Source organism: Abramis brama (genome assembly GCF_963993115.1).
Source record: "Abramis brama genome assembly, chromosome: 17".
NCBI classification, from domain to species: Eukaryota; Metazoa; Chordata; class Actinopteri; order Cypriniformes; family Leuciscidae; genus Abramis; species Abramis brama.
This window is the reverse complement of record NC_139979.1, coordinates 4,643,658-4,932,015: the sequence shown is the minus strand read 5'-3', so window position 1 is coordinate 4,932,015 and position 288,358 is coordinate 4,643,658. Positions and strand designations below refer to the sequence as shown.

Sequence of the window (288,358 nt, the reverse complement as noted above, 5' to 3'; positions counted from 1 at the left end):
AAACATTTATGATTATTATCAATGTTGAAAACAGTTTTTTACATTTTTATTTCATGATGCTATGATGAATAGAAAGTTCGTGTATGGTGTGCTCCAAGAGTTGGTGAATAAATCCCAGGTGGTGTGACATCATCAGGTCACATGACCAGGAAGTTATATAGATTTGCATATTTCAAAAATTCATTAAAAATACACTAAATGACATTTTCCGAATCCAAGTCGTGTATGGTGTGCTCCAAGGGTTGGTGAATACATTTCATGTGGTGTGACATCATCAGGTCACATGACCAGGAAGTTATATAGATTTGCATATTTCAAAAATTCATTAAAAATACACTAAATGACATTTTCCAAATCCAAGTCATGTATGGTGTGCTCCAAGGGTTGGTGAATAAATCCCAGGTGGTGTGACATCATCAGGTCACATGACCAGGAAGTTATATAGATTTGCGTATTTCAAAAATTCATTAAAAATATATGATTTGTGTATTTCAAAACTTCATTAAAAATATACAAAATTACATTTTCCAAATCCAAGTCGTGTATGGTGTGCTCCAAGGGTTGGTGAATACATTTCATGTGGTGTGACATCATCAGGTCACATGACCAGGAAGTTATATAGATTTGCATATTTCAAAAATTCATTAAAAATACACTAAATGACATTTTCCAAATCCAAGTCGTGTATGGTGTGCTCCAAGGGTTGGTGAATAAATCCCAGGTGGTGTGACATCATCAGGTCACATGACCAGGGAGTTATATAGATTTGCGTATTTCAAAAATTCATTAAAAATAGACGAAATTATATTTTCCAAATCCAAGTCGTGTACGGTGTGCTCCAAGGGTTGGTGAATACATTTCATGTGGTGTGACATCATCAGGTCACATGACCAGGAAGTTATATAGATTTGCGCATTTCAAAAATTCATTAAAAATAGACGAAATGACATTTTCCAAATCCAAGTCGTGTATGGTGTGCTCCAAGGGTTGGTGAATACATTTCATGTGGTGTGACATCATCAGGTCACATGACCAGGAAGTTATAAAGATTTGCATATTTCAAAAAATCATTAAAAATACACTAAATGACATTTTCCGAATCCAAGTCATGTATGGTGTGCTCCAAGGGTTGGTGAATACATTTCATGTGGTTTGACATCATCAGGTCACATGACCAGGAAGTTATATAGATTTACGTATTTCAAAAATTCATTAAAAATACACTAAATGACATTTTCCAAATCCAAGTCATGTATGGTGTGCTCCAAGGGTTGGTGAATACATTTCATGTGGTGTGACATCATCAGGTCACATGACCAGGAAGTTATATAGATTTGCATATTTCAAAAATTCATTAAAAATACACTAAATGACATTTTCCAAATCCAAGTCGTGTATGGAGTGCTCCAAGGGTTGGTGAATAAATCCCATATGGTGTGACATCATCAGGTCACATGACCAGGAAGTTATATAGACTTTTTTTTTTTTATTCATAAGAAATGTAACAAAAACATTTTTTCACCAATCTAAGTTGTGTATTATATGCTGCATGTGTGTATAAATACATTGTTGGTCATTTGAGGTATTTACATAAAACAACCACAAAGTTAAATAGCCTAGATGTATTTAATTTAAAACATTCAGTTTAATTACATATGTATAACAGATATATAAATCATATACAAGTTAAAAATTGGCTTAATCTATTTTTAATCCATTTACTAACATCAACTACATACGTAAAAGGATCACGTTTTTAGTGTTTTTGTGGAATAATGCACATACTTTACCAACTTTGTTGCCGATTTGGCACTTTTGAGACACTCCCTAACTTGAAGTGCCCAAGTGGGGATAGTTGTGAGGACTTTTTCACTTCCAATTCTTAAAACAATTACATCATCGAATAATATTAAAATTCACTTTTGACCTTATGCTTTACAATGTGACCTAGACGAGATACAGCATCATCCATGACTATTAAGCCATTACATATCAATTAATGCTGCAGAAAAGATCGAATGTCTAACGAATGTCCAACATAAAACCTACTTTACCGCACCCAGTGAGAGCCCATAACATTATACAGCTGAGCTGTGTTGTCTTGATTTAACTGTTAGCCCAATCATTACATGACTTGTTTATCTACATTCGGTTACAGTCTTCGATTAGATCATATTTGCTTCGATTAGATCATATTTCCCCACAGCCACCCCAAACAACATTGAGCTAGAGTACTGTACAGTAGCCTATCTGTAGTGTATCAGTCAATGACTGATGCCAAAGGACCATATAGTGCTGTCTGCCTGATTCAACTTTGGCAATGTAAAGCCTTTTTTTACCATGCCAATAAAGCTATTTAAACCTGAATTTCTCAATTGCTGATTAATTTGCGATGCAAAGTTTTTGAAAGAGGAGAGACACGACTTGACCACAGACCACGTCTCTGTTCGTAATATGTAAACACAATTATTTTGAAGTATCGCCCTGGTTGCCATATTTATTCTGATTACTTTTGTGTGATAAAGATGACTGATAAAGCTATTATATGTATCTAGTATGAGTAACAAATTGCTTTTTCTGTGTCCATATTTGACTAATAATAATGAAAAAAGTGCCTTTCAAATGAACATTTCTGAGACAAATGTTAAATCTCTAATAGTCTTTAATAATAAATATATGTCCAAATTAAAAACTTAATACATGCAAGTAATTAAGACTGAAAACATCCAGCAACTAGGGAATACACATCCATATGTTTATATATAGGGCAATACAGCCATCTACTGGTTACACAACAGTATTACAGATGATAAATGCGTCTTGACTCCGAGGTAAATATTTAGTACTGTAAAATCCCTTAAATATAAATATAATAAATATTTTAAGTCTGCAACTTGTTACTGTATGGGGAGTTCAAAGCAGTTTGTATTGTTAGATTATAATACATTTCCTCTCTCATTTTCCAGGGAGTGGAGCAACTTTGCTGAATGAGCCTGATGCTGACACAGAGGATGGAGTGATAGTACCAGAGATCCACTGTCCCTATCAGACAATAATCTTACTTTGTTCAGACACATCACCTTTGAATGACTGGGATCTTGATCTTCAGACACCTGATTTATTTTAATATAAACTATTTAGCAAATATTTCAATTTCCTCTAGATTAAAACAAACATAGTTCACAAGTACACAAGAGGTTTCACTTTATTCTTATTAAACTATGCTGATCTTGGATTAGCATACCAATAGCATATGAATGTTGAGGGGATAGTTCACCCAAAAATACAATTCTCTCTTATTTTACTCACCCTCATGCTGTCCCAGATGCATTTTACTTTCTTTCTACAGATAAACACGAATTAAGATTGTAAGGAAAGTAAATCCTAAAGACACTTTAAAAACCACACACAGTGAGCGTGACAGTAATCCATGCGACCTCAGTGGATGAATCAATGCCTTCTGAAGTCAAACAATATATACTAATAATGTGACTGTTTTAACTATTAAAAATCACTTCCGACCAACTGTCTTGCGTACATGGGTTACAATCCACTTGTATTATGGACTCACAGAGATGGATTATTTCCTTAAATATCTTTGTCTATGTTTATGTCAAGAAGAAATTCATATATATCTGGGTTGGCATGAAGGAGAGTAAATGATGAGAGAATGCTTATGTTTTGGGTGGACTATCCTTGCACTGCTTGTGTCCAGTCACTGCTTTATTACTTGTACTGCAACAGGAACTGCTCAAAGAATCATTGCAACATTTAAAATGTATATGAATTTTTAAAATGTATTCTGTATTAGTAATTGTGCATTTTGTATAGTAATGTATATCATGAGAATACTGTGCATTACATGTATATTATGCAGTTAATGTTTTGTGGATTCGGGTCTTTCCTGTCACAACACAATTGCATCCAAGACCTTCACTTGTGTTACTTGTGTATATGCTTTAGTGACAATAAAGAATGTACATTTATTTGAATTCATATTTTCAATTACATTTATTTAACTGGTTGTATAAGTCACGATTGAAACGGTTGATGATTGTTAAAATCTATTTACAATTTTAAATGTTAGAAGATAGTGTTAATTAAATGAAATAACTAAATACAATTATCAATTTTAAAAAAAATGGCAACAAGAACACTCTTTGTGTGACATATGTAATGAAATGCCCTTTGAGGTCTGTATCTGACAGCAGGCCACGACTGTAATTTTCATATTGTTTAAATTCCTCTTATTTAAGTGATCATTAATTTTGATGGTGTAAACGTATATCATGCTAACAATGAGTAGTGTGACTGTGATGGAGTAGCCATGGTTGCCAACCTTGATTACCTGGTTGAAGTTTGACTTTCTTGACGGCTGAATATCACACACGTTTGCTAGTAGTATTCTCTTTAAATTGTAACAGCTGAACCTAATCACAGCCTAACATGCAAAATAATCATCAGGAATAAACAAATATTCTCCGAAAACATTGGACACTACAATATTTTAAGTATTATATACAGACAGTACTTTAATGTGCAATTACACCTGAATAGACTGAATAGATCTCTTGTGCTCCTAAAAAGCTTCTGCCAACTAAGTAGTAGCAGCAGGTAAATACAGAGAAAATAAAAAAACAAACATAACTTAATATCACTAAAATGAAATAGAAAGCTGCGATTACAGACGCTCACATCCACACATAAACACCACTGACGTCTTCACTTCCAGGTCACGAAGCCATCAATCAAAAGCTCAGTAACCAATGAGAACACACTGCTACTAGCCCCGCCCCCACGAGAGAAATGTGTCAGAACGGCGAACGAAAACTCAGGGAGCATAAACGAAAACTCAGGGAGCGTAAATGAAAACTCTGGAAGCACATTTGTAAGTTCAGATCAGCGATTGAAATATGAGAAATAGTTAGCAAAACATGCAGTGTATTAAAAACGAAGTCAAAAAATTTGCCTGCGATTTATTCTTTTTTAGTTTTAGAGATAATTTTTTTAGTTTCAATTTATATTTTCATTAGTTTCTTGAAAAGCTACGTTCATTTTTATTGGCACAAGAATAGCTCCATAACACACAGAGAACAACAAATACACGAGACGAAGAAAACAGTGAATTCATGAACCGTGACAGAGTCAGATCTCAGGAGGTTCCTGCATGTTTTCCAGATTTCACGGAGGCGTCGTTTTTGTGAATTGTTTTTTGGGGAAATTGATAATGTTCTCCAAACAATCTCTCAGCATTCATCTCCAAAACAGATCTAAACAGCAGGTTCCTGTTTAACACCACATTAAATAACAAAAATATAATACAGTAATTTTTTTTATACCATAATACAACATATATGCTATAAATATATTTAATAAAATTTAAATAACAATAAAAAATAAAATAAAAATATTAGATGGTTACACGTATTAGATGTAGGTCCTGTCCTTTCGAGAGAGTGCGTGTATGTGCGTGCGTGCGCGCGCGCGTGCGTGCGTGTGTGTGTGTATTCAGTCATGCATCAGATTGTTGGGTCTGTGATGTTGGGCTGATGTTCAGTGCAGAACTGAAGAGACTCAGTCAGAACAGAAAGTTCTCCACAGAGAAGACATGAGCATGTGGATATTCCCTATATTTGCATAACAGGCAAGGTAAGTGCTTTATCCTTTTCCATATTATTGTTCTAATATATGTTCCTGCTTAAAACAACATTTTAACATTAAATAATCACACAACTAAACATAGAATTGATCATTAATGTTAAAAGTACACATTAAACATTGTTGCATGATGTATTTGTGGATTTAAATTGGTCTTTGTTTAAAATGCACAAGTTCTGATTCATTACACTTGATTTATTAGACATTATTATGTTTGTTTAGAAATATCTGAGGACCATGTTCTGCTGTGTTTGAACATCTGAAAAGTGTGTATTCAAACAACAAGAAAGGGACGCTACCTCTTTTTTTAGCCACTTGTGTTGGACTTTTTATAATGCATGCTATAATATGCACCATAAACAGATTTTTAAGATGCACAGAAGGTCTGAAAGATATTTTTATTCGACTGTCTTAGGTTAGGCATGAATGAAAGCATGGCCAAAGTGTTTTTTCTGAGCTTGTTGCTTTGGCTGCTTGTACCTGCGGCCAGATGCCAGAACAGAAGACAGTCTGGAGAAACACTGAACAACCTCACCACAAAACAGGACAATGGTAAATGCATTAGCGTTTTCTTCAGTGCCAGTGCATCATTTATTGTGTTGACTAAGTCTTTGCATGTACAAAAGTGAAAGTTAGATATCTTTACTATCTCAATTGTCGGCATGAACTACATTTTAATAATCTTAAGAGCCTTTTGTGTTATGGAAAGGTTATAGATGTTAAAGGATCTTCAAGGAACCATGCCAATAAGAACCTTTATTTTTGTATGTGTGCTTAAAGAGTTTATGCCTATAGTTTCCTCTCTCGTTTCAGAGCTAGTATGTCCACTCGAGATCGCATTCATCCTGGACAGCTCAGAGAGTGCGCAGAGCTTTCTGTTCGAACAAGAGAAAGCGTTCGTGCACTCCTTCAGCCGGCGTGTGGCTCAGATGCAGGTTTCTGACTGGCATCTGAAGACTCGTTTGGCGCTCCTCTACTACAGCAGTTCAGTGCATATCGACCAGCGCTTCACAGACTGGCAGGACTTTGACGTCTTCCTGAGTAGACTGGCAGACGCCATCTACATCGGTCAGGGAACGTATTCGACATATGCCATATCCAACGCCACCCAGCTCTTCACCAGCGAGACCAAGGAGCAGAGTGTTCGGGTGGCCCTGCTCATGACCGACGGCAGCGACCATCCGAGGAATCCCGACATCATGACGGCGGTCGCTGAGGCCAAGGGCCACAACATTAAGATCTTCACCATAGGCTTATCAAACCTGGCGAAGGACAACGTGAACAGTGCCAAGCTGCGGGTGGTAGCGAGCAGTCCAGCCCAGCAATACTCCTACAGCCTCACTGACCCCAAGCTGGAAGAACGGCTCCTGCAGCAGCTCGTGAGATGTTCAGTTCATCTGTCAGCCTCTTTAGCTTTAGCAAGATCAGACATCGTCATAATCAAATAAAGCAAATAAAGGATTAATTAAAACAAATGGGAGAGAAAGATGCATACAAATAGCACAATTAGATTATACAATAAACAAAAACGATCAATAGTGAATTGAGAAACTGCAGGTATCAGCTATTCTAATTGAATTCTTTTCAATACATTTTTCCAGAACTTTTCAAATATTTTAGTTTCTATTGAGATACATCACTTCTTAGCATTTTGAATCAAATTAAATCATGATTCCATGGGCTTCAGTGAAAAAACACAAAAATTACATTGTGCAACTGAATGAAGTGTGAAAATATGATTATAATGTATTATTATTTAAGATTTTTTAAATATTAATATATATATATAATTATTAAAACTTAATGTATTTCATTGAAAATTATATATAATCATGCAACGCCCTTTAACTGTTCTAAATTCACTGTAAACCACAGCTTCATGGGGCTTGTTGCTTTTATAAAACGGTTAGTCCATACAAATATTTATTTTAATGAGGTCACAGGTGTATGTTTGTAGAGTAATGGCACAACCAATCAGAATGAAGGACCGGAACTATCGTAACTACCATATATTTCTAACTATTTGTAATATATATATTTTTATTTCATTTTTACTTTGATCAATTTTTAAGACTTAGACCTATGGAGAGCAAATTTGATTTGTTAAAAACAGAAAAGAAAAAGAAAAAAGTTTGAAAAAAAATGTATGACCTGCCCATACTCTGTAGTTAGAAGATTTGCATTCTTGAACACTTTTAATAAAGTAAATAATAGGCTAACTCATTAAAAAAATAAAAATGCATTTGGGAGCGTTTTTTGCAATGTTGCTGAGACAGTGAAAATTATTTTGCAATCAATTTGCTAACTTTTTTTCTAATCGATTTTGCTAACTAGCTGACTACCAGCTAATGCTAACTAGCTAAGTAGTATGTGATCTGCAAGCTGCCATCTTTGCTCATGGTCACTCAGTCACACCAGTTCTGGGTTCAATGCACTGCAAGTCATTAAAACCATGCATGTAAATTAAAAACCATATTAAACAGAACAGTTTCGTATAATTCTAACTCTAAATTATGAATAGCCATGTTTGAAGATTATGTAAAATGCTGATAAACACACACCTGGGACTTGGGTCAATAAGAAATCACATAGCACATTGCAGATTAGCAACTAATTATTCTAATGCATATGTGTGGTTGAACATGTTAATAATCGCTCAAAAGATCTTGGCATACACATTGAAACATGCACACTCACACTTCTCTGTTTCTGCACAACATTTTTTTTACAGCCTAGAGGAAATGTTGCCGTTATTTTGGGTCAGAAAATGGATGCTCTAAAAGTTTCTATTCGTGAGGGTTTGAGATACAGTAACTAGTGTTTGGTCTTCTGTCCTGAAGCATTGTTCACACATCAGTGGGTGAATCAAATCTGTGTGTGAGGGATTTTCCCAATAAACACACAAGGAAGGGTCTGCCTGTGAAATGTCAAGCGCTGTCTGTGATCACACAATACGGGTCTCTTAGAAATGCCTAATTATGCTTCCCACGTCATGCACGGAATTTGGCGATAAATTGGACTTGTTTTGGTACTGAAATAGATTTGTGTTCTAATTCTTATTTCTCTTTTCATTTTTTTTTTCAGGAAATAATTGCAAAGAATGAAGTAAGTACTGAACTATCAAGAAGAGTAGCCCTCAAATTATTCAGACACTTGGCAACCAAGTGGCATTAAGCTACAAAACCACACAGGTTTCATAATTCCCAGTATCCCCTTCATAATGAATTAATAACTCAAATGTATTAAATTAATAACTAATAATGAAATATACAACTACTATGTCCAACTTTACCCAGATACACTTGAGAAAATCAATATATAGCAAATCTCAGCTGTGTGATTGTTTATACTGACGCAAAAATGTAAACTGTATAATCATACAGCTCTATATATAAAGATGGCTATATATAATATATCCATTTTTATCGGCATACATGCAGTAAACTCACAGCACTCAATCAAAGCGAAAATATAGCAAATCTCAACTGCCTGATTTTATTTTGTCTCAAAATGTCAATTTTTTATTGCTCAGCTCTTTATATAAAGTTGGATATACAGAGGTTGGACAATGCAACTGAAACACCTGGTTTTAGATCACAATAGTTTATTAGTATGGTGAGGGCCTCCTATTACAGCCAATACAGCATCAGTTCATCTTGGGAATGACAGATGCAAGTCCTTCACAGCGACCAGAGGGATTTTAAGCCATTTCTCTTCCAGAACAGTGTCCAGGTCACTATATGATGCTGGTGGAGAAAAAAAAACGTTTTCTGACTCGCTCCTCCAAAACACCTCAATAATCTTCAGATCTGGTGACTGTGCAGACCATGGGAGATGTTCAGCTTCACTTTCATCTTCATCAAACCCTTCTGTCTCCAGTCTTGCTGTGTGTATTATCATGCTGATGCACGGTTTGAACATCCGGTGTTCATGATCCTCCAGAATGGTTCGCTAGTCCTCGGCAGTGACGTGTCCATCAAACACAGTCAGGATTGTCATGATATTGCAGCTCAAACCATCACTGATCCACCCGTGCTTCACTCAGGTCAGCAACAGTCCGGGTGTTCAGACGCTTTAGGGTTTCTCCACACCGTAACTCACACGGATGTGGGAAAAATACTGAAGGTGGACTCATCAGAGAACGGTATGTGTTTCACATTGTCCACAGCACAATATTTGCATTGTTGGCACCACTGAAACCGACATTTGGCATTGACACGAGTGACCAAAGGTTTGGCTATAAGCCCGAGTATGAATATAGACTCTGTGGAGCTCCTGAAGAACAGTTTTGGTGGAAACTTTCAAGGTGCGCATTTAATTCTGCAGTGAGTTGGGCAGCTGTGGTATGCTTGTATGTTTTTTGGATATAATCCGGGTTAGTACCTGGACATCTCTGTCAGAAGCTTCCTCTTGCGTCGACAGTTACTCCTGTTGGATTTTGTTCGTCCTCTGTGGTTTAATGCCGACATTACCCTGGATATTATACCTCTCGATACACAAAGACTTGCTGTCCTGATCACAGATGAACCAGAGACACACATACCAATAATTTGTCCTCTTTTGAACTCTGATATGTCTGTCAACCCACGCGTAGCGGCACAATCAGCTTTCTTCAGTCTACCCTGAAGAAGGCTGATTGTGCCGCTACGCGTGGGTTGTTTTTTCCCCATGTCTTTTAAATTTTCTATCATGAAATAGCCAGTCCAATAAAGGCTTTTTATAATTTTCTAAAGAAGAGTGCCTTGGATTTCCTTCTACTACATTTTACTGAATTCCCGACCCCAAAGAGCACCTTCAAAAACTTTTTTTTTTTTTTTTGAACTCCTTGAGCACCCTGGACATTTTTTCTCTTTCCAATTATGCTGTGTGGATTGCAATATTTTATGGCCAGCTGTGCTAATTCAACCTTCACACTCGGCTCTTACTGATGAATGTAAAATCAGTGGAGATTGGCCACCAGGCGTATATATAGGCATGAGATCTCCAACACTATATTGGTCAGTGTTTCAGTTTCATTGTTCAACCCCTGTATTAGTGTGTCCAACTTTATTCACATACAGTACATGCCCATTTACAAGCAATCAAGCTGAAAATCTCAACTGCTTGATTGCTTGTCGTCGCAAAATGTGAACTATATTATTGTCCAGCTCTAATCTGCTTAGTCTGAAAATATGTCTTGAAAATATTAAAGTATTATAAACATTAACATCATGATTTGCAACAATGTGAAATGTGAAAAGTGCTATACAAATACATTTGACCTGACATGATTAAAGGGATAAAAAAACTTTTGTCATCACTTACCCTCAAGTTGTTCCAAATCTGTATAAGAGAAGAAAAATGCTATGGAAGTCAATGGCTACCATCAACTGTCTGGTTACCAACATTCTTTAAAATATCATCTTTTGTGTTCAGCAGAAGAAAGAAACTCATACAGGTTTGGAACAACTTGAGGGTGAGTAAGTGATGATTTTCATTTTTGGGTGTACTATCCCTTTAAGCAAAGCATATCACACCAAAAACAGCTCGACTTGAACAATGCTGATTGCAAACTACCTGTTGGTTGTATTTCTCTTGCCAGTGCCTACGAGCACCTGTGTGTGTGTGTGAGAAAGGTGAACGAGGTCTTCCAGGAGCTTCTGTGAGTATTGCTGAGATGGATACAAGGCCATTTTCCTTCACTTGTGGCATTCATGAAGAAAACTCTATTTTGTTTAGGGTAAAAAAGGAGACCAAGGTTTTGAAGGACCACCTGGTACAAAAGGCTCAAGGGTGAGAGTGAAAATAATGACCATATGTGTTTAAAGGAATTACAATGATCTGTAGTTTATTGGTGTTGACGCACTGGTCTGACTGATTTTCCAGGGGGAAACCGGAGCACCTGGTCTTCCAGGAATCAATGGTCCAGAGGTACATCACATCTTCATATGGTCAGTTTATACATTTTGCCTCACTACTGACTCTCTGACCAAACACGGTTCTTGTTTCTGGTTTCTCATCCACAGGGAAGACCTGGGTTCAAAGGTGATAAGGTAAAATATCGAATTTTTTTCTTTTGCATATGCATTTGGGTTGTTGCAATTAATTTGTTAACATTTCCATGCATTGTCCAAACCAGCCACAAGACTATCTACTAAGACTGCAAAATAATTAGCATGCAAATTAGAAAGCACTCTTAAAAATAAAGGTTCTTTAATGGCTTTGATGGTTCCATCCATGAAGAACATTTAACATCCAAGGAACCCTTTTCATTGCACAAAAGGTTCTTTATAGTGGAAACAAATTTATTTAGATTATTAAGATGTTCCTTCCACTGAGACAAAGGTGTTTCTTTTAAGAACTGTTCATTGAAAGGTTATTTGGGGAACCAAAAACTGTTCCTCTATGGCATCGCTGTGAAAACTTATGTTGTAGTTTTCAACGAGTGTACTTGTGGCTTGACTGGACTGAGAAACCCCTCAGCTTCATTAATACTACTTTCACTGTTCTCACACATTCTGTTCCACAATACAATAACTGAAGTCTTGAGTCATGTTTTAGGGGGATCAAGGTAACTGTGGACCACCAGGGCAAAAGGGACATAAGGTAAGTCTTCTCTATTGTTCTACGAATTACTATTGCTCTGAAATATGCCACATATGATTGATCAAAGTTGTATGTGTCGTTTCACAGGGCACTGAAGGGCCTCCAGGACCGAGGGGCCCCAGAGGAGAGCAGGCACAGTACAAACATCTCTTTACATATGACATATTATATGCCATATTTCAGGTTTCAGCTGAATTAATGATACATAACATGAACTGTGTTTGTATTTTTATCATTTGATAATGATAATTATTTAATAACTGATTATTTAATTTAATTCTGTGAGACCCTTAAGTAAAGATTCCTTTATGACATGCGTAATATTTAACAGTAGAACACACTTTAAGCTCCAATTTAGGTTTGGAAAAAAATAATTCTTAAAATAAACACATTTTTAATAGTCGGGCACTCTTATTCATCTTAGCCTGTATTATTCTGAACACATTAACATAATTGTGCATCTCATCCATACATACAATCATATTACTATAAACACAAATAAATAAACAACATTTGTATAGCAGTAGTATAATGCTATTTTTGATGCCAACATTATCTGTGAACAAAAGCATTTTTAAAAATTTTAAAATAAAATACTACTTGTCAAAGATGCAGAAAAAAAATGTAAAAGATGAGTGTTTAATAGCACAATTTAAGGAGTGAATTGTGTAAGGGTGATTTCAGATAAAAATAATTTTGTGAGAAGATCAAATGTCATGTGACTAAAGAAAACCGGTAGTATGCTCTTTTTAAAAGGCTGATCTTTTCATTCGGACACTGTGATTTGCTGTAGTTGTTCTAAAAGTGAGAAATTAGAGAATATAGATAGACAGACAAATAGATATAAAACTAAATGCATTAGTCTTATCACATGTTGTCTCATCACATAAACGCAGTGATCATGGCAGGCCGTGGCTGTTTCCCCGCTCTGCACTTATGGAATGTGATCGGCAGATCGCTCGTAATCCTATGCTAATATACACATGTAAAGGAGTGAATTCAGGCTTGCAGGTTATTATTCTTTCTCCGAGGATGACTTTGTACTGTGGGATTAGTGAAGAGACTGAATAGCTCTGGGTCAGGTCCTTCAGAACCAACATTTGCACAGTTTAACAGGCTTCAACAGATGCCTAAAAGTGCCATATCAACCTATGGTTTATTATAGGCATGTGGCTGATTGTTACAAAAATGAAATGATTAAAAAATTAATGCATGAGAGTGCAAGACCAATTTTAACATTTTTCTTCATTATTTTACCAGGGTCTGAAAGGGCCTCCAGGGGACCAGGGGCAAGAGGGTCAAGCAGGACCCAAAGTATGATCATATCTTCCGTTTCTTTGCCAGACAAACTGATATTTGTGTCTTGAATAGAGACAGACATCTGTGTGATAAAGAATTCACATTTTACTGATCTTTCCATGTTCAAATGCAGATTTTATCTATCACGTTTGGTCTGGAAGTTTTAACAAAGAGTGCTTTGAAAATCGGACACATATATAATTGCACATTCAAATGTAAGAACTCTTAAATTGTCAGACACAAGGAGTGCCTTTATGCTCTGTAAATGTCATTTGGAACGATACATCACGCTAATAGTAGGATGTTTTGAATATTAAGCCAAAGGTTGCAATGAGGTTTATGGCATTTTGCAGCAAATATACAGTATCAGCTTTAAATTTATGTGAACTTTTACATTTATAAGGAGATGACATCCAAATAAATGGCTGACCTTCAGGTTGTTCCTAGGGGGACCGAGGGCCGGTTGGTGTGTCTGGCCCGCCGGGAGAAATTGGAATTGGATTCCCTGGACCAAAGGTAAACTTTTCAGCTGGTTGTTCACAACAGGACTTCTCTCAGTTCATATTAGACAAAAAAAAATGTTTAAAGCAGTGGAAACATATACTACCATTCAAAATTTTAGGGTCAGTAAGATTTTTTTCAAGTTTTTTTCTTTTTTATTCAGCGAGGATGCATTAAATTGATCAAAAGGAAAAGTAAAGACATTTATAATGTTACAAATGATTTCTATTTCACGTAAATGCTGTTCTTTTGAACATTCTATTCTTTAAAGAATCCTGAAAATAAATGCATCACAGTTTCCACAAAAATATGAAGCAGCACAACTGTTTTCAACATTGATAATAATCAGAAATGTTTCTTGAGCATCAAATCATCAAATCATTAGAATGATTTCTGAAGGATCATGTGACACTGAAGACTGGAGTAATACTGCTAAAATTCAGCATTGCATTGAATAAATTACATCTTAAAATATATTCAAATTGAAAACAGTTATTTTAAATTGTAATAATATTTCACAATATTACTGTTTTCACTGTATCCACAATGATGTACTTTCTTGTCCCAGAGGTTTTAGTATGTTCTTGTCCATTACAATATAAGTGCCTACATGCAGTGTATTTTATTTGAGGTGTGATTGTTTTAGGGCGACAAAGGAAACCCAGGAAGACCAGGTCCTCTAGGTCAGACTGGCATTGGTCCGCCAGGTCTATCTGTAAGTATAAACAGCCTCTCGTATGACTTTAAAACATGCATCTATCAATTATAATGAGATAATGATACATGCATCAATGAAGGGTCCTCCAGGTTTACCAGGATCGCAGGGGAACCCAGGAGCTCCAGGCGAGGGACTCCCTGGCCCAAAGGTGAGCAGAGACAGTTGCTGTTCCTGCTTCTTTTTTAGGTCATTCCCTTTTCGATATAGGCTCTAAGACCTTTTCTGAAAGGGGGCCCTGGATTTCTGGGGGGGGTTGTAGTTCACATGATGCCATAGAAGAATCATTTTGGGTTCCTCATAGAACAATTCAGTAAACAAATTTCTTGAAGAACATTTTAAAGTGTGAAGAACATTTTAAAGAACCTTTTTTCACTATAAAGAACTTTTGGATAAAAGGAAATATTCCATGGATGTTAAAGGTTCTTCATGGAACCTTAGACTCCAATAAAGAACCTTTATTTTAAAGAGTGCACATTGAAAATCATCTAAACTGCATGCATACCTCTATGTTATTCTTTCCCTTTAATGTTTATGTGAATAAAGATATTGAAATATCACTTTTTTAATCTGCTTTGTGTTTGTGTCCTAGGGTGACCGTGGCTTTGTCGGCCCTACTGGTGGACGTGGACCCCCCGGTTATGGAGTCAGAGGTGAAAAGGTACGTTACAGTTGTGTGAGATTTTCATTGGCCATATAAATAGCCATTTTGTTTAAAATTTAGCCCTTACATCCATCCTCTTAGGGCAACGCGGGACCTCCTGGAACACCTGGACCATTAGGAATGCCTGGCAGGGGAATTCAAGGAGAGAAAGTATTTTGTTATGTTATTTTTCTGGTTTAGCTTTTTTATTTATACCAATATTTCCTTACTAGTGGTGCTATAGGCAAGCTTCATGTTCTCAATACATGCTTATAGTGTTAGTGATTTAAACAAATCCCTGACCCTAAGTAATAAACACTGTTTGTTCTATATTTATATGCAATATGATTCCTCAAATAATGCATGTTGAGAAGTGTGCTATTACTTTTCGAAACAATTGGAAACATTCAACTGTCGCCTCCATCTTAATATCGAAAGGGGAAACAGGGACCAGCTGGTCCTCCTGGTCAAAGAGGGAACCCTGGGATAGGACTCGTGGGTACAAAGGTAAGACTGCACTTCTATTAGATTTTTTTTTTTTTTTTGAAAGAAAGAAAGAAAGAAAGAAATTTATGATTTTTTTCAGCAAAGATACATTAAAATGATAAAAAGTGAGATTTATATTGTTACAAAAAAATCTATTTAAAATAAATGCTGTTCTTTTATTTCTTCAAAGAATCCTGAAAAATAAATAAATCATGATTTCTACAAAAATATTCAAAATAGTTTTCAAAATTGATTAAATAATAGAAATGTTTCTTGAGCATCAAATCAGCATATTAGAATTATTTCTGAAGGATCATGTGACACTGAAGACTGGAGTAATGATGCTGAAAATTCAGCTTTGATCACAGGAATGAATTATATTTTAAAATATATTCAAATAGAAAACAGCCATTTGAAAATGTAATAATATTTCACAATATTACTGTTTTTACTGTATTTAAAATAAATTCAACCTTGGTGAACAAGAGGCTTCTTTCAAAAAAAAAAAAAAGTAATTATTCCAAACTTTTGAAGGACATATAATTTTGTTTTGTTTGCTCTCAGGGAGAACAGGGATTCCCTGGAGATCCTGGAGCCACTGGAGAAAGAGGAATCGGAGAACCAGGACCCAAAGTAGGTTGTCGTTTCAACTAAACTGTTATGACATGACCTAAAAGAACAGAATAAAGTATCAAATAATGAAATCAGAGTTGTGTTTGGGTTGATGCTGTAGGGTGAATCGGGATCCCAAGGTTTACCAGGTGAACCAGGTGTACCAGGAGAAGATGGAAACATGGGACCAAAGGTGCCCTTAATAGCATGTTAGTGGTGGATAACTTTACATCCAAAACATTCAGTGGGCATATCTTGTAATATACTATATGATATCTTGTTGATTTCAGGGTGACTTAGGCCTACCAGGGCCCAAAGGACAAGACGGACCTCCTGGAAGAGGCCAACCAGGAGAGAAGGTGTCATGCCTACTAAAATTATTATATTAAAAAAATATATAATTTTATGTATTAAATAGGTTGTATCTTCCTTCAACAGGGGGATCGGGGGGAGAGGGGCTCCAGAGGCCAACCAGGGCCAATGGGACCAGTTGGGCCAATAGGGGGAAAGGTGAAAACAACTCATTTGACATCTTCATCTTAACAAACACAAAATACTATGTCAAGAAAAGCCCTGTGTCACTGCCGCTGTTCTCTGAATGTTCTTTGAGCTACATTGTCGTTCAATTAAAATAGGGAAAACCAGGGAATGTTGGACTTCCAGGTGCTCCTGGGCCTTCAGGTAGAGGCATACCCGGAGCTAAGGTACGTTAAAGAAATCAAGCTTTATCAGTAAAATAAAATAAAATAAAAAGCAAAAATCATGGTCACAGTATAAGACACAATGGACGGTGAATGTGAGAACATCCTGGAACAACATTCCAATCAACCAATGAGATTTGACTGATAGGTTTACAGTTAATGTCAAGTTTAGACTTACGAAAAGGCTTAGGGGCTTCTACACCATTCTTATTCACCTCTGATTTTAAGGACATGTTATGGGTAGGGATAGGGTTAGGAGTCGGACTATGTTTTTGGACCGGAATGTTGATCCAGGAACATGCCTTACTTGGCAAAATTACAGTGACTTACAAGGGACGGACACATGGTCAGGCATTAAACATTGAAACATCTTGAAAATGGTTCCAATCCAGAAAGATTGACTTAATAATAAACAATTGCAATTAATGAATAATTCATGAAAATTAACAAAAAACGTTAGTTTCACATTTCTGCATTTAAACACACTGGGACAAAGGTTAATTTTCTTCCATTCTAAGTTAATATGAAGATAAAAAAAAAAAAAAAAAATCACTGATACATTTTTATTGTGGCTTACATTTTTTGGGAGCTACTGTATGTGTATGTGTATCCACATCAGGAGATCTCATACCATGTTCATCTTCCTGTAGGGAGATCCAGGGCCGGTTGGTCCACCAGGATTTGCTGGAGAAACAGGGATAGGCATTGCAGGGCCAAAGGTAGGAGTGACTTCCCAGCTGAAATCTGCACTGTTCTTTTGTGATTCAGATCATCAATTTTGTCTGTCTTTAGGGTGAAATAGGGTTACAGGGACCCATTGGACTACCAGGGCTGAAGGGAGAAGGCTATCCCGGCCCACCTGTAAATAAAAAAACATTATTCATGCAACTCATAATTACAGTAAAGTTTGTATTTAATCTGACATACCAAATTGAATTATAACACACTATATATGTGTTGCTCATGTGATCTATAGGGGCCACCAGGTCTTCCAGGTCTTACAGGAGAGCCTGGTCCAGAGGGTACAGGTTTACCTGGACCTAAGGTAAGGTGATTGATTGCATCGCTCCCATTTTCTTCAGGAAATGTAAACATTTGAATCATTAAAAAATAGATTATTCTATTAGAGCATTTGATTTAATTGATATTTTCGGTCACAGGGGGATCGAGGCCCTCCAGGTCGCCCAGGGCCTGATGGAGCACCAGGTCTTGGTCAGGTGGGCCCAAAGGTGGGAAATATATTTTAAACTACATATATTGTATGTAGAATACATATTAGTCTTGCATAGCCAGACCTTCAGACTGACGGCAGAAGGTCTGGACTCCATAGCAGTCCCAAGAGGATTTCTGACCGAAATGTAAAGCAACCAATCACACTTCGCTTTGTTCAGCATCAAGTTTAGGTGCATGAAAATGGAAAGTTATATAGACCAGCATGCAATTCGTTCAATAATGTCGTGCAAGTTTGCTGGAGCAACAATGGTGCTTTGAACTTCACATACTTTTGAAAATGCAGCATTTAGCTGATCCTGATAGGCGCTCATTGTCACAGTTGTAAACGACAGCATTCTTCTTCCATAAGGCGGTTTGGCATTACGACGGCTTTGCTTCCAGGTGGGCCGTTAAAAAAAACGCGACATACACGTTTCCTGGAAATACTGGAGAGTTCAACCAATCAGATGATGACTTCGAAACTCCCAAAGTGTTTCCCATTTTGTGTTCCATATGCACCAGACATTCAGCCAATGATCCATGGGTGTGACGTCTGAGGCTGAGATACATACATATACACATAATCAACACTCAGGGATGTCACAATACACTGTTGGACGAGTCTGTTGTGTTTGTAGATATGTTCAGATGAAAATAGTCCTAAAAATAAGGCTTTTTTTTTTTGAAGCAGAATGTGATTCTTTTCAGGTTTGCTCAGAAGTGTTTTTGTGGTCTGCAGGGCTCCATTGGTCAGACTGGTCCAGCTGGTCCTCCAGGTTTACCAGGAGAGGGCATACAAGGACCAAAGGTAACAGGAATCTGAGGCATATCAGCAGGATACAGTATTCCTGAACACATTACAGTGTGCTGTACAGTTGTGAAACACTGAAACTGTTGGATTAGCATGCACTTCGTTCTGTTTTGTATAGGGTGAGCCTGGATATCAGGGTATACAGGGGCCAAAAGGGTCCCCTGGAGAGGGTCTGCCGGGACAGAAGGTGAGGATAGTCTTATAGCCACAGTCATGCATTCATATTTCATACAGTTAGCATGAAAGGAATCCTTCACCCCAAAATAAAAATGTCATAATTTACTCACCCTCAGGTTGTTCCAAACCAATATGACTTTTCTTCTGTCAAACACAAAATGCTCTTTTCCACAAACTCCAAAAATGATGCTTATACTGTATGCAATTACAAAAATGCTGCATTACATCATGTTTTTATAATGTAACTCTTCTGTTTGTAGGGGGATCGTGGGTTACCTGGAGCACAAGGACGCAAAGGGGACAGAGGAAACCCGGGAGAATCAGGATTTACAGGACCTCCGGTGAGAAGAACTGAAGAAATCTTGATTAGTTGAAAAACTCTTCATGCTAGACTTGCTTTTTAATCGTTGAGCATTATGACAACACTATAATCAACATAAACATCTACTAAACATCTTCTCACAATCACAGGGTAATTCAGGAACAAAAGGAGAACCTGGTCTCACGGTATGTGCACAGATGACAGAATTAATTTTCTACCTTGCCATTAAAGATCCACTTTTTTTTTTTTACATAAATTATATATATATATACTGTAAAATGGTTTTGCACCTGAAGAAATTACAGTTCTAAACTGTAATATGTTATGCTGTTGTTGCATAATCTCACCATACTTGAAAACTATAGGCCCATTTCAAATGTACCTTTCATTTAGAAAGTTCTTGAAAAAGTTGTTTTTTGTCAACTTCTTTCCTATCTTCATCTAAATTCTATCTATGAGAGGTTTCAGTCTGGCTTCAGAGCACTCCACACTACAGTCTGCTTTACTGAAGGTTCTCAATTACATTTATTTGAAAACTGTGACTATGTTACTGTATATTAGTGCTCCAAGACCTCAGCTCTGCATTCGACATGGACCATGATATCCTTATTTCTTGAATTGAACATGATGTGGGGTTGAAAAGAACTGTATTAAACTGTTTCAGATCCCTTTTGAAAGATCATAAATTCTCTCAGTTTTGGCTCATCTGAGTCCTCAGCTGCAAACCTCTGTTGGAGAGTGCCTCAGGGCTTCATCCTGGACCCTACTCTTTTTTCCCTTAGGGATCCATAGGGAACATGATGCATCATTCCATTGTTACGCAGGAGACACAAAATTTATGTCCCCTTCAAACAATCTGGAAAAAGTTCACTTGAGCCTTTGCTGGATTGCTTAAACAATATTAAAAAGTTTTGACTTTGACTATTTTCTTGTAAAACATACTATAATAATACTTTATTTAAAACTTTTTTTTTTTACAGTGTGTATTTATAAAGCTGAAATGATCATTTACGTTCATATTCTCAGTAAAAAGATTTATATTTTGCAGAGAGAAGAAATAATCTCTCTAATCAGATCTATTTGTGGTAAGTAATCAAATGGCAGATCTTTTTCCAAATTTGAATGCTTTGTGATGAATTACACAATAACTATATTGGATGATTTTTTCTGTATTCTCAGGTTGTGGCCGGATATGCAGAGTAAAACCTCTTGAGCTGGTGTTTGTGATTGACAGCTCTGAGAGTGTCGGCCCGGATAACTTTGAAGTCATTAAAGACTTTGTGAATACCTTGATCGACCGCGTGTCAGTCAGTCCGGAGGTGACGCGCATAGGGATCGTTCTCTACAGCCACATTAACTGGGTGGTCACAAGCATTCAAGACAGTTTAACTCGTGATGAAGTGAAAGCAGCTGTGCGCAGTATGTCCTATATTGGAGAGGGCACTTACACAGGTAGTGGCATCAGAAAGGCCAATGAGATCTTCCGCTCTGCTCGCCCTGGTGTGAAGAAAGTGGCGGTGGTTATTACCGATGGCCAGACGGACCACCGTGACAGGGTGAAGCTGGAGGATGCGGTCAAAGAGGCTCATTCAGCCAATATCACCGTGTTAGCTATAGGAGTGGTTAATCAAAGTGACCCGATTTATGATGACTTTAAGGAGGAGCTGAAGTCAATAGCATCTCCGCCCACTGAGGAGCATGTGTTTTCCATTGAAGACTTCAGAACGCTTCCTGGTATGTCGCAATGCGTTCATTTCACACAATTAAAAATGGATAGTTCACCCAAAATGATGTGTCTCTGTTGGCAAAGGCTATTTACACTAACTCCGCACACCAATGTCTGGTTCGGTCAGAAAAAAAAAGCGGTAACTTCTAAATTCTTACAAAAGAAAGGCGGTAACTTCTGACACGATCGACCCGAGTTCGAATCCTCCACTTTTCGAACTCATTCTTCTCCCTTTTCCCATCACATCAGCTCAGAGTAGCCTTTATTTTTAAATAAAAAAGAAGAAAATACTAGAAAAGTGGAAATAAAGGGTATTTAGTAGGAAAAAAGTGTTTATTGTGAATGGTTAGGGGTAACGTTGTATATGGGGTGAATGTGATTTCACCAAGTAGCCTACAACATGTTTCTGGGTCAACATTCCAATCAACCAATCAGATTTGACGGACAAGGTTACAGTTTATGTCAAGTTTAGGCTTATAACCACAGTTAGGTGCTTCTACATCAGTGTTATAGGGTTGGGACTACATTTTTGGACAGGAATGTTGTTCCAAGATCAACAAAATATGTTGATTCTTGTCTTACTTGGCAAAATTAGTAACCATATATTTGTGTGGAAGAGTAAATGCTGACAGAATTTTTATTTTGAACAATCCCATTGAAGGGCTTTATATTTGGACATTGAACTGAGACAGAAGAAAGTATTTTAGCATTAACAAAAATAATACACTTTACCTTTAAAAACCCTCAAACATATATAAATATAAACTGAATGCCTTAAATTCATGTTTTCTGTCTCTGTGGTCTAGATGTGGAAAGTAAATTGCTCCATAAGGTCTGTGAGAACGTTGATGGATCAATATTCAGCACTACCTCCAGCTTTAAGGTAAAGTGACACACAATTCAGTCAACAAGACCATTAATGACGCATCTAAAGCCGCCATATTTGTTTTAAGAGCTGTTTTCATTGCTGAACTGCAGAATTTCTGAATAAAACTAAAAATATATTTTTTTAAAAGTACATAAAATTCCAGCAGTGTGACATTCATTATAAATGTATTTTTTATTATAATTTTGTGTTATAATTTTTTTTCTAATTATTATTACACAATCAATTTTCACTTCATATAAACTGAGAGACTGACACATGCTTCAGTTAACAAAACCATATTTAAAAATGTCATCCAACTAAAGGCGGCATATTTGGTCTGAAAGTTACACTATGTTTGATGAGAAATTAAATATTAACAAAAATGTTACACTGCAGGACATTTATTATTTTATTTCAACTGCTCTGCTCTTGAAATTACATAATAACTGTCTTGCAGTTTGACTTCCTTATTGCATTTCTTATGTATTTTTATTATAATGTTTTATAGAATTTTTAATGAAACAAAAAAAAATACATAACCAAATTCTAGAAAAAAAAAATGCAATCAGTGTAACATTTCTTGATTATAAATGTATTTATTTTTATTATGAAATTTTTCAAATTATTATTATGCAAGCAATTTTTATGACTATATCATAATTTGTTATTATTGTTAAACTGAAAATAAAATAATTTGTTAAACGGCAGGACTGTATTAGACGACAAAAAATGAGACAAGATTGTTTTAAAGATCTTAAGGCTATAATAATGGCTTTATATTTGACGCTTACTGTTATTATGCAAGTACTGTATGTACTCTAGTTATCAAGAGATATTAATATTACACTGTATCAATCAGCCAGGTGCACCTGGAGAGTTTGGCGTGTTCCCCTATGATCCTAAATCAGACGGCACGGACATTATCGGGACCATATCGCCATATGTGGAAAGGAATGACCTGAACCGCCTCCCAGATTTCTCTATCACATCTTTGGACCGGCCAAATCAGGGCACATACTGGACTGACCCGTCACGCAGACCAACTGACCCGCCGCTGCTCGTACAGAACGATTTTACTGCAGGTAAATGCCCATACAGCTGTAAACTCAATTCTGTAAACAAAAGAACTAGGTTAATCCTTCAAATTTCTCTCTCTCTCGCAGAAGAGGGGTGCCTGGAGCCTCTGGATCCCGGTCCGTGTCGAGAGTATGTTGTTAAATGGTATTTTGATCCTAAGGCCAATTCATGTGCTCAGTTCTGGTTTGGAGGTTGCAATGGCAACAAAAACCGATTTGATAGTCAACAGATCTGCAGAAAATCCTGTGTGAAAATGTAAGTCTTATCATTAGAGCACTGAAACTGATTCAATAGGTAAAAAAATAGAAAAGAAAAAATAAATAAAGCTATGGGCCATTTATTATTTAAAATATTTTAGCTTTTAATATTTAACTGTGAACATCATAAATAACTAAACTGCTCAAAATAACTTGAACAATTAAATAAATGCATGCATTTGCCACAAAAATACACCGCTCTACAGTAATTTGAAAGTGATTGCAGTACCAGTTTTGGCCACAATCTTACATACGGCTCCTTTAAAATGTCAGAATGTGACTGCATTATATAGCAAAATATCAAAAGCTATATTAGACATGAAAAATTAAAGACTAAAGTAAAAGTAATTTGATATGTTGTAGTCTAATGCAGTGACGATTAGACATTATTTTGAGCAAACCAACAAAAAACTATTTCTTTATGGGCAATGAACAAATATTCATACAGTAAAATAATCTGTTAACTTTTTTTAACAATCTTTTTCCATCAAACGTTCTCATTTTTTGGTCACATTAAACATCTTTGTGGGTTTTTTTTTTTCGTCTATTGTATTTGTGTTGTGGTATGAGCTGACTGGTGCTGTTTTGTTTCAGGATTAGTGTTAAATCTGTACTTGTATCCAAATGGTCGCAGGTGATGTGCAAAATACTCCAGCGTGTACATGTCTGCAGGTTTCACACAATGAAACGATATCGCAAAATCCGCACAGCAGCCAGGGCCCTGGAAAAAGAGAAAAATTATTCATTTTTGACTAATCATGGACAATGCAATAGGATCATTATGCAAAAGTTATATTTCAATGTACACAAGTCCTATAGAAATCTTTGTTTTAAAACACATTTTAACTATAGTGGGAATCTTATTAATATTTACAATCACTTTAATTTGAACATTTTCTTAGAGCATGAAATATTGCTCTATTATGATGTTGAGAAAAGAGATTTTTACAGTTTAAAACCAGTAAAAATAGAGAAAGAACATTTGTTGTACAGTAACTGCAAAATGTAGTTGTGACAAACATAAAATAAAATATGAAAAAAAAATATATTTACATAAAATAATTTTAATGTCAGTAAATGTTTATGCTTTATCAATTTTTATTTTAAATCTGATGTATATCTGAGTTAAAAGGATATATTTAACAAGAAAAAAGGGTGTGATTTTTTTTTTTTTTCTTCCAAAGCATGTTTTCTACTGCAAATCTGTCTCTGATTTGGTTTAAGCTGAATTTTACATTAAATATTAAAAAATATGGTAAAGGATTCTGATTCACAGTCTCTGCAGTTTTTATTCACGTTCCTGAGTAATTACATTTTTTTAATGATGAATGGCTAATATAAGATTTGCTTTGTCACACTTACCTGTAAAATGTCTGAATATGACAGCACATTATCTGCTAATTTGACTGAAAACGATCCTGTTCACGTACATCTCTAGTTCATTCCTACTGAATGTCTTACACCGGACACAAACATTGTCGCGCAATGGGTTGTATAGAGAGCAACAGTCGGGTCCCAGAAGTAAAAATTCATTTTCTCCATAAGGAAATTGATTTTTAACGATAACTTTTAAACCTTTAAAGACAGATCTACTGTGAGCTGCAAGGTTGTTCATTTATAGTATTTTCTTCTGTTAAAGCCGCCAGATCGCAACTTAGTTTCAAAATAATCATGTTTAACACCGGAATTCTTGGAGAAAAACTACATTACCCATGATGCTGTACAGAAACTACACCAATCAGAGTCGAAACAAGCAAAACACCCAAAAGATCTCTTTAGCCCCACCCACTCCCATAACACACTGCGAATGATGTAATCAAGTCAATCTCTCTACGCTCTCAAAATAATTTCAACATATATACATATTTTTTATATATATATATATATATATATATATATATATATATATATATATAAAAATCAACATTTTTTATATTTCTCCACCGTTTTAAATTTGATTATGCTGTAGTTTTTTCCCTCACTAAAACCGTTAAGTACTCAGTCTTTGTACCTTTGTATTTTTGTCTGATTTTAAAAGTTGTTTTGCTTTGAATCAAAGTTTGTAGTGTTATTATCATTCACCTCAAAGCTGATTGGCTTGGTCCATGGCTCCTAACGCTGTAACAAAGACTTTTCTGAAATCCCTATGGGCGAAATGCATGGAAAAAATACTTCCAACCAATGGAAAAAGTGGGCGGGCTTTTGCACTCTATTGTCTTTTGTTTCATCAAGCCCGGTGTAATGCGGCGTTAGCAACAGTAACCAAGGAGGGCGGAGCTTAGGTTTAACTGTAGAATGACTCACAAATATTTTTAATGAAAACCTGCCAGCTGCACTCACCCGTTTTGTTTTGTAGTAACTGTAGCTCCTGGCCTGTTTTCCACTCTTTGGGGAAATGAGAAGGGTTTCCGGCGTAAAAGGATTAAATGTTTCTCGTTTGTTTGGATCTCTTGAATCCCCGGGCTTCACTCCCATGGTCTCCATGCACCTTCCCAAGGCCATGTCCTCCACGGAGCTGAAATTCTTGCAGCGTCCCGTGCTGAAACCTTGCACAAATCTCCTGAGAGCCTCTCGGCTCAGAACGTATCCGGCTCCTCCGCTCATGTAACCCTGACTAACAAGCGGCCGGAACCTGTGCCCGAAATAAACAGGCTCCTCAGTGTCATGCTGGGAAAGTAGGTACCTCAGGTTTTCAACCACCACAAATGTGTCGTCGTCCGCTTTGAGGAACCAGTCGGCGTCCTGGAGGTGGTGGGCATGGAGGTACTGAAAGGCACGGATGGTCTTCCAGTACAGCTGAGATCGGCCCTCGCTGACGTTGAGTCCCACGGTGGGGAAGTCGGAGCTCTGCGAGCTCATGTACAGCACCAGGTTACAGTGTTCAGCCCAGGTGGCACGAACATGCTGGAGCTTCTTCAGCAGATTCTCAGGCCTCGTCATGATCCAACACAACACACGCACACGGGGATACAGGGACTTTGACACCTCATCTGGGAATTCAAGCAAAGATTCGGGTTTTCACTGATTCAGCAAGGATTAATTAATTTTGTAACAAATGTAACAAATATAAATTGTGCATAAAAATACATTTCTTTATAAAACAAAAGTTTCAACTATTTTTGTTGTCTTAAAGTTGCAGAATATAAGAAAAAAAAATTGAGACTGTGTCCAAACTTTTGACTGGTGCTGTAAATACAATGCCATAATGACTCAAAATATGAGCAAGTTATAATGAACAGACCATTCTTTTTCCATGCATGAGTTGCATTAGACAAATGTAACAAATATAAATTGTGCATACAAATTAATTTCTTTATAAAACAAAAGTTTGGGTAACACTTTATTTTGATGGTCCCTTTTTAACATGCTGTTGACTACAAGTAACTTTGCAACTATATGTCAACTAACTTTCATTGGAGTACAAGTAAACTGTCTGCTTAATATCTGCAAACACTTTATTGTGATGCTCCTCCAACAGACAGTCTAGTAATTTTGCAACTACATGTCAACTTAATCTAACCCTAACCCTACCAGTCTATTAATACTTAACTAACACTCTAATGAGAGTTAGTAGACATGTAGGTGCAACGCTACTTATAGTCAACAGAATGTGTTAAAGGGACCATAAAAAAAAAAGTGAAACCAAAGTTTGAACTATTTTTGTCGTCTTAAAGTTGCAGAATATAAGAAAAAAATTTGAGACTGTGTCCAAACTTTTGACTGGTGCTGTAAATACAATGCCATAATGACTCAAAATATGAGTAAGTTATTATAATGAACATACCATTCTTTTTCCATGCATGACTTTTGGCTTGAGAGGAAAGAGTGTGTGGAGTCACACGTGCTCTGGCTAGAAGGTCAAATCTAACACTTATGAGTTGCTGAACAAAGAGAAAACCAATGAATATCCCACAAAATATAAATATGTGCTGAGACATCTGGGGGAAAAAAAGAGACAAATATTTGAAAAAAAGCAATATAACCATTATATATAAATATATATGTTCTGCCACAGAAAAATATAACTTACCATATCGGTGCAGTTCACAGGTCACAGTTTGATTGTTTTCTGCATATTTAAAATGACTTCTTAAATCAAGGACGATGACTGTTCTCTGCTGAGGTTCACTAGTTATCTGTCACACCTTTTTTATTGCAACTTGACACATAAAACTTTTATTAGTGGTTATTTACGTCACAGATCTCTTATCCTGAATTATAATGGTTGTACCTTGAGTTATTAAAAATGTAATTTAAAAAGCTCATATGTACCACAAAACAATAATATAATCATTCCCAATCTTTTTTCTCTCAAATATTACATATGGCTTTTAGAAATCTGGCTACTGTACAGCACACTATATTCAGGTTAAGTACAGAATATTAATATGTCCATGACATAAAAAAGTGCATTTTCTGTTCTGTTCTAATTTATGTGCAACCAGCATTAGAAGTACAACATTTCAAATATAGAACACACACAAGAAGTGTGGAAACTAGTTGAGCTAGTTGAATGGGTCAGTCCTCAAGAGTAATACTTAAAAGCTCCTTGAAAGTCTAAAGCAATTTTCTCAAGATTGAAGATCAAGATTTCCTGGTCTTCCTCCCACATTAAGTTAAGAAGCTACTGGAGACTCGCATAATTGCATATAATTGTCAAACAGAAAAAAACATTTCATGAAGAATCTCAGTATACCTTCTACAGACTGACTCATTACAAATCACACTGTACGACATGGATCTAATAAACTTGGGCACGACATGCATGTAGACTGTCTGATGAAGACACCTATTGAATCTTTAGTTAGAAGAAGCATAAAACGTCATCAGTATGCGCTAGTGGTAAACAAACTGAGCAAGATGAATAGTGTTTTTTATGTGCCACTATTCCTTTTAGCTAGTTTTAGCGTCATGTCGCCTTGATCAATACGTAATTTCATGTTGCATTATCACTGGCTATAGATGGGTCGTAGCAGCAAACACACTGTGAGATGGTCATCCTAAATTTTTGACACATTTTCACAGGCTATCTTTGTCGTCGTACAGTAGGAGCACCGTTTATGAGCCACGACCAAAGAAATCGCCACGATTGTTTCAAGTTGATCATCTTTCATCTGAAACAGCCCCAAATCATACAATGTATACCATGCATTACATACAGAGATTACCAAGACTTTAGAAGAATGACAGGACAAATACAGTTCTTTTATTAAACATTATGTGAAACACTGTTCCAAAACCTAGTAAGTTGTCCTGATGTCTGCAACTGCAACTAACTGAAATGGAACATCATACGTTTGGAACACTTTAGATAGGAGGCAACTCGCTTGAAAAGCTTGATACTTTTAGATTTAATTTTAAAATTAAGGATACTTCTCAGTATTTGTCACTGAGCTCTTTGGAATGCATTATGGGATTTTTTCCTCACAAAGGAGGGCCAAAAGAAGGTTCAGTATTTTAGAGAACAGCATAATCATGCTTCCTGGAACAACTTTTGCATTGCACTGTAAAAATTAATTAAAATTAAAAATTACATCCCCAAGTCAAAATTTTCTAGTGACTGGTTACATCTAAATTTTTCAATTAGTCTGACGTATTATTTCTCATTGAGCCAATGTTAACAGACTATTGCAACAAGAATTGCACTTGGAGAGGCTAGACATTTTTTACAGTGTGGGAGTGCCTATGATGCCTTAAAATGCTGCCTACATAGACAACTCACTAGGTTTTGCACAAGCCAGGATAGAAATACAAATAAATTGCCTCAGTGAGACTGATGTGTCTCTCAAGACAAACAATTTATTCGAAAAATATCAGTAACACTTCACAATCAGGTCTCATTTGTTAACATGAACGAACAATTGGGACAGTAAATATTTGTTAATATTAGTTAATAAAAATCCGGCTGTTCATTGTTCATGTTAGTTAACTAATGTTAACAAACTTGGATTTTAAAAATGTATTAGTAAATGTTGAATTTTAATAAATGCTGTAGAGGTAGTTAACAAATGAAACCTTATTGTAAAGTGTTACCAAAATATCTCTTAATTTATGTGTTTTTTTAAATCCCATTCAGTGTGTCTAATCTCAGTAGTCAACTGTAGTACAAGTTTGATTTTTTAATAATGTCAGATTGCACATACAGTATAACCAAAAATAACTTTTTGGTTAAAAAAAAAAGAGCAACATGAGGAAATACTAAAATTAACACGAATCATCAAAACAAAAATGATACTGAATGAAGGAAAATGAATGCTGTCAAAAATGTTAAAGATTCAAGTGAGAAAAAAAATATATTTGCAGATCTGTAAAATCATTTATAAAATACTAGATAGGAGTACATAATAATGTACCCCGGGTCAGTCTTTGGATTTGGGTTACGTCCCTCGTAGAGTCCAAAGTAAAGGACAGAATTGGTTCCACTCATGTCCAGCTGTGAGAGGAACAAAATGCTTTTAAATCAATAACACATCATGCATCACATAAATCATTAGAACAGCCTAACCTATTTTATAGTTTATATTTTAACTGACTATGTTTACATGCACCCTAATAGTGTGACTACATTGATATTTAGGCAATATAATTTACCTAATGTAAACACAATACTTTGATAAAATTGATGTGATTAAGCTCATATCCGCAACCATAATAGTAGTAAAACCTGGTATATGCTGATTTTAATCACAATAAACAGGCATGTAAACACTTTAATTATAACTATTCCACTCTGACCAAAGCGTGCATGTGCTTGTGACATACATGGATGACGTTGTCATGTGCTTATAAACATGGCGGTAAAGAAGGCATCACATTTTTGGGGTGCTGAAGAAACTGAGATTATGTAGACAATGCTGTGCAACATTAATATGATGTAGTATATTGATGGAGGAAAACATTAAAATGGAGACACATCACTGAAAAAAATTCAATAGTCTATATGTTTTGCACTTGATGCAGGTATATTAAAAAAGTGGCCAGTAACACTTGTATGAACTTGTATGATACTTCACTATCTGTGCTGTGCATTGGGGAATGTGAATAATAGAGGTAAAAATAACCACAATTCTTTGTTTTCTCATGTCATGTAAAATCTTACTGTGACTAAAAGATTAGTTGCTGATAATTTACTCACCCCGATGTCATCCAAGATGTCCATGTCTTTCTTTCTTCAGTCGAAAAGAAATTAAGGTTTTTCAGGAAAACATTCCAGGATTTTTCTACACAGAATGGACTTCAATGGCAACCAACTATCCCAATGTTCAAAGAAGGTTCAAATGTCCGTCTCAATGCAGCTTCAAAGTCTCGACACGATCCCAGTTGAGAAATAAGGGTCTTATCTAGTGAAATGATCGGTCATTTTCTAAAAAAAAAATATATATATATACTTTTTAACCACAAATGCCCGTCTTGTACCATCTCGGAGATGCGCCACGCATTACATCATCATGTTGGAAAGGTCACGAAAAAAAATAAAAAAAATAATAATAATAAATTAAAACAAAGATGTCGGACGATTTTGAAGTTGGAGGAGAAAATGAGATTAAATTTTTCGCCCTTCCCTACCTTTTTGAACCGGATACACAGACAAATAACTTAGATAGATGACGTGACGCGTGACCTTTCCAACGTGATGACGCAATGCGTGGCGCATCTCCGAGCTGGTACAAGACGGGCATTTGTGGTTAAAAAGTATATATATTTTTTTTTTTAGAAAATGACCGATCGTTTCACTAGATAAGACCCTTATTTCTCGACTGGGATCGTGTCGAGACTTTGAAGCTGCATTGAGATGGACATTTGAACCTTCTTTGAACATTGGTATAGTTGGTTGCCACTGAAGTCCATTCTGTGTAGAAAAATCCTGGAATGTTTTCCTGAAAAACCTTAATTTCTTTTCGACTGAAGAAAGAAAGACATGGATATCTTGGATGACATCGGGGTGAGTAAATTATCAGCAGAAATTGTTTTGAAAGTGAACTAATCCTTTAAGTCCTTACTCTGATTAAATCAATAAAATAATCACATTATTGGTGCACATGTAAACATAGTCATTGTTGTTTCAAGACCTTATCATATTTCATGTTTCTGCATTCTGTTCTGCTCCAATTTATTGTACCTGGGAAGTGATGTCGGTCCTCCACGGATCCACCTGGAGCCCGTCGCACCAGCCTCCGCGGCCGTACAACCAGGTACCATGTTCATTGGGCACTCCCCCTTCAGGTACCCGCATGGCACAGCCCAGGGGTGATCCTACCCAGAAATGCACATCTGTTTACTCACTGGCACAGTGTGAGCACATCACTTCAATTCATGTGATAAAATGTTATCAAGTGTCACACTCCAACCATCCTGTCACTAAGGTCCTACTAACCAGCTGACTCAAATATGAGTGTGTTATTGATGGCTCTGTTGATCAGGAAGTGGTGTGATGTCACACAAAATTCCCCGCAGAAGTTCTCGTCAGATCCGTGAGCCGTGATAACGGCGTATAACTCCACCTGCCATTCCAGCACACACACAAAAATACACATTCAATTCATGGAAACGTTTCAATTTTACATTTCAATTTGCCATCTAACATTTTCTTCTAGAATGATCATTTTTATAAAGCTTGTATATTTAAGTTAAGTAATTTCACTTAAAAATTTGAATTGCCATTTAAGTGAAATTATTGAACTTAAATATACAAGCTTGATAAAAATGATCATTCTAGAAGAAAATTTCAGATGGCACTTAGAGGCTTTTGCATCTGAACTCTTCATATATATATATATATATATATATATATATATATATATATATTATAATATTATATATTATTATAAAAAAAATAGTTTTTGTTGGTATTATTATTATTATTATAAATAATAATAATAATAATAATTGATCACCTTCTTTGTTGAAGCTGGAAGACTGAACTTGATCTCTTGGTATCTGCTGTTATAGTCTTTGTCAAACGTCCCACCAGAGAAGAGCGACGTTACCTTGAAAGGGTACAATCTCTCTGAGTAATTACCTGTGAAGACAAGCGCAGATAGTCTCAATATTCATAACAGATGTCCTCATCCTTCTGCAAACTACTTAACTAGGTTTATATATGTATTTTGGGAAACAGCCAAGCCCCTAAATCCAGCTTCCAAGAATAGTGTATTTATGATTTCCTGCAAATGCACTAAAAATAGAGCAACGATAATGACCTTTAAATACATTTAAATACTTAAGCTTATTTAAGATGACTGTATAAACTACAAGTATGCAGGAAGCTGGAGTAACACACTGTGCTGAAGTTCTCTGTAAGATACATGGTTCCTTTGAGGAAGACTTGATAGAACATGTGTGGGTGAGCAACAGCTGCATACAGCTACATACAATAAAGTAGTATTCGAGATGTTCTTTCCAGGGAAATATTGGGTCAGGGTGGTGTGAATGCAAATATTTCATCTTATGTCCTGGAGAAGATTTCCACTTCAAAGACGGTAGAGCCACACCCACCTACTACATCATCGCCAGGGACCAATTGTAGCTCAATGGTAATAACCAGCCAGAGCGCTAATTTTTTTTTTTACGGAAAGTTCACTTTGGTTAACTGTTTCAAACTCCCGAAATGAACTTCGTTTTGGCCTGATTTTGTTCGAAATGATATCACATCACTTCGTTCTTCGATTTTTCTTGAAGCATATTGGGCCTAAAAACAGTAATATTTTGAAAAATTTGTTCTCTGTTGGAATTTTACAATGTCATTTATTCCTGTGTTTCAGAGCTGAATTTTCAGCATCATTACTCCAGTCTTCAGTGTCACATGATCCTTCATAAATCACTCATACTAATATGCTGATTTGCTGCTCAAGAAACATTTCTTATTATTATCAATGTTAAAAACAGTTGTGCTGCTTCATATTTTTGAGGAAACCATGATATATTTTTGTCAGGATTCTTTGATGAATAGAAAGTTCAAAAGAATAGCATTTATTTGAAATAGAAATCCTCTGTAACATTATAAATGTCTTTACTGTCAATTTGATTTAATGAGCTCATGCTGAATAAAATATTCATTTCCTTTTAAAAAAAAAACTTTGAACCTTTGAAAACTTTGAACAATAGCGTATACTGTTCACAATGAGAACTGAAAGAATATTGCATCACTTTGTGTTTGTGAAGCGTTAGTGGAACATGTTTATAGTTAATGTGATTAACTTAAAGACCTTGCACTAAGTTGCCACACTGAATGTTTTTATGACCTGTAGGATAATGTTCTGACCTGTCTGGTTGCTGTGACTAAAGCGTAGATTGAGAGACGTCATCCATGGCATCGCCCATGGCGCAGTCTTCATGCTGAAGGAGCACTTATTGTTATTTAGCAGGGGAATCAAAGGGGACACATCCGTCAGCCAATGACCTGTGCCTCTGTAAAGATAGTCACAAACATTTTCAAATAGTAGCAGAAATTCAAAAATGGTCCAAAATGACGGTGTTGAAAGAATAGCAACGATTCAGTTCAAGTACCTGCGGAAGGCCGTTATCCAGCGCCCGAGCTCCAGGTTGCAGTAGGGGCTGGTGTGATTGCAGCATATGTACAGCTGTACAGTGTGATCCCAGTGAGCACATGTCTCGTCCCTGCGGCCGGGACAGGACAGGGAGGCGTCCAGCTCCAGAACATCATAATTTGAAATCTCTATAAAGAAAAACAGGAAAAAATTCTGATGTCGAGTTTTGAATGACAGGCCTGCATTGGTAGATACTACTAATGTGAAGCTCAAACCTTTAGGAAGATCCACCACTGCCTGAGCGCCCGTCTCTCCCTGCATCAGATGACGCTCAAACACAGGTACTATAAAGGCAGGCCGACTTAGCTGCTCCTGCAAAGCCTCTTTGAATGTGAACCTACAGGATCACATAAATGTGAGCTGGATTTTAAGACAGGCCAATACTTAAGGGATACTTCACCGATTAGCATTAAGCTTTGTATCAGTAGAAACCTGGTAGTATTTTCGAATGACCGTGCTTCCCTCCCTCATGTCCCCCTGAGACGAGAGATTTCTGTATTGTGTGTCTGGAAAAAAACCTCGAATGACGCAAAAATCATCATTTAGCGTCATCTGAGGCTTTTTTGTCCAGAGGTGAGAGACTACAGCCAGTAGGAGGAGCTCGTTCCGCATGTCTTCAACCCGCCCATAGGGGGATCTCACGATAAAACGCCGTCTTTTCAGTTTTGAGTCGACTAGTAGCCTAGTTGTGTCATTTCTTCCGATACTGCCCTCTGTAACCGGTAGGCGTGGCTTGGGAGTGGCCTCGTAGGGCAGCGAAGCAAGTGCATTCTGGGAGTTGTTGTCTTTCATCCACATGAGCCAAAAATACATTTTCTGGCTTTTCTCAGTCTAGAAGGCACCAACTTCTAAAATAATTTCACATTTCTACTACATAAATGACCCAATTTAAATACACATTCATCTTTCCAGCGGTGAAATATCCCTTTAGCAAAGTTAAGATTATCAGCATTGCCCAATAACTCATGGATATAAATATTTCGCCCAACAGATCTTACCACTGAGCCTGCCAGGCCATGAATCTAAAGGTTGGGTAGAGAAACCAGCCCATCTCAGACAGCGCCCCCTTCTGGTCGATCCCAAAGAAGAAGTTTGGTGAAGGTGTGATCTGGAACGTTACATTCACAGGACGCCCCTTTCTATTGCAAACAATCCACATCAGTTAAAAAAAAAACACTGATTAGACTTTAAATGACACAATTAAGGCATAGTAGAGGCTGCAAATTCACACAGATATTTTCAAATGTATAAGACTTTTCAACTATTTTTAACCTGAGGTTAACCTGGGTTAAAGGCACAGAAACTTTAACACACTGTTTGGTTGCAGTATCTAAAAAAAATACTTTAACATGATGGCACATTAATTAATTGCAGTGAAGAATAAACAATGTTATTTATTGTTGAAGTACATTACAGCATTTCCAATATGCAAATAAGAACCAGTGCTATTTAATTTTATTTCAGCTTAATTTAAAATGAACAAAAAAAATGTTTTTACAACACTGAGATTAACCCTGAGATTACAAATGTACAGAGTGAAATATCAAAATCTGAGTACCAGGAGTTAATTATAAACCCAGAAAAAAGTGATTAAAAAAATATGGAATTTAAAAATTCATGATTATGTTAACCCAGTGGTAAAAGAAGAACAAACAATCCATCTCTCTCACTATGTGCCCAGTCATGGCCTATAAACTATTTGCTCACCGTAGGGCTTGCATGACAGAGGGTTCAATATGAACCATAGAGGCAGGTATGTTGAGCGAGGTGGAACATTCGTCTCCTGAGCAGTTCATGTCCTGTATGGGATTCCCGGGCAAGGCATACACCAGCACTCCAGTAGCATTGGATTCGGCCATGTTTTTTATCTTCGACATTCAAAAACATTGTTAATCGGGCCGTATATTGTGTCTTGAACAAATGTTGCATGTTGCCTTGCTCATGTAGCTCACCTTTATGAAAAAAGAGCAGCCACCCTCAGACACCCATGCAACAGCACCTTTGACAGACGTCACAGGTTCACAACCATCCCCTGCATCCAGCAATCTGTATGGATCTGCACCCCAGCGACCATTCAGCCAGTCATATCGGGCATTTAGACGCTTGGCGATCAGCGGTATGCTCCAGTCTGCAATTCCAGAATGTATCAGTAATCTAATGAATATTTAAGAAATGACGCCCCCAGTGTGACAACATAGTACAACCTAGGGATGGGACGGTATGAAAATTTAATATCACGATTATAGTGACCAAAATTATGGCGATTATCAATATTATCACGGTTTTGTTAAAACGAGATGAAAGTTTTTCAAAAAGAGTTGATGCTCACACTGAAGACATTTCAAGTTTTATTTTTGAAAATCAACAAACAACAAATAAAACAAGCAGCTCTATGCACTTTTTAAAGCAAGATTCTATTATGTGGTATTTCCTTCCTTATAATGACGGTCGTCAATAGCAACGCTTTATAACACCGCGCACATCCATTGTAACGGCCTCCTAGTGTTAAGTAGTGTTCATGACATGAATGTTGATGTGTTATGTGTGATAACTTCTTCTATGGCGTACGTTATTGTATGCATGCTGTTTTTATGTGACCGCGCACGCACAGTGAGAGTGAGATTGCTCGCGCAAAGAGGAAGATGACTCTACTGCTGACTGTTGTTTTATTATAATGTGTTTACTTCCACTTTGATTTGTAGCGTGTTTTAGAGTGTTTTATTTTCCCTTTTAACATTCGCTCTTCGACATGTATGTGAAGAGTGTGCTTAACTGAGAGAAAACATCTATAAAAGTCTCGTGGAACTACCAGTTCATTTGCACTGTCTTGTACGTTATCTGGGCAGTATTCAAACTCTCTGACAGAGACGTTACACCATGTAGGCTATCACAATCATAGACTGTATCACAATGGACGCGCTCTCTCGTTTCATTCAAATACAACTTGCCGTCTTGCGTCTCCGTTTTTAATTGTATTGAAAATTAAATCAGAGTTGATTTATTGTTTACAGAGTTTGATAATATTGTTGTGATCATCTTTTCTGAACGATTGTTTTGTACGCTGTACATAATGGATTTATAACAGTTCGATCAATTCAATGTCCCCGTAATTATGTGGTAAAAAAAATCGGTGTAATAAGTGTATAATGAAAATAAATTATTATCCCTTAAATGTCACATAGTCTTGTTTGAACTTGTTCGTTCGTCTTTGGCTCAAAGCCACTTGCTGCGAACAATTCTTTGCGGAAGCTTCACTCTTTATTTCAAGTGATTGATATAAAATAGTTCAACTTAAATCAACATTTTTTGCCCAATTATTTCCCTGGTATTGAGGTCAAAGTTAACTTGCCTTGCGTTCGCTATACAACAGTGGGTAATGGTCACACAAGACGACTCGGCTACTTTTTCTTGTGCTTGTTAGAGCTGACAGGGTGACCATCCTCGATTAAGTTTCCCTCAGGACTTTTGTTAAAGCCAAAATATGACCACACACCTCAGAACTGGTTCTCTTAAAACAAGGCTGAAAAATCTCCCGAGCACGGTCACTGCCTTCCGCAATTCCTTCTTGAATAAAAAACAACAACATTGCGCGTTGCGCCTGCGTCAGACTGTTGCTGGCTGAACAGGATCTAAAATCGCGATCATCAAACACGGTTTTAATGATAATTACATTTTAAACGATATTACTAACCGTCAGTACATTTTATCGTGGTTTATAGTGAAACCAGTAATCGTCCCATCCCTAGTACAACCAAGCCATGTGATCCCATCAAGACATCCACACTCACCTGGAGAGGAGAAAAGCACCTGAGCGAGGCCGCAGTTGTGACCACCGCACCCCCATGAGTACAGAACTCTGGGTATCCAGTTTCCCAGTGCGAACACAGGCGTAGGAGAGAAATGCAGTCTGGACAAGATCTCTTTTCCTCTAACAAGAAAAAATGGTGTCTTGTGTTACTTTATTAATACCTTAAATGACAATTTTTGCTTACTGTAGTGGTACAGTGTTACAGTCATGGTGTCAGATGGTAATACCGTGGTACTTTGATATGCCCTGGATATATCCGGTGTTTGGTGTTTTATGCCCCCAACGGCGCCTTCCAGGCAGCGAGGGGATAGGTAGGTTTAAGGTTGAGGGTAGGGTTAGCTGCCTCTGAGCCATTGGGGGCTTAAAACACCATCGAGCGATATATCCTTTTCCAAACTAATAACCAATACCACAGTATTACCATGATGTCCTAAAATCATAATAAAACCTAGTACTTTTTGGAAGGAAGGAAAGAAATTTGGAAGGAAGGATGAAAGGATTGAAAGAAAAATGGAAGGATGGATGGAAATTTGAATGGAAGGAAGGAAGGATGGATGGATGGATGGAAGGAATTAAGAAAGGAAGGATGGATGGATTAATAAATGATTAAATAAATGTAGGAATTAAAAAAAGCTTGGTCTGTCTGTCTGTAGAAATCTATCTATTGAATGTTTACATATTCGCATACTATAATATTTAAATGGTTCTCCAAAGTAATGTAAAGAATGCTACACTATTGCCTTAATACTGCACATGTACAGTGATAGTATCAGATGGTATTAACGGTCCTCTGATACTGAACAATAGCCCGGTCTGTGTGTGTGCGTGTCAGTACCTGTGTGCAGTGGCTATGTACACCTGTTCCCTCATCCACAGCGAGTCCTGCACTGCAGTGTCATCCAGGGACAGGAGCAGGACCTCGGTGTTGGACGGCAGATACTCCAGCAGGTCCGACAGAGACTCGCTCCACGTCCACAGACACTCCAAAAACGCGGATTTATTAGTGAACGCGTGCACGATGAGCGCGCGCCTCGACTCATTCTGGGGATTGTAAATAAACACTCCATCCAGAGTTTGAACCTGGAAGGCAGGAGCAGGATCACCAGGTTCAAACCCCCCGAGACCTTCACTGGACCTTCCCTTGGATCTAGTGTTACCCGTATTCTGCTCTACATAGTCTATGTGCTCCAGATTATCAAACGATTTCGCATTTCTCGGAGTAGTCTTTGCATTTACGCGAAACGCAACGCATAAATATAACAGATAAAAATAAATCAGCAATAATCGACAATAATACATGATTCTCAATTCTAAACGGGCATTTCTTTGTTCATAAACACGTACGTGAACTATTAAGCTGTTCGTTAAAGTGCCCGGTCCTGAAACTGTTTATCTCTAACGTTACATTGTTTCACTTTTATTCAAGTTCTTCCTCATATGGATGAACGCGGGGGCGTGACCTACGGAGGCCTGTCAGGTTTGAGTGACACCTTCAAATGGCCAATAAGAGACGAGACGTAGCAGATTACTATGCAAAATAATAATCATACATTCAAATACTGTAGTAAAAAGAACAGCAACGACCATTTCATTTTATTTAATCGGACATCCATTTCAGAGACTTTTATGTTATTTCCTTGGGGGCATCTTTAATACTTTTTTATTATTATTAATTACGTTATCTTACTATTATTTAGGCCTATATAATATTATAGTATTTATTACAATTTTGAATTAGATTTTAAGTTTTCAATTTAATTTGAGTTTAAGTTTAAGTAATTTTGTGATTTTTATTCGTTTTTTATTTATTTTAGCATTAATTTATTTATTATTTAAGTTGTAGTTTTAATAATTTTAGTACTTAAACTTAAACTTATTTAAATTAGTTCCAGAGGCATCATTTTTAAATGTAAGTTTTTCATCTAATATTTCTATTTATAATTGTAGTTAACAACAATAATCGCTTTTACATTTCATCACACAGATTGTTTTCCCATCATATCACATATGGTTATTTTTTAAATCATACTTTTCCTTTTTCTTGCTTATTGTGCAGCATGCACATTCAAATGTAATTATTAATGTAATTAATTAATAAATAAGCACATTACATTAATAAATGTATCACAAGATATATAAATACATATAAAATATTTGTATAGAATAGAATAGAATAGAATAGAATAGAATAGAATAGAATAGAATAGAATAGAATGCTCTATTATATATTTGACAATGTGCATGCAGTTCATGTCAGTTCAGACACTGACACATGCAGACAAGCACCATGAGGACAAGATAGATTTACAGAAATCAATCACAGCCACATCAGAATGAGTGAGTGAACAAAACCATGAAGTGTCATGAAGTAAAGCTACTGTCTAATTCTGAGACTCCTTCAAATTAATCAAGCATCTCAAAGGATCTGAACCAGGAGTCGATCAGAGGTCAAATGCAGAATCATTAGAATAATAGCTGAAAACGATGGTGGATGAATCTCACAGGGATAATCCAGTGAAGCAGCAATTTTCTTTTAATAATTTATAATTGCCACCTGATTCATCATGTGCCCATTTCACCAGCCCTATTTAAACAGAGCTCCTGACCACATCTGAGTGAAGGGATCATCACAGGCAATGCTCAGGTTATTCAGTTCCAGTCTGAATTTATTGGGTTTCTGTGGTCAGCCTAAGAGTTTGGCATCAGACGAGTGATTGTTGTCTGGTCACTGGTAATCCGTCAACTGAACTGAACTGCACCAACATCAGTGCATCATGAAGATCCTGCTGCTGATTCTTCTGCTGTTGTCTGCTTTGACAGATATTTTGTGCCAGAACTTCAATCCTGATGAGGATAACTGGATGAATGACAGGTATCAGGACGAGGTTAGTGATTTCACTCTTGCATTGTTGTTATTTATGGAATATAGAAGTGATATCATTTGCACAGAAATGTTGGTTGCATTATTTAAGTAATTGTATCATCTGAAGGTAAATTTGCTGGAGTCGGAGATACAGACACTGTTGGAAAAGGTTAGCCGAACTCCTGTACTACAACAGGTTTACGGTCTAATGGGGAAAAGATCATCTGGTAAATATATGTATGTTTATGTGTGTGTGTGTCTATCTATATATTAAATCAATATTAAATAATTATGGTGACATCAGGTTTGCTTTCTCTTCACAGCAAAATCACAGATAACACGGAGACGTAAGTAGGCTGGATTTTGGCGAGTTTTCCTAATCAGATTCCTCAGAACTGCTTAGTTTGATTTTTTGCACTTATGAGCATGTTCTATAATCTGTGCATTTAAGTGAATGTGACTATAAGTGTTTTTTTATTATTATTTTTTAAAGAAAAAGTGACTGCTCGTGCTGAATCGTGTATGAATAAAATCTGATCATGTGTTTTCTGATCATCACACAAATGACTTCCAGGGCAGAAATTCCAGACTTTTGTGGGTCTGATGGGGAAGCGGAATGTGGTTGAACCAGGTGAGTCTGTTTTTTTGTTTGTTTTTTTATTTTATTTTGCATAACCTTTCAATATAAATTCTGACATCTATTTTCTTCTAGGATCCTTCTAGGAAAAAAGCCAAGCACTGTGACTTTGAAGCTTTAAACATGCAACTTCTTTTGGCCCAAATCATCAGGCTGAAACATCTTCTGAAATAAAAATAAAATAAATAATAAATAAAAACAAGGTAATTAGTTGAGACATTGCGTTTGTTTTATGATATACTGTATACAGTACTTAAGCCATACTGTACCTAAAAATGTCTGTGTATGATGATATATGAGTAATATATTAGTAAACATTTCCAATCAATAAATGTAGTTTTTTAACCAAAAAGAATGAGGATGAATTTGTTAATGAGTCGACATCACCACCTAGTGATTTCTGAAGGATCATGTGACGCTGAAGACTGGAGTAATGCTGAAAATTCAGCTGACATTACAGGAATAAATTACATTTTAAAAAATGACTGTTTTTACTGTATTTTTCATCAAATAAAAACAGCCTTGGTGAGCAGAAGAGACTTCAAAAACATATTCCAAACCTTTGACTGGTACTGTAATAAAAATAATGAGAAATAAAAGAAATATATTTTGCTGATAAACCAGGTCACCTTATTGTAGTATAAAAGGGCATAACGTAATAAAAGCTGGATTGTAGATGATTATTATCAGACAACTTCAAGCCTAAAATCACATTTCCAAGGGCCCCATCTTGTGGTATTCCTCTGAAACTGCCTTCTGCATAAGTTTTTAAAGGACCTCGATGTTAAAGAATTTGCTCCATATAGCCTAGTTAATCTCTCTTTCTTGACTAATCCAACTTTCAGAGGTCAGAATTCCAGAAATACTGAACTAACCTATTTACTCATATTTAATCTCAAAAGAATAAAAAAACGCTCTGACACCCCGACTCATGCAGGATTTACTGTTTGTTGGTATGACCACAGCCTGCGTATGCTTGCAAAACCGCGTAAGTTATTATTGGTGTATATTTTGCACACTGGAGCGTTCACTTATCTCATCAAACATGCTGGCAGAGGATGCACAAGTTAAAAGGACCGGAAATATTCTGCACGCTCTGAATTAATTGCATGTTGAACCTGTCAACACAATTAAAGACAAGTTCATTGTTGATCGCCTAATAAGGCCCCCTAGTGTGTTTAAAGTTCAAATGGCTTAAATCATTCTGCTGAGACAGTAAATCAGTTCCACATCAAAGTTTACTTGCATTTTGAAATCAAACTTTTAGTCCTAGCTGTGACGTCATCTATACGATACATTAGTTTACTAGTTTGAAACTAATAGCAGCAGATGTCAGACCATGAATACAATGGCTGCATCCGATAGCCTATTACAGTATAGGCGAAAAACAGTATGTGTCAAAAAGGTATGTCCTAATTCACAGTCCTCAAAGAACTTAAGTGTGCATACGATGGACACTTTACTATCCCATGAGGCCAAGAGGAGAGGATTTATGAATTGCAGTGAAGCGACACAACTGACGCTGGTATATCACATGATAACAATATGGCAGATGTAGTATGCTATGTCCAGATTACATACACACATTCATATTATCTAGAACATACTTTTTAGTGGCTGTGAAGTAATTAGCCTACTTATTAAAAATAAGTACCTCAAGAAAGTGTACCTCAAGTACCTCAATTTTGGACACAGCCAATCACTATGTCACATAATTGCATATTACTTTTGACCAGTAGATGGCGCCGACACCAAATTGATCTGGTGTGGTCAGTGTTTGTGACAATTACACACATCAAGTTTGGTGTCAATATGTCAAATCTTTCCAGAGATACCAACCCAATCTCACGGAAATTTGTAGGCTACGTATTGTACGAGGTGGCTAATTCGTACGAATTCATAAAATTGTTCAAAAAACGTCATCAGGAAGGACCATCCCTAGCCCCGCCCCCAAACCTACCCATCACTGGGGTCTAGACAAATCTACGAAAACGTACGAGTGAGGTCGAACGAATAAGCCCGCTCATAAAATACGTACGAATTTGCTGTGAGATTGCTTTGGAGATACAGTCTCAGATGCAGTTTGTCATTATGCCATCAAATTTGTTGATGGGGTATACGAAAATTGTTTTGTCTATCAACATAAAATCCACAACTTTTTGTTGGCATGGTCTGATGGTGATCTGTCTCAAATTTGGTGAAAATCAGACAAACGGCCTAGAAGCGTGAAAAACTAGTTTTGTGTAAGAAAATCAAAATGGCGGACAGGATTGGTGTCTGTTCTCGGCATGACCCATCTATTAAAACCAGATTTCTATGGTCAACATGCTCATTATGTTAGCTTGACAAAGGTTTTCTATGACTTACTTGACTAATTAGGCTTAAGGTTTTTCCAGCATTATCAAGAAAATCTGTTTTTCTGTCAATCTGTCTCAACTCTAGAAATCACTCGGAATGCCTTAGCAACTTTTCAGCAACCACATAAAAAAAATGCATTGGCAATTTTTACAAAAGAACATTAAGAAAACATTCCATTTTAACACTTTGCAAACATTATTGGAATGTTACTTTTGAATTACATTCTGAAACAAGTATAGTAGACGGATGTTCAACTAAAACGTTTCAGGAAAAGATGTGCCATGAACGACGTATGAATACTGTTCTTGTGCTACCGTTTTGAGAACTTTTTTAAAGACCAGATCACTTTATTAACATTACTAGAAGAACGTTTGTTCATAACTTTGAGAGAACCTTGCCCAGAACGTTCTGAGAATCTCATTTTAAACACAAGGCTTCCATTGCATAAGCTTCGAACCTCATCGTTGAAATTACTCAAGGCCTAACTTCAACTAATCTTCCAATTTAATTCAACTTTGTAAATCCAGCATACAAAGAGATGTCAGGTTATCTAGTGAAGTATTGATGTTTGTCCTTTCAACAGAGTCACTATAAGTGTTTGAGCTTTGGAATGTAGTTGATCTGCTTCCATACTGAACTCAGCGTGAGGGGTTTACTCAGCCTTGCTCTAGGGATTGTGTTTGCCAGCAAGAAAATTCATTTTGGCAGCTATAAGCTGTTTTTTTCCATGCAAAGGAGACTTCAGTGACCTTATCTCGACGGGAGGTTCCCTGTGATGAAAACTATTTAACACCGCCTCATCTGGAGAGAGCACTGGACTGCGCTGAGCTCTTTGGACCTCCTTGTAAGCAAATCGTCTTGAGATGGTAGGTCAATTCATTTCTCTTAAAAACATTTTAGTTCTTATTCTGAGATTAAGAATATTCTGCCAGTGTGTCAGTCTTCCGCTGATGACTCTGTTTGCTCTCCACAGATGAACAGCATTAGTTTAGTTTGTTTTCTTCTGTGGACAGGAGCGTCTTCCTTCAAATTTGAGGAGTTGACGCAATATGTCAACACCCATGAAGAGGAATTTATCGAGGTATTTCTTGGTTAGGATGTTATAGTTGTTCATTTATTTAAAGATTGCATATGATAACTGGTGATCTTGTGTCCAAACTGTGAGCTAAGAAAGCTCAGAAAGACAGCATCCATCTGTAGATGCTCGAATGGCATCTATGTGTCTCTATTGATGCATCTTATCTCTGCAGGAATGCAACACAGTCTGTTGCAGATTGTAGCAGATGAAGTTGTTTATTTAAACTCCACATAAGAAGACACAGAATTGCCAAGACTCTTTTCTTTGAAGATTTAATGTGGTCAGCAAAGGATGTTGATGAAGGAAATAGATTTTTGCTGAGATTCGTTTTTAAAATTCAGTTCCTAAATTTGATATATATATATACCGTATATATATATATATATATATATATATATATATATATATATATATATATATATTCAATCAAGTTTAAAAATGAATAATATAATTAATGTTAGTAGGCTAATTAACCGTTGTACACACAACATATGGAGTATTTTCAGAAACATTGCATAGCCTATTTATAATCCATGTATGAAATCCCACCTTTAAAAAACCATTTTGTCTGTTTTAGACACTGAGAAAGTGGGTCGCTGTGGAGAGCGACTCTAGTGATGTTACAAAGCGACCCGACTTGCACAGAATGATGGACATGACTGCAGAAAAACTCCGGCTCATTGGAGGAACCGTGCAAATGATCGACGTCGGAACACAGGCGGTGAGATCATGCATCCACACACTCATGCTCAATGAACTTTAGTGTCTTCATTTAGGACAGCTCTACTATTCATTACTTAAAACGAGAGTTATGCAACTACGGTTCTATAAGTTCTGGATGAATGAAATAGAACCATCAAAGTTAAACCTTCAGTTCATCTCTTTTGCAGTCTCCCAATGGAAGCACAATTGCCCTGCCAAAAGTGGTCACAGCTCAGTTTGGTAGTGATCCCAGTAAACGCACTGTTTGCGTATACGGTCACGTGGACGTCCAGCCAGCCAAGAAAGAAGACGGATGGGCAACAGAACCTTATGAGCTGACTGATATCGATGGTAACCCTGTCACCTGTTACTTAAATTGAATGTTTTTAGCTTCAATGTTTAAATGTCTTGCTTTCTCAAAACTCAAATAATCACTTTATCACTATATGCTTCGTAGCTGTGATTCATTTTGCCAAACATTTGCCAGTAGGCTAATTGTAGATATTGAATGAAACCTTTACATTTAAAGTCGTCATGAAATGGAAGCTGCAATAATCTTTTCTTCCCTATTGTGACGTATATCCGAGTGAAACAGCTTATGGAACAAGAACAAATGTAGGGTGAGACTTGATTTTGTCCATTGGGAATTGATTGGATGGTTGTGGTTTGCTATTGGTGGATCTCATGTGAGTGACAGTTTGCCCCGCCCTCGCGCCAGTAAACACATCATTGTAGAAGAGATGTCGTTGCAAGAGGGAGGAGTTACTTTGATTAAAGATTACAAAGCATATTAATAATAATGAAGTCCATGGATACATTATGTATAGTAAATACTGCAATATTTCTTTTTAAAAAATTGTTTAATTTTTATTTCATGGTGATTTCAAAGGTTTTTGACCTGCAAGAAAATCAGATAATATGTATGGTTTACTCATAGGAAATCTATATGGAAGAGGAGCATCTGATAACAAAGCACCAGTGTTGGCCTGGATCCACACTGTGGAGGTCTACAAGGCCCTTAACATTGTAAGACAGGTTGAAATTAAATGAAATGTTATAATTCTTCAAATGCAACATGTTGCTATATCGACTTTTTGTCCAGAGTTTGAAGTTCAAACTGTGTCCTACAGGAGCTGCCTGTCAATGTTAAATTCATCATTGAGGGAATGGAAGAGACTGGCTCTAATGGCCTAGATGAAATGATTGAGGACCAGAAAGACATATTCTTCTCAGATGTAGATTATATCATCATCTCTGACTGTGTTTGGCTCAGCAAACGACCCGCGCTGACTTACGGAACCAGAGGCAACTGCTACTTCTTTGCTCAGGTACCGTGATTAAACCATTCAGATGCTCTTCATGTGCCATAGCCAGATATTTTTAGTTTTTACATTTACATTTATTCATTTAGCAGACGCTTTTATCCAAAGCGACTTACAAATGAGAACAATAGAAGCAGTTAAACTATATAGTATATATATATTTTTAAAATATCATATCATATTTTATACATGTATATGTGGCTTAAGCCTTGTATAATGTAAAAAATCTGGGTACGATCGTTATGGTGCGGATCAAATTTAACCTAATTGGATTCAAAACAGTTTGCCAAAAATCGCACTATGAAAAAAAAAAACAGGTAAAAATGTTTAACATTAATAGTTCTCAAACATTACAAAAAACAAACAAACATGAGAGCATAAAAACTGGATTTAACAACTATGAAAAATTTGGGTCGAATTGACCCACAAATATAAATTTTATACGCACATTCCACAACACAGAGTGTCGAAACTTTGCATGAGAAAAAGTCACAAAATATCAAGAAAACAAATCCATAAGTTAACCAGTATTGACATGCAACCAGTGTTGGGTGTAACTCATTACTAAGTAATTTAATTATTTTTAAGGGATAACTCTGATTTTTTTTGTAATTTAATTACAGTTACTTCTGATGTAATTGCATTAATTATTGTATAGACTATAGAATAATTCTATATAAAAACAATAGTGGTTTAACATCAAAATTTAATGACATGTTTTTAATGTAATCTTCTCTCTTATACTTTAGTCAGTTCAAGAATAATTAATGCAATTGACTTTTATATTATTTATTTGAATTAATTAATTAGTGCAAAACTTTTTAGAGAGAGTAATTAGTACAGTAATCTAATTACACTGGTGAAGATGTAATAACTACCTAGTAATTAATTACTTTTTTAGAGTAACTTACCCAACACTGCTTGCAACATAATATATTAAGTTTGTCTGCATCCTGTTAGTTGCTTTGTTTCATTTATGATCTGAAGTATTTTTGATGAATTGTTCATTAATAGCAAAGTTCCTTACACCTGTTTGTTTTTTAATGGTGGTAATAGGTGGAGGGACCGAAGAAGGATTTGCACTCTGGAGTTTATGGAGGAACAGTAATAGAACCAATGACAGACCTGATCGGCATCTTAGGTGCTTATTAACACATTCGGCTCTTTAGTATTTCACCAGCTCATTATCAATCATCAGTTATCGAGGATCATAATCAGTTTTTTTTTACACAGACAAACTCATCAGCCCTAGCGGGGAGATCCTCATTCCTGGCATTAGGGATGCAGTCGCACATCTTTCCGATGAGGAATGGAAGATGTATCAAGACATTGAGTTTGACATGGAGAGTTACAAGAAAGAAATCGGCATGGACAAGCTGATGTATTCTAACAAGGCAAGGAAAAAGATGGCAGTTTTTAAAGGGATACTCCACTTTTTTTGGAAATAGGCTCATTTTACAACTCCCCCAGAGTTTAACAGTTGAGTTTTACCATTTTCAAATCCATTCAGCCGAACTCCGGGTCTGGCGGTACCACTTTTAGCATAGCTTAGCATAGATCATTGAATCGGACAAGACCATTAGCATCTCTCTCAAAAAAATGACATTTTCATTTCACTTTTCATTTTCCGTCGGTCTTAGTACACGATGTAACTACAGAAGAGTCAAGTTTTAAATAGGAAAAATATCGAAACTCTTTGGTCATTTTTTTGAGAGAGATGCTAATGGTCCTGTCCTGTCCTTTAAAGACGGCATGAAATGGAAGTTGCGATAGACTTTTCTTCCTTTTTGTCATGTAAATCTGACTGAAACGGCTTCTCAAATGAGAACAAATGTAGGGCGAGGCTTGATTTTGTCCATTGGAAATTGATTGGATGGTTGTGGTTTGCTATTGGTGGATCTCATGTGAGTGACAGGTCGCCCCGCCCTCATGCCAGTAAACACATCATCAGAGAAAAGATGAGCTGCAAAGGGGAGGGGATGTTATTTTGATTAAAGATTATGAGGCGCATGAATAAAAAAATAAATAATGATGTGCACTGACAAATCATTTATAATAACCACTGCAATATTCCATAAAAAATAAGAATTGTCAATTTTGATTTCATGGTGACTTTAAGGCATAGTTCACCCGAAAATAATAAATATGTCATAATTTACTCTATAATTCCAAGTTTTCTTGAGTCATATGACAGCTTTGTGATAGATTAGTGTTTTAATTTAGAAATTCATGCTACTGTTCTTTAATCCCATCAGGTTGACTTACTCGCTCATCGATGGCGTCACCCAACCGTGTCTATCCACGGCATAGAGGGTGCTTTCTCTTCAACTGGCACCAAGACTGTCATACCGGCCAAGGTCATAGCTAAGTTCTCCATTCGCCAGGTACCTAAAATGGATCCAACCACAGTTGAAAAACAGGTGAAAGCAGATAAATCTCATTTTAAGATGTAAATCCAACTCTTCACACTCTCTTTAAGAGCTAAATATGATCTTTTCAACCCTAGGTGACTGAATATTTACGATCAGTGTTTGCTAAACGCAAGAGTCCCAATAAACTCAACGTCACCATGGTTATTGGAGCCAAACCTTGGCTGGCTGATCCCACCCATCCGTTATTTGAAGCCGGAAAAGCAGCGGTCAAGAGAGGTCCTGTGCTGTACAATCCCTAATTTGCACTTCTATTCTGATGGGAATGAGAGGATATTCTAGGTGTAAAAACATATTTTTCTCCACAAAGAAATTGTAAAGCAGTGACATCTGCTCTCAAAAAGCACGGCAAATGATGTTATTAATTACAGAGTCTTTAAAGGGATACTCCACTTTTTTTGGAAATAGGCTCATTTTACAACTCCCCCAGAGTTAAACAGTTGAGTTTTACCGTTTTCGAATCCATTCAGCCGAACTCCGGGTCTGGCGGTACCACTTTTAGCATAGCTTAGCATAGATCATTGAATCGGACAGGACCATTAGCATCTCTCTCAAAAAAATGACCAAAGAGTTTCGATATTTTTGCTATTTAAAACTTGACTCTTCTGTAGTTACATCGTGTACTAAGACCGACGTAATAATCAAGAAACTTTGCTGCCGTACCATGAGTCCAGCAGGCGTAATGATATGACGCAGCGCCTGAAAATAGTCCCCAGCTCGGTAACTTCCAACGTGACCGGGACTAAGTTTGTCTAACCTATTAGACCTATTTTCAGGCTCTGCGTCATATCATTATGCCTGCTGGACCCATGGTACGGCAGCAAAGTTTCTTGATTATTACGCAGGAATAAGAGTATAGTTCCTAGCCATATCAGCCTAGAAAATAGCAACTTTTCATTTTCCGTCGGTCTTAGTACATGATGTAACTACAGAAGAGTCAAGTTTTAAATAGGAAAAATATCGAAACTCTTTGGTCATTTTTTTGAGAGAGATGCTAATGGTCTTGTCCGATTCAATGATCTATGCTAAGCTATGCTAAAAGTGGTACCGCCAGACCCGGAGATCGGCTGAATGGATTCGAAACCGGTAAGACTCAACTGTTTAACTCTGGGGGAGTTGTAAAATGAGCCTATTTCCAAAAAAAGTGGAGTATCCCTTTAACTTTTGTCTTTTGTTTGGATTTTTAAAATACTGTTGCAGTTATAAGCAACTGAGAACTTGTTGAATTTTTTTAAGGAGAAAGTGCAAAGGGAAAAAATACTTCTAGAATCAAGATTCACAATGTAAACAGTTGTGCATTTAATAATATAAAATGATCAAGGGAGTAATGACGTCACAACGTACTTCTCTCCTGTAGTTTTTGGCACAGAGCCTGACTTGATCCGTGAGGGAGGCACGATTCCCATTGCCAGAACATTTCAGGATGTAACAGGCAAGAGCATCATTATGCTTCCCATCGGAGGCTTTGACGACGGCCTTCATTCACAGAACGAGAAGATAAGCAGGTAACTAGATCTTATTTAATCTGCTGGAGTGCTTTTCTTTATGCAGATACATATGTTGTTTTATTTTTATTTTTCAGATACAACTACATCGAGGGAACCAAGCTGTTTATTGCCTACCTGAATGAAGTGTCCCAGATCAAGAAGTACTGACCAGATTATGTAAAGCTCTTTCTGGGAAGAGTGCTTGATACCACTGTGCTTCATCTACTGCTGTTCTCTGGAACATACAAATATTACCATTACATGTTGGTCGCCTACTAACAAATATATTTCTTTTAATTGATACATATTTTGCCTGTTGACAAAGATTTATGTTGCTGGTAAATTAAACAAATTATGTTATGCAATGTATGTGTGCAGTGATTTTATTTGCATATGGTATCTAAAATTAACTCATGAGGCATATATGCTACTTCTTATTACATTTTATGATGGCAGATTGAATACCATTCGGCTCATTACCACCGTCAACAGGACTTTTAAATCTACTTATGATGGTGAAAAAACAAAACTCAAATTCTTAAATTCCAGAACATATTTTAATGTTTCAGATATTTTCTCCAAGAAGAGTGGAAGAGTGAGTGGCTGTGGAAAAGGTGGTTACACCAATTTTCTCACATTTTCCATTTAATTCCTTCTTTTCATTAACATATGGCACACATTCAAATAATACATGAACTACAGATATTCTACATACTTCACATAATCCATCCAGATGTTTTCCTATTATATGAAGATATGCATTCAACCCACAATGGCCAAGTCTGATGTATGTCTAGTGACTTGTATTCTGTAATTTAATGTTCTGATAAAACAGGAAATGCTTTGAGAACATTTTAGAGTTGCCAGATATGTATTAGTTTATTATGCCTTTGTCAATAAACGTCCCAACCACATTTGAGCATTATTTTCATTAAAAACATAAACTTTAATTCAATCGCTGTGAATTAAATGCATGTAATCGTTTGACACATTTTGAAAGTTTTCAGAATAATGTATTTGAACATTTTTTGAAACAATCCAGGTGAATATAACACAAGTACAATTACATAAATATGAATTAAATAATAATAATAAAAAGTAAAAAGTAAAAGCAAAGTATAATAACAAAATCGAATGTAGCCTATCATTATGTCGTTTCTCTAAATAAAACAAGCGATTTGCTGCATTTCAGTGGATCTGGCAACCCGGGCTGTCAGCGCTCAGTCAAGGAACTCGTTAGTAATGTGGCTTCAAAATCTCACCGATGCTTGACCACAACTAGTCATTTATTAGGTGACGGTGTTATTCAGCGGCTAATTAAAGTATTGAAATTAATTACTGCAAGCACTGTTCCGGTTTAAGCGTAAATATCGCTTTATCGAGCTGCGCAGAATAAGGCCAGACATACTCTCAGGTAAGACGATATTGCACATGTGGGGCTTAAATGCTCTTTTTATATTTTTAAATGCATTTTATTGTAAACAGACTGTGATTGAATAACCACTAACATATTTTCACTGCTGCCAGAAGTGTTTGTATTTATTTTAATATTTAGTTTAAATGTGTCGCTAGTCGGCTAATGCTACTGACTGTTGTTTATGTTTTGGTGAAAGCGTCATATCAGCTGACAGTCAAATTATTTCAGGTTAATACATTTATTTGCTATAAAATAACTTATTATGGCTGGGGTTATTGGTATAAGGCCTGCTTGATAAACTACACAGTTAAGTAGCATAAGTTAGCACGCATGTCACTATAAACATATGATGTGGAATGCTTTAATATTAATGCTGCCAGATTTGGATTGCACTATTTAATAAGTGACTTTTAAATGCAGATCTGACACAGAAACGTACTGTGAATTGTTCAAATAATAAAGGCAAGGCAGTATTCAGATCTCATACATACATACAGTATTGGTCAAGCGTTTTGAATTATTAAGTTTTATTACATTGTGAAATATGATGACAGTTTGAAAGTATTGTCTATTTAATATATGTTAAAATGTAATATATTCCTGTGAAACCAAGCTGAATTTTCAGCATCATTACTCCAGTCTTCAGTGTCACATGATCCTTCAAAAAGCATTTTAATATGCTGATTTTCTGCTATTATTTCCTATTATTATCATTAATGTTGAAAACAGTTATACTGCTTCATATTTTTGTGGAAACTGTAAAACACTAACACTCAGAAGTTTTGGCTAAGATATATATACTAACTGATCAAAAGTGACAGTAAAGGCATTACAATGAAGAACAAGTATTAATAACTAAGAGCTGATAATAATTGAGTGGTAAATCAGCATATTAGAAGAATTTCTGAAGGATCATGTGACACTGACGACTGGAGTAATGATGCTGAAAATTCAGCTTTGCATTACAGGAATAAATTACATTTTATAAATATATTCAAATACTAAACAGCCAGTTTAAATTGTATTAAAATTTCACAATATTATCATATTTTTTTTTAAATGAATGCAGCCTTGGTGAGCATTTAAGAGACTTCTTTCAAAACCATTAAAAAAAAATCGCAATTATTCCAAACTTTTGACCGGTGTATGTATTGAAAATAAATGAGATGCGACAGAATGACAGTTTAAATGATCGCGCTCTAACTAACTTGAGTAGGCAGGTCCAAGTCTCCATAAAGTGAGAAATGACATGACCAGCTGCCGTTCTGGTCTTGTTTACCGTTCTAGAAGCTCTGCCTCTCCGAGAGGCTTGAGTTGCACAGATGATCAGAGATCTTTGGCACCTGGATGCAACACTCTGAGTCGACGCTCCATGACGTGCTGTGAGACCATGTCGCTGCGGAACGTCACCAGTGATCTCCTGCACAGGCAGATCAGGGTGAGGAGACGTCTTTACCTTTTAATAGTAGAAGAGTTTAGTAAAATTATAAACATTTAAAGCAATACTTCATCCAAAAAGAAAAATCCCCTCATTATTTACTCACCCCCATGTTATTCCATGTTGTTGTTTTGTTAATGTGGAGCACCAAAGGAGGCAGTTTGAAACCGGTTTTATAAAGAAATGCAGTACAAATGTCTGAGAGCGCTTGTAATGTATGTCGATCCGTGTGTGCAGGAGAAGAGAGCGCTGGACTTCCAGAGGCACTATCATGTGACCGACCCGTTTATAAAGCGTCTGGGGCTGGAGGCCGAACTACAGGTGATTTATGAATGATTGTGTGTTAATTCATATTTTTTTACGTGACGTCATACACAGCGCCCATCTGAAGGGCAAAACAAGGGCAAGGCTTTTAAAAATTTTATCTTTTTTGACTCATTCTTTTTATAAAAAATAATTTTAAGTCTGAAATATGTGAGGTTTATCTTTTTATAAAAACCTTTTTTGTCAAAACTTTATTTGAACTTGTACATGTAGTATATAACATGTTGCAAGACACTTAAAATCTGGCTATCTAATACTAATAATGGTATTATTTTAATGTTTATGTAAACAAAAAGTGCATATTGATGCTAATTTTATTTGTTATTTGCTGGTTTTCGACATAAAACTTGGTGGATTGATTTCATTGTGTAGTATTAGTACTTTTTGAACAGGATTCTATGATAACCGTGATAATACTTGTCACTATAATCATGAAATGAAATGTTCATGCCATTTCATCTCTAGTTATGATCAACTAAAATCAACTAATTATGTGTTTTTTACAGTATAATATGCAAAGTACAATTTTCTATAAAATAAATTATATCTGATTCTGTTCTTTTCTCTGACACACGTTGTTGGGTGTGGAAGGTTACTAATGTGATTGCTTTATCTGTAAATTAAATTAATGCTTTTTCAATGTGAATATTTTTTTGGCAGTGCAGTGTAGGTCTTAAATTTCAATCTTTATGGTCTTAAAATGTCTTAAAAAGGTCTTACTGAAACCTGCAAAAACCCTGAAAGAACTTTTAAAAATGCAAGGCCAGTTATTTTTTTACCAGGCTTGTACTAAGTACTAATCTACTGAGACTTAAAAGACCAAACTCAGCATACATCTGAATAATAATGCACACTATATGCAGGCAAGCATATACACCCAGAGTATGAATGCAGCTTAACTAAATTTAATGTTTCCCCTAGAAAGACATTATAAAGAAAATGCTTAAAGGGACAGATCATCCTAAAATGAAAATTAAGTCATAATTTGCTCTTCTTTCTTTTAAGAACCACAAAAGGAGAAAAAAAAACAAAAAAAAACAATCAGTTCGTGCTCGTCGATATAATGGCAGTGAATAGCAACCAGCATCAAGCTTTTTAAAAAAGACTTATATTCATGTGTTCTGGAATACGATAGGGTTTGGTGAAACACAAACCCAAATTTAATATATTTAATAAAATTCGTGTGACTTTGTTAGCGTCGCAGTTCACTCGTTCTCTCCCAGAAAAAGCACACAAGTTGTGGGAAATCAGGATTAACAAACACGTGACATGAAATAGGACCTGTGTACCTTCTTCTCTGAGGTGAATATATACATTGTGTTCATCGCAACAAGAAGTTACTGGTTCACATCTGTCAGCTGTCATTCTGACTGTCATCAGACAAACGGAGATCCGGTTAACTCTGTAAAGAAAATACACTGATTCTTTTTTGAGATTTCTAGGCGTGTGTATGTATTGCCGGTTGCAATTCACTGCCATTGTGTGGACAAGCACGAGCTGAACATGTAAAAAAAAAATCTCCTTTTGTGGTCCATAAAAGAAAGAAGGGCATTAGAACAACACCAGGGTGAGTAAATGATGACTTACTTTTCATTTTATTGTGAACTATATCTGAGTGAAACAGCTTCTGGATCAAGAATTTAGGGCGGGACTCTTGTTATGGTTTGCTATTGGTTGATCTCATGTGAGTGACAGGTTGTCCCGCCCTCGTGTCAGTAAACACGTCATCAGAAAAGAGATGTTGCTGCAAGAATGAGTTATTTGTGCATGGATAAATCATTTTTAATAAATACTGCAATAGTCTTTTTTTTTAATTTTTTTTTAAGAATTGTCGATTTTGATGCAGTTTGATTTATAGTGACTTGAACATAGTACTAAAAATACAAAAACATTTATTTTAATGCTAATTCTTGAATATATACACCCAGTTACAACTCAACAGTCTGTTTTTGCTGCTGCATCTTTAAGATTCACTGTATAAACACCTCTTCATGTGTGAAATGACTGAGTAATGCTGCGCTCACACATGAGCCATTTTGTATATATTAGGATTGCTAATATATTTTAGCGCTGAGCTATTGTCTCTGTTTTCAGGGTCACTCTGGCTGTGTCAACTGTCTGGAGTGGAATGAGAAAGGAGAGTAAGTTCTGTTGTAAAACCCAGTTTGCTGCATTTCACAGTGTCTCTTCATAAACTCATTCGGCTTGTTCCTTTCTAGTCTCCTGGCCTCAGGTTCAGATGATCAGCATGCCATCATCTGGGATCCCTTCCGGCACAGGAAGCTCATCACTATGCACACAGGTCATGCAGCTAACATCTTCTCAGTCAAGGTGAGGCCCACGTCAAGTTTCTGCTTTTTCAGTCAGTGTCTTGTAAATAGGCCAAAATGTGTATTCTTAATGAACGTGTGTGTTTGCAGTTCCTCCCTCACTCCGACGACCGAATCTTGATCACAGGAGCCGCCGATACCAAGGTGCACGTGCACGACTTGACGGCGAAGGAGACCATTCACATGTTCTCAGACCACACTAATCGTGTCAAACGGATCGCAACGGCTCCCATGTGGCCCAACACCTTCTGGAGCGCAGCTGAGGACGGCATCATTAGGTAGGGCGAGTTGAAGTCTGCCTCAGACGTGCTTGAGTTCGTAAAATAATTGCATTAAATAAAAAATGAAAATAAATGGGGCTGCATGATAATAAGGATATAGCTCAGTGCAATTATCAAATCAGAAGGCTGCAATGTGATTAAATAACTGTATAGGCTGATGCGCTACATGTTTCAGAGTGAAGCACGCAAAGCATTTCAGTATTATGATTATCAATATTTATTTTACAGAACAATTGTAATGTATAACAGTATTAAAATCATATTTTTATAGAGTTAAACCATACTACAGGGTGGGCCATTTATATGGATACACCGTAATAACATGGGAATGGTTGGTGATATTAAAGTCCTGTTTGTGGCACATTAGTATATGTGAGGGGGCAAACTCCTCAAGATGGGTGGTGTGTACTAATATATACTAATGTGCCACAAACAGGACTTTAATATCACCAACCATTCCCATGTTATTACGGTGTATCCATATAAATGGCCCACCCTGTACTATTACTACTACTCATATTTTATTATTATTATAATATATTATAATTATTATCGGCAACATCAGAGAAACGTGAACATGCGAATGTGTCATGAAATTATTGTGAATCTTTGGGGTAAATGTCTAAGGGAATCTAAGGGGTTCGGATGACAAAAAGTTTGTGAATCTCAGGTCTAATGCATACCAGTGTTCATTTAGTATCATTAATATACTATTATTGTTTTTATTAATATTTTTAATTCGTTTTTATTTTTATATTCATTTTAGTTAAAATATTGTAATTTTGTTGTGTTTTGTCTTTTTTTGTTTGTGTTTTTAAATATGTTTATACATAAGTATTATTCTTTTAATTTTAGTAAATTTAGTTATTTTTGTCTTTGCAACTAACTGAAATAAAAAGTTTTTTGTTTTTATTTTATATGTCAACGTTTATTTTATTTCAAGTAACGGAAATGTTTTTCAATAGTTTTAGTTTCAGTTAACGATGATAACCCTGATGCTGCACACAAAAGTGGAAAGTTTTTTTTGCAAGTTGCATTAAAAAAAATCTGCTGTTGTGGTTTTTTGGGCTTATTTGAAAAAAATATGGTTGCTTGTTAGGAAAATCTGACGCGCAGGCATGTGGCGTTGTAATCCGAGCAATGATAGTTAGTAGACGTAAATAGACCATTTACCATTCACAAATAATGCCACCAACAGAGATGTTCATGATGGAGAGGAAACATTGGACGGTGCAGGGGAGGAGAGGGACTTAATTTAATTTAAAACATTTTTTAGAATGTTAATCACTACAGACTTTAATTAAAAAAACAAGTAATAATGCTAACAGTAGATACATATGGTTTTACATGCATGTTTTGTTTTTATTATAAATATGTGGCTATATTACAACCCCCCCTTGCTGCGCTTGTCTTTTCTCCTTTTCCATATCTGCACATATTCTGCTCACAGGTCACTGATCAGAGGATACTGCGTGTCCTCCCACTTTGTTGCAATTTGATGGTTTTTGTAAAATAACTTGAGTGGTTTCAGTTTAATATGCTGCAGGCTCATAATAATATAATGATATTGGGCTTGTTTTTGAAGCTGCGGTTACTTATTTGTCTTGCGAGAGTGGGCAACACTGGTGCTGACGTGCTGTTAGCCGTGTTGAATCTCGAGGGGATGGACACAAGCCTCCAGCTGAAGTTTAATCATATATGTTCTCCTTGAAGTTAAATAGGCTCATGGGAACCAGCTTATGCCCTTGAAAACTGCATCTCCAGATGTTGTGTTGGCTGCAGGGTAGCATCGCCCATCGGGGAGCATGCAAATGCCCTGGCACTGAATGATGTTTGGATATGAAAGAACACAGCAGGTCTCTGGCTAATGCCAAAGCTGGCTGCCTCGCTGTCTTTAATGCTCTGCATGTAGAGGACACATGAACAGTAGGAAAATATGAGCTTTATACAGGTGTCTGAAAGTGTGGTCACAATACTGTCATTTCACGGTCAAAAAAAGGTCAATTGTGAATAGTGTTGGGCAGGACATTTCTCATGGATAAGATTTACTCAGTTTGTAGTAATTATTTAATTCTTCCACATCAGCAAACGATCAAACACGTTCGTCTAGCGTGTGTTTATATAGAAAAACAATGGAAAAGTAGCGCAGTGGAATGCAAAAACACATTCTGTATGGATGGACCCGTACACTTCTTGTAAACAATTGTTATAAAAGGGAAAAAAATAATAATCTGACACTAAAATGTAATAATTTTCTTTCCTTTTCCAATCTGCCATATATAGACCATCAATACTCGCTTTACATTTTCAAGTCTGTTAACCATTTTATTTCCCTTCTACCCAGGCAGTATGATCTGAGAGAGAGCAGTAAACGCTCGGAGGTGTTAATAGATCTGACGGAGTATTGCGGGCAGCTTGTGGAAGCCAAATGTCTGGCGATCAACCCTCGTGACAACAACTACATGGCCGTGGGAGCGAACGGGCCTTTTGTCCGGCTCTATGACATCAGAATGATCCACAATCACAGGTGATTTTATTTGTATTATTAAAAGAATAATTAGAAAACAAACTGAGATGTGAGGCAGAATGTCCATACAAAAATAATACTGTTTAGCTCCAAAAATCATCAAAGGGACAGACAGACATTATTTGTTAACAATCTTCCCCTCTCAAATCTCATTCACCTCTGCTGTTATCAGTCAAGCGGTTAGTTTAGACTTATTGCAGCAGGTTTGATGTTATTAGAATTGAACATTTGAAAAGTGCGGCAACAAATGAGATTTGAGACGTGGCAGATTATCATTCCTTTTCACAAAAACAACATGACGGTGAGTAAACAATGACAAAATTAAACATATTGGGTGGAATATCTTGAAATACTATTTCAAATTACTCTATTTTCCAGAACATAAGTTGCATTAAAATTGCAAACCACACACACATTATTGGTTTATAAGTCAGTTTATAATTACAATCACAAATAATGTTAGATAACGGTAAGTAAAATGAAATGTATACAAACATTAAACACTTTAAAAGTGTTTTAGTTCCCTTCCCAAAATATACTTAAAAAATAGCGGTATTCTGACCTGATCTAGAATGAAAAATATAGGTATAAAACTATATATATTAGCTATATATAAACTATACTAATATAGGTATAATTATATTGGCATTCATTATAAACAACATTTATAACAAACACCAAGCCGAGACTAATTTAATTAAGTGAAATTTAAAAAAATGTTCTTGATGTTAATTGCATTATATAAGTCAATAATGCAAAGCACGTTTAATTTCATAAAAACAACTTATATTCCAGAAAACACAGTAAATAGAATTCTTGGTTAAAGATCCACGTTCCTTTTATGATCATATTTCAGGGATGTTTTCTTTAGGGTGTAATTTTACATTCTTGTCTGCCTTCTAGGAAGTCAATGAGTCAAAGTACCTCAGCTGGTGTTCATACATTTTGCGACAAACGGAAATCGATACCGGATGGTGCTGGACAGTACTATGTCGCAGGTTTGTAGTCCGTATCATTGCGTTTCTCCCGGATGGAACTGTAAAAAACTTGGAAAAACCTGCTTTTACAGATATTTATCTCTGTTTGCAGGTCACTTACCTGTGAAGCTTCCTGACTATAATAACAGATTACGAGTTCTGGTGGCAACCTATGTTACATTCAGTCCCGACGGTACTGAACTGCTGGTAAACATGGGTGGAGAACAGGTAATTAACTAGAGAGGTTTGCTGCTGATAGTTATTGAGTCTCCGTTGCCAGTGTGCAGCACTAGTTGTTTTATGCATAGTTACGCATTACTGCTTCCTGTTTGCAGGTATATTTATTTGATCTGACGTTCAAACAGAGACCGTACACTTTTCTGCTGCCCAAAAAGTGCCACCCACCATCAGGTAAGTTGCGAATGCTGTCTTGGAATCAACTATAGTAGTCAACATTTAAAGTAGAGCAAAAAAGTTCATCAAAGTTGTCCTAAGACAAGAACGGGTATTGTTCAAAATTCATGTATAACTTTGATGAAAGGTTTTGATCCACTTCAAATGTTATTTATTTAATAATTATAAATATATCAGTCAGTCTTACTGCATTTAGGATCATAATTAATCATTACTAGAGTTGCGCAACTTTGAACTAAATTGAGCTGAATAATGACTCTTGTCTTTTTAAAGCTTATTTACAGCTGAAATTAATTTCGTAATTAAGAACTTTGCAACATTAATACTGTTATTTTCTGTTTATTAATGTGAAGTTGCTTTGATACCATTTGTATTGTAAAAAGTACAGAAATATGGCTTGACTTGATAATATAGCAAAACAAATATGGACATATTAAAAAATGTCAAAAAATGACAAGAATATAAAATCTTTATATTTCTGCATTTGCTTCTTTCAGTCAAAGGAACTGGGAAAAGATGTTCCAAGTATACAAGTAGATTTATATTTAATGCAGAAAACATTTTGCAGTGATAAATCAAATGAATTGATTCAGTGAAATTATTTCACAGAAATTTATCAAACTTACAGGCTCTAAAACATTTTACTACTGAAGTTTAAATGAAAAAAGCTATTAAAACATTGAATCTCGAGGAAGAACTAGTCTCACAACACAGTCTCAAAACCAATTGTTAGGATCGATAACCATTCTTGATTAATTGTTGTTCATGATGGGCATCTTCTGGCAGAGGTACAAAATGGAAAAACCACCAACGGTGTGTCCAATGGGATTCATCTTCCTGCAAGCCGCCTTAAACTGGCTAAATTGACCAGGTAACATTGATTCATGTGTGTTTTGCCGACTGCATCTTTAATTATGTTTCCAACCAAAGTTGCGAATTCAACTTCTGACTGTCTCACTTACCTCAAACAGGAGACTAGATTGTTCCTGGGAAATTGGCGCAAAATACGTGTAATAATAATGGAAGTTGCTGCAATCGGAGATGCCACGGTGGCTCTTTTTACTAACATCATAAATTACTTGCGCTTCAATAAATACTGTCATGTTATCTTGCATTCGGATGTCTGGTGTTTGGGAAAGTTCTGGGAGGAAATTAAACCAAATCATTTTGATGACAGACTTTTGCTCAGGCATTTCAGAATGACCAAACCGACATTTGAGATGATTTGCAAAGCGATTAGTCCACTGGTTAGTCCAGTTATCCAACCACTTTAACATCACGTGAGTTTTTGTTGTGCATTGAGGAATTTATTTGGTAAATATGTTTCCATCGTAGTTTATGCACGTCTTATCGGCCTCAATTGAGTGCATACATTTTTGGATTTTATGCACATTTTGGTGTTTCCATTTAGTGTTTTTATTTTTATTTTAATGCAATATCCTAAAATTCACATAAAAATAGGTGGTTGGAAACATGGCTATTGATTCTGTCGCTGTCCTGTTTATATGATGTTATTTCCCATTCATTTGTCACAGACTAGTTTGAGTTGCAGTAATTGTTGCTGTCTGTATTCGTGTCTCTGCATCAGTGGCTCCAGTGATCTTCCTCCTTATCTGGAGAGGATCAAGCAACAGGCCAATGAAGCGTTCGCGCAGCAGCAGTGGACTCAAGCCATTCAGCTCTACAGTCTAGGCCTCCATGAAGCCAGTCAAAATGCTATGCTGTACGGAAACCGCGCTGCTGCATATATGAAACGAAAATGGTATGATAAATGCTTTTGATGCAAGAAGTGCTGCATGATTTGGTTAAAAAAAGCATCACATTGTGATTATTTTGACTTTGGAAACAGCACATCTCAGGTTGAAGATGCATACAGCGCATGCCAAGTTTATATTTGTTTAATTACATCCACAGTATTTGTGCTTTAAGGCAAGACACCACAGGTGAATAAGGTCAGATTTTAACTAATCAATATTACCACTCTTTCCCCAGTTGATTCATTAAAGTACATTATGACAGCTGTTTAGTATTACAAGTTTTCAGAAATTTTATGTTCAAATATATCAATTATCTAATTAAATATGCACCTTTCCAGAACAGAAATCCAGGTTTTTGTTGACATAATTAACAGGTACAGAGGGGGTCTCTTTTTAACACTCCAGAAATCTGAAAATACTATCAATAAAACTAGGAATAAAACTGTAAAGTTTGGTGTATGTAAAGCTGCTGAAGTGGAGATTTCTGACTCTGAAATCTACAGATGCAAATAAACAGTCCAATAAAATAAACACTTAAAAGTTTATTTTGGTCGATTTCTTTCCACTAGTCTGACGTGTTATGGAATTAAAATAGGCCAAAGTCTCAATGGTTTTCAATGGTTTTGCCTTGTAGTGTCTTGCTTTAATAATCAGTGTTTTAATGTGAAGAGCATCATGTGGCTTTGCTCTCGTCTCTGACAGGGACGGTGATCACTATGACGCGCTGCGAGACTGTCTTAAGGCCTTGTCCCTGAACCCAGGCCACCTGAAGGCGCACTTCCGTTTAGCACGCTGCCTCTTTGAGCTCAAGTACATCGCCGAGGCCCTGGAGTGTCTAGATGACTTCAAGGGCAAGTTTCCAGACCAGGCGCACAGCAGCGCTTGTGACGCACTCGACAAAGACATCAAGGCTGCCCTCTTCTCAAAAACAGACTCCTGTAGGTTCTTGTCTTGTCTGTCTTGGATATTGTATTTTGTTCGTGGATGCATTTTAATAATAAGGATTCTGGATATTTTTCATGCATCTGATCTAGCTGACGACAAAAAGGGGAACAGCTCCATACGCTTTCACAATTTCAGCCGGAAAGAGTCCATCCCGGAGGATGAGATCGTTCTCAGAGAGCGAAGCTTCGACTACAAGCATCGCTATTGTGGCCACTGCAACACGACCACTGACATTAAGGAAGCAAACTTCTTTGGAAGGTCAGTTTACTGACGCATTATTCCCCTCTAATGAATTAGGGCTGGGTGATATATTTAATACATATTAATAATAATTTTGTGATGATTTTAATGCATTTTTATTTCAGTTTCCTTAAGAATGTTTCAATACACTAGTTTCATGATTTAAAGATATTTTAATGGCATCTCTCGTTTAAACTTCAGTAGCACACCTTGATTATTTGAACTAGATTTTTACTGTAATTTTTCTTTTTGCGTTACACATTTTGAATCTACTTGTCAAAAATGGTACCTGTAGCTCAAACAGTAAAGCACAGCACTTGGAACACCAGGGTTGATTCTCAGGCAATACATGCAATGTTGAATGCATTGTAAGTCACTTGGATAAAAGCATCTGCCAAATGCATTAAAATGGCAAGTTTGCTGATTTCTAACCAGGTTTATATTGTTACAGTGTAGGTAGTATATTAAAACAATGTATTCTATTTCTCCGTGTTACCTGCACCCAGATATCCCAGTTTAATTGTCAGCAAAAGTCTGCAAAGTGCTGTCAGTTTTTGTTATTTTGTTAATTCCCCCTTTAATGTAAATCTCGTCTATGCCTATGATGCATGTCATATCTGTTGCTAAACGAGGATCTGAATATAAGACAACAGCACATGACTTGTTTGGTTGTCGCTCTACAGTAAAGGCCAGTACATTGTGAGCGGTTCAGATGATGGGTCATTTTTCATCTGGAACAAAGAGACAACGAACCTGGTGCGGGTCTTACAGGGGGACGAGTCTATAGTGAACTGCCTACAGCCACACCCCAGCTACTGCTTCCTGGCCACCAGCGGCATCGACCCCGTAGTGCGGCTGTGGAACCCAAGACCGGAGGTATGAACCGACTCACATCAGTGGCGTGTGTCATTATTACTGATGAATAAATTAATGCTAACAGTGACTGCATTTACATGCACCCTCATAATGCGATTATAATATTTTATAATGATTGTAAAATATTGCACTGTCAGTTTTTTCCAACATCTAATGCAGGGATGGGCAACTTCGGTCCTGGAGGGCCACTGTCCTACAGAGTTTAGCTCCAACCCTGAAAAAATCACCTGCCTGTAATTTTCTAGTAATCCTGAGGACCTTGATTAGCTTGTTCAGGTGTGTTTGATTAGGGTTGAAGCTAAACTCTGTAGGACAGTGGCCCTCCAGGACCGAAGTTGCCCATCCCTGATCTAATGCATCTTGAGGTGAGACAAAGAATGATAAACCAAAAGTGACTTCCAAACTTCTTTTCTCTTCCGTCTCTCCCGCACGGCCGACCGTCAGTCGGAGAATGAGAACTGTCGGGTGGTGGAGGACATGGAGAGTGCGGCCCAAGCCAACCAACGGCGCATGAATGCGGATCCGCTGGAGGTGATGCTGTTGAACATGGGCTACCGCATCACAGGCCTGAGCAGCAGAGGAGCCGAGGGCTCGGATGAGGACGACAGCTCAGAGGGCCAGGTTCAGTGCCGCTCTAGCTAGAACGCACCCGTCCCACATTTGAGAAGGCGGCAAAGCACCTTAGAAATTTACTTTGCAATTTCAGTTCTTCAACATGATGCTGAGTGAATGAATGTTTGCCGCTCCGCACTATGCAGAAGTTTGGAGAAGTGGGAAACACAATCGCACAATCCAAGTGAAGTCAAAAGCACTTACAGATTAATGTCTGCAAAATCATTTTAAAAAGCGCGCGCTAAAAGAGTGTTGGCACACCGTCAGATTAAAGCTTGTTTCCAAAGTCTCAAAGCGCTTGGGTCTTTCATATGTGGGGCTTGCTATTGGACACTGTTGACCATGAAATTCTCATTTTGTTTCTTTTCCCAATGAACTTAATCATCTTTATGAGCGCCTGAGGACAGTAAAATGAGTGTTATTATGTTTATAGGTCTGCAGCACTTTCTTTTGGAATATATTCTGGAAAAATAAATGTTTATGTTCGACCCAGACTTGCATTGTGAATGTTCATCAAGTCGTGGTTTGCTGGGACTGAAAATGTTTGTTGTTGATGATGATGCTTATTGTCAGATATTTTGGAAGGATTTGTAATTATTATTATTTTTTTTTACCTTTTTCTTCATCGGCACAAGCAGGACGTCTGACTGTTGCCCTTTCGTCTTCATTGATGAACCCCAAAAAGAGATGATACAACAAGAATAAGAGACTTATCACAAAGATTATAACTTGCTATGAGAAGAAGAGATTTATCTGCAGTTAAAAGAAACAGAATTGGGTCTATTTTGGGATATGTGTTTTTGTTTCACTGTGTTCATTTTCTTTTGGGATTTTAGTACAGTTTAGTGCAACATGTAAAAAAATAAATAACATTTCTGTTGTTACTGTCATGTTCCTTGGTGGAGTTTTTCCAAAAAGGAAAACATATTATTTGACTTAAACGTACTTTTGTTATCATCAGCGGTACGGCTTTTTAAAACACGGTAATAATGCGACGGAGACAAACTAGTTCGCTCTCATTAAGGTGATGATGCACAGGGCAACTTTTTTAGCAATGTTGCTGGGCAATGTTGCCGTCAACGGGCAACCAGGTGAGACACAGGGCCCACGACCGATCTAAATTATCCAGATAGAAATGTATTAGCCACTTTTTAATGGGAAAGTGCCCAAGCAACAATCGCTCTGCAATATTGCCCAACAACATTGCTCAAAAAGTTGCCCTGTGTATCACCTCCTTTAGAGTCAGTGGAGCCGTCGACACTAGAAGCGCCAGACAAACACACTGCACAGCTACTCCAGTCATGTCTCAAATAAAATTAATTTATTTACAGATATTATGTGTGATTTTTATTACTTTACTTATTTACTGATTGTTACATTAAAGCCAGCTCATGATGTCTCTGGCCTACTTTTGTGTTAATCATATATTTAGGCCTACACATAAAATAACCCATGGATTTCGGTTGGAAATAACAGGAACGTTTTCATTTCACTAAGGATAAAGTATAGTTTCAAGCTCACGCTGATTGTTTATGATCACATGCAGCTTCCAGTGTAGACGTGCTTCTCGTCTCGCAACTGATTGGATGCTCTGAATTGACGCAAATACACTCGCAGCCAAATCCCTGTGCGCTACTTTGATGAAGTTGTTACATTCACTTTCCCTTCTCACAATTAGTCAAAGTCTGTTCTTTTGCTGAATAGTTTGTTTTTTTCCTAAAGTATAATTCATTTCCTGTCATGTTGTGCCACAGATAGTGGAGAAAACACGTGTCCTCCAAAGGCCACCTGACCTACATACATTAATGAGGAAGGTGTAACGTGCATCTAGGCCAGATGGGTTGCAAGGCCATAGTTGTGTTCAGAATAGCATACTGCTATAGTTGCCTATATATATATATATTGAGTACTATGTAAACATTTGCAACCTTCCATTGCTATTTTGGCATTTCTATTTTGATTCACATACAAAAGTTAAAATTCCATTAGTTTTCTACATTATAAAAAATAATAATTCTAAAGCATTTATTAATCTTAGTTAATGTTAATTTCAACGTTTACTTATCAATTATTAACCCTTGTGTTATGTTGGAATTCTGTGCACTCCCCTTATGGTTCGGGTCAAATTGACCCTAATTGGATTCAATACAATTCCTCAAAAATCACACTATGAAAAACAACAAAGATTCAGGTACAAACTGTAAACTTTTAATATCAACATTTGTCAAATATTCCAAAAAATATATATCTGAAGATATGATTTAATGAAAATGTTTTTTAACCATTTTTTAAAAACTGTTTTGTTTTGACAAAATTTGAATATACATTATATTTATATATATTTGCATATACATTTTTTTTTTTTTTTTTTTTTTTTTTTTTTTTTTTTTTTGCTTAGAACATCATAATTATTATTTCAGGTAGCTTGAAAAAATAAATGATAGGTAATTTTTACCATCTGTGGCTGACAAAATATTTTTCTGTATTGAAATAAGTGTGGAAAACCTAATTTTTTAGCTTCATAAGGTAGTAAAAAAAAAATATATATATATAACCAAGAAATGTTATTATTTTGGGTCCGTACAGTTGCCTTAGAGCGTTAAAATATCACGAAAGTACCAGTAATTTTGTTTGTATATGTCAAAAAACACCAGCATGTTGAAACTTTGCATGCATGTTCATGATGATAAATGAGAAAAAGTCACAAAATATCAAGAAAAAAAACATAGGTTAACCAGTATTTCCAACAACTAGAAAATCTAAACGGGTCAAATTGACCCGCAACATAACACAAGGGTTAAGGTCAAATGTTGTATCTGTAAATGTTATTTAATGGACGTGAGCTGACGGGATAAACAAAGATTAATAAAAAATTTAGCAAATGTATTGCTCATTGTTAGTTAATGTTAATTAATGCATGTTAATGTGGTGTAACCATTAAAACATTTTTTTTTACCCAAAATGATATGTATGTAGTAAGTTGTAGTAGTATGTAACACAATCCACATTGCTGTAGTGTAAGAAATGTGTCTTGCTTTACTGGAATAATCTAAAACACATCCCAACCCCAAATCCCCTCATATATTGGTCAGAAAAATGCACTTGTGCTCCACTTTTTACAATGTGAGAATAGTACAGTTAACCGTGCCATTAATCGTATGGCAACCCAGACGTCACACTACAATATGGATGAATGCAATGATTGGAGAGGATGTTTCTCCTTAATACAAGCCACACCTGCTCTTATACTGCTGTGATTTAATCTGGATTTAATGCATGAAGCCCTGGGTTTGTCTTTACACAGATTTGTACATGGGAAGAAATTATAAGACCTATTTTTAAGACAATATTTTTTTGCACCGTGACAGTTAAGTGCATACAACCTAAATTCTCATTACCGTAATACTTTTTATTCCCAAGTTGTTGTATTTTATTACATTTTCTGCAGACATATAAAAGGTACTCCAACATTTACAAAATGAGACAAGGTGTCTGAAACCATAATACTTTTTATCGTATTCTTACGATATTTAATCATGGTAGTATTTGTTGTACTGCGTTTTCTTCATTTTTTCTAACAAAAAGAAAAACCAGTAACACTTAAGCCTTTATGTATAATGCGTTATGAAGTTATTCATAATGTATGTTATAATGCATGACATCTTTTTCATAAATAATTGTAACCAAAGTTGACATGCATATTATTATACAATATTTGCAGTGGCATCTGAGACTGTATGTTTGTCATGTGTTTTAAAGCATTATACTCTCTAAAGGCGTAACATAAGTATTATAATGTATTATAATTGTGGTTACAATTATTCATGAGATCATACAATGCATTATAAGGTGCATTTACAAGGCATAATTAATGTATTAAAATATTAAGTGAATACTGTAAAGTGTTACTGAAAAAAAACTATTATATTATATTATATTATGCTATTTTATATTATATTATAGTATGTATAATGTGATACATATTATTTATATATGATAATAATATTATAACCTAATGAGAACCACTACGGCGCCGACGTCACGATGACGTCACCGCGCAGACTGTGATGGCGGATGTTCCCGAGATCGACACGATGAAACACTTCCACGGAGGTTTCGAGAAAATCGACAAAGAAATGAGCCGTTATCCGCACTGCATTGTCTGGACACCGATTCCGGTTCTGACGTGAGTATCGACCGGAGATGTTCTGACGGATCACGTGCGGAACACCAACACATTCTGACAGTAAACGCGCCTGAGTCTGTCAATATTTCTGTCAGCGCTTTCTGTCATATCGTCTCGCCTGAGCTCCTATAATCCTCACACACACATCTATGGAACCCCATTTCCAACACAAACGAGACAAAATCATGCTTTTGTAAAAGTCAGTCACATTCATGCTTCATTTAATAAGTCGAAATTAGGATGACATATACTAAATCAAAAGTATGACTTAAAAAGTCATAATTATGACATTAAAAAGTGAAAATTATGTCATGGAAGTCGAAATTCTGAAGTAAAAAGCCGTAATTATGGCATAAAACAGTCAAAAATATGACCTACAATGTTATAGAAAGCACAATTTTGACTTTTTACTTCAGAATTTCTACACATAAAAAGCTGTAATTATGACATAAAACAGTCAAAAATATTACCTAAAATGTTATAGAAAGCACAATTTCGACTTTTTAAACTCAAGTATGACTCGGTGTGTCATAATCTGGACTTTTATTATCTCATCATGATTTAGTCTGTCATAATTATGACATTAAAAAGTGAAAATGATGTCATGGAAGTCGAAATTCTGAAGTAAAAAGCCGTAATTATGACATAAAACAGACCTAAAATGTTATAGAAAGCACAATTTCGACTTTTTAAACTCAATTATGACTCGGTATGTCATAATCTGGACTTTTATTATCTCATCATGATTTAGTCTGTCATAATTATGACATTAAAAAGTGAAAATGATGTCATGGAAGTCGAAATTCTGGAGTAAAAAGCCGTAATTATGACATAAAACAGACCTAAAATGTTATAGAAAGCACAATTTCGACTTTTTAAACTCAATTATGACTCGGTATGTCATAATCTGGACTTTTATTATCTCATCATGATTTAGTCTGTCATAATTATGACATTAAAAAGTGAAAATGATGTCATGGAAGTCGAAATTCTGAAGTAAAAAGCCGTAATTATGACATAAAACAGACCTAAAATGTTATAGAAAGCACAATTTTGACTTTTTACTTCAGAATTTCTACACATAAAAAGCTGTAATTATGACATAAAACAGTCAAAAATATGACCTAAAATGCTATAGAAAGCACAATTTCGACTTTTTAAACTCAAGTATGACTCGGTATGTCATAATCTGGACTTTTATTATCTCATCATGATATATTAGTCTGTCATAATTATGGCATTAAAAAGTCAAAATTATTAGTATGTCATAATAGAATCATAATTATGACATTTTATGCTAATTATGATTTACCATAGCATGATTTTCTTATGTCGCGGAAATGGGCTTCCATACTGTATTTTATTAGAGAAACATACTAAAAAGCTGCAAATATGCACACGTCTGAGGAGGATTTCTGTGTTGATGTGTTTTTTTTGTTTTATCTCTGCAGCTGGTTTCTGCCATTCATTGGGCACATGGGCATCTGCACATCCACCGGCGTGATCAGGGATTTTGCTGGTCCTTACTTCGTATCAGTGAGTTTATTTCTGATGATTGCGCTGACTTTAGCATGACTGCACTGATGCACTAACTACTTTCATTTATATTTTTATACAGGAGGACAACATGGCGTTTGGAAAACCAACAAAGTGAGTTTAAAACCCTAGTGAATGTGATAGAGAAGAATATCATCAGAATTATCGTCTGCACATATGAGACTTAAACATTGGAAAGATTTGGTCCTTACATCAAAAATATTTTCTCACTAAGCATAATCGTTCAAACTAATAATACATTTTACCCTGTCAAACTATAAACAGGGCTTGACATTAACACCAGCCGACCCGCCAAATGCGGGTGTATTTCAGCGGTAGCGTGTAACGCTGTCACTCCTACTAGCCACTCTGGCAGGTTACATTTTATACATAATACAGTTTTCAATAGTGGTCTATTAAAAAGGTATCTGAAATAATAAACTAAAATGCAATGTAGTGTCGTCAAAAATAAAAAAAATTTGTTTTTACATTTTTTAAGTGAACAGTTGGGAAAGAAAAGTGTGCACAGCTCGGACTACTGTCATTGTCATTGCGACTCCCCACCCTGCCTCCACGTTACCCCCTAACTGTCCTATGAATACTTCGACCTTGTCTAACATACCCGTCTCCACCACAATACTGTCGCCGCGATTGCGGAGAGGCACACGGTCAGAAGACAAAGCTGGCTAGCGCGGTACAAATCGTTAAAAATCTCCCGCCTCGTTCCCCACAACACTAACACGCCTGCTAACTTCGCGATGAACACTCCGAATCGGGAAACATTGTTCCCACCACTGACATTGGGCAAAGGTTTCACCGTTTGTGCTTGGTGTAGGGCTACTTTCACTTTCAGAATCACCGTCATCATCAGAGTGCGCGAATAGAAGACCCAACACTTCATTGCGGGAAAGCTTTATTGATGCCATTAGATAATAATAATAATCTAATGCAAATACTCACTGACGTTGACAATATTGCTCTGATAAAATGGCTCACTCGCACACTAGCTCTGCTTTTGTTCGCACTGATTCAATGCGCTCTAGCTCAAAGATTTTGTATAGAAGCATGACTTTTTTTTGAGTCTGGGATGAAGTATGACATGTCTGCAATCTAGTGGAGGGGAGGTTGAACGAAATTTGACACCCTATTTGACAAAATCAGCCGTTTTATTCAGTGCCGCATCTTGTCGAGTAAACTCGACCGTGGCGCCTAGAGGGTTAAAGGTCCCGTATTATGCCCCTTTTCACAAGATGTAAAATAAGTCTCTGATGTCCCCAGAGTGTGTATGTGAAGTTTCAGCTCAAAATACCCAACAGATAATTTTTTACAGCATGTTTAAATTGTAATTTTTTGGGGCTCAGAAAAACGCGCTGTTTTAGTGTGTGCCCTTTAAATGCAAATGAGCTGCTGCTGGACGACCCAGGGGGCGGAGCTTAATGAGCTCGCGCTCAGTCTCTCAGGACAAATTCATCTCACGGAATGATGATAATATCAGAAACTCTCAGTAACGGTGTTCATTTCGAGTCGGACAATAATGCCTACAGAGTCAGAGTGCTGTATAGAGATGGAACAGGTATAGTTTAGTAGTTTAATTACGGTTATTATAACGTATTTGTCATCTACTTGTATGTATCCATTATTTATTAATAGCCTACAAGTCTGCTGTTTCAGACCAGGTCCGAATGATGATCAAACATATACTGATGAGTTAATAAAGTTTATTGTACATCACACAAAAGATGAAGCGTCAGTTTTACTTCAGAAAATCACCGTAAGAGCTGAGTAAACACAGTAAGTTATAAGAAGTGCGCAAGTACATAAACGAATTTCGGTAGAGTTGAGGGAGCATTCCTGTGGGCGGAGGTTAGTCAAAAAACTGTTCTAGTGACGTCATTAAAGAAGGAAGTAGAGGGATGTAGTCCAAACGGCCCGTTCGCTGTAGGCGACTTCTGTTAAATAAAATATCTCGCTTGGCATTGAACTTTGAGCTTTATAATTTTACAGATATTATTTATACTCTAACAACAACATTACACACTAACTAAAGTTTGAAACATGGGATCACGAAGAACGGGACCTTTAAAGTGACAGCAGCCTAATATTCCTGCTGCCAAATGAGATAATATTAAAAATATCTATATGGTAGTTTTTCCCCATGGTTTCAATCGTGGCCAGTGAAAATACTGAGTGGCTAGTAAAACCACTAGCCACAGTGGCTGGTGAGCAAAAAAGTTAATGTTAAGCCCTGACTATAAACTATAATTGATACAAGATATTCATTTGGATACATTTAAATCTAAAATTTGGATTTAATGCTTGTTGTTTCAGGTACTGGAAGCTGGATAAGAATAAAGTGTACGGCGGTGGAGCAAACGCCTGGGATATGGCCGTGCACGAGGCGTCTGAGGAATACAAAACTAGAATGGTCAGATCTCTACTGTAATATATTCTTGTTTTGTTGTGAATGACGTTATTTGACATCTGATTTTATGGTGAAATGTGAACTGGAGTTATTTTCATGAGAGTCACCTTTTTACACAATGCATATATTGTGAAATTTATATGCATTCAACAATTTACCATATATTTTATTCTAATTTTAATATATTTATTAATAAGGCTTAAATATGACTTTTGTCTATTTTTATAATTTTTACAAAGAAAATATAATAAAAATAATAATTATTATTATAAAATTGTATTTGTCTAATAAATCTTTATTTATTTGTATGTTCTATTTTGACAGTCTTAACAAAACTTTAATTTTGCAACCCAATTTTAAAACACAAACATAGCGACTTCCTAATATCTCTGTTTATAACTGACATTCTTTTCTGTTTTGCTTGTTTGTGACGTCCTCACCGCATTGCAGCACAATCTGTGTTGTGATAACTGCCACTCTCACGTGGCCATGGCTCTGAACCTCATGCGCTACGACAACTGCTCCTCGTGGAACATGGTCAAACTCTGCTTACTGTCCTTCATCCACAGCAAACATGTCAGGTGAGATGATCTAAAGAGAGATCTAAATGCATGTTATTGATCTTATTGTGGACGATTCATCCGTTTGTTTGAGGGTTTTTTGACCCTGGAAATGTTTAATCAGAATATCATAACTAGATCTTCCAGTGAAAGGACAGACTTCTCTCTGTTGGCGTATGCTGGTCTTCTCCAATCATTTAGTCCGCTTAAACTTCGCCCCTTTTTTACAATCCACTGCAAGCTCGCATTCAGATCTGCCTGCACTTTTGAGTGCCACGCCCACATTTCAACATCCAATCAATGACCAATGCCTACATCTAGTGGTCGACCGATATATCGCCAAGGCCGATATATCGGCCGATATTTGGCATTTTTGAAATATCGGCATCGGCCGATAAGTTTTTCGCCAGAAGAGAACGGCAACGGCAGCTCCTCAGATCAAACAGCGCTCACTCACATTCTCCGTCTTCATTAATTTACGATCTCTGTCAGTCAGATCTAATACTTTGTTAGACAGACCTGGTAAACAAAGAAAGTAAATGGTATGCGAAGTAAGTAAAGCGTTTGCTTTTATATTATTTGTAACAGAAAAGGCAAACAATCAGGCTAAAATACTTTCTCATTTGCCGTCAACATTCAGCAAATGCGCATCTACGTCATTTAAACAAATCTCTGAATATCTAATAAACATTTAATTTCACAAACCTTGCAGATTTAATGGAATCCAGCTGTGATATCTTGTGAAGTGTGCATTACTGTCTGCAAGTGACGGTCGGTCCGTGCGAAGTGAGTGAATGCGAACAAAAGATCAGCTTCACAGGAGACGCGATCGAAAAACTTTAAATCCTTCATTTTAAAGGTCCCGTTCTTCGTGATCCAATGTTTCAAACTTTAGTTAGTGTGTAATGTTGTTGTTAGAGTATAAATAATATCTGTAAAATTATAAAGCTCAAAGTTCAATGCCAAGCGAGATATTTTATTTAACAGAAGTCGCCTACATCGAACGGCCCGTTTGGACTACATCCCTCTACTTCCTTCTTTAATGACGTCAGTAAAACAGTTTTTTGACTAACTCCGCCCACAGGAATGCTCCCTCAACTCTACCGAAATTCGTTTATGTACTTGCGCACTTCTTATAACTTACTGCGTTTACTCAGCTCTTACGGTGATTTTCTGAAGTAAAACTGACGCTTCATCTTTTGTGTGATGTACAATAAACTTTATTAAACTCATCAGTATATGTTTGATCATCATTCGGACCTGGTCTGAAACAGCAGACTTGTAGGCTATTAATAAATAATGGATACATACAAGTAGATGACAAATACGTTATAATAACCGTAATTAAACTACTAAACTATACCTGTTCCATCTCTATACAGCACTCTGACTCTGTAGGCATTATTGTCCGACTCGAAATGAACACCGTTACTGAGAGTTTCTGATATTATCATCATTCCGTGAGATGAATTTGTCCTGAGAGACTGAGCGTGAGCTCATGAAGCTCCGCCCCCTGGGTCGTCCAGCAGCAGCTTATTTGCATTTAAAGGGCACACACTAAAACAGCGCGTTTTTCTGAGCCCCAAAAAATGACAATTTAAACATGCTGTAAAAAATGATCTGTTGGGTATTTTGAGCTGAAACTTCACATACACACTCTGGGGACATCAGAGACTTATTTTACATCTTGTGAAAAGGGGCATAATACGGGACCTTTAAAATATGCTGATATATAACCAGTTGCCAACTGTGTCATATTCATATCGTTTTCACTGTGCTGTATGTAAAATTAGCGTTACCTTGTCTTTATTTGAAAAAATACGATTACCAGCACAAAATTACCAGATTACTGAGTGCCCTGTTACAGTGTTTACCTTCTTTTTATTCACATATTCATATATTTCTAAACAATTACTTTGTGAAAAATACTGTAATAGGATTGCAGATTCAAGAAGTTGCCATCTAAAGTATAAAAGCATGTTTATTTTAAAGATTTGTTTTCTAATTTATTTATAATTTATTAAATATTGATTAAAATAAATATATATAAAAATATTGGCTTTATATCGGCCATTGGCCACCCTGCTCTCTAAGATATCGGCATCGGCCATCAAAAAACCAATATCGGTCGACCACTACCTACATCACAATACAGAAGAAAAGATCTGTAGCTACACCCAGTTTATCACAACTTTTATTTATATAATGGTAAAAAATATACATTGTCTAATTATTATTTCTTCCTGACAAAAGTGAGTGACTAACGCTTCTGAAAAGATTAGCTGTGCTATTTAAAACAGTGTTGTACTGATGAAGAGATGCTGGTGAGATTACAATGGCTGTTCTAAACGCTTAGTCGCTGTTTATATCCTTCTGCGGGACTAAACTGTTTATTCTGTTTTTGCCATTCCTGTTAATGGCTGGTGACTTAAGAAATTCAATAATCAATGTTATTGAATTATTATAATTCAATTTAAAAAAAAATTACCAGCATTGAAACATGCATTAATCCGTATTAAAGTTACACAAGTTATTCAGTCTAGAGCAGTGAGTGATTTTTCTTTGTCTTTTGTTGTTTGATTAACATTATAAATCACAGACTGCAGCAGGAGTATTAGGCTGCTGTCGCTTTAAGAGCGCATGCACGGATTCAATATACTGAAACACATTCATTTTCTTGCTCAACTGTTTATGTTCACTTAGGACATAACTGACTATGTAGCTATATGAGGATGCTTGCCAAGAAGACAGGCATTTTGACATAATTTAGTTTGAACAGATCTGTTCAAGCGCAAGACGTGAACGAGAGCTCAATTCAGAACCGCACGCTATCTGAGGCACAGCTTTCTGAGCGCACACTACGGATGTTTAAACTTTCCACACAGCACACGAGTAACGAATTGAGTTGCTTTTAGCGTCTTCTTGCGCTTGAATATTTAAATTAGCTGCAGGCAAGGTTTAAATATTGTGGCGATGCAGCACTGGCCAATCAACTGTCCCGAGTATCATTTCACTTTCTTGTTCTCACAATATTGCATTGTTAGAATTCATTAAAATGTTACCGGCCAACTGGCAATTGACACTATCTACTAATATAATATACTCTATACTAATACTCTATACTAATATACTCACTAACGTCAGTTTTTACTTGCATTTGGCACTTGGTGAGTGTTAATTTTAGGCCATGGTGCGATACATAAGAAGTAAATTGCACTTCTAAAACAAAACTGCATGGGACACACAATTGATTGTGATAGTTTGATGTTAGCATGCTTTTAAGTTAAATATAGTCAAACATATTACTCATGTAAATGCAATGAATTCCCACATTGCATCTGCAATGTTGGGTTTGATTGTTTCAATAAATTCTGATTGCCTTCTCTGTGAAGGATCCATGCAATACAGCCTTAGAATTTAGAAGTCAGTGTGTCCTTACCTTTGACTGAATGATTTATCGCGGTCGGCCACCGTGTTTCCCCTTATATGTCACCAGTCTTCCAACTGGGACTCTCAGTGTTGTGATGTAGAGGACACCAGGACACACAAAATAAGGGTTTCTGGGGGAGAAGAGAGGTGGATCGTAAGCTTCTGCGTGAGACTATTCTCAAAAATGAAAATTCTGCCATTGTTTTCTCACCCTCGTGTCACGCTTTGACATTCTGCCTTATAGATATGGATTTGGAATGACATGAGGGAGAGTAAATGATGACATAATTTACATTTTTGGTTAAACTAAACCCTCTAATGCTGTGTTTCTCTAAAAGGGTGATGTTTTTATCTACATGAGTCAAGTCACCTTTATATAGCGCTGTGTACAATACAGATTTTTAAGCAGCTTCACAGGAAAATAACCTTCAATGATGCAAAATTCTAATTCATATTCTGCTGTAAAGCAGCTCTACTGAAGTAGTGATATTTTTCAGCTTAATTCAGTTCAATGTCAATTCAATTCAGTTCAATAACTTGATGTTTAAAGGCTCGTCATTTATAAAAGACAATTCAGCTACTGTATAAAGCAGCTCAACAGAACACAATAGTGTCATTATTCAGATGAATTCAGTTCAAATTCTCCTCTCATCTGATAGTGTCAATGCAGTCAAATTGACAATATTGCTGAATATTAAGTGCATTTTAATATTAAGTGTCTTTAAAATCAAGCTAAGGGTGACATGATGCTAAAATGGCTCGTTTGAAGGTCTCTGTTATTGTTGTCCTGTAGCTTTGTGGGGTTCCTGAAGACCTGGCTGCCTTTCCTGATGATTTGTGGGGTCATAGTCACCATCGCCCTTGCTGTCAACCTGCGATGACGGAGGTTGGATGACAGGAACATCAAACACGGAGAGAGATGTTGAACGGTCGCACAGGGCACCTCAGGATCATTATGAAGCAAATCTGAACTTTAATCATGCGTCTATACAACATTACATTGCTTCTGTTCGGAGATTCAGTCTGGCTGGTTGGGAATACAGAGACCTCTTTGCATCTAGTGACACGCAGACTATTAGTGACATTGTAAATAAGTGAATTGCAGGGACCTTTTCCATTACTGCTTACATAAGCTTTTGCATTTGATATATTTGTAAGATAATCACATACATGGATGGGTCTAAATGAAACAAGACGACAATTTCCCGTCAAGACTGTTGTGAAAAGAGACTCCACAACCTATAATGAAGAAGGTTATTAGAATTAAGATCTAAGCATATGACTTCTCGTAATTTTATTTTGCCTCATTCTTAGAACTATTTGAATTTTGTGGTGCATCAAAAATATGCACATTTTCATCAGTTATTTTAAGTGATCCAGGATGTTTACATTATTTTATTCTAATGGGAGTTTGTATATTTGGTCCATTCCCTATGCTTTTTTATGTTTTCATTTATATTATATGACCAAATACAAATGTAAATCCATAATGTTTGTCCTCGTTTTTATACAATGACCTCAAAAGGTATTTTGAAACTTAAAATACACGTATCAAAATATAAAGGCAAGGGTCACTTGTTGTAAAGAAAGAGAGCAAGTACATGTTTGCTAAAAATGTCCAAACAATACATCTAGTGCTGGATATTTTCTCTTCAATATTTCTCTTCATTTTTCTTCATGATGTTTAAAGTGTTTTTACTGAATGTATGAAGTCATTTCTTCTCAAATAGGGGAATCACAGGTGTAGAGAATCACATGAACTATTAACATGATCCTCTAACCACAAACAAACACTGACTGTCTTCATCTTCAGCACTATCTATTATTTTAGCATTTCAAAGTCAACAAACTTTTTCTTTCAAATGCTTTGGGTGTGCATCTGCTATTTATTTTGGGAATTTAATGTATGACAAAGGACAGAAAATAATCGGTGCAATTTACATAATCAGAAAGAAAGCACTGCTCTACAAATGTTCTTTATGGTCACAGTACATATACCTCAGTACTCTGAATGGATGGATGTGTAGAGTATATGCAGCTCCACCCACCCGCTTATATAGCCGCGATCAGGAGGTGTTTCTGGGTAAAGTAATGAGTTAGTAATGATCTCCTAGAGTGAGGGAGACAGTCAGTGCTGTGTGTGTGTTGTTGTACTACAGCATGTGCACTTACACTGAAGAGCGCAGCCCGTGCAGTCGGTGATCAGATGCTCCGGTCTGCGAGTGTGAGAGTTTGGATGATGCTGACGCTTGTCTGCGCGATGCTGTGCGTCTCCTCATCCGTCGCGTTGTGTCCGTCGCGCTGCGAGTGTTCTGATGTTGAACATACGGTGCGCTGCGCGTCTGCCGCGCTGTTCCGAGTCCCCGCGGCGATCCCGAGCGACACGATCAGCCTGATCATCACTGGAAACACGATTCACAGACTCGAGCACAGCGCGTTCAACGGACTGCAGAACGTCACACACCTGAACCTGAGGAATAATGGGTAAGAAAAGATATGGTCAGTAAATATCTATCTATCTATCTATCTATCTATCTATCTATCTATCTATCTATCTATCTATCTGTCTGTCTGTCTGTCTGTCTGTCTGTCTGTCTGTCTGTCTGTCTATCTATCTATGATCTGTCTGTCTGTCTATCTGTCTGTCTATCTGTCTGTCTGTCTATCTGTCTGTCTATCTATCTATGATCTGTCTGTCTGTCTGTCTATATATCTATCTATCTATCTATGATCTGTCTGTCTGTCTATCTGTCTGTCTGTCTGTCTATCTATCTATCTATCATCTGTCTGTGTCTGTCTATCTGTCTGTCTGTCTATTTGTCTGTCTATCATCTGTCTGTCTGTCTATCTATCTGTCATCTGTCTGTGTCTGTCTATCTATCTGTCTATCTGTCTGTCTATCTATCTGTCTGTCTATCTATCTATCTATCTATCTATCTATCTATCTGTCTGTCTATCTATCATCTGTCTGTCTATCTATCTATCTATCATCTGTCTGTCTGTGTCTATCTATGTATCATCTGTCTGTCTGTCTATCTATCTATCTGTCTGTCTATCTATCTATCTATCATCTGTCTGTCTGTCTGTGTCCATCTATCTATCATCTGTCTGTCTGTGTCCATCTATCTATCATCTGTCTGTCTATCTATCTATTTCTATCGTTCTATTGTTCTATCTATCTATCATCTGTCTATCTATCTAGCTACATATCTATCTGTCTGTCTATCTATCTATCATCTATCTGTCGATTGATCTGTCTGTGTATCTATCATCTATCTATCTATCTATCTATCTATCTATCTATCTATCTATCTATCTATCTATCTATCTATCTATCTATCTATCTATTTAGTCGTGCTCTTTCATTTTTGTATTCCACCATTTAGAATCCTCTAAAAATAATTTTAAAAATGTAAAATCCATAAAAAAACTTTTTCCATTCTTTGCCAGCATTATGGAGGTTGGATCGCATGCGTTCTCCTCGCTGCACATGCTGCGTTCTCTAATCCTGAACAACAACCCGCTGGTGCTCATCCACCCAGAGGCGTTCTCCGTGCCTGGAAGCCCCCTGCAGGAGCTCAGCCTTCGCTCGTCCCTCTACAACTACACATCTCTGACTGACCTCATCACTGCCCTGCGCTGGGGCGAGCTCACAAATCTGCTGCGCCTTGACCTGTCGGACAACCGCCTCGTCTTCTTACCCCCGGGGATGTTCTCTCCTCTGCCAAACCTGCAGCATCTCCATCTGAACAACAACTCTCTGGTGGCCGTCTACAACAGCACTTTCTCTGGTATTGAACAACTTTTGGAGCTGGACTTGAGCAGAAATGCATTCAGAACTATCAGCGACGAGGGTCTTCACGAGTTGGAGCGACTCGGTCGGGTCCGTCTGATGTTGGGTCAGAATCCTTACGTGTGCACGTGTGAAGCACAAGAGTTTGCGAACTGGCTAAACAGTTCAAAGGTCAGGGTGGGCGATGCAGACAGGCTGTATTGCGAATACCCCGCGGCGTTGCGTGAAGTGTCTTTGCGGGTTCTCACTGCACAGGCGTTGGGGTGTTACGGTAAACCGCACGGAGAGATTACAGACTTGTCCCTACATACTTCCTACGTGTTCCTAGGATTAGTGCTGGGATTTGTTGGCATGGTCTTTCTATTCGTCGTCTACCTCAACAGAAATGGCATCAAGAAATGGATCACAGACATACATGAAGCATGCCAGAATGTGCTGGAGGGGTATCATTATCGTTACGAAATTGACTCTGACCCACGACTGGGGCAAGTTCCAAACATTCGGCAGGGTCAGCCTCGAATGGACCCACATTTGGGGCACATCCCTTCTGACTCCCGTATCACACAGATTCCATCGGATGTGACACTATAACTGGACTGCAAACTGCACAATTAACCCATTTTTAATAGAAATATATTTCAGTCTGTAGCAAAGTGGACTTTTTTTCTAAATAGACCAAATCAAGGAAAATCATGTCATTGAGACTAGTGGTCAGCAGATACCATTAACTAGAGAGATGGCTGGCTGATGGCTTATGTAATTCCAATATATGCATGAAGTAGGCTAATACAATATACATTAGATTGGACAACATCCACCAGTGCAATATGAGTCAACGCAATTTTTGGTCTGTTTTCCACAAGGAGAAATTGTAAAAGCATATACTTTATCTACTGTGTCAATGTGTAGGATTAACCATCATGGACTTAAAGCCACAAAACCCTACATGTACATCTGGTCACCGTGATTTTGCCAAGTAATGTTCCTGGATCAAAATACTTTGTTAATCCTGGAACAACATCCCTGTCTGAAAATATAGTCCTAACTCTATATCTACCTCTGAACTAAACCCTACCCATAACTTATCCGTAAAAAAATCAGAGGGAAATGATAGGTGAATAACACTGATGTAGAAGCACCTACATAAACTTGACATAAACTGTAAACTTGTCCTTAAAATCTGATTGGTTGATTGTAATGTTGTTCCAGGATCAACAAAGATGTCGATCCAGAAACATGTTGTACTTGGTGAAATCACGTTCATCATGTACATGCTGGAATTATACTATTTTTTTATATTTACTAAGATATCTGAAAAAAATGAATTGATGAGCTCAAAACATCATCTGAATTATCAGTCTGTTGTTGTCTTGCCAAACTTTCTGGGGTTTATAAAAGGAGATCTGAAGACGCACTGAATGACTTCTCATGTGCATCTAACCCTATCTGACTGAATTATACTCTCCATTATATTTCATAACCTATTCAGCAGATTGAAACGCTGCTCTCCATCACATTAGTTGGTGCGGCCCACAGCATTCGCTGCTACAGATTGTGTCCTCAATATTTCGCTACGGTTGAGGAAAGGAGGGAAATGAAGGGGTGTATTGGGGGAAATGGGGCACAATGAAGGATTTGGAGTCTAATGTTTCCTGCGAGCACATAGTGAATCTCTCCGTGTGCATGTGTGCTTGCTCGAGCCTGGAACTAATGACTGCAATTGATCAAGACCAGACAGCCCATATTAATCTGTGTCTACACTTTTGGCAAAGCAGTATTTTACAGCATGTTTGGGGGGGGGGAAACACCTCTGGTGTGTGTGCATACACAGTTATGTAGCATAACATTAAAACGTTGTCCACTCAAAGGAAACTAAAATGTTTATGTTGCTATGTGAAGCAGTGTCAATGAATCTGTAGTGTAGGAATGTCTGCATTTATATCATTTTTTTTAGAGTATTTATTTATATGCACCATTCCACAGAGAATATTTATACTTATAAATGTACATTCTATTTGGAGTTCCCTCTGCTTTTGACCTGTGAATTTCCATGACATTTTCAGTTATTCATGAGTATTTTATAATGATTGTTTAAAAATCATCTTCTCAAGAGGAAATACTTCACACTGAGCATAACCAGAAACTCAAACTTTCTATTACTTTTTAAGATTTCTATTTGTTTCAAGACTTTTTTTTAGTTTTGGGAATTTCAGTATTTCAGAATTTCAATGACTGTGGGAATTATTTCATTCAGGACCTGTTTCAACCCTCAGGAACACATTTTCTATTTCTTTTCTAATATTGTTGAAATTGCATTTTTTTTTTTTTTTTTTTTTTAATAGACTGTTACTCATATTTAACATCTAGATAAGCACTGCATGTCCCTTATGCAAATGCAAATAATGGATATTAGATCAAGAGAACTTAGAAATTGACCTGTTACAAATGTATTTTTGAGTTTGGTGCAAGGCCTACCTCAGATTTTTTTTTATTTGGAGCTATAGTCAAGAATGAATGACACTTGTAATATCATGAAGTGAATGTTTGAATTAATTTTCTCTTATAAGAACATACACAAATTAACCAAGAACATAGCCTACTTTTTCCACACTGTACTGTATAAACGCTGACAATATTATAGTCGGGTTTTTACTTGATTAAAAGGAAAGCAAAAGTCAAGGAACAAAAGATATTTAGGAAGTTTAAGCAACATCCGTTTAAAGGCCTGACGTCACTGCTTACCTGTAAGTGGGCGTTGGATTTACCTGTAGCCGCAGGTAAAATACGGCACGGCGGGGCGAAGGAACGAATCTTACCGATCAAAGCTTTAGTATGACCAGAATCTGAAAGCGCGTGTTGCGCGACGAAATCGAAACGTTTGACCCATTTTCAGTCAATGAATCAAAACAAAGCTCGCTGAAGTGGAAGTTTTAAGGAGTCAAAGGGAACATATTTCACACTCGGCTACTTCCGCGATCTTGAACGACTAGAAGTTGCGTTCAAAACAATTGAGGATTTCATCCGAGCCTATGCGGTAAGTGTCTGACACTTTGACAAACCATCTGCTCTGCGAACGACGCGAAGCGACTCACTAGAACGCTCGCAATCAATGGAACCTGGTGGACGCGTTCTAGTTTGCCGCTTGCAGTGATGTAAAGGATATATCAAATGATGATAGCCATACATATTTCTGTGAAGTTGATAAATATTGTTCTTTTACTGCCATGGCATACGAGAACAGTTAGTTACACTGAAGACTAAACAATGAAGCATTTAATATTGTACTTGACAGACAATCTGTATTTTGCCAATAAAGGCAGTACATATTCCATCTGTTAAAATACTCCAAATAAAGTGTTTGTGACTGGCCAGAGCATACTTACAGGCCTGCTTCACATCCGACTTAACTCTATGTTCACTGATAATGGCCAGAAGCGAATAAGCAGAAATTTCTATACATTCCATTCCCATCCACTTGATAGATCATCTGTCAAAGGTTAATGGCAAATGACAATACTTATCATCTATATCTGGAATTTTTTTTAACTGGCAACAATTGCTTTCTGAGAATCAGTGACCATATTCCTAAAAAAAACCCCACATCACTCTTGACAAAGAACGCAAACCTCAAGGCAAACACTGACTATGAAAGGTGAAGTCACAAGGGAGTGTATTTTAAAACACATGTTAAAATGAATAACTTGATTATCGAGTAATTCCTGCCCACCAAAGAAAACCCTCTTTTCTAAATGTAAACATGCTAAGCAAGAGCTACATAAGATGTAGCTCAAGATTAGCTTTTTTTCATGTGTAACCTTAATATCTTGATATGGTTGTGCTGATATAACAGCTCTGAACCATGTTCACATTTTCCAGGCTTGTATTAATAAACAACCATTCTATGGTATCTAGATACAGATCAGTTTGCTGTTCACATGTTTTGAATGCCTTTTAACTCTTAGTTGTAGACACAGACACATAGGCTACGCATAGACACAGTATGAACATGTCCACTGCGTGGTAGTTTGACGCATATGGCCAATTGTATATTTTTCAATATAATTTAGAGAGTATTTTCTTTCATTATTTGATTTCACCATTGCACTGTTGTTGAATTTCTGTTATATCTCCAGGGTTGAGGAAGTAAAATTGTGCAATGAACATAGAATGAAGAGTTCAAGGCCTGTTTAACACTTTTATGTTTATGTATATTCACTTAATAACATTCGTCATATTCCTTTGAAGTCATTGTTTACCGTGATTTTTGTTGTTGTCATTTCTGCTTTGAACATATCTTTTAAATACTGTATAACAAGGCCTGTTTCACATATCTTTCATCTAAAGAGAGTAACTGCAACAGCACACACAATTATTAATTTGTTCAGCCATAAATGACAAAAAAATGGTTAGGCTATTAAAAACCTGATTGAGAACTACAAACTTAATGGTCATGAAATGTACTTCAAGTGAGGAGAAAGACCACATTAATATAGAAGTCATAATTAAATGAGCAAATCTGAAAATGTCGTAAATCTGAAGTGATGTCGTAAACTACTTAAATTGCCTGGATTCAATTTGATTTTCTGATTAATAAGTGCTTTTTGCTGTTTTTATTTAAATCGCAAAAGATGTTGATAATGCTGCATTTTAATCATGCATGCAATGTTCAGCAAAAATGGGCTCAGCTCATCTTTACATGCATGAGTACGATTGAGCTGCGCTTGTTTATGTGTGCAGTGTGAATTCTGCAACCTGATAATATTGGCTCTTTTTAAGTGAGATGTTTGAAACATGCCTAAGAATCAATGTTTTGTGAACTCTCCCAGCTCTGATAAATCTTGATGCATTAATGTCCACATTCCTGCAGGTCTTGAATGTGGTGAGTTATGCCTGGCCACAGCACAGGAACACATCACAAGACGCGTCCTCATAGCTCAAGCCGTTCTAGGGCTGATGGCTACAGGCAAAACCGCACATACTCCAGGGACAGCAGCACGAGTCAAGAGACCTGCAAGGAGAACTACAGCGAGCAACCTCGTAGCATAGACTCGCAGTTCACCCGTAAAACCCATCCACACTACGCCAATGGACGAGGCTCGGAAACCCTGGGCTTTATACCAGGATCTGCAGACTCTCCTCAGGGTACTCAAGCCTGTGGCTCGTGTGCCTCCCTCGGCTGGAGTGGTTGCAAAGCTCTGCTGTGCTGCATTCTCACCTGTGGGCTTTATGGGTCACGCAAACCTTGCTTGCCACCCAATGAGAGCTCCACTGACAAACCTTTAAAACCTGAGCCAGAACCCAGGAAGCCCAATGGATTGGCACTGACCAACCCCACGTGTGGTGTAACCTTTGAACCCAGCAAGCCAAAGCCAATACCAAGCTCTGGTAGCTTCAGGTATGGCGACGTCTATCTTGCTGGCAAGAAGGTGGAGTACCCTGCCAACTCAGAGGCACATCCACGACGGACCAGGACGGCTGGGAAGGGTGACAACCAGCGGCCTATCAGTAATACCAGTATCTACTCTCGAGAGGATTTGGATCTAGATGACCTGGATGATGGCGGCACTGATATCGACTCGCTAATCACTAAAAAGCTTCTAGAACTATATAAAATGCACCAGATTGAGCAGCTGGCAAAATGCACGTCTGATGTGTCCTTCTCTCGTAAAACCAATGAGATCAGCGATCTGATCAACAGCATTGCTCAGGACTACAACTTGGAGGAGCAGGAAGCGGAGTGTCGGCTTGTGCACGGTGTCATACGCATCAGCACCCGCAACAAGTCCTCAAAAGGTTACAAAAGCAAAGACTATAAATCGCATGATGCAATGCAGCATACTAACGGGAGGAGGGATGGAACGCTGCCCGACAGTGGGAATGAGACCATGACCTTTACATTTAGTGATGGTGAGAGATGGTAGTTCTGTTTGTAAGAGTGTCAGTAGGGAACGATGATGTTTGAATGTCTTTTGATGATATTTATCTTTCCCTGCAGGGGATCCCGAGGTGCTAGTGTCAGAGTTGACACCGTCGGATGAGCTTGCCCGAAATATGAGAGGCCCCAGCGGGAAAAGTAAGTGTCAACATTCTTCGTTCTCCTTATAATTTCTGTTCTAGTACATTTTGGGCCAATTTCTGTACATTTCATTCTGTACATACTAGTACATTTCTGTTCTAGTCCATGTTGAGGCCAATTCACATTGCACAGATACCGACCGAAGGCAACTGACACAGCTTGTTTTGTCAGATCAATGTGTAACCCATGTTGGTGTCTGTTTCCAGTTGTGGGTGCTTTTTTTTTGTTGCCAATTGAACATGTTGAATCAGTGTTTTTTGGGTTTTGGAATGTCTGAAAAGTGACACTGTAATCTGGTGACTGTCGCCGTTGGTAGGCGACGTTGAATTAGCCTTTAGATGGCTTGATGTGAAAAGATAATTTACTCCCAGCCCATGGTGCCATGTCAATCCTGCGTTGGGATATAAACATGGTGGAGTTGCACCCTGAGGATGGGGTATTCTTTTCTCAATGCCCTATTGTAATGGTTACATTTCTAAATGTCTCTCATTCTCTACTTTCAAATGGGCATTCCTGCCTTTGATCTTCACCCCTCCCCCCCAAGAATAATGTCCTCACCCACCCATCCATTCTCCATAAACTGTAGTTGCTGAGCCTAAAGCTTTTGACAGTGAACACTGAAGCTTCTCACCTCATTTTACAAAAGTTCTTGAGGGGTCTTAGCTCGCCTCCAAGCAGTTTATCCAGTATTCCTCCATATCGAATCACATCTACCATTCCACACAATAATGGTGGTGCCCTCATTCTGTAACATGTCTAGGGGTCTCACTTTTCTGCGGAATTGCTGTGCTATGGAATCTTTCTATGCAAAAGATGTGTAAAAAAAAAAGTGCGGTGTCTCTTTACAAACTATACAAAACTATGTATTGAAAAATGTTTTTCCTTAAAATTGTAATTCAGTTCTATTGATTATTGAGAAAAGTGTCAGTTGAGATTAAGGTGCCGTCACATTTAATGTTGCTCTGCAAAATTTTGTAGGCGAAAGAAAGCGGGACCAGATGTGACAAAATACCATGAAGTAGCCTAATAATGATGACGAAGTAAACATCCAAAGCAAATGAATAAACAAAATGGAATCATTGTATAATATTGATGTGTAGTTTTATACAAAACTAATGTACTGGAGCTTTATATAAAACTAGAGTAAATAACTGCCAGAATGAGCGCCCGTCCATTGTGGATGTTTCATTTTGCTTTGTTGCGAAGTTACGAAACTCCCCCCACATAGAGGTCACTGCCAAATCAAGAGGCTTGCTATCGATCGACTCTGAATTCACGTATCAAAATGCACTAAATTCGACCCGATTAAATTTTGCCACAGGAAGACCATCATTGTGCCGAGTCCCATTGAATCTACTGGATTTTGCATACTAAATTTCACCTAGCAACACTACATGTGACTGTACCTTAATTCAAAATATTTGTTGCATGCAGAATTGCACTTAGCATGTTATACGCCAACTTCAAACCGCTTGTAAATATCAACATGTTCTTTTCCTTCACAGATTACTACTCGAGCTCGGCCACAGATTCATCAGGGGCTCCGCTATTGCGCTAACGCCAGCTGTTCGCTCTCAATTACTACTGCCTTACTAGTGTTCTTCTACTGTCCTTGTGCTCCTCTTATATTTCAGTGAAAGCAGTTATTATGCTAAGGACAGTTTGTGTTTGTCTGAATGCCCCAAGACTGCTGTTGTCCATTTAGGCACAGTTTCTGTCATCTTCCTACAGAGTGTAATGTTCAACAAAGGAGCCTATTGCAAAATAAATGTTGCACTTGATGGTTCCCATCTACCCTCGCCAGAAGCCATGCAGATAAATAGTTACATAATGGACAAGTTTCTCACCAAAACATTGGCATCAAAGGGTATTTAAGTATTGGATCTAATTATACTTTCGGAGACAAGTCTGCTGTCGTCCTAAGTGGTGATGTATCTATTAATATGCCTGTATTGAGCACTGATTAATAGCAACAAAAAGACTTCAATCAGTTGCTGTTCATCGGACTTCAATGTCGCCTTAGATGAACAATTGTTCTTTGTTTAAACGATTTAATGCAATTTAATGTTGTTTTGAGACTGTTCACGGTCAGAGGATACACCCACATCTGTATGGTGGAATTTTAAAATACCTTGTATAGATGTAGTTTTTTGGTAACTTTTTTTATATTGAAATAAAAAGGGAATTTCCCCTCATTTTTTTGTATTTACTCATTGTTGTATTAATTTAAACAATATGCTCCGTTTTGTCTATTAAAGTGAGCGGTGTTGTTTTAGAAAACAAATCTAGTACTGTATCATGGATAACATATTTACACTCATACGTGTTAACCACAGAACATTTCTCTGTACAGCGTAGCATTTTTCTCGGAAGATTGCATTGGTGTACGCCTCCTCCCTCTGTTTCCCTCAGGTCACTGTGCTATGAACTTGTTTGGCTGGTTTGACAATAGAAAGGAAATAAAATCCTAGTGTTTGTTGGAGTTGTACTTTGCGGAGGAGGGGCAAACTCCAGAGAAAATTCCCCTTTCAACTGTCCTCTTTTTGACACTATGCCGCCTACTGTAAAAGAGATACTCTAGTCAAGCTACCTTTGTGATTTATGAAATACAGTTTTAAGGGTTAATGGGAAGAATTTACTAATTTTCTTTTTTTAACATGGAAGCTAAATGTGTGTGCTAGCATTTTGTTGTATTGCTTTTGGGTTGTAAAACATTTCAGACCCCATTAATGGCATGACAAGAACACAGTGGAAACAATGTGTGATACACAATGACACAGCATGAACATCTTTCTTAGCTAATTGTTTGGTCAAAATGGCAAAAGTTCAGATGTTTATGAAAGATGAGACTTCAAATCCAAAAAAAACAATTTTATTTCCGAGATAAATGGATGTCATAGTGAAAGACATGTGATTGCAATGTAATGGACTTCTATTTTAAATGGTTCTATTTCTATAATGCATTGTTGCATGTACTATATTTAAAAAAAAAAAAAAGTGGCCATAGGTAGTATTCCACATTGTATGTGTAGAAATTTATGTGAAACAGCTTTTTTGTTTGTGTGGGCCTTAATCGTCAAAAGAGGGCAGCATTGTACACATTACCATGACAGCGGAACCTGAACCTAGAGCCGCTAGGCACTGGGTGATTAGTGTGTGTGTGTTGTCATAGGTTTTGTTTGGGAAATCTGTACATTGACTACTATTGTGTAGTTTTTGTACAGAAAATATACATAAGTCCAAAGTTGTACATTTAGACTACGTCCAATATAGTATACTAGTACTAATTCTGCAATATACACTGCCTGGCCAAACATTTAAAAAAAGAGTCAATGGCTGGATCATTATTGTAGAGATTATGTTTCTATCATGTGATATGTTTGGTAACAGTTCTTTCCAACCATTCTTTCACAATTTGAGCCTGATGAATTATGACATTGTCATCCTGGAATATGGCCATGATTTGTCTTCCAACATGGTTGTTTAAGAAATGAAAAGCTACACACTCCGTCAATTAGGGTTAGAAGAACTGTTGCCAAACATATAACACGATAGCAACATAACCACTGCAATAATGATCCAGTCATAGACTCTTAAGCATTTGCCTATTTTAATCCAAACAGCAACTTTTTTTTTGGCCAGGCATATATTGTATATTGCGTATTGTGTGCATACTCTAAATGCATAAAATGTGCATAACTTTTGTCCATGCATGCTAAGGTCACACTATCCTACAATTCAATGTGAACTCAAATTCTAACACAAATTTAATTAAAATAATGCAAATTAACCATTTCAAATTTACAAACATGCAATGTTTGAAACATTTTAGAATTGCAAACAATTGTACATGGTTTTAAAAAACAAAAAACTTGAAATATACAGTGTGTGCTTTGCAGTATAGTTAGTGGTGAATGGTACTCTTGGTTTGGGCGTGGTTTTTTTTATATATATATTGCAGCTCAATTTATATCCTGACATCACTAAAGCGACTGAATGGAATTTCTTGTAAGTCACTTGAGCAATCATCTGCTATAAAAACAAATGTGCATGTACGTGCTGTGCAAACGCTGCATCTACCCTTGTGCCACTGACCCTGTAGTGTCACCATGAGACTTCCTCTGGTTACACGTAGCAGCAGACACAACTATTTTTCCCTTACATTAAATTGGCTATTGGCAACTATAATCCCCTTACATTAAATTGGCTCTATCACTCTCTCTCCTCTCTCCACCTATATCCGGTGTGTGGTGAGCGCACTGGCGCCGTTGTACTGTGGCTGCCGTCGCATCATCCAAGTGGATGCTGCACACTGGTGGTGGTTGAGGAGAGATCCCCTGACATGATTGTAAAGCGCTTTGGGTGTACAGTAGTACATATGAAAGCGCTATATAAATGCCCCATTCATTCATTCATTTTTATTACAATTGCGCAATTTGACCATTTTCATAAACGAAGCTGTATAACACTAACAAAGAATGAGGCTGCAGAAACTATTGTTTGCAATTGCTTTGACAGCTTGAAATTGGAATTAAATACTAGATTACTAATCACTAAATAGGATGCAAAACTAAAAATATTCCACATTGTTACATTGCACAACACTGCATGTTTAAGAGAGTGGTGTTCAGTCTTCATTCATCTCACTGGAAATGGAATGTCAAGTCAAGTTGCGTTTACGTTGTAGGATAAAGTATTGTGCGCATTGTGCTTTGTTGTTGAGTCATGTGGGTGTTATACTGTGCACAGTGTACATACTGCTTAAGTATTATGAGAGTTCAGGTGTAGTTTATCACAATAACTATGAACATGTTCCACTAACACTGGACAAACACACATTTTCAACATTAGATCTTATGTTTTGGCAGTTCAAACCGAACAATCTTCTTTTTTGTCAAGTGTTTTTGTACATCTTTACTTGGAGCAAATGCTTTAGTATTTGCTTTGATAATGACGTTTTCAATTTCACCAATTTTAAATATAATTGTATGGGGCTGATGTGCAGTGATTAAATTGTTTTAGGGTTTCTCTTATGAATGAAAATGTCATTTGTGATAATTGTTCCAATTTGTACAAAAAAGCATTTATAAAAGTGATTTAGAAGTATAAGGCAAACACGACTGAGTGATAATGCAAAATGTGTAAAAATAGATTTAATTGCAGTATAATTATGAACATACAAATGTTTTCCTCAGATTCAATCTAGCTTTCTCACAGAGACAATACATGAACCCCCTTAGGCACAGAGATGCTTTCTACAGTTTTATCAAGGAATACTTTGTATCCATCCCATACAAAAAGCTGCAACGATGCTTCTATCAAAAGACAAAAAAACGACAACAACAATCAATATTAAGACATAAATCACATACTTGTGACCTAAATACCATTACAAAGGTGCAGTAATTTCATTAAACTGTGTAAACAATAAAGATTTGCTAAAGTCTGTAACTTTTTTCAGACGTAACGAAGTATGATTTTCATCCAATGCTTGGACCTCAGTTTTCCCACCAGCACTGGAGAAAATAATGTTCTTTTGAAAGTCCGTGAGTCTTTGGTTCACTACCTTGTGAACAGCATGTCAATCAGCAAGTCCAGAAGATCTGTCTGACCAATGACCGGCCGAAAGAAGAGCTCTGTGATGAGGCTCGGAGTGATGGTCTTTAAAGTGGATGCGGCGAGGAGGATACGAGCAAATCGCCCTTTATCCTCTGGATGAAGAGGCACCAGGACCTCCTTCAGGGCATGCTGAGCTTCATATTGCAAACCCTCAATGAACAGAGATGCCTTCAGGCCTGGAACATCTGCAGATGAAAAATATTGGGTGAGCATATTATAAAATCTGTGGCTAAAAGCAATACTTTTGGGTAAAAAAATAAATATATATATCTATATATATAAATAAATAACTACATATATTTTGTTTTAATAACTAAATATATGTATTAATGGCTAAAATTGGCTAAAATAATCAATTTCATGGAGATGGTGTATTTCATAAAAAGATGCCATTAAACAAATATTTAAAATTTTTAAATAGTTTGTGCAACACAGTTTTGATTTTGGAAAACATACCTGGATTGAATATTACGGTGCCTTTCAGATAAGCGTACTCCTTTGGGCTTAAATCCAGACTCCAGAACTTCATGAGGCACGCTTTGAGGGTTTGCACGCCGGCCATCGTGGGCTGCTCTTGATTGTTGAGGTTGTTGAGAAGAATTCTTTCCAGCATGCTGGGTGCCGGTATGTCATCAACCTCGAAACGAACTCTGTCCTGGGCCAGACCCAGAATGAAAAGTGGCGCCCAGCCGTTCTGCAACAGAGATAGCTGGTCTTTGGGTGGTAGTTGTTGGAACGCCGGCAAACTCTTCATGAAGTGCATCGTCTTGACCAGCACATCTGATGCAACCTGACACGTCTCGTTGGGTGTTTTCAGACATACGTTCCTGCGTTTCTCGCAGTGGCATGACTGAGGAACCCGTTTGTAGTTCATCCCGTTCTGAGTCGACTCGCCTCGGCTGAGGATGTTAAAGAGGATGGCGTTCGCCTGTCCGTTACTGTTGTCTGAACAATCACATTCGCAATCCATGTTGTCACTGATCAGATGGCGCAGATGCGTGGTATCTTCTAGAACTCAGTGTCTAACACTCGAACCGCATGTAGACTGAAGCTGTGAGAGACTCACATCTGTCACTGACACGGCTTCTATTTATAACAAGCATTCATGTGGTTTAACTCCTGAACCTTGACCTGTCAATCTACATTTTCTGTGAACAAAACAACTGCCCTGTGCTGTTTAGCAATTGGGTAAATGATGATAAGGCCTCTTAAATACAAAACCACTGTAGGCTGGGATATACTCTAGGTGAGGCAATATTATCTCTGCTGAAGTCATTACACCAGGCTGTACCAAGCGACCAAGGACTCCTCAAGTTATATGGTCCCTATCATTACAGACGTACCGCCTATAAACCTACAAACAGTCGAATCTAGAACAGAGAGATGTAAAAGGTTATTGACCCTTGAGAACGGGAAGGATGACTGTTACTTCATTAGCTATTGAAGATTAGAAGCTCACACAAACATTAAAGAGACAGTTCACCAATTCTGTCATCGGTTTCTTTCTTCTGTGGGACACACAAAAAAAGACCTTTTGAAAAATGTCTCTGTTTTTTGTCCCCCAACATTGGTTCCCAAAGTTCTTCAAAATATATTGAGTTGTGTTCCACAGAAGAAAGAAAGGTTTGGAATTGGAGAGTGAGTTAATGATCATTTGAATTATTATTTTTTGGTGTGAACTATGTCGTGAAGATTCAATTTACTGGAGAAAATCCAATGCCCGAAGGTCTTTAACAGAATTGTGTTTATATAATAAAGATTTTCAAGCTGTGTGGGATTTTCTCTTCCATTATATTGACCTTGTACTACCAAGGTCTCAAGGTTGGCTAGCTGGTTAGCACCCACCCGTAGATAATGTGTCACCATTATGAGGCAAAATGCATTTTTTTTCTATTGTGTTCTGATGAAATTTTAAGCACATTATAAATCCCATATATATATTTAAAAAAAAAATATATATATATATATATTTTTTTTTTTTTTTTTACCAGTCACAGTGACTATGATCGTGTGGGTGATTATTTGTTTGCAAAAGTACAATTTAATAAACACAGTTTTGAATCTAAATTGTGCTTGAATGTCACATCCAAAGTCATTGTAAAACCATATTGCAATTTGCTTTATTAAGAATTATTTTTTACAACAATGATCGGTTTATTGAACGTTGGTGTCTCAATGCTGTCGTCGGTTTCAATAAACAATAAGCATTACAGTGATTTTACCACAGTAAGGCCTGTTTTTAAGCACAACAAAGAGATTTGGTTAAAGCTGATTGAATCTACTCCTTTTCTATCTTTACTACCTCCAATTTTATTTGTTTGCTTTTTACTGTTTTCAGACTCTCTGCAGAAAACATCAAAAAATCTGTCAGATAAAATGACTTTCGACTGATTGTCAAATAATGAAAAATTTAAGTGATCAAACACTTGAATTATATTCAAATGAATGCACAAACAAGGTGGTAATGTGATCAATGAAGCTGAGTCTACAAAGCAAATTAATCAACATTAATCATTTGCCAGTCAGAATCAGTAAAACATTTTCCACCAAAGACCTTTTATCACTTTCTTGAAAAATTCCCGCTACCATTGACATGTTTTTCTGTAGCGTCAGTCATGTGAGACTTGCCCTGTTTTATTATCTCTGCAGTGCCTAGCACAGAGAACTTAACCAGATAAGCTAATTACTATATTGCTTTCAATCAAATCAACAAGTAGCTACTTGTGCGATTCCACTTACATTTCCATTATGAATATTTATGTTTCCCACAGACACTCACCAAAAGTACAGGATTTAGTTTCATAACATTTGTTCTTCATGTACATTTTTCTCATGGTTTTTGGCAGAAACAACATCGGATAAATCATCTTATATTTGTCATAATTCCAAGTCAATTATATTCCTTATGAAATTAAACAGAATGGCAGATATTACCACCTCTTGATGTTGTTGTTTTGTGGTTTACACTGTACATGAACATCCTGAGAAGAGTCAAGAGCACACAAATCCGTGTCTGAATCATAGTGATTGAATCACGGGTTGTAAATGTGTTTGATAAGGCCATGTTTATTGAAGGTCGAGACAGTCTGAGACAGACACTGAGGACACCATCTTATCATAAGCATGATAGTAAAATTCCTCATGCCAGACAAATGAAACCAAAAAAACACAACCGCTGATGTAACTGACCACTGCAGCCATTTTAGAAATGATTAAATATAAAGAAATAATAAATAAATAAACAGCTTGTTTTGATGTGAGTTTAGGGTGACATGCTATACTCTAATCTAGAACTATGAAACAATATTTTGCTCATTCTTTAATATTATAAATGTGGTGTTTATGAGCTCAAATTTATTGAAAATGAAGTGTTGATTTTTATTCATGTTTTTGTTTTGTTTTTTAAGGATTTTATATTGATAACTCTTTTGTGCAGACATATCTTGCCTATATACTGATAAAGCCTATAGAATTTAGAATGACCCTTAAATTCAAGATATCAGGGCAAAAATGTTTCTGTCTTATCATGATATAGTTAATCAATATCACACGAGTAACTAGCAATGTTTTTGTCCTAAATAGCACGAGTGCACGTGACATTGATTTTAGACAACAGTTCAATAAAAAAGAACTTAATCCTGTTATATTTTAGACACAATATTGTTTGCTTTTGCTACATTTTGTCAACGAAAAATATTACCTATAAAGCCAGAGCAGAACTGTTGTGCGTCTCAGAGAAACACACAGCAGTGTTTAGTTTCTGAATGAATCCACGTTTTGAGCGAATCAATCGGGTGAACCAATGTTTCAATGGCCCATAAAGAAAGCCATTTACTTAAAGGAGAAGTTCACTTTTAAAATGAAAATTCTGTCATCATATACTCACCCTCATGTTGTTTCAAACCTGTATGAATTTCTTTCTTCTGCTGAACAGAAAGGAAGATATTTAGAAGAATGTCAGTAACCAGACAGTTTTTGGGTCCCATTGACTTCCATAGTATATTTTTTTCCTACTATGGAAGTCAATGGGACCCAAAAACCGCCTGGCTACTGATATTCTTCTAAATATCTTCCTTTCTGTTCAGCAGAAGAAAGAAATTCATACAGGTTTGAAACAACATGAGGGTGATTATATGATGACAGAATTTTCATTTTAAAAGTGAACTTCTCCTTTAATTCCTGAATGAATCAGCCGTTTGAACGAATCGAATGAATGAATGACTCAATGTCTGCATCCAAAATCGCAAGCTTCCCTACTATATAGTAGGCAAACAACAGTATGTGACAAAAGAAGTCTGAATTCACATAAAAGTGTAGGTAAAAAGTACCCGGATGATACCCTGGAAACCCAGAGTTCTCGCGAGAGCACAAGTTGAATTTGCTCAGCAAGTTTACTCTGGCGTCGAGTAATGATCAGCTCATTAAATATGCCCTTGTATCCGAGCTGCACCAATCACATCGGGTTATCTGATATAGGCGGGCCAGAGGTGAGCTAAACAGATGACGACAGCGCTGTGATGTCGAAGTCATTAGTAAACATTGCAAGATGGCTATGGATGAACACCAGTTGTTTGAAACGGCTTTGGCGCTACAATGAACGAGTTAGACTTGGCTTTTTATCTAAAAGAGGAACAGAAGACGGCGCTCGAATCGTTCCTTTGCAAGAACCTTACGGCAAGAGTCTAATCTACCAGTTAGCTCCGCTGGTAGCTAAGCGTATGGGGCTTGAATTCTTTTTTTAATAAAATATAATGTTAGCCTATCCAAAATTGAATGTATTTAAATGCAGTATTACCATCACATACCAACAACTCAGGAAATGATCTAATGAAATACGATTTTCAAACCCTCACTCCCCATTGGGCTGTACCATTTCTCTGGTCCGTTCAGACTGTGTTCTTTGCTATGGTTCTTTGATATCACTTCACTAGCTGTCAAAACATACGTACCGGGTACGGACGCAGGCGCTGGTGTGTCAGCGAAAAATTAAGAGTAAGTGGCTGAATCAACTTTAATCTCTACCTATGGTTTTGACTGCCATCATGTATATCATCATGCGTTGTGCTTTGTGGTAAATGTTATGAGCAGCTCGTCATCTAAACAGGTTTTCAGAACTGTCTTAATTTGGTTGTCCATAGTGTTTCTCTCATCTATAATGAAGTCATAGTCTAGCTAGCTAGCTATCTAAAAGTTCACGCAGCTCCTGAAGCTCTCTGTACCAAGCAAATATTGTCTGTATCTTGGTGAAACTATGGTATAACTATTGCTATTGTCTCCCTTCCACTCAGCGGCCACGACCATCGCTGCTGGTTAACTTAAAAACATTAGGCCTAAAATCACACGCCGTAGCAGGAGTTCCATAGATATACTGACACGGGGTCAGTATCCGATTTTTTCGACTTAACGAATTTTCCGTTTACACGTTCTTTCAATTGTGACCCATATCCAATTCATGTGTTTACACTTGCCATACTATCTGAAACATCAACAACAACAACATGAATGAAGCCTGAAACCGATTTTGAAATATCCAAATGTTTTTTTTCCTGTTTACCTTCGATCTGTGTCACATATGAGCAAAAAATCAGGATTGGGTCACATTTCACTGACAGTGTAAACAAGGCCTGAGACATTTACTGCCACCCACTGGCAGTTTTAGTTTCTTAATCATTTAGAATATAATTTCAATTAAAAAAATTACTTCATATTTCCATATTAATTAAAAAAAACATTAAAGGTATTGTTCACCCAAAAATGGAAATTCTGTCATCATGTACTCACCTTCATGGCCATTAAAGCCTAAAAGTGTATGTGTAATAAATGTTGAATCAAAATATATTTATAATATATTAAAATATATATATTAATATTAATCGACGCATCATGTATTTAATTAGCTTAAAAATTTGAATCGTTTGGCATTCCTAATATATAATATAGGCTATATATATATATATATACAGTGCAATGCATAAGTGAATACACCCATGCTAAAGTTGACTAAAAAGAGGAATAAAAAATCATATTTTGGAAATTGAACTTAATGCCTTAATTTAAAAAATTAGGAAAAATCCAACCTTTAAGGACACCAATTTTCTTTGTGAATGAATAATGTATCGTAAATAAATAAATGTTCTTCCTTAAAATACATGGTGCATAAGTGAGTACACCCCTATGTTAAATTCCCATAGAGGCAGGCAGATTTTTATTTTTAAGTATTTTTAAAAAAAAAAATGTAGGATACTATGCATCCTGATAAAGTTCCCTTGGCCTTTGGAATTAAAATAGCCCCACATCATCACATAGCCTTCACCATACCTAGAGATTGGCATGGGGTACTTTCCATAAGATCATCTCTCAATGCAAATCAAACTAGCTTTTAGGCTAACTGAAATAAAATCATGCCAATCTCTAGGTATGGTGAAGGCTATGTGATGATGTGGGGCTATTTTAATTCCAAAGGCCAAGGGAACTTTATCAGGATGCATAGTATCCTAAAAAAAATTTTTTTTAAATACTTAAAAATAAAAATCTGCCTGCCTCTATGGGAATTTAACATAGGGGTGTACTCACTTATGCACCATGTATTTTAAGGAAGAACATTTATTTATTTACGATACATTATTCATTCACAAAGAAAATTGGTGTCCTTAAAGGTTGGATTTTTCCTAATTTTTTAAATTAAGGCATTAAGTTCAATTTCCAAAATATGATTTTTTATTCCTCTTTTTAGTCAACTTTAGCATGGGTGTATTCACTTATGCATTGCACTGTATATATATATATATATATATATAAAAAAATTTTATTATTTATAAATGATATATCTAAAACAGTGTGTCCCAACTGTGCTCCTGGAGGTCCTCAATAGTACACAGTGTGAATGTGCTTGAGGTGTGTTTGATTAGGGACATTTCCAGCAATGTTGGTGGAACTCCAGGAACAGGGTTAGAAATCACTTCTGTATACAACAACAATACAACATGAAAATATTCCAGAGCCAAGTGGAACACACATTTGAACTTTAACTTATTTTTTTTTGCAAGGCATTCTTCATGGACACCAACTGAATGATTGTATCTCATCAGATCATTTTGTTGGCCATGCATGATCCAAGTTGTTCTCATGGGTAAAAAAAAACAACTATTCAATGTTCTCACGTGTCCCATAAAGTTACTTTTTCTTTGTGTGTCTTTTTATACTGCAAAACTCTTAATACCTCATATTATCTCTGAACAGGTAACAGGTATCTTTGCCAAACAAATAAAAGGTTACAGACACTTAAAAAGTCAAAGAATGTACGGTATGGTTGGCTTGGTTCAGAGCATCTATAGTTCTGGGAATAAAACTAGTCCTCAGTCTATAAGCCTTGTAACATCTGCCAGAAGGGAGTAGTTTAAACATGATGGCATGGGTGTGTGTGGTTCTTACAGATGATGATAGTTTTCATCAGACAGCGACAACGTGATCTATGTCCTCTGGTAGTAGTAGTTTTACTTCGATTATCTTCTGTGCCGGCAGGACAACCCTCTAGAGTGCTTTCCTATTACTAGCTGTGCATCTAAGAAATCACACAGATGTAGTATGTTAAAATGCTCTATAGTTATTGACTGTTCATCAACTCACACATCAGTTGTGGTAAACGGAAGCTCAAGCATGTTTGCTTGACGTGTGAGAACCAATGAGGTTCATTCTCTTGTTACGCATCACGTTTGAGCTTTCAGCGAGAACCAATGAGGTTCATTCTCGTGTTACGCATCACTTTGAGCTTCAGCAAGAACCAATGAGGTTCATTCTCGTGTTACGCATCACGTTTGAGCTTTCAGCGAGAACCAATGAGGTTCAATCTCGTGTTACGCATCACTTTGAGCTTCAGCAAGAACCAATGAGGTTCATTCTCGTGTTACGCAGCACGTTTGAGCTTTCAGCGAGAACCAATGAGGTTCATTCTCGTGTTACGCATCACTTTGAGCTTCAGCAAGAACCAATGAGGTTCATTCTCGTGTTACGCATCACGTTTGAGCTTCAGCGAGAACCAATGAGGTTCATTCTCGTGTTACGCATCACGTTTGAGCTTCAGCAAGAACCAATGAGGTTCATTCTCGTGTTACGCATCACGTTTGAGCTTTCAGCAAGAACCAATGAGGTTCATTCTCTTGTTACGCATCACGTTTGAGCTTCAGCAAGAACCAATGAGGTTCATTCTCGTGTTACGCAGCACGTTTGAGCTTCAGCAAGAACCAATGAGGTTCATTCTCGTGTTACGCATCACGTTTGAGCTTCTACAAGAGGTTTGTTCTCGCGCATCAAGCACGTTCGGTTGAGCTTCCGTTTATGTTCGTTGATCAATGTTTATATGTGTATAAAAGCCTAAATTCAATGTTCATCATATAAAGCGATCGTGTCTCTTCAGAAGATTTTAATTAAACCACTCAATTCATATAGATTAGTTTTACGGTCTCTTTATGAACTTTTTGAAGCATCAAAGTGGTAGTTGCGTAGCTTTCAATGGAGGGACAGAACAGAAATCTCTTAGATTTCATTAAACATTTCTTTATTTGTGTTCTGAAGATGAACGAAAGTCTTGCAGGTTTGGAACCAGTCATGAGGGTGAGTAATTCATTAATGACATAATTTTCATTTTTGGGAGAACTAGCCTATCCCTTTAATAACCCATCCTGAGAACCCATCTGAACCTGCAGTTTTCTGTGGATTAGCCTGATCCTCCATTCATGTACACTGTACCTCATATGTGCGTACAAGTCAACATTTTGTGATCGTTAGGCCCTTAAACATTTATTGGAAGGACAAATAAACCTTTAGAGCTGCATAAACCTGTTGTAAATGTAAAGACGTAACGTATAAGATTAAATTCCCTTGTGATATTTACTAGATGACTTTCTGCAGCCTTGACCTATAACTATTGCAACAGAACAAGAGGTTTAACATCATCTTGAATGCGAGAATCGAGAAAACAGTTGCCTGTCTGCCTACTGTGTGATAGTTCAACTATTTCAGGTCAAATGCCACATTTTTCATATTCCACACAACACAAGTCTGACAACAGGACGTGATTCATGTTCCTCAGTGACAGCACCTTGCATCTATTTATATTTCAGCTTTTATGACGGTCATAAGAATGACTGAGCTGTAAAGTTGAAGGCCAGGTCGAGATCGTTTAGTTTTTCTTCGGTTGGTGAACCTAAATAACCTGTTTTCCTGCAGTCAGTGTAAGTAACGTTAACGTTAATTATCAGGTAAAAGTTTTTTTTTTTTTTTTTTTTTCAGTTAAAGGTTTTATTTCAGGCCTAATAATCCTATAGAACATAATACTCATATACGCAATGCGTGATATATATTTGCGATGGCTCTGCTGAATGATGCTCAACTTTAATCAACAACACTGCGTTACTTGAGTAACGTTAAGTTAAACGTTAACGTTACGCAAAGCGTGAACACCAAACATTTAGCAAGGGAATGCTGACGTTCACATTAACGTTCAGAAACACAAAATCAAACTTCAGCTTGGTAAGAATAATTGTTTACAACTCACCAAATAAGATGTGTGATGTTTATGTCGAGGCTTTAAAACCTGACTAAATGGAATTGAACAGACATTCGCAAAGGTCGCGCGCTTAAAATCTGACCCTAACGGTCGTCTTGACAAGCTGTTCCCTATGAAGACCATTTCCGCCACATTCGACAAAAATGCTTTGTTAAATTATAATTATCACATAAAGAGTCAAAATTATGACATCTTATTTACCACTGCTTTTGCTTTTTTTTTTACTCGTCTAGCAATGACTAATGGCAATTTGGAATAAGTAGCCAGCCTACCGATATAACAAATGTGTAGCCTATTAGCATCTAATCAATAAGTACTAGTATCTAATAAGTACTAAAAATCTATTTAATAGGTACAAATAAGCTATAATGTAGTAGTATCTACTAGTATCTATTTAATAGCTAGGTACGACGTACAAGTATCTAATAAATAAGTAGGCTACTAGCACCTAATAGGTACTAAACACTGATCTATATAAATTATATTTTTAAATACTATTTCCACTTTACAAGTCGATGGCAATAAACTGGAAAGTTGCTAGTCACAATAGAACAAAGAAATGTAAGTGAACTACCATTTATATGCATACATTCAGGGGAAATAAATACAGTAAGCCAATGCAACATGCACCAATTTTCTTCATAATCATGTTAAACATGCATTCATTAGTTCAATGAGCTCAGTTTCTGCTTTAAATTTCTTTTAAATTAAATAATTTTTAGCTGTGTGGCATGTACATTTCTAAAAAAAAAAATACATAACTTTAGACATCACCTCTGATAACAGATCACTCTAAATTGTAATGTAGAAGCATGCATTTTCTGTAAAGTTGTTTGAAACGATAAAGCGCTATAAAACTACATGTGAATTGAATGCAACATCTGCAATTGATATATTTAACTTGACCCCAAGAACCTTAACGGTTCTCCAATAGTGGAAAACTCCTTTGATCATGTGCCAAGCTTGTTACTGGACATTGATTGCATTACAACTGAACCCAGTCTCACCAATACATCCTCGCGTCCTTCAGGGCATTAACCCAGTGATCTCCAGAGGCACAGACCTTACAGTTGGTGAACTCTGAAATAACGAAATGAATTTCACAGCATTCAGTATGCCAAGCTTACACATTTGTAAATGTTTGCATGAAACTAATGTGCATCCCTTTAAAATAATTAAAAAATAATGAGCATTTCTGAGAATGAAAGCAACTGCTATAACTCATCCAAAGGTTTTTAGCACAAGTCAAATTATTAAAATAACACAAACAAGAAATGTTTAAAGTTTTATTTATTCAAGCAGTTTAATCCAATGTACTTTTCCAAACGTTCAGCCATCAACTGCAAGAACACAATTGACAATGAGCATTCAATTAAGAGGAATAAAAAGAAAGGAATGTTTTGGAATTTTCAAAATTAAAAGTTTTCTGTTTTTTTGTACATTTTTAATTATAAATCAAGGTCAAGAGCTCTCTCGACCTGGCAAAATATTTGGATGTAATCATTGTAGGGTTTTTTTCTGTTTTGAGTTTCTGGTTTTTCTATATTTATTCTCTTTTTTTAATGCGTCCTTCTTGGTGAAGTCAGGGCCAGAGAGGTTCATTCTGGAAATAAACAAATAAAATCAGAAAAGGTGTATTCAAACAATGTCAAGCAGAGAAAAGTGAATGCATAAAATCATCATGAATTTGCAAAAGCCATCTTCTCTCACCTTGTGTTAGACGGCCGGCACAGCAGTGCTGGGGACTGATTTCTGGGCGGCTTCCTTGGCCTGATGAGCCTGCAGCACCGCTACTGCTTCATCCACCTGGAATACATGTAACAGTGATTACACACTAGACCTGCTTGTGGTTGCAAACAGAGATCACTATTCTCCCACGTTTCTGAACAGACCAAGTCACTTGTCACCATCTGGTGGCTTAATGTTGTAATCGTTATATGAAGCGCCATGTTACTTCCTAAAGGTGACTTTTACTCTATTTTGTTAGCTTCTGTAGACAGCAGTGTTTATATCTGAACTATAAACTCATCCCAGTGCTTCTGTGATATGAATATTTTTAACAGAAATATAGTGTGGTTGAGTGTTTGTAAAGCTGTTTCATACGTGACAACTCTCTCTGGTTCAGCAGCAGCAACAGATTTGAATGTTACGGTAAGATTTTGTCAAAGGTTTAAAAGACACAGGAGAATCATTGTCATTTAGGAATGAGATCGAGCGTGTTTCGAGATTGCGATATTTTAACAATTAAATCGTGCAGTTCTATTACACTACATTAATATACATTTTTAAAAATCCATTTATACATTAGTTGACAGAATCTTCTGGTACAAATATGTGGTAAAAAAAATTAGGAATGAAACACATTCTTGATACTTTTTATGCACATTTTCACTAGGAGCAATGAGATAATGACATCTCTATTAAAGACAAATTCAATAACTTGAAAAACAAAAAAGAAAAGATCACGACAACTGACCTTTGACCTCAGCGACTCGGGAGACTCCAGCATGTGGAGCAGCTCTGAATTGTCGATCTCCAACAGCATACCAGTGATCTTTCCAGCCAGACTGGGGTGCATGTTCTGGATGAGGGGGAACAGACGCTCACCTGTGGCGGGGAGAGCAGCATGTATGAGATTTAAAATAAACATTTTTCTAATCAATTAAGGGAAGCAAAACAGGAGCGAGACCGATCAAACCACTCACCCAGCATCTGCTTCTGTTCTTGTGGAGGGGCGGCAGCTAACATGGACGCAGTCAGTGGCTCCTGACCTTGAACGTGGACCGCAGGCTGAACAGGAGTCAAACACATTAACATTAGAGAACCTGAAAACACTCATGTTCATCTTTTAAAGTTGGGTATGCAAATTAAATTGGACACTTAACCAGCTTTATGTATAAAGCTGGCCGATAATAGTTACATTTTGAGACAAATCAAAATCAGGCAATTGAGGTTTGCTAAAGGGCATCATTTGTGTAAAATGACTTTTCAAAGCTGTTAATAAAACAGATTATTAGAGTATGTTTTACAAGAAAAGTATTTCTACTTTTTCACATTTAGTTCAATGTTACTTGCTGATCCTTAAACTGCTAGTAAATTTCACAAATAATTACAAAGTAAAAAATACACCATTTATTTTCAGTGCGTTTATGTGAATAATGTTGGATATAATAGATCCTACTTTATTATAGAGCTGTGCAATAATAGTTTACATTTTCTGAAGATATGCAAATATTTAAATATTTTTTTGTTCCAAATGATGCACTACGTACTCAACAGTTTAGTGAATGAATTGTATAAGGTTATTTTATCATCCAGCATCAAAGCCTGATTCGGCTACGCAATTGAAGCAAGTCAATCGAGTGCATGAAGAGTCCAACATTCCACAGGTGCATCATCCAGGTACTTAAAGTTCACTTTTTCTTTTGGAATTCTCAGTGTGAACACTATACTATACTAGTATGCAAATTGGGATGCACTGGTTCTCTCAAATGATTTTAAATTGAAGCCATACATTTTGGGGAGCCAACAACAAGTGCCATCAAATGTAAAACTAATACCTGCTGCATGGGAACCTGCGGCTGATTGGCCATGTGCTGCTGCGGGTTGCGGACTCCTGGAGCATACTTGTACTGTGGCACTCCTCTAACCTGAGCGGTACCCGTGGCGGCACCTGCGCCAGATGGACGAGGACCCATCGCCTGAGACGCTGCCAGGAAGAAAGGACACTCAGAATCAATGAACTGGAGTAATGCACTTGCTGCATGTATAACAGCAAGGTTCATCACTCACCCATGCGCTGGGAGGGCATCATTCGGGGGACCTGGGAGGCGGGACGCACGGCACCGAAGGTTTGTGGACGGGGTGCAGATTGCCTGATAGCATTGGGCATATTCTGGAAATCTGCAATGGAAACGAGAAACAAAACAATTAAATGAACCGTTATGGTTTACAGTGTAAGTGTACAGGGAGGAAAAGGGGGCGGAGCTACTCACGCTGTGGGCGGACACCCTGAGTGGCCCAGCGAGGACTGGGGCGGAGCTGTGCGAGCTGACTGGTGGGATAGTACGCAGCACGATTCTGAGCCTGTCAGTCACACAAAAGAAGGGAATGTGAATCAATGAGGAATAACAGAACTGGTTCTGAATTATCACTTCATGATACATGTTAAAGTGAAGAAATTAGCAAAATTCACAAAAAAAAAAGTTCAATTGTCTATTTTCTTGCTCAGTTGAAACTTAATATTCAGTAATATTATAGATTTGACTGCACAGACATTGTTTATAGCTTAATGCCATGTTTATTAAATGGTTTTAAAGTTTATCTTTGAAAAAACAAAAACAAATCTTTTCATAAGAGTAAAGTGAAAAGTCATAAGTTCAAGCCATCACAGTCCATCAGAACAGCGATAAAGGACTCAAAGGATCTTCACCCATTAACAAAAACATGGCTTAGTCTGGAGTGGCTTATTCGACAGCGAGTGTAGATATGTTCCCAGTGATTTTCAAAACGTACATTATGGTTTCCATATAGATTTATAACTGCACTGACACTTTATTGAAAACAAAACTTGAAATGAACTGGGCTGAATAACGACACCATTTTCTTCTGTAGAGCCGCTTTATAGCTGAACCAAATTTGAATTCGCACAGTTCACGCTTTCAAACCAAGCAGCTTTTCATTGGTCAACATGACAAATTGCTGTTAATATATTTAAAGAATGGTGAATGTGACCGCACCTTTAACAGAAAAGTGTTATCTGACCTGTGGAATGGCTGCCATGAAGTATCCAGATGGCGGTGCGGGCTGGTAGGGGTTGATGACGGGGTTCGGTACGGCTCTGACACTGGCCATCCTCTGCATATACTGGCTGGTGAGGTGTGCCTGGCGCTCTTCTTTCCGCTGGGCCAGCGCGACGTACAGGGGCTTGGTGGCAACGATGCGGCCATTCATTTCAGTAACAGCCTTAGTGGCTTCTTCAGGGGAAGAGAAGCAGACGAACCCAAAACCTTTACTGCGGCCACCTTCCATCATCACCTGAGTGGATCACAAAAGATTCAACAGCCATCAATTCTGATGCTTGTGAGGGATTATACGTCAATCATCCAAACAAACCTTGAGGAAAACCAATGATTTGAGACCGATTTCATGATTCAATTTAAAATGGACAATTTGAAAGTTGAGACTTTAAAAGTAAAAGCTTAAGGAAATTTATTGGATTTGTTTGTACCTTAGCACTGGTAATGGTGCCGAATGGTGCAAATTCTTTACGCAGGCGTTCGTCATCCAAGCCGTCATCCAGATTTTTCACGTAGAGATTGACTCCCTGTTAAAAACGAGATGAATTCAAGCGTCAATGACCCAATTAAGAACTTCTCCACCCTCATTTGCATCATCTAATGTTCATATCAATCAAGCACGGGTCATTTTTTACCTGGTAACGAGTCATGCGGTCCTGCTTCATTTGCTCAAACTTGCGCTTGAGCTCTGTCTGACGTTCGCCCTTCTTCTGCGCACGACCCACGTAAACCTGCTTTCCGTTCATCTCTTTTCCATTCATCTCATCCACAGCCTGATGATCAGAGGAAACGCATCAGGATACAACACTTCGTCACAGTAGTGAGGATTACAAAATGATATTAATCCGTTTCTACTCACCCTCTGGGCGTCCTCGTGCCTCTCAAAGCTGACAAAGCCAAAGCCTTTAGATTTGCCGCTCTCATCGGTCATGACGCGAATGCTCAGTGCTGGACCTGTAATGACAGCCGAACACGTCAAAGATCTGATTCATGCAATAAGGTCAAAAGCAGACCCGTTCACACAAAGGACAACAACTATAATGATAAAGATGCACTTGTAAAATCATTCTAAATATAAAACAACAGTCCACAACTACAAATAAAACTCCACAGAGAAACAAAGTCATTGAAATCACTTTAACCCTAAAACTGGCAATGTGATCTGGGTGTAACAGTTTTTGTCGTCTTTTTTGGGGTGTAAATGATTTTCTTCATCAAATCCTTTTATCATTTATCACAGCCTGGTCTGTCTTGAGTATGCTGGTCACATGATTTGTTTAAAATATTTTGTGATTAATTAGTCAGCCTGACCTAAATCCAACATGGCTGCCAGTGGTGCAGGACATTCAGATTTTGAGATAAGTAAATATATATTAAACTTACTTTTCTTTTGAAAAAATAATACCAACACTGCTAACATTAATTATGAACATTGTCTTAAGGTGCTGAAAAAGAAAATTGATAAAATTGTTGTTCATGTTATTTAGCACGTTTTGAAATATGTTACACCTGAGTCACATTGCCACTTTTGGGTATAAAAAAGGGATTAACTTTGTATTCATTTTTGTAACAATCTTAGTATTCTGAGTTTTTTTTAAAAGTTTTTTTACAAATTATAAAATTTACAGGTTAAACTGATACAGCCTGTCTGTCTTGAGTATGCTGGTCACATGATTTGCTTCAAGTTATCTGTGATCAATTAGTCAGCCTGACCTAAATCCAATTTTTTTTTACTATTTTACCCAAAAAAATTTACCAATTTCAAAACGGTTTTCACAGGTTGAATCTTGAGTTTGTAAGCTTTCCAATGATAAATATGTCAACATTATATGAGTTGAAGTATATGATATAATTGTTTTAAACATGCAATGGCAGTTACAGTTATAGATACCCTAAACAGGCAATGTGATCTGGGAGTCACAACTCATAAAACATTCTTCAAAAATTATTTTGGATATGATTTACTGAAGTCCAGATGATATAAAAAAAGACATGAAATTTGTTGCTTATTTTCTACTCTTGCCTGTTTAAGGGTTAAGAACAACTTTTTTCCCAGCTGATGAACAATAAAAACATTGACAGCCAATCAGAATCCATCCCGATTTAAAGACGACAACTGCAGCGCACCCTTATAAACAGAACGACATCGTTCACTAGTGTAGATGCTAATATATAAACAGGTTTTTACTAGCAGCAAAACCCACCATATTTGTTGAATATCTCCCTCAGCTTCTCGTCATCCATATCCTCTCCGAAGTTCTTGATGTAAACATTGGTGAACTCTTTGGCACGGGCGCCCATCTCAGCCTCGCGCTCCTTGCGAGACTTGAAGCGACCGACGAACCTTTAAGATGCAACAAGTTACCATAATTATTCTGAATAAGTGAATTTATTTAAGACCATAGAGGCTATATTCATGGCAAACTCAAGTTTTTAAATAACCCTAACACTAACACTTCAATGAACCGGTATAAAATCTTTTAATTTTACATGATAAATACTAATATCTTTAAGTAACTTTACATTTTTTTATTTAAATTAGTATGAATCATGCTTGAAACAGAATTAGCACACTTCACTCCAAACCGACAATTTAGTACAATGTAGTTCATTCAAATGCACACTTACACTTTGCGGTCATTGAGCAACATGCCGTTCATTTTCTCAATGGCTCTTTCTGCGGCCTCATGGGTCTCAAAGTGCACAAAGCCGTATCCTTTAGAGCCGTTCTCATCGCAAACCACCTTCAGAAAGAGAACACCGGCACTGAGCACAAGCACCAAACACCAGAAACATGCACATCACCGCAAACACACGTTTATTACCTTGCAGGACAGGATGTTTCCGAAGGCAGAGAATGTGTCATAAAGGGCCTTGTTGTCGATGGACTTGTCCAAGTTCTTGATGAAGATGTTGCCCACACCGCTCTTGCGCAGTGAGGGGTCTCGCTGGGACCACATGATGCGGACGGGCCGTCCCTTAATCACATCAAAGTTCATTGTGTCCAAGGCACGCTCAGCTGAAACAGGAAATTAAAATAAATATTAAATGTAAGCATTAAGTTATTATGACCAACAAAATGCAAAAATGTAGTTATTGCTAGTACAATATTAATTTGGACTTAAAAAGGGTTGTAGCGCGCCCCCTAGCGGTTTGAGTCCATTAGTAAAACAAGTAGACGACTCATTTCAGCAATTTTGTACATTGGCTGTGTCGTCGTTAAGTTAAATTATGAATACAGGGACAAAATCCATATTCCAAACCACACATACAAGCATTTTTTTTCAGAATGAGATTCATTATACACTGCATTTGTCTTGACGCTTCCGGTACACACACAAAATAATATTTAAAAGGACATGATTCGTTAAACAAATTTAGGGATTTCTGTTCGTGAGGTTCAAGAAACTTCTCTCGGCCTCAGTAACGGACACTACGACATTCCTCAGTCCTAATACACACGTGTATGAATTGATCATAAATATTAAAACTTAAAATTCGAACTGGAGGACGGTCACGTGTCGCACGTGTCCGTGATTCCCAACTAGATGAACATCTAAATGTAATTTAAAACATCGTGTTAGAAATGAACCGGGAGCGTTTGCTTACCGTCAGCGGGTTGCTGGAAGTTAACGTAGGCGTAACCGAGAGAGCGGCGGGTCATCATGTCCCTGCACACCCGAATGGACAGAATGGGCCCGGCAGGGCTGAACTTCTCGTAAAGCATGGCTTCGGTGACATCCTGGTGCAAATCACCCACATAGAGGGAGGCCATCGGGTAACTTGGAGCGCTTGGGTTCATCTTTCTTCCGTACGACAAAACAGCAATCTACCGAAACACCTGGAAACACTGACGAGCTTAGTAATGGCGACGCACGAGCTCCAATCTCCTCGGTTTAACTCACCGTTACCTATCAAAAACGCTTTAACACGATAAATACCCTTAAAGAACTGTCTTGATGACTAATTAAAACGCGTTTGGTACCGATTTGGCGTCGACGTGTTCGCGGTATCGATGATAAGATGATTAAAATCTCCTCAGGCCTACTGCGGTGCTGCCTTAATAATAAACTTCTCAAATCTGTCCGCTGATCCTGCTTCACCGAGGTACTCGGCAATAAAAGTAGATTTTTTGTTTGTATTTTTTTCTTGTTTTGTGATTTTTTTTTGTATTTTTGATTTTTTATATAAGATGAGTGTGCCGAGGCTCTGTGGCACACGCGCTCTCTCTCGCACCGCACAAGGTAGGGGGAGAGAAGCGGAAGTACGGCTCAGATAAGAAGGCGTCCTCGCCGGAAGTTGCGTGAGCCGCTTTTATATTTTTTACGTAAGAACAAAATAAGAGTCAATGGGCTGATATAATAAAAGTCTATTGAAGCACATGTCCGCCACATTAGAAATAAATCTTGGTAAATCTTAATTATGGCATAAAAAGTAATAGTTATAACATAAAATGTGGATATTATGAGATACAGTCGAAATGATACTGTGACATACTTTGACACTTAATCATAATTATGAGATTAAATAAATCTAAATTATGATTTAAAAAAATAAAAACTATTATTTTCTGACATTATGGCCTGGTTTCACAGACAGGGTTTAGATTAGGGGTTTGTAGCTTTTATAAACGTGCCTTAGAAAAAAACTTTACTGGTGTGTGCATATTGAGACAAAACAATGGCATTTATTTCAAAATATGGCGGTGCGACGGTGCAAGTTACTTTCGGTTAAAACAGCTCAAACACACATTTTAGTATGGGACTAGGTTGAAGCCTTGTCTGTGAAATCGAGGGTTTTTGTCATAATTTCGACTTTTTGTAATAATTATGACTTCATAATTTCTACTTTTCATCTCATAATCATTCATGACTTACTATGTTATAATAATTACGATTTACCAAAGCATGATTTTTTTTCTTATGTGACCGAAATGGGTGTCAATTTAAATAAGAGGTGAACGTCAAGGTCATGTGTTTGTTTCCCAGGGAATGTGTGAAGTGATGATGTAAGTTGCTTTGGATAAAGCGGTCATGGGATAGTTCAACAGAAGAAAGAAACTCATACAGGTTTGGAACAACTGAAGGGGGTGAGTTAATGAGGACAGAATTTTCATTTTTGGGTGAACTATTCCTTGTCATATGTCAATGTCATATGAATTTACCAAAATATCTTTATGCTTTTTGCCTCCTTGTTTTTAACTCTTTTCTTTTAATAAAAAAACAAAACGAAAAAAGGTAATTTATTATATGCAGTCTTCTTGCTATACTGCTCTATATTCATAATCTTTATTATTTGACACTGGTCATCTACAGGTTACATCTGCCTTGACGCAAATTTGATTTCAATGTGGAAAATTAAATGTGGCATTGATATTTTTAACTTTAAAAAAAAAGAAAACATTTAAAATAAAAATGCCTTGGAAGAAACAAACAAACGAGCAAAACTCAAATATATTTATTTATATTGTTGCAAACACATTCTTTAATTGACATTGGAAAAAAAAAGCAAATATATTTATACTGTTGCAGAACAATATTTTTCTCATTAAATTATTACATTTATTAAAAGAATATTCTTAGAACATTTTAACATTCGTTAAAAAAAAAATAATAATACACTGTGGTCATTGCATTGATATCTGTCCTAGGCAGTGAGAATAACAGGGCTGGTGAAGGATATCGGTGTCGTGTTCATTGGCTGATAAGATTGATAAACAGCAAGTGCTTCATTCACCTGAACACACACAAAAATTACACACTACAGAAACAAATCATACATCAAAGCAACCAAAGCCAAACTAACGGGAACAAACCTTCATGCACAAAGATTCATTGCAGTGCAGCAACTCAATTAGTTCAGATTCATCAATCTCTAACAGCATTTCAGTGATCTTATTCGCCAAGGGCCCTACCATGTTTCTTTTAATTTTATGTTTGTATGACTTTGTTTTTAGTAAGTGTTTTATTTTGATGGCTTGTATGTAAAAAAATCATTATTTATTTTATGAGAGAGTGAATGAATCATTTATATAGTGCTTTTTTTAAGCGACTCGTTTAGTGAGATGTGAGGTGCACCTGTTGCACAGCCCATTGCTCCTGCGGTGCGCTTGTGAACTTGCGATGGTTGTTATCTTCAGCTGTGTACATGTGTTGCAGTTCTCCGTTCACTGCAGCTGTGCTGGGCATCCAGTGAGGGAGACTGACTGTGAGGAAGACAGATGATAAAGAAATCCATCAGTGGTTCCCAATCCTGGTCCTGAAGAACCCCTAGCACTGCACACTTTAGATGTCTCCCTAATCAAACACACCTGATTCAAGTCATCAGCTCATTAGTAAAGACTCCAGGAACTTAAATGGGTGTGTCAGATTAGACAGGGCCGATTACACCAGCTGTGCCGTCAGCTACAAAATAGCCATGTTTTGACATAAATGGGCCTAAGTTATTACTTACACACTACTAAATATTTTTGCGTTGCACCATAAAACTGTGTTGAAGCGTAACTGTACACATAATAAACTATATAGTTATTATGGAAGCCTCTGATCAGGAGGAATAACTGACAGAACAGCATTAATAAGCTCTTGTTTTACCTGACAGACTTCAATTCTCTAGACATACATGATAATGCTGACATTTACACTTGCTTACATTTTAAGAGAGAGAACATTATGTGAATAGATTACTTTGTTAGAGGCTCTTCAACATGAACTAAATGTAAAAAATAAAGGTAATTTCTCATGTCCGTATTGATTTATTGATCTTTATTCATTTCAAATACAGTTTCTGAATGTTATTTACATATAAAAATGCCTACTTATGATTAAGTAGTATTGTATTGAATGGAAACTTATATTTACCGTTGGTTACGTGAGGCAAAAGAAGTTAAGAGTGAAGGATAAACTGAAATTCACAGCATTTAAACAATTTCTGCTCACGTATTTGAAGGGTAATTGAGGATCATTGAGGGTAAATGTCATATTTTGCAACTATGCATTACTTTACGGAGAGCTTACGACCTACTAGCTACGTTCTGCATTAAGAACAAATGGTGCAATGGAATAAAGTACAGAGTTAGTTACAAACTAGCTAATAGTTACTAAGCCTCTAGTGTGGACTTTACGTTCCAGTTTAAGTGGTGTGAATGGTTGGTGCAACCCTGGTCACTTTATGTGTTTTCTCTCTACTGTGCTATCGGAATTATCATAAATATGAGTTTCCTAATTTAAAATTGGACATGAACACCATATCAAGTCCTATTTACCACCGGAAAGCTCGGGAATATTTTTGATACAAGCTTCAGATTTGGGCGTTTTAAGATTTTAAGTTAATATTTAAAAAGAAAAGAAAAATTAGCAACACATTCACATGTTTACAGCTCTCTGACATTGGATAATGCTGAAATGACATGCAGGTATAAAATGTAAATTTTGTGTACTAGTGTTTTTATTTCAAATTATCTATTTTAATTTTTACATTTTTATATTAATTTGAGATTTTTATTATTATTTAAATTTAGTTAATTTTGAACAAAAATTTTAGTAAGAGTTTTAATTTGAATGGTTTAATTTATCTTTATTTTATTTTTTATTTTATGATATAATATATTTTTGTGTTTTATTTAGATTTTTTTTGTTTTACATTTGTACGATCCGCTCGAGAACCCCAGTTTGGGAAACCCTGCTCTAAATAAAGCATGTTGTGTATTATTTAAGAAGGTCTGCTCACACTGAGGGCTGATGTTCTGTGCGTCCCATTGAGTGCCGGGTTGAGGTTGGGTGATGTGGTATGAAGAGTGATTCTGATCCTGTGAAACATACGGATCAAGCATGTAATAAAAACCCGTCACATGTGCTTTTCTTTAAGAGTTAGTTCACCCAAAAATTAAAATTCTGTCAGTAATTACTCACCCTCATGTTGTTCCAACCCCGTAAGTGGGTACAGTTGCTCAACCAGAAGTCTATACGAGAATACTTTTTGTGTGCAAAAAAAACAAAAATAACAACTTTATTCAACTATTGATTTTCTTCTGTGTGGATCTGAGTGAGTTCACGTAGTGTAACAGCGCAGCGCTTCTGGGTTGTATGTCAGAACGTAGGCTCACTATTGGCCAGCATCACACGCATCACACACATGACCAGCGTCGGCCAATAGTGAGCCTACGTTCTGAGACGCACAACCCAGAAGCGCTGCGCTGTTACACTACGTGAACTCACTCAGAGGCCCACACAGAGGAAAATGAAGAGTTGAATAAAGTCATTATTTTAGGGGTTTTTTTGCGCACAAAAAGTAATTCTCGTCACTTGATAAACTTATGGTTGAGTCACTGTAGTCACTTGGACTATTTTAAACATTGTCTTTACTAACTTTCTGGGCCGGCAAGTTTCAATAACACAGAAGCCTATGGAGGAGTGAGACAGCTCTCAGATTTGAGTGGCTGAGTAATTACTGACAGAATTTTCATTTTTGAGTGAACTAACCCTTTCACACTCTGTATAATGATGAGAGTATCTGATGTGAATCTCGACCTGTGTAGGTATGAAGTGCTCAGTGTGTGGACTCACCAGCAGGTTTAGCAGCGGCTGCTGCCTATGGAAGCTCGCTCTTCTCATCATGTTTTGGTGGATGAGGTGGGCCTGACGCTCCTCCTTCCTCTGGGCGACAGAGACGTATATGGGCTTGGAGCCGATGATGCGGCAGTTCATCTCAGTAATGGCTCTGGTGGCCTCTTCAGGACAGGAGAAGCAAACGAATCCGAAGCCTTTGCTGCGGCCGCCGTCTGTCATCACCTGAATGGGAAAAAAACCCCCACAATCCTGGATCTTCGGCTGCTGGTTCATTTGCATTTACTGGGTTACAATCAAATAATGACATGAACTATTTCTTTATGATGAAAAATGAATTCCTACCTTAGCGCTGGTGATGTTCCCGTACGGCGAGAACTCTTTGAGGAGAAGATCGCTGTCTACGCTGTCGCTCAGATTCTTGATGTACAGATTCACTCCCTGTCAGGATGATCAAAGCGTGTTAAGACCCATTCACAAGACCGACAACTATAATAAGAACTGTAATGTTAACTATAATGATAACAATAACAATAACTAAAACAACAAAGATCATTATAACAATAACTATAATGATGACTATAACAATACTTAATGCTGAAAGTGATTCCAACAAATTCGTTCTACTGTGACATTATAGTTAGAGTCATGGTGAGCACTTCCCTATTCTCTTAGAATTAGAGCAATTGTTAAAGCATAGTTATCGTTATAAATCGTAATAAACGCGGGAGGTTTCAGAGGCATCACTGGTACCTGATAGCGCATGATGTGCTCCTGTTTTAATTGCTCAAAGCGTCGCTTCAGTTCCACCTCACGTTCTCGTCTCTTCTGAGCTCGGCCCACGTACACGAGTCTGCCGCTCATCTCCGTCCTGTTCAACTCGTCCACGGCCTTGGGGTTATATCACACAATTCTCTTATTTATCTTCCCCCTGATATCCACTTATTATCAGTGTTGGGGGTTATGCATTACAAGTAACTTGTCTTGAGTTATGTAATCAGATTACTTTTTTCAAGTAACTAGTAAAGTAACGCATTACTTATCTGAGTTACTTTTTCAATAAATTTACACGTTACTTTTTTTTTTCATTTATTGACTGACAGCTCTCCTGTCCCTACGTTGAGAGAAATCATGAGTAAGTACAGCATTGTGTGAGGTGAGCTATGTAAACATGACGGTTACAGTAATTTTAGAATAAATGTGACCAGGTATTTACTCTCACTTGCAAAAAAAAACAGATATAAGTTATATTTCTTCCTGCAAACTTTACATTTTGTACCGCTCCGGCGTATTCAGTCCCGTTCCAGTATGATTCTGCCTTCCTCCAGGTTTTTTTTTTTTTTTCTTTTTCATTGAGAATATCAAACCACTTATCCTCTATAGGGTCACATGCAATGAGTGTATCCAAAATATATTTTTAAATGGACAGATCCATGTAGTGCAGATTCTACAGATTACCTCAAATTAAATTTTTTAAATAATATTAATATCTAACAAAAAAAATTGTTTACATAATGTGTGTATATATTATCTATCTATATTATATTTATATATATATATATATATATATATATATATATATTTATTTATCTATCTATCTATCTATCTATCTATCTATCTATCTATATATATATATATATACAGTATATGTGTCGGTATACAGTATATACAGACACAGACATATACATATATATATATATATATATATATTTATTTATCTATCTATATATATATATATATATATATACAGTATATGTGTCGGTATACAGTATATACAGACACAGACATATACATATATATATATATATATATATATATTAAAATATAATAATATATACAGTACACACATATTATCTAAACAAAAACTTTTATGTTAGATGCGATTAATCGATTTGACAGCACTAAAAGCATATTAATAATACTAAAATAGCACTATGTAGCAGAAGGTGAGGGTGACAAAACCTCATCATTAAGTGCCATTTAGGCAACAACTAATGGGGTTCTTTTGTTTAAATTGGAGACAAAAATTTAAAAAAGTAGCATTAACTTCTAAAAACTGTGAAGTTTAAAGCACAGAACCAGACAAATGCTGCCTATAGGATCATTTGCAGCCCATAATATTCATAATCATGTGCATGTGGTTTGCTGTTGGTTGAAAGAATAAAATAGCCTTGTGACGGAGTGTTAATAAACACTCAAACATACAGATCACTCTTTTCCCTCGTTTGGTTCACTACAATCTTTTGGCCTCTGTTTCATCTCTCACCCTCTTGGCATCATTGTGTTTCTCAAAGCTGACAAAACCAAATCCTCTAGAGTTTCCCCTCTCATCCGTCATGACCTGGACGCTCAAGGTTGGGCCTAAAATATAAAAAAAAGTGTCAAAGACGCAACAGAACAAGAGAAAAATGTTTCATTGCTTCCATAAAGCAAATCCTCACCGAATTTGCTGAATATCTCAGTTAGTGTCTTGGAATCCACATCTGGTCCAAAGTTCTTGATGTAAATGTTAGTGAACTCCTTTGCTCTATTCTGCATTTCAGCCTCGCGCTCCTTTTGCGATTTGAAGTGGCCGACGAACCTAAAGGTGCAACATATAATATGAAACTAAAAGTTACTGTGCTTCAGTATCTTTTTGGCTACTTTATACTTTGACTGAGTAACTTACTTTTACTCTCTACTTGACTACATTTTTGAATAAGTATATGTACTCTTTACTCCAACACATTTGAAATGAGTATTGCAATTACAAACTATATTTTGCATGGCACCTACCTATTTCTGCTGAGGTTTATTTGTTACAAAAGAAGAGATATCCCCATCTACAGGGCAATGAAGGTACTAGATCTTGTGTGCTTTTCCCTTGTTCACCCAAACTTGTTAAAAATACTTTACACGAATGTAAGTGCATTATCAGCTAGTTGCAGGTGTTTCATATTTGAAATGAGGACATGACGTTCAGTGCATGTAGGCATTGACTTTTTTAGGCTTTAATTATAATTAACATTATTTTATTAATATTATATAGAAGGCCTTTTTGAATAATGGGTTTACTTATGCCCTTTATGAGTTCTTGAGCTTAACTGAGACTTAAGATTCTGATTTATTGCAATATTCGACCTTGATTTATTGCAATATTGAGGTTTTCAGTTTTATTTCGACTTTACATAAAAACATGCGATTGCTCTCCTTGTCTCTTATAGGTGTTGAATACCAGTGCATGTTTTATTTTACAGTACGAGTAAAATACTTAAGTACTGTTTAAATCAGATACTCTAAGACTTTTACTCAAGTCAAGTTGTATTGGAATTGGTGACTTTGTTTGCTGTAAGGTATCTGTACTTTTACCCAAGTTTTTCAGATACTCTTTAAGCTCCGCTTCCAAGACTCAACATGATGAAATCAATGCGTTTAATAGGCACGACTTACACTTTCAGCTCGTTGATCAACAAGCCGTTTAATTTCTCGATGGCTTTTTCAGCAGCTTCATGCGTATCAAAGTGCACAAATCCAAAGCCTTTCGATCCGTTTTCATCACAAGACACCTTAATGAAAAGAAACGTGCTTCAGATTCTAGAATATTTATCTTATCTTAAATAAGAGCTGGAAGTGGAGAACGTTACTTACTTTACAGGACAAGATGTTTCCAAATGATGAGAAGATGTCCAACAGGCCCTCGCTGTCAATGGATTTCTGCAGGTTCTTAATGAAGACGTTTCCCACCCCACTCTTCCTCAGAGAAGGGTTTCGCTGACACCACATTAGACGCATTGGCTTACCCTGCATGAGGTCAAAGTTCAAGATATCCAAAGCTCGTTCGGCTACGATGTGAAGGAGATCCAACGTTACAAAGAAGGAAATGTGATTAGGAATTTCTTGAATAATTGGATCATTTTACGTGCAGATTTTCAAATGCTTTTTGTTTATTGATTCCTTCCAAATCAATAAACAAGTGTCAATCAGAAATGTGACAGCTTGTCCCATATTCACTGCAAAAAATTAGTCAGAAGTATAAATATCTAAAAATCCATTTACTTGAGATGAACAAGAACATAACATGCAATCTTGAAGTATAAAATGAATGTTTTTGCTTTTAAAATAATCTGCCAGTGCAGGGTTAAGAAAAATAATCTTGTTTTCTCTTTGAATTAAGTTTATTTTTCTCATGCATTGGCAGATATTTGCTTTTATATAATCCCGTTTAATTTCAACATTTTTAGAAAACAAGACTTATCTTATGTCATTTTGCATATTAAATAAATGTATATTATTTTAAGATTGTTTAGATATTTAATATCAAAATGAAGTGAGTTTATTAAAATATCTGCCAATGCGGGTCTGAAAAATAATCTTGCTTTCCCTTTGATTACATGTATTTTTCTGACCTCATTGGCAGATATTTGTTCTTGTTTCAAGAAAAAAATCACATTCTGTATACTTTTTTTCAGAAATTGAATTGAAAAAAAGTTTTTTTTTTAACTGAACAATCCTTACATATTATTAATTGAACAATTGAACAATGCTTAATCAATTATTCAATTAAAATACATAAGGGTTATTCAATGCGTAAATCTTAAAAGGCTTCATTTATTTGAGTGCATAATGGTATATCAATTCATTCTGTTATATCTTTCATAACATAGTTGAGAATCATCTTCATACAAAAGTTTGATTAAAAAACTCATTTTATGCCTTTTAATTTTTAAAATAGCCTGAGTCCTGGTGTCCACTACAGAGGACATAGCATAATATATGAATAAAATATTGTTTCTTATGCTCTAAACAATGTAATGGCATGACCAAAAAAAATAAAAAATGCTAAATTCAAAAAAGAAGAAATTAGGCCTACATAAATTGACATTCGGAGCGGGGCACAAAGTAACGCTTTTTGACTTTCTCAGTTTGTGTAAATCTACTTATGGTTCAGAGTATTTATTTTTTCCCACATTAATGTCCCACATGTCTAGTACAATTATGTGGTTTTGTTTTATTAATACAGTATATACTTTTTTCTTGATATACCCCGAAAGAATGGAAGTGAAATGTGACAACATGCCCCATAGGTGACGTGTGGGGCACATTGTAACATGACCATATGACAGCTTAAAATGTTATCTGATCTAATAAAAAATATATACGAGACAAACTAAAATATTTATTAAAATACAATTATTACCTTCTTCATATAAAATAATGGCATTTTTTAATAATTAAATATAAACTAATTTTTGAGTTTTGACAACGAACACAGGAAAACAGCTATACAACAAGGTTCAAAACAAATAAATAATCATTTCTGAACATTGACTCTCAGTCTTTATTCACGTTTTTTCATGTTTTCTCAATAGAATTCATAAAAGTATAGAATAGAATAGCATATTTCTAATAGGGGCACAGTGTGACAACATGCCCCGCCTGCACAACTGGGATTTAAACCCGGCTAAATTAGTGTCTTCTGCTAGTTAGCAAAGCATTAAAGAACTATCTCAACTATTAAATAACATATTGGAGATTAAAATAATATCAGATTTGACTCATTTTAAATAAACACAAAAAATAGAGACGAAAAATTAACTTAAGAAATTTACTTTTGCTATGGTTTAATAAATGTCTATGGATATCTTCCAATTTTTTTTTTTTAATTTTGGCACAATTTTTTCTCTGTATAGTTTTGATATGGCAACTAGTAAATAAACCAAGTTTCGTCATGCTAGCATGTGTGGAAGTAACGTTATTTAAAACAAGTGTGTTACAACTAGCCCCACGTTACGTTGTGCCCCGCGCTCCCCCGCTGGAGTAACATAAGACTTTTCTTTTTCTTGCATAGGTACACAAATATTTCACAGAAAAGTTATGAAATCACACTGGTCAGCTGATTATTAATGTTAAATGGTGATCTTCTCAATCATCTCACCATCAGTGTGTTGCTCGAAGTTCACATAGGCGTATCCGAGCGAGCGGCACGTGACTTTATCTCGACAGACTCGGACTGACTGAACCGAACCGACGGACCCGAAGCGCTCGAACAGCATGGCTTCAGTCACGTCCAGCTCCAGATCGCCCACATACAGCGAGCAGCTGGGCACCATCATCTTCATCAGATAGAAATATTACAATTAATGATCGATGCAGAGCTGAAAGCAGCCGAGATTCAATATGACAAACGCTTATAACGAACAACGAATCGGATTTAAAAGATTCAGTCAGATCATAAAAAAACATTCCGTTTATCATCATCGTTTTATTCTGCACTCTGAAAAACAACAACACAAAATCACATCATGACATAGCATGATTGCATATATGGCGATATTTTTTATTTAGCTTATTATAATTACGCACGATAAATTTTAATTCTCCTTTATGGAACTTTTCTTGCGGTCTCTACTTTGTTGCATGGAAAAGAGTCGCGAGTTGATTAAAACAACTTTTTTTGTTTTCCACAAAAAGGTAAATCATAAAAATCCTTTTTTCAATCATTTTAATTGGTTGAAACATTTTATAAGCCCCATCCATCCTAATCTTACAAGATGTATTTTGATATTTTGTCAAACTTGTTTTTCTTTTAAGTCTAATGTGTGTATATATATATATATATATATATATATATATATATATATATATATATATATATATATGTATATGTATATATGCATATACAGTGCAATGCATAAGTGAATACACCCCTATGTTAAATTCGCATAGAGGCAGGCAGATTTTTATTTTTAAAGGCCAGTTTCTTCATGGATCCAGGATACTATGCATCCTGATAAAGTTCCCTTGGCCTTTGGAATTAAAATAGCCCCACATCATCACATAGCATTCACCATACCTAGAGATTGGCATGATTTTATTTCAGTTAGCCTAAAAGCTAGTTTGATTTGCATTGAGAGATGATCTTATGGAAAGTACCCCATGCCAATCTCTAGGTATGGTGAAGGCTATGTGATGATGTGGGGCTATTTTAATTCCAAAGGCCAAGGGAACTTTATCAGGATGCATAGTATCCTAAAAAAAAATTAAAAAAAATACTTAAAAATAAAAATCTGCCTGCCTCTATGGGAATTTAACATAGGGGTGTACTCACTTATGCACCATGTATTTTAAGGAAGAACATTTATTTATTTACGATACATTATTCATTCACAAAGAAAATTGGTGTCCTTAAAGGTTGGATTTTTCCTAATTTTTTAAATTAAGGCATTAAGTTCAATTTCCAAAATATGATTTTTTATTCCTCTTTTTAGTCAACTTTAGCATGGGTGTATTCACTTATGCATTGCACTGTATATAATAATAAAATACTGGTCAAAAGTCTGGAAACATTACTATTGTAATGCTTTTGAAAGATGTCTCATATGCTCAAGCCTGTATTTATTTGATCATAAATACAGAAAAAAACAGATATTTGTGAAATATTATTACTATTTAAAATAATGGTTTTGTATTTTAATATACTTTAAAATCTGATTTATTTCTGTTATCAAAGCTACATTTTCAGCATCATCAGTGTGACCCTTCAGAAATCATTCTAATATGCTGATTTATTATCATTGTTGGAAACAGTTGTGCTGCTTAACATGTTTTTGTAACCTGTGATACTTTTTTTCAGGATTCTTTGATGAATAAAAAGCTAAAAAAAGAACAGCATTTATTCGAAATAGAAATCTATTCTATCAATATACATCTTTACTATCACTTTTTATCAATTTAACATCCTTGCTGAATAAAAGTATACATTTCTTTTAAAAAAAAGAAAAGATTCTACCCCAAACTTTTAAAGATTAGTGTATATTGTCACAAAAGATTTATTTTAAATAAATGTTGTTCTTTTTTAACTTTCTATTCATCAAAGAATCATGAAAAATGTATCACAAGTTATAAAAAATATTAAGCATCACAACTGTTTCCAACATTGATAATAAATAAAAAATAGTAAAAATTAAAATTTTCAAACGTGAAGATGCATTTTGATATAGCCTATATATATATATAATAAAGAGAGCTAAAGGAAAAACTAGGTTTTTAATATATATATATATATATTAAAAATCTAGTTTTTCCTTTAGCTCTATTTAAACAAAAAGTTTCATTTTAAGTGAACTATATATTTGAAGACTTTTTTTTATCGTTGAAACATTATATAAGCCCTGTTTTAGTCATATTATAAGATTTTCATATTATTTTTTTCACATCAAACTTGTTTTTCCTTTAGGTTTAAATTTATTTGAATGTAATTTATTTGTTTATTTTATTTTTCTTTGGCTGCTCCTTACACAAAATAACAAAGAGCTGTTGGTTTTGCATTTGATGAAACAGCTGTATAAGGTCACATAAGGTCCTGACACATTGTTTGGAATGTAAATGTTTATTAACACTTTGCAGGATTTTTACCCAAAACTTTCAATAGCAAAACATGACAAAAATGTATATGTAACAATAATAAATAATATGTAAGAAACATAACACATGGTGCGGCGTGTGATGTGCTCTGTTAGTGTAACAGCAGATGGCAGCAGAACACAAACCCCCTGAAGGTCACGTCTGGTTATGAGTGTTCATACTCCGTATCCCAGTGTCCTCTGCTCTGCTAACATTCATATTCGTCTTGTGTTGTGGCATCCCTTAAAGTCCCTGAGCGATCTCATCTACAGGCTTCATCATCTGTTCAGCATCATTTCTAGTGTTCATCAGTATCTGCTGTGTTCATCTGTCGCAGTCACAATAACATCCATCCAGATTCTCATGGCTTCGGCGCTGTGGGCCACGAGGAAAAAGAGCCGCTCGTATGTTTTCACACAGAAGGTGAGACTGGGCCGTGGAGACTGAGAATGACAAAAACACAGTCAGCATGGGAAATACAGAAATGTGTCAGAAACCCTGCTAAACTGTGGTTTTACAAAATATGTAGTCAGGGTTAGAGTTACAGTTTTGTGTCTATCGTTTCAGATTGTGGTCATATTTTACTTCATATGAGGCGGCGTATGAACTCACTGTTGAAGCTGTTCGTAGATGATCGTAATAAACCTCCTCGATGGCCTGAAAGTAAATGACCCCTTTGAGTTTCTTCTCATCTAGTTCTGAGAAAGCAACGAGAAGAACATTGAGATTTCCATGAGAAAGCAGCAGACATTCATCAGATTTCAGCTGAAGTGTACCATACACTGGAAATACTTTTAGCGTGACGTGTTAATCCAGCGATTCTCAAACTTTTTGTCAGCCAAACCCTGTAGATTGTCAATATTTCAATAATTTAAGTACGAATTTGCATGTTCACGGTTCTCTGATGTCGGTTAATGGTCACATTCAGGGTTATGATAGTCAACTAAAACTATACAAAAAATTGTTACTACTAATAAAATAAACAATAACTGAAATAAAATAAAACATAAAATCAATCTTATTTTATTTCAGCTAGTTGCCAAAGCAACATTTCTCATTTTCGTTTAGTTTAACTTGATGTACTAAAATAAGTAAAAATAAAATTGAAATAAAAAGTAAATAACAACAACTAATACAATTTCAAAAACAAACAATTACTAAAACTTAAGTTGGTTCTGCCTATTTTTCTACATAATGTTACATGATTTTAAAACGAAAATAAAATCTTTATGGTGTCGGTTTGATTGCATTTTTAAGACCTTTGAAACGCGGATTTAAGACATTTTAATGCTAATTAAGGCCTTATTTTTACATTATGGAATTTAAGACTTTTTAAGGATCCGCGGACACCCTGTTGCATAAAAATTAATATGAAAAAATAAGAAAACAATAAAACATTCAAAATATGAAAAAACAAACAACAACAAAAAAACGATCACATGCAAGTATATGTATATACATATATAATTAAGTATATGTTTTTGTTTCTTTTTTAATGTCAAATCCTTGAGCTTTTATTTTGGCGAATATCGGTGAAATGCAGAAATGATGCAAATGTGTATGTAAATTTCCAAATGCAGCCCTATTTGTTTATTATAATGTAACGTTGGGATTTAATAATCATTAGCTTTTCATCGACTCATGAACCCCCTCTGGAAAACCCTGTGTTAATGGATGCGTTGTTGTAATATATTCTCTTTTCCTCACCGGTGTAGTATGCCAGTCTTTGGTGGTCCAGATCAAAGATAAACCACCTCCTCCTCCACGTCTTCACTCGACCTCCACGCTTGGTTAGAAAGCCGCCACACCGCCGGGGAGACAGATTAACTCCCATGCACCCTGCCACGTTATGACCCAGAGACTCCACGTGAGCGCGCAGGTCAAAGTTCGCCGTCAGAGAAAGCGGGACACCCTGCTGTACGAAGAAGAGGAAATAAACGAGATACAAGCACAATTGAAATGAAAATGATCAGATGGAGGGACAAGGGGGACATTCTACAGATTCAACAGAAAGCATATTAAACAGAGCACTCTTAAAGGAATAGTTCACTTTAAAAAGAAAATTGTGTCATCATTTACTCACTCTCAAGTTGTTTCAAACCTGTATGAGTTTCTTTCTTCTGTTAAACACAAAAGAAGATATTTTGAAGAATGTCGGTAACCAAACGGTTGATGGACCCCATTGCAACATTGACACTATTATTGAACTGAATTGAATTGACATTAAATCTGACTTGAGCTGAATAAGAGGCCGTTCACACAGAACGCATTTTTCCATTCCACTGCGCTACTTTTCCATTATTATATGTAAACGCGCTAGACCAGGGATGGGCAACTTCGGTCCTGGAGGGCCACTGTCCTACAGAGTTTAGCTCCAACCCTGAAAAAATCACCTGCCTGTAATTTTCTAGTAATCCCGAGGACCTTGATTAGCTTGTTCAGGTGTGTTTGATTAGGGTTGAAGCTAAACTCTGTAGGACAGTGGCCCTCCAGGACCGAAGTTGCCCATCCCTGCGCTAGACGGACGTGTTTGACCGCTGCTTTACAGAAATTGAATTTGCTTCATAATTAATTTTGCAACATTAAAGGTCCTTGCACGCTGAGTCCGAAATTTTCGCATGTGTTTTTTCATATTCGTGATTCGGTGGCTCTGAATTGTCAAAACACCATTCAAAATGCTTGCTACGGATGTGAAAAACACAGAAAATCGAACCTGATCTGAATTTTTTTATGACGGACGAAAGTTTCGGAGGCAGTGTGCAAGCGTTTTTTTTATTTTTTATTTCAGACTCAGTGTGCAAGGGTTATCTTGCAAGGGTTTATTATCTGTGCTATACTTGACAAAGCATCATGTGACTTTAGAAGACTTATAATGTATGTATGACTCATAGAGACTTTGAGTTTGACGGAACAAATCACTGTCCACTTTCAATATATGTAAAACTAAATCACAGACATTCTGCCTCGTCTCCATTTGTGTTTCACGAAAGTAAGAAAACGATACATGAGGGTGAGTAAATGATGTCAGAAAGTGTATTTTATTTCAGTGGTGTCATAATCATCAGACGTACCTCGGGCGTCCTGTGCGGTGAGTTCATTTGCAGCCGCTCCTCAGCAAGTGTCTCTAGTTCTGATGTATTCGTGTGTGTTTTTAAAGATTGCTGCTCCTTCTGTCTGTGTTGCTCTGCTAACAGCCGCTGACGCTCCTCCTGCATCCAGACAAACGGAGACGAGAAACTGCCGTCAGACTGTGTTAGTTTGGATTCCTTGGGAAATATTTTCATTGGTGGAAAAACAACATATGAACTGGCCACATTTAGTTCAACAGTAACTTTCACTTCATCACATAATCTCACATAATTATCTCACATAATTGAGATTTCATCGAATAACCTTGATCAATCAATAATTGTGACAGGCCTGTTGGATGAAAGTGTCTGTTAAATGAGTAAATGCAAAGGTAAATGTTGTTTATGGAACTGCTGCATGAGCAATCGCGCTGTTGGCCTAAAAACAAGTCATGTGACCATATGCAACATCACAGCTAAAGACGCGAGTCAGCATGAGAATTAGTGTGATTTTGTTGAAATGATATTAGAAAAACAAACGAACACAAGTCTCTTGTGAGCTGATGATGATGTCTTGTTTGCAGTGATCAGTACTGTTGTGGTTGTGTCGGGTCAGTAACTCACTCTCTCTTTCAGCAGACGTTCCCGCTCTGCTTTGGCCTCTCGGAGTTTCCGTTCGATCTCCACCAAATCCAAGAGGTTCTGAGGGCTGTAAAGGTGAAAAGTCACGTGATCCGATTGGTTTGCATTTGACATTTTAAGGAACTCTTAATACTAATGCAATTAATGTCCAATAAAGGCATGTAATTACAAGTAATTAATGACATTTTCCCATATTCCGTCACCTAATCTGAAGTGGGAACTATTTATGGTTAATAAGTTGTTAACAAAGCATTATCTAACTCTTTAAATATGAGCTAATTAAACGGTAACACTTTGTTAATTACAGTGACAATGAATGAAGAACTCAGTATTTGTATAGCCTACTAATGTATTAACTACAGTTTATAAACTATTAATTAACCATTTGCAAATTATTTATAAGTGCTTTGTTTCTGTATACTTATTATAAAGTGTTACTATATATATATATATAGCTTTATGTGAGCGTACTGTATGTTGGATATACTTAAATACACAACTTCATATATATTGCACATACTAAATTATAAAGCCATTATTTATCTTAACATCTTCCCTTCTGGCCAAGCAATGTAACTTTTGTGCCAGGTTTGATGTCATTTATTGGTTTACATGCGTCATAACCGAATATGACACACTAGTATGTTATTTACTTAATTTAGGTCTGTTTCTCACACAAATCCTTTGACTCAGAGTCATATGGACTGTTTTTATGGTACTGTTATGGTGTATTTTGTCCTTTGAAATTCGATATTCCTGGTCATGAACTATAAATTGCTGTTGTACGGAAACAAGCTACATTAAAATAGTGCTTAATAAAGCACTAATAATTAAGCTGCATTAAAAATTCTCCTATCATGTTCCAGGCCAGGGTATAAAGTTCACAGAATTCAAGTTTAATGTTTACTCACAAACACTTCAGATTCATACGCCTCAAATAAAAGGTTTCTCACACCCCTGTAAACACACACCTGTTAGACCTTCCCGTACAGATTATTCAGTATTATAATAGGAACACGAAGCCAGGCTGCTGTTCTGTGCCACTCACCTGGGCGCGCGGGAGGTGTTGGCGCTGTTGCATGGCGCGTGAGAGCCGTTCCCATCGGTCTGTGCTGATCTCAGCCCATTATAATGTCCATTACTCAGTCTGTGGGTGTGATGAGGAAGGCGAGGCGACAGAGCCTCTGAGGTTGGTCTGTCTGGAGTCATTCGCACCAACACTGGCATATGAAAGCAACGGGACACGTTACATTTACATTCAATTATTTATTAGACGCTTCTGGCTAATAAACAACTTAAAAATAATGCAATTAGAATCACCTTTAAAAATAACATAAACTATGGAGTTATTGCAAAGAGATTGATTCTCCAAAGCTGGACACAGTTCCAACATTTAATGTGTGGTTAGGTGAGCTGGTGAACATTATACATTGAGAGATTATGATTTACCAATAATGATAAATTAGATTTATTTCAGAAAATATGAAAACATGAATTAGATTACTTGGGAATATGATCACTTTATACTGGTCTGAATGCACTATATCTTATTTCTATCAATTTTACATTTATTATCATTTATTACCCATCTTTTAAAATCCTAAAAAAAAGGTTTTTATATTCTAAATAAATAAAAAATAAATATTTTTGAGGTCACATGATTTCATGAGAGGAAAAACCACAAGCAATATATCAAACAGAAGCAAGAAGAGTTATGAAATGAGGTTCAATCACTCTTAATGAGTGTTTTATTGTCTGGTAGTTTGCAACAAATGAGTTTTACTATGGCTCAAACACACTGCGGTATCCTGACCTGTATGCAACACACACACACACACACGTTGTGTTTTCATGTTTTATAGGGACTTTCCATAGACATAATGATTTTTATACTGTACAAACTGTATATTCTATCCCCCTACACTAACCCTACCCATCACAGAAAGCTTTCTGCATTTTTACATTTTCAAAAAACAGAATTTATTATAATTTATAAAATGTTTTCCTCATAGGGACCAAAAAATGTCCTCAAAAGGACAAGGATTTTGGATATTGCCATCTTTGTGGGGACATTTTGTTCCCATATCTTAGGGTTTACCTAAGCAACACACACGCAGTTCACTTTGGCAACTGCAACATTTCAATAGAAATTCTCTATAAAATAATCTCATCATCATATAAAAGGTGGAATCAAATCAGGAAGTGCAATAAAATAAAGTCACCTCCCACAATTCAATCATTAACTCATTAGATTTCAGGTAGCACTTTTACAGTCCTGTTCTGCATGTACACACAATGTACTTATTATAGCAATTACAATAACTAGGTATTAACCCTGAACCTACTCCTAAACCTAAACGTAACCCATGTTGTTACCTTATATTACCAGTACTTTCTTGGGTAAGTACACTGCAAGTACACGTACTTTAAAATAAAGTGTAACCAGATTTCTTATAGACAAATTTATGTAAAGAAGGTGCACATGAACCTTCGCACACAGACACTGTTCCATAGATTTTCTTTGTTTGATCAATTCCCTCATGAGATAAACGACTGTCAGGATTATTAAAGACAAACAAAAGCAAAACTGTGTGCAGTTGCAGTGGCTCCACTCGCTTTTCCAGTTTGTGTCAGCAACACTGGCACACCTTAACGAAAACACTGACAAAAGCTTTTCACAGCTAATAAGCCAGGACATGCAGGACTGTCATGACGGTTGGCTGTTGTACTTTGCTTTGCCGTTTTGCATGCTGCCTGTTGTCTGTGCATTCATCGTCTTGCACAATTGTGTTGCTGTTTGACCTACTTACAGTCTGAGCGCCAGTTAAACTGCATTTCATCACATTTTCATTCACCTCATTGGTTTGCTCACCTTGCGCAGAGAGAGGTCTATCTGAGACTTTCCTATGCGAGCTCCGTCTGCGGGGTAAGCTGGACGTATCCTTCAATGACTCCTAGGAACATGGTATTGAACACAGTCAATGTGCTGACCGCAGCAAACTCATGAATCACTAAAGGTCTAGATGTCAAACCATCTAATGCACATTCACAGTGTACCTGTGCTGCTTTGTGAATGGTCAGAGGGCTGTGTGACATCATGCAGGGGGTGGATCCAGTGATGTTGGACCAATCAGTGAGAGGCTTCTTCTCTTTCAAAATCTACAAAGGCAAATGTCCTTGATGTTTAGCATGTGAGAGAGAGACACATCCTGACCAATACTGTTATATTAGTTACATGAAGAGGAAACATATTAAACAAAAAAAAAAATAAGGCTACAAGACAATAATAACTGCAGTTATTAAGACAACAAATAACCAAAACATAAATGATCACAATAAGCCATTAAATCACATGCATAGAGGAAAGAGGCTCTGTTCTAAAACCTAGTGCACTGCCATGCTGTCTACATAGTCAACAAGTGTGTGTCATTGAAACAGAGCATTCAACACTGATTTCAATAGAGTTTCGCATTAGAATGTTGTTGTAAATGTTATGAGCATAAAAATACACAAAGCACACAAATATTGGGTAAAACAATCATTTAAATTACACTTTAGGTATTATTTCTAGCTTTTCATCAACTCAAAAAATAGACATTAAATTAAAAAAATATATAAAAACAAAAAAAAAACATTACATATTGTATTTGTCGTTAATATTTTAATAATTTAACAACACATTTGCATGTTCATGGTTCTCTAATGGGAGCTATTGGTCACATGACATTCAGGTAGTCATGTGACCAATAACTCCCATTAGAGAACTGTGCACATGCAAATGTGTTGTTAAATTATTTAAATATTAACTTAAAATTTCAGAGGGGGCTTCAAGAAAATATTTTAGGTCAATGGAGTTCACCTGACAAAAAGGTTTGTGAACCCCTGCATTATGGGACGTCCTGCTCCATAATGGATACATGCAAAGGAGGCATCTTAGAAGGCAGTTGTTCAGTTTGTAATCATAAAACCCAGAAGAGAATCATGAATTTTAATGAATAATGCATTTTAGAAACTTCCTATGGCTCTTTAAAATAGCATTTTTTCATTGTCAGGACAATCGGAGTGATTTTTTTCACCTGTTTAATGGTCCAGCAGGTGAAAATGGTGCGTCTGATCACTTAGTAAAGTAACAGCACAACTCATCAACCAGTGCTCTTATTGCTAAACAAAACTAAAAATACAATTAAAATAAGTTTAATTAATTAAAATAAGTTAACAGAAATAAAATACAATATAAAAAAAGCAAACTTTTTTTCTTTTTACTAAAAATGACTAAAATTACTAAGCGAACAACGAAGAAGAACTTTGCCGTGAGTATATCACTATCAGGGCCTTGAGAGTTACTATAAGTACTTGTCCTAGTGATTACTGACTTAGTACTATTCAGAGTAGTTAAAGGCACACTATGCAGTTTCCGTTTTCCCTAGAGTCGCTGTGGAGTACTTGTATTTAACGTTACTGTCGTAAATACCACTCACGCAGAGCCGTTTCTCCACTCTTCCGACCGCGTTTTCTTCGTCGTCTCCGCCATGATTCACGTCTGAAATGCGTGCTAGTGTCTTCCATAAAGACTGATTCATATGTTGTTGATGTATGTGACGTCGTGGTGTAAAGCAAGTCGCGATTCTCGCGAGATTTGTCGGGACGCCACCTCTCAAACCTGCATTGCTGGTTTTGCCAGCGGCTTTGCTATCAAGATGATTCGCCCTACTACGAGTTCGTTTACCATTGAAATGATTTCTAAGCTGTTATATTAAGGTACAAATCTTGCATAGTGTGTCTTTAAGGAGTTAAACAGTACTGCAGCTTTAAGATAAGCATCCATCCCACCCTCTGACTCACAGACACTCGTTTACAAAGTGCCATGGGAAGTCAAACTATCTTTACTTAAAATGTACATTTCCTGTCATCTGAAAGCCAGGTTTTTCCTAATATTGGTAATTATTAGCAGAACACATTTTACACATGGGGAAAACCAATTGTTTAGGCCATAATTCAAGAAGGTCCAGACAGCTCTTGATCGCAGCCTCTGACTCACAGACACATGAGCGACTGCGAGGAACACGTCTTTATTTCCTACAGACCGTACATACAGACAAATCAGTCTTAATTCAGTTAGACAGTCCGTCATGTTACCAGTTAACAGCTGCTTCATTCTCAATCCTGTTTTCTATAAAAAATCCCTCCCCACATTCCCTGTCTTTCCTGATCCTGTCATATCTGCGTGCCAGAATTTGATTTTTACAGAGCAGACACACATCTCTTGAAGTACATACAGACAGAAACACTCACCAGACGTGTGTTGAGTTTTGTAGGACATCTGCTTTCTATCGCTCTGTCCTCTCTCACTTCCTGTGGTCCTTCCCTTCTCTGGGAATCCTGCCCTCTCGGACTCTCTCTTCCCTATCAGTAATTCATTCCTCCACCTACTTTATCCTTGACTTTAGTGTAACTATAATCACTATAACATAACTTCACGCTAGCATTAAAGCTGAATATGTGTGTGTCGTCCTCTTCCTCTTGAGGACAGTGTTATTTTAGTATTGTAACTGTATTTATTAATATTTTGGATGAGTTTTTATTTTTATATTTTCAGTTTTCATTGTAATTTTAGTAATTTTGATTCGTTTTTTGGTAACAATATAATAGATAATAATATAATACAATAAGGTTCCATTTGTTAAGTAAGGGATAATGTTTATCCAGCCGATTGTTATCGCAGAATAAACCCCGAAGCGGATGTACATTATCCCGCTTATTATATGGCCACATAATTAGACACGAAATATTGACTTGATTTGAAATATTTTATTAGCTTTTTAAACGCAATGCTTTTGCAAAGAAAGCAGTTGCTAACAAGCGGCAAGTTCAAACTAGATGGACATTTAAGGGATATGGTACAGCCATGCCACTTATTACACGGCATTTCACCACATAAATAATTATAAGGATACGAGATATTGATTTTAGAGGAAACTGTTTTAAAATCTTACCTGTTTGTATCTTATAATCCATTTCAGTGTACAAAACAATCATTGCAAAACTTCCACAAGGAAAAAACGTTCCTAGCAAGCATATAGCGCTGACTTCAGTTACCCGGATGAGCTTGTGTGATCAGTTTTTACTGGTTGCTATCGGGGAATAACATAATGCTGGATGGTGTGTTTGACCAATCAGAATCATGTATTCAACAGGGCCATGTAATAACATTAGTTTACATGAACTAACAATGAACAATACGTGTTCGTCTCAATCAGCTCCCTAGCTCGTGAATCAGTTAATCGTGTTCACAAATTCAGGCACTGGTAAGGACAGTTAGGACCCCGACTCACTACACATTAGGACACTGATGGCTCTATTTCCGGCGACATTGAAACATCCTCGATGTACAACATCACTACTGGTATCTCTCATATGTTATTTAAAAGTATATTATGATATGATAAATACTTTGATTTTGTTACATATCCATGAAACATTTCAGCCATAAATGTATTATAAATGTTAGTTAGATTATGTTCATTGTGTGAAAAGCGACGTATGTTTATGCTGAAATATAATTAAATAATGGGTTTGTTTTTTAAAACATCTAACGCGTGTCATGTATTGAGTTGGCTCGCATAATTTATGTTTCGTGCTTCAGAATTTACAGTAAGGGAACATAGTGAGCATCGATGCTCCCTGGTTTTCATGGTACATTGTAGGATTTTTAGGGGGTTTAAGTTTCAGTGCACTGGAAGGATTTTGCTATTAAGACAGCTCTTAAAATGGCAGACTAAATCGCATTTTTAAGATCAAAAGTTGTATCTCTTAACATTGGTTGATGCACTATGAACTAACATGAACATTCTTATTAACTAACATTAATAGACGTTAATAAAGGCTGTAAAAATGTATTGCTCATGCTAGTAAATACATTAACTAATGTAAATAAATGAGACCTTTTTGTAAAGTGTTACTGTTTTTTATTGTTAAATGTTAATATTAAATGAAAAACGAGTATTTAATTTTTATACATTTTTATTTCTGTTTAAAGTCCCCGTGAACCGGAAGTTGCAAACGACTTTTCTCCAGTGTTGTGACGTATTTCCAAGTGAAACGAAATATTGAACAGAGGGCAGGGTTTTACTTTAGCGCTCCTCCTCTCCATCTCTCGCTCATAGCAGACCAACGGTTTGAGGCGAGTGGTTAAGCGTTTTCAACCCAAGCCGTCAAACTGACGTCATCAGAGAAGGAACGCCATTCCAGACCGGAAATAACTTTTCAGATTTTGATTAAAGATTACCACGACAAACTATTTTTTTCTGTGTATTAACTTGCACGGATTAATTGTTCACCACAAGACTATTAATATGCGCTAACAAAGTAAATAGGGTCAATTTTGATTTCATGACGACTTTAAGCTTTAGCAATTTTAATACCTCAACTTTAACTAAACGAAATTTGAAAATTTTAAATTTGAAAAAATAAAATATGTTTTGTTATATTCTATTTTCTTTTTGTAAACATTTAATTTATTGCAACTCTATGGAAGCGTATTGCATTCACTTGAGGAAAAATAATCTACTCTGTTTTTCTGAATTGAGTTAATTATCTCAGAATTACGAGATAATTTTTCATGAAAAAAAGTTTTTGCTCAGTTTTTCTCAATTAACGAGTTAATTATCTCAGAATTACGAGATAATTTTTCATGAATAAAAAGTTTTTGCTCAGTTTTTCTGAATTAACGAGTTAATTATCTCAGAATTACGAGATATTTTTTCATGAATAAAGTTTTTGCTCTGTTTTTCTGAATTAATGACTTAATTATCTCAGAATTACGAGATAATTTTTCATGAATAAAAAGTTTTTGCTCTGTTTTTCTGAATTAATGACTTAATTATCTCAAAATTATGAGATAATTTTTCATACAAAATATTTGCTCTGTTTTTCTGAATTAATGACTTAATTATCTCGTAATTCTGAGATAATTAAGTCATTAATTCAGAAAAACAGAGCAAAAACTTTTTATTCATGAAAAATTCTCTCGTAATTCTGAGATAATTAACTTGTTAATTCAGAAAAACAGAGTAGATTATTTTCCCTCAAGTGAATGCAATACGCTTCCATACAACTCACATAAATGTTTTTTATTATTTTTTTGTTTTAGTGTTTTGGTACTTTGGTACTTTACAAAAAGTGATCAGACGCACCATTTTCACCTGCTGCACCATAAAATAGGTGAAAAAAATCCCACAGACGCACATTGAAGGAGGAAACCCAAAACAGACTAGAAGATCACAGATATAGGAGTTTTCACACGTGTTTTTAGAACATGTAAAACCCTAGTTTTGTCGTGTTACTGAAGAAGAAGCGTGTAGGACGTCTTACCCTCTGAGACCTGTGGAGCAGCTCTTTTCTCTCTTGCCTGAGGGAATTCAAAGCTTTATCCTTTTCTTGTTCCATTTCCTTCAGTTGTTTATCTAGTTGCTGGACTCGTTCCTGCAAGACAGCGACGTGATCATTAAAACATTTTCAGCATGAACAGAAACTTCATATGAAACTTACACTCAGCAATAAGCCTTGGTCTGGTGCGTTAGGGACCATGGTTTGGTTTGTGTGGCACTGATGGCATATATCAGAGAGAGAGAGAGGAAAGTCGGCGTGGTTCCGCCCACCCGGCACATTGAGCTGACAGGTCAGGGTCAGAGATCTGTCATACGGAGCAGCTGAGTCAATGAGCACTCATGCACTGCTCTGACACTCTCACCTTGAGCGCTGGCACGACGTGACAAAACTAGATCTATACTCAATGGACACTAGACGCTCCTGATGCGGATGTAACACGTGTACAGTTAATGGACAACCTGCTATTTTATATGAATATCATGTAATAATTTACACACAAATATATACATATATATACATACACACACACAATATAAATAAATAAAATTAACAGCACTAAAATTATATAGATAAATCATAGTGCTATACATTTTCATTGTTTATTAAATAATTATGAGCACTTAATTATTTATTTAAAAACTATTCAAAAGAATTTATGTATGAATAACATGTATTAATTTGAATGTTATTATATATATATATATATATATATATATATATATATATATATATATACAGTGAGGAAAATAAGTATTTGAACACCCTGCTATTTTGCAAGTTCTCCCACTTGGAAATCATGGAGGGGTCTGAAATTGTCATCGTAGGTGCATGTCCACTGTGAGAGACATAATCTAAAAAAAAAAATCCAGAAATCACAATATATGATTTTTTAACTATTTATTTGTATGATACAGCTGCAAATAAGTATTTGAACACCTGTCTATCAGCTAGAATTCTGACCCTCAAAGACCTGTTAGTCTGCCTTTAAAATGTCCACCTCCACTCCATTTATTATCCTAAATTAGATGCACCTGTTTGAGGTCGTTAGCTGCATAAAGACACCTGTCCACCCCATACAATCAGTAAGAATCCAACTACTAACATGGCCAAGACCAAAGAGCTGTCCAAAGACACTAGAGACAAAATTGTACACCTCCACAAGGCTGGAAAGGGCTAAGGGGAAATTGCCAAGCAGCTTGGTGAAAAAAGGTCCACTGTTGGAGCAATCATTAGAAAATGGAAGACGCTAAACATGACAGTCAATCTCCCTCGGACTGGGGCTCCATGCAAGATCTCACCTCGTGGGGTCTCAATGATCCTAAGAAAGGTGAGAAATCAGCCCAGAACTACACGGGAGGAGCTGGTCAATGACCTGAAAAGAGCTGGGACCACCGTTTCCAAGGTTACTGTTGGTAATACACTAAGACGTCATGGTTTGAAATCATGCATGGCACGGAAGGTTCCTCTGCTTAAACCAGCACATGTCAAGGCCCCTCTTAAGTTTGCCAATGACCATTTGGATGATCCAGAGGAGTCATGGGAGAAAGTCATGTGGTCAGATGAGACCAAAATAGAACTTTTTGGTCATAATTCCACTAAACGTGTTTGGAGGAAGAAGAATGATGAGTACCATCCCAAGAACACCATCCCTACTGTGAAGTATGGGGGTGGTAGCATCATGCTTTGGGGGTGTTTTTCTGCACATGGGACAGGGCGACTGCACTGTATTAAGGAGAGGATGACCGGGGCCATGTATTGCGAGATTTTGGGGAACAACCTCCTTCCCTCAGTTAGAGCATTGAAGATGGGTCAGGCTGGGTCTTCCAACATGACAATGACCCGAAGCACACAGCCAGGATAACCAAGGAGTGGCTCTGTAAGAAGCATATCAAGGTTCTGGCGTGGCCTAGCCAGTCTCCAGACCTAAACCCAATAGAGAATCTTTGGAGGGAGCTCAAACTCCATGTTTCTCAGCGACAGCCCAGAAACCTGACTGATCTAGAGAAGATCTGTGTGGAGGAGTGGGCCAAAATCCCTCCTGCAGTGTGTGCAAACCTGGTGAAAAACTACAGGAAACGTTTGACCTCTGTAATTACAAACAAAGGCTACTGTACCAAATATTAACATTGATTTTCTCAGGTGTTCAAATACTTATTTGCAGCTGTATCATACAAATAAATAGTTAAAAAATCATACATTGTGATTTCTGGATTTTTTTTTTAGATTATGTCTCTCACAGTGGACATGCACCTACGATGACAATTTCAGACCCCTCCATGATTTCTAAGTGGGAGAACTTGCAAAATAGCAGGGTGTTCAAATACTTATTTTCCTCACTGTATACACATACACACACACTACTGGTCAAAAGTTTTAGATTGGTAAGATTTTTAATGTTAAAAGAAGTCTCTTCTGCTCACCAAGGCTGCATTTATTTGATAAATTAAATAAAAAAATAAAAAAAACAGTAATATTGTGAAATATTATGACAATTTAAAATGACTGTTTTCTATTTTAATATATTTTGAAATGTAATTTATTTTACTCATCCTTGATGAATAAAAGTATTGATTTCTTTTATCTATTTCCCCCAAAAATAAAATTAATATTCTTACTGACCTCAGAATTTTACTATTTTTTACTATTTAATTTCACTAGAAGGGTAGTGTTTATTTTTACAAAAGCTTTCTATTTCAGATATTCAGCTTTGATCACAGGAATAAATTACACTTTACTATATATTCACATAGAAAACAGCTGTTTTAAATTGTAATAATATTTCACAATATTACTGTTATTTTTGTATTTTTAATCAAATAAATGCAGCCTTGGTGAGCAGAAGATACTTCTTTTAAAAACATTAAAAATCTTACCGATCTAAAACATAGTAGTGTATATATAGTGACCGGTAGTGTGTGTATATATGTATTATATATATATATATATATACATATATATATATATATATATATATATATATATATATATATATATAAAACATAAGATATAAACAAAAATGAGTGGCACTAAAATTTATGTTTACAATATTAAATATAAAACTGTAAAATGTTATATTTAAAAATATTAATTTTAATAGCATTCATTACAATTAAAATGCAAACAATATTATAATAAAATGTAATAAACAATAACATTTAAAATAATATTTCTAAATATTTTTATGTGCAATATATAATTATATTATATTACATTTTATTATAATATTGTTTGCATTTAAATTGTAATGAATTCTATTCAAATTAATATTTTTAAATATCGTTTAAGTGCAATATATTTATATAATTAATTATATGGATTAAAGCAGCCTATAGGAGCAGCACTGCAGACAGTCTCCATGTCACCTGATTCAATTCAGTGTATCTCTCTCTCTCAGTCAGTCTAGTCTCTCTCTTTTGTGGCCCCTGATGTAATTACCTTGTTTACTGCATCATGTGACTGTGTTTGGTCTGTCAGCGTGAGCAATACTTACACTCATGCTCAGTGTGGCAGTCTGCCTCTACTGATGACATAACAGTCAACGAGAGTGTCCAAGTTTTAAAACATCGATGTGTACTGAAGACACACTAAGTTCCATTAACTTCCACTTGAAGTCGCACTCACAACTCTGAATTGGCATAAACTGTGCGGCACTAATGTGTGATGTGCTCGTATAGTAATAAACATGAACTGTTAAGCAAATAAAATGAGAAGCATTCAACAGTATGTACAAGACAGGAGTATAAAACATGGTTAATGATCGTGTTCATGATGAGTTGTTGGTAATATAGTTAAACTAGACTGAAACTTCTGTCAGATAAACTCAATTTCTTAAAACAAAGTTATGCAGCTCACCTGAGATGCGTTGTGCATGTGCTGTACTCTGGTTATGTCTCTCTCTATGACCGTTTCACTTTCTCCATTCTCTCCTTCTCGCTCATCTTCTATCCCGCTTTCCAGCTCAAGAATGTGAAACTCCATGTCTTCAAAAGTTCGCACTGTGGCTTCCAGCGCATCCTTGTCCTGAATGCAAAACACATACAGACAAATTTCTTCAAAATTATAAGGGAGGAAGTCACCGTTCATGACAACGCATGCAGCATAAATCTGTCAGTAGAGATTTTTATGCTTTTGTTTCTCGGCACCAAAAGTACTGACTTATAGCTTCAAAACAACACTCTTCCCATCTGTCATTGCTCAGTCAGTCAGACTCACATGACTGGTTGAGTCAGAAGTCAGTGTCACATGATCCTTCAGAAATCTTTAAGTGTGTTCGACTTGAAGTGGCGCTGCGCAGACTGATCAATGTATGACCGATCATACACCGATCAGTCTACGCAGGTCCAACAGACCTATTCTAATATGCTGATATGCTGCTAATAAACTTTTCTTATTATTATCAATGTTGAAAACAGTTGTGCTGCCTCATATTTTTGTGGAAAGTAAGTTTTTCTTTTATTCAGCACATTTATAATGTTACAAAAGTTTCTACTTCAAAAACTTTCTATTCATCAAAAAATTCTGGAAGAAAATCATGATTTTTACAAAAATATTATGCAGCATAAACTGTTTTCAGTATTGATAATAAAAGCCATTATGCCCCTTTTTACAAGATGTAATAAAAGTCTCAGGTGTCTCCAGAATGTGCCTGTGAAGTTTCAGCTCAAAATACCCCACAGATAATTTATTATACCATGTTGTAAATGCACCATTTTTGAGTGGGAGGAAAAGCATGCTGTTTTTGTGCATGTATCTGCAAAGATCACTCCATGCAAATGAGCTAATGCTGTCCACCCCGCTTTCCAGAAGAGGGCGGAGCCTGTACAGCTCATGGCGTGCCTTGGTCCGGATACTCTGCCAAAAACTAACAAAACATCTGTTTGATTTTGATCATCATCTCTATCGTGGTCACGATCATGTGACATTGCAGTTCTTCAGCATAATGAAAGTTTTTTATTTGCATGCATTTTAAAGCCATATCAGTTTTAAAACTTCTGATATCGCACACATCCGAAGCACGTGCACAGAAAGCTGGCAGTCAGACGCCACGTCCCGCGAGTATTAAACTAATTTCTCTTTTATGTCTTATTGCACTTAAACTGTCAAATACACACAAGGTTATGTCAAAAACACACAAAGTGCACATAAACACAGTAGGTTACGTCTGTGAACCTTTACAGCAAGTAAAGAAATCGCATATATATATATATATGTGTATATTAGATCTGTGTATCAAAGTGAAAGCAGCGTAATATACAGTACCTACTGCTATTTATGCTGGTTATATAAACCAAACAACAAATGAAAAAGAGAAAATCACTTGCTGCTCTTGTCTTGATCGAATAACTTGGTATTAGAATACGATCGAATAGTATCGAATAGTAGGTTTAATAAGAGTACATTTCTTACTTGAATGCTGCTGTTAAATGCTCTGGCGAGGAGATAAGCATGGCGGACTGCGTACAGCTCATTTAGGGGAGGGGCTAAGCTAATAGGGCAGATCCCGTGCCAGTTGTGGGCGGGGCTTGTTTCAATGTGATGTTTCATTTGAGCCCATTCCTAACTGGCTCACTTTGAGACACTGTTTCAGATTTAAGGGTAAAATAACAGAGTGGATGGATTTTTATCACAATAGGGTGGTAACACATAAATATGTTAAAAAAACGATATAAAAGTGAATTTTGCATAATAGGTCACCTTTAATAATTGAACACCAATAATAATTAATAATAACTGTGCAGCAAATTAGCATATTAGAAGACTGCAGTAATGATGCTGAAAATTCAGGCTGAGTAATCGACCACCCCTAGTTTGTCATCACCTTTTGCAGCTGAAGCAGCATTTGCTCCCGCTGGTCTTCTGGCTGTGAGGGAATCTGTTTCTCCATTTCCTCACACTTCATCTTCATCTTCTCCACCTTCAGACGCTGCTCCTCCAGCTGAACACGCTCCTGAAGGAAAGCACGTTTTCAGCTCAAACACTAATGATGCTTTTTATGAACCGCATCATCTGTAAATCAAGCTGTGAGCACAGCAAACACAGACCTTCTGTCTGTTGGCCAAGCGCTGGCCCTTTCTTTGCCTGTCCTTCTCTTGCAACACCTGCAGTTGATCTGTGTGTCTGCGCAGTCGCTCCTGCTCCGCCTGCAGTTCCCCTCTCAGCAGGGCCACCTCCAGCTGCAGCTGCAGAAGAGCAAACACACGGGTCACTTCACTGCACGCTGAGCTGTTGCTGGTGAACACACCTGTTCTCCGCTCACCTCAATCTTCAGCTCCTCCCTCTGCTGGTCGAGCTCCGTGATGTGTTGCTGCACCAGCGAGGGCGACGTCAAGAGCTTCGCTGAGTCTCCGCCTGCATGTCTGACCCGATACTGGTAAAGTGAAGAATGAGAAACCGATGTGGTTGAAACGCCAGGTAAGTTGCAGGACTGATTATAAGATGAAAGTGTGATCATATAATATAAAATGTGAAATAAAATATTATCTGCTCTTCAGCTAAAAGGAAGCATCTTAGAAGGCAGCATAATAATAAATTATGGTTCCACTTTATATGTAGTTACATTGTACTTAAATAAATACTGAGTAGTAACATTAATTAAATACATGTACTTACTATAGATTTAGGTCTAGTTACTTGTAATTATGCATAATTTACTATTATTACTATAGTAAGTACATGTAGTAACTGTTACGCGGGGTTGCTGGCAGGCAGACGAGGAGGACGAATATAATCCAATACAGGTTTATTAAACAAAAAGATCCAAGAGACAGTCAAACGGGAATCAACAACACACATGGGAATCATCAACACACACACACGCGCACACGCATGCACGCGCACACGCACACGCACGCACGCACACACACACACACACACACACAGAGGACTGAACAGAACTGGGAGTATAAATACACAGGGTAAATGAGGGAACTAAACAGGCACAGGTGGAGGAAGATCAACTAATCAGGGACTAACAAGAACAGGTGCAGACATGACAGAACATATTCGTGACAGTAGCGTGTAAGAACGTCACCTTAAAATAAAGTGTTACCTAAAATACAAATATATAAAATAATATATAATAAAAAAATATATATATATAAAAAAAAAAATAATATATATATATATATATATATATATATATATATATATATATATATAGTTTTATCTGCTCTTTGGCTAAAAGAAGGCATTTTAGAAGACAGCATAATCCAAAATATAAATTTGAAATGGAAGGCATCATTATATGTACCTGTTCGCTCTCTGTGCTGCTGCCCTCTGTGTCTGACTCCGCCCCTGAAGAGGCGGGGCTTTGCTCCACAGCCACTCGCATGATCCACGGGGATTTTCGGACAGGCTCCCACTGGCTCCTCTGTGTATCCATATTGTGTCTGGGCATGTCTAATTAAACAGGAGTGGAGACTAGTTAAGTTTGGAGGTATGGGACATTTACAGTAATTCTGTCCGGCTCATGGGAGGCTGCAAACAAGGGTCAAATGACAGATGCTCAAGCTAACATGCATTGACCATTGTAACAGTGAAATCTTGTCCTAAAAAGATGCACATGAAGCTTATGTTGTGTTATGGATGTTTCTTAATTAGATTAATCAGCAAAACGGCAAAAAAAATGAATCAGGTGAGATGTGTTTCAACAAACCACAAAAAAAGGCTGTGAAGATGAAAGCACAAATGAAAGACACTAGATCAATGCCTTTACAGCAACAGCGGGGGGCAGTTGTAGCTTGTTCAGGTGTTTTTTACACAATACCATACAACAAGGCCACAGTTCACTGTAAATGGGCTCTGTGTGTTCATTGAAGCTTTTGTATTTGCCGGTCTGTGAGCTTTAGTTCTCTCCACCCCGTATCGCCCTCTTACGCTCTTAACGTCACATCTGACAAAGCTGAGTGTGGGAACAGACTCTCGGTACGCCATTGTCCAAACCCTTTCCCACCCTCTCTCTGCCCTGTCCATCAGTCCTGCCCATGCCAAAGCCTTATTAGGATTCAGAGCACTGGAGCCACAAGGATAAATATAAAACTCCGATATGAGGAGTTCCAAACACAGACTGGCACACAGAGAGTTCTGGATGAGGAAGTGGCTTCTGAAATGTCACAGGCCGGTTTCATATTTCCACAGAGAGAGTCCCAGATTAACCACAGCCTCACTAAAGCAGAAACACACAATAGCTTGTTTAAACACGAATTTAGCTTAGCCCTTCATGACAAAAGCAGGTTTTTTAGTATGTATATTTACCACATGTGCTGGTGATCAAACTAGACCCGGAAGATTTTAACTCGTAGTTGAGATATTGTTGAGATGATAAACAAGACTTTTTATAGGACTGACTCATTATAGGACTGCCTTCTCTGCAAAGGATACATGCATTGCGGCCTTACAATTTAACTAAAAGTCTTAGATGGCAGCCTAATATAAAATATAAGATGATAATATAAAAAAATAAAATTATGAAATAATTATCATGTACAAAATATTATAAAATAAAATTCTATCTGCTCTTTGGCACCTTATAAGGCAGCATGATATAAAATATAAATATAAAATAATATACAAATAATATAATTTGGCTAAAAGAAGGCATCTTATAAGGCAGCATAATATAAAATATAAATATGAAATAATATACAAATAATTCAATAATAATATAGTAAATAATTCATGTATACTGTATGTACTGTATATATATATATTAACATATAAAATGTGAAATAAAATCTTATCTGCTCTTTGGCTGAAAGGTGTTTTATAAAGTCAGCATAATATAAAATACAAATATATACAAAATAATATATAAAATAATACAAAATATTTTCTACTCTTTGGCTAAAAGAAGGCATCTTTTAAGGCAGCATAATATTAAATATATAATAATAATAATAATATATAAATAATAAAATAATTACAACAATACTAATATTTCTGCTACTAATAATATAATATAATATAATATAATTTAATATAATATAATAAAGTTTTATCTACTCTATTACTAAAAGAAAGCATCTTATGAGGCAGCATAATATACAATATAAATATATAAAATAATATAAAATCTCATCTGCTCTTGGGCTAAAAGTTTTATTTTAACATAAAACATTTTCCCATAAAATGCTGCCTGTGCAGACAGCTCACTAGGTGTTATAAAAACCAAGATGTTGTCCTGTAGCCAGATTTGTCCTGGGTGTTAAGTCTAGTGTGGTTAACTAAGACCCGGCCACATGTGACGCCAACAAGCCTAAACACAATCTTATCTGCCCTTTATCTAAAATCCAACTTAGAGGAGTGAGCAGTATTCAAGCAAGGTTTGAAGTCCAGAAACAATAAAGTGAAAATGCAGATATGAAAGTTCTGGGTCACTGTGATACACTTACAAAAGAAACCAAAAGAAACCCAAGAGTGAAAGTAATAGAAAAGGGTGAAACAAACGGGCGTAATGATTGAATAATCATTTGTAATTGCAGAGGAGTGGCAGAACAGATCAAATGTGGCATAAACATCCTGTTATATAACGCACCCCTCCTGGTCATTACTAACACCGCTTGCTCTGACTGACGAGTCCGACTCTGTTCACACTGACTTAATAATCACTTCTCCTTGACTCGGCAGTAACTCGCCACCAACCCATGCACATTCCTTCCATGATTCTTTACAGCAAATAGGGTCAGTGTTGTGTGTGCGCACCGTCCGTATGGTGTTTGGCATTGGACAGAAGAATCTGTATGTCAACAAAATATCTTCCACATCCTGCCACAAAACCCAATATTCATACGACACGACTCAGTTGCGCTCCACCAAATCTTCTTGTAAAACCAGTTTAGATAAAAACCCAGAAGAAAAACCCTTACTGTGGAGCACAAGAAAAGCTGCTATGTCGAACCTTAAAAGCTTCTGTCAGGCACTTCATAGAAAGAACCTTTTTGGGGTTTGCATCATCATGGGATCATTTTATGAATTTAGTTTTAATTAATTATTTATTTTGATTATTTTATTAATTAAACCGCTCGTGTAACCATACTAGGGTTCTATATAGAGCCTTTTTTTCCTGAGAATGTAATACCATGTTACTGAATTACTACTTCCAGATGGAAATACTACATCTTTTTACTTGGTACTTTAAGGGTGTGTTCACACTTGGCATGTTTGGTTGGATTAAAACGAACCCTGGTGCGATTGCTCTGTTAGTGCGGTTCATTTGAATAAGTGTGAACGCTGCCATCTGAACCCTGGCGACACCAAACAAGAGGACCGAGACGCTGAAAACATGAGTCTTGTCCGAACTCTGGTGCGGTTCGACTGAAATATGAACTCAACACGGACCAAAGACATGTAAACGAACCAAAAACGGGACACGATGTCACAAAATGTGACCCTAAAAAGGACAGAATCACGCATATTGATTTTTTCTCATCATAGTCGTGATGTTGCTCATCACAGTTCGGTACAGCATCAGAACCACGACTCGTCACAGCAGATCTTTGCTTGTGTGTGTGACAGAGGGATTCCTGACGCTGTTTTGACTCCTTTACACATTTTTTAAGCTCTTCACGAGTTCTCAGCTGGTCAACATACCATCATGTGTAGTTTCACACATACGTGAGCGCATTTATCCCAGAACACAGAATTGTTTTGGATGTTCGTTCAATTCCATCATGACATACAGTCACGTAATAAAAGCCGACCAATCAGGTTGTGAACATATCCCTATGCCTTTAAGTTCGGTATCTTTAGGTTCGGTGTTAAAATGCCACTGTGAACGCTAAGTGGACCAGGACTAAAAAAATGTTTTCTTTGGTCCGGACCAAACGAACCAAGCAAACCGAACAACAAGTGTGAACACACACAGACTATCATGGTACTAAAATGGCTAATGTCCAAATATTAAGGTATTATCATCGTTTTTGTCCAAAAAAAATGAAATTTACATGGAACCCCAAGCTTCATTAAAAAAATACCACAATACTGCCATGGTAAATGCCCAAATATCATGTATTACCATCCCCAAATGATAAATTACATTGTACCTGAAATACTATAGTACTATGGTACATGCCAAAAAGAAATCTGATAATACAAATGCATAGTTTGTTTTCTGCAGATACACTGAAAAATTTATGTAGGATTTACTTTTAAACAATTTTCACTTCCGATAATTCGGAAGAAATGAGTACCGCATTGAATTAAATGTGAAATTTTGAAGTAGAAACTTTCTTTCATACTTCAATAATCTTTGTTTTATTTACAAAATCATTTTTTACAGTGTAATTGTAACTGTAAAATTTTAACTTGTTTATTAAAGTAGATTATCATTATTACAGACGCATGTGTATTTGGTAAATCTTACCTGTACAAAGCCGTTTCTGGCGTAAAGCTGGTCTCAGGACAGCATTCCTCAAGCCGACTGCTCAAACTAAAAAACAAATACAACACACACATTCAACACGCCTCGTTATAATTACAGGTGCAACTCAACATTCTTCAGTGAAATACAGCTGAACGGCGCAGGACGCCCAGATGATCAGATGAGCTGGATGTTTACTCAGATGTGAGCCGTCTTCCCTGCACATGTTGTCATCACTTTAGTCTGTGAGCGTAACAAACAGGTTTGCTGTAGTTTATCATAAAGCAAACAAAGAGATATCAGAGTGACCCACACACTGAGGTCAGTGTTCATTGAGATTGACCTCACACACAGGCCCTGAAGTAGCCTTGACTCGCTGAGAGATAGTTCTCTCAAAGAAAGAGAGAACTATCTTTAGTTATTCGAAGAAAGAGTAGTGATGGACTGAATTGTAGAGTTTGTGATACTGTTTATTCTCAGGGGTTTTCAATCTTTATTAGCCGTGGACCCTCAAATATGATCATCCTCGTGAAAGGGACCCCCGTTCTAATGTTTAAAAGGCAGCTAGGCCTATATATTTTCATGTGTAAAGTCCCAACTTACACTGTGAAATATTAATATAATGATAATATAATAAATGAGTCTAAAATATTATTTGGAAAATAAATATTTAGTTTCTATTATGTTAAATGTTTTTTTCCTTCTCACTATAGTACTGTACTGTTATGTTTTATTTATCAGAATAATTTGTATCTACTTTTATACATTTTTAAATTTATTTATTTATTATTTTTATTTATTTTTTTACATACAGTTTTTCTCTAAACTTTTTCCAGTGATCCAGTTTGAAATCCCCTGTTGTACAGCTGATATAATACTGGTTTATACACACTAATGACAGCAAATGACATGTATACAAATCACACTTGTGTCACATAACATTTAACGTTACTCTAAATTCACTTTAATGTGAAAACATCCGTTATTAATGCAGATGAACAGTAAGTTAAACAGAAATATTTAATATAACGTTAACTTACATACATAAATACAATTCTGTTGAATGATTATATATATATATCATAGTATTTTTTATTTACTCCTAGGAATTTCGGGGACTACCATGGTAAGTTAGTACCATATTTCATTTTATTTCATGGTAAGTTATTAAGTTACCATATTTCATGCCTCTCCTGAAACTGTCATTCAGGTTCTCCACTATTACAAACACACACACTGCCTAACGTTACTTGATCCAGGTTAAAACACTCACAGGAGATCCATGTCAATCAATTGCTTCTCTCAAGAATCAAAATCTCTAAATCTGAAGTATGACTTAATACGTAATTTCGAGAGAAAGTTAATTGCGCCAATTTTATCGATAAATTCATATATACGTACCGATCATACCTGTCAAGAACTTCCGCCTCAACGGTCCTGGGTTATAAAAAAACGACAAAATATCGATACAACAGTGATGAATAAACTCCGTGCTGGGGATTTAAACAGGCTTTTCCCGAAACAACAAGATACGATATGACCAGCGGGATTTCCAACTTTCACTCAGCCGTTGGAGGGAGAGAGAGAGAGAGAGAGAGAGAGAGAGAGTCTCTGGCCGCGTCTCAAACCTAATGTGACGCCTACGTAAACTGCGTGTGGGCGGCGCGTTGGAGTTCGCTGGCTGCACGCGCACGTGACGCTCAATCCCGCTGTCTATATAGTCGACTCACTAGGGTTTGAAAGCACAGCCCATAATGTCAGCTGAATGTGACCGTCAACAGGTGAAGCAACAGTGCTTAATGACACTTCAGATTATATTAAACAATCAAAATATGAGTATGTGATATTGGGAAGAAGTCAACATTAATTTGGTTTTGGTATTAAAACGACAACTAATTATATACATAAGGCAAAATTTCTTGTATAAGGCAAACTTATTGTGCAAAAAAGGAATAGGAAAACAAAAAGCGCACAGGAAATAAAATAAAAATAGAAAAACAAAAAGCGCACAGGAAATAAAATAAAAATAGAAAAACAAAAAGCGCACAGGAAATAAAAAGCACATTGACTATTTTTAATATTTTGTTGGTTCTCCTTTGTTTTTTTCTGTTACAGCAGCCATTATCCGAAGTTGACTCACTAAATTTTGTACTTTGTGCTTTAACTTCTTTCTAATCCTCCTTAAGTTCTTCTTAAAGTTGAGCTTCATTGGAAGACCTGCATGACATTAATAATTTCCCAAAGGTTTTCAACAGCTTTAAGGTCAGGAGACTGAAGACTTTAAACTTGAAGACTTTAAAATGCTGAGCATGAACACTTGCATTGCACAAAACTTTGTTGCATGCACGGTGTGTTTGGGATTGTTATCATGTTGGAAAATATATATATTTTTTATCTCCACATCTTGATTCTCCATACTTGGCTACATTGTGTTCAGCAGGATTCGCAAGTATTGGTCCATTTTCATAGTGCCAGCAAGTTGCAACAACATTATGCAGCCATACGTCCCCAATACCATCATCATGTTTCCCCTGCCGTATTCTTTGGCAAATGCAAGGTGTTTTTTTGCAGATAAAACTAATAAATGGTTTCTTTACTGGTACACAACCTCTCAAACCCGTCGCTTAGCCGATGGCTTACCGTTCAAGATGAAATTGGAGGCTGGATGTCTCGTTCAGGTCTTTAGAAGCTGTTTTGATGTGGTCCCACATTCAAAGTGATTTTCATCCTCCTTTCAAAATGTTCTCTATAGTCTTCCCTGACCAGCCACAGCATTTTCCATTCTGCAAGGTCTTTCTGTGGACATTGTGACCATTCACACCCTTCACATGAGCAACGTCGAAAAACCGATTGACCAGGGTTTGCTATTTTAACAATATCCTCCTTGTTCGCAGAGGACAGCTCGTTCCGTCTGGTCGGTTTCAATAAAACCTACAAAATAACATCTATATAGCTTATCTCTGCCACATTGTGATTTATTGCTGGGAATAATGAGTGCAAGATTGGGTATGACCACTAGGCCAAAAATTAACGCGTATACTAGTTTTACACTTCAGGCACAACTTTACAACAATAAATATTTAATAAAAAAGTTTAAATAAAGTGTGAAGAAGTCAATTTAGTCCATCTGTGATAAGTTTGTTGATGCATTTACTTTTTAATTTAATCATATTTGTCTTAATATATTGGATAAAATATTGAAATATTGAAGTGTTAGTTGGTCTCTCTAAAACATTCACACATTCTGTCTGATCAAATGACACAAAGTTTGATCATTTCAAAATAGGCTTGAAAATATGGTAATGATGTTAATTAATACAGATGAAGTGAGTTTGACCTGAGCAGATTTCTCATCAATTGTTCAAAAGGTCCTGCGTATGAGGAATGACCCCTAATCGTTGCTCAGTTCACTTCTGAGGGAGTGACACAGACAGTGTGACTTTCACATCACGACAGTCAGAGTCCAGCGCGACTGCGGGGGTCATAAATCTCAAGTGTAAGTGTGCATGATATTAGTCTCAGTGCCACACAGACAGAAAGACAAGAGAGTGAGATGCGTATAAAAGCTGAGACAAAACACAGACCAGATGGAGGGCAGTAAGACACGGACAGCTGGCTCTTTTGTGCACTAAAGTGTCTTCCTCCTGCACACAACATACTGTCAGAGACATGATTCAAATCTCATACCTTGCAGCAAAAGAACCTCATTTGGCAAACGCAGGCGAGACTATATCAAGAATTTAGTGACTGCCTTTATGTGGCAGTTTTTGTTCACCATTATTCACACTTCCCACTGTCACACAATAAAAGGCTTGTTATTTTCCTGCCGAAGCACATCTGTTGGCTTCCTGGCATTGAGCTGCTTCTGCATAAAGGGCACTACGAGTGTTGAGTGCCGTGAGATTGATGAAACGCAGGTAACTGCACAACACTCGCTCGTTTAGAGGTCAAGTGTGAAGCACTGAAACAAAACTGCATAAATAGTCATTGCTGTCAAAGTTAAAATACTGTCCCTGTCTGCCATTAGTCAAGTCACAGAGATAGCTCCGCCCCACATGCACACCATTGGCTGAGCCAGTGTTATGCCACACGCCCACCCAAGACAATGAAACAAACAGATTCACCACGAAAAAAAAAAAAAAAATTAAAAAAGGTAAATGCAACTTTTTAATCACACAATTAAGACTTTTTTCCTTACAATTGCGAGTTTATATCTCACAAATGCTCATACTTGCGACATCTCGCAAATTCAGATTTTTTCCCTCAGAATTTCGACTTTACATCTCAGAATTGTGACTTTATTTTCTCAGAGTTTTTTTTTTTGCCATGGAATACAAATATAAAAAAGATACTTGTGACTTTTAGCTCAAAAATAACTTTTTTTTCTCACAAATGCAAGTTATGAACTCATAATTGTGAGTTTATATCTCATAATTCTGACTTTTTTTCTCTGAATTGTTTTTCCCCCCCGTTTCTGCTACAGAATAACACTAAAAAAAGGTCATTGCGATTTTACAATTCTTACTTTTTTGCTCGTAATGTGAGTTTATATATCACAATTCTGAAAAAAGTAAGAACTGTGAGATAATTGTGAGTGAGATATATAAAAAGTCGCAATTAAAGTCACTTTTATTTTTATTCCGTTGTGGAAACAACCTTTCATAAGAGCTTGATCTACTATGAAATTTAAAACTGCCTCCAAAAAGAACATTAATTGAAACTACACTGCAAAAACAGCCCCGAAACCCACACAATTGTCCACATTTACACGTCAATGACGTGGAGTGGGTGATCAGAAACATCACCTGTCTGAACGTCCTACACCTGAATCCTCTGAAAAGACTGAAAGTCAGATGATCAAACTAACAGTATCACAGTAATCTGAGTGTGAAGACTCTTCAGCACTGATATACTAATGCAAATGACATAGTTTTGAAGACGAGACCTTCAGGCTGTGCATGAACTTTCAGCCCATTTCACTTGCAAATCACCTCGTTTTTCTCGTCTGTCCTGACGGTAAAGGCATTTGTGGAAATGCAACATTCAGGATGTTTGTATAAGTGACAAAACCCCCAAAAGAGCCAAAAACTGGGCTTGACGCAGCTGTGGATTGACCAAACATTTATTAAAAACAGATTAAATATATATATTTTAGAGTTTTATCACAAAATGTATCATAAGATGAGTTTTACTATAACCTTTCACATTACAAATGAGATCTGCAGCACTTGATTATTTAAAGCATTTAAGTAAAGGATGCTGAAAGAAGCAGGCCATCATTTCTCTGAATGAGATATTATATGATGTATTTTTTTGAAATCCAGAAGAAGAAGAAAATCGACAAAAACAAATACTGACCATAATGAAAATGTAATTGTTTGATATTTCATTGTTCTGGTTCATCTTTGTCTGCTTACCCGGAATCACAGGAATGATTAAATACAAATATCATCTCACTGAATGTAGTTTATAATTATATTGTATATTGCACTGTAAAATTAAAAAAAGACACCTAAAAAGTTCATTTCAGTTTTCACATTCAAATATCATGAAGTCCACACACCAAGTTCGCAGGCACCGATATATCTGTGGGTTTAAAAACAAAACATGGTTATTACAATAATGTTAAAAGAACACAATTTTAGTCCTCATTTCCCATCAAATGAAGCTTCAAACACACGCAATAAGAGCAAAACGACACACCCCGTCAAACCCGACCCAACCATCTTAGTCATAATGACTGATAGATACATGTTTTCACTCATTCCATTATAACGGACCCCTACGGCACATTTAAAGGGATAGTTCATCCAGAAAATAAATTCGTCATCATTTACTCATTTGCATGTTGCTCAAATCTGAATTACTTTATTGTCGTAAAAGACAAAAGAAGAATTGGGTTTGACACCATGACAGATGTTGTAGCCACTTTGAGTGTGTGAAAATGTGAATGAGCACTGAAATCTGGGTCTGTTCATCACACAAAATATCATATGACTTGGAATATAGTGACAGTTGTGGTCACAGATGTTGAATTATTTATGTTACACACAATTAATAACATCATACAGGTGTGGAATGACATGAGGGTGAATTGTTGTTTTATGGTGAACTACTCCTCTGAGATATTTGAAAAGCTACGAATTATTACGATTTTTTTGTTTTGTTTAAAGAAGTATCTTCTGTTCAACATAGCTTTACGTTTAGCTGTTTTCTATTTGAATATATTTATAAAAATGTCATTTATTCCTGCGATCAAAGCTGAATTTTCAGCATCATTACTCCAGTCTTCAGTGTCACATGATCCTTCAGAAATCATTCTGATATGCTGATTTGATGCTCATTTTATTATTATCAGTGTTGAAAACTGTGATACACTACTATTCCAAGGTTAGAGATAAGATTTACAAATAATTAATTAATACTTTTACTGGCAATAAATTGATCAAAAGTGACAAAGACATTTATAATTTTACAAATAAATCCTATTTAAATAAATGCTGTTCTTTTGAACTTTCTATTCATCAAAGAATCCTGAAAGAAATGTATCATAATTCCCACAAAAACATGAAGCAGCACAACAGTTTTCAGCATTGAAAATAATCATAAATGTTTCTTGAGCAGCAAATCAGCATATTAGAATGATTTCTGAAGGATTATGTGACACTGAAGACTGAGTCGGAGTTACATTGTAATTATATTCAAATAGAAAACATTTATTTTAAATTGTAATAATATTTCAATATTTATATAATGCGCATATAAAATGGTGTAACGGTCCTAACAGTGTATTGTAACTGTACATGCAGCATAAATATACTGATACTCTACCTATTTTTTTAGGTTTGGGGAGATTGAGGTTGTTCATGATGTTCACAAACTCGTCCAGTGTCTTTGTCAGCCGTGGATTAAACTTCTTTTCCTCTTCTACGGTGGACACAGTCTGGCCTTCAGCGTTCAGAGTAGATCCAAACAAACAGGAGAAGAAATAATGCACAAAACAACAAAGAGAAAGTGAAATATCCCTACTACTATTACAAACTTTAGTAAATAGTTGTTTAATTGTTTAACATTGGTGTCTTTTATCAGATTACTCAATGAAGCAGCGGTTTCCACACAGTTAAAGTGGTTTTAGACTTTAGTTTCCCATGGTCTTCAGAGCGACTCATAGTTTAATCCTGTAAATCACATACCCTTGTAGTCGTGTGCGGGGTAGATGAAACAATGTGCAGGCAGGGTGAAAATCTTCTTATGGATGGACTCGTACAATCTCTTTGGACAACCTGAGAGAAGACAGACGAGGAGCTTTACTGTCTCGCCATCGTGTGGCCATTTCAAGTACTACAAAAACAAAGGCAACATGAGCACAGGGAAAAATCCACAAACAACTATTAGGGCTAGATGATATTGTGAATATTCACTAAATACCATGATATTACTTTACAATTTTTTTTACAATTGATTTTATTCTGCTTCTTATTTGGGTATTACATTTTCTAAACAGTTTGTCATTTGACTACCTTCACAATCAATGTAGGTACATAGGCGTTTATGACTGTGTTGTTATATTGGTGCATTTAAATGTAAAAGATTAAATCTTATTCTTCCTTGTGTACATTTAGAGAAAAACAGTATGAAAAGATTGTTATGACCTATAATGCTTTTTTAATTTATCATCTTTCTTCAGTGTGTGATGTTGCTGTTTGAGCATGAAAAAGGTCTGCAAAGTTACAAAGCACAAAGTCCCTCCAGCGGGAGTTATTCTCTGTATCAGTTCACACTGTTTCTGAACTCCCTGAAACGCCTCCATTGTAGTCTTGAGTTTTTTTCCGGGAATAAGCACTTCACAATATTCATAATTGTAATAATTTCCGCCCAAGGAATATGCAAATAAAGGGGCGTGGCCTGGTTGAGTTAGCTAGTAGTGTGTTGAAACTCTTGGTTATGGTAAGGGGAGTGACATTTCCAAAATGCGCTCAAAGCAGCTGACCAATCACAACACACCATTCCAGCCAACCAATCAGAGGACATTGAGCTTTTCAGAAGGAGGGGCTTCATAGAGACAGGAACTAAAAAGAGCAATACTGACAAACTGTGAAGAGAAGTTGAGCAACAATGTCGAAAAATACTGTTTATTGAACATTAAAGCATGAAAACCTATTCTAGTAGAGCCCAAAGATAAAATCAAGACTGTAAAAGGGCATAATATGGCCTCTTTAACAGCTCCACAATGGGAGATTCGCTCAATCAATACTGTATTTCTGTAATCCTAACGCTTCGGTCACCTTGCTGAAAGTCTGTCCGTCCGCAGCCCCGGATGAGGATGGCGTCTCCGGTGAAAGCCATTCTCTGATCTCCAGTGACGTACGTCAAACATCCATCCGTGTGTCCCGGGGTCTCTCGCACGGTTAGACACTGAAACGGACCAAAAGCCAAAGTTCTGAAAGGAGTAATAATCCTATCAGCAATTTATTTATTATATAACCTGTTCAACTCTCACTGACTATGATAAGCATGATAACAACACCGTAAAACATCAACACAGCCTTTATGTTTTTCTTCACACAATTCTTAACAAATGAACTATCATAAATAAACTAAGCGTAAATGACCTGTTCATGATCCTGTTTTTAAATCCGACTGGATTGTAAGGTTTAATGCACTGCCCTGATCACTTGCAATATGAATATTATATATTATTTAGGTGATATTATTATATATTATTTAATATAAATAAACATACTGTAAATGGCCCGGTCATGACTTTGTTTTTGAAACAGTATGGATTTTAAAATGTATTGAATAGCCCCGGTCAGGTGTAATCCTTCATACATGTTTTCCGAAAGTGATCCGGTCTCCCTCTGAGAGCAGTATGTCCGCAGTGGCTCCGCTGTGTTTGGAGATGGCACTCTTCAGTCCAAACACCTTCTTCTTCAGCAGTCCAGTGCCAGTGATGTGATCCGCGTGACAGTGAGTGTTCACTGGGAGAGAACATGCACAGACAGGCATCATCAAACTGACAGTAGACCAGGCTGTTTTTGCATCTATTTCATAAATGGAATATAAAACCAGGGCCTAAAATGAACACTTGCCAAGCTCCAAATGCGAGTCAAAATCACCATTTTACAAACATCCAAAGTGCGCGCCCAGAAAGCATGTCTCAGACAGCATGCAAATACTAAACTGAGCTCTTTCACGTCTTCTTGCGCTTGAGAAAAAATCTCTCACTGCTCTAGACTGAATAACTTTTGTAACTTTAATAAGGATGCTTAATTTATACAGTGAAGACTATGCAGTGTTATTTAACATTTGCTTACTTTATTAAAATTCTGTACCTGAAAACCACTGTCAGACCTACCTGAAAAACCTGAAAAGCAGTTTTTCCCCCTCATTTGTATCTTTCTTATATTGTATTTATTGGTGCTTTTGCTAGTAATTTGATTATTTGTTCTTATTTTATTACTGGCTGTTAACTTGTCTTTAATATTGTTTTAAATGTACATTAGTTAGGCTAGTAGTTTTAGCTGTGGTCTCAAAATTGGAATAGAGAATTGTGAATTTTAACTGGTATCTAAAATTTAGTTTCGTGGCTCCGGCCATTGGCGGCTGATGCATTTTGCCAGTTTAAGGCCCTGGATAGAACGATAGATGGATAGAACGATAGATGGATAGATTCACCGGCCACTATGAGTTTAAGTCCCAGTTGATTGATGAGCTGCAGGTCTCTGTCCACTGTTTCCAGCACGGGGTCGATCAGCACGGCCTCTCTGGTGTCCGTGTCGGCCAGCAGGTATGTGTACGTGCTGCTTTCAGATTCAAACAACTACAGGAACAACAACATCATCATCATCAGGACTGTCAGAGTGAGTCAGCTGAATGTGTGTGTCCAATAACATTCCAGTCATATCTCCCTCAGTTTACTCGTTACATGCAGCTCACACACACACACACACACACACACACACACACAAAATCAACAGGGTAACTATTATTTCTGACAAAATTACATAGTGAAATTTCTTTGATCTAATTTGATATTTTCCACCACTGATATAAAACAAATTAAAATGACAAATTCATTTTAGAATAACAGGAAGAAACCGAGAGAGAGCTTTTACAGAAGTAACGGTAACACTATACATAAATATACACTATACACTATAATAAATAAGGTCCCATTAGTTAATATTAGTCAATGACTGCAATAATTAATATTATCTAAAAATCAGCAATTTATATTTTGTTACAGTATTTATTAATCTTTGTTAACATTAGTTAATAAAAAAATACAACCGTTTCTTGATAGTTCATGTTATAACTCAGGTCCATTAAATAATAAGAAAAAACTTTTGGTTTTAATAATGTATGGTAAATGTTGGAATTAACATTAACTAAGATTAATACATGTTTTTGAATATTGAGTTATTGTATATAATATTGAGTTATAACTTACCTGTACACATAGTAAATGCATATATTGTTCATTGTCTATTTTGTATATTGTTTATTTTATATATACAGTGAGGAAAATAAGTATTTGAACACTATTTTGCAAGTTCTCCCACTTGGAAATCATGGAGGGGTCTGAAATTGTCATCGTAGGTGCATGTCCACTGTGAGAGACATAATCTAAAAAACAAAATCCAGAAATCACAATATATGATTTTTTAACTATTTATTTGTATGATACAGCTGCAAATAAGTATTTGAACACCTGTCTATCAGCTAGAATTCTGACCCTCAAAGACCTGTTAGTCTGCCTTTAAAATGTCCACCTCCACTCCATTTATTATCCTAAATTAGATGCACCTGTTTGAGGTCGTTAGCTGCATAAAGACACCTGTCCACCCCATACAATCAGTAAGAATCCAACTACTAACATGGCCAAGACCAAAGAGCTGTTCAAAGACACTAGAGACAAAATTGTACACCTCCACAAGGCTGGAAAGGGCTACGGGGAAATTGCCAAGCAGCTTGGTGAAAAAAGGTCCACTGTTGGAGCAATCATTAGAAAATGGAAGAAGCTAAACATGACTGTCAATCTCCCTCGGACTGGGGCTCCATGCAAGATCTCACCTCGTGGGGTCTCAATGATCCTAAGAAAGGTGAGAAATCATCCCAGAACTACACGGGAGGATCTGGTCAATGACCTGAAAAGAGCTGGGACCACCGTTTCCAAGGTTACTGTTGGTAATACAATAAGACGTCATGGTTTGAAATCATGCATGGCACGGAAGGTTCCCCTGCTTAAACCAGCACATGTCAAGGCCCGTTTTAAGTTTGCCAATGACCATTTGGATGATCCAGAGGAGTCATGGGAGAAAGTCATGTGGTCAGATGAGACCAAAATAGAACTTTTTGGTCATAATTCCACTAAACGTGTTTGGAGGAAGAAGAATGATGAGTACCATCCCAAGAACACCATCCCTACTGTGAAGCATGGGGGTGGTAGCATCATGCTTTGGGGGTGTTTTTCTGCACATGGGACAGGGCGACTGCACTGTATTAAGGAGAGGATGACTCGCATGTATTGCGAGATTTTGGGGAACAACCTCCTTCCCTCAGTTAGAGCATTGAAGATGGGTCAAGGCTGGTTCTTCCAACATGACAATGACCCGAAGCACACAGCCAGGATAACCAAGGAGTGGCTCTGTAAGAAGCATATCAAGGTTCTGGCGTGGCCTAGCCAGTCTCCAGACCTAAACCCAATAGAGAATCTTTGGAGGGAGCTCAAACTCCGTGTTTCTCAGCGACAGCCCAGAAACCTGACTGATCTAGAGAAGATCTGTGTGGAGGAGTGGGCCAAAATCCCTCCTGCAGTGTGTGCAAACCTGGTGAAAAACTACAGGAAACGTTTGACCTCTGTAATTGCAAACAAAGGCTACTGTACCAAATATTAACATTGATTTTCTCAGGTGTTCAAATACTTATTTGCAGCTGTATCATACAAATAAATAGTTAAAAAATCATACATTGTGATTTCTGGATTTTTTCTTTTTTAGATTATGTCTCTCACAGTGGACATGCACCTACGATGACAATTTCAGACCCCTCCATGATTTCTAAGTGGGAGAACTTGCAAAATAGCAGGGTGTTCAAATACTTATTTTCCTCACTGTATATATATATATATATGTATATATGTATATTTGTATTATCTGTCTTATTTGTATTATCTGTCTGTATTTGTATTATTTATTTGTATTATCTGTCTGTGCACTGGAAGCTTCTGTCACCAAGACAAATCGGCAATAAAAGCTCTTTCTTTTTCTGAACTGTGGAGAATTAATAAAATGTTGCAATTTGTTATGCATTTGCTATGGACTGTCATTTAAAGATGCTAAAACGTCAATACATTTTTTAGGAGTTTTGCTTCACAGTGGTTTCAATGTTCCTTTGTTTTCATGCTAAACATACAGAAGTCATAAATATGTTTTTCACACTTATTTTAGTGGACGCATGCCAGTTCTGCTCAAGTTCACATTCACACAGGTCAGGTGTTCAGAATCTCATAAAATATCAACATCTATTGCAGATTTATTGTTGTAGAAAACTTTAGGTCACATGATGCGAGATAAGTTCCTGCACACTTTATGTGTCTGTATTTCACTTTGTCTTTATCACTCTCTCTGGTTCTCATTCAAAACAAAAACATACACACTCCTCATGTCACATGAATAAAAAACTTAAACTAATTTGCAGAGCACCACAAGCCCCGCGCGCTCTCACCTGTCTGAAGAGCGGGGCTCCGGGCTCCATCAGTCCGCTGTAGAGTCTCACTGACGCCGCCGGGCCTCTGTGAACGATCACCGGTGCTTTGCAGTTCCACAGCCGGATCGCAGAGCTCACTGCAGGCTTCAGTCTGTTTAAAAGAGCTGCACTCATTTTACTTCTGTGTGCACGTCGGAGTCTCCACCTTAAACCGGTATAACGAGTCTCAGATCAGATCACTGAAGGACCTTGGGTCGTCAAACTGTAACTTAACTGTAAACGAGCGAGTGCCATGGCGAGTGCACGCCTCCTTCCGGGATCTCTGCAGATAGTGGGGGCGCGTATTATTTAGCAAGAGACGTGAATTGCTCATGCATGGGATCGCTTTATGAATGAGCTAATATGCAGTATAGACAGTAGTGTCGATTTCTAATGTTTATGAAAATCTAAAGTGATCACGGGCACTGACAAGGAACTTTGACTTGTCCGCGCATGCGCATCAAGCTCGTGTGTGCAGCGCTGCCACTTGGCGGTGGGATGCCGAGTGAACTTACGAGAGAAAACTAGTTTTTGGTTTAAAAACAAAACCTAGCCTACAAATAACCATTAGAGAACGTTTTGTTAAATTTTTTTATTAGGGTGTCACAAAAGCCTTCTGACAACATAGAAAAACAGAAACTAGTTCACAAAAAAATAAGATCATTTTGATGAAATGAAATGAGAGATTTCTGTCCCTTCATTGACAGCTTAGTGCCTACCACTTTGATGCTTCAGAAAGTTAATAATGAGATCGTAAAACTAATCCATATGAACTGAGCGGTTTAGTAAAAAATTTCGGGAGACTCAGATTGAACAGATTGAATTTAGGCTTTTATATTCACATGTAAACATTCATCAACTCACACATCAGTTGTGATAAACAGAAGCTCAAGCATGTTCGCTTGGCGTGCGAGAACCACTGAGGTTCATTCTCGTTTTACACAGCATGTTTGAGCTTCTGCAAGAGGTTTGTTCTTGTGTGTCAAGCAGGTTTGGTTAAGCTTCTATTTATGTTCGCTGATCAATGTTTATATTTGTATAAAAGCCTAAATTCAATGTTCATCATATAAAGCGATTGAGTCTCTTCAGAAAATTTTGGACTAAACCACTCAATTCATATGGATTAGTTTTACGATCGCTTTATAAACTTTTTGTAGTATTAAAGTGGTAGTTGCATAGCTGTCAATGGAGGGACAGAAAGCTCTCAGATTTCATCAAAAAAGATCTTCATTTGTTTACGGAAGATGAACAAAAGTCTTATGGGTTTTGGAACAACATGAGGATGAATAATTAATGACAGATTAATTGAAAACTATCTCTTTAAGGATCAACATCTATTGCATGCAGATAGACTGTAGGCCTATTAGCTAACTTTTTTTTTTTTTTGTCAAACATTGTGAGAAATACTCCAGCAAACTTTAACAAGACTTTACATTTCTCCATTTCTGTCTGTTACCAAAACTGTTTAGTTACATTCTTCAAAATATCTTTTGTGTAAATAATGACAGAATTTATACTTTTGGGTGGACTATCCCTTTAAAAGAATGTTCCTAATCTTATGAACTGATTCCCAAAATAAACCAAACAGAAAACGTGCTAACGTTAGGATAATGTTTCGTATTTGCTGGGGTTCAATAGTAGGAAAATTGCAACGTTTCAATCAATTATACTATAATAACTAAGGGTTAAAATACAATAGAAGCAGCTCACATTCTAAAAGGCATCAAAGCAACATTTACAATTATAGTAGGCGACAATTAATGTTTGATAACCAGAGTAAAAGGTTTTTGAAGTAACCAAATAAAGCTGCTTTGAACTTACCTGGAAATACGCTTGTAAAGGTCAAAGCAGCTGCTGTCCGCTGACCTGCACTTTCAGGTTCTTTGTAGGGAAGTGGGTAATGTACAAATATATTCAATGATCATGAAACACTAAGTGTCTGGAGTCACGTAGGCTCAAAAATATCAATGAGTCTCTGAGGGTCAATTACAAGACGCTTCCAGTGTGATACCAAGCAACAACAGCAGCACACCCTAATTAATATTCATGAGCCGTCTAAAAGATGTAATGAAAAAATTAGATGTTTACCAGCCACTATGAGTGCAAGTTCCAGTTCATTTATGAGCTTCAAGTCTCTGTCCAGAGTTTCCAGTACAGGTCAATCAGCCGGATATGTGATCAGATTCAGATTCAAACAACTATAGAAACAACATCATCATGAAGAGACAACTGTCAGAGTGAGTCAGCTGAATTTACTACGTCCCACATTCCATTCATATCTCTTTTTTATTTATGTATTGTTCTTACATGCCCTTTTCTGAGCTTACGTGACTCCAGTCAGGCATATTAAATCAGCATGAGCCGGTCTGGATGTAAGGATCTTTTATTGCAGCCTATATTACAGAGATGATATCTGCTTCTATTCAAGGTTTCAATTACTGTACAATCTGTATAACAATACAGCATTTTCAAAAGTTATTATCCTTTATGGTGGCCACAGAGAATGCCTTTTCATTTTCATCCTGAAATGAAATGAAATAAATGTTAATGGTTTTTGGACTTTATATACATGCACATTGGTTTTAAAGGAATGTTCCAAGTTCAAATCAGTTAAAGTCTGTGTAAACAGTCTTTTTTGTTGGTGGTGTTTTGTCGTACATATCAAATAAAAGGTACTGGTTTTATAAAGTCATGTCAGGAGTTTGGTTGGTTTATTAGATGTGGTTTATTTTACACAGTCACTCACTTTTTTGCAATCCCCATGGGAGAAATTAATGGAAGAAATAACGCTGCTGAAAAAGTGAGCGAGTGTAAAGTGTAAACAATGTCATGTCTCTTTTAATTCCATAGTGCTTTATACAATACAGTCTGATCAGTATTGATTCCATTTAGTGTCAATGTTACGAAGTTCATCAATTTGATTGTATGCATAAAGTCCTGTGGTTTTACTTTTGTGTATTATGCAGTGTTTTGCCAGTGCATTACAGTAAATTTTATTTTAGGTCAAAGCTTAACTTGAACCCGTAACATTCCTCAAACAGAAGGATGATGCTGTTGGTGTTGTTTGCGTTTACACTGATGTATTGATCCAGCCACTGGAGAAGCTGAGTGATTCTGGTGTAGACGCCTGGTTTATTGCGTCTTCCACATCCTTCTCCCCAACTCACTACACCAGCCAACCTCCAATCACCAGCTTCAGTCTTACACACTAGAGGACCTCCACTGTCACCCTGGAGAACAATCACACAACACACCATATAACAAACACACACACACACACACACACACACACACACACACACACACACACACACACACACACACACACACACACACACAGGATCCTTCAAGGAAATATTGGTAACACTTTACAATAAGGCTCTATTTGTTAACTTATAAAGCATTTATTAATAGTAGTTAAATTCAACATTTACTAATACATTATTGAAATCAAAAGTTGTATCTGTTAATATTATTTAATGGACATGAGCTTACATGAACTATGTTACGCAGGGGCAGGGAAGAGAGATGAAAATATCTCTAATATAAGAGCAGCAGTTTTATTGAAGAAAACACACAAACAAAGATCCAAAACAGCAAAGAAGATGCCAATAATCCATATAGGAAACATAAATCCAGACAGGAATGATGAAATCCAAGCAAGAAACCAAACCTAACAAGGATAATGATAAACAATGGAACAGCTTTACAAGGGGATGTAAAGACAACAACCGACTACTGAAACACAGGGGTATATATACACAAGAGACAGGTGAGGGTAATTATTCACTATAGAAACAAACAACGGTAACTATGGAAACAAAACAAGGGAGCTAAGGAAACAAGGCAAACACAGGAACAATGGGAACAGAAAATACATATCAAAATAAAAGATCTTAAACACAAAACGTGGAAACAAAACAAGAATTATGACTAACAATAAAAAAAATTTTTTTTATTAAATGTTCACAAAAGTCAGTGTTGTATTAGTATCATTGATATACTATTACAATTTTTGTTATTTTTCTTGAATTAGGTTTTATTTGATATTTTCTGCTTTCATTTTCATTTTAGCTAAAGTTTTAGTAATTATGTTTAAATGTCTATATAGTTTTTATTAATGAGAGATGTTGCCTTCTAGCTGAAATAAAATAAGTTTAAATTTAATTTCAGTTAGTTTAATTTACTTCAAGTAATTCATTTTTTTTTTTACTCATTAGTTAATGGTAATGAATTAACTAATGTTAAAGAATGAGACTTTATTGTAAAGTGTTCACTGCATCAAAATATTTCACATAAAATTTACAATTCTGTCATCAATCACTGGTTTTATGTCATTTTCCCTCATGCAGATCAATGAATCAGATTTGACTTTTAGTGAATCTGTTCCTCATTATTATTGTACTTGGAATAATGATGTGCATGAGCATTTTATAGTCTTTTATAGCATTTTATAATTTTTGATGACAGAATTGTCATTTTTGAGCAATCTATCATGTTAATGGATGTGTATACCTGACAGGAGTCCACTCCTCCCTCCATAACGCCAGCACAAAGCATTCTGGGAGTGAGTTGTGAGCCGTACACGTTGGACTGTAAGCATACGGACTGATCGATAACCTGAACTAAAGCCTGTCTCAAGTGTGAGGACACCGAGCCTGTATGAGAGAGTGAAAGACACCTTCACGAGAGTTCGGGAGGCCTGTAAACGCTTCAGAAACATGATCTCACCTCCTTCATGAGTGTAACCCCAACCTGTGACCCAGCAGGGGGAATCAGGAGGAAAAGACTCGCTCAGACGTGGTAAACACACGGGTCTCACTCCATCTAAACAACAGTCAACACATCTGTTCTGAATTACAGAGGAACCATCTGCATTAATATCACTTAAAGTCAACATGACATTTGCACCTATTTTTACTAGATTTTTTGTTTTTTAATACATTCTACCTATCTATACATAATAATACAAAAATAGATCCTCTTTTATTGATACTTTTCAACTGATAAAAAAGGAATCTTTCATTTGCTTTGAATTGTTAACAAATATCAAGATCAGAAGAGTATTTCTTGCTCTCTGTCAATCACAAAACACATTATGTATGTTCATACGAAGATAAACTAAAATAATAATATTTTAAAATGTATATATATTATTTATATATATATGTAAATAGTAACAATAATAAATAAATATACACATACATATTACACACAACACACACACACATATATATATATATATATATATATATATATATATATACATACATACACACAATCAGATGACGCAAAACTCGGGAGACAATTTTCTATACGCAGCTAAAATTGCTTCACTACATTCACCGGTCTGGCAGGTCTGCCAGGTGTCTGAAAAGGACAATAAATTTGCAAGGTCTTTGCAGAAAGCGGAGACACTGCAATGACAGCAAGAAACGAGGGCTGTGCGATTCTTGTGCATTTCTTTCCTTCACAGCAGTGCGCTTTCTTTTCTCCCTAAAAGCCAAAACTTAATCCAAATCTGCTAGATCAGTGATTGTCATGAAATACAGTCTACTGTTGCTAAACTGCAGGACGTGCTCGATAATAAAAGAATTATTAAGCCGCGAAAGACACACTGTTCTCCAAAAGGCTTTCTGTGCACGCGGATAAGCCAAGTGAACTTTGAGCTTTGGGTTCGTGCATAAATGGTTAAAAACACATACAGTGGTGGTCAGAATTAATGGCACCCCTGGTAAATATGATAAAAAATGGCTGTAAAAAATAAATCTGCATAGTTTATCCTTTTGATCTTTCATTCAAAAAATTCGCAAAAATCAAACCTTTCATTCAAGTAAAATAATTGAAAGTGGGGGGTAAATCACATTATAAAATAAATGTTTTTCTCCAAAACACGCTGGCCATAATTATTGGCACCCTGTTATTAAAAAAATGCCACAAGAACATGTTAACACCTAGAAAAACATGATTTTCATCGGAGTGGGTCTTTAAATACTCTTTGCAATCTCCTTTTGCCAAGATAACAGATCTGAGTTTTCTCCTATAATGCCTGATGAGTTTGGAGAACACCTGACAAGAGATCAGAGACCATTCCTCCATACAGAATCTCTCCAGATCCTTCAGATTCACAAGTTCATGTTGGTGCTTCTTCTCTTCAGTTCAGCCACTCATCTTCTGTGGGGTTCAGTTTAGGGGACTGGGACAGTCATGGCAGAAGCTTCATTTTGTGCTCAGGTACCCATTTTTGTGTTGATTTTGATGTTTGTTTTGGACCGTTTGATGTTTGTTTTGGATCCAACCACGGCCCATTATAAGATTTCTAGCAGAGGCAGTCAGGTTTTGATTTTTTATCTGTTGGTATTTGCTAGAATCCATAATACCATGTATCTGAACAAGATGTCCAGGACCTCCAGCAAAAAAATAGGCCCACAACATATAAGATCCAGCAGTATATTTAACCGTAGGCATGGGGTACTTTTTATCCCTGTTTGCACCAAACACATCTGGTGGGTTTGCTGCCAAAAAGCCCTTTTTTTGTTTCATCTGACCACAGAATCCGGTCCCTTTTGAAGATCCAGTCGTGTCTGACAACTGAATATGCTGGAGTTTATTTTTGGAGGAGCGAGGAGGATTTTTCTTGAAACCCTCCCAAACAACATGTGGGGATGTAGGAGTTGTTTGATTTTTTTTTTTTTAATAGGCTTTCTGACCCCCAAGACTCAACTAATCTTTGCAATTCTCCATCTGTGATCCTTGGAGAGTCTTTGGCCACTCAAACTTTCCTCCTCACCGTGCATTAAGACAATATAGACACACGTCCTCTTCCTGGCAGAATCGTAACATCTTTAGTTGATTGGAAATTCTTAATTATTGCCCTGATGGTCAAAATGGGGATTTTCAATTCTTTAGCAATTTTCTTACATCCACTTTCTATTTTGTGATGCTCAACAATCTTTTGCTGCACATCAGAACAATATTCTTTGGTTTTACTCATTGTGATGGATGATTCAGGGAATTTGGCCTTTGTGTTTCCTCATATTTAAACTCCTGTGAAACAAGAAGTCATAGCTGGAAAATTTCATGTTCCTAGTCACCCTGGTGTGCTAAATAAAGGTCAATATTAATGGGAATATACTTCAGAGATATTTTACTCTACAAAATTCTAGGGGTGCCAATAATTGTGGCCGACATGTTTTGGAGAAAAACATTTATTTCATAATGTGATTTACCCCACAATTTCAATTCTTTTACTTCAATGAAAGGTTTGATTTTTGTGAATTTTTTGAATGAAAGATCAAAAGAATAAACAATGCAGGTTTATTTTTTTACAACCATTTTTGATCATATTTACCAGGGGTGCCATTAATTCTGACCACCACTGTATATATGTCAAAATGTCCGGCTTGGTGAGTATTCGCTTAAACACCGTTGGTTATGTCTTAAGTGAACATAAACAGTTGGGAAATAAGTTGCATGTGTAACATAATCAGGGTTCTGTCACTTCAGTCTAGTTTATTTCTTGGTTTTGTGACAGAGCCCTGACACTTTTGTCTCCTGAGCGTTCTCGAGTCGTGCGCTCACTTGTTTCATGTGCGGAGCGTGGTGTTTGGATCCCGGCACTTCGGTCTAGTTTGGCTTCGGTTCTGTGTCGGGATTCAGACATTCATGCTCTGCGTGTTTGTATTCTGTTGTGTATTCTCTGTCTTGTCGTGTGAGCGTGCGGTTTTCGAGTTCGCTCAGAGTATTGAGTATTGTTGTGTTCTGTGTAGCACACGGCTCGTGTTTACATCGGCCGCGTGCTTTCATGTCGTGTTTTGTCTTGTGCTGTGTTTTACACTGGCTGTGTGTTGTTCTTTGTGTGAACACACGGCTTGTGAGTTCTCATTAGCTGCTTGTTCATGTCTCGTTTTTGTGAGCACATGGCTTGTGATTTGTTTTACTGGCCATGTGCTTGTGTTTTTGTCATGTTTGGTGTGAGCACATGGCTTGTCATGTATGTTTCCTTGTGCCATGTGCTCTTCTGTCGATTGTCTAACCCTACCCATCTTGTTACCTGATTATTGATTCATTTGCCCCACTTGTCCTCCCTTGTTACAGCCTTGTTTGCTCCCTATTTATTCTCCTTGTGTTTGCAGTCCTGTGCCAGATCGTCGTCGTATGTTTCCCTGCTGTGTGGTTCAGTCAAGTCAAGTTAAGCCAAGTCTAGTTGTTCAAGTCTGTCTTGTTTTCCCTCTCAGGGTAGTTTTTGTTTGTATTTTATTTTATTTTACAATCATTAAAAGCCCATCAACTCTGCATTTAGGACTCTGAGTCCTCGCTCCTTCCATCACACCCCATACCTGACAGTATATTGGATCCATGCATTAGGTCTTAAAGTGACAGTAGCCTAATATACCAAATAATATATCAAATATTATACAATTATATCAACCTAATATATCAAAAAAATTAAAAGACAAAGAGAAAATCACTCATTGCTCTGAAGTAGATTTAGTAGGATTAATCTATATTTAATTTATACAGTAAAGACTATGCAGTATTGTTTTACAGTTGATTACTTTTTGTTGATAAAGACTGTTCTGTTTTTTATTTTTATTATTTATTTGACAGGAATAAATTAAACGCTATTGGCTATTTTATTAAAGGGGAGCTGCTCGATATGTCCCGCCCTGTCTTCCTGTTTCAGTGGAAATGACATCAACACTGAATAAAGCTGAACGTTTTAAGGCACTTCAGTGGGCCTTTAAGTTAAAAGAAATTTTGGTAGCACTTTGCAATAAGGTCAGTTAGTTAACATTAGTTAATGCATTAACTAATATTAACTAACAATGAGCAATACATTTATTACAGAATTAATTTTTGTTAATGTTAGTTAATAAAATACACCTTCATTGTTCATGTTAGCTGAAGTCCATTAAATAATATTAACAGGTACAACGTTTGATTTTAATAATGTATTAGTAATTGTTGAAATTTACAAACTAAGATTAATAAATGCTTTAGAAGTGTTGTTCATGGTTAGTTAACTAAAGTAGTTAACTAATGTTAACAAATGAAACTTTATTGTAAAGTGTTACCATTTTTACATTTCACTGCTCTGCTTTTGCATTTTCAAATGCAAAAACACATCCTTTTTTAAACCAGGAATGTGTATTAAGAAAGTAAACTGAGTCAATTTACATGGAACATAAACTTGCAAAATTTTTGGGATTGCAAATGAATTTGCACACAGCTAGTCCTGCCCGAGTGAACATACCTCCCATCTCCATCTCAGTCTGCGTGCGCAGCAGACACAGGTCGTAGTCGTTGTCGTTCCCTGAGAATTGTGGGTGTGGGTGTATTTGCAGTGTGTTGTAGCGTTTGCCCTGAGACGAATCTGAGACACTGACAGTATCAACAACCACGATCCAATCAGACTCCAGCATCATATCATATCTGACAAACAACACAAACACAGCAATGAAAAAAACTTTTCACAATACACATGGTTTCAGCTTTACAGAAAATCATGATGTAAATGTTTATAATTGTTTAACATCTTCACACCTTATAGTCGCATTTAGCAGATTAAAGCTGGTCGATAATAAAGTTGACATTTTCTCTCTGTTGTCTCATACTCACTGTACAAAGCAGTGTGCGGCCGTGACGACCCAGTGAGAAGTAATGATGGATCCTCCACACACGTGTTTGCCACGCCAGTGTAAACTGGTCTGCCACCCCCACTGGTCCTTCGCAGCCTCCGTACCACCAACAATACGCATCCCATGAGACCCAGCATTCACTGCTGTGGAGCAATCTGGGCGACAAAGACCAAGTTCACTTCGACAGGAAGAGACCGTGTGATATCATAATAAAATATCTTAATATATTTCTGATGGTACCTGAGGAAATGTTGACGGTGTTGTTGGCTGGATATTTCACCGAATAGAAGGGCGCCGGTGTGATGGTGCAGTTCGGTGAGCCGCCAGCAGGGGTGTCTCGCACTTTGGTTGGGAAACACACAAACTTCACTAAAGAGGAAAAGTATTGCGTTATCTGACTGTTTTCATGATTTAATCACTGTATATAGATGTATATTGATTTGATTGTACCAGATCACAGTCTTTACTGAGAGCACATGTACCTATAACGGCAATGCAGACCGTGAGGAAGATGAAGGTGGGGATGAGGGTTGTAATTAAAGCCAGGCGTGATGGACATGATGGACAGAGTCTGAACCCAGAGACATCTGTGATAAGAAAACAGAAGGGAATTAAAAATATGTAAAACACATCTATCTATCTATCTATCTATCTATCTATCTATCTGTCTATCTATCAATCCATCCGTCTATCAATCTATCCATCAATCCATCCATCCATCAATCAATCCATCCATCCATCCATCCATCCATCAATCCATCCATCCATCCATCCATCCATCCATCCATCCATCATCCATCCATCCATCAATCATCCATCCATCCATCCATCCATCCATCAATCATCCATCCATCCATCCATCAATCCATCCATCCATCAATCATCCATCCATCCATCCATCCATCCATCAATCCATCCATCCATCCATCCATCATCCATCCATCCATCAATCATCCATCCATCCATCCATCCATCCATCCATCCATCCATCCATCCATCCATCCATCCATCCATCCATCAATCAATCAATCATCCATCCATCCATCAATCTATCCATCAATACATCCATCCATAAATCCATCCATAAATCCATCCATCCATCCATCCATAAATCCATCCATCCATCCATCCATCCAATCAATCAATCAATCAATCATCCATCAATCCATCCATCCATCCATCCATAAATCCATCCATCAATCATCCATCCATCAATCAATCTATCCATCCATCAATCATCCATCCATCAATCATCCATCAATCCATCCATCCATCCATCCATCCATAAATCCATCAATCATCCATCCATCAATCAATCTATCCATCCATCCATCCATCAATCATCCATCCATCCATCAATCCATCCATCCATCCATCCATCCATCCATCCATCCATCCATCCATTTATCCATCCATCAATCTATCCATCAATCATCCATCCATCCATCAATCCATCCACCAATCAATCCATCAATCCATCAATCCATCCATCACTTCACCTGCCCCGTCTGTAGAGGAGTTCTTAGAAACAGTAATGTTAATGCCTCCTTCCTGTAAGATGATCTCTTCTTCTTTGGAGGAGGCTCTAGGGTCTGTGAGGGGTGAGGAGCCACTCTCAGGTGGTGGTAATCGGGGCAGATGTGGCATGAGTGTCGACAGTGTGTAGGGAGCCAGTTCAGAGACTCCCAGCAGCTGGACACAACCAAGAGAGATCTGTGGATGTGTAGAAGTGTACAGCGTAACAGGAGGGAGAGGAAACTGTATGGATGCACTTTCTGTTCCGTATAGAGGGAGCTCTGTCGGCTGTGGAGACACATCTGTGAGATTCGGGACACCCGGGCTTTTTGATGTAGTTCCAGGTATCAAGGTGAGAGGTGCGTCCGTCATTACTGGAGCCGTAAGAAGAGGAAGAGCTGTGTTTAAAAGCTTCGGACAGGTGGACAGCAGATCTGGAGGAATCCCAGTGGACGGAGGAGGACATGTTGGGAAGGACTGCAGAGGCTCCTGGTTGTCTTTTGAAGGGCTGATTTTATAGAAACCCTAAACATAAGAAAATGGCAGAAGTTAATCATGTCACTTATCACTAGGCCTGGACGGACCCTAGACTTTTGTTCACATTCTTTTGAACCGACAGAATTCTAGCCAGTGTTGCTACACATTTTTCATTTCAAATTTCCAAACCTATCTGTAGATTTTTCAGACCATATTTAACATAAATGGTTCGTACAACATTACCAGCAGCATTATATTTGGTGTTTAGTACAGTCATCTGTAATACTTATATTTTCTCTTTTTTATTTTATTTCTCTGACACATCAGTTTGATACTATAGCTTTCCTGTAGCTCAAACAGTAGAGCGTTGGCACTTGCAACGTCAAGGTCATGGGTTTGATTCCCAGGGAAAGCAAGAACCGATAAGAATGTAAATGTGTACCTTGCAATGTAAGTCGCTTTGGATAAAAGTGTCTACCAAAATGCATAAATGTAAAAAATGTACTATAAATGTTGATGAGTCACGATCACCAAACAGCGAAGTGTACAGTCTGATTTAGATAATCATTTGTTCCTTTATCTGTTGTTGGTTTGAGTGACAAATGCACATTTCTTTTAGTGAAGTTCAAAAGAAACTTGTTTATGGTAAAGACCTTGTGCGTCTTGAATCCATTCAGTCATGTTCAACTAAACAAACACTAAACTTTTGTCATGAAAATACTCTGCTTGTGAGACAATTTATTTATTTATTTTTGAAATTCTTAATTTTATAGTTTAGAAAACTGAATAGGGGCAATATTCTTGAAAAGTATTTTTCCATACTTTTTTCATACTTATCCAGACCTGGAAATTACTCAAATCAAATTCCATTCTTTTCCAAACTGCATAGGAACCCTGTCTATCAGAAGACTTTAAACAAGGTAAATTTAGTTAGAAGGACTAATAAGATAATTTTATAACTAAAACATAAAATTAGCCAAAATATTCAATAAATAAAAAGAGAAGAATTTTGTTCATGATGGCCACTACCCGCACTATTGCCAATTTTGTTACCCAGACAATGAAAAAGATCAAATATGAAGCAAAAAAGATGCAAGAAAATAATTTCTGCAACATTAAATGAACCATTTAAGATCATTCAGAAAGCTACACAAAATAGCTATTATAGTTAACCCGAAACTACAAACATAGAACCAATATTCGTTGCTTGAAATAAAGTAAAATATTCTTTAAAAACTTTTTAAACTATAAAAAGTTACTTTATTTCAGCTAATTGCCAAGGCAGTATTTCTAATTTTCATTTAGTTTAACTTTATGTACTAAAATAACTAAAAGTGAAATAAAAATCAATAAAAATATATAGACATATAAAAAATTTATAAAAAATTACAAAAACAGAATTACTAAAACTTTAACCAAAATTAAAATGAAAACCGAAAATATAAAAATAAAAAAACCAATTCAAAATATTAATACAAACTTTAATAGTCAATTATACTAAAATAACACTGCTACAAAATATCATGACCCTGTTTCACATTAACGTTTGACATTAACTGGTTGAGCAAATGTCACTGTGTCAGTTTCCTCTGTACATTAAACAGGATATGAAACACTATTTAGCAATTACACACTCCGCCACCACACGTTAAATGTCATTGCTGTTCAGCTAATGTAAACTCAGCACCAGTTTCTTCAAGACATTTTGATGAATTGTTACAAATACTAAGAGACTATTGTTCTTACCTGGGCAAAAGCCATAGTTTGTGTCAGCTCATGCGTTCAAATAAATGAGGCCATTGTTCTAACAATAGATGACACTATGAGCAATAAGCAATAATGAAAAGAAAAGTGTCAAAAGAACAACAGCAGAGGTGCGGCTCGCTGCATCCACCATCCATTCATTCCGCTGAGATGCTCGCCGTGTCTCATTGTGTCCCAGAGTTGCTCTCTTGTCCTTCACTTCCTCTATTTCAACAGCATTTCATCCGCTGGCATTCAGTCTAAACCTTCAGCTGGTGTCTGACGCTGCTCAGGAATTTTTATGAAGAGTGGTTCGGCTGTAATGGATAGCAGTTGCCAAGGCTGATGAAAAATGCATGCTGATTATTGTTAGACGGGGTCAGAGTTGAGCGACTGAGGGTAAGTTATACTGCGACTGATGAGTCCCAAAAACAACACAAAGCCAGTGACTCAGCACGTACCTACACAGGTTACTGATCATGATGACTGAGGGGAGGAAAAAATCATGTTAGCATCATCTATACTATGCATTGGTTGTGTATACCTGTAGGGCTATGCAGATTTGTATACTAAACAGGCATAATAAAGATTTAAAACATGACCTCATATGGAAAATGTGCACATGTTCGTGTGGTTTAAGGCTGTGAATCCTGTTTCACCCCAGGAGGGTTTTTACCTGCCCGATCACATTACAGGATTCGACCGTGTAAGGTGCTGGAAGTCAACAGGAGACGTGCAATCTGTAATGGGAGCAGTTAGATTGAAAACAAGATTAAACTAACTCAGTTACGACGTCAGATTACACTAAAGGACAAGCCAGGGGAAGGCAAACAAATAAGAAACAGGAGTTTCAAGCGTCACCAGCCTCCTTTGAAATAGGCCCACATATCATAAAACTACAGCTAAAAATTTCCGTTACTTGAAATAAAATGAATGTTCATTTAGTTGAACTTGATGTACTAAAATACTAGAACTATATTGACATAATAAAATCATATAAATATGACAAAAACAATAAATTTACACACAAAAACAAATGCTATAATTGCTATAATAATTTCTCAATGATAAAATAAAACTGCTACATACATTGTGAAAGCTTTTTTTTTTTTTTTTACACCAAAATCAGATTAAATTTAATTAAAACAGATTGAAATGAGCCCTTTAAAAGATGATGTGTATATAATTGTAAGTTTTTAAAATATTTGCACATTTTCAAGTCGTGTGGTAGGGGACAAAAATCTCAGTGGACTCAATATTGAATATTTATCTCATGTTATTTACAGTATACAGTACAGATTCAGATCTTCTGCATGATATTATGTCAGATCACACATTCTCATAGATGCAAAATGATAAGTGTGTTTATTTCTTCTGCCAATTTCTTCTTCTTCTGTCTTACATGTACTGCCAAAAAGGACAAAAAACACCATTAATTTATCATAAAATAGTCTCATATCAATCCTTCTGAAGTCTTCTGAAATCCTTTGTGTGAGGAACAGACCCCAATTTATTTTGTCTCCACAGAAGCACTGAAATCTCATGTTCAATTAAACAAGTCATGGCGTGTCCCCATTGAGTACAACATCTTTGTTTGCGTTTCACAGAAGAACTAAAATAAAATGGGTTTGTACGCAAGGCTGAGCAAATGGCGACAAAATGTTAACTTTTGAATGACGTACTGCTATAAAAACACATCCTTTGCCGATTGCAACCGTTTCAGAGAACCAGTTCCACAAACAAAGACTCTTTGCCTTTTCAAATGTCTCATCTTTTCTTAGCTGTCATTGTGTTTATTGATCTGTGTTATCGTTGCACACTGAGCTTCAAATGTTTCCCTTGTCTGCTCTTGTTCAGTAAATTCCCCTGTTGTGGTGTGCTGTCTGTCAGCAGTGCAGGATTTTAATGAAGGCCTTGCGGAACTCGATGTTGAAGGTGGTGTAGATGACGGGGTTGACAGCGCTGTTGAGGTAACCCAGCCATGTGACAGCGCTGTAGAGCGACGGAGAGATGCAGCAGCTGCCGCAGTGAGCTTTCAGCACGTGTGTGAGGAAGAAGGGAAGCCAGCATATGATGAAGACACCTGCAGAAAACACAAACATCAAGGAGAGAAAACTACTTCAACAACTTCTGCATTTGTAAGCTGCCCTGGTTAAAAAAAAATCACCTAGTTCAACCTCTCCTTTTAAAGGGGCAGCGTGTGAGAATTTTCTTGTATTGATCGCTTTTTGTATTGGAAATGCGTGAACAGCTTTCAACAAAACTTGCCTGTTTTTTCTTACAAAAAAAAGCCTGTAGACCGACTTTAATGTGAAAGATTCGGGCCGGTTTCACTTGGAAAATCAAAAGGATTTCACACGTTTTCACACACTCCCGAGAGCCTCTCTTCCATTCTATGCAACATGAAATGATTGCTTATACAATATTCATTTCAGGATAATGCTGAAAGAGCTATTCTATACTGTAATGTCAATGTGTTATGCAAAGAAAAAGGACTGATTCAAACTATAGTCTAACATAGCCAGATCTATATAGTCTCAAATATATTTTATAATTAAACTATCATAACAGTGTAATTTTAATGACCTCTTCTATCGACATGATGCCGGTGAATATGATACCTTTTCAATATGATACCTTTTCATCAAAACGTATAAAATTTGTTACAAATTACCAAGAGATGGTGTTGGAATAACGTGGCTTTCTTTTAAAACTGTTTTTTTTTATTTTTACGATGGTGTCAGTTGTGTGTTGTGGTTTGCTGCGTATCACTGCGGTTTATAGTTGAGACAAATTTCCTTGGAAAAGGACAATAAAGTTTAACTTTGACTATAGTACATTTCACATGTAATTACAAAGAAGCAGCAAGTAAAACACTGAATTAAATTTTTATTGTAAAACATACTCCAAAAAAAAAATGATTTTTTTTATTATGTGGACTGAAAAAAAATTGTGTTGGATTTACTTCTAAACAATTTTCACTTAAAAATTGCTAGTAAATTTCACAAATAATAAAAAGAAACGGCAAGTAACACATTTAATTAAATGTGAAATTTTGAAGTAGAAATACTGAAATAGTTTTTTTTTTTACATTCTCCATTAATCTTTGTTTGATTTACGACTTTAAAAAACATTTGTTTTACAGTGTAGGAGTGAAAAGGTGCCTATAAAAAATACTGCACATATTCACCGTTCATCTGAAGTCTAATAATAAATGTGTACGTGATAAAGTGCTGAAATACTGACTATCAGCACTCTTTGAGTACCTCTCGTCCAATCAAATTAGAGGACTGTGAAATAATGAATATTTATTATGTCAAAAGTGCTGCTGCTTAAATGTCAAGCCTAAAAGAACAAAGAGACCTAAAATCACTTAGTTCACCAGCACTTATGTTCACCAGCATGTGCAGCAACTACAAACCAGCCGGAAACGCTTCTCGACTCCAAATGGAGTCCGTAGAAAGATGCTTTAATCGGAGAATAAGAAGCCAGTTTTCTTTGCCAACATAAGATATTTCAATGTGGACACTTGAAAGTGGACTCAAATCAGGGTTATTATCATTAACTAAAATATAAACTAGTAAAACTTTTAAGTTAACTGAAATAAAGCTGAAATAAAATAACATATAAATATTAGATGAAAAAACTTAAGATTAATGTAATCTAGAAATTTAGAGTTGAAGATGGAAATATACTGGAAGTATAAACTGACCTAAAATAATAAATAATTGATAGTGATACCTAAATAGTGACATTAAAAAACAAAACAAAGAAAATAACAAAAGCACATAAAAAACTGAACAATTAAAGCTAATTCTAAATATTAATTAAAACTATATAATACTTAAATAACAATGACTTAAATCACATTTTGCCACTTTTGCTGTGATATGGTTTCAGACAGGAAAAAAAAAAACTCAGCCTAAATGATTTATTATTGTTCAAAAGAAATTTCTTCACTCAGTCGTTAAACTCACAAGTCTTTTTTTTATTTATAGAAAACTGCAGGAAGATCTTCAAATCTCTGGTGTAGTTGACGATTTTAAACTTGCTCCTCACTCTTAATCTGCTGTCAATGTCTTTTCAGCCCCAAAAAAACCCTGGTTAGATTCTCAACTTAGAGATTACTCAAAAGTGAAGCGCACAGCAAACGTGGACTACATATTTATTTAGTTCAACTCTTTTTGAGCTTAGATCTGGACTCAAATGGCAGTAATTCATGAATGCTTTGGAATAAGGATGGCCTCTTTTTTTAAAGACACTGAGCAGATTTTAAAAAATGTAAGTGTAAAAAAGTTGCAAATGTAATAAACAAAACCTTTTAAATTTTATACAAAATGTATATTTTACTAAATAATTTGGACTCTAGAAAATCAATGCCAAATGTCAAACCAAGTTGTGTACAAAATGTGAAACTAATAATAAAAAAACGAGCCCAATATATCATTTCCATGGTTATTAAAGTTTTTTTTTTTAATTTTGAGTTAAGCTCTTGAAATATACCTAACTTATGACGATTGCTAAAATGTGTGATAGGGGAAAAGGCAATAAAAAAACGTGCCAAGTGTCCTGCTACCAGGACAGTCACCAGGTTCATAGTTTTTATTGTGATTTATTTTAACCTCTCACCTAAAACGATGGCGAGCATCTGTGTCGCCTTTCTCTCTTTCTGCTGTGACAGTCTTCCTCTCACTCTCTCCTTCGCCACAGCTCCTTTCTCTCTGTCTGCGTTTCTCTCCCTCCATCCGTGGGGGCCGTTCACGCTTTCCTGCAGGGTTGCCCTGCGCAGGCCGGGGACCGAGAGCGTGGAGCAGGGCCGCGTGGGACGCGTGGGACGCGCGGGACTGGAGATTTTAGCATGTCCAGGCTGCTGCGATTGCTGTGGAGGCTGCTCTCTGTCCTGACTCAGAAAACACATGGGTTCCACGTCCAGAGGATGAACCACGGCCTCTTTCACCAGCGTCTGTCACAGAGAACATGATTCACGCTTAGGAAGTGACTGAATGTGACAGGGACAGTGTGAATAGCTGTAGTGTTTTACCACTTTCTTGCGTTGCGGAGCGGCTGGAGGAGGCTTTAATATTAAAGTGCACAATTTCACATCTTCAGGATGAGTACACTTATTCTGACAAACAAAAAGAGAGAGAAAACAATGAACTGACATGGCATTCTCAGTGCAATGTGATGAAAATTGCTGAAATTTCAGTCAAATTTTTTTTTGCTAGACCAAAAGATGTATGCAAATATTGAAGGACTGCTAAGGCTTAGTAAAATTCTAGTGAAAGGATACTCCCAGCACACCTTACGAGATCTCTGTCCGTCTCTGGGCTCTGGATGGAGACCGTGTCTGCGTGAAGGTGCGGTGCGTCTGCCCCGTCTGCGCAGGACCACGCAGATCTGCACATACACCATCACGGTCACAATGAAGGGCACGTAAAAGGAAGCAACAGAAGAGTAGACCACGAAAGCAGGGTCGGCAAAGCTGCAGTCTCTCCCTTCTTGACTGGCTGATATGAAAGACAGAAAGGACAAGAGTGAATCTCATGCAAACATGCAGTTTACATCAAAATCGAACTTCTTAAGGAATGTTAAAGAGGCCATATTATGCCCTGTTACAAAGTCTTGATTTTGTCTTTGAGCTCTACGTTCAAAATGTTCAAAAACCACCTTATTTTTCAAATATTTTATTTCAGCACCTCTTCTCTTCCCAGTCAGTAACGCTCTGTTTAGTTTCTGTCTCTATGAAGCCCCTCCTTCAGAAAAGCATAACTAATGCTTTGATTGGTCGGCTGGACCAGTGTGTTGTGATTGGTCAACCGTCTTTGGGAAATGTCACGCCTCTTACCATAACATTTCAACACATTACTAACTAACTAACTCAACCAGGCCCCGCCACTTTATTCTGCATATGCCTTGTGTGGGAATTATTTAAATGAGGATTATTGTGACATGTTTGTTCCTGGAGTTCAGAAACAGTGCGCACTGATCCAGACAATAACTCCCTTTTGAGTGGCCTTGTGCTTTGTAACTTTGAAGACATTTTTCATGCTTCAACAGCAACACTAAAAGAAAAACTGAAAATGTAAAAAAAAAGAATTAGAAGTTAAAAGAAAAAAAAGAAGTTCTCCTTAAAGAAACTTTTAGACCTTGACTCAATGGTTCTTGCTAACATAATTTCACAGCGCTCACAGTGGAAGTGTCATGTTTGATGAATGCTGCATATTTCTTTCTGTTTTTCTTTTCTGTGTTTGTATTGTTTAAGCACCTTGTGCTGGGACAATCTGTGAAGGACTCTGTGTGCAAGCGCAGATGCCACTTGAGCTGAAGAGGACCTCGCTTATTGAAATTCAGTCAGGGAGGTGTTTCGATCATCCTCCTGCTCTACGTTGTTGTCAAGGTTGGTTTGACGTGGAGCATATACGTATATGTATATGTATATGTATATGTACACAAGCACTAACTTTAAATAAAGACACAAATAGTGGATAAGTGTAGGCTTCTCAATACCGAGGAGCTGCAATCGCAACATATTAAAGGCCCACTGAACTGCCTTGAAACATGCAGCATTATTCAATGTGTTTAAGTCATTTCCACTGAAACAAGAAGACATGGCGGGCCAATAGTGCCAATAGTGTTTAGTTTATATCATAGCTTGTTTATATCACAGCTTCCGATACGTTTTCTGGTCTGCGCCGACTTGATACGCATATGATCCGCTCTGTGCTATCGTGTCTCTGGAGCCGAGCTGCGGGGGTTCACGTGACACTAACGTGAAACCAAACTTCATTAGCCCCAATAGAAGCATATTTACACTGTCTGAATCGTTCATATCCCCTATATAGTGCACTATGTGCCATTCACCATGTAGAAAATAGTAAATGTGTCAACAAGTGACTGATTTTAGCTGCAGCTTCAGCGTCTATTTATCATGTAGGGGGCGGAGCTTCAGATTCTAGAGAGCATTTGATTGGACAGAAAATCTATTGAGAAGCTGAAGTGCAGAGTGATGTCATCAAAATCATTGATCTATTGGCGGAAGTGAGAGACTGAAAGTTTTGAAGGCTTATATCTTCTAAATGCAAATTTTGTCATTGATTAGGAGCACAATAGCTTATAAATAACAGTAAGGCTAACACATTACTAAAAGCCCAAAAAAGGGGACTTTAAGCATAACTAAACTGAACTAATGGAACTAATTTGAACAACTGTTATTTTAATATCACTGATTTAGTATTATAGTTTTTAATAATAGTTTGAACTACATTTTATTTTTATATTCTCCGTTTTAGTTTTAGTAATTTTGTTGAGTGCTTGTCATTATTAGTTTTTATTAAAAAATATGTCTGTATTGTTTTTATTACGTTTTAGTTTATTTTGGTTTTAGTTATTTTAGTACTTCAGCTACAAAAATGAGACATTTTGCCTTTAATACGGTAAAAAACGAAACTATCGTTAACGTTCGTATAACAGTGAGTCAAATGCCGAGGAAGCCTCCGGAGCTGAAATCCATATATGGTAATGGACGTTTTGTTTCTGACACGAGCTGTAAGTGGTTAACCAATCACAACAGGCTGAGCCAACTGACCAATCAGAGCAGAGTAGGCTCTTTGAAAGGAGGGGTTTCGAGAGACCGGATCCTTGTTCGAAACATTTCAGACACTGTGAGAAAAGAGGTGATGTGCAATGTATATTACCAATGAAACAGAATGTAGAGCAAATGGAGACTTTTACATTGGCACACAATCTGAAAAAATGACTAACAATAAATGCATAATAATTTACAGCTCCTGTGACCCATCCTTATGATTCCCACTGAGCTAAAACGATATTTTTTAGGGATTGCCCGGAGGCTGTGTTCTTTGGAGATCTGATCTTTAGAGCTTTAACACAAAGGAAAACACACATATTGCCTGGAGTGCAGAAATGATAATTATGCACGGAGGGAAACCTCATTACAAGTGCATGAATCCAGCCAAGTCCCTTTGGATGGAAATCAGCACAAAAGGTCACTCTGCTGTTTCAACCAATGAAGTTCATGAAAACTCTGACAGTGGTCAGGCTCATAGGATGGAACTAGAGAGCTGGAGGAAGAGAAATGTTATATTAAACTCGACAGGTTTTGAGCAGAGATGACGGTTTCACTGTTTTAAAGGTGCCTTATGTAAAAATTGAGGTAAAAATATCCAAAAAATGAGCTACATGCATCAAAAGAATGAGAAGAAATAAGGGCGATGATGTCATTAAAAAAATGTCAAGTTATAGTGCTGCAGAGATATCAACCTCAATTAGCATTAGCATTAATAGCCACGGCCCGACAGGTGTCGTAATACCAGTTTCGGCCATGGGAGGCGGTATGCCGGCAACATAACCACCAGCCAAACATGCAATACACGAATAACTCGCACGACTTGTGGGCGTACTTGAACCTGATGTCAATCGTGTGGAAAGTAGCCTAGCTGCTACTGCCCACTACTACATTCAAATAAAATATGATAAAAAAGGAACAGAACCAGAGTAAACATTGGCACTGCTTTCCATCGCTGGAGACAACTAATGGACATGAAAAAAATGAGGTTTGACTTCGAACTTGCAACATTTCGTTTGGATTGGTAAGTAAGATGCTGTTAGTATTTCGTTAGAAGTTTGTTTTATATGTTTGTGTAGATTTTCAGGAAGTTATAACATAGAAATGTATCGAAGGCTGTTCGATAAACGTATATAACGTTCATAAATACAGTATTGTAATATAGTACACATAGCACAATCTCTATTGCTCTTTTTTTCTTGCCAACTACGTGACCTATATTATGTATATTAAATGGCTTTCCTGAGGTAAATCTGACATAATTGTTCTCCAGCTGTGTTATTGACCTCTTCACGATGATAAAAAACACTGATTGGTCGATATTATGTATGAGGAATACATTTTGGTAAGTTGTAGCCTAACGTTACTGTATCTTTCAGTGTTCGTGATTTTTTTACTATTAGCTAGTAGAGATGATCGGTTCACATGCGCTAGGGATCTGTCGTGTAACATTTACAAGCGCCAAAACGGTATTTAATTGACAGTATCTGAGAGCTGAGATTTTTTTATATCATAACTAACCTGCTCTGTCTAGTCTGTCGGTCTCCGTGTCCTCTTTGCTTCGCGATTTTTCTGTGCGTGAGAAAATTGATGTGTGGGGTGAGAGCGTGTGAAAAGTGTTTGCGTGTGTCTCACGGTTAATGCGTGAGAGTTGGAAGCTCTGGTTACGTTGGCGCTAGCTTGGTCAACATCAGCGAATGCTGTCTGTCAAATTAATGTAATTCAAACTAACAATAAAAATGTAATATGAACAAAACGAATATGAACATATTCACTGGTAAAGGTGAAGGGGAGTAGCTTGAAGATATTCATACTCTAGAGTAGACCAACTCACTTTCTGGAGGTATACTGCCCCCATCTGGTATGGAATGTGGAGTATGAATTTATTTATTTTTACATAAGGCACCTTTAAAAGAATTTCAGCTCTTCAAACTTACCCACATTCAAATGTTGATAAAATAGAATGCATGAAGCTAGAATAAAATGTTTTTTCTTTTTTTTCATTATTCTTTCTTTTCACATATTGCAGATATTCAGATATTCATGGGGACCATGAAACTTTTGTGAAAATTATCAAAAATGCTGGCGGTGGCTGGCAACTTTTCAAAAACGCTGGCGGGGAAAGAGTTAAACGTAAGTTATTCAACATTAAACTTTTCAAAGGCAATTTGTTTAACTGAATAAGCTGTATTTAACTGTCTTTTCTGCACTTTTTCCTCACTCATACGTACATTTAAATTTGTGCCAATATTTTTGTCAATTTTTGGGTTTTCTTGCTTGTTAATACATTTTTTCCTTTTGATTATCACTGTTGCCTGTGTTGTTACAGTAGTCACTCTGCAAATGATTTTAAATGATTTTAACCCAGCAATATAGTAATAGCTATAACTATAGTAACAATAGTTGAGCATTTAAAACTGCTAAAATGACAAATCACAAAAAAAATTGGTTGTTTTTAAGCCGTAATTTTTTAGTGAACAGTTGCTATATGTCAAAGAATTGCACGAAGATTCTCCTTTTGAGTTTCACAGAAGATCATATGAGTTTTGAGTGATTTTAAGGACATTCTTTTGATGTTGAGTGTACATATAAAAGAAAACAAAGCAAAACAATTCTATCAATACAGTTTCCTCATAAACTAGTTACAATGTCCAGGTAAGTGTTTTGTACCTGTGTTATTGAGACCAAACAGCAGCGGGCAGGAAATGGCAAATGACAGGAACCAGACGATAGCAATCATCAGCGCGACCCGTCTTCTGGAGCTGTAGCGCGTGTTGTAAAGTAATGGCATGGCCACGGCCGTGTACCTGCACATCGACACACAACACGTTTAGATGAATGTGCAACATGCTGCTGTTGAAGTGAAATGCAGACGTGTTTTCAAATTACAGGTGTACCAAATAAAATATTATGTCACATTGATGACATACAAGACAGACAGTCAGGCTATGTTCAGAAGGGAATACTAGTTCCCTTTCATTCAGTCACTCGTTCAGCCACACAAATGGGGTTTCGCTTAGAAGGTGACTGCACGCTTCCTGGGTCAGGTGATGTCCACAGCAGTGGTCCAGGAGATAAACCTATGGCTCAACCTGGCCGATATGCGAGAGTCTGAGCAAACCCGTTTCCTCGACTCTCCCATATCCCAGGCTGGCCTTTTCAGCGGCGTGATTGAGGACCTCGCCCAACAGTTCTCGGCCACCCAGAAACAGACTGAGGCCATCAAGCATATACTGTCCCAGCGGCCAGCTGCTTCCTCCACCCAACCGCCGGCACAGTTGCCTCTGTCTGTTCGCCGCCGAGGGCACCCTCCTGCGGCTCCCACCCCTCCCGCTCAGCCCCAGCAGCAGCCTCCACCTGCGCCGTGCTGAGGAGGTGGTCGCAGGAAAGCACCCCAGTCCGCTCCAGCCCCGCAGCCCGCTAAATGCCAGGCAAAGCGGCGCGCCTGAAGCGGACAGCTCAGAGATGGGCTTCAGCTCTGTAGAGGAGGTGGTAGCACTCCTTCCCCTGGTGGAGGGCCGGGGGAGAATCTTTTGTTATGTGGTTAAAGACAGAACTGACTTCCCCATCTTTGAGTCGCTTACAAGCCTCGCCACTCGTGTCCCCCTCGCCAGAACCCTGTCAGAGCAGGCCCCAGTGGAACGCACGTCCTTCCCTGGTCTCCTCTGTCAGGACGCGGCTTATGACCGTGCCCCCACACAGGGACGGTCATTCTGCCTCGCGGCCCCACCGAGGGTACGTCTGTGGTTCGCATGACCCCGCTGATTCAGTTCTTGGGAGCCTGGCTAGAGCTTCCCAACCTGTCCCGCTGGCCTGCAAGAACCATCAGGCTCAGCTATGCGATTCAGTTCGCACAATCTCCTCCCCGCTTCTGGGGAGTCCGCTACAATATGGTCGGTGGCAATGCTCCTATCATGCGTGCGGAGGTCGCTTTCTAGATGCGAAAGTTTACTTCGTCGAGACAAACTTTAAGTTGGCTTGAGAAAGCCGGACCAGAAAGTTTGAAGAAGTTTAAAATAGTTTGGAGTTTAAAGTAGTTTGAAGTTAGGGTTAGTTTAAAGTTTAAATTAGTTTGAAGTTTAAAGTAGTTTAAAGTTTAAATTAGTCTAGAGTTTAAATTAGTTTAAAGTTTAAATCAGTTTGAAGTTTAAAGTAGTTTAAAGTTTAAAGTAGTTTACAGTTAAAAAGTTGTTGGGGGTTTTCTAGTGGAAAAGTTTGAAGAAAGTTTAGTCGTCGAGGGAGCCCATGTGCCGCTACGGCAACACAGGGTTCGCATCCTGAACTATCTCTACGACTGGCTGATTCTAGCTCACTCTCCAGACCAGGTTTGCGAACACAGGGACCTAGTGCTCCGGCACCTAGCCCGCTCGGGCCTTCGGGTCAACTGGGAAAAGAACAAACTCTCCCCCGTGCAGAGGATCTCTTTTCTCGCTATGGAAATCGACTCGGTCGCCATATACGCGCAGCATACGAGCAATCGCGCGCAGTCACTGCTGACTTGCCAGAGACAATTCGAGGGCAAGAGTGTGGTTCCACTTAGTGGAAGTTCCAGTTATTTCAAAGGCTCCTGGGGCATAAGGCATCCTCAGCAGCAGCCACACTGCTTGGACTGCTTCATATGAGACCGCTTCAGCACTGGCTTCGCGATCGAGTCCCGAGATGGGCATGGCTACCTGCCGTCAGACCTTCACCCCATGGTCGAACCTCAGCTTTCTACGGGCCGAAATACCCTTAGAACGAATTTCCAGGCATATTGTTGTATCAACAGATGCCTCTGCCACGGGCTGGGGTGCCATGTGTAATGGACATGCTGCTGCAGGCTCCTGGACAGGACCCCAGCACCTCCTGCATGTCAATTGCCTCGAGTTGCTGGCAGTACGGTTCGCTCTGCACCGCTTCCGGGCGTTGATCAAGGGCCAACACATACTAGTCCGGACAGACAACGCGTTCACAGTAGCGTACATCAACTGACAAGGTGGCTCCCGCCATATGTTGCAACTCGTCCGCCATTTCCTCATATGGAGTCATAAGCGTCAGAGGTCGCTTCGTGCTATTCACGGGAGATCAAGGAGGACGAAGAGCAGGTCATTTTGGTTGCGCCTCACTGGCCCACCCTGACTTGGTGCTCCTCGCGACAGCCCCTCCCTGGCCAATTCCTCTGAGGAAGGACCTCCTTTCTCAGAGACAGGGCACCCTCTGGCACACTGTCCCGATCTATGGAACCTACACATATGGCTTCTGGACTGGACGAGGCAGGTTTGAGTACCCTACCACCTCAGGTGGTGCCTACCATCTTCCGCTAGGGCCTTGTCTACTCTACACACCTATGTGTTGAAGTGGAACCTCTTCGTCACCTGGTGTTCTTCTCGCCGAGAAGACCCTAGAAAATGCCCAATTGGGTCCGTGCTCTCCTTCCTCCAAGAAGGGTTGGAACGAAGGCTGTCTCCTTCCACCCTCAAGGTTTACATGGCCACTATCTCTGCGCCCCACGATCTCCTGGAGTCGAAAACAGTGGGTCAGCACCTGGTCATCAGGTTCCTGAGGGTAGCCAGGGGATTAAATCATCCTTGCGCTCCCCTCGTACCCTCTTGGGACCTCGCAGTGGTCTTATCTGCCCTGCAGATAGATCCCCTTTGAGCCTTTGCAATCAGTTGAGCTTAAGTTCCTGTCTATGAAGACAGTGCTCCTGTTTGCATTGACCTCCATCAAGAGGGTAGAGGACCTGCAGGAATTTTCGGTTGACTAAGCGTGCGTAGAATTCGGGCCGGCTAATTCTCACGTGATCCTGAGACCCCGGCCTGGATACGTGCCCAAGGTTCCCATCACTCCCTTTCGAGATCAGGTGGTGAACCTGCAAGCGCTGCCCTTGGAGGAGGCAGACCCAGCCTTGGCACTGCTCTGTCCAGTACGTGTTCCCCCCCTTGGGCGACCCCCACATGTGTATTTCCACTGTAAGCCTCTCTGAGCGTGCATCTTTCCCTTGGCAAGCCACCTTGCCACCCCTGGGGTTGAAAGATTCCACCCTGCAGCCACAGCGCTTCAATCAATATGATGAATCCTCTATTGCATTTGTCAATCTATACACATCAATAACATGAAGGAAACAAACAGAGGCCATTTATCCTGGAGTGGAGGGCATTTCATTTTAAGTCAGGTTATTTGAGAAAATAAAACCCAAGACAAAATAACGACCAGAGAATATCTTTAAAAGTCTGCCGAACACTTTATAGAAATGTCTTTTAACTACAACACAAAGCAGATTCATATATTGAAAATTTGAAGGTGTCTGTTCTAAAGGTTGTGCACCACATGAAAGACAGTCTTTCAGACACTAATTTAAAGTAAGAAGTATTTAAAGTAAGTTGAGTAAGAATAGCACCACTGTCCTCTCATTTAAGCCTTTTCATGCTGTGATTAGTCAAAACTTAAACCGCTTCTGAATATACTGTATGTAATGGTTGAAATTGAAAATGTGGATTTGAATAAGAGGGGCAGTTTTCTTTTTACCACATTCTCAGGTACAGTAATGATGCTTTACGCTTATGTAACGGCCAAGCATCATCCACAATGCTGAGAAGTGAACCACATCTGCAGCTCGTTTCTATAGGCCTATAAGTTATTCATGCACATCGACTTTAATGTACTTCCAATTTTCCAGCACATTTCCAGAGACGGTTTAATGAGGAGCAGCATTCACTAAAATTCCCCGCAAGGGAAAAAAGTGCCTCTAACACACTGCAGGATTTATAATTCATAATCTCCTCTGCCTTGCAAGCACGTAATTGCCTGGAGTGCGTCTAAACCAAAGATAAATTCAGGTCTAGCAAAGCTCCAAACAAACGCTGAGGCAAAACAGATTAGGAAATTGTTAAAATGTTAATCAGAATCATTATTTTTTTTATTAAAATAAATAAATAAAAACAGAACAGGATTTCATTCATGCATCGCTTTGGCTGTTAGTCACTGAGTCAACTGGGATGTAAATGGGACGGTGAATGAATGGGTCACCTATCTATGCTGATGGCACATAAGTTGAGGATGCTGGCAGTGCACATCATGACGTCCAGGGTGAGCAGAATGTCACAGTGGATCCGACTGAACCTCCATTCACCCACAACCTGTACAAACACATATGTTCTCGTTAGACATCAAACATCAGTGCTTTTTGAAATATCAGCATAAAATCAGCTTATGCCACTTAGAAAGCTGGAGACCATCTGACTGACGTGTACAGTGACCAATCACGGTTTGTTTTGTTCTTATATAGGGCCCAATGATATCAGCGAAATGGAAAATGCGAATGTATCACAGTATATGTATAAACATTCTTCACTACAACTTGAAGAAATTGTGACAGAAATATATTACTATTGTACAGTAGGATGTACTTCTCAATGTAATAATTTTTTTCAAGGAATATCAAATTTTTTCTTCCATATTTTAATTTTAACAATCAACCTCTGTTGTGCAGCACTTTGTTTGCAAAAACAAATAAAAGGATTTGTTTTCTAATTTTCATTTTGTTTTCTAATTTTCATTTTGTTACATTTTAAAAGTGTAATTAAATGGTTCAAGTTTCATGCATTCATTTGCTAATACCACCATGTTTGATAATAAATTAAATCAAATCAATAAATTAAAGTTGAAACAGAATTTCTGAAATTTTTATAGGACTCTACTATTTAAAAAAATAAAAAGTTAAATTGTTTAGTTTTTCTAGAATTTAATTATTAATAGTTTTAGGAATTCAATTGATTAGACATGCTTTTTAATTATTTCAATCTAATTAAATCATGAAAAAAATTAATCAAGAAAATTTTAAACGGAAAACACAGAATTTGGGAAAGAAATAAAACTGATTTCATAGGGCATAGAAAATATAGCCTATTTTTTATTAAACTTTTATTTAAATTGTTGTTAAATTGTATAAGATTCAATTTTAGACTTGCTTTTTGATAACTAAAATGGAATCCAGAAAAATGAAGAAGAAAAAAATGGAAAATAAAATATATAAAATAGAATAGAATTTTGGAAATATTTAAACAGATTCCATAGGGCACTACTTATGTGCTTATCAGGGTTGCAACTACGTAATTACCAATTAAAATGACCAATTAGTACGTCTACTGACCTCCAGATAGACGCCCCAGGGCATCACCAGTGTGGCCAAGAGCATGTCTGACACGGCCAGTGACACAATGAGGTAATTGGTGGTGGTCTGCAGCGCTTTCTCTCGGGACACGGCCACACACACCAGCACGTTACCGAACACCACGCAAAAAATCAGCAACACCAACAACACAGCGTAGAAGTTATACGGCGGTGAGGAGGGAGATGGAGCCACGGAGCAGTTTGAATGTGGGAGAAACGAGGACAGGGATGGAGAGACGGAGGAAAACGTCATGGAGGAAAGAGCTGGAGATGAATTCGGGGTTGGGGAGGCGATGGAGAAGTTGTCTTCAGTTACGTCGAGAAGAGGCATTATGCAGCTCCTCTGGGCACCTGGGAAGACATGAAGGACGTTAAAACTATTCAAGGAATAGTTCAGCCAAAAATGACAATTGTGTCATTATTTATTCATTAAACATTTTGCAAAGCCCTTAACCGGATATTTCCCATGGGTAACTGGTTCATTACATCAACACCTCATCAATAAGCTGTTAGAGAAACACAAACATCCATTTGATCCACTTTATTAACAATATACACTGTAAGAAAAAAAATCCCTAAAAGGTACTGGAAATGTTCTGCCAAAAAGTTTATGGACATTTACTTTAACACAATCCAATGCATGATTAAAAATAGGCTACCTACAATACCTGTGAAAATTCAATATGGAAAATTCCTTTAGATCAACACAGTACATTGTGCTCTATTTTTACTTTTCTAAGAATGAACAATATTATTAAACTGGTTAATTGTAATCAACTGCATTAAAAATATTGTGTTTTCTGCTTACCATTACCGGTGATTCACGGCCCATAGAATATTATGACATTGAATCACTGGCAAACAAACGACATTCTTTTAAACTTCAACTGTTTATTTAAAGCATGAAACTTGAATGGAATTTCTGGGTTAGTTCACCCAAATATGAAAATTCTGTCGTTAATTACTAGGGGTGGAATGGATCGCAGTTGATCCGTGATCCGTATGGACCAGCTGCCCCACGGCTCACATGTGATTTGCGGATTAACTGCACTGGGTACTTAATTTAACCAAATTTAACCATCATAGAGTGAAAGTTTATAATTTGGACTTGTTTTGTCTTGCCAATTTACACATTCAAACAATTTTAAACGCAGAAAAAAAGCCAGCTTAGCTAGTTTGTGAAGTAAAGTGATTTTATTTTAGGTAGTTGTAAAATAGTGCAATATAATTGTAAATGTATAATATAATAATAAAAATTAAAATATGAATGTAGTCCTATATATATTTATGTTATATCATAATCTGCGCGACCCCGTCGTTGACTTTCTTTGATGACGTTTGCAGGGCGTTTCAAATGAGCGGTTATTGTCAGTGAAGTCCACTTCAACTGATATAAAGTTACCGTGCTCAGGGAGTAGGGGAGCAGTGAACACTGCGTATGGACCCTGTCGAATGGAACGCACCTTAGATGTGTAAAAACAAGTGGAAAGCGCGGGCGCGCCGCTGTCTCCTTTCCACAAGCGCTTGCTCTCCTGTGGCGTCTGTCGTTGCTATGCAAGTTATGCAACCATGAACTGCACTCTCCATGATGACAAGGAAGTATCAGCAAAAGATTAATTGATTTCTAGCCCTTGCATTAGCTTTACTACTAGATATATTTATGGAGATGAAAAATAATAAGGCGCCCTGTACAGCTATTCGGCCGAGCATTCAATGTTGTTACACTGCAAGCTGATCAGTTGGTTCGTTGCTGCCGCGCTCTATCACTCGCACACCATAAAGAGCAAATTGTTTTTTAATGTTTCAATTTCGTGATTAAAATGACAATTTGGAAGCGGATAATTTCTTCACAAACAGCTCATTATGACTCAATGTTAGAATGCTGCACCTACACTCGATAGTGTGAATAAGATCAGCGCAACGCAGACCACTGCATTGACAGCGTGAAACATATGATCTGTCTACGGCCAGGGCTCAGCGGAAGACAGAAAATGCCGGTCTAGCGCTGATTGAGGAATTAAATTCGATAATAAAAGACAGTTTGACATCTTTTTTCTCGCATCTGTGAATTTATTTTTTAATCATTTGTTCTGAGATGAAGCGAATATATTTGTGCGGGAATTTCTCGCACTATAAAAGCTAACCTTGCGGGAATGGTTTAAATTATGCGCAATCCCCACATTCCCGCACCGAAATTCAAGCCCTGAAATGGCAGCGGGATGTGTAACTCTAGCATATGGCGCATATGTCATATAAAGTTAGGCAAGGCCAAACAGCGTTATCCATGTTGTTGCGACTGCATCGCTAGAATAAGCTAATAGTGAAACTGATAGCGCTTTTTCATTTAATTACAATATGAGGACTGACGGTAGGCTATAAAAATCAGTGTTTCTGTGTAGGTGATGACAACCATCTTGACAGCAGCAATCAAAGCATCGCTAATTACGGTAGACCTTAATTTGAGATAGTAAATTTGTTCCTAATCAAAGGGAACACTCAACCACAGAACAGCTGGGTGAGTTTTGTATTGGTTTATTGGATACAGTAAATGAAGACTGTCAACTTCTTTTCAATAGGCTACTATTTCATCACCCAAAACACTCCCACTCTCTGCTGTATATTCATAACCAATTATTTCAAAACCAATAACCAAGCCACATAAACAATGCCATTGGCACTAGTCTACATTGCAGACATGTCTCTTAATGCACATAACTTTTCACCTTTTTGCACAATCTTGAAAAAAGTACTATTGTTGAAATTCTCAGATCAAGTAAACTTCAACGCACCCTTATCCACTACCTGCTCACGTTAGTGAACCGCACCCAAGCAAGCACACTTCGCAGTTCCTCCGGAAATGCATTTTTCTAGTTTTTAATAATGTTTGAACTTAATCAGTTAGGCTAGTAGTTTTTGATGTAGTATCAAAGAACTTCAAGTGAGCTTTAAGTAATAAATGAAAAGTAAAGTTACGTTAAGTAAAGTTTGTTCTCATGCGTTAAGTAAGTATGGTTGAGCTTCTGTTTATGTTCGCATATCAATGTTTACAACAAAACCGCTTAATTCATAAGGATTAGTTTTACGATCTCTTTATGAACTTTTTGAAGCATCACATAACTGTCAATGGAGGGACAGAAAGCTCTCAGATTTCATCCAAAAAAATCTTAATTTGTGTTCAGAAGATGAACGAAAGTCTTACGGGTTTGGAATGACATGAGGGTGAATAATTAATGACAGAATTTTCATTTTTGAGTGAACTAACCCTTTAAATTATTTTCCCAGCATGCACACACATGCACAATCAGGCCCTCGGTGCATTACAATGCAATTTTTCATTACTTTTCCAAGCACTTCAATGAAAGTGGCGCCCAACGTGGTGACTAATTGCATTGGCAGTCTGCTCTGTGGCATCAAGAGCTTTTCTCAAGGAAACAAATGTAAAGCTACAATGAGGTAAAGCCAGCACGACTGCAGTTTCATACAGAACAGTCACGCATGAGTCATGTAACAGCAGGTTTTTTATCTAATAGCCTATTGAAACTATTTAACCAAAAACACAGTTGCCTTGGAAGCACTTGATCGCATTTGAGCTATTCATACTGGTAACTATATTCTCAGAAGGCGAAGCACTGCTACTTGCTCGCAGCACCTGAGAAGCCCTGTGGTGAGGAGCAGAGAGTTCGCTCAGAGTTAGAGTAAATCACTCCACAGAAGTAGCAGTGTTTCGCCTTCTGAGAATATAGTTCCCAGTATGTATACGGTTAGAAGATGGCTGTGTCTCATGTGACCTTATTTGTACATGCTGTGACTATACAAATCACAGCATGTAAATAGGAAAATGTTGGCATTGTTTTGTCACTTATTGGGAGCAGTATGCTAGCTGGAGCCGTTTACCTCCAGTCTTTGTGCTAAGCTAGGCTAGCGGTGGGTGCGTCAGACAGAGTTACAGCACGCACGGAGATGAAAAGGGTATGTATGGACTTATCTAACTCTGGGGGATACGGTGAATAAGCTTAAGTCCCAAAAAGTCGGCGTGTTCCACGGGCAAACAACTGCATTTACAAAGCAATTTCTGCAGCTTCAAATAGCACAACACATCTTTTCAGGGTTCACTGAGACCATCATCCCAACACTAAGATGTTTCTTAGGGCAGCAGTTCATTTAAACGAATTATGCAAACGAGGTTGCAGCTGCGCGGCAGTGAAGCGGACGGTCCGACCCTGATTAAAGGGAAAGCGGCACTCGACACTCTATGCAAAAGGGAATGTATCTTAGCTTCTGTTCTCATCCTCACGCCTGTTAATCAGGAATCACTCAGGACAATACACACTAATGAGAGCTCTCGTATCTGTATTTCATTTGACCGTTGATGAATCTGTCATTACAGAGACACAAACACTGATCACTGATGAGAAAATGATGCATGTGTGATAATTAAGTATTAGCTAATGAATGTATGTACTCAAAAATTAATAGCTCTGCGTGCAGTTTGATTCTGCAGTGGAATAATCGCTTCCTAATCTAATAATCACCTCCATCTCCTAAAAATGTCTGACTGCAGCTGATGATCAGTTTTAATCGCTACGTCTCATTCCTCATGAAAACAGACCACGTTGCAATTCAAACCAGAAATAAAAAAGAAACTGAATTGGACTATTTATATATTTTTTTGCATTGTGACATTATTTTAATGACAATTAAGCACAGTGCACACTTTCTCCTAGGTCACCCCAAATTCATTTTATATTCATAAAATATTTTTTTACTGTATAGAAATCACTAGCATAATGCATACTTTACAATTTACATAAAATTGTTAATGAACTTTCGCAGAACATTACTGATACTGAGAAAAAACAAACACCCCTCACACATCTGAAATATTATGAAAAACGTACCAAAATCCTGCATGCCTGATGCAGTTCACATGACCAAAAATGGTAATGAGTAGGTAATTAGAAAATGACAATTAGGAGGAAAATGTGCATAATTGTCATAAAAATCATCTAACAATGAAACGGGATATTCAATGAGAAAGAAAATGTGTAGGTCAGGACTTGATTTGAACTAATTGATTGGATGTTGAAACGTGTCTCTGTATGACAGGCGTCAGCTGAAGTCGTTTCAGAGAGAGAGAATTTGCATGAAACATTGTGAAGACAATCATTCTCATTAAAGGGTTAGTTCACCCAAAAATGAAAATTCTGTCATTAATTACTCACCCTCATTTCGTTCCAAACCCGTAAGACTTTCGTTCATATTCAGAACACAAATGAAGATCTTTTTGATGAAATCTGAGAGCTTTCTGTCCCTCCATTGACAGCTACGCAACTACCACTTTGACGCTTCAAAAGTTCATAAAGAGATCGTAAATGAATGAGGTCATATGAATTGAGCTTTATAGAATGAACAGATTGAATTTAGGCTTTTATTCACATATAAACATTGATCAGTGAACTTAAACAGATGCTCAACCGAACCTGACACATGAGAACAACTTCATTGATTCTTGCTGAAGCTCAAACGTGCGGCGTAACACGAGAATGAACCTCATTGGTTCTTGCAAAGTTCAAACGTGCTGGGAAACATGAGAATTAGGGATGTGACGGTGAGGATATTTTCCCACCGGTTAATCATCGTGTGACAACACCGGTAATGCCGGTATCACCGGCGGGGGGCTTTAAAATCGCTAATTTAAAGGCAAACTTAAAGGACAATTCCAGTGAAAAATGAACCTAGGGGTAATTAACACATGGTTACCGAGTCGATTGTTCCCTGGGATGCGTTTTCATGAAAATCGAATGTAAAGAGTTTTATCTCTAAAAACAGATTAGCTTATAACTCAAGTCACGAACGCGTTAGATTTGACAAACGTAATTCCTATCGACCAGCTCACTTAGCACGGCGTTCGTGATTCGATTAGTCGAGACTGTTTTCCAAGATGACGCCTGCATGTCAACGCGTAATGTTCTGTCTTTATAAAGTATATTCTTATTAAACTGTCTGTACACTTATTATGCTACCGTGTTAGTGTGAGGCTATTTTGAGCCTTGTTAGTGGCATTAACTAGCGATTTACTTTTACTTACTCTGTGCCCCATATACTAGCGTTATAAGCTAATCTGTTTTTAGAGATAAAACTCTTTACATTCGATTTTCATGAAAACGCATCCCAGGGAACGATCGACTCGGTAACCATGTGTTAATTAACCCTAGGTTAATTTTTCACCGGAATTGTCCTTTAAAATGCGCACGTTTGCACGGGCATTCATAATGGTGCGGAGCAGCACTGTTTTGTTGTTGTGCCCCGAATTGCCGCTAATTTGAATGGGCTGTGCACATTTTTGTTTCGTTTTCAAATTAGCGCCAATTCGGGGCGGATTGCTTAAATGGTTAGTTCATTAGCCTATTATTCTTAATGAAAAACACAACAACAAAACCAAATATTCCGCAGTCACATTGTCAGTCAGGTCCTCACTCTCGTGATGAATGAAATCTGACTCCTGTTGCTGATCCGTGCTGCGACTCTCGTTCGGCTCACGATTTATTAAGCAGACACGTTTAATAGTGTATGTTCTCTAACTGAACTAAATGATTTTATAAATAAAAAAATCAAATCGACGGTGGGGGGTGGTGCCGCGGTGGGCAAGTGATGTAACCCGTGTTGCTTCTGAACACAAGTAACACAAACTTATCGTTGCAAGCCTAATGAGAATGAACCTGATTGGTTCTTGATGAAGCTCAAATGTGTTGCGTAACACAAGAATGAACCTCATTGGTTCTCACACGCCAAGCAAACATGCTTGAGCTTCTGTTTATCACAACTGATGTGTGAGTTGATGAATGTTAACATGTGAATATAAAAGCCTAAATTCAATTTGTTCTTCATACACGGTCGTGTCTCTTCAGGAAATTTGGACTGAACCACTCAATTCATTTGGATTAGTTTTACAAACTTTTTGAAGCATCAAAGTGGTAGTTGCGTAGCTGTCAATGGAGGGACAGAAAGCTTTCATTTTCATCAAAAAGATCTTCATTTGTGTTCTGAAGAAGAACAAAAGTCTTACGGGTTTGAAACGATGTGAGGGTGAGTAATTAATGACAGAATTTACATATTTGGGTGAACTAACCCTTTAAGACCAGGAATGTACAAGAACTCAAACAGAGTCATTTCATGTTTAACATAATGATCATAAAAACAGGCTGCAATATGAAGATCTTGACAGGTTTCATGAGATGCAAGAGTGTTTGAGCGTGGCGTTGCTCAAGGCCAGTGTGGAGCTCAGATGAATCTTTAACGGGTCAGAGATGGCCAGTAATAAGGTTTCTCATCTGCTGCAGGGGAATGTGTCACTCATTTCCAATGCCTCGACGACTTCATTAACCACCGCAGAGCTCAAATTCAGATCCATATTTTAGCACTTCTACCAGTTATTGAACAACAAAGATCTTTCATAAAGTTTAATAGATGAATGAAAATATGAATGATGTGTAGTTGTAACTATATAAACATTGACACATAATGTGCATGAAATAGTTCCTATAGAACTACAAATATAAATATATGCAAGTAGCAGATAATGCATGAACTACAGAGGTGAAATCCTGGCAGCATTAGAGTCAGTGATTGTCCACAGATGCGCCATAGTTGCATAGAAAATGAGCAGCTTTTTAAGCTCTGTTTGCATTTAATGCGCCAGGTTTTTGTTTTGCTGTTATGTGACAATTCCTCTGATCAGGGCCGCAGGGATGCGCACAAACCCATACAACTAACACCTCTACAAATGTTATTACAGCACCAGACAAGTGATCGAGAGCCAAATGAGGGAAGGGTTTTCTTTTTGCTTAATGTAAAATGAAATGTAGACATACAGTAAAGTGGGGAAAAATAATAAAATATTTAAAACTGAAAGGGTGGTCACAGCTCACAATATTTTGGATTTTTGCACTATTTTTTATGTGACTAATCAAATGTAAAATTGAGTCTCATTGATCAGATGGCTCTTCGTACAGATTTTCTTTCTTCATTGAAGGATCCTTGGAGAGATTCTCGCATTCATCTCGGTTTTCATTTAAACTTTCTTCTCAAATATGTTGTTTGTTAAAGAAAACCTTTGGATTAAATTAAAAACATTTAAAGTCTAAAGTCTCAGACTTTAGACCCAACCGTATTAGGCTGCTTTTCTGTATAACATACATTTTTTTATGAACAAGAAATAAAATAAAAAACATCGAATTTTGAATCACAGACACAAAGAAAGTATATAGAAATAATTAATTTCATGTGTAAGTGACAATATTAATTATGAGTAAAGCGACTATGAAAGACAAAATTCATGAAACATCATGATGTAACACATACCAAACTATTGTTTTCGCTAAATAATATTGTAATAAATCTATTGACTGAAATTAGCCTACAACATATGACACGTGACAACTCACCCCGATCTTTTAAACATAAAAAATATTATTGTAATATATTATAATATTTCATTATTCACTTGATACTCAACTGATACTATTACAAAAACACAACATGTTTTTAGGACAGAAATCACTCTAATTTAAGAGTTTAAATCCAACATACAAAATCCGAAGTTGAGTTACAGACCTTGTGACAACTTGCCCCGTGCTCAAAACGCGCAGAAAGAGAAAAATATGAAGAATAATGAGGTAAAGTGACTTACTGTCATTTAGCAGGAGCTTCACACGCATCTCAACAGTCCTACAATGAAACAACAGATATTAATGGAGAATCAGAATAAAGATATGATTGAGAAGCTGCAGATGAAGTAATCCTGCACATTGCAGCAGATGCACCTGATCTTCTGTTCCTCACAGGCGCGCGCCTCCTCCCGCCCAGCCAACCGCTGCTGCTGGTTATCCATCCGATTTATATCCATTTACATTAACAGTTATAAAATAAATAGTGAAAAGACGTATCTAAATAAAGATCCATAATAACTCAAGCAGCTTTAATTCTCCTCATGACGGGAACAGAAGTGGCGATAAACTAATAACGTTTATTTATTTGCATAGATTGTCAGTTCAATCGAAATAAACTGTTTAAACTGTGTTTGTTTAAAATTTTTTGATTGTATGAGCCGTTGATGGTGACTGCACATTTTAAGCTAACGCGCCATAAAGCGCTTAAGAGCCATAATAACTCAAGCGGCTTATTTCTCCTCATGACAGGACCAGCGGTGGCGGCAAAAAAATCTCATAAAAAAAATAAAATAAAACTAATAGCGTTTATTTATTTTCATCGATTGTCCGTTTAAATCAAAAGAAACAGTGATAATTTAATTTGTTTAAAATGTTTGATTGGATTAGCTGATCACCTCGAGGTCAGAGCCGTTGAAAAATGCACAGGTGACCACTCGTTTTAAATTAAGGCGGGAAAAGAGAAGAGGAGAGAATGAAAGACTGACAGACAGATAACATGACAGATATGAGACTGGCAGATATATACATGATACAGAAGCGTTAATGTTTTCATGTTTCCAGGAATCAGAGAACATTTGGGGATTATTTTTGTGCCTTTAAAATTGAACATGACTTTTCAAGAAATTAATGAAAATATAAATTGAAACTTAATAAAATGTCTTTGAAACCAAAAAAAAAAAAAAAAAAAAAAAAAAAAAAAAAAAAAAATCGCAGGCAAAATTTTTGACTTTATTTTTAACACACTGCATGTTTTACTAACTTTTTTATTTAGCTGATCTGTATTTACAATACGCTTCCAGAGTTTTCATTTACGTTTTAAGTTTTTGTTTAGGCTCCCTGAGTTTTTCTCTCTGAGAACTCTCGTGGGGGCGGGGCTAACAGCGGTGTGTTCTCATTGGCTACTGAGTTTTTGATTGACAGATTGTTGACCTGGATGTGAAGACTCCCATTTCATTTTAGTTATATAAAGTTAGGAGTTTTGTTTTTTAATTTTATTTGTATTTATCTACTGCTACACTACATGGTTGAGATGAGTTCCTAGAAACAGCACAGATAATGTTGTCATTATCATCAATCGTCATTATCAGGGTAATGGAGATGCTGGAGACTCGTGGTAAGTTAGTAATTTGTTTTTGTTAAAAAGGTGGAGAGGTATTTTAGAGCTCACTGAGAGCCCACAACATTATACAGCAGTGTTGACTTTATTTAGCCCAATCATTACACAACCTTATCTGCATACAATTACACAGTCTTTCTTCGGTTACATAACGTTTGCTTTTTCATAGGTGCAAAACCTAAGAATAAAAGGAGGTTCAGTAATTAATAATAGAATTCTTATCATGTGTGACATTTTTAATAACTTTTATCTAGTTTTATTTGGCAGCCTGAAAATCCTTTTCAAACAGGCGAAAGAAAAAAGAGAAAATAGTTAATTTATGCAATAATTTTTTTCCGGTTTCAAAGACATTTTAATAAGTTTCTATTTATATTTTCATACTTTTCTTGAAAAGTTACGTTCAATTTTAAAGGCACAAAAATAATCCCATAGATTTGACAAAACATTACGCTCGAAAGACGAAGACTTGAGTGAAGGAAAAGAAAGAAATTCAACAAAAAATACTAAGAGGGCAAAAAGATCCAAGTCAAGACACAAGGACACAAGCGAAAGATGGAGACTGACGGCTTCCTTTATTATGTTATCCATCTCAGTTTATTTGTATCGTTTCTATGTCATGTTGATTTGTCCTTTATTGTAAAGCGACCTTGAGTTTTCTGAAAGGCTCTATATAAAATAAACGTAGGCCTACTATTTATTATTTAGTGAGGGACAGAAATGAGACTCATCTAATTAAAAGAAGAAAAGACTCAAACGACTCAAGGTAACAAGACAGTCAAATGTACGAATTCAGAATTCTGTTTGATGAATCACAGCAGACACAAAAAAGCCTAGTATGAGGTTTTCTGGGACAGACACTGAACTAGTAAGGATGGTTTTAAAGTTTGTAAACAACTTTAAACCAGCTAAGATCAGCAGCAAACAATTTCCATTTGCACTTCATGAAACTTTTGTAGAATGGAAAGGTTCTCTTAAGGATCTTCATGGAACGATCAATGCCAATAAAGAACCTTTATTATTAGGAGTGTATTGAGCTAAATTATTAGACATAAATAATTAGAGTCATTAGTGCACAAATGTTTCTAATAAGACCCTCAACTGATTTGTACAGTGGCTTATGTGCATATTGTACTTTACAAAGATAAATATCTAAATATTTTAGAGCAGAGCCAACCTAGAAAAACATGAAATCACTCAATATAAAAATCTTCCAAACAGCAAAACAGACAGAAGGCAGCGGCGGCCCACAAGATAAACAACTATTTTCTATATTTATTCTGCAACTGCTTCAAACTGGAACTTCAAAATATTAATTACATTAATAAACAAAAACAAAATAGATACAAATTGAGACACACATTAAAGGGAATCTAAAATAAAATGCATTTAAAAAACAAAAACAAACATTAAAACTAAGAGTTCACATCATAAAGTGTTCTCCAATAAATGTAACAAAACAGTGATTTTACAGCAATATTTATTTCATGTGCTTTTTTTCTTAAATATGGTTGTTTGAATATTCATCAAAGGGCTCTAAACATAAGCAATGTTATTGTAATATTAATTCTGAAGAGCACACCTACAGATGTTTAAAAAAAAATATCATATTTTAAGCGATGCAATGAGGGCAACAAATATGAATTTCGATCAGCTAATCAATAACTGACCATAAATGTGAACATTCATATTAAATTAGTATAAATCTGCATAAGTCAGATTCAAAAGGGACTTCAGGTTCAGTCTTAAGTAATTAAAATTTAACACCTAATAAACAGCTTTCTGGATGGTTGATAAAACGGATCATGAATATGGATCAGAGTCTTTCATCTCTGGGTTGGCGGGTTGGTATCTACCATTAGTCTGTTTTTTCAACATCAAAACAAAGACCTGTAACAGATAGAGCCCATTAAAGTTCATCCCCAAAAATGATACATAATTTACTCATTCATAGGTCCTTCCAAACCTGTATGACTTTCTTGCATGGAACAGAAAAGATGTTTAACAAAGTCTCAAGATGAGCAGTGATTGAGAGAAAGTCATATAGGTTTGGAACGACATGAGGGTGAGTAAACGATGACAAACGTTTCATTTATGAGTTGAACTATTTCCCCAAGACAACCAAGGTCTACTCAGGTCAAGCCTGGGATTGATGGACATGCTCTCAAAGAGCAGGACGCCGATTAAAGATCTCTTAAGGGACTACAGTGTAGGGCTGGTACGGTAACATCTTCTGCCTGTCATTGATGGCGAAAATCCAGGAAGGCTTCACAAAGCTCAGACTTCCATTTTCCATCAAGGCCTATAAAAAGAAAGAACAGAGAGTAAATGAGGATGAAAAGGAAGAAAGGACCTTGACTCGAGACATTTAAAGAGTTGCGAGAGCAGAGGGTTTTAATTTCTATGAGAACATCACATGAATGATTTGGGTTGAACAGAAACAGGTCTGCATGTGTTGTGGGTCAAAACTTTCTCAAAGTCATTCAAATGTAGTCTATTAAAGGGTTAGTTCACCCAAAAATGAAAATTCTGTCAGTAATTACTCACCCTCATGTTGTTCCAACCCTGTAAGACTTTCGTTCATCTTCAGAACACAAATTAAGATTTTTTTGATTAAATCTGAGAGCTGTCTCACTCCTCCATAGGCTGCTATGTTATTGAAACTTGCCGGCCCAGAAAGTTAGTAAAGACAATGTTTAAAATAGTCCAAGTGACTACAGTGGCTCAACCTTAAGTTTATCAAGCGACGAGAATACTTTTTGGGCGCATCAGATTTCATCAAAAATATCTTAATTTGTGTTCTGAAGATGAACGAAAGTCTTACGGGGTTGGAACAACATGACAATATGAAAAAGCCTGGGTGGAGAGACAATCTCTTGCAAAGCCTGACTAGCCTATGAAGCCACTTGTTACTGGTGTTTGCCAAGTCAAGCCAAAGAGACCAATGAATTTAATAAATAAATAAAAATCAATGGACGTTTCCAGTCATTTATAAATATTGGTTCTTTAAATAATTTTACAGTCACAAAGGGCAATTTGCAGTAGAAAAATGTACAAACAGCATAGAAAATGAACATTTTCTTGACAACTTCATGTATGTAACATTTTGAAATATATACCAAAGACCATTATGCTATTGAACTGAAAGGGTAACTCACCAAAATGCAACCTAGGGTCTTTTTTGTTAATCTACCCGAGTCGAACTTTCGTTTAAAAGCATAATTAGGATGGAAACGCCACTTTTAAGTTTGACCGTATTTTCGTTTTCGGTCAAATTGCCTTTTGAATGGGAGTTCTTGGGGCACGACTATGATAGCATCAAAAATCGCTATTTTTAAATCACCAGGGGCTCTACACATGAACTCCAGCATTGAGAACATTGTTTGTGTACACAGAGTTTACTAAAAAGAAAGGTTTTGAACAACTCACTGTAGCTGTTGTTGTTTCCGGCCGCCGGCATTCTGACAGTCAAAAATAATCGATCTCTGAATGTGAATGAACTGACTCTGAATTTTAGTATTGCTTCTTATATGAGGATCCTTTTTCAAATACACGGTCAATATTGATTTTCACTAACGACAAAACAACAAATTATCAGTGAATTTATATGGAACTAAGCTTTAGGAGCTTTCCATCTTTACTCTCCTCCCTGTTACGTTGCATTCGGAGATCGACTATTTTTGACTCGCCAAAATGCAACCTAGGGTCTTTTTGACAGAGTTACCCTTGAATTGAATCAACTCTGAACTGAAAAATGACACTATTGTCTTTTTAAAGCTGCTTTACAGTATAATTTGAATTCGTCTCATATTTGATGAAGTTTGATTCTGTTATTGTCCTGTTTATTATCGTGACGCTGCTTTGAAACAATTTATATTGTATAAAGCCCTATAGAAATAAAGGTGACTTGACACCCCCAGGTGATTTGTTCTGCTTCAAAAAGAAATAAGGAAGACTCACATCCTCAAAAGATTCGTCCCATCCCTCGCTGGTGATGACAAACTGGACCTTCTCGCTCATATAGTCTTCAACAGCTCTGAGGAATCAAACAGATCAGATCATTTCATCGGTCACGCTCCACCCACAGCCTCTCAGAAGTGCTGCTTACAGACGCTTTACGCTCGTGCACTAATCTGAGTGCACGTCTGTCTCATACCCGTTAAAGGCGATGATGTAGCGCTGAAGTTGCCTTTTCTGGTTGTCAGGGAACTTGCCGTAGAGATAGAAGCGCTTCCCTTTTAGGAAGTCTGAAGGAGCAAAAATAAAGATCATTCAATAAAGAGATGCTGTTGTTGATACTCAAGACGTCTCCGTCAAGGTGAACCGGGAGGCGTCAGACCTGGCAGTTCAGGGATGGGTTTATCCTCCTCTTCCTCAGCATCCGTGTTCTCATCTGTAGAGCCGCCGTACAGATCTTCATCTTTCACCTTTCCTGGGCTCTCCTTTACTGCTTTTTTCTTCCTGCTCTCCATCTCCACCCTAAAACAGCCGAACACAGGAGCATCATACATATGATGATGAACTTTCTGACAGTCATAGGTGGTGTCCAACATAAATGTGAGGTCTTTTGTCTGATAGGTGGCACATATGATACGGCACAACGGTAGAAATGTTTTAACCAGTGGAGATCCTGCTGTCAATTATAATGCATCATCAAATTAGCCAAAATATTTAATAAATAAGCATGCACAGGGCTGGCCCATGCATTTGTGTTTATTAAATATTTTAGGTAATTTTTAGCATGGTCTGTATGACTTTTTATTTGTTTGAAAGAAATACTTTTTGCAATGATGCATTAAATTGATCAAAAGTGACAGAAAACACATTTATTGTATCACTGTTTCCATTAAAATGTGAAGCTGCACAACCGTTTTCAACATTGATAATAATAAGAAATGTTTCTTGAGCTGCAAATCAGCATATTAGAATGATTTCTGAAGGATCATGTGACACTGAAGACTGGAGTAATGATGCTGAAAATTCAGCTTTGATCACAGGAATAAATTACATTTTAAAACATACTCCGATTGAAATCAGCAAACTAATATTAATAAATGCATTTCACAAAAAACACAGTTTTTACTGTATTTTTAATAAAATACAGACATGGTGAGCAAAAGAGTCTTCTGTCAAAAATTTTTTTTTTTAAATCCTACTGACTAGGGTGGTCCTTATTTTTAAAGTCTCCAATTGTCATGCTCTTAACCCTTCAAATTGTTCCTTTATATAAGAAAATACAGCATGCCAATTTTTATGGCAGTAACATAATAATTACTGGCAGCTCAATAGCTTTAAACTTTCTGAGATTTTGATGATTTTCGTAAAAACAGATCATTTGAATTGGTATTGTACCTGGCTAGTAAAATTCCAAAATAATCTCCATAAAAGCATCTAATGCACCATATATTGCTAAATATGTATTTTAGATACATATCTCAGTTTACTTATTGTAGAAACTAAATCCAAATTAATCCATCCATGACCCGGTTTAGCAGATTTACCTTTCCTGGTGGAATCAATACATATTTCTATTGATGATCACCTTGGTTATTGTTTGGGTTTAGAGCACATTTTTTTGGTTTAAAAAAATTACATTACGTTCCTTGAAATTGACCCGGAACTTTGGCCGAATCAAGCAGATTATCAGGAGGCACAGGCAACCACACATGCAATGAAAGTAGTCAATGATCACGCCGAGAGAGGAGTGGCTCTGATTCAAGAATACAATGGCTCTCTCACACACTCTGAAGAACAATTGCAGTTTCTCCTTCATGTGGTGGAAGATCACCGACGGATCTATCCAGACTGCAAAAAGTCAACACTGGCTGCTGAGCATCAGAAATGAGGGATTGTTGAAAACTTTGTGCTTTTTATGAGATTGTTGTCATGTCAGTGTTGCTCTGATTTCAATAAAATGTAGTTCATTTGCAGCAACTTTTAATATTACTTGCATATCACAATAACGCCGCACAGCTTAACATAGGCAATCTTCCACATGACTGAGCTACCTCTAAATATAATTTGTCAACATTTTTGCATATTTCTAATTTTGAAGTTAAAAGGAACAGTTTAAGAGGTTAAGACACTAACATTTTGCAAAAAAAAATAAAAAATTGGACTTGATAAGGACCACCCTACTACTGACCCAAACTTTTGACATATAGTGTATGTAAAACTTTGCACAATTATTTGGACCACAGATGAATTTAGACAACATTATTTAAAAGCCTGAATAATGAGAACATCCAAAGACAATTATGATCCTTGATTAACACATGATGGCAATGTATTTATTTTGTAACGCCATGTCAGCATCTATGGCTATATTCATGGCGAAAGCTTAGCTTAGCTACTCGAAAATAAAATTAAAATGTTTAAGATGAATTTTTTCAAAAAACCTTTAGACTACATTTGGGCAATATTTGTAACGCAATAAATATCTTACCTGTTCAGCTCATCTTCAGTGTCCATGCCAGACACGTCATCCTCTGTGTACAACATCAAAAAACATTAATCAGGAGGAGTAGATGTTATGTCTAAAATTTGCACAAATTCACAGGATTATTTTTAATAATCATGCAGTAAGCCTATTTTGGATAGTCCAGAAAATGAAATGCTTTACAAATGAAAGATAATTTTCTAAGTAAGGCTTTACAATAAGGTTCAATTTGTTAACTACAATAGACTAACAATGAAAAAAACTTTAAAAGCATTTTTTAATCTTAGTTAATTTATGAATACGTTATTAAAATCAAAAGTTGTATCTGTTAATACAGTATTATTTAATGGACCCAAGCAGACATGAGCTAACAATGAAGAGTTGTGTTTTTATTAACTAAAATTAACAAAAAGATTACACAGTAACAAATGTATTGCTCATTGTTAGCGCATTAACTAATGTTAACTAGTGGGACCTTATTTTAAAGAGTTACTATTTATTTTTTACTCTTTTTTTTTTTTTTTTGTGGAACTTGATGGAAAAAGCAAAACAAATGAATATCAGTGTAAAAACAGATTCACATTATAAAACATTTGAGACTGAAAGAAAACACTAATAAAACATTATTGTGGCAAAAAGCATCTCCTCGCATTGACTTGTTTGCAACTGTGCTGGTCAAAATCTCTACCTGCTGAAACATCTGCACCATTTGCATAGAATGCCGTCCAACCACTCAGCCCTAATGATGTTCATGAAAATGGACAATGATTTACCATTTTCTTCTCTCATTGGTTTTAAGTTGCATGAACATGAAGAGCGAGGTTTGCTTACGCCAGCTCATGCGGCCCCTCAATTTACATAGAAATGAGAAACATGCCCAAGTCTCCTCTCTGCGAATGCTCCGGGCAAGTGTCTGAAACGCACTTCCAGCCTCTCCAATCCTACGGCCCTCCGTTTTTTTTAATTTTCCCTGATTGATTGGAGTGCTGCTTTACACGCACTTCATTAACCCGGCCTCTCCCCGTCCCGGAGTGACGGGCCCCACGGCAAACAGGTTGACATATTAACGATTTTCGAAGAGGGCATGAGCCTCAGGGCATGCATGTAGTTGACACGCCTGTTCTACCATGTTCGGGCAGCTGAGCTTCTGAAAACGAGGTAGACGGCAGCATCATTAAACCTTTTAAAATTACCATTATTGATTTTGATGGAGGATCACGGTGATGCATCATTGCTGTGAACGAACAATCAAACGCCTTGTCTTGTACATGAGTGTCTCGGTTTACCTGCAGGATCTTACACTGATTCTGCTTAAAAAAGGCGAGAACGTGTAAGTTCATGTAGGTGCTCAAATGTCCCTTTTATTAGGGTGAAAGGTCATTAGCGGTTTAAGCAAAGGGAAATCAAAGCAACTACATTATCACCCATTACCCTGACTTGTATGTAAATTACTTTATTGATGTTTTTTCAGTGCATTGTGCACATCTGTTTTGGTTTTTATGTCAAAAGTGGAGAACAGATTTGCTACAGTGCCGCTTTCTTGACTTGTGTGTAAACCAGTGCTGTTGTTGTTAAAGGATTAGTTCATCTGAAAATGAAATTAAGGTATTTGAATGAAATCTGAGAGCTTTCTGTCCCTCCATTGACAGCTATGCAACTACACTTCAAAAAGTTAATGAAGAGATCGTAAAACTAACCCAAATGAATTGATCGGTTTAGTCCACATTTTTTGAAGAGAATCGATTGCTTTAAATGAAAAGATTGAATTTAGGTTTTTGAATAAAAGAAAAAATCAGGTTCATTCTTGTGTTACGCAGCACGTTTGAGCTTCTGCAAGAACCAATGAGGTTTGTTCTCACGGGTTAAGCAAGTACGGTTGAGCTTCTGTTTATACTTGCTGATCAATGTTTATATGTGAATTAAAGCCTAAATTCAATCTGATCATCAACTTGGACAGTCACCTCTGATAACTGATCACTCTAAATTGTAATGTAGACATGCATTTTCTATAAAGCTGCTTGTATGTATTGTGAAAAACGACATACAAGTAAGTGTGCATTGAATTAAAATGAGAAAAGTACATTTAACGTTATTCTTTGACTACCCATACACGAACCAGTCACTCTTCAACTACCAATTTAGAGGAGTTCTGCAGATTTGTATGAATTCTCTCGAGCTGCAAGAAAGACATGAACATCCATCAAAGCAGACACACACACACACACACACACACACACTACAGCACAGCACAGCACATCTAATCGAACTGATCCTGTAAAACCAGTTGCGGAAACCAATTCCAAAACCCATAATACTGTAAAGTCAACAAGATATGCCATTCACAACCCATTTTACTTTTCAGCATTTAAGTGTAACAGGATATTCAATGTGTTGGGACTTGTTGCACTACACATATTTGTCCAATCAAAAGCTCTCTATAATAAGAATGTCCCTCCCCTTGCATCAGACTAGAATGCAGTAGACTTTTGTTTTCAATGTGAAATAAGCACAAGACAAAAAAAAAAAAAAAAAAAGACCCTGCATTTGTCTTTTTTGATTTCATGTTGACTTTCTATTGTACTCAATTTTATTCTGCCTTTACCTGGGCCTTCCGCATCCGTTGAGCCACCATACTCCTCTTCCTCCTTAATCGGCTGCTTTTTTGGGGTCACATGCTTCTTTTCTGGTGTTTTCTAGGGAGGCATGAGAAAAACGATGCTTATGCAATTGGTTTCGGATTAATGTCACTGATGTGTTTCCTGCTCTCGAGTCAATGATGCATGTCGCAAAGTCAACAAATCTGAGGAGGATGTCTCTATGGCAACAGCACGCCGCACCAAGGTTATGTTGCTCTTTTTATTCACACATAAAGACCATAATGGGAGGACCGCATTAAGACGGGATTTAATGTTTCTTAAGACATGATTCATAAAACATATAAAAGCAATTACCGGTTTCTGCGTTTCCTCCTCACTCTCATCCTGTTCTGCTTCACTCTCTGAACTGGACTCGGCTCCATCCATGAGATACCTGAAAAACACAATGAGAAACAGCAGACTGAGTATTACTGGAACTGGATGGGAATGTCTGCCGCCCAAACATCAAGTACAGAAGCTGAAATAAGTTTGAAAACTTTACTAGGGAAAGTAAACAGGACTGTGATTGTAAAAAAAATCCTTAATCACATCATTACCGAGAGATACACAAGCAAATCAGACCTGGTATTTAATTAATTTATTAATTCTGTACTTTTACATTTTGCACATTTTGTTCCATTAAAGGAATAATCCATCCAAAAAAGAAATTTGTCATAATTTGTTCTTCTTCACATTTTTTCAAATGTGCATGACTTTCTATTGTGAAACACAAAAGGAGATGTTTAGCAGAATGTCCAGAGCGCTCTTTTCCAATAAAAATTTCAAAAAGCGTCATAACATTATTATAGCATATGAGTCATATGGACTATTGTTATAAGTTACATAATTTATTACATAGTCTAAATCAGAAAATCACCATCCACTTTCCTTGTTGATAAGAGCGGCTTGGGGATTCTGCCCAACATCTCATCTTGGTTCATGGAAAAAGATACAATAATTTGATTAACTGTAATTTCAACCAAAGTTTAAGTTTTAGGTGAAATATTCCTTTAAACTGTACATGAAGAACATAAACAATTATCGTCTACACTCAAGTGGATGTGTTTTTATCTCCGTTTTCGGAATAAGCTTCTGTGAGCAGGATAGAAACACGCTTCTTCCTGCACTTCGCATCCCACCTGTATCACTGCTGAAAAAACAAAATAAAAAATAAAAAACAGGTTTGTACAAGGACACACAACCGAGCTGATCTGTGTTCGATAGCATGAGGGACGTGGATGGACAGATATACACCCTCCTCATCTTCAAAGGAAGTGGCTGCTTTAATTACCCATGGCAGATGCAGCTTTTAAATACAGAATACATAATCTGAGGTGGGCACTCAAAGCAGACACAATGGAGAGCCGGGCACAGAAGAACACAGCTGCCTCCCGCTAACCAATCGACGATAACCGACGAGACGACTGCTGAACGAATAAACACACACAAAGCACACTCTGCGCTGGACTTAACACTAGCCTTTTATCAAGCAGCATTTATGATAATCACTCGGACTGGGCAATATGCAACATGGCTAAAAAAACATCTTAATATATTACAGCCGTTTGACAATAATCTTATACACACACACACATCAAATATATAGGGCTGTCAAATCAATTAATCACATCTAATACAAAAGTTACACACACATATACAGTATATGTATGTATATATATATATATATATATATATATATATATATGTATGTGTGTGTGTGTGTGTGTGTATATATAAATATACATATATACATACATATACAAACACATATTATTAGAGGCGCTTAATCACGATTAACCGATTTGACAGCAGTAAATTGTTTGCATGTATATACATATTAATATACATATATATATATAAATATAATTACAACTTATTTTTATTTCAGTTTTAGTAATTTTAGTACATTAAGTTAAAGTACTTGTGCTAAATCAGAGGATGCATCAGTGAAGTAGATTCAAAATATTAAAACGTAAGAAATAAAATACAATAAAAACCTGATACAAATAATCACAGCATGTTTTTCACTAAATTCTGTTTAATAGTTTTTATTTATGTGCACCAGTTTAACAATACATAAATGATAAACTGCAATATTTACCAACAATACTATCCATCTATCATGAAAAATTAAAACTGCATTACATAAATTATTGCAATATTGATAGTGTTGCATAATTTTATATTCAAAATAATTGTGAATATTTGATAGGGACCAGTACTACTGCACAGACTAGCCAACAAATGCAGCGGTTCATTTATTTAATGGCCTGAACACAACCATGGCTGTTTTTAGTTTGTCATCTTTAGCTTTTTCTACACAAGCTCGCCAGAGCACAAATGCCACACAACAGAGGGAATGTCAAATCTGAAAAAACATGATTTGTATGATCATCCACAAATAATCATTAATCTGTAGCGATCAAATCTTCAGCAGCAGCAGCGTTTCAAAGACATTGGACCTTGTGTGCCCTTTGCTATGAGAGTAACTTTAGTAACAAGTCATTCATTATTCAGGACACTTTTTGCTTCACATCGCTGCACGCTTTGAACGGACTGCACAATCAGAGGGGTCGTTAAAGAGACCATCGCTGTCTGTAAAGTAATGAGCTGCACATCATCAGAGGTTGTGCATCTCCCTTGAGTCAGTATCTGGGCCAGATCGATTGGTGTAGTACTATAGTCCAGTTCCCTATGGGTAATTTAGGAAGTTCTTGCACAAATACAGTCATAATTTAGTTTTCTACACTCGCTGTCAGAAAAACTGGTCTAACACTGAACATTCAGTCCACCTCATTCATGTCTGAATCTGTGTTATTTGAATATTATTTACATACTAGTATAGTAGTAGTATTTATTAACAATGAATCATTTAACTTTAATACTTTAGTTTTGAATTAGCTTTTAGATTCATATTTTCAGTTTTCATTTTGCTACTGTATGTGCATTTGTTACTTTGTTTAAAAAAATTCTTTTCACCTTTCATTTCCATTTATTTCAAGTTTTGTTAGTGATTTCAGTACTTTAACTTATTTTGTTATTCAGTCAGTTGCCATTATACAACATTTCTAATTTTAGTCTTAAGATTTTAAATTAATATTAATATTTTATTTTATCTCAGCTTATTTCAAATAAACCAAAAAAAAAACAAAAAAAACTTAATTTTACTAGTTTTAGTTAACAACAACAACAACACTGGTCCGAATGATGTCATCACAAGCAATAACGAGCCATTTAAAGGTGCTGTATGTAACATTTTCACTCTACTAAAGCATAAAAATACCATAATATGTTTGCATATAATGAGGAAACATGCTAAGTTCACAACGTTTCTCTGAAAAACACTAGGCCCACTCATGAGCAGAGATTTAAAATCACTGTATGTTGGTGCAGTCTTTATGTAAAATGGCAGATTGTTCCAAAGCTGTGGAGCGGCCACTGAAAAGGCATGATCTCCTTTCAGTTTTAAACGTGTCCTTTAAATGAAAGGAGATCAGAGATGTATGGAGGAGCCAGTCCATGCAATCCCTTTTAAGCAAACAATAGTGTTTTGAACTCAATACGATGTTTAACTGGAAGCCAATGGAGAGAGAACAATACTGGCGAAATGTGTTCGCTTTTCCTTGTTCCTGTCAACAATCTTGCAGCAGCATTTTGAACTAGTTGAAGACGTGACAATAAGGACTGTGAGACACTATAGTATAGTGCACTGCAGTAGTCTAATCTTGATGAAATAAAAGCATGCATCACAGACTCCATGTCTCTGGGTGATAAAAATGCCTTCATTTTCACAATATTCTTTAACTGTTGAAAGCAATTTGACAATTTAAAAATGTCACAAGTAACAGAATTAAGCACAAATGTCAGCATGTCAGAACACCTTCAGGGCCCAGAAAACACCTCAGACCCCAGAGGGTTAAAGGTGCAGTCTGTAAGAATGACAACTAGTGTTCGTTCCTGTTGCGTGTGCTCAAACTGGCGACCCATGCAAGCGCCGTCGAGTTTGAGGAGCAGGTGGCGGGAGAAACGACGATCTCTGATATTTTGAATTGGACTGCAGTACCCATTTCCACCACTAGTTGTCATTCTTACAGACTGCACCTTTAAACATGCAGTGCAAAATTTGAAAAATGAATATTTGCTATAGCAAATGTTCCATGATCTGACCTCACATCTGTTGACTGCTACTAATAAATGACAAAAAAAAAAAAAAAAGTTCTCTGACTCAATGCAGTTCGTTCTCACCGTTTGAAGGAAATCTTCTGCTTTGTTTTGTGACAGTCCATCACCCACTCTTTCCTGACGATAATGCCTCCGGCTGCTTTCACCTGACTGTACTTGGGCGTGTTGGCAAACGCACAGCTGCAGGAGAGAGAGACAAAAAGCTCTGAACAACAAGCACGAGGCGTCTCTGAATGCTGACACATATCATGAGGCTCTGAACGCTTCATGACACTAATGCATGGGCTCCTTACATGAGGTGTGTGGCGTCTGGAGTCCAGTCGGGTTTGTATTTGCCTCCCATGGCCAGGGCTTTGTCCCGCAGCTCTCCGCGGAAGGGGTTCTGGAAGCCACTCAGGACAAAGACGACTCCATCCAAGATGCGGTTGAAAGCGACTGGTTCTGCTGACTTGGGCTTAGGTTTGGGTTTTGGCTTGGGCTCTGGCTTGGATTTAGGACTCTCTCTCTTGTCTGATGTCTTTTGGCCTGGAGAAGAATTCAAGATTTGACACCATCGAGAATTCAGTTTGTGCAGTGGCTCTTAAAAAGGAAGCTTTGAGATGACTTAAAAGTAGATAAAACAAACATTTCAATAACTACTAAAACAACAAAAAATATATATTTCATGCATTGTTAACACAATAACGTTGTATTTGTTAGTTAACTAATAGTTAACTTCATAAGTATACACAAACTAACAATGAAAAATACTTCTAAAGCATGCATTAACTGATAATTTCAACATTTATTAATAGATTATTAAAATCAAAAGTTTTCTGTTAATATTATTTAATGGACTTGACATGAACTAACAATGAACAGTAGCATTTGTTTAAATAATGTTTACATTAATAAAGAAGATTAATTAATTAAAATACTAACAAAATGTATGGCTCACTGTTAGCATTACCCATACATTTATATATTATATAATATAAAATAGCACAGCCCTGCATTTTGAAAAAAAATTCAGCTGATTTGCAAAAGGCCGAACCTTAAAATAGAAAAATGTCATGAATGTAAAAAAAATCAGCTGAAAACTGGTTGAATAGTTGTAACCTGGCTCAGAGGAATGTCTTTCTGATAATACAAGGCTTCTTCACCTCACAAATGATTGTAGAAAGCAAAAATGCTACAAATGCACATAATGTTTTGTGAGAAAGTATGACATGCTATTTTGTAATCAGCACCCAAAAATTTGTAGGAGACAAGTATTGGATTTGATTCAGCAAATATGATGCAAGCAGATGTAATATCTTTCTTATTTTAATTCACCTATTGTAAAAAAAAATTGTCTTTGAATAAACAGGATTCTCTGAGTCTTGAAAAACCTGAATATATGAGGAAAAGTCATTTTAAAAGTATGATTTTTAGTCCTGGAAAAGTCATGGAAATCAATAAAATATTAAAGCATTTTTATAATTGGAAATGTTTATATTTTATATACAATAAACCAAAAAAATAATAATAATCCTGATCCAGTAAAACCAGGAATGACTGAAAAAGTCATGGCGAATCATTGGTTTAAAAGAGCAAAATCCCTGAAGAACATTCAACTTTTTAAAACTTCTTCAATCCAGAAATTTGTTTTAATTATTATTTTAATCCCTGGACACTCCTAGTTTCTGAGAACCATTGACTTCATGAGTTCAATGAATATGACATAATCTTGTTATTTACCGGTGGTGATGGGACTTGCAGTTGCACTGGTTCTTGCTTTAGATTTTGGAGTGGCAGAGTTTGGTTCAGCAGAGGCAGATGAACTGGGCTTTTTGGGCGGTGGACCGGTGGCTTCCAGACGCTCTTTACTGAACTCGAACTTCCTCTTCACAGCAGCCTTTAAAAACACAACAGGAAACACATCAAGCAGTGGTTCTCTAAGAGCAGACTTTCTTTTACTCTGACGTGCTCTTTGGAGCTTGACAAGTACAATCACAATCCTCTCAAACATCATTCATACAGGATTGAAACAACATGAGGGCAGAAAATAAACGTTTTATTTTTGAGAGAACTGTTTCTTTAAAGCTGCAGTCCGTAGCTTTTTTGGGTTAAAAATTATCCAAAATATATTTGAGCCAGTACATAACCAGCCAGTGTTCAAAACTCTCTGCTTGCATTAACTCGATTCAAAACGATAAGCTTGTAATAATGTTTTTAATTCCAGTGGTACTGGTGGATTTCCGCGGGAAATTCGAGCATGTCTTTGCGTCATTACGTCACATCTGTCCACATAAAGAAGAGTCCCGGCTAGTGGGCTATGAGTGTGAGGATGCTGGAGGTGGAGATTTATAGCCTTTTCTCACAGCACTTGATATAATTAAACTTATCAATTTGATGGCGGATCCAGAAAGGTTCAAACGACAATCACCAGTGACAACTGAAGATTCACCTGTTGTAAAACGCAAAAGACTTCGGAGAAAAAAAAAAGAGACTGCAACCGGCCCATGCGAAAACAAGGACAAATATAGCTGCAAGCAGCAATACGGGGCCAAGCCCTGCAAGGCAGAGCAAGCAACAGCCGCTGTAGCGCAATGCGGAGCCAGAAGAGCAAAACATCAGAAATTTAATGTACATCAAGCACAGTAAGCACATCAATTACAGCAGCACAGCTAGCATTTAAGCACCAACAGCAGTGCAGAGCCGGAAGGAATTTAAATTATTATTTTATACACAATTTCAAAGTCGCCCCACACTGGTCTCGAACCCACGACCACAATGGTTCGGGATTCATGACGCATGGTTGAACCACTTGCGCCACCCAGAGGACATGTTTTACAAAGCTGCAGAGGAGAGGCTTCAGTGTGTGAATGAGCACACAAAATCATGTTAACGAGATTAGCATGCTAAGCTAACTTAATGCTAATATAGCTTATGATGTGGTACATCCAATGCTGGCAAAATAGATATCCTCAGATTCGACATGACGCAAGGAATCGATAGACACCAATTTTATGATTTTGTGACAAACTGTTCACAAGTTACAGCCTCTGAACCAATTATGGGTTGACCTCATTAAGTTTGCGACATCATAACTTTTTTTTTCCAGTATAGCAAAAAAATCGGGGACAGTACTTTTATGCGGCTCAGTCCGAAGATCATTTGAGTACATGTTTGGACAAAATTAGACCAATTTTGAAGGAGGAGTAGCGAAAAAACTGTTTTACATTCACTCCAATATGGCGGCCAGTCACATTGTTGATAAATAACATATGAGATATCGTTGAAATCGGCATAAGCCAAGGAATATATTGACATAAAGAAATCAAATTTCAAGCAATGTTAGCAAAAGTTATAAGCGTTTTTTCAAAAAACAATGATATCTCTGGAACACTAGGTGGCGCTGTGATCAAATTTCTCAGGTACCTTCGGGCCATGCTAATGATGATCCATACCAAATTTGGTGAAGAAATTTCAAATAGTTTAAAAGATATTGCAAATTATGACATCATTCAAAATGGCGGACACGTGGTACATCCCATCATGGCAAAATCGATATCCACGGATTTGTCATGACCCAAGGAATCGATAGACACCAAGTTTATAATTTTCTGACAAACTGTTCATAAGTTATTGGCCAAAATATGCATTTTCCATATCTCATGACCCGTAGGTGGCGCTGTTCCCAACTTTGGCATGGAACCTCAGATCATGCTTCCGATGAAGTGTACCAATTTTCGTTTCGATTGATCAAAGTTTGGCCGAGCTATAGCTTCTGAACCAATTTTGGGTCGACCTCGTTAAGTTTGCGACGTCATAACTTTTGATCAGAGAAGAATAAAAAAAATCGGGGACAGTACTTTTATGCGGCTCAGTCCGAAGATCATTTGAGTACATGTTTGGACAAAATTAGACCAATTTTGAAGGAGGAGTAGCAAAAAAACTGCATACTGTACTTTTCAAAATGGCCACTACTGTAATGGGCGGAGTCTTAATGTAAGATATTGGTTCTAATCAGCATGATGAGATGAATCAGGTGTACTAAGTTTCATTTTTCTAGATCAAAGGGTTCAAAAGTTATAACCATTTCAATGTTGAATTTTTGAACTGCTGGTGGCGCTATAGAGTTGGACCTAGAGACTCAAAAATTGCTACAATTACTTTTCATTACCATCACTACAAGTGTGCCAAATTTCATCATTTTCCTATGTATGGTTCATAGGGCTGCCATAGACTTCAAGAGGAGGAAGAAGAATAATAATAATAAATATAGCTGCAAGCAGCAATACGGGGCCAAGCCCTGCAAGGCAGAGCAAGCAACAGCCGCTGTAGCGCAATGCGGAGCCAGAAGAGCAAAACATCAGAAATTTAATGTACATCAAGCACAGTAAGCACATCAATTACAGCAGCACAGCTAGCATTTAAGCACCAACAGCAGTGCAGAGCCGGAAGGAATTTAAATTATTATTTTATACACAATTTCAAAGTCGCCCCACACTGGTCTCGAACCCACGACCACAATGGTTCGGGATTCATGACGCATGGTTGAACCACTTGCGCCACCCAGAGGACATGTTTTACAAAGCTGCAGAGGAGAGGCTTCAGTGTGTGAATGAGCACACAAAATCATGTTAACGAGATTAGCATGCTAAGCTAACTTAATGCTAATATAGCTTATGATGTGGTACATCCAATGCTGGCAAAATAGATATCCTCAGATTCGACATGACGCAAGGAATCGATAGACACCAATTTTATGATTTTGTGACAAACTGTTCACAAGTTACAGCCTCTGAACCAATTATGGGTTGACCTCATTAAGTTTGCGACATCATAACTTTTTTTTTCCAGTATAGCAAAAAAATCGGGGACAGTACTTTTATGCGGCTCAGTCCGAAGATCATTTGAGTACATGTTTGGACAAAATTAGACCAATTTTGAAGGAGGAGTAGCGAAAAAACTGTTTTACATTCACTCCAATATGGCGGCCAGTCACATTGTTGATAAATAACATATGAGATATCGTTGAAATCGGCATAAGCCAAGGAATATATTGACATAAAGAAATCAAATTTCAAGCAATGTTAGCAAAAGTTATAAGCGTTTTTTCAAAAAACAATGATATCTCTGGAACACTAGGTGGCGCTGTGATCAAATTTCTCAGGTACCTTCGGGCCATGCTAATGATGATCCATACCAAATTTGGTGAAGAAATTTCAAATAGTTTAAAAGATATTGCAAATTATGACATCATTCAAAATGGCGGACACGTGGTACATCCCATCATGGCAAAATCGATATCCACGGATTTGTCATGACCCAAGGAATCGATAGACACCAAGTTTATAATTTTCTGACAAACTGTTCATAAGTTATTGGCCAAAATATGCATTTTCCATATCTCATGACCCGTAGGTGGCGCTGTTCCCAACTTTGGCATGGAACCTCAGATCATGCTTCCGATGAAGTGTACCAATTTTCGTTTCGATTGATCAAAGTTTGGCCGAGCTATAGCTTCTGAACCAATTTTGGGTCGACCTCGTTAAGTTTGCGACGTCATAACTTTTGATCAGAGAAGAATAAAAAAAATCGGGGACAGTACTTTTATGCGGCTCAGTCCGAAGATCATTTGAGTACATGTTTGGACAAAATTAGACCAATTTTGAAGGAGGAGTAGCAAAAAAACTGCATACTGTACTTTTCAAAATGGCCACTACTGTAATGGGCGGAGTCTTAATGTAAGATATTGGTTCTAATCAGCATGATGAGATGAATCAGGTGTACTAAGTTTCATTTTTCTAGATCAAAGGGTTCAAAAGTTATAACCATTTCAATGTTGAATTTTTGAACTGCTGGTGGCGCTATAGAGTTGGACCTAGAGACTCAAAAATTGCTACAATTACTTTTCATTACCATCACTACAAGTGTGCCAAATTTCATCATTTTCCTATGTATGGTTCATAGGGCTGCCATAGACTTCAAGAGGAGGAAGAAGAATAATAATAATAAATATAGCTGCAAGCAGCAATACGGGGCCAAGCCCTGCAAGGCAGAGCAAGCAACAGCCGCTGTAGCGCAATGCGGAGCCAGAAGAGCAAAACATCAGAAATTTAATGTACATCAAGCACAGTAAGCACATCAATTACAGCAGCACAGCTAGCATTTAAGCACCAACAGCAGTGCAGAGCCGGAAGGAATTTAAATTATTATTTTATACACAATTTCAAAGTCGCCCCACACTGGTCTCGAACCCACGACCACAATGGTTCGGGATTCATGACGCATGGTTGAACCACTTGCGCCACCCAGAGGACATGTTTTACAAAGCTGCAGAGGAGAGGCTTCAGTGTGTGAATGAGCACACAAAATCATGTTAACGAGATTAGCATGCTAAGCTAACTTAATGCTAATATAGCTTATGATGTGGTACATCCAATGCTGGCAAAAAAGATATCCTCGGATTCGACATGACGCAAGGAATCGATAGAGACCAATTTTATGATTTTGTGACAAACTGTTCACAAGTTACAGCCTCTGAACCAATTATGGGTCGACCTCGTTAAGTTTGCGACATCATAACTTTTTTTTTCCAGTAGAGCAAAAAAATCGGGGACAGTACTTTTATGCGGCTCAGTCCGAAGATCATTTGAGTACATATTTGGACAAAATTAGACCAATTTTGAAGGAGGAGTAGCGAAAAAACTGTTTTACATTCGCTCCAATATGGCGGCCAGTCACATTGTTGAAAAATAACATATGAGATATCGTTGAAATCGGCATAAGCCAAGGAATATATTGACATAAAGAAATCAAATTTCAAGCAATGTTGGCAAAAGTTATAAGTGTTTTTTCAAAAAACAATGATATCTCTGGAACACTAGGTGGCGCTGTGATCAAACTTCTCATGTACCTTCGGGCCATGCTAATGATGATCCATACCAAATTTGGTGAAGAAATTTCAAATAGTTTAAAAGATATTGCAAATTATGACATCATTCAAAATGGCGGACACGTGGTACATCCCATTATGGCAAAATCGATATCCACGGATTTGTCATGACCCAAGGAATCGATAGACACCAAGTTTATAATTTTCTGACAAACTGTTCATAAGTTATTGGCCAAAATATGCATTTTCCATATCTCATGACCCGTAGGTGGCGCTGTTCCCAACTTTGGCATGGAACCTCAGATCATGCTTCCGATGAAGTGTACCAATTTTCGTTTCGATTGATCAAAGTTTGGCCGAGCTATAGCTTCTGAACCAATTTTGGGTCGACCTCGTTAAGTTTGCGACGTCATAACTTTTGATCAGAGAAGAATAAAAAAAATCGGGGACAGTACTTTTATGCGGCTCAGTCCGAAGATCATTTGAGTACATGTTTGGACAAAATTAGACCAATTTTGAAGGAGGAGTAGCAAAAAAACTGCATACTGTACTTTTCAAAATGGCCACTACTGTAATGGGCGGAGTCTTAATGTAAGATATTGGTTCTAATCAGCATGATGAGATGAATCAGGTGTACTAAGTTTCATTTTTCTAGATCAAAGGGTTCAAAAGTTATAACCATTTCAATGTTGAATTTTTGAACTGCTGGTGGCGCTATAGAGTTGGACCTAGAGACTCAAAAATTGCTACAATTACTTTTCATTACCATCACTACAAGTGTGCCAAATTTCATCATTTTCCTATGTATGGTTCATAGGGCTGCCATAGACTTCAAGAGGAGGAAGAAGAATAATAATAATAATAATAATAAGAAAACTAACAGATACAATAGGTGCCATAGCCCCTTCGGGGCTTGGCCCCTAATAATAATAAGAAAACTAACAGATACAATAGGTGCCATAGCCCCTTCGGGGCTTGGCCCCTAATAATAATAAGAAAACTAACAGATACAATAGGTGCCATAGCCCCTTCGGGGCTTGGCCCCTAAATATCGGAAGGGCATTAAATGTAGTCACGCAATGCTGATGTTGTTAACATTAACAATTTGAGAACAAAGTATAATTTGCACGGTTTGACGTGATATGATAAGCGATCGTTAGATTTAATCAGCTGATTTACTGCAATGCTTTTTTCCCCTTAGTTGGTCAGAACAAAAGTGGATGTTACTTGTTCAGACGACATTTTCCGGTGAAAATTCTTATGTTGGTCATATATCCAAAAAGTAGAATCTGTGATTTCGAATGCCAGTATCCACATCCGCGCTGTGCCGAGCCGAGCCACAACCCACGTAAAGTTGATAATTCCGCGAATAACTGCAATTGCAGATTTCGAACAGAGATGGCGACAAAGAGGAAAAACTGCGGACTGCAGCTTTAATGTTCAGAGTTTTTTCTAAACAAAAAAGTGACATTCAAACACTTAAAGTCACCATGAAACGAAAGTTGTGAAAGTCATGAAACGTCTTTTCTTCCCTATTGTGACGTATATCAGAGTGAAACAGCTTCTCGGATCAGAAAAAAATGTAGGGCGGGGCTTGATTTTGTCCTTGGGGAATTGATTGGATAGTTGTGGTTTGCTATTGGTGGATCTTGTGAGTGACAGGTTTCCCCGCCCTCACACCACTAAACACATCATCAGAGAAGAGAAGAACTTGCAAGTGGGAGGGGAAGTTATTTTGATTAAAGATTATGAGGCATGGATCAATTATTTTTTATAAATATCGCAATATTCCATAAAAAACAAGAATAATCAATTTCGATTTCATAGTGACTTTAATATTTTTAAAGGGGAGTGTTTGATAAGCGCTGATGTCCTACAGCAGGCGGAGCATCTTGATCTTAGATCTTGCTGAGATTCAGTTTTTCCAGTTCCAGTTATTATAAGGATATAATTCTGGAACGCTATAAAAGGTTAATAATCCATTGCAGGCGACTACAAAATATCTGCCACTTCAGCACAAAGACAATAGCATCAGGAACTGTGTTCCCATCGGAGAGATGATTTATGGGGACGATAAGTGGAGCAGCTAATTTAATAAGGAAGTAAAATGGGCTACTCATTAGTTAGAGGACAGGAATATAGTTATATAGGGCTCCACACCTGAAGAGAGAAACACTGTGGTGTTCAAAGGTTTATGGTTGGTGAGATATGTTAATGTTTTTGAGAGAAGTCTCTTACTCTCACTCAAGCTCTTTACTTGATCGAAAATAGAGTGAAATCAGTAATATGTGAAATATAAATACAAATTAAAATTGCTACTTTCTATGTAAATATAATTTAAAATGTAATTTATTCCTGTGATCAAAGCTGAATTTTCAGCATCATTACTCCAGTCTTCAGTGTCACATGATCCTTCAGAAATCATTCTAATATGCTGATCTGCTATTATGCTGAATAGAAACATTTCTTATTATCATTGTTGAAAACAGTTGTGCTGCTTCATATGTACATACAGTTGCCACACAACTAACTCGCTCCATCCCTAGTTCTGATCTGAACATATGGGTCAGTACCTGTTGTGTGCTGGTGCTGCTGGAAGACGACTGTGTGGACGAACCTTCAGACTTCAGAGCAGCGGTGGCGTAACTCAACCTGTCATTCTGAGGAGACACTGATAGAAACAAACAGGTAATAATGATTCTGTGATTACTAGATTTACTTCTGCGCACTTCTGCGTACACAGGACCCAAAATGAACATTCACCAAGCATGGATAAAAATCTGTGTTGGAAGGAAATCCAAAATTATGTTATTATGAACAGTAACATTCAATATAATAAAAAAATGTAACACCCCCCCCAAACTGAATATTGGACCATATGCACACAATATAATACACTAATGCCAATACACACGATACTGATCTCTTGATATAAGTACTCTCAAGATACTTTAAACAAAGATAAAATATAAACTATAAACTATATATAAAACTTATTTTTCTTTTTTTTTTAGTCAGACTATATAAAGATTTATAAAGGTTTAAATATTGTATTTTATTAAATAATGTGTTGTATTTTTTATTTATTGTTAATAATTAATAAACATGGAATCTCAAATGTATGCTTTGATGTCTGGGTTTATCATATTTGATGCTAAATTAAATCTGTCTAAACTTTCCTTTTGGGTGAACTATACATGATACATAGTTGCATTTTTGTTTTGCAATATATTGTGACAAGATATATTGTTACACCCCCAAAATATGCCAGCTAGGCCTGTCACGATTATTGATTAATTGATTATTGATCGCGGTTATTTGATCAAATCGCAATTATTTGAAATGACTGCATCAATTGTGCAGTTTCAGTTTAATTTAAAATCAAATTTTTCCATCTAAAGGGAAATTTAAGCATTAACCATAAAGTGCGCAATATCGTGTCTCCTATCCTCTATGTATCATGTCTCAGATTGCATAATATACAATAATTTGAAAATTTCTTTCTTTTTTTACAGCATTGAAGTAAATCAAACTTTTAATAACTTTTATTATTATTACATGTAATTCAAAGTAAAACATAAAAAAATAACTTTAGCCTTGCACTGTCAAGAACCAAATCAAATTAAATTGTTAATCGCAGTTATCTGTATTCTGCTCAATTCATGATCGTGAGTCGTGACAGGCCTAATACCAGCAAAGGTATTGGTAAAGGTTCAACCATTTATGTGGCCTAAGGGATTCATCATTCGGTTTACATTAATACTGTAATATGCATTACCTTTCAGTCCTGTGCTGGATTTAGCAGTGCTCTCTCTGCTAAAGAACAGACTTCCCGGCTGGATGTTTGAACCAGAAGAAGGGGATTCGTCTTTAACACGGAACTGACCCAGTTTAGTTAGTTTCTGTCAGGAAGGGAGACAAAAGATTTCAAGAGCCGTCAAACAGCAGGACACTGAACACGAGCTGAGAGGAGCAGCACTCACCGGTGGAGTCGTGATGGGAACATCATTACCGTCTGGAGGAGAATGCAGCTTTATAAAGGTGATTCCATATGCTATTGCCTACACACAAACAGAGAACAAAGGCTCGCGATTCACACTCTTACTGTCGTGTCAGGGGCATTCGTGTTTGAATTAACATGAGAGAAAACAATGTTCACCTTGCTGTAAGGCTGACTGCAAACAATCTTCACGCAGTCCCACTTCTCCTGCGCCGTGGCCTTCACCAGCTGGTTGGGTCCAAAGAAGCGCACTCGGTTTGTGTTTGTGCCGTTACGGCTCTCTGTGGGTGACATGAAGGACGACGTGACCAACAGAACCTACAACAGATTGCAAGAAAGACACATTAACACCAACAGCCTTGAAAATGACACGTTCTTCAGAATCAGAATCAGTTTTATACCTCAGGTGGGATTAAAGGATTAGTTCACTTCAGAATTAAAATTTCCTGATAATTTACTCTCCCCCTCGTCATCCAAGATGTTCATGTCTTTCTTTCTTCAGTCGAAAAGAAATCAAGGTTTTTGAGGAAAACATTCCAGGAATTTTCTCCATATAGTGGACTTCAATAGGGTACACTGGTTTGAAGGTCCAAATCTCAGTTTCAGTGCAGCTTCAAAGGCTCGACACGATCCCAGCCGAGGAATAAGGGTCTTATCTAGCCAAAAGATCCGTCATTTAAAAAAGATATATATATCTTTATATATATATGTGACCCTGGACCACAAAACCAGTCACATGGGTCAATTTTTTGAAATTGTGATTTATACATAATATGAAAGCGGAATAAATACACTTTCCATTGACGTATGGTTTGTTATGATAGGACAATATTTGTCCGAGATACAACTATTTGAAAATCTGGAATCTGAGGGTGCAAAAAAATCTAAACATTGAGAAAATCGCATTTAAAGTTGTTCATTTATGTTCGCGATTGTGCTGCATTCACTCACAAAAATAAATGTTTTATATATTTACGGTAGGAAATATACAAAATATCTTCATGGAACCTGATCTTTACTTAATATCCTAATGATTTTTGGCATAAAAGAAAAATGGATAATTTTGACCCATACAATGTATTGTTGGCTATTGCCACAAATATACCCGTGCGACTTGTGACTGGTTTTGTGGTCCAGGGTCACATATATACTTTTTAACCACAAAATGCCTGTCTTGCACTAGCTCTGCAATGCGCCACACATTATGTAATCACGTTGAAAGGTCACGCGTGTTCTGGTTCAAAAAGGCGATCTCTCATTTTCTCCTCCAACTTTAAAATTGTCCGACATCCTTGTTTTACATTTTATTATTTATTTATTTTGTAAATGGCGTTTGACTTAGTCTTTGCACATTCGCTTTGTAAACACTAGGTCGGTACTTCCGCCTATGTCACGCGTGACCTTTAATGTGATTACGTAATGCGTGGCGCATCACAGGGCTAAAAAGGACATAAACGTTGTTTTTCTTTTTTAAATGACGGATCATTTGGCTGAATAAGACCCTTATTCCTCGGCTGGGATCCTGTAGAGCCCTTTGAAGCTGCATTGAAACTGTTGTACCCTAGTTGTACCCCATTGAAGTCCACTATATGGAGAAAAATCCTGGATTTCTTTTCGACTGAATGACGTGGGGGTGAGTAAATTATCAGGAAATTGTCATTCTGAAGTGAACTAATCCTTTAAGGAAACAAGAAACATAACTTAAAATAGATACAAGATATAGAATGTTAAAAAATAAATAGATATACAAAAATAGTTTACTATTATAGTTAACTAAAACCAATAAAATGTTACTTGATCTAAAATAAACGTTTAAACTGAAATAAAATAATATATTAAAATTCTAACTAGTTAGTTGGCAAGAAAATATTAGGATAAAAGCATCTGCTATATGAATACATGTAATGTAAATGTAAATTACAAATGTCTTTGCTGGTATATTTTAGGGGTGTACAAATATATTGTGTCACAATATATTGCAAAACAAAAATGCAACAGTGTTATCTGTGTGTATATTTCACCCAAAATGTAAGTTTAGTCAGATTTAATTTAGCATTTAAATATTGTAATGGTGCATCAAATAGGACAAACCCAGAAGGTCACAAATTTGAGGTTGAAATAAAATACAATATTAAAAACATTTTAAATGTATATAGTCTGGGACAGAGTCCAAGCATAAGCATCCTGTTTTTTTGTTTTTTTTACACAGCCTAAAAAAGTTAAAACTAAAATGATTAATAATAAAATCTATACTAGTCAATAATACTAAAATAACACTGACCACTAAAAGATGTAATTTACAGGAGATGTATTGTCTATGCAGCTATTATGTTGAATGTGTTGGTAAATATAAGAGCAAAAAATAATGGGTGTCACAAATAAATATATATGAATTATACATATTGTGCTCACTAGGTGATCTACTATGGGAGAGCGTTAGGCGTTCATAATTGAGATGGAAAAGTTTTTTATTGAAAGATTTTTTTTCTTCACAAAATGTAACTATATTATCACCTATACAATATCCAACTTTATCCACATTACATACAGTACTCATGTCAAGCAATATATACTATACAGCAAATCTCAACTGCTTGATTGTTTATATTGTCGCAAAATATAAACTATATTATCGTCCAGCTCTAATCTGCTAAATGCAACTATTAGGCATTATGATATTTAGATATATTGTAAACATACAATTTCCTATAAAGCTAATTTGAAGTAATGTGTATTATCTGAAATTAACTGGATAATAAATAAATGAATGTATTCTAAGATAATGGCATTTAAACTGTTTGATGCTTTTAAAGCTTGTAACTTTAAGACGCACCTCAAAGTCTTGATCTTTGACTGACGTGGAGTGTCCAACAAGGACCTCAATGAAAGCAGAGCCTTCGTTTCCAATGTCTATGCTGTGAATTTGCTCTTCCTTTTCCAACTGGAGAAACAACAGAGACAAAAATGTAATTTAAAAAAAATATTAAAATAAGTGCAGGTGATGTTCAGTTCTTATCTTAGAATATATATTTGTATTTATGAAATAAATGTTGATTTTAAATAATAAATAATTAAAAATATTAATAAACAGAATATTAACATATGAATATAACAGAAAAGCCATACTTGAAGAATGACTGAAACTTGCTTCTCTCCAGGTCTTGCAGCTTTCCATTTTCTGTACGTGTCAGAGCTCAAGAGGTTGTCTGCCTTGTGAGTCTGTGCAGAAGGATTGAACAAGTCTCATCAATAATCAACACTTTTATTTGGTCATTAACATCATGTTATTAGACTAGCTTCATTCTTCCTCGTCTTGTGAGAGTGCTTAGATGTTTTAATAGTCTCGCATTTAACCTTCAATATTAAAAACAGAGTTAGAATTTCATTAATTTCTGTGAATCATTTCAAATAATCTGTTTCAATAGACTTCTCTCTGTCCTCATATACAGAGTCTTCTCTTGTTAGTAGATTAGTGTACGTTGATTTTAAAGTGGCCTTGGGCTTTTGGAAAGCCAAAAAATCTTATTACTGTGATTAAATATGAAAGTTATTGATTTAAAATTAATAATAAAAAAGGTTAAAGGTATAAATATAGACAGTGTACACTTACATTGTCCTCGCTGCTGCAAGACACGACATGCTTAAGTTTGATTTCAGGCATGTTCGTCAAATTAAACACTCGTCTCTGGTCTCATAAAATCTGAAAACAATGTACAACAAAGGAGGATTTCATTAATAATGAACATTATAAATGTAAGTGAAAGCTTAAAGATGCAGTAGACTTGAATGACCTAAAATAAAACTTCTGAGCAATGGATTGTTGAGATTTTTTTCACCACCTTTCCAGTTTTTGCTTCCAGAGATTGCTGGATTAGATTTCTTTTTTTGTTATAAATCATTCAGACTAATTTGCTAATGAAGCAAAGGATTGATTTGATCACAAAGCAGACATCAAATCATGTCTAGCAAGCAGTTTTTAATCTACAAAAGAGTAATATATAGGCTAAATATTGTGGTAACTATGGTCAGATATTAAACTAAGACAAAAAAGTGACAATAACAGCATTCATATTTAAGAATATGAGCATTTCTGTTCACATTTTGCTGTAATCTAACCTACGATTTATTTCATTATAGTCTACTCAAATATTTGAGTGTTTTGGCCTCATAAAAATACACAATTATTTAAGAGATCAACTCAATTATTATCTAAACGAGACAGACTTGAAAACATTTAATATCTAGCAACATATTAATATGTTTTGTTTACACTGAGTGGCTGTCATTCATAAATACGAGACTAAGTGCGTCATCAGCTCGCATCTGGACCAAATGATTGTCAACAGTGTCTCTGGTGTAGTTTAGCTAGTATTCGACCATTAAAGTGACTAGTTAAGTTAACTAGCATGCTTCATAATTTCACAGCGCCCTGTTAGCGAACAATGGAGCTGCATTACAGCGGTCATTAAAGCGACAGAAACAGGGCTGAAAACATTCAGACACTCAATTGAATTAAATCAAGAACACTGTACCGAAGTCCAAAGTCTACAGACCTCAGTTATGTGGCTTAATGTAGCTTGTGTGGAGACTGTTTCACGAACACTCACGCATACAAACTCCCTCTCAATTCACAACACGTGACATCACTTCCGCCGACCGTCGTATCACAGGCAGAGCGACGCTTCATAGTGGTAAAGATGGTAAAATAAAGGTCCGTTTTAATTGCAAAACATTCAGGAAAAAATATTTGGAAGTTATCAAAATCCCCCCCCCCCCCCCCCCCAAAAAAAAAAAAACCAAAACAATTTATTTAAAAACTGAGAGCTGTCATGCATAAAGGAATATTTTATTAATTTCCAAAAAATCCAAAACGTATAATAATCATGTCTCTATGTCGATCAGTCTTTTTCCTTTCTCACTGCTATGAGAAACTGAAATGTTGATCAATTGCCTTTGATACTTGTTTTTAATAGGCCTAGATGTTGTAATTTTCCACCTGCACAGCTTTAAGGTTTTCTTTGAAATGCCATCTGACAAGTCTAGCACTTACCACACAAACTATGTTCCCCTTCTTCTCGGTTGCATGATAAGATCAATCTAAAGTGTTAATTTTTTTTAACCTTTTGCCCATTTCCCTGTTCCAGTCTCAGCCTGCATGTTTTAGTTTGCAATAAACTCTGTTTTATTTTTCTATTGTCCTCAGGACGAACCTAAAATACTTTCAGTTCATGACTCTATCTTGTATCATTTTATGAATATATTGTCCATGTACAAATACCACCTTTGAAATATACTGACTTTTCAATGATGCAAAGAATTTTCACTAATGACTTACTTTTGAAGCGCATGTCAAAGGAAAATCATTAGACACTCTCAAATGTGACTTTCCACAGCTCAGTCAGTGTTCATGAAAATAACCTGAAATGACTTTTGACTGATTTGCAAATCACTGATTCAATTGAATGGCGATTAAAACACACAACATAGTTATAAAGCCACTTTTTGTTTATTCAGTGATGTTGCAAACAGCCAAACAAACAATATTCACTCACATGCATTTCTTCATATTCTTCAAACTGTAGCTTGAGATACCAAAGACATTGTTTTTTATTTCTTTATTTCTGGAGGCTGGTTGATACAGAAACAACACAGACAGGTAAGATTGCTTCTGTTATTTGAGGATTCATTGATGATGTTGTGATCATATGACCTCCACATAGATGGCTGTGTCAGAGTCTATGGTGACGGCGGTCGGTCTCTCTCGCTGCTCTCGCTGTCGTCTGGCTCCTCGTCTTTGTCTCTTATGCATCTGCAACACAGAGACGGCTGCATTTCAAAATCAAATGCATCACCATTTCACATGCCTTTTATAAATACAGATGGCATTTTGCTGTTGTGATACCTCTCAGATTGTTGACATATTACCCCCCCCTTATGACTTTCACTTATATAATCTTAATAAAAAACATTATTTTTATAATTTAGAATTTCAATAAATGCGCTTTTGGACTTGTAGGAATACATTTTTAAATAATAATAATAATAATAATAATAATAATAATAATAAACAATTCGGAATTCAAAAATTCAGAATGCAAACATCAAAAATTCAACATTCTTAATAAAAAATTTCAAAAGATCAAGTAAAATGTCATCAATTCATACAGCAGATGACTATCATTGCATCCGAAATCACGTGCTGTCTGAGTAGTTTCTACATTTGAATTTAAATTTACTTCGACCATTAAGAAATTACATTCTATAGTATGAATGGGAGCGTGCCTATGTTCCCACAGCCCTATGTTCCCACAGCCCTATGTTCCATCATTTCCAAGCTTTTTTTTTTTTTCCAAAATTAGGCCCTGTGTTCCCACATTTCCTTTATCATCAATTTGCATCAGATTTTATCCCCATTTTTCCCAATTTGGTAGTCACTTACACTAACCCTAACCCTAACCCTAACCTTTTGGTGACTTGGCGCTTCCTGCTTAACTAAGTTCGGGGGACAGGGGGGTTAAATGAGAGAACATAGGACTGTGGGAACATAGGGCTGTGGGAACATAGGGCTGTGGGAACATAGGGCTGTGGGAACATAAGGCCTAATTTTCGAAATTTTCAGTAAAAAAAAAATTCTTAGAAATGTGGGAACATAGGGCTGTGGGAACATAGGGCTGACCCTGTATGGGGGAGAGATGGGTAGTATGAATGAAATTTGGACGTACTACATCTGTCATGTGATCTATCAGTGTCAGTTGTGTCACTTCACTTATAGGCCCTGTCTCGAATGAATGTCTCAACTCAAAACATACCAATCTTCATGAGCCCATCGTCGCTTCTTACCTGTTTGCTTCGTACAAAACATGGAGTGCAGTTCTGATAGATGAGCTGGTAACTGCCGTTGGTGTAGATGTTTGTGACCTCACTGCAGTTAATGTAGAGCGGCATGCGCTCCTGATAGATGCCGAGACTCTCCGGATGTATTGCAGGAGGTCTGTAGGCCATGCCACGTCTCCTTTTCAACAAGAAAAGAGCTCAGATGTTATTTACACTGAATGTAGTCAGATGAGATTTGTCAGACATGAAACTGAATTGTGAATAAGCACATGATAAAACATTAGTGAGAAGGATCTTACCGTCTGTTTGTGCAGCAACAGCAGTAAAGTGTCAGAAGACTCAGCAGCAGAAGGAAAAACACAGCACATGCTGCTGGTATTAGAATGCGTATCAGATGACCTGTGGGAAAAAACAACTTCCTCATTATAATGCATATGTAATGAATATTCAAACTTTGTTGTTTTTAAATTAGTAATTAAATATTTAAACATTTATGTAAATATTATAAATTATATTTATATATAAATTTAGTGCATATTTGATTTGATAAATTTTTGCATATATGTGTGTATATATTATATTTATATATATTTGTCTGTGTCTGTGTGTATATACTGTATATACACACACATATACACATATGTATGCATGTATATGTTTATATACACAGACAAGCGCACACACACAGTGTATATATATATATATATCGAACAAAAACTTTGATGTTAGATGCGATAAATCGATTTGACAGCACTGATATAAATTAATATTTAATCAAAAATATAATAAAATAAAATATTTATAAATAGGTAAAATAATGAAATTCCAGAAGTTTCCATTACTGAATTCCATTACTGTTCTTCAGGTTTTACACCATTACCACAAATATTTTCTTGACTTTTCTAGTCTTTTCCACTCTTTTTTTTGTTTCATTTCCTGCCCTGATTTTTGGAAAAATCTGTAGAATGGATTTAAACACTAAATTTGTGTTAAACAGAGCTTTTTTTACTACACTCTTTGGTAGATAGAAGCATCATTATATTATCAATTACCATATTTAATAGTATAAAAACTATTAATGGCAGATAAAAGCATCATTTTATTACCAAGTATTATATTTAATAGTTTAAAACAGAAGGATGTCCAGAAGGAAGTGTTCCCATTCTGTGCAAATCTTCAGGATTTATGGATCAGTTACAGAATCATTGCAAAAAGAAAAATAATAGAATAGAGGTTTGAAACAATGAGTAAATAATGACAAAATCTTCATATCTGTCTGAACTATAATCCTCTAAATGTCATTGTTCAGCTGTAGCGTACCTTCATGAGCCTCATACAGTACGTGAGAGTCGTTTCCCAGTGAGTTGATTGCGTAACATTCCACCGGCAGAGGAGCATCTGCGAATCCACTGAGAGTCGCCATCAGTGTATGGTTGAAATAAGAAAAAGAAACATTATATCCGTCCGGCAGGTGAGTCCCGTTCACGCTCCAGGTGACAGCGGGACGAGGGTTCGAGTCCACGGCACAGAAGCAGGACAGCAGCGTCCCGTCCCAATCACAGGACGAGTTGGACAGAATCACAGGAGCGTCTGCAGGGACGAGAATAGTGGACATGTACAACATGAGACAAACTAAACAGCACTATAAAGGACAGAATACAGAAGCAGAAGAATGCAGTGTCATTTTGTATCATGTTTTACTGAGGGTTATTATTATAGCTAAAAAAAAAAAAACTTTAAAAAAAACCTCAAACCATTAAAAAAAAAAACTTAACTTGAAATAAAATAAATGTTAACTGAAATAAAATAAAATATAAACAACTTTAACTTTTTTTATTTCAACTAGTTGCCAACATTTCTCATTTTAAATGTATGTACTAAAATAATACTAAAACTGAAAAAATCCTATATAGACATATTTTTAAAAATAAAAAACCTACTAAAATGACAAAAAAAAAACTTAGGCTACTTAAACTTTAATTAAAATTTAAATTATAATCTCTTCAAATTAAATTAAAACCTTAAAAATATTAATAAAAATATACTAGTTTGTCAATAATACTAAAATAGCACTGGTCTACGGAGCACCTAAGAGGAAATGATGATGGGAAATATATGAGATGGGAGAAAAAAATACTTTTGCTCTCCACCAAAACTTTTTCAAATTCTTAAAAAAAAGAAGAATTCTTAAAAAAAGAAAAGAAAATTCTTCCACATTTTTCCAAATTCTTTTTTTTTTTTTTTTTTCTTAATTTTTACTTTTCAAATTCTTTTTTCTTTTTTTTTTTTAAATTCTTAATTATTATTATTTATTTATTTTTTAATTCCTTTTGTATTCCACAGATGCTGGATTGGAACCAGCAAATAAAGAAAAAATAATGACCGGTACGAATTAATTAAGTGTGTAAACTACTACAGCACGTTGACTCACATTGCACATTGAGGCCCGTGAGGCGAGACGCCGCCCGTCCCAGTCTGTTGGCGGCGGTGCACTGAGCGCGTGTGTCTCGGGTCACGTTGTAGATGTGGACGGTGGCAGTGCGTTTGGAGAGGATCACCGTGTTTCCCGACTGAACGGTTGACCACTGGTATTCAAACGCCGGCGGGTCGGCCTTACAGGAACAACTCAGCAGAGCATTTCCTCCGACCCGGACAGACGTCGTGAGGACCTTAATGGAGACGTCTTTGGGAGGAACTGAGGAGACCAGAAACATTTAGAACTGCGTTAGATCAGGGGTTCTCAACCAGGGGGCCTCAAAATGATTTAAAATAAAACAAAACAAACTTTGACATAAGTGAAAACAACTGAAAATCAAGATGTAAGCTGTTATCTGTCACAATTACTTTCATTTAAGTCTGTCTTAGTTTCATTTTCAAGGACTTTTAATTTGCTCATCTTTTGTAACCAGTTTCCTGTGTTCCTTTGCTCCCGCCAATCAGTCTCCTTGGTTACTCATTAATTAGACCCCACCTGTTAGTATTCAGTTTGTCATCTTGTATATTTAATCCATTCAGCTCCCTCTGTCAGGTCCCTTTGTCTGGTATTGTTGTGTTTCACCACTATTGGATTACCCGAGTCTATTTGATTGTTAAACAACGTTTATATTTGAATTACTTAGTCAATCTTCTTCATCCTCGGACTCAACTTAACAGTATCATATTTCTTATTTTAATTAGAACTGCAATTTCACAAAACCTGGATATATGAGGGAATTTCTAAAAGTGTGATTTATAGACCATGAAAAGTCATGGAAATTAAATAAATATTAAGTCATAGACTTTTTTTTATAATGAATGTGAAATTTTCAAGTTATGTCAAGTTCTAAAATATTTTATCAGTGCTTAGAAATTGCTATGTGTAGCCAAATAAATAACTATTAAAAAAACAATAAAATAATTGTAATAATAAAAAAGTCACTAGAAAATCATGTACATTTGTTGGTAATAAAACTCTGTAGAATATTCTGGAATTTTTTTAATGATTAAGAATTACTTTAATTATTCTAATTAAATATTATTATTATTATAAATATAATTTATAATATTTAAATAAATATTTAATTAAACTAATTTTACTTGCCACCCCTAGTTTTTACAAATAAAAATGTTTGAAAATGAGCAGCTTTGTAAATACAACAGAATTACCAGAAATCTCTTTGAGGGCCTTCAAATATTGTCTTTGACAATGATAGGCCTTGAAGTAAAAAAGGTTTGGCACTTTGGATGTTATTATACAATTTAAAACCACAACTTTTTCTCATATGCAGCACTGGTTTGAATTTAAGTTCTACATAACCACTGAATTTCCATGGCTTTTCTGCTGGTTTGTGATTAGTGAATAAAGATCTTTGACATCTTACAGTGAACGAGGATCTCTCGGCTGGCTGAAGATCTCCTGTTCTTCAGATACTCCACCTCACATCGCACTCTGGGGTTCGTGTGTTGCGGGACGGTAAAGGACAGTGAGGTCCACATGACCGGTAAGTGACCCGGGTCACGCTGCAGCTCCGTGTCTCCGTGAACGACGCTCCCGCCCTGATCGCCTCGCTCCCACTTCCACAGCAGACGGGGCCGTTCGGACGGGCAGCTGACCCTCACTGAACAGTTCAACATGACCCACTGACCCTGCTTCACGGGCCCCGGGTCAGTGACCTCAGGCGGCTCTGGCGTATCTGATGATGAGACACAAGATTCATACACATATTCTGTGTTATTAGATGTAAAATCACATGAACATCAGTGTTGTTATAGTATCATTAAAGGTGCAGTAAGCGATTTCTGAGAAACGCTGTTGATATTTGAAAATACGCCCCTACCCATCTACCTATCTTGATAGCTCCGCCCCCAAAACGCTGTGTAACACAGCACCTCCCCCTCATGAGTGGACACGCCCCTTACTGCTGATTGGCTACAAGTGCTTTGTGTTTTGGTGCTGGTTCCGATTCACTTTCGACAGCATTTCTCAGAAATCGCTTACTGCACCTTTAATATACTTTTATAGTTTTTATTTATATTTTGAATTAGTTTAATTAATTGTTTTATTTTCATGTTTTCTAGTTTTTTAATGTCTATTTAGTTTTATTGTTACTTTGAATTAGTTTTTATTCTTAGAATTTCCATTTTAATTTTAATGTTTGATAAAGTTATATTTTTTTGTGGTGTCTTCTTTTTTTAAATATATATATAGCTAAATATATGTTTCTTTTTTAATTTTTGTTTTCAGTTTTCATTAAAATTTCATTTTAGTTAGTTTTGGATTTTTTTGTGTGTTTTTATCATTTTTATTAGTTATTTTTTAAATATGTCTATATAGTTTGTATTAATATTTTGAATTTATTCAAATATTTTTTGTTTTCATTTTAGTTAAAGTTGTAGACATTTTGTTTGTCACTTAAATCTATATAGTGTTTAATAATATTTTGAATTTAAGTAATTTGTTGAGTGTTTTTTTTGTGATTTCTATAGCCTATATTTTTATTTCAGTTTTAGTTAGGCTACTTAAATCAACTGAAACTAAACGAAAATGTAAAAATGTTGCCATAGCAACATACTGAAATAAATTGTTATTTGCTGTAGTAGGTTTTGTAATTTTTTATTTTATTTCAGTTAACATTTATAATTTCTAAAACAACATTTATAAACCTTTTTTTAAACGGTTTTAGTTGTATTTGCATCAGGTCAGTACAACATTAGCATACCAGTGACGCTGACGTTGATTTTGGTGGCCACAGCCCATGACCTTTGACCCAGCTCCCTCATCTGCAGTTCATATGTGTTCTGGTCTTCCTTCCTGATTCTGTGGATGCTGATGGAGCAGTCCCCGGCGCTGAGGTTCCCCGCGAGGGACGTGCGCTCTCTGAAGTCTGGATGAATCGCATCCCCGCGGTGAGTGCTGAAGACCGTCGGCCTCAGTTTCATCAAGTAGGAAGTCGGAGTTCTCGTGAGCCGAACCTCCATCCGCGTTGCGTTGGGAACCGGGCTGAAGGAGCAGGGGAGCACGAGACACGATCCCTCCAGGACTAACACTCGCCCCGGGGCAGAGAGGGAGACAGCAGGTGTCGCCCTCCACAGGCATGCTGAAACAGAGAAGAAACGGTTTACAGAACCATTTAAAAAAATTTTTTTAATATATATATATATTTTTTTTCTCTCTTTTTTTTCTTCTGTAAAATAATTCAGTAACACTTTACAACAAGATTCCATTTGTTAACATTAGTATACATCAGTTAACATGAAACTAACGAAAAGGATACTTCTGCAGCATTTATTAATCTTAGTTAATTTTAATGGTCACACTTTAGATTAGGGTCCAGTTCTCACAATTAACTATTAACGACGACCTTTGCCTCAATAAACTCCCAATTACTGCTTATTAATATTTAGTAAGGTAGTTGTTAAGTTTAGGTTTTGGGTAGGATTAAGGATGTAGAATATGGTCATGCAGAATAAGGCATTGATATGTGCATTATAAGTAATAATAAAAATATCCTAGTAATATGCATGCTCATAAGCATTAATAGTGAGAATTGGACCCTAAACTAAAATGTTAACTTTTAATTTCAACATTTACTGATTAAAACCAAAAATGGCAACACTTTACAATAAGGTCCCATTAGTTAACGTTATTTAACGCATTCACTAATATTAACTATGACTATGAGTAATATTAATCATGTATTAGTAAATGTTGAAATTAACATTAACTAAGATTAATAGATGCTTTAGAAGTATTTTTCATTGTCAGTTCATGTTAGTTAACTAATGTTAATGGAACCTTATCATAAAGTGTCAAAGTTGTATCAGTTATTATAATTATTTCATGGATCTTAACATGAATGGTGAACAATAGTATTTTTTATTAACTAATGTTAACAATTATTAATAAACACTGTAACGTGTATTGCTGATGCATTAACTAACCTTATTGTAAAGTGTTTATTCTGTTAAACCAATTCAGAGATGATTGACACAAATGAAGACTAATAATATTTCACATCTCATCACCAAAAGTTGCTCATTGAAACTGAATTATAATAAATGACTTCTGTCAGAGTGACCGTCCTAATGAGAATATTAAACACTGCTTTTATGCTCTTTGTCTTCACGTGTATCTAAAAAAAACACACTTGATATCAGTCTTGCATTGTGACAAGAGCATTTCACAACACAGCCGAATATAGAAAAGAGAAGTTATGAAGTGTCTGAGTCTGCATTTGCAGTGCGGTCACATGCATTTAGTGAATATTAACATACTGTATTATTTATGTGTTCAAGTTTATTTAATGATGTATGGAAAGAGAGCATGTAAGAATGAAATGCATGTTTAGAATTGAGACGATGTTCAGAGAAAATGATCTTTGCAACATAACCGGATTTTGATTTGATTTTGACAGATACAGATCAGGGCAGATATACTAAAATCACACTTACCTGTCATCACAGTAAAGAGCCCAATCGCTGCGTCCAGAGCCATGAGCGACCACCAGCCGGAGGGACGACTACACCAGTGGACAGATGCTGCCTGCTGGGGATTTTTTGGTCTTTTTCTGTTTTAAAGGGAAGTCAAATCTGGAGGTCTGGCATGTTTCGCAATGCTGACCTTCTGTTCCATGACGTTCTTGCTCCAACATCTTGACTACACTTATATTGCATTCAAGGTACACAAGGCTGTTATCAGGTCTTGCTATACAATTAATAATTCAGTAAAAATACGGTAAAAATGTAAACATATTTACAGAACAACATGTAGGCCTTACATAAAATATATATGTGAACCTGGACCATAAAACCAGTCTTAAGGGTAATTTTTTTTAAATTGAGACGTATACATCATTTGAAAGCTGAATAAACAAGCTTTCCATTGATGTAAGGTTTGTTAGGATAGATATATTTGGCCAATATACAACTATTTGAAAATCTGGAATCTGAGGGTGCAAAAAAAATGAAAACATTGAGAAAATTGCGTTTAAAATTGTCCATTTATGTTGGCGATTGTGCTGCATTCACTCACAAAAATAAAAATGTTATATATTTACGGTAGGAAATTTACAAAATATCTTCATGGAACATGATCTTTACTTAATATTCTAATGATTTTTAGTATAAAAGAAAAATCGATAATTTTGACCCATATAATGTATTGTTGGCTATTGACACAAATATACCCGTGCGACTTATGACTGGTTTTGTGGTCCAGGGTCACATATATATATATTTTAAAACAGGAAATTACAACAGACCTTATTTGCTGAATTAGCAAGGCCATGTTGCTACTAAAATCTATTTGTACTTTTAATATACTGACATCCACCATAATAACACTGGTGGTATAGAGAAAAAAAAACACATGATGATTCAAAGTACATTATAAGTAGCTTTGCCTTTTCCACAAGCTGAGATTAAAACTAGATAGAAAATGCACACAGTGTCATACACACAAATACAAAACACCATCATGGTTGGAAACATGACATTAAAATAATGCAATAAACATTAATTTAACAACATAAGATGCAGCTTAATATAAAACCATAATGTAGCCTATACTGAAATACTAAGAAGGAACTCAGTTATTCAAATTAAAAAAACATCATGTAAAGTGCCACACAGGGAATTCTGGGAATGTCAGTGAATGGTTTTTTACTGTTCTTTTTTTATTTTATTTTTATGGTACATTTAACAGCATTTTACTGTAAAATTACATCAAATGTTAGGCTATTACAGTTTTTCTTCAAAAATGTTGTACAGGAATTTACTGTCAACCAATTAACAGGTTTTTACTTGCGCATTTTCACACTATTTTTCTACAGTTAAAATTGCTTTCATTATTTTACTTTGCAGGAATGATGTCATGTTCATTAAAAACTAATTGTGTTATTCTTAACATTTTTATTAGTATTATTACGCAAGGTTAAGTTTACCATGTGCTCAGCAGTGACACACTCTCACATTTTAACCCATTTCCTCTCTTAACGCTTCCTCCTCATACACTTTATTTTGTTGCGAACATTCAGTGTTTAGATTCTGGCTAGGACCCTCATGATACCCACATTAGTGATGGAAAAGTGGGGTGGGTAAAGCTCACAGAGTGTGATTTACAGCACTATTATCATCTGACAGAGAGGAACCTTGGGAATATCCCCATTCCATACAATGCTTTAATGTGTGGAAATATTAATTGTGATAATCTGAATCATAGAGAGGATGTGTATAAGATGTATGATCTAGTTGTGGCTGGATTAAAAGACTCAAGTACACCTTTTTGTAAAAGAAGGTTTAAACAACAAAATGCTCGATCTGGATGGAATGAGCACGTAAGGAACCATCACCAGCAGGCTAAAGTGGCCTTTATAAATTGGGTTGCTGCGGGTAAACCAAGGACCGGACCTGTATTTGAGCATAAAAAACAGATGGATAAGCAATTTAAATGTGCTGTACGGTACATAAAAAGGATGGAGCATAATTTGAGGGCTGACTCCTTAGTGCGAAAACTGTTGCAAAATGTGCAAGACTTTTGGAAAGAAATTCAGGTTATGAATGCTGCCAAAGTTCCTCTGCCCGTTAGTGTTGAGGGAGTTACAGGGCCTGATAATGTTGTGGAGCTGTGGAGAAAGCATTACAGTGATTTATTCAATTGTGTAGAAAGTAAAAACTTCAGTATTGGTGATGTCTCCCCTGATAATGTGAGTGTCACTAGTGAGGAGGTAACGGAAACTATCAATGGGTAAATCTTGTGGCTTGGATCAAATCACAGCGGAGCATTTAAAATTGGCCAGTCATAGAGTTGTGGTATTACTTGCTTTATGTTTTACTGCAATGTTAACGCATGGTATATTGCCCAGCTCTATGCTGTCTGTTGTACTTGCACCTGTAGTGAAGGATAAAACAGGGAAAATCTCCAGTATTGAAAATTACAGGCCAATTGCATTGGCTTGTGTCATATCAAAGGTTTTTGAAATTGTACTCCAGGATAGAATTCAGAAATATGTTGTCACCACTGATGAGCAGTTTGGTTTTAAAAGTCAACATGGAACTGATATGTGCATCTATGCCATGAAAGAGGCTGTGAGGAAGTACAGAGGGCAGAACTCCACTATGTTTCTGTGCTTCTTGGATGCCTCCAAAGCGTTTGACCGCATCAACCATGGCAAACTGTTTGAAAAACTGCAACAGCGAGGGGTTCCTCCCTACCTAATCCGGATCCTAGGTTTTTGGTACACACATCAAACAATGCAGGTTAGATGAGGTAGTGTGATATCAAGATCCTTTTCTGTGACTAATGGGGTGAGGCAGGGTGGGATCCTGTCACCCATGCTTTTTAACCTTTATATGGATGATCTCTCCCGAACATTGAAAAACTGTAAGACCGGCTGCATGATAGGGGAAAGACTATTAAATCATCTACTTTATGCTGATGACCTGGTCATTATGTCACCCTGCTCTGTAGGCCTCCAGCAATTGCTTGATGTGTGTACTGAATATGGTGAACGATATGACATCAAATTTAACCCAAAAAAGACTGTTGTGATGATTGTGAGGACTAGAGAGCAGCATAAGTCTGTATTTCCCATGTTTCATTTGTCAGGAGGGGATTTGGCAGTTGTGGAAAAAGTGAAGTACCTCGGTCACATTATAAGGAGTGACCTCTCTGATAATGATGACATCCAGAGGCAGTACTGTAAATTGTATGCGCAAGCTAATATGCTGGCACGGAAATTTGGAATGTGTACAGAAAATGTAAAAATAGTCTTGTTTAAAGCCTACTGCACACCACTCTACACTGCCCACCTGTGGTGTTGCTACACAAAAGCTGTATTTCACAAGTTACAAGTAGCATACAATGATGCTCTTAGGATTCTTTTGAAAGTCCCTCGCTGGACCAGTGCCAGCCAGTTGTTTGTGCAGAATGATGTGACCACACTAAATGCTGTAATAAGAAATGTTGTGTATAAATTTATGATGAGACTTATGGACTCGCAAAATGAAATTATAATTGTTTTGATATGGCCTGACCAGAGCAGTACTAGGTACAGTTCGCTGCTTTGGAGGCACTGGAGAAATTGTTTATATGGATTATAGTAATCCTTTGTTTTTATTTGTCTGTCTGTCTCTTTTACATGTTTTTTATGGACCTTTTTGAGTCTGAAATAAAGAAATATATAAATACACCAATACCTCAATTTCTAATTCTAATGAGTAATTGGTTCCTGCATTAAGTGAGAATAATCATAGTTTTACTATAGCAACAATAGTACAGTAACCTATGGTATTTGTAGTAAACCCCAAATGTACTGTTGTTGCAACTACTGTTTTTTAACCATATTTGTAGCAAAACCATAGTAATAAAAATCAACCTGCCGAAAAACATGGTTAAAGTTTTACTATAATAACACCATGTTTGTTTTTTTTGTTTTCATAATGCCTTAAATTTGGGTTTGTTTGGTGTCTGTACGTTTATGATAATTATATCCTCCTGAGACCCAGATTTTTTTTTTTTTTATTTAGTTTTTTTTCATGTCATCACATTGTTTAGAACAAAAAAAAAAAAGTGTTTTTAAGCAATATGTAATGGCCATAAATTAAAATTCCCATTCAATGCAATGTATACTGTATCTAATGTGCACATTAATGTGTTCTTGGAGCAACATTTAATGAAAAAAGAAGTGTAATAATTGGAGTAATAATTAGCAACATTTTAATAATAATATCTAATATTTCATAGGAATATTGATGTATAATTTATTTCCATATTCACTTGTTGTGTCTTCCAAAATGCCTGATAATGATTTAAGTCCTGATGTCCTCTACAGTGGACATGTATGAAATCAATGCCCTGTTCTGGAACAGAAAGCCATTTTTTTTATTTGAAACCCCATAAGGTTTTCCTGAGATGTTGGTTTATGAAATACAATTTGAAAAGTAGTCCGATTTAAATTATAATTACAATAAATTATCATATTTCTATAAGAGTGCTACATTTGATCACTAAATTAATGTCAGATATTTTTAAAGACCAAGGATAAGTTGTTTTCATGGTGAAACCTCCAAACATTTGGTATCTCTGAAAAGTCCTGAATGTGCTCTTTACAGGACACCCAGGTTGTGACATGTGACATGTATGGTGTCAGAGAAATTCACTAAAATATAATGTCCATTACAGTGGACAAAAGTCTATTCCTGGGTCCCAGGTTGATATTTTGATACTTCCGGTTATGGAGTGTTAAAGGACTTTTATTTTGAAAGCACAAGTGTGTCAGCTGGGTTGTTGTGCTTCCGTGTTTTGTCATTAGATGATTTGTTTGTTTCATTTGCGTATTGAGGAGAGTTTTTGAGATTTCCGCTTCGCCGAAAGGAAGATTTCAGAGCTCAAATACAATTCAACATTCTTCTGCTGTACAAACATTTAAATCCTCCACACTATGGATAAATTGCGAGTCTTTGGGTCGATGTCGGTCTTCCTGCTGTTGTGTGTCGCATTCAGCGCTACTGTGACAAACGCAACAACTACAGCTAAATCTACAACTAAACCTACAGCTAAACCTACTGCTAAACCTACAACTCCTCCACCTGTTCACAAACGTATGTTTTTACTTGCCTGTGTCTTCCTTCTTATCCTATATCTCTATAGTCGGTCTGAAAATGCTTGTAATATAAAGTCTTGTAAATATATAAATATATATTATTATTATTATAGTATGTCTCTATAATTAATATACATATTGCAATATTTTTTTATAATTTACATATTAAAAATAGTAACAGTTTTATATTAAATATGTCAGTAATGTTAGTCATCAATATAAAAAAAAAACATCAAAAGGACTTTTATGAATAACACATAAGTTGAAGTTGCATATTGTGTGAATGTCAATGGAAAAATAAATATTTTTGAAGGACTTTTTTTTTATTTGTCAGTTGTGATACTCTTGTTGTATGCCATTTATGATTGGTATGTGATTTTTAAGGAAGCCCATTTATGCCACATAAGAATAATATCATGCTTTGGTAGATCATAGTTATGTCATAAATAGTCATAAATATGACATAAAAAGTCATAATTAGGATTTTTTTTTTTATTATCTGGAGGAAATGGGCCTCCTTAGATGTTCATACCAGTGGTAGCTTTAAAGTGACAGCTCACCCAAAAATGAAAATTCTGTCATTTACTCAGCCTCAAGTTGTTCCAAACCTGTACGAGTTTCTTTTGTCTGTTGAACACAAAAGAAGATATTTTAAAGAATGTTGGTAACCAGAGAGTTGATTGACCTCATTGACTTTCATAGTAGGAAAAAATTATAAAATGGAAGTCAATGGGTGCCGTCAATTGTCTGAAACCACCAACATTCTTTAAAATATTTTCTTTTGTGTTCAACAGAAGAAAGAAACTCATAAATGATGACAGAATGTTAATCCCTTTAACAAAGTTAAGCATAAATTAGTTCTGCCTAATGAGATTCCAGCTCATCTGGGTAATTCTTTGGCTAAATTCAGCTCTTTGATTTCAAAGTGAAAGTGTTTTTTATGTCAGTGTTTTGTTCTGATATGTTTTTATTCTCACCCCAGCATGCAATACTCTGACTTCCTGTGATACCTGCCTCGCCAATGTTTCGGTAAGATCAAATACTGCTCATTTACATTTTATTAGCCGGGTCATTCCTTTTTTTGCACTGCCATCTGAACGTTTCAAAAATTAATATTGTAATTTAGGGAAGTATTTATATAAAAGGGTATATCAGACTAATCTGCACAGACACTCCAGTTTTATTAATTATAACTCTATTATTTACCCAAAGACTGACTTGTGTCATGAATATTTTAAAGAGACACAAGCCAACTAACACAAAAAACATACAATTCGTGAAATGCATTGATAGTTATGTTTGTGCAACCATGCTTTAACCTTACATTTGTAGTAGAACCATGGTAATAAAAATTATCATCAAAACATCTTTTGAAATGTTGATATCAGACTGATTTGTGTCATTTGATCAAACAGAATGAATGTTTTAGTGAGGCACAAAACAGCATCAAATGCATTGATAATAATGTTTGAGCTGCTGTGTTTCCACTAAAACAGTGTCACTTCTGCAGAATGAGGCCTTTAATAATAATAATTATTATAATAAATGTTTTTGCCAACAGTGTTTGTGGTGCCAGACCAACAACAGCTGCACAGATTATCCCGTGTCATATGTGATTCCTCCGGCGTCGGTGTGTAAACTATCTCAGGCCCGCTGGGGTGTTTGCTGGGGTGAGTTTGATTTGTGTTCATGTTCTATCATGTAACGCATGCTAATAGCTTTAAGATGCACAGTATACATGACGATTTCTATTACACAGCCAGCTGTTGAGACGATGGAAGCAATACTTTCACATTCGTGAAGTGAGATTTGCATTCAGGGCTGAAAGTCCCTAAGTTCAACTTCCTTTAAAAGAAAGGCAGCAGTTGTTTTATAATGTCATGGCAAGTCCTGAGGACATTAAATTCACTTCCACTTCAGTGGTTAAATATTCCTGAATAATGACTTTGTCCAGGGCAACACTATATAAATGAGCGCTCTTCTGTGTTATACATGTTAGTATTCATTATAGTTAAATATTAATACTAAATACTAAACATATTTTGTTTCAGTTTTAGCACTTCAAGTTAAACTTATTTCAGTTAGATGTCAAGGCAACATTTCTAATTTTCATTTAGTTTTTAGTTGTAATTTTGTTATGTTGTTTTGTCATTATTATGTTTTTTCTTTTTTTAAAATATTTCTATAATTAAATTTATTCTTATTTCAGTTAATAATTGTAGTACTTCAACTTAAATGTATTTCATTTGCCAAGGCAACATTTCTAATTTTTGTTTAGTTTTACGTTTTCCAATCATATATTTATATTTAGTTTTATTTTATTTAAAGTGCCCCTGTAGTCAATCATTTATCCCTTAAAATTCATCTTTGGTAAGTAACATTCAGGGTATGTAAGTAGATTTGTCGCTCTGTTGAGAAGGTCTGGTGTGTTAACCGTGAACATACTCTAGTTTGGCTGAACTTATTCCCCGACGTGTTTCTGGAACCAGCATACCTCGAGTAAGCAGGGTTTGGTTTAATCAACCGGGAGTTCAGGGTATATGTGACGGCAAGTTAACCGTGCTTTCTGGAACACACCCCAGATCCACTCGCTCAACTTTACTGTAGTAAACACCACATGATGGAAAACTAGTTTAAATCAGCATGTTTAAACCAGAAACTGATTCAGAAGAAGAAGTGAAAGAGTGAATTATTCAGGCTCGTCTACAAGTCAATGTATCATGGTAATGCGTTTTATGTATCGCTCTCTACAACGTCGGACACATAACGGTAATTAATATGATTAGCCTTTTGCTTGACTATGTTATCAAACATCTTATAATCTGTTGCTAATGTTACACAAACCATGTTCCCATTCACCATCTCAGAGTCAGACAGCTGCCTTCTAACAATCAGCATCTTAGAAACGCTTTAAACCACTGTTGTCAGTGGAGAAACCCTAATCATAACATCGTAATATACATCATACACCTGCTATTATTGCTAAATGTACACGATTTTTCATATCAACAGAAAATGCAGGGGGATAACCTGGCGACTCCCTTGCTTCACAGCTGTTAATGATATGCTAAAGTCCGCCCCCCCCTCGTTACGTGATTGGTTACAAGGTAGTTTGTGGCGTCAGAAACACCAGCGATTTCAAACTGCATTTTTGAGACTGTCTTTGGTTCACTGCAGTTTTAAGGAGAAAATACTCAGCAATTATGAATTTTCACATGGTTTGTCTTAAAGCATATTAAAAACACCACAAAGACATTAAAAACTTTATTTTGACCACAGTGGGTCTTTTACAGAAATGTTGTTTTGTACCGAGCCCCCAAAGGGACATGGAGATGAAAGAAATATGAGATGGAAGGAAAAAGATACATTTCAATGTTTTTGCTCGCAAAAGTTTGTGTTCTCCCGAAAAACGTGGTGTTCGCCCACAAAACCTTTGCTTTCCCTCACAAATCTTTTGCGTTCTCTGAGAAACTTTGCATTCGCTCGAACTTGCATTCGAACTTTTGTGTTCTTTGCGAGCGGACGCACAGTTTCTTGGGGAACGCAAAACATTTTGTGGGGGAACACAACGTTTCTCAGGGGAGCATTAACAAATAATTTTTCCGCCGTCTCGTATTTTTTCCTTTATGACTCATGTCCCTTTAGGGGTTTTCGTAGTTTTGCATCTCTGTAGCCTCTACACGTATAGATCATAAATAATTTAAACTCGAATAAATATTTACCTGTTCTTTTATTTATTTATTTGGTAAATAGTCAATGTAATACGTGTGAAAATTTACATTCAGACTGTCATTATCACCAAATAAAAATGATAAAAATCCTGATGTTGAGTTTTATTTCGCGATGATGAAAGGCTGGCTTTATATTCTCCCTTACTTAGTTTCTCACTTCTACAATGAAAGTCTCAAGTATTTCTGTCATGAATCAGCTCAGTTTCAAGTCAGTTTCAGGGTTACAAAACCATTTATCACTTATCTTAAGAGAAGAAGACATTCGGACAGACTTATAACCTTGTGGATCTACGGTGAATTTCCTAAAATGACACTGAAGATGTTGAATTGAAATCATATCGGATGAGAACAGAATGTCCAGGTCGTAAATAAGTTGCGTAAATGATGTCAAGGTTGGGTAACCTCTTGCTTTAAGTTTTATATGATGAATCACATTTCTCATGCTCACATGATAACAATAAAAACAATTGCACATCTCTTCAATCATGAGAACGTTCCTGTTTTTGCACTGTCAGTAAGTGTCCAGTAGGTGTCAGTAGTGACACACACTCAGTGCTTCAGTAGATCTGTTTGAGCAAGTGTGTATGTGTTCAGTGTTGTGATGTGCTGTTGTTTTGTGTTGTGCCAGTGAACTTTGAGGCTCTGATCATCGCTATGGCCGTGGTGTTGGGAGTGCTGCTGCTGGCGATCACTGTGTGCTGCTGCTGCTGCTGCTGTAAACGCAGACGCTCAAGGTGACACACTTAACCCACACACACTCATCAGTTTTAAGGCGAGAAGACGCCTTATACAGTCCTTCATACGGGCATCAGTGCCTCTTTTCTTTAAATAGTCACATTCACACTACCAGGTTTCACTTCCACCTCAGAGCTGTGATGCGTTCTGTGTTAAAATATTAACCTTGTAAAGCCTGCCATATCTATTTTTTAAAAAATAAAACAGTTTATTGAACCTTCAGACAAAAGAGGTGCCCAAACTGCTCAAAAATATGCAATTTAGTGCGATGCTGATATTCATATGACCTTAAAGATAAAATTCTAGCTTGTAATGTCAATCAATGAGATCAATAATATGTTTTGGTAATGTGATATTTAAATGCTCTGTATTTTATTCTGTGGTGGGCAAAACATATAATGCAATGCAAATATAATGATGATTGAGAGATGAACAAAGAAACGTTCCTTAAAACCCTGATGGATCATAATTGATACTTACATTTGAACATGATTTATGTATGAATAATTAAGTAAACCTAAGTTGCTTCAGTAAGTGTTCATCTTGAAGTATTACTAACAATATTAAAGTTATTCTTACACTTACTTTATAAAATAGACATATGAAGCTTGACCTGAAGGTGGATGTTTTTACAATGATACTAAAAGGCCTTTTACTTGATAAAAAGTGTAAAGTATCAGTCAGACGGCAAAAGGCATTTTGTAGAAGTTTTTTGTAGCAAAGTTTTGATCATGTTGATCATTTAGAGACATTAGAAACTTGCATATCAAATATGATACAGTAGCTTTATAGTGTTAATAAACAAAAATTACATTTTAGTATTGGATATATTTATTTATTTATGAAGAATAATGTAAGAATGGATGTTTTCCCCACAGATATGATTTTTAAAGAAGCCAGTATTTGTATTTGACGGGTTGTAAAGGGCATGTCTGTGTGTCAGTCAGTCAATCAGAGATGATTTCATTTGGCAAGCTGTCCATCCGCTCACCGGCTTCATGTCAATCACACATCTCATGTGATGAAAACACAGACGTGTATTATGTAAAGAAGCAGCGAGCACTTCCTCTACCTCTTATTAACGCTTATTCATCTACATTCACTCATGTGAACTTGGCATGAATGTGGAATGCAGTGCATTGTGGTATTGAGACTCACAGAAAGACTACAGATCAGTTTCATTTTTTGCTCTCTTTATGAGTAAAGGATGTTTTATTGTGGTCATCGAAGGGGAATTCATGCGGCTGGTGTTTCAGTTTCAGTGATGACCTAAAGGGGATTGTCCTGAAGCTGCTGATTCTCAGCAGAATTACTGTATAAATGTCAGATTCTAGTGCTAGTTGTTCATGTTCTTGGTCTGAGGAGTGGTTTTTGCTGTTCTGCTTTTAAAGCAAGCAGACAATGTTTTTATTTAGTAAGTTCTCTTAAAGACATGTTTAACAAGATCTTATCAGGAAAAGTGTCGCTTGCTTACATGACTTTAAAATCTCTACTTCCGACCTACCATCATACAGGCTAAATGAATCCATGTGCAGTTTTGTTGTTGATGACAGTAAAATACATGAATTCATCTCTATATTCTCTCAGATAAATTTAGCTGCCATTTTGATGTCTTGTGAAGTCTGGGTTTTCATAAATATGCTTTGTAAACTTGTAATTACAGTAATTCTGACATGACATGAAAGTCTGTGTGTTCTTTTAGTATTGTTAATATACTATTATAGTATTTAGTAATGCTTTAAACTATCTTTTATTTTTATGTTTTCTGGTTTGCTTTTAATTTAAGTTGACATTTTAGTAATTTTATCGTGGATTTTTACAGCTTACAGCTCCTCTCTCCCCAGTCTGTAACGAACACGCCGATTTCGATGAAGCCCCTCCTTCCGAAATACGAAATGTGCTGTGATTGGTTAGCTGGCCCAGTGTGTTTGTCAGCACTTAGCGCGTGTTCGTGAAATGTCCCACCCCTCCATAACTACGAGCTCTTCTCTAGTGTAAATATTGAGGATGGCGTCAATTTCAAAACCAATTCGAGCCCGATTCAGACCCTGACAATGTTAACAAACAAGAGGATCGTGCAGAACGCGTTTTATGCACAGACTTAGCAAGCACTGATTTCATAGGATGTTTCAGAGTGGTTTGTTTTTTGTCATTTTGTCTTACAAAAGAAAGAGCTTACAAAAGCAACAGAAAGCAAGCTGTTCCACAGAAAATGTACAGCAAACTGATAAACGTTGGGGTTATAATGTTCAGGAACAGTGTTTAAAAGAAGTTTTAACCACTCTAAGTTCATCAGCCTTATGCTGGGTACACACCAAAAGATTTTTTAAATCTTATACGATTTTCAAAATGTGATAGACCACAAACATGAGGACAAAAAATCCTAGATTTAACCGTTTTGCTCCTATAGTGTGTGGTGTGCCATGATGTGACAAAGACAGCACACCACACACGAACAGATTTTCAACCAGAGGCGGCTCCGACGTTCTTCTGAGCATATTCGGACACTCTTAACACACCTCACACCAAGGGAAAATCTGATAAGATAATCTGTAGAACCATCAAGATAATCGGGACATAGCTAGGATTGTCGGAAGGGGAAAATTGATTCAGCCCGAAATAATCAGCCCGATTATCTTTTGGTGTGTACCCAGCATAGGAAGGTCAAACTAATAAGTTTTGGAAATGTTGTGGAAAAAACAGTCTTTCTTTGACAGCGACAACACTGTCTTCTCTAATTCAGCTCAACCTCGTCCCTTTTTTGCATATTCCGTGGGCGGAGATTGTTTAAATGATCCCATTGTGACTTCATAAGATCCGGAATAAACTCGTTGTAGTCCAAATGAGTCGTTCATTGTAGTTCTTGAAAAGTGGATTCTGTTTAATGAAATATCTCCCTTTGGAGTGGACTTTGAGCTTTGTAACCTTGCAGATCTTTTTTATGCTCAAACAGGAACATTACACACTAACTGAAGTTGAAAAAGTGGAAAAGCATAATAGGACCCCTTTAAACTGACAGAGTGTGTCTTCTTCCCGAACAATGCTATGAAGACTCTTCCAGAGTTTGGGTGCTAAATATGAAAAGGATCTACCGCCCGCAGTCGATTTTGATAGCAACTGGGCAGAATTTTGAGATGACAATAGACATGAAGGACTATAACGCGTTGAGAGCTCGCTTAAGTACTGAGGAGCTAATAAGTAATATTTAAATGCTAATCCAATCACAATTACAATCAATTTCATAAAATATGTTAACGTCTGTTCAAGCTGATCTCGTTGTGACTGTGTAACTGTCGACAAGGACTGCAGGTGAATTTGAGCTGTAAATTCTCTCTTTTGTTACTGGTTAATAAATGTGATTAAATAAGCTTCATTGATCAACAACATGCCCAGGTTATATTTCACCCCAACCTCAAAATAAAGAGATGAGAATTTATTTTGCATACAAAAAATAAGAAACATTACGATTAGTTTGCATTGCAACATTATTTTCATGATATTTAATAATAATTTTTTGTTTTTTAGGTGGAATATTTAATGTTTATCTCTCTTATAATAAATTAGTGTGGTGATTGTGATTATATGTTGGTATATTTTCAGCTTTGACCGTGATGATGAGCAGTTTGCCCGTCGAAGAGAAGAGATCAGACAGCGAGCAGATGAACGGTAAGTAAATCTCAGACCTCAGATCAGGCAGGCACCTGTTGGTAATGGATTCGGTCACATAATGTGTGTGTGTGGCTCAATCGGTTCATTACGTGTGTTGCGTGTAAATATGTCTGTAGGGTCTTTCAGCAGCTGTGCTGCACTAACAAGGTCATTTCTGTGTCGGGCACTCGAGGGGGAACAGAAATCTCCTTTTGAACTCGAGAGCTCAGATTAACCAAGATCAGATATCTCTGAAGGGTCTTGACGGATTGTGTGTGATGCATCTGATGTACAAATGTGCTTTTGTTCAGTATTTTTTTGTCTGTCACAACAGTGTGTTTCTTCAGTACGTATCATTTAGAATGATTATTGCAAACAGCAGCACAGTGCATTCTGGGAGTCTTATAGATTGTGACGGCATGACCATTGAACATATATGTATTTGGAGTAAATCAGTTCTTTTTTTTTCTTTTTTCTTTTTAAAGAAGAATTGAAAAAATTATAACCTACACAGGAAAAACGGTTGATTGGCAATGGTTAGTTTAATGATTTTTCTTTTTTTGTTTTTGTTGCATATTTTAAATGTTTATTCACAATGTTGTTAGCCGTAAAAAGTACCATAAAAGTATTTTTCTCTTTGAATATTCTTTGCACAAATATGTCACATTGTGTAAGTCGAATGAGTTGCGACTGGTGTTTCAAGATGATTTTAAATTGAGATGTTTAGGGTCAGTAATATTTTAATTTTTTAAAGAAATCTATGCTTTTATTCAGCAAGGGTGCATTAGATTAATCAAAAGTGACAGTAATTAAAATGCTGTTCTTTTAAACTTGCTATTAATCAAAGAATCCTGGGGGAAAAAAATCATGATTTTTCAATTAATCAAATAAGATTTTTTTCTTGAGCTACAAATCAGCATATAAGAATTATTTCTGAAGGATCATGTGGCACCGAAGACTAAAGTAATAATGCTGAAAATTCATGATTCAACATTTTTGATCAAATAAATGCAGACTTGGTGAGACTTCTTTCAAAAAAATCTTACTGACCCCAAACTTTTGGTAGTGCAACTTTGTCTTTTGATCAAGACCCTTTTAGTTTTTAATCGCTGTTGGTCTAAGCATTTGGCACTCCAGTTTAATATGGAAATCTGAGCTGATTGGGTTCTCTCAGTAGATACACACACACACACATGTAAAACAGCAACCGGTGGAGTCATTGTTGTGGTGCTTTATGAAGGATTGTGGAGGCAGCAACAGATGGCTAACAGCTCCGGTGATTGTTCTCAGATCAGCTGCTCATAAAGCTCCGGCTGATTTATACGCCACTTTTGTGCAGATATGAAGCGACCGCGGGTTCGTATGGAGACCAGGCTCCGGCTCGGCCCATCTTCTTTATGGAGTGTAGAGAGAATGAATGATGCGAGTGGTGTCGTTCAGTGTGTCACACACCCATAAAACACTGCTGCTCGTATTTATGATGCCCCACGTGAGCCTGTGAGGGAATGGATGGGTTAAACAAAGACATGAACTCGGCATGAATCACCTTCTGCATCCCATGTGCCGCTCTTTAGGACTTGCCGTGTTTTCACGTCTTCAGTTCTGCAATTTTTGCAGCTGAAATTGAATCCAGGTTATGAGTTTGAATTGTTTTTCTTGTGCAAACTATTTCAGGTTATTATATTGGACAGTGGTGACCAACACAGTATTAAAAATAAATAGCAATACATGCACAACTACATTATATCGTCTGGATAAGAAATAGGAAAATTTCAATTTTGGATTATCTCCTAAATATCAAGATTTCATGCATCATTGCAAAAGTTGCAATTTATCGAATATTGCAGTGTTTATTATAAATGATTTATCAGTGCACATCTTTTTTTTCTTTTTTCTTTCATCCACCTTGTAATCTTTAATCAAAATAACTTCCCCTCCCTCTTGCAGCAACATCTCTTCTCTGATGATGTGTTTACTGGCGTGAGGGCGGGACAACCTGTCACTCACATGAGATCCACCAATAGCAAACCACAACCATCCAATCAATTCCCCATGTACAAAAAAGTCCCGCCCTACATTTTTTCTTGTTTGAGAAGCCGTTTCTCTCAGATATGTGTCACAATATTCAGGAAAAGTCATTCACAACTTCCGTTTCATGCTGACTTTAGTTTCTACCAAGTCATAGATGATTTTGCAACAAAATACAATGAGGCCAATGACTATTAGTTTTGTCGGTTCGCAGAAATTCAGTATTTAACTCCGTTGAAGTTGGAAAAATATGCATAACTTAGACCAATCTGTCAAAACCAGTTACTAATCTCTGGTTACTGTCTATTGCAGGAAGGTGGAGAGGAAGACGAAGCATGATGAAATCCGCAAGAAGTATGGTGAGTCACATCAGTCCTGATCTTCTGGCGTTAATGTCATTCACAGTCGACTCACTATGACTCTTTTCTGCATTTTATAAAAATAGCAGTAATATTTTATAACAGTTATGAAATAACACAAACTATGGCAATATATGTATGCTGTATAGTGCTGCCTGCTTTTACTTCACTGTATGCTTCAAAACATACAAACTGTAGAAATAAAATGTAGTTTTACAAGAAATTCATACACTGCTGTTGAAAGTTTGGGAAAAGTGTTGCACGCTTTACTGACTGAGCGTGAGCAGATGGTCAGCAGAGGTTGTGGCCCGTGTGTTTGTGTTCACACACTAATGTATTCAGGCCGCTGATGTGGAGGAATTTGCTGGAGATAATTGCACCAATAATTGTGGGTGAGATTCAGATTGATCTGCTGCACTGACGCAACGAGGAAGCGCTCAATTCTGCAACAACTTTCTTAGTTTCATTATGGGTTACCATAGCTAATGTCTTCAGTTGTAGTGTTGTGTTCTGATTACAGGACATTATATGGAGTTGTTTTCAGACAGGTCATCATGTCAGCTCTGGTTGTCTATATTGATCTGGTTCCTCAGTAATGCTTGATTCAGCATATGCCGTTTTTCAAGCGATTGACTCGTGATCAATGCTTATGTGGCTGAATGTAATGCGGCGCCTCAGCAGAGCGAGAGTAGAGATTATGAATGTGTTTTAGTGATAGTCATACTAATTCTAAAAGTTACTGATTGCTTTTCTAGATAGCAGTAGGATAGTGGTACTAATTACTGTGTTTAAAACATAATTATTTTACTCATTACTTATGAATTAAGAGCTCATTAGCTTTTACCAGATGGACATACACACCAACCTGTTCTTCCAGTTCCTAAAACATGATGATAATTATTTGTTTTCTGGCTGTTGACAGTATTTTCTGATTTATAATGTGATAAAAAGATCTATCCAAAATCCCCTCTGTAAAAACCTTTAACATGTCGAACAAAACAATAATTTTGAACCTGGCTTTATTCAATGTTTAATAATTTCTTTTCTGTTTTTTCTTTGTCTTTTTGTTTTATCTTTCTTTTTTTTTACCCTATTCACCTGTAGTGTCTTGCCTTATAAAGTTTAAAAGTGCAGATGCAAAAAAATCCATGAGGGTTTGTAGAGAGAGATTCATTTCTCCAGAATTTCTTCTTTTGTTTTACACCTTTTTGGTTCCTAATAAAAACCTGGCTGACTGGTTGACTCGCGCTTGATTAACTCTGTGCTAATTAGCACTGGTGGAGAGCCGAGAAGAGCCGTAATTTATGTGGTGGCAAAGCCCCGGGTCCTGTCCCAGCGCTGCAGAGGAATGAGGTGAAATGTAAATGTATTTGGCGCCTCAGATCACAGCTCCTGCAGTGCGTGAAAGCGAGAGAAAGCGAGAGCCAGGGTCACCAGAGCCGCAGCGTTCAGAGCGAGACGGAGGGCAGGAGGACGAACCTGCGGAAATACACGTGACCTTGAGAGACGCTGAAGGAAGCTGGATGTGTGGGTTCATGACACAGAAGAAGAACGATGAAAATGACCTGAATAAGAGGAAACAGCAGAGAGCATTTCTTTCAGAAGAAATCATGTAAAGCTACATGGAAACAAACTTCTATTCTATATCAAAGTGCCCCAGTTATGCTTTCTCGTTTGTAAATCTGCTGGTTTCAGAGCTCGATAAATCGATAAATATTGTCTCTCAAACAGTGGCGGCTGCTGGTCTTTCAAAGGGGGGAAGCTCATTTTCAGCCTACATCATAAAAATTGTCCATTTATTTATACGTAAATTCTGCCCTACGTTCCTTTTCAAGAAAATGCTTTGTGACCCTGTCGTACCAACTAGACGTCTTTTCCAGTGACTTGACCAGTGTCCTCTCAATGGCCAGCAGAGTTAGGTATAATTGTATAAATATAATAATATAATAATATAATAAAGGTATAAATAATAATAATAATATAATAAAGTATAATACTACTACTACCAATAATATATTATTACTAATAATAATATAAAAAATATAATAAGTAATAATATAATAAAGGTATAAATGTATAATTGTGTGAAATGTATTATGAAAATTGGCTTGCAATTTCGACAAGCAAATACCAAGAAATAGGTTGCAGCAGTTTGTCTTTCGACTACACTTGAAAAATCCGCGATGGGACTGAGCTCGAACAGCTTCAGCATCAGCGACTTTTTATTGTATGAAATCGCTGTCAATCAAAAATCGAGTCAGCCGACCTGCTATATGTAACTGATTCTGAACGAACTCGTCTTTGAGATGAACGTTTTCTAACGCATTTTTAGTCAATAAAATGTTAACACAATAGTACATATTTGACCATTAATTTTTTGACATTATAGGGGAAGCCGAGCTTCCCTTGCAGTCTTAAAGAAATCCCCACTGCTCTCAAAAGAAAGAACCGATTCTGAACTAATACTGAATCGTCAGTAATTGTAGTCTTACTTCCTGCTCAAACCTACATAGGTTTGTAACAAATATGCATAATGCTCGCCTATGTCAGAGCAGAGTAAACCAATCACAACAGACTGGGCCATCTGACCAATCAGAGCAGAGTAAACCAATCACAACAGACTGGGCCATCTGACCAATCAGAGCAGAGTAGACCAATCACAACAGACTGGGCCATCTGACCAATCAGAGCAGAGTAAACCAATCACAACAGACTGGGCCATCTGACCAATCAGAGCAGAGTAAACCAATCACAACAGACTGGGCCATCTGACCAATCAGAGCAGAGTAGACCAATCACAACAGACAGGGCCATCTGACCAATCAGAGCAGAGTAGGCCAATCACAACAGACTGGGCCATCTGACCAATCAGAGCAGAGTAGACCAATCACAACAGACTGGGCCATCTGACCAATCAGAGCAGAGTAGACCAATCACAACAGACAGGGCCATCTGACCAATCAGAGCAGAGTAGACCAATCACAACAGACTGGGCCATCTGACCAATCAGAGCAGAGTAGGCCAATCACAACAGACTGGGCCATCTGACCAATCAGAGCAGAGTAAACCAATCACAACAGACTGGGCCATCTGACCAATCAGAGCAGAGTAGACCAATCACAACAGACAGGGCCATCTGACCAATCAGAGCAGAGTAGGCCAATCACAACAGACTGGGCCATCTGACCAATCAGAGCAGAGTAGGCCAATCACAACAGACTGGGCCATCTGACCAATCAGAGCAGAGTAGACCAATCACAACAGACTGGGCCATCTGACCAATCAGAGCAGAGTAGACCAATCACAACAGACTGGGCCATCTGACCAATCAGAGCAGAGTAGACCAATCACAACAGACTGGGCCATCTGACCAATCAGAGCAGAGTAGACCAATCACAACAGACTGGGCCATCTGACCAATCAGAGCAGAGTAGACCAATCACAACAGACTGGGCCATCTGACCAGGTTTAGAAAAACTGTATGCTTTAGCAAACTGTTTCAGATACTTTGAGATAAGAGGTTATGCTGCAATGTATATAATGAGAGAATGAAAGTGTTTTTAGACCTCGGATGAATGTAAACCTACTGTAGGAGACTCCAAAACTAAATTAGGAACCTTTAAAATAGCATAATGGGGCACTTTAGCCTGCAGATGCATTCATGTGACTGCAGTGCGTCTGTTTGACATTCTCGGTGAGCCGGTGAAGATGGTGTTCAAAGTGAAGAGAAGATCAAAGGCTGTGAGCACGCTCACACCATATAATGACAAGACAGTCTCCTCATTCCCACTCCAACTGGAGATCATCGTGTTCTCGCAGCACCACAGGCCTTTTTTTTTTTTTTTTTTTTTTAAAGGGATGGCTCGGCGTAAAATCAACCTAGGGTCCTATATATTTTTTTTTTTGGGGGGGGGGGTTCTTTGCTGTTTTTGTGAGATTCACCCAACGAATACATTTTTTTTCATTAAATTTTTGCAGAAATTGAAGATTGCCTGCTTTAGGTAATAGAGACTATGATCTCAGAAACTGCAACTGTTTCCACAACCTGCTGCAGTGCAAACTAAAAATCATTTTTGGAAACTTTGCTTATTCAGTACAAAATAGAAGTCATTGAAGTCATTGTCTGAGTGTGTGGTGATGGTGCTCTATTATGACTGATGGTTTCTGGGCCGTGTCCTCATTGGCTCTGCTGTGTGCTTGTGTGTCCTGTGGTGCACCGCGTGTGTGTGTGTGTGTGTGTGTGTGTGTATGGACGACATGACAGCATGATGGATGGAGGCCTCCTTTGTGTTTCTCCTGCTCTCAGCAGTCTGTACGTCAGGGAACGGGTGTCTCCGACCCTGCTGCTCTCACACATGGACACACACACACTAGCGTCTGCCCTCGAAAGGACGTTCGGTGTGAGATTCTGCCATGTATCACACTCTTAATACAATTGCACAGCAACAGAGTCCAAAACAAACACTTGCTGGTAGTTGACTTTGGCCAATTAGCTTGTAACCCTTTTTCTTTTTTTTTTTTTTTAAGGGATGGATTGGAGTAAAATCAACCTAGGGTCCTTTGCACCATGACCTCGAGTCAAACACCCCCCCCAGAAGCCTTTTTTTCCTGTGGTCGAACATTATTAAAGTTAGAGCTTATTTAGAGATATCAGCCGGATGGCTTAGTGCAGGCGCTAATGGATCCAAGGCTGTATCTCGTAAATTACCCCACTAATAATGCCCAGAATGGCACCAAACTTCTACAGTAGTACAAATAGGTTCTGTACTCATAAAACGAGGCATTGGAAAGTTTGTAAGTACATCAGGAGTTTATTTAAATAACACTTGCCTGATGGCTCATGCTACCACTAACCCGCACGTCACGGACACTTCCATGATTTGGGAAAAGCACCTAAAAGTACTGGCAGAAAGCAATGCATAAGGATGTAGTGTAAATTACCCTTAAAAAATTGCCTAAAAAAGGCTTCTGGGGGGGTGTTTGGCTCGAGGTCATGGTGCAAAGGACCCTAGGTTGATTTTACTCCGAACCATCCCTTTAAGGCAGTACACTGCATGTGAAACCAGTGTTTTTTCATACGCTGGTCAGTTTTGAGATTTTAAGCTATTTTGCTTCTATAACATGTCATCTTTCAGACTAGTGGAAACATCCTAAATAGACATTTAAGTGTATTTTATTGCACTTTATGTATTTGCATTTATAGATTTCAAATCCAATGCAGTTTTTTCTCCTGCATTGAGTCTCCACTTCTCCACTTTAGCAGCTTTACATGCACCAAACGTTCTAAAAATATTTTGGTATATTTTCTGATTTATTGAGCAATAAAAAGTGACATCCAAAATCCCTCTAACTCTAATATGTCAGCGAAATTAAACTTTTGAATCTGGCTTTATTCCAATAACTACATGCAAATTAGTTATTGTATGCAAATAACTACATATTCAATTAGATAATGCATAATTTGCATATATAAACATAACATTTCATTACAAACCAATTGTCTTGAAGTACTGTGATTAATTGACTGAGGAAAGTATGGTGATATCTGTTAGTTACACAAGTAGTGTCTTCTCTTCTCACTTTTGCGATTTAAATTAAATGCATGCAAACCGTACTCTTTTATTTTTTTTTAAAATAAAAATATTAAATAGTTTCATGGCTGATCAGAAACATTTCTGGCCGTTTTGGACCCTGTATGTCAAGTGTCCATCAGAGGGCCCGTGTCAGATCTGAATCGACCCATGGTTACGGATGAGCTGCGGTCGTCTGCTTAAAACACGTCACGTCCTCCAAAAACCTGCTGCACCTCCTAACCATCAGGGAGGTGAAAGTTGAGAGGCTTTTCCTCTCCCATCTGCCCTTGTGCAAACAAACTCAGAGCAACGTGTGTGAGCAGAATAGATCTCTGCAAAATTTATTTCTTCTACTTCTACACAAAATCACCGTGAGCTTTAATGCCCTGGAGCAACAGGCGGTTAAAAGAAATGTCACTGACTGAAAACATGATGTGTAATGATTAAGAACCGGTTCTTGATCCCCACATGTGATTGTTTTAGTGTCGAATTGCTCGTGAGTCGATTTGGGTAAAGCATCTTCTAAATGCATGAAATAATAATATCTCTCCTGTGTCCTTCTTTCTAGGTCTCATCCCAGACTCCGACCACCCTTACAGCAAGTTCGAGAACGAGTAAAACCGAGGGACTGGACGTCCAGGAATCACTTCACCAGATGCTTTGCTTTGCTCTTTCGAGACACATCAAATCACTTTAGGTTAGATGAAGCTGGATAGCAGCCGAAACTGAGATTAACCTTGTCAGCCCTTCCATTGGTCAGTTATCTCTCTCTGCTCTGATCTGACACTTGCTGAATTCAGAACCACATACTAGTATACTACTCTTACTACTTTTACCAGATCTTTATATGGCAGAAATAGTCGAATAAGTGAATAATAGAAAGAGTAGTATACTAGCATGCGGTTCCTCTATATTTCATTTTCCTTTTTTTTTTAAAACTCTAAACACGACAAAATCACATTTTAATTTGCTTTAGAAGCAACTGATGAAAATTGCCAATATGGAGTGAATTTTTTTTGTTTTTTTGTTTTCTTATAGTGAGTTTAAGGACTAGTTCACCAAAAATGGAAAGTCTGTCATGATTCACCCCCCCCTCGCGTCATTCAAACCTGTATTTCATTGATGCACAATTTACAAGAATCTTCATGCAACTCTTTTCTGCAAAAACAACAGTTTGATAAGAACAACAAAATGATAAGAAGGACAATAAATATGCCATAAAGGTAGTCCAAATGATGCATAATGCTATTTTTAGATTGCTTTATCGAAGCGCATACTATCATACTACTCTCACTATTTCTGCCTTAGAAAGATATTGTAAACATAGTATGATAGTATACTAGCATGCGGTTCTGAATTCAGTGCAAGTCTTCTGGATTCATATGATACTTGCTGTGAGTTTTATTCAATGAAAATTCACCAAAACTGTCTTTCACACTATTTGTCTTTCCTCATATTCAAACATAGAAGACTTATTGTATAGTGCATGCATCATATAAACTACTGTTATAATGCTTTCTTTTTGTCACTATGAAAAATTCAAGATACAAAAATAACAACATATGGGTTTGAAACGATACGAGGGTGATTAAATAACGACAGTTTTCATTTTTCACTCAATTATTCCACTTCTTGATTAATTTGTGATCAAGCATCTTTTTAAATCACTCTGTGAATGACTTAGACGTTTATATTTATACTGTGTGTTCTTATTAAAACATGTTCTAATAAAAAAAACGAGCTTCTGCTTTTAAAGAAATACTAGTGCTTGTTTGGTTTAAATCTCTGAATCATGGAAACTGTGTGGACTGACGATTAGTTAGTAGGACAGACGAGTTAAGTGAAATTCGCATCACATCCCTTTCACTGCCTGGAGGAAGTAGTTTCATGTCCTAGTCGTTCCATCAGTCCGAACGGCTCCTGATCTCCATACTAAACCGTGAGCTGCAACACAAACGCACACGAGAGGATGATGATGATGATGATTCATTTGCACTACGTTTAATAACTCAATTCATTTAAACACTGAGCAGAAAATCGTCTTCTTCTTCTCTCTTATTTCATGCCACCTGTTCTACAGTGCAGCGTTAACAATCGTCAAGCACATTAGTTATGCAGTTCATTCTGTGCCGTAATTACAATAACAGTGAAATTTGTGCCCGCTACATTCATTAGACTGCAAAGGAACAAAATCCAGCAGGGAAATGCAAATGTTTGGGCAGACTCTGCAAAGCTCATCCATGGGAATTCGCTCTCACTCATCAGCTGCATTTTAAAGATACTGAGCAGAACCAGTCGCATGAAAGAGTTAAGTCAACATGAAATCAACACTGACCCTATTTACTCTTATAATGTTCCTGAATAATTCATCATTGCTATCCCAAGGAAAGTGATGCAGGAGGATTGCTGACATTTTCAACTATACCTGTGAAAGACACTTTACACAATGGATGAAGTCTCGTTTTGCTCGCAGATGCGTCAGATTATGGAGGTAAAAAGGGTTGTGAACTGTGTTTGACTAACAGGTTTGTAATGAGCAAAGCAAGGCGTGTGATGAAGGAATGTTTATATTCGACTCGACTGTCCTGCCTCCCACATTCTCACTGCATTTCCATTCGGCTCAGAGAGAGATGTTCTCTAAACCTATGGTTATAACACACACACAATCAATCACACATTCGTGGGTATATCTGAAACCATGTGCTGGTCATATTTCACTTCATAAATAAAACTGAATAAAGAAATTGAAGCTTTTTTGCTTTGTGACATTATCATGACAATTTTCAATCAAATCAAATGTCTTTAAATCGGTAAAGTAACCTGTAAAATGTTATTTTTTTTAAATGTAATACTTCACTAATAAAACAATGTGGTGGTACTATAGTACAGTGTTGATGTCATACGGTGATACTGTGGTATATCAAATGGTAAGGAATTTAATATAAAGTATCGGTCAAAAGTTTGGAAGTCTCTTATGGTCATCAAGCCTGCATTTATTTGATCAAAAATACAGAAAAAATGTAATATTGTGAATAATTTTTTTTTTAATTAATACTTTTATTCAGCAAGGATGTGTTAAATTGATAAAAAGTGATCGTAAAGATTTATATTATTAGAAAAGATTTATATTTTGAATAAATGCTGTTCTTTTTAACTTTTTATTCATTAATCCAGAAAGAAGTATCACAGGTTCCAAAAAATAAAATAAAATAAATAAATAAAATTAAGCAGCACAACTGTTTCCAACATTGATGATAAATCAGCATATTAGAATGATTTCTGAAGGATCATGTGGAGTAATGATGCTGAAAATTTAGCTTTGACATCACAGAAATACAGTATATTAAACTAGAAAACCTTTGTTGTAAAATTGTAATATTTCACAATATTACTTTTTTAATGTATTTTTTTAATCAAATAAATGCAGGCTTGATAAGCATAAGAGACGAAAAACATTAAAAATAGTGTTTTTAACCTTTCAAAAACATTAAAAATATTGTTTTTAACCTTTTTGACTGGTACTGTAAGTAATAGTAGCCTACTAAATGACAATATTAAAACAACATTAAAGAGAACTTGATTATAAAACGCATAATGAAAAACAAATTAGTGATTTTATTTAATCATTTTTATCTTTTCCTGTATGAATTATGAATTATAGAATGTACGGAATATTTGGGTCCTTAAAAGCAATTTACGAACTATACAAATGTAAACGTCTAAATGTCCTGAAGACGCCTGGCTCTTATTATAAGGCAAGGCGGAGCTCTACAGATGATGGACAGTTAATGCAGCCAGTAAAAGACGAGACATCCGTTCGACGGCCAATAGCTGGCTCGCGGGGGCGGGGCTAACGCAGGGTTTTATCCGCACTCTCGCCAAGCGAAAGGAGAGAATCCCAAAAATGACATCCACATTTCCAGAGGAAAACCGCGGCGTTTAGAGACGTTGTCCTGAAGTTTCCCTCGCCTCGTCACATTATTGCGGATTACATTGTCTCCAGATATGTAGTCATTAGACTTTGGAAATGCATATTTAATACAGAAGGACAGTGTTTGCACACAACTGTTATTTACGCGTCTAATTTACTCCCTGATTTCAAACTCATGTGTGATTTAATGCCAGCGGCTCAACCTGCCGAAAAAATCGGCAAAATGAAGAAATTAAGAAGAACTTTGTCGGAGAGCTTCAGTCGCATCGGTGAGTGTCCATCATCCATCGCTTTTATTGTACACGAGCTCATCATTTCTGCAGGACAGTCCTTGGAAAGTTTGTTTTCACTGTAAATGATAGTTTTTGTGCTTTAAGCGACGCGTTTGTACGGTAAACGAAACTGAGCTGTGCATGTGAAGTGCAGATGTTGCATGATTGTTCATGATGCGGCTGAGCTCTTCACAAACCAGCAGAATAGAATTGAGTAGGGCTGTAGAATAGACATCTTCTCGTGCACTTTTAATCTGCAGATGCACCAGAATCTGATTGTTTGTGATCTTCTGTCAGAGGTTCACATGTGATCAATGTGTGTGATCGATCGCATAAACTCTTTTCATTGCTTTCCTGCATTGTGATTCATTGTCAGTGTCTGAAATCCTCTAAACTCGCAGAGACGTTCATCTGTAAAGGTCTTTGATTTTGCGTAAGAATCATAAGATCTCTACTTGAGCAGATCAAATGCAGACTTTTGCTTTACATCAGTCCTGTTATCTGTTAGTTATTTATGTGTATTCCCAGATTTCATCAACAGGACAGATATTATTGAAGCTTTTGGTTTATAATCAAGCAGGCATGCATATGACATTTATCTGATATTATAATGTTGCTTCTGTTTGAAAATCCTAAACTAAAAACTGTCAATCCTCATAAGAATGAGGAAAAGTATGATGCATTTATTTTTTTAATATTTTTTTTTTAATATTTGATCTTTGGTCTCTCTTAGACAACAGAACATGAAGGTTCAGTCTTTTGATCATCAGATGTTTCACCTTATGTGTCACATTTCAATATGAGCTCAAATAGAGACTTGAGCAATGCTACTTGTATGTCACCGGTTACGAGGAGACCGTGAGCACTCTTTAGGGCACTAAGCTGGTCCCTTTTCTGATTCTGATTGTCTTCTGTCAGTGTCATAAAGGCTGTTCTGTTAAAGATGCTGCCTAGGGGCTTTTATATCCTAAAGACGCTGACTTCACCAGTCATGTGTCTCATCATGGTTGTGCTACGTTCATCTGTTCTGTTAAAGGACAGTGATGGGCTGATGAATCTGATGATTGTGTCTTTGCACAGGAGTTATTCATATGGGCCCCATTCCAAAATCGAGTTAATCAGGCTGCTTGCGGAGACAACCTCTTTTGCAACATTCACAAAGAAGGCAATAATTAGTTGAAGTGGTTTGTACATGTGGGAGAACCTCAAAATGATCCATGTCGCATTTCACCTCAAAATTAAAAGAAATTATATTTTCTCATAAAGTTATGCCTTATGAGATAAGCCTTATACTTTACATTTTAACTATGAGTCATTCAATTAATCATTCACTTTTAAAATTAAAATGAATTCATTACTCAATATTTATTTAAATATTTTTATAAAACATTTTTATATACAATAAGAAGTGTGTATATTAGTTTAAATAATCTATGACTCATTCAATTAATCATTCACTTTTTAAATTAATGAATTAATGAATTATTGTATATTTAAACATTTCTTATATAACATTTTTATAAATACAATAAGTAAAGTGGTTATATATATACACACACACACACACACACACACACACACACACACACACACACACACACATGCATGCATATACAGTGCTGTTCAGAATTATTTGCCCCCTTGGTTGATATGATTAAAGATGGCTGTAGAAAATAAATCTGCATTGTTTATCCTTTTGATATTTTAAATAAAATAAAAATAAAATAAAAAAATCGAACCTTTTATTGAAGTAAAAGAATTGAAAGTGGGGGGAAAATTTTCTCCAAAACACATTGGGAACAATTATTTGCCCCCTTTTATTAAATACTTTTTGCAACCTCCTTTTTCCAAGGTAACAGCTCTGAGTCTTCTCCTGTAATGCCCGATGAGTTTGGAGAACACCTGACGAGAGATCAGAAACCATTCCTCCATACAGAATCTCTCCAGATCCTTCAGATCCATGTTGGCGCTTCTTCTCTTCAGTTCAGCCACTCCTCTTCTATAGGGTTCAGGTCAGGGACTGGGATGGCCATTGCAGATGCTTGGTTTTGTGCTCAGTGACCCATTTTTGTTTTGATTTTGATGTTTGATTTTGGATCACTGTTCTGTTGGAAGATCCAGACATGGCCCGTTATAAGATTTCTAGCAGAGGTTGTCAGGTTTAGATTTTTTTATCTGCAGGTATTTGATCGAATCCATGATGCCATGGATCTGGACAAGATGTCCAAGACCTCTGGCAGAAAATTAGGCCCACAACATTAAAGAGACAGCAGAGTATTTCATTTTACACATGAGGTACTTTTTTATCCCTGTGTGCACCAAACCCATCTTAAGTATTTGCTGCCAAAAAGCTCTTTTTTTTGTTTGTTTCATCTGTTTGAAAAGTAACTGGCACTACTGGAACTTCAAACGGGATGGGATGAAACAGCAAACACTTAAGATGGGTTTGGTGCACACAGGGATAAAAAAAAGTACCCCATATGTAAAATGAAATACTCTGCCGTTTCTTTAATGTTGTGGGCCTAATTTTCCAAAAACTCATTTTTTACAGTGCAGGCGCTGCTACGCCGTGTTGTCTCAGTGCGGATGTCCTTGGCGTCTCTGTGCGCGTCTTGTGTTTGTATGTTTGAAGTTGGGGTGTCTCATCCGGCCCATCCCTCATTTTGCATTATTATCTTTACATCAGGCTGCCAGTCGGCTGGTTTTAGACACTCGGTTCCATCTGAAGCCCTTAGAAAGGTTTTTTCTTTTCTTTTGATTGTGTGGGACGGATATTTTGAGACTCAGAATGTATTTTCTTTCTTCATTGAAGTTAATCTGTCTACCAAGACAGTGAAGCTGCTTTCATGCTGATCGTGCAGGAATGTCACAGTCACACAGGTAGCATATAATTAAATCATAACCTATTACTTATGTTTTTCCTTGTTGTTTTTTCCCCCTGAAGTGAAATCTGTAATAGTTCTGCAGTTTCTGTCTCAGTTTTCCTCTGAGAATGGTGCAATTTAATGGCTCGTCGCCTTGAAACAACAACAGTGACATGAATAAATAATTTTGCGAGGGACATGGAAGAAAGACGCTCGGCAGCGGTGCTCGTTTAACAGTGTTTAACAGTGATACTGTTTGCATGACTGTGCTTCAGTCAAATAATCTAACTCATTAAGCAGCCGAATGAAGGAGATCTGTGTCTATTATCTGTGTGATGTCATGAGCGCAGATCTGAACACTTTCTTTTATATTATAAAGGAAAGTTTTGTTGATCGCATAATGTTGATTACCACAATATATTTTTGCATGGTTATAAAAAGCAGACACGTGAAGCTGGTATTTTTTAAAATATTTAACCCTCTAGTGTTCTTCTTTCATTTTTGAATGGAATTTTTTTATTTATCATTTATTTAATTTTTTTATATGTTTTTTAATTCATCGGAATGGTACGAAACTTGGTAAAGGTTTTAGCTCTTCCTGTGTACACACACACACACACACACACACACACACACAAAATCATGGACATGATTTAAAAAGGTTAAATGGTCCTGAAAAATCTTACTAAAAGCTCTTTTTTTTGGATATCAACCTCAAATTTGGAACACAACTTGTTTAGATGAATGGCTTTGATTTTCTTGCAGTAGAGTAAAACGTGTTTTGGGAAATATATATTTCATTTGCAAATTTTTCCTAACAATAAACTTTATAACTTCTACAAGTTCACTTTTTTCACCAATCTGCCAAGTGTCTTGTTTAAAAAGAGGCTAAACTTAAGTCTGTGCTGCAAAGCATTGTAAAGTTGCTGTTTGAGCATGAAAAAGGTCTGCAAAGTTACAAGTCCACTCCAGCGGGAGTTATTCTCTATATCAGTGTCACTGTTTCTGAACTCCCTGAAACGCCTTGATTGTAGTCTTGAGTTTTCTTCCGGGAATGAACATGTCACAGTATTCCTTATTTAAATTATAAAAATTATATTAATGTGGAAAATAAAGGGCGGGGCCTGGTTGAGTTAGTTAGTAGTGTGTTGAGCCTCGTGGTTATGGTGAGGGGCGGGACATTTCACAAATACGCTCGAAACGCTTGACCAATCACAACACACTGATCCAGCCGACCAATCAGAGCACATTGTGCTTTTCTGAAGGAGGGGCTTCATAGAGACAGGAACTAAACAGAGCGTTACTGACAGACTGGGAAGAGAGGAGCTGCAACAATGGAGAATATGTGAAAAATAATGTTCAATTCAAGCATGAAAAAAAACTAAATCAAGACTTTGAAAAAGGGCATAATGGTTCCCCTTTAAACAAATTATTAGATTTCTTTTAATGTTTATTGCAGTGCAAGTGTTTTGCGTCATAGACTGTAGAGTTATTTTCTCTGGTTATCAACAGTATCTCAAACACTTTTACATCTCAGTATGGGCATAATATGGGTAGTTTGTTTGAGCATAAATTGGTTTATTGACTGTAGATCAATTCTCCCCATGTGCTAGACACAACAGAGATCTTTACCACAACAGTTAAAAAGATAAAACAACTGTCCAAGCTTTATTACCAACAATCCATTCTCTGCTCCCAGTGGCCATTTCATCCCAAACGATCTCCAGTTTCTGTTTCCTTCATTGAATGATGTTATAAAAGTCGATGTTTGCTATGAGAGTATCGGTTTAAATGTTCACCCTTCAATAGATAAAACCATTTCTCTGTGGTTTCCAGGCTTTATTGGAGTTGTTCAGATGCTGATGTGGTTTATACGTGTGGTTGAATCTCACAAAACAGGACACATTTCACCCCCAAATTATATATATTTTTATGAAGTGAAGCATATTGTAATAAACGTTTTATATTTTTAATATATAATTTATAAACTTTTATAAAGTTTAGTAGTAAAACAAGGCTTTATTTTCTTTATGGAAAATATATTTTCTCATTTCTTTGGGATTAAATGTAATGTGGACTTGCTCTTCGCCCTTTTCTCTTAATGACCCACGGCTGTGGCTGGAAAACTATTTCAGCCAATTACAGCCTTTCTTATTGGTTTTTCATTTTCATGTGCAGAATGCATTAAAGAGCCACTTTTTGATTATGTCATTCTTTTATTCACTGTTCAATAGTCAGTAAAATGAAAGTCTGATATTACTTTTCTTTTTCTCCCCTTCAAGCCTTCAAGAAAGAAGACAGCGGCTTTGACGAGGTAAGCGAAAATACAACCATTTGACTTTCATAACCCTTGGGAGTGTTGGAAGACACAGTTAATGTAACTGTCGTGAGATGTTATATGACGTGTTTGGTGTAGTTGTGTGCTGTCTGTAGCTTAATGGATTTCACTGCGCTTTGACTGTCATTGGAGTAGTGCATGCTGGGATGTGCTGTTTGGATGTTGCTATTTGAGGCGATGGTGTAGCTCTCTGGGGTTGAAGTGTCAGTTGTGATCATTTGAGAGATGCTTCATTGTTCCTCGTTTCTTCAATGTGCCGAGGCACCAACCCATCCATACATTATTCCATTGGCTTTGGAAACAGGCCCTCGAGTGATATTGGAGGGAACATTGAACAGGAACATAAAATATTATTTGAATGCATTTGAGGCCCTTTTTCACTGTTACAGCCATTACTGATTGTGTTTACTGGTGATTTTTCTAGAACCATGTTTTCCAGAGTTTAAAGACATTGACATGCGATTATGTAGGTTTTCTATATTCTGAAAAGATGAACTTTAAAACCAAATTTCTCAAAATGATAACCATTTTGTATTCAGGCAGCTTTGTTTTAGTGCTACACGTCCCATTGCAATACATAAATTGTTTGAATGTTGATTATTTTCATGTTTTTTCATGTTAATTTGCAAATCTGCATTTCTGTGGCTCATACAGTAGCGCATGGCACTAGCAACACCAAGCTCACTGGTTTGATTCCTAGGAAATGCATGAACTGATAAAATGCAAACCTTGGATGCAATGTAAGACGCTTTAGATAAAATCGTCTGCTGAATGCATAAACTGTATGCAAATATAATTTGACCTTCAAGCGGCATGTCACATTGGTTCCAAACAGAGACACCATCATTTCTACCAAACGGCCATTGTAGCTGAGCGTTTTAGCTAATACTTCAGCCCGGAAGGAATTTGATGTGCATGTAAACAATCACTGTTTCACTCTTCAGGAAGTCAAAGTACCGATGACTCTGACATTAAAGTCGTCATGAAACGGAACTTGATCGCCTTTTTTCCCCTATTGTGACGTATATCCAAGTGGAACGGCTTCTCGAACAAGAAAAAATGTAGGGCGGTGCTTGATTTTGTCCGTTGGGAATTGATTGGATGGTTGTGGTTTGCTATTGGTGGATCTCACGTGAGTGACAGGTCGCCCCGCCCTCATGCCATTAAACGCATCATCAGAGAAGAGAAAAGATGAGCTGCAAGAGGGAGGGGAAGTTATTTTGATTCAAGATTACGAGGCACATCAATTAAAAAAAATAATGATGTGCACGGATAAATCATGTATAATAAATCCAGCAATATTCAATAAAAACTAAGAATCGTCAATTTTGATTTCATGGTGACTTTAAACACCAGAAACTATCTGTACATCAACAAATGACAAACTTGATCTTGAACTGGAGCATGTGAGATCTTTATATAACCCTGAGCGCTGGTGCTCGGGTGTCTTGGATCGCTGCATCTCTTGTCTTTTCCCTGCCGTGGTCAGCCGTCACATCTGGTTAGGCCTGGACGAGCGTGTGTGTGTTTCTGCGTTCCTTCCTAGAGACCCACAGGAAGCCCGTCACTTTCTCATCGACAGGCTCTCTCTTTACAGCCCCGTATCCATTTAACAACATGCTTTACGCATGCATAAAAAATACAGCGGATGCAAAACAACAACCTTGACTGAATAAATGTAAAATTCAACAGTTCGCAGAGGTTTGCAGATGTCTAGTTGGGCTTTTTTCCTACGTGTCATGTTACGAGACGCTCCGTCAGCTGAACGAGGCCTTGTTGTGCTGCATGTTTAATGCCTGGAGTCTCTGAAACTAATGAGTGAGTGACATAGAGGGAGAAGTTTTTGCTTCTACTAGTTCAAAATATTCATTACTCATGTTCGCTAAGACCGTTACTGTTGCTCATACTTAAACAAAAAACCCTCTTGACATTCACAACCCATTCTACTTGTGAAACCTGACATGAAACGGGATCTTCAGTGAGACTAAAGTAGGATAGTATGGTTTTTATCCAGCAGGATTTGATGATTGGACTTGAAAAGTGGGTGTTTAGAGGGACTGACGAAAAGGCGGAGCAAGTCATTTATAAACATTTTAAAGAAAGATTATGCAAAAGAACTCTTGTTTTTCTTTGGAATAACATAAAGAATCATGCACAATAGGAACTTGTGCTTAGAAAGATATTATATGCATAGTGGCAGCAAGTTTTGCATAGACAAGCATTTTCTTTAGAAAATATCAAATGTAGCAATGTTATTTTCTTCTATTCATGACATTTGAAGCTATTTATTTATTTATATAATATGTAACAAATAAAAATATATAATCATATAAATTCTATAACTTATTAATTTAAAATTAAACAAATAAATGTATATATATATATATATATATATATATATATATATATATATACACACACATATATACATATATATTTATACACATACATATACAAACAGTATATACACACACATATATATATATAATATTCGCAGATTATATCTTCCTTGACTTCTTTGGCTTTGGGACAAGAGTAAATGTATTTGATAAATGTATATAAATAAATGTATTTGTTTAATTTTAAATTAATATATAATAAGTTATAGAATTTATATATAATATTTATTTATTTATTTTTCCGCAAAATGCTGCAGCAGTATTTATTGGAATCGTTTCTTGGCAATATCCATTACTGGTGATTTATTTTTAGCTTGTTTGTCCATGATGTCTCCGCGCAGTTTGTTGAAATGATAAGATTTGTAGCGTTCAAAAGCGTTCTCTTCATGGGAACTGGTTGGGTACGTTGGCTATAAATGGTCGCCGCCGCTGGGGAAACATGTAAAGAATCTCAGAAGGAAAAGGACTGTTTCCTGTTGAGCATGAAGTGTGTGTCTGAGAAAGCAGAAAGTATTTGACCTCCCTAGAAATGTCCTGATTCTCTGTGTGTGTGTGTGTGTGTGTGTGTGTGTGTGTGCGCGTGAGTCTGGTGGATGCGTCTTCATGTATAACTAGATGACAGTTTTTCCATAAACCCCTGCTGGTCTCTCTGATTTTGGCCTTTTGAGGCACAGACAGCGCTGGATGCATGTGGGTTTCTTTTAAACTAAGGAGACTTTTGTTTATTCAAAGTACACTGTAAAAAAATATTTGTAAGTTGTAAATAAAACAGATTATTGAAGTATGTTTTGACAATTTCTCTGTCATTATTTGTGAAAATTTCTTAGTGAAAATAGTTTCAAAGTAAATCCTAAACCATTTTTTGTCAGTGTATATCAGAAATATATAATGCTTAGTTGCTACTGTTCAAATGCCCTTCGTCTGTTGACTGCATTGCTTTACTCTTGTCCCAGAGCCATAGAAGTCAAAGAAGATATCATTTGCGAACAGAATATTATATTGCATTTCCAATCAAGATGTTATTTCGCCATGTTATGCTAATGGAATGAAAATATGTTATTTATTGTGAAATTAACCTTAGATGCAAGAGTCTTTTTATTCCAAAAATGTTTAATAGGTCATTTCCACCATCATCATTATTATCACAATATATTATTAAAAAAAATACAGAACGTGATTCGTATTTGTCCGCTGTTGGACATTGCTAGTTGATAAATTAGTGTAAGTTTGAAGAGTATTTATTTTCAGGGGTCGTCAGTGTCCTTAGTTGAAGAAACGGTTGGTTTAGTGTGCTTGTTTATGCACGGATCTTACCGTTACTGTCACGCTAAAGTTTGTCTCAACAGGATTTTGACTTGCACATGCACAATTTTATTGCATTCTGTGTGTGTGAAGGACATTGTGTCAATCTCACAAAAACGTTTATTGTTCATATTTCACAGCAGAATAAAGAATATATATATTTTGCTTAAATTTTCTTCTTTTCATCTTTATCCATTCTATTTCAATGATTTCACAGCAGAAGTCATGATGCATTATTTAATTAGTAAAGCATTAATGCATTGCGGTATTTGTTGCACTGCCTTTTATTTTTTGTATACAAATATATAAGGAATGACTATCAAACAGAATTTTGAGAATTAAAAATCACAAAAGTAAATGAGAATGACAGTAATGAGAATTTTTGTGGAAAAATGTTTTATTGTCATGAAAATAATACTGCGTTCTATAATGTAAAAAGAAAAATCATGATTCTCAAAGATAGGATTATCTTTAAGCGAAATGTGTTGCATGAGCTGGATGAGATTCTCGCTGACAGAAGATCTCATTGTTTTCTGTGTGATTCGACTTGCAGGCGAGTCGTATGAATGAGCTGAGTATCTTGTGTGTTGAAGTGTGCATCTCGACAGCACTCAGATTTATTTATAGCTTGATGCCACATCATCATCATCTACTGGACTCATTTCAGAGTGACCCGCCAGTCCACACTCATACGGAGTCTCTTAATGACTTCACAAAGGTCAAGTCTGATCAGTCACACAGGTGACCTCTATGTCAGATGTGCTCATCTGAACACCATACTGTATCTGATCTTGCTGGTAGCATTGATAATCTTTACATTTGATGAAGTAGAGCTGCACGATTAATCGTTAAAAGATAGCTTGTGTCTATTAAACCTTTGACAAAATCACACAATTCAGATCTGCGTTTGCATTGCCGCTGACCCAGAGAGAGCAGTTGTCATGTATCGGTATGAAACAGCCTTTTCTACATCAACATTATAAAAGTTTATAGTTCAGATATGAACACTGATGTCTACGGAAGCGTTCAAAATACAGTAAATCATCTTTTGAAAGTAACTTGGGGCTTCAAATTACGATTGTATGAATTACATTGTTACACCAGTAGGTGGCGACAAGTGACTGTTAAAAAACGTATTTGTCATTGAATCAATCATTCAAGAGATTCGTTCAAAAAACGCTGATTCATCCGGTAATGAAACAAGTGAGTCATTGAATCGTTCATTCAACCGATTTAAAAAAAAATTGTTATTCAGATTAATTATAATAAATAAAATTTTATATAGTCTGCAGGATTGAATGTTTTGTTGTCAATTATCATATTTGATACATCAGTCTTTTAACTCATGATATAGTGATAATATGGAGGGAAAAACAGCTTAATTTTATTCAGAGGCCCAAATATATGCAATTTGGTGCAGATGCTGATATTTATATTGCCAAAAATATGAAATTCTGATAGCTTGTGATTGTAAATCAATAAGATCTTTATAACAGTTTAGTAGAGTTCTTACACACAATGCATATAAATATCAGTCGTCACCATATATCTGCCAATAATATGTTTTCGTTTGAAGATATTGAAATGCTTAATTTTTATGATTAAAGCTCTGTAGTTTTAAAACCTATAATGCAGTGCAATACAATGATGATTGAGAGATGAACAAAGAAACCTTCCTCAGAAGCCTGATGGATCATATCTGATACTGATATTTGAAAAAAATATGTATGGATAATCAAGTTGCTTTCATCTTGAAATTTTACTAACAATATCAAATTTATTCTTACATTTACTTTATAAAAATCAGTAAAGATTTCACAGTAAAAAGACACATGAACCATGACCTGAGGGTGGACATTTTACAATTTCTAAAGGCCTTTAACTTGCTAAAAAGTATAAAATATCAATCAGACAGAAGGTTAGGTTAGGGTTAGGTTTTTCAGCTGCTTTGATCATGTTGATCATTTAGAGACCGTAGAAATATCTGTCAATATTTGCACCCTCATGTTGCTCTAAAATCTTTTTTTTTTTTTTTTTTTGTGCGGTACTGAAGGTCAACTTTTTGAATCTTCATTCAGCTCTTTTCCATACAACAACATTTCACCACCATGACTGTCAAGCTCCCAAAATACCCATAACACTCATGCACTGTATTCCAGCTCTTCTGAAGTCTCATGATGTCGATTCCAGTCTGTTTCTCAGACAAAGCATAATGTGACTTTTGAAGACTTGAAACAGTCAAATGGACTATTGTTATGATAATTTTATGAGGTCTTTTTTGGGATAAAAATCTTCAAAACAAGTTCTAATTTTGAGCTCCTTTTCTTTAAAAACGACAGAAATGTGATGAAGCAGAGATTCTGTCCTCCACATCAGCTAATTTGTCCTCTTCCAGCCCCCCGCTGCGCTCCCAGACTGCTAATGGAGACCCTGCCGCACCGGGACACGGGTGAATTTTAAATAACTTTCTGGGATCGAGTGGTTCACAGCTGAAGGAATGCTCGGCCCTCAAAATGGCGTGAAGCCCCGGAGGGATTCGGTGCCTTCAGTTAGAATGTGTTTATTGTGAGACTTGAAATGCTTGTCATTGTGAGCGCGCTTGAGAGGAAAGAGCTGCACGCTTGTGCGTTCGCCTATGATGCCTGTTTTAATGTCTTCTTCGTCTGTGGAGAAGGATTACGCTCCTTTAGATTCAAATTTACATTTATCCATTTAGCAGACGTGACTTAAAAAAAGGTGGAATACATCAAGCCATTTATCTTAAGGAGGCAATAGCATGAGAAGTGCTAGTAATACAGGGAGGAAGAAATATTTAAAAGCATAGAATAACACTTATATTCATATGTGGGATTTATATTCAGTAAATTACATTTTTAAACGGTTCACTGGAATGACACATTTATAATGAATTATTTTCTTCTATTTTAAGTCACTTTGCATAGATGCATAAATAAATTTAAATGTAATAAAAAATAAAAATAATATATATATATATATATATATATATATAATTCAAATTACATTTAAATTTATTTATGCATTTAGCACACTTATACTGTATATAGTAATATATATATATATATATATTGTCATTAGACTAACTGAAGTGGATATAATAATGCAATTTAAGCTCTACACATCAAAATATATGAGCAGAATTACATTTACATTTATGTATGCAATTAGCAGATGCTTTTATCAACAGTGACTTACAGTAGAGGAAATTAATTCATTATAAATTCTTGTGAACTCTTTTTATTTTTGGATCCAGTCGTCAGGCTCACAGCTGTAAAATTCCTCAATGCGTGATTGACTGAAGGTGTCACAAAAGAAATTGTAATTTTCTAATCATAAATTCCGGCCTCCTGTCTCTTCCTGTCTTTTCTCCGTGTGCAAGAAGTTCATTATTTATTCTCGGCTGAATTAGAGTCTGGCACGTTCTCCACTTTCATTTGTTTGGTGTCAGCATGTGGAATTAATTTAATAAATGTCGTCTTTCATCATGTTAAAGGCTCCCCAGTTATTTGTGGAATGGGCTTGTTGTTGCCACCACAAATCATCTTTTTTTTATTTGAGGGAAAAGCTTCAAGACAAACATCTCGTATTTTCGTCTTTGCTGATGAATATAATCTTATATAAATCTTATAATCCAGTATTCGCAAATGAATCCTTAACATAAGTGGATCAAAGGCTGTGTTCTGTTGTATTTTTGTTATGGGGTGAACATTGATTTCAGCCATCAGGAATTGATCAGATAAGGATTAAAAAAGACAAGATTTTGATTTGAAACAAAGTGCACGGATGAATCATTCACAGTAAGATCAAGAACATGAATTAAAGACTATTTTGACTTCATGTTGGGTCAAATTCTGTCATCATTTACTCACCGTCGTTCAAAACCCATAAGACTTTGGTTTACTTCAAAACGCATTTAAAGTCAGGCAACCAAAAGATTCATAAAGGTGGCGTTAAAAAACTAAATTAAATCTGCTCATCAAATAAATAAATCATATCTTTTAATAAGACTTGGACTAAACCGCTTGATTCATATGGATTTATTTATGACAATATCAGTCAATATTAGAATTATTTAAAAAAAATTAAAAATGAATGAAGCGATATTGGATATGTAATTGTACATGCTCATTTCCAAAAATTTTACCGATTATTTTTTATGTGATCTAATGCTCACTTAAGTTAATTTTTAAAACACTTATTATTGAATAATTCGGTTAAATGTAATCTTTACCAAATGTCAATACGAATGTCCATTTTAAGATGCATTGCAGCACCTAAAATTATTGATTTTATTTTGTGTGTGCGTAATTTGTTAAGGCAAATGCTGAGTTGGTTAGTAGTGTGTTGAAACTCGTTATGGTAAAGCATGGGATATTTCTCAAACACGCTTGAAGCGCTTGACCAATCACAACACACTGGTCCAGCCGACCAATCAGAGCACATTGTGCTTTTCTGAAGGAGGGGCTTCATAGAGACAGGAACTAAACAGAGTGTTACTGACAGACTGGGAAGAGAGGAGCTGCAACAGTGAAATTTGTGGAAAAATTATGTGTTTATTGAACATCTAAGCATGAAAACAACCTGTTAGAAGAGCCCAAAGACAAAATCAAGACTTTGTAAAAGGGCATAATAGTTCCCCTTTAATTTTTAACCAAAGTCTTATAGGTCTGGAATTCCGGTGAGAATCCGTCTGTCACGATTTCTGCCGCCTCAGTAAATCAGCATTCGTCTGGGAGACAGACATGTGACCAAACCGACTGCATTATCCGGACGTCAGCTCCTCCTAATTGCTCGCCAGCTCAGCTGTTCCACACGGAAAACTTGAAAACCAGAAATCTGAAACGTTACACAGCATTTCCAGGATAGAAAATCAGCGTTGCTGCATGTTGTATTCCTCATTTCAGATAGTAAATGACAATTTTAATGGGCTGTCATCTGTTTTCTTCTTCCTCCATTAGCTTATAATGAAGTGTGAAACGCTGAGTAAATGTGATGAGATTGTCATATCGCCATTCGCCCCTCATCCATTATTTGTTTGCGTTAGTGTGGGGAGGTTTTGGTTTGTGTAGCTCTTGGCTAACATCCATCCATCCAGATGCTTGCCAATTATCTTTGAGATGGTGTTGTGGAGTGATTCAGTCCAGCCAAACACACAAATGTCTTTTTCAAACGCTGCAAACGGTCCTGGATCAAAGTTTTTCAGGAACTGCCAGACAGATGACATGTTTTCCTTCCAAGGAACACAATGCAATTTTGGCCCAGATTTTTTGCTTTTGGAGAAAATGAAACAAGCATTTGCTGGTGAATAATGTTCGTCATAGAGAATCATGACACTAGCTGTGTCTTCTTGTGTTGTTTAGCTCATTGATGTTGAGTGGTTTGGACTTGCAGTCTTGTGGCCTTCGTTTGCCCCATTTGCTTCATGTGCTATTTCATGGTTTGTAAGGATGCTCGGCTCGCAACTGCCCTTTTTATAAATTGAACTGTAGCATCAGAATTATTTTTAAATAATTAGATGGAGCGATATTGGATTTGTAATTGTGCATTCTCATTTACACTTTTTTTTATTTTATTTTTTTACATTTCTTAATTTTTAATTTTACTCAAATTTTCCACGGACCCCGCAGAATTCCCTTGCGTCCCCGTGGTTTTCCCTCAGTTTGAAAACCTTGGTCGTTGATCACTTTGGATGAAAGCATCTGCTAAATGACTTGCTTGCAAAGGAAAAGAGCGGTTCAATCCAGGAAGTGCCACATTTGTCATGTTGACATTTAAATCAGTTGGAGAAGTGCTCAAAGAGGTCATCGTTTCAAAGCCAAGCGCATGATGTCAGCGTGCACCAGCGTGCGAGAATTACTTTTCCTGATCACACGTCTACATTTTGGACTTTATGTACTGCATGCTTCTAATATCACACTCATAAGTGCTCGAGGTCAGTTATGATGCCGTGAGTTAGTACGCCGCTTGGTGATTGTACCGTATTAATTCGAGCCTGAGTCCTCATCATTTAGAAGTGCATGCAAAGTGGATCTGTTCTTGTTTCACAGAAAACAACTTCTTCTCAACATGTCGACGACACAAACCAAACTCTTCCAGGGCTCAGCTACAATACAGTGCTTGACGGTCAAACGTCGTTCACGGGCAGCCAATGAAGACATAGGCGAGCATTATGCAAATTACAAACCTAGGTTCGAGTAGGAAGTAAGTTTAAAACTTTGCAGAGCTTTTACATTCTCGAACAGCTATATTACACATTACATGAAAGGCAATAACTGAAAAAGCATAATACGTGCACCCGCTGGTTATATGTGCTGCCGTCTCCTCCTCTAAGCTGCTTAACGCTCCTATCAGGAGCTGAAGATATTAGAAAGTTTGAAGACAGCGGTTCAGAAGAAGATTACAGATGAGGAGGTCATGATGGTTTTGGAGAATCTTACAAACGAGGATTCATTTTTGTAGAACATTGAGTCCTCATTTATGTTTCATTTAGGTTAAGTGTAAACTTTGTCTTAGATGCTTCTCATAAAATTAAAGAGAAATTAAAAGTGGACACACATGAGTCAGTTGCCTTGCAGAAAGAGTATAGAGCTTTAAAATGAATGTGGAGAGAAGCTCAGATCATTTGAGAAGAGCTTTGACTTTGATTGATTTTGTAGACTCTTCTGAAACTCAACATGAGACGCGTGAGATAATTGAGGTCTGTTGTTCAGAAGAAACATTTGAGAATACGGATGTGAATGTTTGGTAGACGGCGAATCGATTCGATTTACCATTCATAGGTTTTTGATTAGATTCAGTGATTAGATAAAAAAAAAATTAGATTCAGTTTAATCCGATTTGAATGTTTTGATTCTGATATTACTAATGAAGTAAAATAGACTGGGTGTGTGCAAGACATATCAGCGTTTATCGGATGCATTGAGGAGGCCAAACTACTCTCAATGGCCAAGTGATGCTGACAATAATTTTGTCACCGTGATTTTGGTCAAGTAAGATACAAATGTTGTTGATCCTGGAACAACATTCCTCTCTGAAAATGTAGCTCTAAACCTAAACCTACCCATAAGTTATCCCTAAAATCACAGGGAATAGATAGGTGATGTAGAAGCACCTAACCCTGGTTATAAGCCTAAACTTGACATAAACTGTAAACTCGTTCCTCAGATCTGATTGGTTGATTGAAATGTTGTTCCAGGATCAGTAAAGCATGTTGTACTTGGTGAAGTCAGGTTCACCATGGTCTGTGACACTAGCGCAGATTCTGTGTAAAGAACAATTCTTTGTGACTTGGAAAAGTTGGAAAAGACGTTTGTTGTTGGAGGGCAGACGTAATCACATGATGACAGGATGACTGAAATTAACTGTTTCAACATTTTTAAAAGGTATCTTTATTCTAATGTGGCACTTCAAGTAATTTGGTGCCTATTTGAGGCCAATGGCTCCTTAATTGATTTTTGTTGTTGTGTGGAACCCTGTATATTGCAAAAAGTAAAATACATAATTTTTTTGTTTTTGTCATTTTAACATGGTGCATCCGTGCACGGTGTAGTTTGTTCAGTATAATGTAAGAGACGTCTCAGAACTCAGATCTTCAACATGGACTCTGTAGTTTCTCTTTATCCGTCGATGCGCTGCTGTAAATGCAGTGGGTGGGCGCACTCTTCCCCTGAGTCATGATTATGTGGCTTCGTCTGATGGTTTTTGTGTTCTCCCTAATGTCTCCAGTCACCATGGATACGCAACAAGTACAGTCTTCGGGATAAAGCCTTTGTGTCCGGACTGTAACAAATGCATTCAGCTCCCCAAAGAACGGCACACGAGCATGACATCACATCCTCTGCATTCATCGGGCACACGAGTGTCGTTTGGGTGATAAATCAAATATTCATGAAATATTCTCAATTATTTGATCTTTTTTTATTTTTATAAATGTCGCTATACAATTGCATATTGTGATGATTTTAACAAACCTTTTATGTGGTAATTAATTTTAATGTCATTAGGCTTGATGAGTTTGATATGAATCAGTTCAAGCTGTCCATTTCAGTGAATTCATTCAAAACTCTGATTTGATTCACTTGTATCATCTCTCAAAAGTGTTAATAAAACACATCTGACATTTTTCAAATGTTTTAGTAAAAATATATAGGCGAGTATTGCTGTTTATGACTATTTATTATGATATTGATTCAATTTCAATTCACATTCATTTGTATAGCGCTTTTCATAATGCATATTGCTTCAAAGCTGCTTCACAGAAAATGCAAGGTTTCTACATTATAATTTCTGCAGTTATCAGAGGTGGTACAAATATGTTACTTTATTTATTTATATAAAGCACAATTTAAAACAACAGAGAGTTGATCAAAATGCTGTACAGGAGTGAAATATAAATCATTAAAAGATTAAAAATTCATAAAAATACAAAAAAAATCAATATTGTTAAATATTTCACACAAATATCCTTCATTTAATGAAAAGCGCACCTTCATTATTTAAAGATTTTTAGTGTATTTTACTTCTTAAATGGAATATTTTAACCGTTTTGTTAAAATGAGGTTCATATTGTATGGAAGCTTGTTTACGCCACTGAATAAAAAATAAAAAAGTTAATTACGACTTTTTATCTTGCAATTCTGATTTCTTTTCTCACAATTCTGACAGAAAAATCAGCATTGCGAAATAAAAAGTTGCAATTATGTGCCGTAAACAAGCTTCCATAACATTGAAACCTCTGACATCAGACTTTTGAGAAATCTGAGCATAGTTTGACACATTAATAAGATCTCTTCTGAATTTCTAGACCACTGAGGTCTTTCTCCCCTAGAGCAACGTCTTGTGCACAGACTCTCATTAATAAGACTTTGATATGAGACAAACAATATTTATTTTGCTCCATTTACAATGTGTAAATCTGACGTGTCTGTGAGTATTAATTATCTGTTATTCTTGAGGTTTAACTTTAGTCTCGCAGGAGTGAGTCTGTCTGTGCGCTGTGAGAACGCTCCACAGGAGCTCGAAGGTCATGTTATACTGCAGCGTATCTAAAATCACTTCAAGATGTTCCTGCCAGATTGCATCTGACCTCAAATGCCACTTCATTTTTTATTTTTCCCTCGTTTGCCAGGACAGGAGTAGGATGTTGACCGCTAACGCTGGTCTTTCCCGGAGGGTGCTGACCTCCAGCACTGACTCTTATACAGTCTGGAAAAACACAATGACATCAGCATTCATTTTTTATCCTTTTGAGGGCATTGTGGGAATGAGTTCCCCTGGATACATGTTTGTGTACCCTTTCAATGCTATTTTAAATATCTCTGTAGGGAAGGGAGATTTTTAAGATGTAAAGATATTTGTCAGACTTTTTAAAAATGATATTCGATATGTATCTCAATATTTATGCATTTACTTTTTTTTATTTAAAGGATGCTTTTCAACGAAACACTCATTGTCCAGTAGATTCAGCAATATTTGCCAACAATAAAATACAGTATGAAAAAATTGAGTTAAAATAATCAATGAGAGTCAGAATGTTTATTCCAAGAAACAAAATACGGTAAGAAACCAAGTGAGTTAAAATAATCCAGATGACTCAGAATATTTATTTCAAGAAGTAAATTTAGTTAAAATAATAAAAAAAGATTCAGAATATTTATTGCAAGTAAAATTCTGTAAGAAAAAAGTGAGCTAAAATAATCAAGGAGATTCAGAATATTTATTGCAAGTAAAAAAAAACCAGTAAGAATTAAATGAGTTAAAATAATCAAGGCGTGTTTTAAGGAAAGAATATTTAATTTATTTAAATTTAATGATTACTTTTTCATTTATATGCAAAGGTATCTATACATAGTCATACATGGCAATATTCCACTATGTGTATCTTACTAAATCAATTAATGCATGGAAAAATTATGCAAACGAATAAGTGAATCAGAGTTTTAAATCGATTCACTGACAGTTTGACTGATTCACAGAATTTAATCAGTCTCTGTAACTTTGGCTCTCCTTAAACTTCAGTATACTACAAACAAAGAAAGGATCATGCAACTAGTCTTAATAGACAAACACACACAAAAAATCATCATTTTATATTTCCAGCACAATTGTTCAATCAATATCGCCCTCCTCTTTATTTTTACAGTAATCTGCATCTGCGTTCCAGCGTGGTCAATGACAGAATGACTGCCGGCTCGTGGGCCGTCGCAGTGCCAGCTGTGTGTTTGTGTGTGTGGATCCTCAGCCAATCTGTCAGTGTTAATTGACGCTACATGGTTCTCAATCACAGCGGCTCAGTCTTGCATGTGAAGGTATGAGCGCCTGCATTTTGTGCGTAATCCCCGCTGGCCCTTGTGACCCGCGTGAAGCCACTGCCAGCGTGGGTTAAGACCCTTCATCTCATTAAAAAAATGAGTCGTATAATCCGTACATTAATTAAACTTCCTTAATAGCCCCTCGAGGATGTATAGTAGATCAAATATTGCTGAGATATTAAAATGCAAATGCAGATGTGCGGAGGCCTGCGGAGCTCGTTTCATGATGAGTGTCAGTGATGGGTTCAGAAGCAGCATTTGATGGGAATGGAGTCGCCCCGTGTGGTTCTTTCGTAATTTGTTCACGCCGTGTTTGATACAGTATGTGTCTTAGTGTCTTAGGAGATTTTGGGCTGTGCAACAATTAATCGCGATTAATCGCATCCAAAATAAAAGTTTGTGTTCACATAATACATGTGTGTGTATAATTATTTTGTATATATAAATACACACATATGCATGTATATATTGAAGAAATATTTTTCTTGTGGTTTATTTTATTTTATTTTATTTTATTTTATTTTATTTTATTTTATTTTATTTTATTTTATTTTATTTTATTTTATTTTATTTTATTTCTCATCAGTATAAAATATATGGGCTGTGCAGTGATTAATCGCATCCAAAATAAAAGTTTGTGTTCACATAATATATGTGTGGATAATTATTTTGTATATATAAATACACACACATGCATGTATATATTTAAGAAAAATGTGTTATTTATATATAAAATATTTATATGTATAAATAATATAAATGATGTGTATATATATATATATATATATATATATATATATATATATATATATATATATATATATATACATATATACATATATACAGTATATATATATATATATATATATATATATATACAGTATATACATGCAAATATTTCTTAAAAATATGCATATGTGTGTATTTATATATACAAAATTTACACACATATATTACACATATATTACACAAAATACACACATATATTATGTGAACACAAACTTTTATTTTGGATGCAATTAATCGTGTTTAATCGTTGCACAGCCCTTATATTATATTAGATTAGATTAGATTAGATTATTATTATATTATATTATATTATATTATATTATATTATATTATATTATATTAGATTAGATTAGATTAGATTAGATTAGATTAGATTAGATTATAATCCCTTTGCAGTTCATGGTAACTTTTGGACATAACTAGGACATTTTGTCACTTTTTGAACTTTGTGTCGCTGCTTGATGTCTAATGTAGAATCTGGGTGGTGTCACAAAAGCAGTTGTGTAGCACTGATGTAACAGAGCAAGTTTAGCTCTTGACCTTCGAGTCGTGCCGTAGGGTCGGGTACAACCGCGTATGATCCAGCCTGAGCCGTGCGCTGATTGCTGTCGCCATTTGGCCGCCGCTATTGTTGTTGATGAGATGTTGAGCAGCAGCTGGTGTCTAGCCTATATTAGCGTGCTGTAATTAGCTCATACTGATGAATACGGTGGGGTATTCCCCCCCTCCCCAATCCCAGCTATCAAAATGACCATTTCGGTCATTAGAGTGTGATATGCAAGGACAGATTCCTGACTGACGGAAATATGCAAAGCACTCTGGAAATGTCAAGCTTAGGAATGTTGGTCCGTGCTAAACACGCTGTTCGTTCATGAATAATGCAAACTCAGAGCGACTCTGTCTCTGAGATCTGAAGTGTTCGACATGCCCTCTGTGAGTCAGTTCTCGTGCCTGATCATGGTGAGGTGTTCGTGGAGAAAGTGCTACTGTCTCTGAGTGTTGAGTTGCATGACAGCTGGGATTTGTGATTCTCTCTCCCAGGATTCCGAGCGGAGAACAAAAACTCCATTGGTTGTGCTTCGGACGTGAACCGCGCTTAATAAAGCACTCTGTCATTAAGCATTAGCATGTAGCCACCACCATGAGGGCTTTCACCATTGACCAATTAAGTTTGCTGACTTAGATAAACTCAATGAACAAACACTGATGTAATCTATAGAGCTTAATCAGGGTAGTGCTACCCATAAGCACATGGTGCTCACCGCGTTTCATTTTTAATGGGAATGCAAACAAGGCTGTGAGGGATAGAATATAGTGGATTCAGGACAATGGATTTTACTGTTGTTCCACAATGTTCAGCTAATAAAACATCTTTCCAAAGCAAACTTTTAGTGGACAAATACTCTATGAAACTGTTTTGAAAATCACATGTGAACCTTTATAAAGTGTGTGCCAATGCATTATCCCTTAGCCTTGTTTTCATCCACGTAAAATTTGATATGGCTTCTAACCTGACTGAGGTCGATTGTACACTTTCGGATGTCGTTTAAGGCAAGACGCCACAGGTAAAAAAAAGGTAACTAATGGATATCACCATATTTTCCCCAGTTGATTAATCACAGTATTAAGACAAATGTGTTTTATTTAGTGCTGTCAAATTAATTGTGATTAATTGCATCTAACATAAAAGTTTTTGTTTACATAATATATGTGTGAGTGTGTGTGTGTGTGTGTGTGTGTGTCTAATACACATGTGATATATATAAATATAATAATACACACACACATTTATAATGTAAACAAAAACTTTTATGTCAGATGCGATTTATCAATTTGACAGCACTAGCTGTATTACAAGTTTTCTGAAATATTATGTTTAAATATGCAAATGATGCATATCTAATTAAATTTGCACTTGTTTGCATAAATGTCTAGAGCAGAAATTTGAACATTGGATGAAGCCAGGTTCAAAATTCTTGTTTGATTTTGTTGACATATTAGAGGGGATTTTGGATCTCTCTTTTTATTACTCCATAAATCAGATAATACTGTCAATAGACGAAAAAAAAATACTTAGACTATAGATATGAATAAAACTGTAAAGTTTGGTGTATGTGAAGCTGCTGGACCGCCTTTAAAAGATACGTATTATCATAGAAATCTACATATGCAAACAGATGTAATAAAATAAGCTCTTAAATGTGTTTTGTGGATGCTTTCTTTCCACTAGTCTGAAAGAAGACCGTAATGGAAGCAAAATAACCCAAAATTGAGTGCTTGAAAAACAATGCTTTGCCTGTAGCATCTTAATGGTATTTGTTTATTTATTTTACACTGCACATGCAATTATACCATAGATCTGAGTTGTTTGTCATGATTTTGATGTGACATTATTTGTGTGTTGTAGTGTGGTTGAGCTGATGGGTGGAGAGCGATTAGTGTGGAATGACAAAAAGGGTTAATGCCTCTGAGAGATGAGCTCATTTCCTGCTCACGTCCGTATGTGTGTGTTAACTGAATATGACTGACCATCATTGCATCAATATTCCATTAAATCAGCTCATGTTTTAAAGGAACAGTTCACTAGAAATCATCAATCATTTACTCAAACCCATACGAGTTCAACATCAGGGTGAAAAATGATGTCAGAATAAGAGAATGACTGAAGAGTGGTTTGGTAAGGAGTCAATTTCTTTTCTGTCTAACAGAGCAGTGTTACTTTAGTATACTATTCTAGTATCTATTCATACTTTGAATGAGCTTTTATTTTATATTTTCAGTTTTCATTTGGATTTTTAAGTATTAAACAGTAGTATTTAAACTTCATTTTAGTTTAGATTTTAGGCATTTGGCAACACTGTAACATTGATTTCTCAGGGTTTTACTGGCATCAGCAGAGGGGGATTGTGGGATGGTAGGATGAATCATGTCCAAATAAGATCATATTTAAAGGGTTAGACTTAGTTCACCCTAAACTGAAAATTCTGTCATTAATTACTCACCCTCATGATGTTCCAAACCCAGACTTTCTTTCATCTTCAGAACACAAATGAAGATCTTTTTGATGAAATCTGAGAGCTTTCTGTCCCTCCATTGACAGCTACGTGACTACCACTTTGACGCTTCAAAAAGTTCATAAAGAGATCGTAAAACTAATCCATATGAATTGAGGTGTTCAGCAGTCCAAATTTTCTTGATTGCTTTATATGATGAACAGATTAAATCTAGGCTGTGTGTCCAAGTGTATTTAGCCAGCTGAAAACGCTGGGTGCTCTGCTGAAAACGCCTAGTGAGAGCGTTTTGCCAGCGTTGCGTTTTTTCAGTTGAGACGCTTTGCTTGTTATGATACGGAATATCCGCAAAAGTGTTACTAGTATCTCATTTCACACATATTTTGTTTCTGTGTTGATTCTATATTAAAATGTCGATACAATGTAACGTATTTTCTCTTGTTTTAAATTATTTTGTTCCGTTATTATGCTTGTTGTCATCATCTGTTGACGTTGTACAAGCAGAATGTGGCGGTTGGTCAGTGTGGTATTAGTCCCGCCCCTCCTCCACTCTGATTGGACGGTTTGGTAAAGTGACAATGATGAGCGCTGCGTTTTACCCAAAGTTGAACATTCTTCAACTCTCGGCGACCTGTAAAAAACGCAGAGCGTTCAGCACTTCAGCGTGAAAAAGACGCTCAGCGCCTCGTTATGCTCATAGCGTTTTAAAAACGCGGCGCTCCCATTGAAAACAATTGAAAAAATACGCCAGCCGCATGAAAAAACGCTTCGGTGGACACACGGCCTTATTCACATAGAAACATTGATTAGCGAACATAAACAGAAGCTCAACCGAACCTGCTTGACATGCGAGAACAAACCTCATTAGTTCTTGCTGAAGCTCAAACGTGATGCGTAACACGAGAAGAACCTCACTGAGATCCCCCCCCACCCCCAAAACCAAGCATAAAATGCAAAACGCCTGCAATCTGAGGACACACGAGTCTTGCCACATGATGTCTTTGTATGTTTTTGATTTAAATGGCACAAGTCACATAACATCATTCTTGTATTTCAGGTGAATGCTGCTGGCAATCTAGTGAATCTCTCTATAAGTGTAGTACTGGTGCATGGAGGAAAAACAGGGTTTGTGAAAGTGATTTAACTCTTTTCAAACCCTCAGAAGCTGTCTTACACGCTCCTGTCCGTCAAACAAACGGGCAGAAGATTTCCCATGGAGTGTTTAATCTGCTGAAGTAATTAAAATCTGATTGGTCTGTGACTCCCTCTTGACCTTGAGACTCATTATTGGCATCGATCTGGCCTTCAGTGTCTCCCGGTGGCGTTTCAGGACACGTCACTCACAGGTCTCATAGGTGCACCTGATTTCAGGCTTTGAGTTTTGATTTGTTCCATCAGATTGTCAACATTGTCATTTTCATCTCTGATAAAGCCCAGAAATTGAGCATTGATCCATTCGAGAGACTGATCCGTGGTGACAAAGGTCTCCAATTCAAAGCTTTGAAAAAAAAACACTGCTTTTTGACTAATTTAAAGCTGCAGTCCGCAGTTTTTCCTCTTTGTCGCCATCTCTGTTCAAAATCTGCTATTGCAGTTATTCGCGGATTTATCAACTTAACGTGGGTTGTGCCTCGGCTCGGCACAGCGCGGATGAATCCAATGTTTTGAGGAGAATGTGCGGCTGTCAGTCGCCGCTGGTGTGGATCCTGTCATTTGCAATCACAGAGTCTACTTTTTGGATGTATGACCAACATAAGAGTTTTCACTGGAAAATGTCGTCTGAACAAGTAAGCAACATCCACTTTTGTTCTGACCAACTAAGGGGAAAAAAGCATTGCAGTAAATCGTGCTGATTAACGATCGCTTTATCATATCACGTCAAACCGTGCAAATTATACTTTGTTCTCAAAATTGTTAATGTTAACAACATCAGCATTGCTTGACTACATTTAATGCCCTTCCGATATTTCACGAGTTCACATGTTAATGAAATCTGATGTAATATTAAAATGCGTATTTGGCTTGCTGTCCGGGGGGAGGGCTCCGAGCTCGGAATTCAGCCCAACCCCAGAGTACTCCCCCTATAATGTATAGATCATAGGTATCTATGAGCAGACCCAGCCGAATGCGAGGTGATGGGGTGGTGGCGGGATGCTGAGAAATTTGTCATGAGACAGGAGGTAAGGGAAGGCTTTATTTATACTGGCTTCTTCTTGTGCTGATTGGATGATTACCTGAACATGCTCCTCCCGAACTTTGTTACATAAAACTTAATTTATCCTTGTTTTAGGCTAAATTGCAGGGCCGGTTACAGTCTCTTTTTTTCTGTAGCCACTCCGAAGTCTTTCGCGTTTTACAACGGGTGAATCTCCAGTTGTCACTGGTGATTGTCGTTTGAACCTTTCTGGATCCGCCATCAAATTGATAAGTTTAATTATATCAAGTGCTGTGAGAAAAGGCTATAAATCTCCACCTCCAGCATCCTCACACTCATAGCCTACTAGCCGAGACTCTTCTTTATGTGTACAGATTAGGGTTGGGCGGTATTACGGTAATATCGTATACCGCGGTGTCTTAAAATAGCAACGGTATCAGTTTCAATACCATCATTACCGGCACTTATATATAATATATAAATATAATTTATTTAATGCCTAAAAATGCTTATGTGTGGTTGTCATCAAGT

At 36.7% G+C, this 288,358-nt stretch overlaps 20 protein-coding genes and 1 long non-coding RNA gene across 31 annotated transcripts in view; 10 read left to right on the top strand and 11 right to left on the bottom strand.

The window, feature by feature from the left end:
• Positions 1-3,992, top strand: part of LOC311066823 — a 16,215-nt gene extending 12,223 nt beyond the window's left edge. The window contains exon 2 of the long non-coding RNA XR_014603141.1: positions 2,967-3,992. This is a non-coding gene — a long non-coding RNA (uncharacterized lncRNA). The remainder of the gene's footprint in view (positions 1-2,966) is intronic.
• A 1,556-nt stretch (positions 3,993-5,548) lies between these two features.
• col28a1b (collagen, type XXVIII, alpha 1b) lies at positions 5,549-24,913 on the top strand. Its single transcript, XM_084088115.1, has 35 exons — positions 5,549-5,649; positions 6,074-6,210; positions 6,472-7,037; positions 8,743-8,763; positions 11,240-11,299; positions 11,377-11,430; positions 11,524-11,568; positions 11,664-11,690; positions 12,199-12,243; positions 12,331-12,375; positions 13,504-13,557; positions 13,990-14,058; positions 14,690-14,758; positions 14,841-14,909; positions 15,351-15,419; positions 15,504-15,572; positions 15,840-15,908; positions 16,452-16,520; positions 16,621-16,692; positions 16,790-16,858; positions 16,938-17,009; positions 17,135-17,203; positions 17,851-17,919; positions 17,993-18,061; positions 18,177-18,245; positions 18,361-18,429; positions 19,152-19,220; positions 19,342-19,410; positions 19,661-19,741; positions 19,872-19,907; positions 20,771-20,807; positions 20,902-21,456; positions 22,255-22,331; positions 23,176-23,398; positions 23,480-24,913. The coding sequence occupies exons 2-35, from the start codon at positions 6,081-6,083 to the stop codon at positions 23,650-23,652; spliced, it is 3,408 nt and encodes a 1,135-aa protein (XP_083944241.1). The 5' UTR covers positions 5,549-5,649; positions 6,074-6,080; the 3' UTR covers positions 23,653-24,913.
• c1galt1b (core 1 synthase, glycoprotein-N-acetylgalactosamine 3-beta-galactosyltransferase 1b) lies at positions 24,195-27,782 on the bottom strand (the record flags this gene model as incomplete). The annotated part of the gene is made up of 3 exons (XM_084088117.1): positions 27,435-27,782; positions 25,991-26,640; positions 24,195-24,371 (listed from the first exon to the last, which is right to left on the bottom strand). Exons 1-3 carry the CDS (start codon positions 27,634-27,636, stop codon positions 24,195-24,197), a joined length of 1,029 nt encoding a protein of 342 aa, XP_083944243.1. The 5' UTR covers positions 27,637-27,782.
• A 1,052-nt stretch (positions 27,783-28,834) lies between these two features.
• On the bottom strand, positions 28,835-39,477 carry LOC311066768 (uncharacterized protein). The gene is made up of 12 exons (XM_084088116.1): positions 38,841-39,477; positions 37,986-38,125; positions 36,150-36,325; positions 35,905-36,065; positions 35,196-35,336; positions 34,413-34,534; positions 34,157-34,325; positions 33,912-34,057; positions 32,545-32,669; positions 32,025-32,151; positions 31,770-31,903; positions 28,835-30,083 (listed from the first exon to the last, which is right to left on the bottom strand). Exons 1-12 carry the CDS (start codon positions 39,302-39,304, stop codon positions 29,964-29,966), a joined length of 2,025 nt encoding a protein of 674 aa, XP_083944242.1. The 5' UTR covers positions 39,305-39,477; the 3' UTR covers positions 28,835-29,963.
• Positions 39,478-40,663: 1,186 nt separating this feature from the next.
• On the top strand, positions 40,664-41,981 carry LOC311067402 (uncharacterized protein). Of its 3 annotated transcripts, none has more exons than XM_084089242.1 (5): positions 40,664-40,890; positions 40,996-41,095; positions 41,192-41,215; positions 41,443-41,499; positions 41,581-41,981. In XM_084089242.1, exons 1-5 carry the CDS (start codon positions 40,780-40,782, stop codon positions 41,589-41,591), a joined length of 303 nt encoding a protein of 100 aa, XP_083945368.1. In that variant the 5' UTR covers positions 40,664-40,779; the 3' UTR covers positions 41,592-41,981. The 3 variants fall into 3 exon arrangements, with proteins under 3 accessions (XP_083945368.1, XP_083945367.1, XP_083945369.1); XM_084089241.1 differs by having other exon boundaries at positions 41,173-41,215; XM_084089243.1 differs by having other exon boundaries at positions 40,996-41,105; positions 41,581-41,852.
• Positions 41,982-44,593: 2,612 nt separating this feature from the next.
• On the top strand, positions 44,594-51,246 carry cndp1 (carnosine dipeptidase 1). The gene is made up of 12 exons (XM_084089448.1): positions 44,594-44,729; positions 44,837-44,944; positions 45,519-45,662; positions 45,832-45,994; positions 46,581-46,669; positions 46,774-46,971; positions 48,022-48,106; positions 48,199-48,359; positions 49,221-49,385; positions 49,472-49,613; positions 50,752-50,899; positions 50,977-51,246. Exons 1-12 carry the CDS (start codon positions 44,727-44,729, stop codon positions 51,047-51,049), a joined length of 1,479 nt encoding a protein of 492 aa, XP_083945574.1. The 5' UTR covers positions 44,594-44,726; the 3' UTR covers positions 51,050-51,246.
• Positions 51,247-52,066: 820 nt separating this feature from the next.
• Positions 52,067-66,351, top strand: wdtc1 (WD and tetratricopeptide repeats 1). Its single transcript, XM_084089447.1, has 16 exons — positions 52,067-52,295; positions 53,586-53,736; positions 53,974-54,057; positions 56,155-56,201; positions 56,280-56,391; positions 56,481-56,668; positions 59,016-59,198; positions 60,102-60,196; positions 60,288-60,403; positions 60,511-60,586; positions 61,376-61,460; positions 62,178-62,351; positions 63,049-63,284; positions 63,381-63,549; positions 64,215-64,407; positions 64,852-66,351. Exons 2-16 carry the CDS (start codon positions 53,671-53,673, stop codon positions 65,047-65,049), a joined length of 2,022 nt encoding a protein of 673 aa, XP_083945573.1. The 5' UTR covers positions 52,067-52,295; positions 53,586-53,670; the 3' UTR covers positions 65,050-66,351.
• A 2,718-nt stretch (positions 66,352-69,069) lies between these two features.
• On the top strand, positions 69,070-78,808 carry tmem222a (transmembrane protein 222a). Its single transcript, XM_084088851.1, has 6 exons — positions 69,070-69,205; positions 70,657-70,741; positions 70,824-70,855; positions 73,070-73,166; positions 73,614-73,744; positions 77,946-78,808. Exons 1-6 carry the CDS (start codon positions 69,087-69,089, stop codon positions 78,031-78,033), a joined length of 552 nt encoding a protein of 183 aa, XP_083944977.1. The 5' UTR covers positions 69,070-69,086; the 3' UTR covers positions 78,034-78,808.
• A 472-nt stretch (positions 78,809-79,280) lies between these two features.
• On the top strand, positions 79,281-82,893 carry tpbg1a (trophoblast glycoprotein 1a). The gene is made up of 2 exons (XM_084089647.1): positions 79,281-79,636; positions 80,603-82,893. The coding sequence occupies exons 1-2, from the start codon at positions 79,359-79,361 to the stop codon at positions 81,534-81,536; spliced, it is 1,212 nt and encodes a 403-aa protein (XP_083945773.1). The 5' UTR covers positions 79,281-79,358; the 3' UTR covers positions 81,537-82,893.
• Positions 82,894-83,712: 819 nt separating this feature from the next.
• Positions 83,713-90,004, top strand: kdf1a (keratinocyte differentiation factor 1a). Its single transcript, XM_084089648.1, has 4 exons — positions 83,713-83,979; positions 85,813-86,852; positions 86,941-87,018; positions 88,527-90,004. The coding sequence occupies exons 2-4, from the start codon at positions 85,832-85,834 to the stop codon at positions 88,577-88,579; spliced, it is 1,152 nt and encodes a 383-aa protein (XP_083945774.1). The 5' UTR covers positions 83,713-83,979; positions 85,813-85,831; the 3' UTR covers positions 88,580-90,004.
• Positions 90,005-92,147: 2,143 nt separating this feature from the next.
• nr0b2a (nuclear receptor subfamily 0, group B, member 2a) lies at positions 92,148-93,929 on the bottom strand. Its single transcript, XM_084090121.1, has 2 exons — positions 93,097-93,929; positions 92,148-92,825 (listed from the first exon to the last, which is right to left on the bottom strand). Exons 1-2 carry the CDS (start codon positions 93,608-93,610, stop codon positions 92,584-92,586), a joined length of 756 nt encoding a protein of 251 aa, XP_083946247.1. The 5' UTR covers positions 93,611-93,929; the 3' UTR covers positions 92,148-92,583.
• A 9,549-nt stretch (positions 93,930-103,478) lies between these two features.
• Positions 103,479-112,384, bottom strand: LOC311066979 (polyadenylate-binding protein 1A). Its single transcript, XM_084088479.1, has 15 exons — positions 110,614-112,384; positions 109,830-110,023; positions 109,633-109,748; positions 109,209-109,348; positions 107,864-107,958; positions 107,640-107,777; positions 107,436-107,531; positions 106,970-107,242; positions 106,201-106,291; positions 105,998-106,108; positions 105,766-105,914; positions 104,911-104,995; positions 104,682-104,812; positions 103,916-104,011; positions 103,479-103,808 (listed from the first exon to the last, which is right to left on the bottom strand). Exons 1-14 carry the CDS (start codon positions 110,804-110,806, stop codon positions 103,922-103,924), a joined length of 1,902 nt encoding a protein of 633 aa, XP_083944605.1. The 5' UTR covers positions 110,807-112,384; the 3' UTR covers positions 103,479-103,808; positions 103,916-103,921.
• Positions 112,385-112,533: 149 nt separating this feature from the next.
• Positions 112,534-121,660, bottom strand: LOC311067863 (polyadenylate-binding protein 4-like; the record flags this gene model as incomplete). The annotated part of the gene is made up of 10 exons (XM_084090010.1): positions 112,534-113,209; positions 114,733-114,811; positions 115,569-115,793; positions 115,914-116,009; positions 116,322-116,459; positions 117,835-117,929; positions 118,010-118,149; positions 118,998-119,113; positions 119,196-119,389; positions 121,483-121,660. The coding sequence occupies 10 exons, from the start codon at positions 121,658-121,660 to the stop codon at positions 113,061-113,063; spliced, it is 1,410 nt and encodes a 469-aa protein (XP_083946136.1). The 3' UTR covers positions 112,534-113,060.
• Positions 121,661-123,922: 2,262 nt separating this feature from the next.
• On the bottom strand, positions 123,923-149,039 carry phldb3 (pleckstrin homology-like domain, family B, member 3). 6 transcript variants are annotated; one of them, XM_084088103.1, is made up of 16 exons: positions 148,806-149,039; positions 147,408-147,473; positions 143,298-143,446; positions 142,305-142,415; positions 142,090-142,227; positions 141,867-141,995; positions 139,901-140,068; positions 136,031-136,141; positions 130,718-130,819; positions 130,533-130,614; positions 128,709-128,880; positions 127,643-127,727; positions 127,022-127,216; positions 125,658-125,865; positions 124,563-124,648; positions 123,923-124,393 (listed from the first exon to the last, which is right to left on the bottom strand). In XM_084088103.1, exons 3-16 carry the CDS (start codon positions 143,442-143,444, stop codon positions 124,259-124,261), a joined length of 1,869 nt encoding a protein of 622 aa, XP_083944229.1. In that variant the 5' UTR covers positions 143,445-143,446; positions 147,408-147,473; positions 148,806-149,039; the 3' UTR covers positions 123,923-124,258. The 6 variants fall into 6 exon arrangements, with proteins under 6 accessions (XP_083944229.1, XP_083944232.1, XP_083944230.1 ...); XM_084088106.1 differs by having other exon boundaries at positions 127,022-127,159; positions 148,806-149,000; XM_084088104.1 differs by having other exon boundaries at positions 148,815-148,990.
• Positions 149,040-152,510: 3,471 nt separating this feature from the next.
• ethe1 (ETHE1 persulfide dioxygenase) lies at positions 152,511-162,393 on the bottom strand. Of its 2 annotated transcripts, XM_084089846.1 has the most exons (9): positions 162,243-162,390; positions 161,976-162,035; positions 160,134-160,320; positions 157,083-157,227; positions 156,237-156,385; positions 155,690-155,819; positions 154,598-154,687; positions 154,236-154,352; positions 152,511-152,990 (listed from the first exon to the last, which is right to left on the bottom strand). In XM_084089846.1, the coding sequence occupies exons 3-9, from the start codon at positions 160,287-160,289 to the stop codon at positions 152,944-152,946; spliced, it is 834 nt and encodes a 277-aa protein (XP_083945972.1). In that variant the 5' UTR covers positions 160,290-160,320; positions 161,976-162,035; positions 162,243-162,390; the 3' UTR covers positions 152,511-152,943. The 2 variants fall into 2 exon arrangements, with proteins under 2 accessions (XP_083945972.1, XP_083945971.1); XM_084089845.1 differs by having other exon boundaries at positions 161,976-162,393.
• Positions 162,394-162,520: 127 nt separating this feature from the next.
• LOC311067222 (uncharacterized protein) lies at positions 162,521-174,052 on the bottom strand. 2 transcript variants are annotated; one of them, XM_084088944.1, is made up of 10 exons: positions 173,534-174,052; positions 171,295-171,835; positions 170,278-170,382; positions 170,036-170,164; positions 169,776-169,950; positions 169,411-169,589; positions 164,886-164,981; positions 164,670-164,812; positions 163,229-163,384; positions 162,521-162,676 (listed from the first exon to the last, which is right to left on the bottom strand). In XM_084088944.1, the coding sequence occupies exons 1-10, from the start codon at positions 173,546-173,548 to the stop codon at positions 162,623-162,625; spliced, it is 1,593 nt and encodes a 530-aa protein (XP_083945070.1). In that variant the 5' UTR covers positions 173,549-174,052; the 3' UTR covers positions 162,521-162,622. The 2 variants fall into 2 exon arrangements, 1 of the variants encoding a protein (XP_083945070.1); XR_014603198.1 differs by lacking the exon at positions 164,670-164,812 and having other exon boundaries at positions 162,523-162,676; positions 173,534-174,016.
• Positions 174,053-175,390: 1,338 nt separating this feature from the next.
• drd2l (dopamine receptor D2 like) lies at positions 175,391-198,156 on the bottom strand (the record flags this gene model as incomplete). Its single annotated transcript, XM_084090009.1, has 9 exons — positions 175,391-175,613; positions 178,160-178,493; positions 178,572-178,655; positions 178,832-179,037; positions 183,786-183,922; positions 188,124-188,233; positions 189,247-189,617; positions 197,956-197,993; positions 198,089-198,156. 9 exons carry the CDS (start codon positions 198,154-198,156, stop codon positions 175,417-175,419), a joined length of 1,545 nt encoding a protein of 514 aa, XP_083946135.1. The 3' UTR covers positions 175,391-175,416.
• Positions 198,157-199,878: 1,722 nt separating this feature from the next.
• Positions 199,879-228,143, bottom strand: xrcc1 (X-ray repair complementing defective repair in Chinese hamster cells 1). The gene is made up of 18 exons (XM_084088102.1): positions 228,004-228,143; positions 227,061-227,150; positions 226,577-226,669; positions 226,284-226,391; positions 223,610-223,768; positions 223,434-223,511; positions 223,229-223,352; positions 222,024-222,121; positions 214,305-214,461; positions 212,879-213,110; positions 212,649-212,765; positions 208,719-208,797; positions 208,370-208,460; positions 205,774-205,816; positions 203,668-203,807; positions 203,485-203,575; positions 203,289-203,364; positions 199,879-201,630 (listed from the first exon to the last, which is right to left on the bottom strand). Exons 2-18 carry the CDS (start codon positions 227,109-227,111, stop codon positions 201,523-201,525), a joined length of 1,845 nt encoding a protein of 614 aa, XP_083944228.1. The 5' UTR covers positions 227,112-227,150; positions 228,004-228,143; the 3' UTR covers positions 199,879-201,522.
• Positions 228,144-228,937: 794 nt separating this feature from the next.
• LOC311067417 (B-cell receptor CD22) lies at positions 228,938-237,352 on the bottom strand. Its single transcript, XM_084089257.1, has 8 exons — positions 237,215-237,352; positions 235,483-235,860; positions 234,145-234,456; positions 232,716-232,979; positions 231,605-231,874; positions 230,584-230,683; positions 230,291-230,462; positions 228,938-229,259 (listed from the first exon to the last, which is right to left on the bottom strand). The coding sequence occupies exons 1-8, from the start codon at positions 237,255-237,257 to the stop codon at positions 229,152-229,154; spliced, it is 1,647 nt and encodes a 548-aa protein (XP_083945383.1). The 5' UTR covers positions 237,258-237,352; the 3' UTR covers positions 228,938-229,151.
• Positions 237,353-242,002: 4,650 nt separating this feature from the next.
• Positions 242,003-260,197, top strand: LOC311067177 (pituitary tumor-transforming gene 1 protein-interacting protein). The gene is made up of 7 exons (XM_084088850.1): positions 242,003-242,362; positions 243,347-243,393; positions 243,926-244,034; positions 246,724-246,829; positions 250,431-250,496; positions 252,819-252,865; positions 259,007-260,197. Exons 1-7 carry the CDS (start codon positions 242,203-242,205, stop codon positions 259,054-259,056), a joined length of 585 nt encoding a protein of 194 aa, XP_083944976.1. The 5' UTR covers positions 242,003-242,202; the 3' UTR covers positions 259,057-260,197.
• A 2,128-nt stretch (positions 260,198-262,325) lies between these two features.
• Positions 262,326-288,358, top strand: part of cdk14 (cyclin dependent kinase 14) — a 152,751-nt gene continuing 126,718 nt past the window's right edge. Inside the window, exons 1-2 of one of the 2 annotated variants that reach the window (XM_084089644.1) lie at positions 262,326-262,638; positions 267,788-267,819. In XM_084089644.1, coding sequence (XP_083945770.1) covers positions 262,545-262,638; positions 267,788-267,819 — 126 coding nt within the window. In that variant the 5' untranslated portion in view covers positions 262,326-262,544. The remainder of the gene's footprint in view (positions 262,639-267,787; positions 267,820-288,358) is intronic. The other variant, XM_084089643.1, reaches the window with a different exon arrangement.

Bases quoted from the DNA above. Each gene is read 5' to 3' on its own strand.
- LOC311066768 (XM_084088116.1), bottom strand. From the start codon at position 39,304: ATGTATTATTGTCGATTATTGCTGATTTATTTTTATCTGTTATATTTA. The intron at 34,058-34,156 runs GTACTTGAACTG...CTATCTTTACAG, and splicing joins TGGATAACGGCCTTCCGCAG to AGGCACAGGTCATTGGCTGA. The intron at 32,670-33,911 runs GTCAGAACATTA...TTGTCTTCACAG, and splicing joins TAGTCACAGCAACCAGACAG to GTAATTACTCAGAGAGATTG.
- wdtc1 (XM_084089447.1), top strand. From the start codon at position 53,671: ATGACGTGCTGTGAGACCATGTCGCTGCGGAACGTCACCAGTGATCTC. The intron at 60,197-60,287 runs GTTTGTAGTCCG...CTCTGTTTGCAG, and splicing joins TGGACAGTACTATGTCGCAG to GTCACTTACCTGTGAAGCTT. The intron at 60,587-61,375 runs GTAAGTTGCGAA...ATCTTCTGGCAG, and splicing joins AAAGTGCCACCCACCATCAG to AGGTACAAAATGGAAAAACC.
- LOC311067402 (XM_084089241.1), top strand. From the start codon at position 40,780: ATGAAGATCCTGCTGCTGATTCTTCTGCTGTTGTCTGCTTTGACAGAT. The intron at 40,891-40,995 runs GTTAGTGATTTC...TATCATCTGAAG, and splicing joins ATGACAGGTATCAGGACGAG to GTAAATTTGCTGGAGTCGGA. The intron at 41,216-41,442 runs GTAAGTAGGCTG...AATGACTTCCAG, and splicing joins ATCACAGATAACACGGAGAC to GGCAGAAATTCCAGACTTTT.
- LOC311067417 (XM_084089257.1), bottom strand. From the start codon at position 237,257: ATGGCTCTGGACGCAGCGATTGGGCTCTTTACTGTGATGACAG. The intron at 230,684-231,604 runs GTACGCTACAGC...TTTTTCCCACAG, and splicing joins ACTGTATGAGGCTCATGAAG to GTCATCTGATACGCATTCTA. The intron at 229,260-230,290 runs GTAAGAAGCGAC...TCTGTGTTGCAG, and splicing joins GTTTTGTACGAAGCAAACAG to ATGCATAAGAGACAAAGACG.
- ethe1 (XM_084089845.1), bottom strand. From the start codon at position 160,289: ATGAGTGCAGCTCTTTTAAACAGACTGAAGCCTGCAGTGAGCTCTGCG. The intron at 154,688-155,689 runs GTGACCGAAGCG...GTCTTCTCTCAG, and splicing joins ACGGACAGACTTTCAGCAAG to GTTGTCCAAAGAGATTGTAC. The intron at 152,991-154,235 runs GTAGAGTATCAG...TTAAACCCACAG, and splicing joins CCCCAAACCTAAAAAAATAG to ATATATCGGTGCCTGCGAAC.
- LOC311067177 (XM_084088850.1), top strand. From the start codon at position 242,203: ATGGATAAATTGCGAGTCTTTGGGTCGATGTCGGTCTTCCTGCTGTTG. The intron at 242,363-243,346 runs GTATGTTTTTAC...TTCTCACCCCAG, and splicing joins TCCTCCACCTGTTCACAAAC to CATGCAATACTCTGACTTCC. The intron at 252,866-259,006 runs GTGAGTCACATC...CCTTCTTTCTAG, and splicing joins TGAAATCCGCAAGAAGTATG to GTCTCATCCCAGACTCCGAC.
- LOC311066979 (XM_084088479.1), bottom strand. From the start codon at position 110,806: ATGAACCCAAGCGCTCCAAGTTACCCGATGGCCTCCCTCTATGTGGGT. The intron at 110,024-110,613 runs GTAAGCAAACGC...TTCCTGTTTCAG, and splicing joins CTTCCAGCAACCCGCTGACG to CTGAGCGTGCCTTGGACACA. The intron at 107,959-109,208 runs GTGGGTTTTGCT...CTGTCATTACAG, and splicing joins GGAGATATTCAACAAATATG to GTCCAGCACTGAGCATTCGC.
- nr0b2a (XM_084090121.1), bottom strand. From the start codon at position 93,610: ATGGATTGCGAATGTGATTGTTCAGACAACAGTAACGGACAGGCGAAC. The intron at 92,826-93,096 runs GTATGTTTTCCA...TTTCATCTGCAG, and splicing joins CACCGTAATATTCAATCCAG to ATGTTCCAGGCCTGAAGGCA.
- col28a1b (XM_084088115.1), top strand. From the start codon at position 6,081: ATGAATGAAAGCATGGCCAAAGTGTTTTTTCTGAGCTTGTTGCTTTGG. The intron at 14,910-15,350 runs GTGAGCAGAGAC...TTTGTGTCCTAG, and splicing joins AGGGACTCCCTGGCCCAAAG to GGTGACCGTGGCTTTGTCGG. The intron at 19,742-19,871 runs GTGAGAAGAACT...TCACAATCACAG, and splicing joins CAGGATTTACAGGACCTCCG to GGTAATTCAGGAACAAAAGG.
- tpbg1a (XM_084089647.1), top strand. From the start codon at position 79,359: ATGCTCCGGTCTGCGAGTGTGAGAGTTTGGATGATGCTGACGCTTGTC. The intron at 79,637-80,602 runs GTAAGAAAAGAT...ATTCTTTGCCAG, and splicing joins CTGAACCTGAGGAATAATGG to CATTATGGAGGTTGGATCGC.
- kdf1a (XM_084089648.1), top strand. From the start codon at position 85,832: ATGCCTGGCCACAGCACAGGAACACATCACAAGACGCGTCCTCATAGC. The intron at 86,853-86,940 runs GTGAGAGATGGT...CTTTCCCTGCAG, and splicing joins GACCTTTACATTTAGTGATG to GGGATCCCGAGGTGCTAGTG. The intron at 87,019-88,526 runs GTAAGTGTCAAC...TTTCCTTCACAG, and splicing joins GAGAGGCCCCAGCGGGAAAA to ATTACTACTCGAGCTCGGCC.
- xrcc1 (XM_084088102.1), bottom strand. From the start codon at position 227,111: ATGCCTGAAATCAAACTTAAGCATGTCGTGTCTTGCAGCAGCGAGGAC. The intron at 223,353-223,433 runs GTGAGTGCTGCT...CCTTCCTGACAG, and splicing joins TTCCCATCACGACTCCACCG to AAACTAACTAAACTGGGTCA. The intron at 213,111-214,304 runs GTAAATAACAAG...ATTCTTCTCCAG, and splicing joins TGCAAGTCCCATCACCACCG to GCCAAAAGACATCAGACAAG.
- tmem222a (XM_084088851.1), top strand. From the start codon at position 69,087: ATGGCGGATGTTCCCGAGATCGACACGATGAAACACTTCCACGGAGGT. The intron at 70,742-70,823 runs GTGAGTTTATTT...ATTTTTATACAG, and splicing joins CTGGTCCTTACTTCGTATCA to GAGGACAACATGGCGTTTGG. The intron at 70,856-73,069 runs GTGAGTTTAAAA...TTGTTGTTTCAG, and splicing joins GCGTTTGGAAAACCAACAAA to GTACTGGAAGCTGGATAAGA.
- cndp1 (XM_084089448.1), top strand. The intron at 44,945-45,518 runs GTATTTCTTGGT...TGTCTGTTTTAG, and splicing joins ATGAAGAGGAATTTATCGAG to ACACTGAGAAAGTGGGTCGC. The intron at 50,900-50,976 runs GTAACTAGATCT...TTTATTTTTCAG, and splicing joins CAGAACGAGAAGATAAGCAG to ATACAACTACATCGAGGGAA.
- phldb3 (XM_084088103.1), bottom strand. From the start codon at position 143,444: ATGCCCAGACACAATATGGATACACAGAGGAGCCAGTGGGAGCCTGTC. The intron at 141,996-142,089 runs GTCTGTGTTTGC...GCTTTCCTTCAG, and splicing joins GCTTGGCCAACAGACAGAAG to GAGCGTGTTCAGCTGGAGGA. The intron at 124,649-125,657 runs GTGAGGAAAAGA...TTGCTTTCTCAG, and splicing joins AAGACTGGCATACTACACCG to AACTAGATGAGAAGAAACTC.
- LOC311067222 (XM_084088944.1), bottom strand. The intron at 169,951-170,035 runs GTACCATCAGAA...TTTGTCGCCCAG, and splicing joins CACCGTCAACATTTCCTCAG to ATTGCTCCACAGCAGTGAAT. The intron at 163,385-164,669 runs GTATACACATCC...ATTGTTCTCCAG, and splicing joins GAGGAGTGGACTCCTGTCAG to GGTGACAGTGGAGGTCCTCT.